Below are 218242 nucleotides of genomic sequence, written 5' to 3' on the forward strand. Positions count from 1 at the left end.
ACTCATCACAAAATGTTTTCTAATTTCACTTGTGATTTCTTATTTGATCTGTTGGTTCCTCAGGAGTATGTTGTCTGATTTAAATATGTTTGTGAATTTCCCTATTTTCCCTCTGCTAATGAACTCCAATTTTATTTCATTGTGGTCCTATAATATATTTCGTATGATTTCAATCCTTTTCCATTTATCAGTAATTGTTTTAAGGCCTACCGTATGTTCTATCTGGGGAATAGTTCATGCACCCTTGAGAAGAATGAATATTCTTATTAAATCTGGTCGGTTTATAGTTGTTCTGTAACTTCCCCACAGAATCAAATGGTCCCCCCCACCAGAAAAACATTTGATTATGATGGTGAGTGTGGTGATACCATACACTCACCAAGCGGATGTGAAAAAGTGTATTTCTCATATAACAAAGCATTGTGGGTCATATGATGAAGCATTGTGGGGAGGGCAGGGTAAGTACCCAGCAAATCCCAAAATGGTGTGAAAGAACAGGGCAAGGAGATTGGCATGAGATTTTTAGGGTGGCATAGACTCTTTGGGGCTGAGGCTTGACTTGCCATGTGTGGTTGAACTTCCCACACCTCAAAGCACCCAGGCTAGCTCAGCAGTTTGCCCTGATGCAGGGCAGGCAGGCAGGCAGGATGGAGGCCAGGAGCTATCAGCAATCTCAAAACATGGACGTAGTCTTTATCACAACTCACCCTGATATTCACCTGGTGGGTGAGATGCTCCTCCCTTGGTTCCCTGGAACTGGAACTTCGGAAGCACGCAGAAGGCCCTCGGCAAGGCCTGCAGCCTCAGGAGCTGAGGCCCCGGAGCCTCGCTCGACAGCCCAGCTCCGTGTCTGGAGAAGTCAAATCGTGGCATGTTCACTACCAGCGCTGTCTGGGCCTCGCCAGGGGACGGGGGGAGTCCTTGTAGGATCGTGCATTTTGCTTTGCATATATGTGGGGACACTGTGACCTTGGCTCACATTTTGGTGTATCTGTGACCAAGAGGATCCCAGAGCTTGGCTCTCTACCCCTACGTCTGTGACAATGGGCAGATGGGGCCTGTGTCGGCCATGGCATCGGGGGCTGAGACGACGGCGTGTGCCCTGGTTCAGGAGCAACCCAATTAAGGGACAGCAAGGGCAGCGCCCCCTGAGGGACAAAGGCGTCGGTGGGCACAAACATGCAGTGCTGCTCTGATCTCCGGTCGTGTTCAGGGACGGAATCTCTAGTCATTACAAAGTGCCCCCCATACCCAGTGATGCCTGTCCCAGTATCTATGTTGTCTGCTGTGGGATCCCCGGCAGGTCTCTGGGGTACTGTTCTCAGGGTGTGTATCTTCCCATCCTTTTACTTTCAACCTACTTTGTTCTTGAATCAAAAGGTTCTCTCTTATATAAATTGCACAGTTGGATCAAGTTCTTTTTCTAATGCACCACTCTATCTTTTGATTATTTTACCTGTTATATTTAATATAATGATGGATAAGATAAATGTGTCTTCAATTTGCCATTTTTCTATATATATTATGTCTTATTTTCCATATTCTCTATTCTTCAGTAACTCCTGTCTTCGTATAAAATAGATCGTTTGTATTTTAATTTCCTTTTCATTTCTTTCACTATATTTTTCTCAATTTACACTCTTAGTGGTTGCCTTGGGGATTTACAGTAACATTTTAGCTAATGATAAAATGGCTTGGATTAATCATAACTCTCCCACGTGTTAATATGCTTCACGGAGCCCCATCAGCTTCTAAGTTAATTTTTCTTCAGTCTTCTTTTTTTTCCCCTGTTCCTCAGATAATTTCAGTTCATCTGTCTTCAAGTTCACTGATGATTTTCTGTCTCAAATATGCTGCTGAGCTCTTCTATGAAAAAAAAAAAAACATTTTTTTCCTCCAGAATTTGGTTCTTTTTTTGATGTTTTCTATCTGGTGAGACATCATTCTCATACTTTTCTTTAGTTTGACATGGTTTCCTTTAATTCTTTGAACAGACAGCTAATTTAGAGTCTTTCTCTAGTAATTAAAATGTCTGGGATTCCTCAGAGACAATTTCTATTGACTACTTTTTCTATCCCTATGTACAGGGTATAGTTTCTTCTTTATTTGCATTTCTCATAATTCTTTGTTAGGAAACTAGACTTTTAAAATAACATAACGTGGCAACTTGAGAAGTCAGATGCACCCCGCCCCAGGGGGCGACTGTTCCCCTTTTTGTTGTTGTTGTACTGCGTGTTCTCTGCAGTAATTCTGCTAAGCTTGCTCACTGTGCCCTGGGTAAGCACAGATGTCCCTGAGGAAATCTGTGGTGAGCTAACTTCTCAGACTCCTGAAGCAGCAGGTCACTTGTCTTTACCAGGAGCCCTGGGAGTGTGTTGGGGCTGCAGCACTCCGGCAGGTGGGTGGGCGGCCTACTTTCACCTTCATTTCCCGTTTGCACAGAGGTGAGTGCTGGGACTCCCCCCAGGTTTTTCCTAAGCCCCTTGTGCCTGGTTTCTAGAACCCCAGGAATATGTTGGAGCTTTTATTTTTTTTGTTTTTAAGTTGATGTTGAATTCATGTAACATACAATTAACCATTCAAAGGTGTAGTTTAGTGGCATTTGGTGTATTAATAACATTGTACAACTACCATGTCTCTCTAGTTCCAAACTTCTCACTGCCCCAGAAAAATACCCTGTTTCAGTTAACCGCTCTCCACTCCCTTTCCTCCTGTCTCCTGATCCCCACTAGTCTGCTTTCTGTCTCTATGGACTTACTCTGGATATACCATACGAGAGCAATCATCATATGTAACCTTTTGTAACTGTCATCTTTCATTTAGCATCACGGTTTTGAGGGTCACCCAAGTTTGTAGCATGTATCAGGACTTTGTTCCTTTTTATGGCTGAATAATATTCCACTGTGTGTATATATCATAATTTGTTTACCCTTTCATCTGTTGCTGGACATCTAGGTTGCTTCCATCTTTTGGCCATTAAGAATTAAGAATAAGAAATCAAATACTTTATTTTACCTTCTTTTCTTTCCTTCTCTGATGTACTTCCTTAATGTGGATAAAAATTTCTAATGTAAATAGTTTTATTTTTGCCTGGAAACCTCTTTTAACATTTCTTAAAGGGTGGATCTGCTGACAAACAGATCCCCTGTTTTTCTTTGAGAAAATCTATTTCTCCTTCACTTTAAAATTTTGGTATCATTAATAAAAAATTACATGAGCAACATTGTGGTTACTAGATTCCCCCCATTATCAAGTCCCCACCACATACCCCATTACAGTCACTGTCCATCAGCCCAGGAAGATGCTTTAGAATCACTACTTTTCTCTGTGCTATACTGCCTTCCCCGTGTCCCCCGCTACATTATGTGTGCTAATCACGTAGTGCCCTTTATACCCCTTCTCCCTCCCTTCCCACCCCCACACCCAGCCCCTTTCCCTTTGGCAACTGTTAGTGCATTCTTGGGTTCTGTGAATCTGCTGCTGTTTTGTTCCTTCAGTTTTTGCTTTGTTCTTATGCTCCACAGATGAGTGAAATCATTTGGTACTTGTCTTTCTCCGCCTGGCTTATTTCACTGAGCATAATACCCTCTAGCTCCATCCATGTTGTTGCAAATGGTAGGATTTGTTTTCTTCTTATGGATGAATAATATCCCATTGTGTATATGTACCACATCTTCTTTATCCATTCATCTACTGATGGACACTTAGGTTGCTTCCATTTCTTGGCTATTGTAAATAGTGCTGTGATAAACATAGGGGTGCATCTGTCTTTTTGAAACTGGGATACTGCATTCTTAGGGTAAATTTCTGGGTCAAAAGGTATTTCTATTTTTAGCTTTTGAGGAACCTCCATACTGCTTTCCACAATGGTTGAACTGGTTTACATTCCCACCAGCAGTGTGGGAGGGTTCCCCTTTCTCCACATCCTCGCCAGCATTTGTTGTTGTTTGTCTTTTGGATGTTGGCCAGTTATTTGCTTTTTGGGTGTTGAGGCATATGAGTTCTTTATATATTTTGGATGTTAACCCCTTGTCAGATGTTATTTACAAATATATTCTCCCATACTGTAGGATGCCTTTTTGTTCTGCTGATGGTGTCCTTCGCTGTACAGAAGCTTTTTAGCATTATGTAGTCCCATTCATTCATTTTTTGTTTCCCTGCCAGAGGAGATGAATTCAGGAAAAAGTAGCTCAGGTTTATATTCAAGAGATTTTTGCCTATGTTATCTTCTAAGAGTTTTATGGTTTCATGACTTACATTCAGGTCTTTGATCCTTTTTAAGTTTACTTTTGTGTATGGGGTTAGACAATAACCCAGTTTCATTCTCTTGCATGTAGCTGTCCAGTTTTGCCAACACCAGCTGTTGAAGAGGCTGTCATTTCCCCATTGTATATCCATGGCTCCTTTATTGTATATTAATTGAACATATATGCTTGGGTTTATATCTGGGCTCTGTAGTCTGTTCCATTGGTGGATGGGTCTGTTCTTCTGCCAGTACCAAACTGTCTTGATTACTGTGGCTTTGTAGTAGAGCTTGAAGTCAGGAAGTGTAATCCCCCAGCTTTATTCTTCCTTCTCAGGATTGCTTTGGCTATTCAGGGTCTTTTGTGTTTCCATATGAATTTTAGAACTATTTGCTCTAGTTCTCCTTCACTTTTGAGGAACAATTTTCCTAGATACCAAATTTCAGATAGGTCTTCTTGTTTTCTTCTTTCAACATTGCCAGTATTTCACTCCACTTCTTGCTAGCAAGGTTTCAGATGTGACATTTGATGGAATTCTTGTCTTTGATTTTCAGATTGCTAAAATTTAGGGAATTTCTCATTCCATTTCCGCCTTGATATGAGCTTCTACCATTCTCTCCTGTGTGTTCTGGCAGAGGTGACATAACTGGCCACTGTGGGAACATTTTTTTTTTTTTACAAATCCCACAAATACTTATTATGTATCAGGTCTATTCCAGACACTCAAGGAAGAATAGACAATGGAGAAAAACTAGTTCACAAGCTTAAAGAAATGAAACATTTATATGTAAATATACAAAACTAGACATTAAATGAGTAAAATATTAATTGCTGATGGGCTCAGAGTAAGGAAACAATGCAATGAAGCTTAAAAGAATTAGCTGGATTATTTTAAGGAATATTAAACATACCTTCTATATATTAAATGAGGTTTTTTTTGGTATCATTAATATACAGTCACGTGAGCAACATTGGTTACTAGATTCCCCCCATACCCCACTGCAGTCACTGTCCATCAGCATAGTAAGATGCTATAGAGTCACTACTTATCTTCTCTGTGCTATGCTGCCTTCACTATGGGAACATTTTAATCCCATGAGTCATGTGGCCTTTGCATGAACTTGCTTTTCTCCCTTGAGTTCCCAGAGCGGACAGCTGAATGCCCACTATAGATCCTTGGTAGAGGCGAAGATCTCAAACTGGATGAAGGATGGAACCCCACCCCCAACATGTGCCATCTTTCTGTTCATTGGCCAGTGAGTGGGAAGCAGAAAAATTAGTCAGGAATGTAGGAAGGTAGCAGATAATCTTATACAGAGTCAGTTGCTGCTGACTTGACCAATATCCTTCCTCCAATAACCACTGAAATTTCAGAAAATAAGCTTATAGGGAGACAATTAATCATATACTTAAGTAAGGTTTAAATGTTAAGTTTTATGTTATGTATACTTTACCACAATAAAAATGATTTTTAAGTTGTTGCTGTCAGTTTTGACAATTTATTCATTGATTTCATGGTACTGGCACCAGGACTGATGGAATGGAATTTATAGTCCAGTAATAAGCCTACACATCTATGGTTAATTGATTTTCAACAGGGGTCCCAAGACCTTACAACAAATGGTGCTGGGCCAACTGGATATCCACATAGAAAGGATTGAACCCTTTGCCTTACAAATTATTTTTAAGAGTCAACTCAAAATGGATCAAAGACCTAATATAAGAGCTAAAACAGCAAAACTATTAAGAGGAAATAAAGGTGTGACTGTGGCCTCAGATTGGGCAGCAGTTTCCTAAAAATGACACAAGCAATGAAACAAAACAGGTAAACTGTGCTTTGGCAAATTAAAAACGTCTGTGCCTCAAAGGACACTTTCAAGAAAGTGAAAGACAACCTACAGAATGGAAATGAGGTCTTGCAGTTCATCTATCTGACGAAGGAATACTATTCAGAGCATCAGGGAACTGCGACAATTCAGTAGCAACTTGACATAGCCCAGCAGGCGGTGCAAACAGCCAGGGAGCCAGTGAGGAGGTGCCTGCCTCTGTCCAGGAGGTACTGAGGGATGTATATGATGCAGCTGCCGTGGGAAACGGGTGCCTTCTCAAAAGCTAAACGTAGAATTAGGATACAACCCAGTAACCCCACTGCTAGGCAGCTGCGGGAGAGAAGTAAAAACAAGTATTCACACAAAAAATTGACTCTGGATGTTTCTAGAAACATTATTAATAATGGATAAAACACTGGACATACCCAACTGTCCACAAATTGATGGATTATCAAAACATGGTAAAGCCTTCAAATACAATATGAATTGCACATAAAAAGGAGCCCAGTCCTGGCACAAGCTATAACACAGAACGCACTATGAAAGAAGATGACGCAAAAGGCCACATCCTGTGTAATGTCACACACAAGAATTGCCCAGAAGACGGAGACCCATTTAGGCAGAAGGCACATTGGTGGCTGAAAAATGGTCATCAATGGAGGACAGATGGGATTGGGAATGGGTTTCTATTTGACACGGGTAAGACCTTGGGAAGTAAGAGTAGAGACAGCAGCACCAGCAAGAAGGTACAAAAGTCACTGAACTCTCCACTCACCACAGGAAAATGCGAAATTTCTGTTGTGCACTTTTACCCGATTAAAGACTTAAGTCATACAACCAACACACGCAATGTTATATTAAATGAGGAAACAGTCAAGTGCACCACTTGGCAGTCCTGTCACTACATTTACTGCCACCTACCCACTTGAGGCCACGTCTCCTCAGCCGCACGTGGAAAGCTGCACATGAGCTGGTTCCCACCCCAGGTCCCACCGTGAAAGGGACGTCATGTCGGCCTGAGATGGCCCAGGTGGGAGTTTGTCCCACAGACACTGGCAAGGGCAGCCGCCCACTCGGGCCTGCTGGCGCCCCACCCCGCCCCTCACTGACCTCACCCCAGAGCAGGCACCAGGGCAGGTGGCGTCCCGCCCCTGCCCTCTGACAGCCCGAGCACGCACGTGGGAGTAGCACGGCTCCCGGGTCAGGGAGGGTCTGGCAGGAAAGCAGAGCCACACGAGATACTTCTACAGGGAGGGCTGAACATAGGAATGGGGTACAGGTGACGCCGCTGTGGGGCACCCAGAGGTGGCAGCTGCAGGAAGCAGCCGACGGCCTGTGAGGGGAGGCCAGGCAAGGGGCCGAAAGGGTCAGAAGCTGGGAATCCAGAGGAGGCCCCAGAGCCAGAGGCCCAACCTCCGGGTGGTGTAGGAGCCACTGGGGGCACCTGCAGGCTGGGCTGGGAGCCCTGACCCAGCTGGGCCGCTAGGGTCAAGGTGGCAGCTCCTGACGGCACAATCCAGGAGGAGGCCTGGGACAACTGAGGTGTGGGCTATAGGGAGATGGGGGCCCCCTCTGGGGCTGGGTGTGGGGTCTGTAAGGGCACCTGGGAGGGACCCTGCACGGGGACAGTGAGCCTGCAGCAGGCTGGCGCTGAGGCTGGGGAGTAGTGCCCAGGGCCGCCCACACCCCTACAGGAGGAGGGGTCCGCAGAGGCAAGGCTGCCTTGAGTCTGGACAGGAGCGCCCCTCGCCTGCAGCCCTCCGCACACCTCCCCTAGTGTAACTGACTCGCAGCCCTTTGTCCACCTTCTGAGTGCCAGCCAATTTCCAACTCACAAAACACCAGGAAGCAGAAACTTTCAGAGAACTCAGAACTCCCCAGAGAGGGACATCCCCTGGGCGCGGCCCAGCATCTGGGCCTCAGCTGCTCAGGCCTCCGTATCAGGAGCCCCTCTCCTCAGCCCTTCCTCCCTTGGGACGACACCTGCACCCCCAAAAGCAGAGATGATCAGGCAGAACAAGGTGGCCGTGCTGGGGAAGCCCCAGAGCACAGCCCCCGGGACGACCACCATGATCACATCCAGCCTGAGACCTCTGTGCCCAACCACATCATCTGGTCCCTGTTCCACACAACCGTCCAGAACGTCTGCTGCCTGGGCTGCGTGGCATGCACCTACTCTGTGAGGGTGGGTGGTGTGGGGGAGTTCCCCGAGGGGCCTGTGACCCTGTCCACATGCCCAGAGGGCACCTGGGGCTGGGGAGCCGGTGTGCGTGTGTGTATGCAGGGGCTGGGCGGTGGGGCCGTGTGTGGCAGCGGGATCGTCCGGGGAGATTGCAGCGGGGTGTGCAGGGGATGGCGGGGTCCACCTGCACCTCCAGTCCCCAGGTCCCCCTTCACAGTCCAGATGAGAGACTGCATCCTTCACGCTGTGCGTCCAGACCTCAAGACTCATGAAGGAGAAGGGAAAGGTACTCAAAGGACACCGACCCCGGGTGGGGTGAGTTGCCAGTGAAGGTGCCAGAGAGGGGAATGGTGAGCCCCCAGGCTTCCAGAGCGGCTGAGTGTCTCTGAGGAAGTAGATGGAGGCCCAGGGGGCGTGGGAGGAGTGGGCCCTGTCCTGCTCAGGCTCCAGGGAACCAGGAGGGCGGGGGCTGCTGCAGGGACCACCAGGGAGGACCCCAGTCATTGCTCCGGGCTTCCCCCCCACCCCCGCTCCGGTGGCCCCTCACCGTGTCTTCCCACCACCCCTCCCGGTGCAGGGATGCAGGATGCAGGGTGACGTCATCGGGGCCCAGAGCCATGCCTACTTGCGGCCGCTGGAGTCGTCGTTTCCTGGGGCTTGCCTGCCTGGCAGCCTAGGCTGCGATTTCAAAGTTTATGCAGGAGGGCAGGGGCCACTAGCAGCTGCGGGCTGCAGGCGATACCCCACTTCCTGCATCCACCGCCAGCCGCGCCTCCAGGGGCTGGGGGCCTGCCATCTTGCCCAAACCTGCACGCAGGGCCTGCACACTTCAGAGGATTCAATAAACAGCCCCTGTGTGACCTGCTGCCATCCACTGCGGAGGGGCACTGCTGAGAGCCTCCAGCCTGTTGCTGAGACCGAGCCCACCCCCTTGCCCACTGCGGTGCCAGGGTGCTTACTGTGGGGGTTTCCCTGCTCCCCAAGGTCTGGGTCGTGATCCCAGAACTTGATGTATCCGGTCACCTGCGCCCCGAGGATACGTGTCCCGGTCCCTGCCGGCTCGGGGCAGCCGGGCTGGGTAAGCTGAGCAGCTCAGGCCCTCTGGGAAGGCCATGGGTTTCTATCTGGGCACCGCTGATGGAACCCGGGCTCTCCCAGCCCCTCCTGCGCCATCCAGCCATCGCTGCCCCCTCCCGCGCACGAGGCGCGGTCCTTGTTCCTGGGGGTGGCCGGCAGTGGCTCGAGGGAGGGACGGAGTGCTCAGCTCCGGGCTGGCGGCAGAAGCCAATAATCGGACCTGCAAAGGAAGACCAATTCGTCCCATCCCAACCCTGCCCCCTCGGCCGGGTCAGCAGCTGCACAGTGCCCCGGGAATGTCCCCGGTCCCTGGGGCCCCTGGGGCCTGGGGTGTGGGCTTCGCCAGAGCGCGGGCTGCACCTGCGGCGCGGAACGATCCTCCACCCACTGCAGGCAGCCCTGTCTCTGGCCCTGTGGACTGACTCACCATGCCCTGCGTGTGGCACCAGGTGCTGGGCGGTCACCTTGGAGAGCCTGCCTGAGTGCAGTTGGCAACCCTGCTGCACGTACGCGTCGGGTGTTGGGGATCCTGGCGCCCTGGGGCCCCGATGATAGCAGGTGGTCGCCTGGGGTCGTCCCGGGAGGGACCCACAGGGGTCGGCCGCCCAAAGCCCCTCACGCTTGTCAACCCCGGAGGTCCCGACTCCGTGGCCCATCGCCGGCCGCGGGGGCCGCTGCGGAGGGCGATGACGCGCAGCAGAGCACCCCGCTTCCGGGACCCCAGTGTGGTCACGAGGGGTCCTCGCGAGGAAGGTCCTGGGGAGGGAAGGCGGCCGGACTCGCCCTTCGGGTCTGAAGGGACTGGCTCCAGGGCGGGGGGCGGCGGGCACGCAGACCCAGTTCCCAGGCTCCCCGCCGGGCAGCTGGCAGCGAGGGCGGTCAGCACGGGCGTCCGCCCACGTGCCCTGCGGTCCGCGCGACGAGGGTCCTGCCGGGGCGGCCCCCGGCGCAGCAGGCAGGGAGCTGGGGTGCACTCCGAGGCGGCGAGGCCCGGGCGCACGTGCAGGCCGGGCTGCAGGGCCCGCGTGCTCCTCGTGGAGCTCGGGTTAGCGGGGCGCGGCGCCGCCGCGAGCTCGCGTCCCAGGGGGACGTCCAGGGGTCCCGCGTCGTCCGGGGCAGTTAGCAAGGAGGAGGCGGCCCTGGAGGAAGGGGTGGAGGGAGGCTGGCGGGAGGTAGAGTTGAGGGGGGCGGGGCCGGCCCGGGGCGTGTCCAGGGCTGGGGACCCGGCTGGGTGACGGAGGGATGGGCGGGGCCCGGCTTGTGCGAAGGGGCGAGGGGCGGGGCCTGTCCGACGTGGGGCGGTCTCGGTCCGGCAGACGAGCGGGTCTGTGGTTCTGGAATCTTCCCACGGAGCCGTGGCACGGCGCGTCCTCCCGTCGCGGGGTGGTCACTAGTGGCCGGGGCTCGGGGGCAGACGTGCCCTGGAGGGGACGGGACTCCGTTCCCCGTCCGGCCGCCGCCTCTGGGCCCTGTAGCACCCTCTCCCCGCCCGAGTATGTGCCCGCGTCTCCCCGGCTCGGGGCGGAATCGCGTTGTGTCGCACTCGGGGGACCCCGCGCGTGGGGCGCAATCGTGCGCTTCCAAGGCCCACCCTGGGGACCCTTGGCCGGCGGACACTTCCTAGGGTTAGGGCCCTGCTGTTTGGGGGCAGGACGGGGTGTGGGGGATCCACAGCCGTGTCCCTGTGTACTGGGGAGGCTGTAGGCACCGCAGCCCCGGGAGCCTTGGCAGAGCCCGAGAACCGAGCTACCGGGGCGGGGACCCGTGGGGCTGTCTCCGCAGAGGCGCTCTGTGGCGTCCCCGTCAGGTCCCCTGGAGCCCTCCCGAGCCGACGGCGGTCTCAGGCCCTAAAGTGTTGTGGACCCTGCGGCCAGCCTTCCCGAACAGACCATCTTGGGTCGGGGCTCAGGCCTCTGGGAAGGAGGGAGGTCCCGCCCCCAAACGGCTGTCCCTATCTTGTCCCCAGCTTGAGGCCAGATGCATGAGGCCCGAGGACATGCCCGGGCCCCTAGAGCAGCAAGCAGTGGGCTCTGTCTCGGGGGCAGGCTGGGGATTCAGCAGGGCCTCCTCCCCAGCTGAAAACACATGAGCCTCCCATACAAGTTCTTTATTGAAAACATATACTTGTAGACAAATGTGCGTATAAACCGCTGGAAAACGGGTGACAGCCTCAGGCCATGGCAGAAGCTAGTGGCCTCCATAACCCTTCGCGGACTCTGAAACGGCCTGGAAAATCATCACTGAGCCAGTGGCGCAAATAATGATGAACACGATGGTCAGAAGGAGGCCCAAGATCAGGGCCCAGATGTTGAGGCACTTGGCGGTGGACGCATAGCTCTGCGCCCCGATCACGTCGCCCACCATCTTCCGGTCCCTGGACTGGGGGAGGAGACGGCAGGGCGGTCAGGAGAGGGTCCAGGTGGGAGCCACGTGCTGGGCCCTGGCTCCTCCTCCGGGGTCCCCGCCAAGGCACCCCCACCTGGCCTTCTCCCCCAGGGGACACCACCCGTGCTCCTGCCCTGGGGCCTGGCCGGTCGGGACCCGTCTCCTTCCTCCAACCTCAGCCTCTGCAGGAGGCCGCAGCGCCCTCTTCCCTTGCTTGACCCCGTGGCTGGCCTCCCACCCACAGGGAGAGAAAGCTCCCCGTGGGCTCGTCTGTTCTTCCGAGAGCTCCTGGGGCCACAGCCCGAGTCCGAGGTGTGTGACTTCTGGTAGCGGTCCCGGGGGGGCTCCTTGGAGTCCCGGGGACAAAGGCCGGCCACGACCCTCGCCACGTGCCCCCCGCAGCCGCACTGTGACCTGCACACGCACGGGCCCCCCAACCCCAGGTGCCCTCCGGGGACCCCCCGCGCCACCCACCTTCACGGAGTAGGCGAACGCCACGAAGCCCAGGCAGCAGACGTTCAGGAAGAGCGTGTTGAACAGGGACCAGACGATGTGGTCGGGCACAGAGGTCTCGCTGCGGATGTTGATCACGGTGGTCGTCACGGGGGCCGCCGTCTGGGGCGCCCCCAGCACGGCCACCTCGTGCTCCTCCTTGAGCATCTCGTAGGTCGGGGGGACGCCGGTGTGCGCGCCGCTGAAGAGCGGCTGGGAGCTGCGGTTCATGGCGCGGGCACTGCGCGCTGAGGTCCGGACGCTGGGCGATGCTCCTGGCCCTCACTTCCCTTCCCCAGTAGTTTCGATTTCTCCAGTTTCCTTTTTTGGGTTTGAGAATTAGGAATTGGCGGGGTAGGAGAAGGGCGGGACAGAGGGCCGAGTGTCGAGTTACTTTCGGGAAGGTGGGAGGAGGGCCAAGGGGAGCGGGGGTGGGCGCTCCTGGCCGGGCACCGGGAGCAGCCTCCTCTCTGCGGACCCACCTCCTGTAGGGGCGCGGGCGCCGCGGGGCATTCTTCCCCAGCCTGGGACTGTCCCCGTCCTGAACCAGCCCCAGCCCCAGCCTGCCGCGCTGCTCACCGTCCCCTTGCGGGGCCCCTACCCCGCCCTCCGGACTCCCCGCTCCAGGCCACAGGGCAAGCGCTGACCCCGCAGCGCACACCTCCGCGGCCACAGACATCCTCCTGAATCCCTTCTCCTTCCCTGGTTCTGAAGTCCACGGCCAGGCTGCTTGGGGTGTTTCCTGGTGCTGTCAGCACCCTGCAGACTGTGAAAGGGTATCAGAACGTGTTTCCTAAATGCACCACTTGACATGTGGCCTATTGTGAGCTGAGGGAAGTAAAGACCCACAGGCTCCAGAAACTTTGCCCCCTCGCTTAACTATCCAGAAGAATTTAAACTCGGGTGGGGGTGGGGGATCTTTCCCAAAATGAGAGTTTTTCGTGAAGGTAAATTTTGTCTGAGTAACCCATCGGCCTGGCAGGCAAACATCCAACAAACACCTGCTCTTCTTCATGTTTCCCTGTGAATTAGCCCCTCCTCTTTGAAGCCCCAGGCCCAGCTCCCATTCCTGAGCTCAGATGATTTCCACACCTGATTTTACCTCTCTGTCTTGATCCTTCGTGCATGTATAGTCCCTGGATGTACAAAATAGCATTTTATTTCCTCATTTTAGTCTCTGTCATGTCAATTTAATTCTAGGCTGGCCAAAAGAACCTTTAGAGGGTAGAGGAAGCTATTCTTCCTCAACACTTTGTTTCCCCAGAGGAGTCTTCCAGCATCTCTCAAGGGTGCCCTGGTATCAGTGGCACTGGGTGCTGGCTTTGGGACATGAAGGGGCAGCTGTGGTGAGATAGGAGGGTTCCCGTGCATTTGGCAGCAGCTTTGTGTCATAGGGCCAGCATATCCGTATAACCCCACTTACCTCCCTCCTGTCCCCACCTTTCCCTATAGGGCCAGGGAGCGTGAGGGGAAGGGAGGACGGAGAGCACCCTGTCCACTGAGGCCTTGGGAGGGGCAGTGCCCTACTGCCAGGGCCTTCCTGGAGTCACATTTTCTCCCCTTCTGGTTCCGTCCAGTCCCAGGGAAGATGGGCAGCAGAGCAGAGAGTGGCTTCACTTGCAGGAAGGCAGTGTCTGTGCGACAGCGGCAGCCAGCAGAGGCCCGCCTGCACCTCGTGCCCTTCCCCAGGGCCCTGCTGATGCCCTGAGCCAGTCAGGCTCCCTCAGCCCCTCCTGCTCTTGCGTTCCGAGTGGCCCCCATGTCGGGGCTCCCTGCCTCTCTCCTGGAGCTGCGAAGGGCCCCAGCACCCTTCTCCCTGTCTTGTTGTGACGCACCTGGTGGCCTGCCCTGCAGGCTTACAAACCCGGGATGGCTCCCAGGCTGGTTGTGCCCATGGAGTTACTGTGGACAGAGTTTACACTGTCAGTACAAAGCACACATCAGATTCGGAAGGCATGGAGAGAAAGAATAGTTTGGTAAGATACAGATTATTTCATCGGTAATATTTGTGGTGGATTATATGTTGGGATAATATTTTGAATATATTGGTTCAAATAAAATAAATCTCATTTCTTTTTGCTCTTTGCTCTTTTGGCTACTGGAATATTTAAAATTTGGTTTGTGGCTGGCACCCTAGTACTCTCACCCCTAGGTGATCTGCGGAAGGGCCTGACCCCTCCCACATGCAGCATTACACATCTCGCAGGGATGCAGCAGAGAAGGTAGCAGAGCGGGATGGTCTCGTGGGGAGTGGCCCTGCCCTGTCCCCAAGTGCACGGTGCTGGCCTTGTGAAAATCCGCACAGAGCCTCTGAGTGATGGGCGCTGTCGGGTGCCTGCACAAGGGCAGCAGGGGGTCTCACAGGGGCCCTCAGGACTGCTGTCAGAACACCGGGAAGGTTGCTTACATCACGATGAGCTGTTCCTGTCAAGTCTTCAAGGTTTTACAAGACTTTTTCTAATGAATTTCCAAGAACAGATAATCAGAGAATAAAGCAACTTGGTAACAGCTTGAAGACATCATTCTAACTGCCCAGGAAAGTCAGACTGGTGCTTGTATGAACCTGCTCTGATTAACACCCCATCAAATCAGATTTTTGGAAATATCTATAGGATGTAGAAGGGTATCTCTTTCTCTTGTGCAGTCCAGGCTTTGGAAATCCACAGCATTTTAAGGGAAAAGCAAGTCTCTACAGGGCCTCTTACTACCCAAAAAGGAGTAGGGAATAGTTTGGCTTCAGAGAGAAATAAGGAGCATGTGGCATTCACCTTCCACAAAACCAGTCTGAGGTAGGTTGCCTGAGGAAGGGCCCCTCGCGTCCTGGAGGCGCCATGTTGAGGACAAGGTATTGTTCAACACAGAGCCCCTTCTTTCCGAGCAGCCTGTGTGAGTTTAAAGTTGCAAGGACAGCAGCTGGGGAGCCTGGGTTCAAAGGCCACCCCAGAGGACCACAGAAAATTAGGACAGCCGTGGGGAAGACCGGGAGCGCAGGGCAGGCTGTGGAGGCACAGTTCAGGGAGTTTCAGGGAGGCTCTGATTCCTTCCACACCCACGTGCCCAGTGCATGGAGTGGCCTGGCTGCTTGCCACCTCCTCCAGGCCAGCCCCTCTCTGCACAAGCCTGCCAGTCCCTGGGAACTTCTCAGTCTGCTATATTCCTCCCTGCTGCTCACCAACAGTCCAGCTTGCTTCCTGGTGTGCGCTGGTAGGAAAGCACTTCCCAGCACCCTGAAATTAGTGATCTGGGGCTTGCTGTGGCTACGGAAGGAGGGGGCTGGTGAGGGGTCTCTCTCCCAGGCAGAGATGCTGAGGCCACAAGTGACTCACCACTTTCCCATATGAGGGGTGCCTCTGTACCAGGTCCCTGAGTGAGGCCCCAGCGACCTGCAGACCCACACCAGAGTGACACATGAGCAAGAGGCAAAGCTCTCTTTGAAGTCCCTGAGATTTGGGGCTGTTGTTACGGCAGCGCTGCCCAGCTCACCCATACTGGTGCAGTGAGATGTTGCTGCATTGAAAACTTTGAAAACGTGATGCCAGCCTAAGGCCAGGTGGCCCGCAGCAAGGAGGCTGTTCTTGGAGGCCAGATAGAGTGAGACAGAATGCCCAGCATGATGGCTGGTCCCGTGTGTCAGCTTGACTGGGCCCCAACACATATGTGTGGTCAGACATGGTGGGTGTGAGGCGTCCCTGATGAAACGAATTCTGAACGAGTGCCCTGAGCGGGCGGCCCTCCCCAGCGTGCAGGGCCTCATCCAATTGGAGGACTGAACTGGTCAAAGAGCTGTGCAGAGTGGGGACAGCTGGCCTGCCCACCTGTCTTTGGGCTGGGCCGCTGGTCTTGTCCTGCTTTAGGCCGCGGACTGAGGCAGGAGCGGTGGCATTGCCTTTCACGGGCCCAGTGGCCAGCAGCGTGCCAGCCAGTTCCTTGTCCTGAGGCTCTTTCCACAAGTGCATTGGTCCCGTGTGTCCAGAGAACCAGGCAAACGCAAGCAGTGGGGAGCGCAGCGAGGCAGCCCCCGATACTTGGAAGGCAGACCAAGAGGTAATAGACCTGCAGCCCTAGAATAAGATGTTGGGGAGCAAAGGCTCATCAGGTGGGCTGCTTGCTGCTGTTGTGCATTTGGCGTGGCGGGCTCAGGGGCAAACTGGCAGGCAGGGGCGCAGGAGCACGAGGAGACGGGGAGAGTGCGTCCCGGGACCTGCAGTGTGAGAAGAGATGACAGCTTTTCAACCTCACCCGGTAAGAGAGAAAGCGGTGAGGACTCTTGAGTCATGAAGCGCAGCGTCGCCATGAGAGCCTGTCAGGGGTGCGCCCCCACCGCGGAGGCGGACAAGCCCCATACCTGCCTCTCAGTCCAGAGGGCTGCGGGTGACAAAGCGGAGAAATGCTCCCGACTCGGAACTGTGCAGAGAGGAGCTATAGGCGTGGCTCTTGTAACGTGAGCCTGACCACAATTAAATCAAATTTTAAAAAATGTATTAAATGAAAGAGTACTGCCCCCTAAAAACATCAGGCTGGACCAAAGACACTGTGTCCCCAACTTTCTAGGGGCAAGCTGCTGCTCAGTTCCCCCTGAGGCAATGTGAGGACATGGCGAGGACGGAGTGGGGGGACCCAAAAAGCAGCCACAGCCATGGACACAGGTGGACACAGAGGTCAGTGGACCAGGGTGCCCCGTCCGGAGAGCAAACTCCAGTCTTCCTGTCCAGGAAGGTGCCCGCCCTGGGGTCAGGGTCTTCACCACAGCCACTTGGTGGGACTTCAGAATTGCTAGGACTGTGGGGCGCCCCCCACTCCTTCCAGATCAGAGCGCAGGCTGCAGCCGGTGGTCCCTGTGTGCTGTGTTTTGTTTCTTTTTTTGTTGTTGATGTTCATGGGACGGGTTTTTCTATCTTATAGCTTTTATAAGAAAGCTATATTCATTCTTTTATTCTATCAATACTTACTGAGCGCCTATTCTGTGCCAAGAATTGTTGTGGGTGGTGGACAACCTGCGTGTTCTGGTTGTCCTTTGTGATGGGTGTTCTCAAGACGTGCACTCATCTTCGTTTGTCTCTGTCCGTTTTCTGCCCTGGGCACAAGGTCCTGTCACTGCTTCCTCCTTGTCACACCTTCTTGTGCCCCTTTTACCACCCCCCCTTCACATCTGCATAGCCTAGAATCGTACCTGGGCTCCTATGGCTGTGGGGCTTCCCTTTCACCTTCATGCCTGAATTTTTGTGCCCCTAAGATGACTTTGCAAAGGCATTGCTCACCTTGCTTCTCCAGCGGGCCACAGCTTTGCCTGGATTTCTCTTCTTTTCGTGTTCACTTCCTCCTCAGGTAATGTTTTGATGTAGGTGTTTGAGGGGACTTACTCTGAGCTTCCTGGAAATATCTTTATTATGTCCTTAAATTTTAGTGACAATTTGGCTGGATACTAAATTCTGTATCTTTTTATTTCAATTCTTTCATGTATCACCTCATAGTCTTCATATAAGATTTGCTGAGAAATCTGGTATCAATATGATTTTTGTTCCCTCATAGGTTATCTGTTCTTTCTTTGGGGAATTTTCTCTTTCTGGAAACTTTTCTTTGATTCTCTTAACTAAGTGTGGCTCATTTCTTATCTTGCCTCTGTGGCCTTTCAGTCTGAAGCCCTTCATCTTCCTTTAATTCTGGGAAGTTTAGCTTCGCTATTTCTTCCAATATTCCTTCCTGTCCATCCCTTCACCTTCCACCCTTGGACTCCTGCTAGCAGCATGCAGGCCCTTCTGCTTCCGTCCCCTTCCTCGTTGCTGTTTTGCATTTTCCAGCTCTTTAGTCTCACACATTACCTCCTAGGACAGCAGTCGACTGACCTTCCCACACACTAATCTGCCCTTCTGTTGGGTCAGTTGCCCATTTAGAATTCTCATCATCATAAGAGTGATAAAAGCTAGCACTTCACAAGCACTTGTACCCAACACTGGTCTAAATCCTTTACACACACTAATGATATTCAACCTGATGAGATAAGGGCTGTTATATTCCTCATTTTAGAAGAGGAAATAGAGGCACAGAGACGTCAGGCAACCCGTCCAATGTCACACAGCTGGAAAGCAGCAGGGCAGAGATTGGCACCAACACAGGCTGGCTCCAGGGTCTGTAGTTTTAGCCACTATGCCACCTGGCTTATTCTACCTTTTGTATTATTTCTTTCATTACTAACTTTTTCTCCTAGCTTTTTATTTGAAGCAATTTAAGACCCATGGAGAAACTGCAAGAATAGTAGAGCTTCTGTATGTCCTCATCCGGAGTCCCTTACAGACAACATCTTAGATAACATAGCACCTCGATCAAAACTGGCAAGTTAGTGCTGCTGTGATACCCTTGACCAAACAGGAGACCCCACTCAGGTCCCACCAGGCTTTTCCCTAGTTGCATTTAGTTATTCCCCAGCCTTGTCCAGCCTACAACAATCTTTGTTTGTCTTTCATGATCTTAATAGGTTTGTAGAGTGTCCCTCAGTTATTCTGTAGACTACGCCCTGCTCTGTGTGGTTCTCTGACGTCTGGACGAGGTCACGCACTGTTGGCACCTGTGCTCCAGAAATGATGTCAGGATGCTCAGCGTGTCAGGTCACAGAGCTCAGGACACAGATGTTTCACCACCAGCCACGCTGACCTTGGTCACTGGGTAAGCGGTGTCAGCTGGAGGTCTCCATGTAAAATTGCTATGGTTTCCTTCATATACTAATGTACTGGGGAAATACTTCAAAACTATGCAAATCATGTTTCTCTCCCAACTTTCCCTCGCAAATGTTAGTGTGGCGTTTGCCTCAGGGTGATTTTCTATTTCCTATTTCCAGCTACATTTATCAATTTAAAGGATGACCCATCCCCTACCCTCCATTTATTTAATCAGTTACTTACAACATCAGTGAGGAAGTGTGGTATTTCTCTCTTTTGGCTCACGACCCATGCCCTCACGTTGCAGCGACGGCTCGGCCCCCACTCTCAGGGCTCCGTCAGGCTGGTACCATCCTTCAACCCTCACTCAACTCTGTGTTCGGAGCACTTCCTTACTGGCACCAGGAGACACTCCAGGCCCATTGTGGGCACCTCCTGCCACAGCCCTGGAGTCAGCCATGTCTCCAAGGACCTGGTGACTTTATGGGGAGCAGTCTTTGGAACCACGGCTGGGGTGCTCCCTGCCACCAGGATGTCGTGGCTGCCGGGTGCTCTCAGCCAGCAGAGTTGGGGAATACATGTATGTGACTGACCCTCACACACACACATCTATTTCTCTCTTTCTGAATATAGGTGAAAAACCACAAGTTTATTCCAACCCCTGGGGTTCCCACTCAACACCTCAGGGCTCATTGCCACCCCTCCGCTTTCTCTACTCTTGTTTCTACAGTGTGAGAACTCCAGGTCTTATCTATAAAGTTGCACGTTCGTGTTCAATTCTCAAGTACAGAAAAAGTCCTTGCAGAATTCCAGGGCCACGCCCGAGAGAAAGCCCTTACTGACAAGTCTACATGTTTGCGCACGGCCGTTCGTCTTCAGATTTGAGCATCCAGGCAAGCTGCCACTCCACGGTGACAGGCTGGTTCCCTTCCCTGCCCCTTGGTGTGGAGCAGTACTCATCCGTGACACATCTGTGATTCTTCGGGTAGGCCTGCTTTCCATTTTGGGGGCTCCCCAGTCCTGAGTGGTTTAAATTGCTTGTTTAGTTTTTGGATACAGGAAGCATTACTTGGTTCCGTTGGCCACAACAGAGTCACCTGTGCTGAGCTCATGTCACCAAATCAAGACTCACGCCTACCTGCAGCTTCAGCCTCTCCCAGGAACGTAACCCCTCCCAGCTGGCCTGGGATTTCCCAGTCAGCCCTTGTGAGGTGGCCCTCCTCACAGACTGCTGCCCTCCCCAGAGGAAGGTGACTTGCCTGAAGCCATCCACTCGGTTGATAACGGCAGCATCCCGCCCCTTCTGCCTGGAAAGCCTTCCGCTCTGTGCAGCTGTGCAGGGCTCTGCTAGGTGGGCTGCTTCTCTTCCTGAATTGTTGAATAAAGCCAATGAGATTTGTAAAATTTATGCGGTTGTATTTTGTTTTTTTTTAAGATTTGGTGGCAGCAACAGGCTCTAAAGGACACATCTGACAGCTCTGGGGACAATGAGAACACGGCCCGGTACCGTGGGGACACCTTGAGGTCTCTGTCTTTCTGACTGTTTCCCGGGGCCGTGGGAAAGTGCCTTCCGGTTCTGGACTCCACCCTGTGTCAGCTCCCGATCTAATTGGCTTTCCACAGTCGCCCATTTGACTGGAGTCCAAGTAGGGCACTGCTGGTAGTTCAGTCCAAAACTTCCCATTTGGAATCCCCGAGTGCCGTGCCCCTTCTCTGGGACCTGTGGTTCAGCCCTGACCCCACTCTGGTTCCCGGGCCCAGGCTGCTGGAGCTCCTCTTTGGTTCCTGCTGGCATGTCACAGGCGCACTGCTGAAGGGGGTCTCAAAGGCCAAAGGCACAGAGCTGATGGGCAAGGCTGAGCGTGGTCATCATGCTTGCCGCCTGGCTCTAAGACTCCTGGGGTCAGGGCAGGCTGGTCACAGAAGAGGTCAGACTGACACTAGGTCACCTGCCAACCTCAAGAACATTTCTGTGCAACAAGGTCCACTGTAAAACTCCAGAGTCCCCAACCCCATGGAACACACCCCTTAGGTATTAGCTTGGCTCCAGGAAACCCAAGACTTAGCTAAAGAAACAGGATCTTGAAGTTCCAAAGAGTTGAGCCCACCACCTTTCAGACCACCTGCCTATTTTATGTCTAAGAACTGTGGCCCCAGAAGCTACTGATACCTACAAAAATGGAAAGATCTTAACAAAGCCCAGAATCGCAATGGCCATTACGGGGAGCGTTCTGATTAGACGAGACTGCTTACGTAGGACGTGCGCTTGAAAGCAACAGTTCCCATATAGGCCCACAGAACGGAATGCCTGCTTTAACTGGCATGCAGAGGCTTCCGAAAGGCTCCGAGATTCCTCAGTAGCTTCAAAACTGGCTGTGGGAAGCAGACAGGCGAACCCCGAGGATGGTACTAGAGATCGTCCGTCTCCAACTCGGTTCCCTTCTGGACAGAAAAACTCGCCAATAGCAAACTTTTAAAAGTTACTCCTGGAGTGCTCGCTGCCCGCACTGACTGGCCTATGTGATCTGAGGCAGATTTTAAAGCCCATTGGGAAGTCTCTTCCCCTTCTGGGTTCCATACGCTCAATGAGGTCGCCCAACCCTCTGTGGCTGCCCTATTTGTGTGCGATTAATGGGATTAATACATAAATCAAGTCATATAGAAATCAAATGTACAAATACATATGACTTGATTGTTTTTCCTACAACTCTTGATGCGTGATCAAAAACAGGATAATTAGAGCCAAAACAGTTGCTACAGCTTGTGACCGCCCTCACGGTCACGTCCTTGTCGGTGTCCTTGAGGAGCGTCATGCCCTTGGGCTAGACTCAAGGTCAGATAATGATTGTGTGCTGATCATGTGTTGAACCCTCTACCCAGAATTCTTTAGATGTTTTAAGTTCATTTGCTCAATAAATATGAGGAGAGCCTTTTCGGCGTTACTCTTGCGCTGTGACGCCTTGAGTCCCCTGGTCGGCCTTTCAGATCCTCAGCATTCCGTGGCGTTCCCTCCAAATCTGCGGGTCAGAGGCAGGGGGGAGCCGACATATTTGTAAATGGATTATTTCCTGAGATTAAAAAGACAGGAAATAGCTCAGGAGCACACCAGTCTGACAGGCCATTGCTGAGCACTTTGAAAGGACTTTGGGATAAGACTCGCCAAAAGTCTGCCCATCCATCCGTCAGCCTTACGGTGCAATAGCTCCAGCACCAGACTAAGCTGACAGCTGGGTCCCCACACCGCCCCTCCTAGGAGTCCGTCCGAAAAAGCTAGTCGGAAATCAGTGTCTCATTTGTAATCAAGTGGGAAACTGGAAAAAAGGTTGTCTGCAAAGGTTCTGTGCAAATCCTTCCACACCAGCTCTGGATGCCCCCACATCTGCTTTGGAAGGAGGCCCCTATATGGGCATTTGTGGGTAAAATTGTAATATTTCCAGAATATCTCGCCCGGCTTTAGTTCATTTGCATATCCTCAGGGGTGGAGAGAAGTTCATCTCCATATCAATGGGTAATTACCGGGGCAACCGAGGGCGTGTCTGAGCCTGAGAGTTTAAGGGGAGGGGCTTGCTTGCTTGCTTGCTGGCTGGCTGGCTGGCTTCTTCCAGAGCAGAGGAGAAAGAAGGCCCCGGACTGCAGTTTGTGAGCAGTAAACGGGTTTTAAACTTTATTTCTCCCTTTGACTGATTTCAGATTTTAGAGGTATTTTGCCCCGGGATTTCCTCTCCCCGGACTTACAGCAAAGAAAGTAGGGTGTGTGTTTTTGATAAAAGAAGGTATGAGGAATGGAAATGAGTTTTTGTTGAAGGAATTGAAAGCGCCTTTGTCCTAAAGTGAGACTGGTTATTTCAGAATGGGAAAGAGGGAAAACACAGAACAAAATCTGACTGTAAAAAAGAAAGTTGTAGAAGATTTGTGGAATTTTATGTGTTGTCAAACTAGCTAACATTGGAGAGTTTTTAATTTTTTTTTTTCTGAGTGAATGTTTAGTATCTAAAGTACACTGGTGTACATTAGAATTGTTTTTCTCTTTGTTAAAGGGACAAAGGTTTCTGCCCCAATATATAACAGATTATAAAAGGTAATCCTTACCTTTTAAGGTAATCTGCCTAGAAAACAAAGATTCTGTGTTTTACCAAAATAATTTCCTCCGTTTCCATGTTGTCTTTATCAGGTCTCTGTTTACGTAAAAAAATTGAATCTTCTCTAAAAAGAGCTAACTAAGTCTTTTCATTTTTTACAACTACTTAACTTTCTATATTTACCTGGAAAATCTTTACTTGTCGTTTTGGTTAAATGGACAACTAAGTATTGTTTCACAGTGACCTATGATCCTATCTGACAAAGTATTTTATAAATTTTTGGTATTTTTGAAAAACTTCCCAAAAATCAAATTCTAAAACATCAGGTGACCTAGGAAAATATTCAGTATGTCAGTAAGTATGAGGTTGTTGATTTAATTAATAAAGACATGTCTTTAGAGTTAGTAGTATTAACTATAATACTTTTATTCTACCTAGGTTTACAAAAAGTCAAATAAGTTCATATTGTTTTGTTACAAAATTTGTCAACCAGAAAAATAACAGGACGATGATTGACATTGCCTAATGTCTAATTAAGTTTTTTTAAATTAAGGTATCATTGATATACACTCTTACGAAGGTTTCACAAGAAAAACACTGTGGTTGTTACATTCACCCTTATTATCGAGTCCCCCCATATCCCATTGCAGTCACTGTCCACGAGTGTACTAAGATGCCACAGAGTCCCAATGTGTCTTCTCTGAGCTACACTGTCTTCTCCATGACCCCACACACACCATGTGCACCAATCATGATACCCCACAATCCCCTTCTCCCTCCCTCCCCACCCGCCCTATCCCACCCCTTCCCTTTGGTAACTACTAGACCCTTCTTGGAATCTGAGTCTGCTATTTTGTTCCTTCAGTTTTGCTTCATTGTTACACTCCACAAATGAGGGAAATCATTTTGTATTTGTCTTTCTCTGCCTGATTTATTTCACTGAGCATAATATCCTCTAGCTCCATCCATGTTGTTGCAAATGGTAGGATTTGTTTTCTTATCATGGCTGAATAATATTCCATTGTGTGTATGTACCACATCTTCTTTATCCATTCATCTACTGATGGACACTTAGGTTGCTTCCATTATCTTGGCTATTGTAAATAGTGCTGCAATTAACATACGGGTACATATGTCTTTTTGAATCTGAGAAGTTGTTTTCTTTGGGTAAATTACTAGGATTGGAGTTCCTGGGTCAAATGGTATTTCTATTTTTAGTTTATTGAGGAACCTCCATATTGCTTTCCACAATGGTTGAACTAGTTTACATTCCCACCAGCAGTGTAGGAGGGTTCCCCTTTCTCTGCACCCTTGCCAGCATTTGTTGTTCCTAGTCTTTTCTATATTGGCCACCCTAAGTGGTGTAAGGTGATATCTCATTGTGGTTTTAATTTACATTTCCCTGATAATTAGTGATGTGGAGCATCTTTTCATGGGCCTGTTGGCCATCTGAATTTCTTCTTTGGAGAAGTGTCTGTTCAGATCCTCTGCCCATTTTTTAATAGGGTTATTTGCTTTTTGGGTGTTGAGGTGTGTGAGTTCTTTGTACATTTTGGATGTTAACCCCTCCCTTGTCAGATATGTCATTTACAAATATATTCTCCCATATTGTAGGATGCCTTTTTGTTCTGCTGATGGTGTCCTTTGCTGTACAGAAGCTTTTTAGTATGATGTAATCCCATTTGTTCATTTTTTATTGTTTCCCTTGCCCAAGGAGATGCATTCAGGAAAAAGTTGCTCATGTTTGTATTCAAGAGATTTTTGCCTATGTTTTCTTCTAAGAGTTTTATGGTTTCATGACTTACATTCAGGTCTTTGATCCATTTTAAGTTTACTTTTGTGTATGGGGTTAGACAATAACTCAGTTTATTCTCTTGCATGTAGCTGTCCAGTTTTGCCAACACCAGTTGTTGAAGAGGCTGTTGTTTCCCCATTGAATGTCCATGGCTCCTTTATCATATATTAATTGACCATATATGCTTGGGTTTATATCTGGGCTCTGTAGTCTGTTCCATTGGTCTGTGGGTCTGTTCTTGTGCCAGTACCAAATTGTCTTTATTACTGTGGCTTTGTAGTAGATCTTGAAGTCGGGGAGTGTAATTCCCCCTGCTTTATTCTTCCTTCTCAGGTTTGCTTTGGCTATCCTGGGTCTTTTGTGGTTCCATATGAATTTGAGAACTATCTGCTCTAGTTCATTGAAGAATGCTGTTGGTATTTTGATAGGGATTGCATTGAATCTGTAGATTGCTTTAGGCAGGATGGCCATTTTGACAATATTAATTCTTCCTATCCGTGAGTACGGGGTGTTTCCATTTATTGGTATCTTCTTTAATTTCTCTCATGAGTGTCTTGTAGTTTTCAGAGTAAAAGTCTTTCACTTCCTTGGTTAGGTTTATTTCTAGGTATTTTATTCTTTTTTCATGCAACTGTGAATGGAATTGTTTTCCTGATTTCTCTTTCTGCTTGCTCATCATTAGTGTATAGGAATACAACAGATTTCTGTGTATTGATTTTGTATCCTGCAACTTTGCTGAATTCAGATATTAGATCGAGTAGTTTGGGAATGGATTCTTTGGTGTGAGCCATGCTACTCATGCTGTTTGACAAGGTCCAGGTGCAGGGAGGTTTCCTGAAAGTCAGGAAACCTCATAGCTGGTTCCTGCTACTCCCCACTTTTGCTTTTATTATTATATTACTTATAATTGGACTTATGAATGGACCTCATGCACAAAATAATAATTTGACTGTCATAAAAAGGGACAACTCGACCCAGGGCTATAACTGGAACAATGGTTCCAAGAATGAGCGTAATATTACGGGACCAGCTGTCCCAGGCGTTCTGCCACGAATAAGTGAGGCAGAACCACCTGCGTTTCCTGTAAAACAAGATGTAGCTTGTCCTCCTTTTTGTAATAATACAAACATGACGAATGAGAAACTTTTTATAGCATTAGCTAAGAAAGAGTTATGGGAACCCAGTCCATGGAAAAACCCAGCTTCCCCAGAAATCTATATGAAGCAACAAAGCAATAAAGAGAGACTAGTAGTCCCCAACGTCCAAGGCCCCCCTAATGTTGCTTATAATATGGTAGAGCATCTTTGGTATCCCCCTCAAAAGAAAAAATTCTACGAGCAAGATAGGGAGATTTACATTTACCAGTATCCCATACACAGGAATTTATGATGAATATATGATATAATATTAGCATATTAATGGAAAAGTAGTAAGAGTAGATTCTGTGTCATTGTTTTAAAGTATAAAGAGAGCTAGGAAACCATACTGCTAATGGACATGAGAGGAGAGATGCAAGGAGTTAAAAATGTGGAATGATTATTATGATAGAATAAAATGTTCATCCTGTGTACAAAAATTAGATCCAGATTGTGAGGACCTAGACCTTAGGATAGGATGGGGATGGATAATGTTTGGATGTAAGAAGAAACCTCAGAGCTTGTGAACAGAAGTTTAATAGTTTTAACTGTATAATCATACAGCTTGAACTTTATATAACCTAAGATCAATGCATTGAACTTTCTATAACCTCACACGCTTAAAAGCAAAAGCATAGCCCACACTCTGTCTCACGCCATTTTCTGTCTAGCACCTAGCAAGCAGCTCTCATGAATCACTAATCAAAGCAGGATGAAAGAAAGTTAAAGATTAAATGTTAAAAAGAAATTGTTCAAGGAAATGATATTTGTTTATGTTTAAGGGTAATGAGCCAGAATTATGCAGAAACTGAAAGAAAAAAAGGATTGTATCATCGATGATCAAAGAAAAATATTTTGCTACATGTAGAATTAAAATGCTATAAAAATGAAGACCCTGCTGGCTTATGCTAGATGTGTCACACCGATCCTGAGTCTCGTCTCCTCATTCGCCGATGCTGTCCTTTCCTTCGTCACCAGATTATCTTCTTCCTTGCCAATCTGGGTGCCTTTTATTTCTTTGTGTTGTCTGATTGCCGTGGCTAGGACCTCCAGTACTATGTTGAATAACAGTGGGGAGAGTGGGCATCCCTGTCTTGTTCCCGATCCCAGAGAAAAAGCTTTGAGCTTCTCGCTGTTACGTGTATGATGTTGGCTGTGGGTTTGTCATCTTCGGCCTTTCTTATGTTGAGGTACTTGCCCTCTATACCCATTTTGCTGAGAGTTTTTATCATGAATGGATGTTGAATTTTGTCGAATGCTTTTTCAGCATCTATGGAGAAGATCATGTGGTTTCTGTCCTTCTTTTTGTTGATGTGGTGGATGATGTTGATGGATTTTCGAAGGTTGTACCATCCTTGCATCCCTGGGATGAATCCCACTTGATCATGATGGATGATCTTTTTGATGTATTTTTTAATTCAGTTTGCTAATATTTTGTTGAGTATTTTTGCTAATGAAGTTTTTGTAGGTAATCTATACATGATTGTTAAGAACAAAAGAATTAAGTAGATGTAAATAAGATACAAGTCTTTAGGGGAACATTTTAGCAGTACATTTTATGGTATGTCTGCTTAAAAGTAGTTACCCACATCTCTTTGGTGACTTCCATTCTTAAGAGTTTTGCTAAATGAAATGAAATGATAGAATTTCATTGAATATCTAGATAATTTCTCATAAGACAAAATACTGAAACATTAATTACCAAACAGGTTTATCTACTTTTGACTTCTTGTTGCCTAGAAACTTAAGGTATTTGGATCTATTAGTAAACATGTCCTGGGCCACACTAAAAAGTTGTAATATGAGATGGCATATGCTTCCAGAAATCATGAAATGCATTAGATTTGCCAATCTAAATAAAATGGTGTAACAGATAGTACACAATTGCTAACTTCTTGGTTTTCTCTAGAAACTAAGGTTTTTATGAATTAATTCTAATTAACACATGTAATTAGAGTCACTAGAAAAAATAAGGGAAACAACTCTGTTTGCAAGGAAAGTAGGGTGTGTGTTTTTGGTAAAAGAAGGGTTAAGGGATGGGCATGTACCTTGCTGAGGAAAATTAATCTTGTCCTAAAGTGAGGCTAGTTTCTTCAGAAAGGGAAAGCAAACAGAACAAACTAAAATGGACACGGAAGCCATGGAAGGCCCATGGAAAAGGAATCTCAGGGAAGGAATTTTATGACATGGCCAAGCCGGATGAGACTGAACAGGGGTTTTAAAAATAAACTTTAATATGAGTAGTTTATGTGTATAAAACTGAAACTTATGTGTCCTTCATCTGCTGAAAGGACAGTTTGCTTGGACTGTTTGCTCCCCCAAGAGGTTATAAAGGCTTTTCCATAGCTTTTAAAACAAGTTGCTTAGCAAACAAAGAATCTATGTTTTGCCAGAATGATTTCCTGTGTTTATAAGGTGTAACTGAAGGAAAATATGTTCCCAACCCAGGACAAATTACCTTTGAAACTGAAATCAGTCAAAGGAAAAAATAAAGGGAAGAAACCTGCTTTTCACTTACAAGCGGTTGTCCACTTCTGCTTGCCCGTCTCTCATGACCCCACTGCAAAAAGGGACCCCACCCAACCTCCTCTCCAGTCCAGATATGCCCTCGCTCCCCCCTGTAATCACCTACTGATGTGAGGACGCACCGAGGTCAGGCAAGAGGTTCTGGCAATTTTACCCATGATAAGGTCTTTGATTACCCAAGTAAACCTTGTCCTCTCAATATTGAAAGAGCTAAATTTTGCTCAGGACCGCATAACCTTCTATATTCTCCTGGGAAGTCTGTAGCTGTCACTTTGGTTAAATAGATAACTAAGTGTTGTTTCACAGTGACCTATGATCCTATTTGCCCAAGTCTTAAAACCTCTTGGTGTTTTTGACAAATATCCCCAAATGCAAATTCTGGGTGAAGTCTTTTTGACCTTGAACTAAATTTGGGTTCTTCCAGCTCAGAAGATTGGTGCTCTCTCCTGTAAGAGAGAGATTAAACAGATTAGGCTTATTTGATATGTTAAATTACATGGGAAGCATTGTCAAAAAAGGAGCAATACTAAACACTTGTTTTGTTACATCTGCATCGGTCTATGTTGTAACTATTCTGGGAATTATGTGAAATTCCTGGAAATCTTGATGTCCTGATATAATGTTCCCAGTCATAATTTTTAAATACTTGTCACAAAACTAAGCAAATCTGTTTGTCAAGTACATTATAATGAACTCTTATCAGATCTTTAATAGTGGGCATTTCAGTCCTTGTCACTTACAGAGACAAATTGTTTTACTCTGATGCTTTTTCAAAAGTGCTTCATCTTCAGAGAAATTCGTGGAAAGGACCCTGACAAACCCACTTGAATAAAGGTCTCCGATAGCCTTAAGCTCATACTGCTGCATTAAATTTAAGGAAATTGTTTCTCTTAAACTATGAGTGATGGCAACGTAATGAAATCTTTGTGAACAAAGATGAAACAATTGCTTTTTCTCCCTATCGGATCCCTCTAGAATTCAGAAACACTTGAGTACTTTCTCTCATATAGTTAGTTATTTGCATAAGTTCAGTAATTTTGCTGTGCATGCATATCCCTCCTCCATCCTCAGGGCTAGCTGAACACACAACTAATACTTAACTGGCAAAATTTATAGAGACCCTCCAAATACCCTGGCTGCAGGCAAAGCCACCAGTCCTTCTAAATCTCAGATTCACCCCTTTGAAACTCGTAGATTTTCACCCTTTGAAATAGTCCCAGGATGTCCAGTGCACCTGGTCCTGCTTCTTTTGACCCACTGATAAAGGAAAATACATTTCAGTATCCTAAGGGCATACTTGCTGCTACCAAATGGCAGAGCAGTCTGTTCACAGGGCACCCCCAGGAGATGAAAGCCCGTTGGAAAACGTCTTTTCCAGAAGATGAAACACCCCACCTTAAAACATGGAGAGTCTATCTCTGGGAAAGATATTGCCAAAAAGAGTTTCTTCAGCCTCGCTGGAAAGGTCCTTGCGAGGAGCTGCTAACCAGCCCTGGCGCCACCACACTCCAGGGAGCAAGCTCTTGGGTTCACGCACCATCCCAAGAAAGCACCAAACAAAGCCTGGTGGTGTGAACTCTCTTCGCCGCTGCTCCCTGCTTGTGCTTGTTTTCTCTTTTTCTTGGAAAGACAGTGGATCTTACCTGCATTTCCCAATCTATTGCAAAAAGGGAAAACCTTTCTGACTGTTGGATCTGTCACCAGAAATTCCAATCCGTTCACGATATCAGAGACCATTGGTCTTACCGGTACTTAATTTCTCTTTAGTTCCAGAGGCCACTGCTGATGACGCAGTGGGTCAGGCTGTGACCAGGTGCGCCCTGGCTCCCAGCGTGACTGTGCTAGCTCGGCTGATTCCCTCTGTCTCTGCCAACCGTGCTGTCTTTGTTCCGCACATTATTTTCCTTATTTGAGTTGAGCTGTCTGCCTGCGCCCAAGGGAAACACAAATGGGTTTGTACCTCTTTGTGAGGTTTCTAGAAAAGATCCGTCTAGGAAGCGGTAGCCTCTCTCAGAATGTCACCCCGGCTCCTCTGACCGCGGCTTGAAAGGGCCAGTCTGGAAATTCCAGCTAGTGAGTCTCCGTCACCAGACCTTAGCTGGACGCCTCCACGCTCCACCTGGTTTCATTTCTGTTTGCAGAGGACAGCATTTCCCAGGGCTGCATGAAATGTTTAGATAGCTGGTGATTCAGACAATGCTTATTGGGGACATTTAACTGTGCTGTTAATACCCATAACAAAACATGCCTGCCACTGGTCCACCCCAGTGAGCCTCCATTACTGCCTCCAACGGGAACTTCAGGGCGCACTCCTGACCCGGGGTTTGCCTCTGTGGGGAGTGTCTTCCTTCTGCGGGTCAGAATGAGAGCCTAGGAACACATGATCAGAAACCTCCCCTGATGTTAGGCGAGCAGGCAACCCCCATAGCCAAAGTAAAGCAGCCTCACAACCATCCTTTGACTTGCTGGCTAAAGTAATTTGGGACAATGAATAGCCCATGATTATCTTTTTTCTGAACAAGGAGGTGTTGGTGCTGCCTCCTGTTGGACATGGATAAATGCCTTTAGATAAGTAGATACTTAATTACACAAGATCAGGGAACAAAAGCACGGGATCTAGCAAATTTCCCGGACACCCTGTGGTCTTTCGATCTGCTCAGTTGGCCGCCTTCAGGCTGGGACTCCTGGCTTAGGACTATTATACGAACTGGGCTCCTCACCTACTTGTGTATCATCACTTTTAAACTTTGTACCTGTTGCCGGTCAAACCTGCAGAGGTGAGGCACCACCAGGGTGATGCTGGCTCGGCGCTCGGAGGTGGCCTCCAATACTTATGACCTTGGTAAGAGTCCGGGCGGAAGGCCCCTATTGCTCAAAGGTGGCCTTGACGGTTTCCAATCTGTGCACCGTCCCTCTGATGTGGATATGACAGCCAGGAAAGGTCCTTCTTGCCACCAAGAGACAAAACCACTAAATGTAGACAACCTGACTCTTGATCAGCTTTCAGGAAATATCTTGATTGAAAGGGGGGAATGTAAACGTGAATAAAGGAAACCTCACTTAAGACAGTCAGGCTCCTTGCAGGGCAGCTCTCGCACCCAGTGGGCAGCCTGCATAGCCAGCAGGGACGAGGGAGGTAAGAAGTACCCGTGAATTACCCGATAGGGGAGGACACTTTCCACATAGGAGTTTCCTCTCCTGCTTTTAAGAGAAGGAAGGGCCCTTCCTGCCCAGCAACTGCACACTGACCGCAGCTCCAGCCAGCGAGGAATCACCACTGCCTCCAACTCGTGTTCTCCAGGGAACTCGTGTGCAAAGCCGCCCTCCCCAGTTTCCTCCTAAAACCTGGGCAGAGCTGCCCTTCCTCGGTCTCTCAGGACCTGCCTGCGGCTCGCCACGGCTTGTGCCCGGAATTGCGATTCCTCTGCTGCTCCGGAATAAGCTTGTTCTCCAGTGACCTCGCCGGCTGATGATGTCTGCTGCGCGGCACATGTCCCGGATTTAAACCCGGCTCCTCACAGCACTGCTCCTGCACAGCGCTGTCGCTTTAATTACGTTCATCGTGCTTTTATGTTTGGGCCCATCTGGTGTGTTCTTCAGTTCAGAGCTGTCGGCCAACGGGTTGTTTTTCTTGTAGAGTCCGCATCCGCTCTGGCCTGGGGCCACAGCCCTATTTCCTGAGGGACTGGGAGTGGTATCTGGGCACTTCAAGCTTGGAGGTGGCCCTCAAGGCTTACGACTAGGATAAGATGCAGGCGTTTTCCTCCAGCAGTTGCGCAGAGGCAGCCACGCACAGTGGGGCGCCTTCCAGGCATCCGGCCTCAGGGGGGACTAACAGCCATGCCAGCTTCCTCACCTGAACCCACAGGGCACCCCCCCCTCTGTCCCCTTTCTCCCTCGGATGCCCCAGCCTCTGTGCTGGGGCAGCCCTGGGTGTTCCCTGGGAAGGCCTGAGAAGTGGAGAGGTCCGTTTTCTAAATCGTGCTGATGTGAAAATCATGCCGATCCTAGTAATTCTTGGTCCTGTTTACAGGAGAGAGGCTCTGAGTGTGCTAATGGTAGCCTAGAGATGAAAGGCCCCGGGGGCGTAGGACCCCAGCCCCTTCCGGCTCCAGGCCTCCGACAGAGCAAGTCAAAGACACTGAGAAAGATTTAAAAACAAGCCACGACCTTTTCTAACAATTGAAGCAAAACCTCAGACTGGGTTGTATGCAGGTTTATTTTGGGCGGATTTACAGCAGGAAGCAGCAGAGCACAAAGCCTGGCTCGGGGTCTGTCTGGGCAAGTTCTCCGGGCTGGAATCCACGGCCGTCCCCACTGCCCTGAGTCGGCTTCCTGTGGCCAGAGCCGCACCCTGAGAAGCCGGGAAATCACGTGGGCTGGTAATCAGAAACAGCGATCGAGCCTGGCTTTGCATGACTAAATCCTGCTTTTCTCCCTGTCTAGGTTTGTTTTCCTAGAACTTTTTTGGACCCAAATTGAAGAATTTTAGTCATTTCCTTGAGGCTTAGCTTATTGAGTAAAGTGTTGGCAAGGAAATCAGTTCGGAGATGCAGGGAATGTTAGGTAGAAAGACAGACACGAAGAAACAACAGGTGCTGGTGAGGATGCGGAGAGAAGGGAACCTCCTACACTGCTGGTGGGAATGTCAATTGGTGCAGCCGCTGTGGAAAACTGGAGGTTCCTCAGAAAGCTAAAATAGAAACGCCATTTGACCCAGTAATTCCACTCCTAGGAATTTACCCAAAGAAAACAGGATCCCTGATTTGAAAACATATGCACCCCTATGTTTATTGCAGCACTATTTGCAATAGCCAAGATATGGAAGCAACTTAAGGGCCCATCCATAGACTAATGGACAAAAAAGATGTACATATACACAATGGAATATTATTCAGCCATAAAAAGAAAAGAATTCCTACCATTTGCAACAACATGGATGGAGCTAGAGGGTATTATGTTCAGTGAAATAAGCCAGGCAGAGAAAGACAAGTACCAAATGATTTCAGTCATTTGTGGAGTACAACAACAAAGCAAAACTGAAGGAACAAAACAGCAGCAGACTCACAGACTCCAAGAAGGGACTAGCGGTTACCAAAGGGAAGTGGGTGGGGAGGGTGGGTGAAGGGGGTTAATGGGCACTATAATTCAAAATCACAATGTAGGGAAGTTCAACCACTCTGTTGTGTATTTGAAACCATCATAAGATTGTATATCAATGGTACTTTAATAAATAAAAATAAATAATAAAAGTTTATATGACAAAAAAAAAAGATAGACATGAGCAGCCAGAAAAGGGGAAGATAAAGTTCAAAGAAGCACCTGCCCCCAAAACTGTGCCCAGGCGGGATCCCCTGTGGAGACAGAGGCTCCCCAGGCAGATCCCAGAGGGGTGCAGATCAGCCTGGGGAAAGGACATGCACACTGAAGGGGATGACTGTACAGACGGGCCTGGAAATCGCAGGACCCCACCTTGTCAGTCAGAGGCGCCTCCCAGCCAGAATGCAGTGCATAAACCTCCCGCCTAACAGATCCCTTCCTTTGCCTTGACTCTGGCTGCTCTTGCTAGGTGTGCATTCTAATAAAACTTTCCTCCGCTTCGCTACTGTGTCTCTGCCTTTCAATTCTTTGTGCGGAGGGGACAAGGAGAGAAGAGAACGAACTCCACCTGTTAACAGTATTACTTTGTTCAAGGCACATCTCCCAGGACACTGGGTATCGGGAAAGCATTGGTGTTGAGATCTGGGCACTTGGATGCTGCTCTTTATGCCAGCCTCAGTGGCTGGATGACGTGGTTGAGGCTAGTTTGGGGGTAATCTGAGCTCAGAATACCACACAGTTATCCTAATGAACACTCGCCCTGTGGGATGTGGGGAACTAACCCTCAGGCTGGCTTTTGTCCTGAAAGGGATGCTGGGGTGGGGTGGGGGAGGGGAGTGCTGACAGCAGCAGGTCTCACTGGTTAAGAGAAGGCTGAGGGGGTGTCTGCTGGGGGTTTGCAGCAAACTCTGGGGAGAAAGGGCCCCAAGTTTATCTCTGGAAAATATGAAAGGTTCTTCTGGGTCTCAGATTGCACCTGTTAGGCAGTAAACTAGATGTGAGCAGAGTGGAAAGACAATAAGGCCAGTAAAGCCCGCTAGAGGGAACTCTTAAGAGTTAACCAGTTAAAACTAGAGAACCAGAAAAGACTCAGAGTTAATGAGTTAATCAGTTGAAGCTCCAAAGGCCAGGAGTAATTTGGAATGTCCAAATATTTCCCAGATAAAGAAAAGTATCTGAGCACAGCCCATGGTTCATTCTGTCAGTTAGATCATGCCATTGTAAGATTTACTTCAGTCTGCTAAAAGGCCAAGCCTATCCTTTAACCTAACCTATATGCTGTTTTTCCTCCTCCAGCCCCTAATCAACTAATCTGCAGATGAGCAACTAACCTGGGCAGATGAGCATCATGATTAATTTAGCAAACAAGCCCAGCTATAAACAGCATAGTAAAAACAGGAGAGATTCCACCTTAAAGCTAAGATTGCATTTTAAAATCCAGGAAGTTAAGAGGTAAGATTCTTAACATACTCCTTAGCAAACAAAATAACTCAGCCCATCTCGTGGGGGGGCAAAGAAGGCGGTCTTGATTGATACGCTCCCAGACCAGGAAGCTGCTATCCTGGGAAGGAATCAGAGCAGTCAATTTCTTGTGTTAAGCTAATTTTGTAGGATTACCTGGAGGACTGATAAGAAAAGAGACTTAATATCTCTCATCAAAGATGAACATTTTGGAACCACTTAACAAATCTACATCCCTAGCCCCTTGTCACATTCCTGAAAAATCCTTAAACGGGGGAACCCCCAACCTTTCAGGGTGCTCCTCTCTCTGAGGTCGCCTGCACTTTCTCTCTGTAAGTGTGTAACTTTAAATAAAACGTTTACTCTGCTTCACTACTGTGTCTCTGCCCTTCAATTCTTTGCTACAGCAGGGACAAGGACTGAGAGAAATAAATAAAGTGCCCCTAACACGCCCACCCTGTGAGCTGACAGGTGAAGTCAGGGACACAGGGCCGCTCACTTCTCACACTAAGAGTAGCCAGGTGTCACCCACAGAAGGTCTGGAAAGGCCCAGTGACCCCACACAGGCCAGGTTCCTTGGCCGCAGGCAGACATCAAGGTCATTTTGCTGAAGAATTCACAGACCTGCTCCTGCTCCAGAGGCGACACTGTCACTGTCTCCACCTTCTAAGGCTGTTCCTGAGGAAAGCGTCCCCAAAAGGATGATATAGAACGGGGGGCTGGAGAGGCAGTGTCTCCCAGCACCCGGCTCTGGTCTCCAGTGTGGGTCCTGTGTGCCCCCACCCCTCAATTCTCACTCCACATGTCTGGGGGCAAGTTTGAGGGAGCTGTCTTCCAACAGGGGAGGCTGGGGAGCAGTCTCCCCAAGACTGAGACCGCAAGGGAATGTCCCAGCAACGGTGACAGACTTCACCAGGGGCATGTCCCTGTCCTTGGCTCCTCTTCTTCGTCCTCAGCAGAGGACAGCGCACCCACAAACCCAGTATCCCCGCCCCCAAACCCAGGCTCTCGGGCCAGGCGGCCAACAGCCGGGCCCAGCGGACCGAGCCTGAGCCCCTCCCACGTTCGGCCCCAGCCACGCCCTCACCCCCCGCCGGCGCCCGCCCGCCCTTCGCGGAAAGGGAGTGGGGAGGTCCGTCCGCCACACCTCCCCGAGCCCCGCCCCCTCCCCGCATCGCCAGCCCCTGCTCCCATCTCCCCGCCCCCCACTCCCCGAGCCCACGCCCCGCCCTCAGTCTCTGCGGGCCCCCAACGTCGAGTCTCCGTCTGTTCCTGCGGCCCGGAGGGGTCCCGGGCCACCCAGCACGTGGGGCTGCCCCCGAACTTTCCTGACATCCACTCCCCAGCACCGCGCGCCCAGCCCCCAGGACGAACCAGGAAACGCGCCTCTCCCGCCCTGCACACCACCCGAGCCGCTAGCTCGGGCGGCGCAGACCCTCCACCACCCGCAGGTGCAGACCCTCCCACACCCCAGGCAGGGCGCCCAGCTCCCCACCCCACTGTAGAGAGGAAACCCGGCGCCCTGCGTGGGCCTCTGACGCCACCTGGTGGCCTCCGGTAAAAATGCGACTGCAACGTGACGCGGGGGCGACGGGCAGGGACTGGAGAGAAGAGGGGTCGACTCAAAAGGGGCTGTTGCCAGGTCCCCGAGTTCCAGAGACAGGGAGGGACATCAGACCCCACGGCACCCCACGCTCCTACTGAACCCTAATTCTGATCCTGATTCTCCCCACTGCATTTCTGATCAGACTGAAACCCAAATCAGGACGCTCTTAAACTAGGGGGTAGTGAGTCTTCAGACCCAAACGTTAGGGTTCCTGTTTCAACTTGGCGCTTGGCTCAGCGCAGAGGGCGTGGGAGGAACGGGTGGGGTCAGGGCCAATGTCTGCTGGAGGGGTCTGCAGAGTTCCCCACCCCCTGGGCGTCCAGGGCTGCTGGGACCTCCCCCCACCCCCACCCCAAATTCTCTAATAGCCAAGGGAGAGCAGAGCCGGGTGCAGAGGGCCCGGGGCGCGGGGCACAGAGGGCCCTGGTTTGGCATTCCTCTCTAAGGCCACCCACCCCCAGGAAAGGGAGTAAATCTAAACCTCCCAAGAGCTGGGGACACCCTGGGAGGAAGGACCAGGACTGTCCTCATGAAGCTTAAAGTGCAGCTTGGAAAAGACAAACATATAAACGAGGAAAACGAGAGAATTTCAGAATTTGGTTAAGGGCTGGAAAGCATATGGAAGGGGTGTGATGTATAAGTATGATGAGGGGCAGAGAGAGCCAAGGAATCTCCCAGGAAGAGAGGTTCGCAGGAGCCGAGGATGCAAGGCTAGAGGGCTGAGCCGGGGCAAGCATCTGGCCAGGAGACAGCAGGAAGGTCCCGAGGCAGGAAGGGGCTTGTGTTCCTGGAGAGGGTCTCAGGGGGAAGTGGCCAGAGGCCAGGTCTGGATGCAGGGTTGCTCGTGACTCAGGAGGTGGCACGGAGCAGAGGTATGGTCAGCATTTTGCTGGTCCAGTGCTGGGGGAGTGTCTAACCTCTGACCTCTCGTGTAGGGGCTTAGCTGCCCATGACTGTTCAGGCAGAAATGCAGCCTCAGAAGAGGCCTGGAGCACACGGCTCTGCAGGTGCAGCGGGAGTGGGGTGTGGGGGGTGTCCAGCACCCCTCCAGATTACAGCAAAGGGCCTCACACGACAGCACCAGGCCCCTGCCCCCCAAGGTCAGTGACAAGATGGGCCCTACGCACAGTGGATCATATCAGCTGCGGCCACAGGGCCTTGGTGTAAACACACTCTCCAGTCACTCCCCCAGAGCAAGCATTTGGTGGTGGCCACCCCAGTCCCCTTGATTTGCCGAGTGGCATCTATGACAGCTACAGAAACCACTCTGCCTCAGACAGCTGGCCCTGCAGGCTGGCCCTTCGCAAAGATGTGCAGGACTCATGGCTGCTGACCACCTCTCAGCAGTGCTACCCTCAGCTGTGCCAACTGTCGCAGAGGGGGCCACCCTGTAACATCAGACAGACACGCTGACGGGCTGGGGCCACACCTCATTTGTCCCAAATGTGCTTGATTAGTCCATGTGCAGGATGAGGTGACCCACAGTGCTGGCCTCTGCCGTGCTCCCAGGCTCTGAGTCCCAGAGGGAGTAAAGGTCACATCTCAGGTGACCCTTAGTTTCCTTTCTAAGGGCCTGACAGTGGCACTAACTCAAAACCAGATAGTGACATAAGAAAGGAAAACTACAGGCCCACATCTGTCACGAACAAATCCTCAACAGAATACTGGAAAATCCAATCCAACAATGAATTTACACACCACCAAGTGGGATTTATTCCAGGGGTGCAAGTGTGGTTCAACATTTAAAAAATCAATCAGTGTGATCTATCACATATATGTGTAAGGAAATAAAAATAATAAGCTCTTATGGTTGCAGAAAAAGCATTTGACAAAATCCAACACTTACTCATTAAAACTCTCAACAATCTGGGAATGGAAGAGGTCAGGATCACCTACCAAAAGCTGAACAGTAAACATCACTCATAATTGTGAAACCCCTCCTCTCATACCTGGGTGGCATATGACAGCATGTGGCAAAGTTGGTATGCGGTGCTCCACCAGGTACTTTGCCTGCTGGAGCCCAAAGGCCATCCCCTGGAGTGGCCACATCCAGGTGCTCTGACTGACCATCCTGGCTGAACCCAGCCATCCCCACTAAGGCACCCAGGGCCTGCGACAACATGGAGCGGAGAAAGCCTGTCCTGTCGGGCCCTGTCCATATTCGTGACCCACAGAATCCGTGAACATAATCAGCAGTTGTTTTACACCCCACAACTGGGGATCTGTTACACAGCAATAGAAAAAGCGGAGCCGCTGACAGGAGGGTTAAAGGGGAAAGCTGGGCTGGCAGCTGGGCAGAGGAGGACTGGGGGAGAGAGCCACGTGGGGAAGTGGGTGGAGAGGCCCAGGCAAGCATGGAACCAAGTGGGGAAAATCCATGATGAGCCCACACCCCCACACCCAGCTCAGCAACAGTACCACCATGGACCCACTCGTGGTCTCCCTGCCTCCCCACTCTGCCCTCAGTGGGAGCACCTGACCCTCAGAGGCCCCTGTCCACCAGGCAGCCAGGTAAGACCCTCTAAGTTAAGGTCCTTTGGTGGCTCCTCACCCCCTTCCAGGTGAAGCCACGTGCTTTGAGACCCTCCCCAGCCTCACCTCCCTGGAACCTGTTGATCCCCACACCCCGGCCCCCTGATAGTCTGTGCGTTCTGCCACCTCCATCCCTACACACCCTGGGCCCTGGCCCTCTGTCCAGCAGTCCTCTGCACCTCTCTCTCTCTTGATGTCCCCTCTTTCAAGACCGGACCTCTCCCCATCCATCCTCAGAGCAACCCGAGGTCCCTGCTCTGTATCCCAATCCCTAAGTCTCTCAGCACCACCCCATCCTTGCGTCCTTCCATCCGTCCCCCTCAACTCCCCATATCCCCCGTCTGGTCCCCAGAACTCCGCATACCCACTAGACCCCTGTCCCCGGTCCTCTGTTCCCCTACACCTCCCTGTGTCCCGTGGACCGCCTAGCCTCCATCTCAGCCTTCCCCATCCCCCGCATCTCCAGTCCCCAAGCCGCAGTCCGCTGTCCGCATACCTCCCCGTCCCCGCGCCCTCGCGCTGTAGCCCCCATTCCCCGCCAGCCGCGTCCGCGCAGCCCTCGGTGCTTCAGTCTCCGCGCTCACGCGCTGCGCGGGCCGGCGCGCCCAGGTGGATGCGCGCGCGTTGCGTGGAGACGAGTGGCGGGCACACCCGAACACGCCGGCCCCGCCCCGAGCCGTGGATTGGCTGCCGGGAGCTGGCCGGGCCCCGATTGGCTGGCGCCTCGGCCCTCGGCCCGTTCACGGTGGGTAGCGCCGCAGCGTGGCTCGGCTCGTCCGGCCGCGGCCCCGGGAGCACGGAGCCCGAGCGGCCGGGCGGGGCCGGCGCTGGGCGCCGCCGGGAGCCGCTCGCCGCCCACCCCGGGCCGGGGCCGGGCGCAGCCGGGGTTCGCGGCCGCGCCCGGTGGCCGCGAGCGGTGGACAAAGGCCATGCGGGGCTGGGGGCCGCGGCGCGGGGCGCGCGGGAACAGGGGGCCGTAGCGGCGCCGCTGGGCGAGGCCCGGGAGGGCGGGGCGGCCGCGATGCCGTGGTTCCCGGTGAAGAAGATCCGCAAGCAGATCAAGCTGCTGCTCCTGCTGGTACTCCTCACCTGCGCCGCGTGGCTCACGTACGTGCACCTGAGCCTGGTGCGCCAGGGCCGCGCGCTGCGCCAGCGCCTGGGCTACGGGCGAGGTACGGGAGGCGCGCGCCGGAGCCGGGGGCGGTGAGGGCTCTGAGCAGCGCCGGGCCCTGGCGTGGGCTCAGACTCGCCCGGGGACCCCGGCCGCCCTTCCCGGCTCGCAACTGGGGCAGGGGGCGCGGTTCGGCCGGGCCCGGACGCCCGGTGACGTCAGCAGTGACGCGCGCGACCCTCTCGTGGAGCGTCCCTGAACCTAGGCCGGCCCGGGGATGTGGTCGGGCTCCGGCAGTGACAGGGTAACCGTGGACTCCCGGAGACACCTGTGCCCCCAGGCCTTGCGTGCTGGGATTCCGAAGAGGCCACATCCGGGCCGCGCCTCCACCATCTCCTACCCAGAAGAGCCTCAGTTTCCCCATCTGCTGGGGAGGAGGGGAGGGAGAAGGTTGGGGAGAGCTGATCCACGCTCCGTGGACGGGATGCCTTAGGTAGCCCTGCGATCAAGGACTGAGATGCTTGTGTGTCAGGGGAGCAAGGCATGGTGATGGGGATCCAGCCGGGGGAGCCCTGGACTGGCTGGAGTGAGCCCTCCCAGGCTCCTCCAGTGAGGACAGTGAACACACACAGCAAATCAGGTCCGGGTGAGTGCTGCTGTAAAGAACCAGGGGGAGCTCCTACCCCTTTGGCTGGGGGGATCCTGGCGGGCCTCTTGGAGGCAGTGACCTTTGACACATTTGAGGGAAAGACAGAAGGACTGATGGAAATCTGGTGAGAGGAGAAGGGTAGAAAGCGGTAAGTGGGGGTATGAGAGGGAAACATCTCAGGGCAGGGAAGATCCCAGCCAGGCTGCCCCTGACTCTTCTCAAGGAAGTATGGTGCAGGGTGTCCTTGGGATGGGGTGGAGGGAGGGTCTGCTTCCCAAAGGCTCAGAGCAATGACAACCACACGTCCTGGGCCACTCTGCCAGGGCGCCAGACCTCCCTGTTCAGTCCCACTCCTGCCTTCCACTTGCCAAAGCCCCTCTTGCCTCTCCTTCCTGTACCTGGACACCTGGCTCCACAGACCACCAGGGCCGGGTCTGGAGCTTGTCCCCGCCCTGCCGGAGTCCGCATGCCTCACAGCCACCACACCCTGGAGAGGCTTCAGCTCTGCTCCATCTCTGAAAGAGGCCCCCCGTCATCAGCAAGCAAGGCAGGACCTAGAGTGTGACCCAGTGTCACGGAACAAAACCAGGCCTCTCAGCTGTCTCTGTGGCTTTCTGAGCGACCACAGTCGTCCCCAACCTCACTTCCTGAGCAGCCAGGGAGTCTAGCTCAGCAACTAGGAGGGGGCAGAGGTGTGGGAATTCCACTTCTGAGGCTCCCTCTGCTCTCAGGCCAGTGGGGAGGTTGGGAGACTAGTCATCCTCCCCTGCCTACTCCTGGGTGAGCAGGAGCTGTTCAGGGTCCTGGAAGACGAAACCCGCTTTCTGGCACCTTCCAGGAGCTGCTCTCGCCCAGGGGTCTTGGCTCTGGGCTGCAGCCCCACCTCCTGTTCAGCCACCTGAGCTCCCACATGAGGCCTTCTGGACGGTTGGGGAGCACAATCATTACTTCTGCCAAGGGGGTGGCATTGGAGCAGGGCAAGAGGGCTACCTTCCCAGTGTCCAGCAGCCTGTATAGGCAGAGATCCCTGAGGGAACGTGAGCCAGAAGACAGGAGGCCTGTCAGCACCGAGCTGTTCTGGGGCTCAGCCCCTGCAGGGCCGTGGGGGCAGCCTGGGCTGGGACCGCACTGCAGGCTCCTAACACCCATGGATTTAGCTTGGTCTGGAAATATCAGGGCCAGGCTGTGGGGATTTGGCTGGGACTCGCCTTCCAGCTGGACAGAGGACTGTGGAGGAAGAACACAGATGAGGAGCAAGAGGGTGGCCCTGCAAGGTCCCACAGGCAGGAGAACATGAGTAGCCCCCCATCCCAAGAAGAGACCCAGGCCTATTGTGTCCATACAGGAATCTAGCTCCTGGAGCCTGGATTGAGGGATGGGCATGGATATTGAAGCCCAGGCTTGGCCCTGGAGCAGAGGGGGGACTCCTGGATGGGGTATCCCTCGGTGGGAGCACCAGGAAGGGCAGAAGTGGGGTACAATGAAGCCTCCTCTTCAGAGGCTCAGATCTTAGGATGTAGAACTCCCCAAGGACAGAGTGGGACATTCAGGTGCACAGCTTAGGGAGGTCTGGGAAGTTGAGGGCGTCTGGAGTATGGGGATGGTCTGCCCTGGGCTAGGGGGTTTGGGAGGCACCAAGCTCTGGAGGTGTCCACAAACTGTCCTGGGAAGGGTTCCCCAGGGACAGTTCCCTCCAAGGCTTCCTGGCCCCAGGTCCTCCAGCAGCCGGACCACCTATCCCTCCTCTAGCCAGGCTGGTGCCAGGGCTGTTTTGGTCCTGAGCCCCAGCCTCAAGGGCAGAGATGGCTGGTGTGCCATAGACCAGGGCTGACTTAGTCACAGACAGTAGCACCTGTTTTCCCAGCAGCAAGCTCCAGCACCAAGCCTTAGCTCTCAGTTCTGATAAGGGAGGCAAGACACAAAAAACTGAGGGCACGGGAGTCCTGGGGGCCTTCCTGGAGGTGGAGCCACTGATGAGGGTGGCCAGATAGATGCATGTAAGCACACATGTACTGGCATGTGTTCCCTCACACAAGCTAGGGGTCTGGGGAAAGCCAAGTGGAGGGCTTGGGTGGGGGCTGCCCCCCCCCAAAGTGGGCTATGGGACAAAGGCCCAGCAGAAAGCACTTGCCAAGCTACAGGGAGTGGCATCCCTAGCGTGAGGGAGCAGAGGCTCCTGTGGGAGACACCACTGGCCTTCCCTCCCTGCTCCAGCCTGTGTGTGCACAATTACCATGTGGAAAGGGGGTCCCTGCCCCCAGCTGACCCAGCAGCAGGGCCTGGGGCCTTGGAGACAGCTGAGCCGCAGCCAAGCCCCACGTGCCACCCACAGATGGTGAGAAGCTGAGCGGTGTGACTGATGGCCGGGGTGTCCAGGCTGCACTGTCCACGCGGAGGGCAGAGGACTCCAGTGAGAGCCGTGAGGAGGAGCAGGCGGTGAGCAGGAGGGGAAAGAACGCATGTGCAGCACAGGACACCCCACGGCCCAGGGTCTGCTGGGGCCGGTGTGCTGAGGGTCTTCCAGGTGTGTGGCTGGGCTGTGATGGGGTCGCGTGTCATGCTACAAGCCTCTGTGTGTTGTGTCCCGGTGTATGTCATGGATCAAGTGCGTGTGGTGAGTGTGTGTGTGATTGTATGACCCCTCCCTGCCCTACATTTCTCAGCGTTGACCCTGGTCCCCTTTCTTTGCCGTAGCCTGAAGGTTGGGACTCAAACATGCTGTTTCCTGGGGGGGCTGGGAGGCCACCCCCACTGAACCTCACCCATCAGGCACCCCCATGGCAGGAGGAGGTGAGTGCTGCTGGGCAGTGATGGGCTTGGGGGGTGGCCTGAGTTAGGGGTGTGCAGAAGTTAAGACCCCCTCTCTCCCCCCAGTACAAGGGGCAGGTGAACCTGCACGTGTTTGAGGACTGGTGTGGGGGCGCCGTGGGCCAGCTGAGGAGGAACCTGCACTTCCCACTGTTCCCTCATGTGAGTGCTGGGAGCGGGCAGGGCCGGCCCTGCAGGGCAGGCCTGGCGCACAGTGGGCCTTGACAGGAGAGGTCGCCTCCACTCTAGACTCGCACCACTGTGAAGAAGTTGGCTGTGTCCCCCAAGTGGAAGAACTATGGACTTCGGATTTTTGGTTTCATCCACCCAGCAAGAGATGGTGTGCATGTGAGGACGTGCCGGGGAGGGGGTGTGGGCGACAGCCCCACACCCTCTGAACCCCTGTCCTGTGGCCTAGGAGATGTCCAGTTCTCTGTGGCATCAGATGACAACTCTGAGTTCTGGCTGAGCCCAAATGAGAGCCCAGCGGGTGCCCAGCTGGTGGCCTTTGTGGGCAAGGTACCCCCCCAGCAGCCCTGACCCTGGCTCTGGCCCCCACCCCTACCTGTCTGCATGGGGCCTCCTGAGGCCTCTGTGACCTGCGCCCTTCAGCTTCTTAGGGATGGGGACTGGATGGGGCTGGTACCCTCAAAGAGAGGGTGAACCCCCACCACCCTTCTGTGTTGCCCCCCAGACTGGCTCAGAGTGGACAGCACCTGGAGAATTCACCAAGTTCAGCTCCCAGGTGTCCAAGCCCAGGCGGTAAGTGGGAGTGTGCATGAGTATTATCCACATGTGCACAAGTGTGCCCATGTGTGCACACAACTGTGTATCTTTGTATGTCTGAGGGGAACACAATCCACACACAGAACCATTGAACCTGTGCTGTTCTGGCCAAAGTGTCTCCTTTGAGGGGCCAGCCCTGACCCCCTCTGGGCTCCCCATCTGTTTGGGGTCCCTGTTGTGTGGAGGGCACATCCCCTGACTCCTTGTGTCCTCAGGCTCACAGCCTCCCGGAAGTACTACTTTGAGCTGCTGCACAAACAGGATGACCGAGGCTCTGACCACGTGGAAGTGGGCGTGAGTGGCTGGCTTGCCTAGGGCCTTCTGGAGACCCCGCCTCCCCTGCTGTGCCTCTTCCAACCACTCCCCTCAGGACAGTGGTGGGGACCCTGCCCCCAAGGAGCTTCCAGTCTAGTTGACAAAGCAGGTGCTCAGGGATGGGGCCGCAGTCCACACTGCTGGCTCAGGGAGGCTTCATGGAGGAGGTGGCCCTTGAGTGGTCTTGAGAGGTGAAAGACATTCACAGGGAGAGCCAGGGCAGAGGGAATTCAGGGTGGGGGTGCATCGGGTGAATTCCACATCTCAAGAACAGCAGAGGAACAGAACCACCCATTCGTTTTTTGGAACTCCGAGGGGTGTCGGGTGGCCCAGTCAGGTGGGCCCTGCAGTGTCACCCTGGGAAGCTCTGGCTTTGTCCTGGAATCACTGAGACAACTGGATCTGCCTTTCAGGAAAAGCCTTCCGGCCACTGTGTGGAAAGATTGGGGTAGGAGGGTGTTGCACCACAGGACAGAGGGCCTGAGCCTGGCTGGGTGTCAGTGGGGACCAGGGCGGGCTGGGGGCTCCCAGCCCTAGCTCTGTGGGATATTGCACATGTGTGGTGGGCATCACCCCAACTCAGCTTGGAGGGTCCTGGCTGGAGACATGGGTTTTGGGGAACCTTACAGAAGCTGAGGGTCTGAGAGGGCCCAAATGAGCTGGGGAGAGAAGCAGGCCTGGGACAGCCCCCAGGAACCCCAACTTGAGTGGGGTAGGGGAGAGACAGAGTCTGCAAAGGAGACTAAGAAGGGGCAGCCACAGGAGCAGGGGGATTTGGGGGGAGGTCCAGTGGGACAAGGTGGGGTGCTGGGTGTAGCCCTAGAAGGCTAGCTGTGACCTCCAGGGGAGCAGTGGCTGAGGACCCAGGGAGCCCTAACCAGCAGGCAAGGGACCTCAGGATGTACAGGCCTGCAGGTAGCATGGGGGAGTCCTTACCTGCCACCAGAGATCCTCGCCTTCTAGGCCTCCCCCAGCTTGCCTCCTGCCCCTTCCCGGGACCCCTCCACCACCACCCACCTCCGAGCTTCCTGACCCTTGAAGGGGTTGCCCCTATTAGTCCTCCTCCTAGTCATGGAACACCCACTCCTTGCTGTCTCAGCCGGGTTTCCACCGTGACCCGCCACTCTTGGCCTTGATAACCATCTCCCTCCCCCAGTGGCGTGCCTTCCTGCCGGGCCTCAGGTTCGAGGTCATAGACTCAGCTCACATCTCCCTGTACACAGGTGCGAGCCCCGGTATCTCTCTGGGGAGTGGGGCAGGCTCCTGATGGTGGTCTTTTTGGGATGGTCCCTGGATATGGGTGGGGAGAATTGAGGAGGGGTCTCTGGGCACTCCTGGGGATTCCACACAGCCTTCTGCCCCCAGATGAGTCGGCCCTGAAGATGGACCATGTGGCCCACGTCCCCCAGTCTCCAGCCAGCCATGTGGTGGGGCGCTTGCCCCAGGAGGAGCCCAGAGCAGACATGCTCCGACCCGACCCCCGAGACACCTTCTTCCTCAGTGAGCAGGGGGCCGGTGGGGGTGGGGGTGAGGGCGGGGCGGCGTTCCAGGCGGCCGCAGCGTGAGCACCTCTCCCGCAGCTCCCCGCGTGGAGCCTTCGCGTCTGGAGGACGTGCTGGAGCCCTGTGCCTACGCCCCCACCTACGTGGTCAAGGACTTCCCCATCGCGAGATACCAGGGGCTGCAGTTTGTGAGTGTCCCTCCGAGACCTTGCCTGAGCCCCGCCTCCCCCGGGGTGCCCGGAGCCCCTCCGCGCCTGACCCCGCCCGCCCCCAGGTGTACCTGTCCTTCGTCTACCCCAATGACCACACGCGCCTCACTCACATGGAGACCGACAACAAGTGCTTCTACCGCGAGTCCCCGCTGTACCTGGAAAGGTGGGTGGGCAGGGCCACCGCACAGGAGGGGGCGGGGCCTCTGCGAGGCGGGAGCTCTGATGCCCCCGCCCCCGCCCCAGGTTTGGGTTCTACAAATATATGAAGATGGACCGGCAGGAGGGTGAGGGAGGTGACGAGGAGGAGGTGCAGCGTCGAGCCTTCCTCTTCCTCAATGCGGATGGTGAGTGCCCCTCGCACTGCAGCCTGCGCCCTCCTTGTGGATCCTAAGTGCTCCTAGCCTCCGCGCTCCAGCGCGCACCCCGCTAGGTGTGGCAGGCTCAGCCGTACTCCCCGCAGACTTCCTGGACGACGAGGATGACGCAGAGCTGCTGGACAGTCTGGAGCCCACCGAGGCGCCCCCGCCGCGAGGTGGCCTCCCCTTCCCTACCGCCGAGGCTGGACCTGTGCGCACCTCTCCGACTCCTCCCAGCCCCCGGGGCCAGGCGACCCCCAGGCGCTCCCGGGCACTGAGCTGGGCCGCCCGGGCCGCGCACCCGCTGCCCCTCTTCTTGGGCCGTGCCCCGCCGCCCCGCGCCGCAGCCGAGCAGCAGCCCCCGAAGGTGTACGTGACGCGGGTACGTCCTGGCCTACGGGCGCCCCCGCGAGCCCTGGCACCGCTCAGGCCACGCGGCCCACCCTGGCCGCCCTTCCCCGGCATCTTCCTGCACCCCAGACCTCTGCGCAGGGTGCAGCTACGGGCACCCCCACGCCTGCCGCAGTCCCGAAGCTGGAAGACCGGCAGTCCCCAGGCCACAGAGCTGAGTTCCACAGGCCGGGCACAGGCTGCCCCCGGGAGCCGGGAGGGCCAAGCACGTGCACCTGGACTCGTGGCACCCACAGTGGACCCAAACTCGTCGTCCGAAGTGCGGCCTGTGACCTCCTTCCTGAGCTTGTCCCAGGTGTCCAGGCCACAGCTGCCTGGGGAAGGTGAGGAGGAGGAGGAGGAAGGGGATGACGAGGTCGCCCAGGACAGCGAGGAGGCTGCTGGCCCCGCCCTCGGCCGCTGGCGTGAGGATGCCATTGACTGGCAGCGCACATTCAGCGTGGGCGCCATAGACTTCGAGCTGCTGCGCTCGGACTGGAACGACCTGCGCTGCAACGTGTCCGGGAATCTGCAGCTGCCAGAGGCCGAGGCCGTGGACGTAGTGGCCCAGTACATGGAGCAGCTCCACGCGCGCCATGGCGGGTATAGGGGAGGGGCAAGCAGTGGTAAAGCAGTCCTGGCCTCCATGGGACCCTCAGACCTTCCCCAGGCCTGAAAGACATATATCTGGGAGCAGCATGCACGCCCCCTCCCTGGGGAACTGTCTCCTTCCTGGGGCTCCTTACTGCCCAGGGCCCCTGTTAGGAAGCTTACCAGCCCCACAACCCACCCAGGGCTTAAGCCCTTCAGTCCAGCACCTGCCCCGCCCTGTCACCTGGACCCAGGGATCAGCAGCCCAGGTCTGTCCTCCAGATAACACACCCGCAGTTGGAGCTTAGAGCTCCTGCACCCTTCCTCCTCCCCTGGCACAGTGCTGCTGGTCTTCCAAGAGGGCTCTCCTCCGAACTTCAGGGGAGGGCACAGGGTCCCTGCACCATTGCCCCTCTGGTCTCCCCGAGGCTCCAGGAATCCAGTCCTGTCTCCACCCCGTGCAGATAGTGGGGTGGAGAGTGGCAGCCCCAGTCTGGCCTCAAGGGAGGCACTGGGATATTCTCAAGAGTCGTGCTGTACCTTGAAGGAGGTGCAGAATCTGCAGACAGCAATGACAGGCGAAGGCCAGGGGGCTGGTGAGCAGAGGATGGAGAAGGGACCATCGCAGGTCTTGAAAGCCATGCTCAGGACTCACTTTTCTTGCCTGTGATACAAGGTTTTGAGTAGGACAGGTTCCGGTTGCAGACAGGCATGTCACTGCCCTGGAGGGAAGTGCAGGGCGCTGGGCTTGGGTGGGGCAGGTGGGAGGCCCTTTGTCCAGGGCAGTAAGGTTGGATTTGATTCGAGGTGGCCAGGAGGGCGAGCCTGCTCTTGGCTCTAAGTTTCCTTTGCCTATGAGCACAAGGGGGTCCATCCAACAGAGTGGTCATGGCTGTGTCCCCTCTCTTCCCAAGCAGTGCAAGGGTGTGGGTAGCCCCAAGGAGCAAGACTGTAGACAGACCCAGAGCGTTTATGGCAGGAAGTCCCTGATGCTCCAGGAGAGCAGGCAGGGGTTGAAGGGAGGAGTCAAGCCCCCTGGAAGGTCACATGGCTCCCAGGTTGAAGGGCACTACCTGCAAAGGGAGGACCTGTGGCAGAAGGAAGAGGCATCTTTAGTCAAGGGCAGGATCCTATTTTCCCAAGATGAGGCGAAGCCTCTGTTGAGGGCAGAGTGGAGGGGAGAGGAAGGTACTCGGCAAGGCCAGAGCAGGGCGGCCAGAGAGGCTCAGGGCAGGCCCTGCAGCTTTTCCCCTCAGGGTCAAGGCAGTCCCTGGGCTTGCCAGGGGAGGCAGAAGGGTGGCTTCCCAGAGGAGCCTGGGAGGACTGCGGAGAGTACACCAGAGGGGAGACCCCAGGACAGAACCCAGGAAGAAGTCCGCTTGCCCAGCAGGGGGTGTCCTGAAGGCCACAGGGCAGAGCCTGCTTAAGGTCCTAGAATGCCACTAAGACAGCCCAGCCTGTAATAGGCAGTGGGTGGTCCTAAGGGTTTCTGAGTGTGTCAGAACCATCACTGCACGTGCCTGGCAGCAAGAAGACCCCAAAAGAGGAAAGGATGGGCCTGGGCGGGGGACGCTGCCTTGTGTGGCTGTCCTAGGCAGGAGAGCTCACTGAATGTGGACCTGCCTTCTGGGCACTTCCTGGCAGGGCAGGAGGTGTGCTGGGACACACCCGGGAGCCTGGGAGGAAGGGGAAGCGCAGCGGCCTCCCTACCCCGCTGACCTCCAGTCGGCAGGGTGGCCGACTCGTGTCTGGGTTTGGGGCAGGAGGTGCAGGCCCGAAGCCCAAGAGGGCTGACTGGCCTCACCTCCCAGGCGCTACTCGCTTCTGCGTATCGTGAATGTGGAGAAGCGCAGGGACTCAACCCGCGGGAGCCGCTTTCTCCTCGAGCTGGAGCTGCAGGAGCGCGGGGGCAGCCGCCTGCGCCTGTCCGAGTACGTCTTTCTGCGACTGCCAGGACCCCGAGCCGGGGACGGCGACGGAGAGAGTCCCGAGCCTGCTCTCGCCACCCCCGAGCGCCCCGACGGACATCCAGAGCTCTGCCGGCCGCTGCGCCTGGCCTGGCGCCAAGACGTGATGGTTCACTTCATCGTGCCGGGTGCGCGGGAGCTCCGGGGACCTTGGACGGGGTGGAGGGCTCTGGAAGACCTCGTGGGAAAGGGCGGGAGCGCCGCTGGCCCCAGACCGGGTACCGCAAAGTGAGGTCGGGTGGGCTCAATGGCCCCATCCTCCTCCAGTGAAGAACCAGGCGCGCTGGGTGGCCCAGTTCCTGGCGGACATGGCCGAGCTGCATGCCAGCACAGGAGACTCGCACTTCAGCGTCATCCTGGTGGACTTTGAGAGCGAGGATATGGACGTGGAGCGGGCCCTGCGGGCGGCACGGTTGCCCCGGTAAGGGCGCCCTCCACCCCACCCCGACCAGGAAGCGCATCTTCCCTCGCAGGAGGTGGGTTTTCCTGTCCCTGTGCCCAGCGATCGGTGCCTGTGACTGCCACCCTCTATCACCCTCACAGGTACCAATACCTGAGGCGAACAGGAAACTTTGAGCGCTCCGCTGGCTTGCAAGCTGGAGTGGATGCGGTGGAGGTGCGTGGGCGAGGTGGGCGCGCGCGGAGAGCGAGACTGTTCTAGGGCAAGGGAGGAACTCACCTTCGCTGGGAGAGGATGGGACTCAGACCTCCCTCTGGCCTCCAGGACGCCAGCAGCATCGTTTTCCTCTGTGACCTGCACATCCACTTCCCCGCCAATATCCTGGACGGCATCCGCAAGCACTGCGTGGAGGGCAGGCTGGCCTTTGCGCCTGTGGTCATGCGCCTGGGCTGCGGGAGCTCACCGGGGGACCCGCACGGTAACGCCCTAGACACCCCCCCAGTAATGCCAGGAGGCCCACCAGCGCCAGGGTAAAATCTAGGCCCCTTACAGGCCACTCTCAACCCCCAAGGTAGACCTGGGACCCCACCAATGCCCCCTGTATATGCAGTACCCCCAGGGTCATGGCCAAACTCTAGCCACAGCCTTCAGTGCCCATTCAGGCTGACTCAGCCCAGAAGGGTAATCCCTGGAGGCCCCTGGTGATGGGGCTCTGACAGACCCCCTCCTGAGGTTGAGGAGGAAGGCTGGCAGGACCTGGTGTTTGAAGGGCACCCCTTCCCCACCCCAGGTTACTGGGAGGTGAATGGCTTCGGCCTCTTTGGGATCTACAAGTCTGACTTTGACCGTGTTGGAGGCATGAACACCGAGGAGTTCCGGGACCAGTGGGGGGGCGAGGACTGGGAGCTGCTGGACAGGTGACGCCTCCCCACCCTGCAGAGCCCGGGACCCTTCCAGATCCTCCTCTGAGTGGGGAGGGGGGCCCCACGGCTGTCACGCTGTCACGTGCTGAGGGGAGGCTGTCGTCTGCCTCCCAGGATCGGAGTCCACCCCTCTCCCTGAAACCCCTTCCCACCCCCAGGGTCCTGCAGACTCAGGCACCGCCCTTAAACCAATTCCGCCCCACATCCTGTCAGTCTGGTGGTGGCCCTGAGTCCCCATCCTCCCACTGGGGTACTACAGCAGTGGAGGCCCTGCCCTGACACCCTGAGCCCCTGGACCAGAGTCCTGACCACTTCCATCCCACCCCACCCGGTTCCCAGGACCTGCAGGCTCAGGACAGCCCCGTTCCACCCACTAAGGCCCTACAGGCCCAGGTTCCTGACACCCCCTCTGCCCCCAGGGTCCTGCAGGCAGGGCTGGAGGTGGAGCGGCTCCGACTGCGTCACTTCTACCATTTCTACCACTCCAAGCGGGGCATGTGGGGCACACGCAGTCAGAAGGGCCCCCGCAAGGAGCAACCCTGAGGGCCAGGCGACCCGGCCGTGGCACAGTCCTGTGGTGGTGGCTGGAGGCCAGGGTGCCCAGCGGCTCATCATGGGGCACAGCCACCTCCTGTGCCTGCCCCCCTCTGGCCCTCTGCGCCCCTGCCCAGAGAGGCAGCCTTCACAGTCGGGGCCCAGCTTGGTCCCACACTCTGTGCGATGATTTCTGTGAAATTTTGCAGTAGCGATGACATTGTTTTCAGGATTTCCAAGAGTCTGTCTGTCCCGTTTTTTATTCAGAGTGAAATGAAGTATTTTTTTAGTTCTGACTCACCCTCCGCCTGGTTCTGTTGGGAGGGCAGAGACCAGCCTCGGTGGCCAAAGCATCCGCTCTGTGGGTGGCCCTGGCGCTGTCCCTGCGCTTGATGTCCCTTCCTGCCCCGCAGCTGCAGCCACCATGCTGAGCCCACCCTTCCCACCCCACGGCCACATGCCCCTTCTTGCCTTGTGCCTTTGAGCTTGTGTTGAGGCCTGGAGGGAAGGCTGCAGACCTCTGCCTCGCCACCCTGTGCCTGTGGCCTGTGGCACCCGTAACGGTCAGTGCAGGGCCCCCCACCTGCAAGCAAGCCCCTTCATTTAGAAACTGAACTTGACATCCGTCCCACCTCCTTCTCCTCAAGGGAGAAGGAGCACCTGGCATCCTGGTCGGGAGCGTCCTACACCAGATCGGGAGGCCAGGGGTATCAGGACTCAGTTGCCAGAGACAGAAAACCCAGCTCGAACTGGGGTAAGCCATGTGGTGAGGGGAGGGTGTCCTTGCTGGACCTGCGCTCGTGTGGCTGCAGGTCAGGGCTAGGAGCCCCGCGGGAGAGCTCTGGCCGGAGGCTGGGTCAGCTCCTCCATGGGGGTTCCATGGGGGAAGGCTGGTGCCTGCCCGTGTGACTTCTCTGTAGCTGCTGTGACAGATTCCCACAGACATGATGGGATTTGTTATCGTACACGTCTGGAGGACGGAGGTCCTAAAATTAGGCCTTCCACAGGAGGGAGGCTTTAGGACCGAGTCCGCTTCCTTCCTTTTCGAGCTTCTAGAGGCTGCCTGGCTTTCCAGGCTCATGCGTCCTCCTCGGTCCGCAAAGTCAGCTGCCTTCCATCTGCATACCCATCTCACCATCTCCCTTCACCCCCCTCTGCCAGCCTCTGCTTCCATCATCACATTTCATCCATGGCTCTGACTCTCCTATACCTCCCTTCTACAAGGAGCCCCGTGATTGCACTGGGCCCCTCCAGACAACCCAGGATAATCTCCCACCTCAGTCAACACCCTTTACTTGATCACGTTGGCAAAGTCCCTTTTACATGTAATATGACAGTTGCAGGTTCCAGGGATTAGGGCATGGACATCTTTGGGGCCCTAATTAAGTATACTCCCTCATTGACATTCACTAGGGAAGCAGTACATGTGTTCAGCAGCCCAAACTATCCTCATGAAACTTATCCAAATTGTATCCTCATGTCATACCTCACTATGAACACAGGGCAGCAGGAAGGATTTCAGTAACAGGACCCAGATGGACAACCTGCCCAAGAAGATTCTAGAAATCGCCCTGCCAGAAGGGATACACAGGGGCATTCAGCTCATGGCTGTTCACCAGATGTTCATAGACACTAAGTCACCTGTGACATGTGCACTTCACCATAATTACTGATGATCCATAGGGGACAAGGGCCCACAGAGCAGAGGACACAGCTAACCTGCCACATACTACTCAAAAGCCACCAGATGCCCCCAGCTCACACTGCCTCTAACTATCTAGCTCATACTTCTCCCTAAGTACCTAGTTCAGATGGAATTGTCTCCATTCACAGGTGTTTCATAACAGGAAAAAAACTAGCACTGGACTTAAGAATACATACACATGAAAAAGGCAGGTGAAGCATACACATCAGAAGAATAATTATCTCAGAAAGCAGAAGAAAATTTCAGACAGACAAAATCCCACGTAACCTGAACTACATTTATGCCATAAGAATATAATTAATCTATTTTAGCAACTATTTATTGAACACCCACTATGTACCAGGCACTGAGGAAAAAGGCAAAACAAACAAGATCCCTGCCTTTGCAGAACTTATGTTGTAGTGAAGGTTTAGGAGCAGACAACAAGCACAATAAGGAAAATGTTTGGTACGTTAGCTTAGCTGATGACAGCTGTTGTAGAGAAAGATAAAGGCAGGAAAGAAAGTGAATTTGAGAGAGGCTACACTTATAAACAGTGGTCAGAAAAAGCAAGTCTGAGAAAACGACGTCCAGGGAAGACCTGAAGGTGTTGGTAAAGGCTACCAAGGATGCAGATGGGGAGGGGGAAGGGAGGAGAAGAGGTGACATTTGAGGAAGTTAAAAAAAAATGATGCCTTTTTGTTCTGCTGATGGTGTCCCTCACCATACCTTTTCAACTTTATACTGAAAGTCCTAGCTAAATACAATTAAGACAAAAAAAGAAAATGAAAACCATACAGATTGGCTCCCTGACTTCAAGCACTACTACAAAGCCACAGTAATCAAGACAATTTGGTACTGGCACAGGAACAGACCCATAGACCAGTGGAACAGACTACAGAGCCCAGTATAAACCCAACCATATATGGTCAATTAATATATGATAAAGGAGCCATTGTCATACAATGGGGAAATGACAGCCTCTTCAACAGCTGGTGTTGGCAAAACTGGACAGCTACATGTAAGAGAATGAAGCTGGATTATTGTCTAAGCCCATACATGAAAGTAAACTCAAAATGGATCAAAGACCTGAATGTAAGTCATAAAACCATAAAACTCTTAGAAGAAAACATAGGCAAAAATCTCTTGAATATAAACATGAGCAACTTTTTCCAGAACGCATCTCCTTGGGCAAGGGAAACAAAATAAAAAATGAACAAATGGGACTACATCATTCTAAGAAGCTTCTGTACAGCAAAGGACACCATCAACAGGACAGAAAGGCATCCTACAGTATGGGAGAGTATATTTGTAAATGATATCTGACAAGGGGTTAACATCCAAAATACATGAAGAACTCACACGCCTCAACACCCAAAAAGCAAATAACCCTATTAAAAAATGGATGGAGGATATGAACAGACACTTCTCCAAAGAAGAAATTCAGATGGCCAACAGGCACATGAAAAGATGCTCCACATCACTAATTATCAGGGAAATGCAAATTATAACCACAATGAGATATCACCTCACACCAGTTAGGATGGCCACCATCCAAAAGACAGACAACAACAAATGCTGGCGAGGATGTGGAGAAAGGGGAACCCTCCTACACTGCTGGTGGGGATGTAAACTAGCTCAACCATTGTAGAAAGCAGTATGGAAATTCCTCAAAAAACTAGAAATGGAAATACCATTTGACCCAGGAATTCCACTCCCAGGAATTTACCCTAAGAATGCAGCAGCCCAGTTTGAAAAAGACAGATGCACCCCTATGTTTATCGCAGCACTATTTACAATAGCCAAGAAATGGAAGCAACTTAAGTGTCCATCAGTAGATGAATGGATAAAGAAGATGTGGTACATTTACACAATGGAATACTATTCAGCCATAAGAAAGAAACAAATCCTACCATTTGCAACAACATGGATGGAGCTAGAGGGTATTATGCTCAGTGAAATAAGCCAGGTGGAGAAAGACAAGTACCAAATGATTTCACTCTTATGTGGAGTATAAGAACAAAGAAAAGCTGAAGTAACAAAACAGCAGCAGACTCACAGAACCCAAGAATGGACTAACAGTTACCAAAGGGAAAGGGACTGGGGAGGGTGGGTGGGAAGGGGAGGACAAGGGGGGACAGGGGGCATTATGATTAGCAGACATAATGTGGGGGGGGCATGGGGAGGGCTGTACAACACAGAGAAGATAAGTAGTGATTCTACAACATTTTGCTATGCTGATGGACAGTGACTGTAATGGGGTATGTGGTGGGGACTTGACAATGGGGGGAGTCTAGTAACCATAACATTGCTCATGTAATTGTAGATTAATGATACCAAAATAAAAAAAATAAAATAAAAATAGAAAGACAAAAAAATAAATAAATAAAATAAAACGTCAGCTCTGTGAAAGACAATGTCAAGAAAATGAGAAGACAAGCCTCAGAGTGGGAGAAAAATATTTGCAAAAGACACACCTGATAAAGGACTGTTATCCAAAGTATAGAAAAAAAATTCTTAAAACTCAACAATAAGAAAATAACCCAATTAAAAAATGGGCCAAAGATATTAACAGACACCCCACTAAAGAAATTCAGATGGCAAAAAAGTACATGAAAAGATTCCCAACATCATATGTTGTCATGCAAATTAAAACACCCATGAGATCCCACTACACACCTGAGAGTGGCCAAAATCCAGAACACGGACACCACTGAATGCTGGTGAGGGCGCGGAGTGGCAGGGACCCTCACTCATTGCTGGTGGGAATGCAGCACAGTGCAGCTGCTTCGGGAGACGCTTTGGTGTTTCCTCATGTGATCCATCAATCGTGCTCCCTGGCATTTACCCAAATGAAAGTTTACATCCACACAAAAACATGCACATGAGTGTTTACAGCAGTTATTCGTAATTACCCGAACTTGAAACCAACCAAAATGCCCTTCAATAGGTGAGTAGATAAACTGTGGTACATGCAGACAATGAATATTCAGCACTATAGAGAAATGAAAAGACACAGAGGAAACTTAAATCCATATTAGTAAGTGAAAGAAGTCAGTCTGAAGAGGCTCCATGCTGTATGATTCCATCTCTAAGACATTCTTGACAAGACAAAACTATGGGGACAGTAAAAAGATGATTGCCATGGGTTATGGAGTGCGGGAGATATGAATAGGCAGATCCTTAAGACAACGAATCTGCTCTATATAATGATGGATACAGTCAAAATTGCAAGATAAACATAGAATACACAGCACCAAGACTGAGCCCACAGTGGAATCTGGGTGATTATGATGTCAATGCAGGCTTATCAATTGTAGCAATATACCGATCTGCTGTGGGATATGACAATGGGGGAGGCTATGACTGGGTGGGGGACAAGGAAATCTCTGCATTTTCCTCTTCATTTTGCTGTGAACCTCAAACTGCTCTAAAAAAATGAGTATTTTTTTTAATCAATGATAAAAACAAAAGAAATTAAAATTATCTGACAACACTTGAGGGAAAAAAATGGAAGAGGACAATAAAACCTTTACAGAAATAAAAGCCACTTGGAGTTTCAAAAAATAAGGGTAGCCATTGTTGAAAACACAGTCAGAAACAGAAGGTTTGAGAAAAGCACACAAAATGTATTGGAAAAGAACAGAACTAAGAGTGATTCATGAGAAACAACAGACCACGAAGCATGGACACGCAAGAAGACAAGACAGGAAATGGGAGAGAAAATATGTGACAGAGCACAAGAAATCTCTTCTGAAATAAATACCGGCCAGAATCTAAAGTCAGGAACATTGATTCCCCAAAATGAGCCAGTACGTGTGCACATGAAGTCACTGGACTTCAGAGGTAAAGAGCCCTCTGGGCACCTGGCGTGAGTTGTCTCCTCCCTGGACTAGGCTAGCTCTGGCTCTCCAGGTGCGGAAGTCAGCAAGACACCTGCCAAGTCCGTAGGGAAAGACAGTAAGAGCCCAAGGTCGCACCCAGCCCTGGTGTGGGTCAAGCAAAAGGCAACTGGAAGTCTCAGAGCAGTCAAGAACGCACAGCCCCTCGCCCTAAGCCGGCCAAGGCGGGTAAGCGCGAGGCCTCCAAGGTGGCGGTGGTCGGCGGAAAGGACTCGCAGCAGCAGGACTCTTTAAATGAACACAGGAAGTGACCCAGACCTAGGTTGAGGACCGCTGCAGGCTCAGCCAAGACCTCCATCGCACTGCCTGCACTGGCCCAAGACTACTAATGTCCCGCTGTCGCTCTGGGTGAGACATTTCTCTGCCCTGGCTTGCACTGTAACTTCAGGAAGTTTATTTCGCTTTTGGAGCCTCAGTTTCCCCATTTGTAGAATGGAGGCAGTCCTGCTTGGCCCTCACAGGCTGTGAACAATTTAGACCCCGCCTGTACCCAGGCATCCCTCCAGAATGGTACCTGGGGGTGGTTGTTTTCCCCAGGACCCCTGGCAGCATCCCGGTGGAGGCGACAGAATCCCTCTCTCCTCCAGGGGCAGGGAACCCACTGCCGCTTCTCTCCGCCCCCAACCTGGTCCAGGTGGGGAAGGGGGGACACCAGCCACTGGCTCCCACTTATTCATTCGTACAGACGCTGGCGCCCTTTTGAAACACGTCTGATGTCATTCCCCTGAAAATCACCCTAAGGATTCCCCATCCGCGGCCCCACCGATCTCCTGGCGCCCCATCCATCCGCCTGTTCCCGCCAGCGGACGCCATTTGGGGCCCAGACCTCCGCCCCGAGGTTTGCGAGCGCGGGCGGGTCTGCGGCCGGAAGAGCCCGGAGCGCGCAGGGCGGGAGCGGGGCCTCCGGCTGGCGGGCGAGCTGCGTCCCCACACCTGGCGCCCGACACCTGGTCGGCCAAGTCTCGGAGTGCGGCGGCACCCCCACCCCGCGCGGCTGCTGGCTCCGCGCCAGCGCCCTCCCGGTTTGGGGCTGAATGTTGTTTTGCGTTATCATCTCCGAGCTCCTCGCCCAACCGCCTCCTCTGGCCCGAACCGCAGGGCGGGGTTTGCCCTCTGTGCCCCGCGCCAGCATTAAGGGGTCCTCCCTCCACCCCTCCCCATCCCCCACCTCCTGGCCGTCACCCCCAACTCCTCCCTTTGAGACTTTAATAGCGGCAGCCTGGCGGGTCGCAGCTTCCAGCAGACACCCAGCCCGCCCTCTAGGCGCTGTTAGATGCAGGGGTGCAAATGCTGACCCGCCTGCTCAGGCCCCCATGGCCTTCTGACTCCCCGGCAGAGTGAAGACCCTCCCCCACAGAAGCCGCTTCTCTAGCAAGAGTGACTCTGATCCTTCCAGGCCCTCGGGGTCCAGGTTCTCAAGCCTGAATGTGCACCAACGGCCCCCTGGAGGGGTTAAACACAGATTGCCAGGCCCTGCCACACAGCCAGCCCTGCCACCTCTTCTCTGACATCCTGGGTGAATCCTCCTCCATCTGCCACAGACTCACCTCCTCCAGGAAGCCCATCTTCAAAACCCCGCCCTGAATCCTCCCTCCCCACGCACTGGCTCCAGGTACAGGGAGACTCTGGCGAGACAGAGCAGGTGGTCCCAGGGTTCAGAGGAGGCCCGTGGGGGTGAAAGCAGGTGGGACAGGCTGTGGCCTGTACCTCTAGCCCTGCGGTGTTGGAGAAAGTGTGCCCAGGATCCCAGGCTTTCCAGGGACACTGAGCCACAGAAGCAGGAGGTCCTGGTGGGGAGGGGTCCACACGTCTTCAGGGAGACTCCCCACAGCTCTGGGGCACCTCCCTGCCAGGGGGAGGAGGCAGCCCCACAGACCTGGCCCTGAAGGCCCTACCGGCTGTTGAAAACCAGACCATGGGGGTGTCTCCCTGACTCCGCCCCCTGCTGGTACCTCCTCTCCCTCTAATGGCCCACCCCCTGTAGCTCCCCGACACCCCTCGGACCCCTGCCTGCAGCCTGCGCCCCCCTCCCGGTTGGATTCCCCTAGCCATGCTGCTGGGCCCGGCCTCTGGGGGGTTCTAAGCGGGCCCCAGGTGGACCCCAGTGGAGGGCGGGCCCCAGGCCTGTGCCAGACGTGCGCCTCCAGGCGCGCTCAGCGCCGCACGAACTTGTCTCCCAGGATTTTTCCACACAAAACACGTCTCCCAGGGAAGCAACCGGTCTGATGAGCTGGGCATGCAGGCGTTCCCACCCCGCCCTCCTGGTGCCCCCACAGTCCTGTCCTGCAGTGAGAGGCTGCCCCAGACAGATGCACCGGGCTGAGGATGGAGCCCAGGACCCCTCAGCTGGCAGCAATGGACTCCGGGATGCGCCACAGGGCCTGCAGTATCCTGACCGCAAGCAGGGTAGGTCTCCTTCTCCGGCACCCCATCGGGCCTGGAGGCCCCACACCAGATTTCAGCCTGACCTTTCTGGGGGTCTTTCCTTTCCCCCTCACTGCCACAGTGGGTCCCCCACAGGGCTGCCTCCTCCTCAGCTCCAGGCCACTGCCCCCCAGCCACCATCCCCAGGACTGATTGCAGATTAAGGCAAATGTGTTTGTTCAGGGGCCAGGGCCCGGGTGAGGGCCTCCCATGGACAGAGGAAACTGTTAGGGTGGGCCCCACTGTGACTTGGCCAGGGAGGCCCAGGAAGTACATGAGGCCACTAGCTCCCATCTGTCCAGCCCTCCTGGGCTCACCCCGCACCCCCAGTCCACAAGGGGCCTGTCCTCTAGGTCTGGGCCTTTACTCCCCGGCCCTGGCACCAATCCTCCTGGCCCCTGATCCCCTGGGCTTCTGGGTTCTTCCTGCACACCCCAGCTCCTGTCCCTCCAGCCCTGCAGGAAGGCCCCTCTGAATCAACCCTGCCCTACAGAGCCCTGAATCACTGTTGGGAAGGTCTTCCACCCCTACAGCCCAGGGGCAGGAACCCAGGAAGCGTGCCAGGGAGGGCCAAGCCAGCCCTGTGGAGGCCTCTGCAGAGGTGGGGGCCTGGAACTAACTCTCAGGGTATACAGGATAGAGGTCTGGAGAGTCCGGACCCAAAGGTGGCCTCTCTATCCACATGCTTCTGGTGTCTCCGGGCACCAAGGGCCAGGGCAGGGGCTCCATAAGGAACCCCTCCACCCTAAAGCTCCACCCAAGCCCTTTATCCTCAACCCTGCCCCTGCCCCTGGGCTCTCAGTGACTCGATGCCAGCCCTCGTTTGTGCCTCACCCAGTCTCATGGTTGGGCTGCCTGGTCCCTGGGGCTCCCTAGAGCCCCCAGCCCGGCAGAAATCCCTCCCCTTCAGACTGCAGAGGCGGCCGCCGTGGCCCTTTCCTAACACTCAGGACAGCAGAGCCTGGCTAACCACCCCCACACCAAGCCCTGTGGCCTTTACAGGCTGGGAACAAAGCCAGGACCCGATACCCCTGCCTAGTCCCGGCTAGAGTGGAAGGCAGGCCAGGCCAGGACCTGGGCCACACGGCCTGTTCTTCCGCCCAAACTCCACCTTAAGCAGGCAGTGGCCCCTCCCTCCCACCTAGCCCAGGTGTCCCCGCCCAGAGCTGAGCTCGGCTGGGCGGGCGCCGGATCCTAGGCTGGTTCTGGGCGAGGCCAGCGGGGAGGGGACTTTAGGACAGGGCCGCCCAGGACAAGACAGTGAAGACAGCGCAGGCTGGAGGTGGCTGCCTCGGCCCGGCCTGGGGGACCCAGCCCCGCGCGCCTGCCGCCATGCAGGACGGTAACTTCCTGCTGTCGGCCCTGCAGCCTGAGGCCGGTGTGTGCTCCCTGGCACTGCCCTCCGACCTGCAGCTGGACTGCAGGGGCACAGAAGGGCCTGCGGCTGAACGGTGGCGCGCAGCCCGTGTCCAGGAGCAGGTCCGTGCCCGCCTCTTGCAGCTGGGCCAGCAGCCACGGCACAACGGAGCGGCGGAACCCAGCAGGGCCACGGAGGCAGCCAGAGGTAGGGGACAGCAGGGGGTGGGCGCCCGGTGAGCAGGGGTAGCCTGGAGAGGGTGTGGTGGTGGGAGGGCCAGAGGCCACTGTGAGGCTGGCTCTGGGGTTCAACTGCCTGACTCACTGAGGCCTTGCACTGAGTCACCTGCCCCGCCCCACCGGGCCTGGGAGAAGCCATGGGTGGGGCCTCCCACCACCTAGCAGGGACCCCAAGGTTCTTCTCACCGAGCCTGACTAGGCCCCACCTGGCCCATTGGCCGAGCCCCACCATGGGGTCAACGGGCAAATCAGCACACGGCGGTCCCACATCTGTCAGTAAACCCAGAACATGCACACGTCATGCGCCATGTAACACTGGCGCACACGTGGTCTCAGATGCACCCAGACACACACGTCAGTCCCACAGAGACATAGACGCCCAGACTCCAGCGTCCCTGCCCACGCCCCACGCCTCCCTGCCCCGCCCCCAGGGAGGAAGCAGACAAGTGTGAGGAACAGGTCTGGGGAGGCTGGTCAAGACCCACTGGCCTGTCTGGACCAGGGTCTCTCTGTGGAATTGTGGGGAGCCCACCAGAGCGACCCCCCGGTGCCAGGCAGATTCCCCAGCCTAGCAGGAAGCCTGGCCCCCATGTGTGAGTGTGAATGTGAGTGCATGTTAGTGCGTTTGTGTGCACACATGAGTGTTAAAGACCCCACACTTGGCAAGCTCAGGGCATTTGTTCTAGAAGCACCTCTCCTTTGCCTGCTACAGCAACAGGGACCAAGGGAGACAATAAGAAGGACCCCCACCCGGGTGCTGAGACCAGTTGCAGTGGTTCACATGATGAGGAGAGGGCCCTTCCCTAGGACCGGCCTCCGGGGCAGCCTGGATGCCAGGGTCCTCCCTCCCTGGGCCTCAGAGCTGGGCGCCCAGGGGTCACGGGGTGCAGGAGGGACAGAGAGGGGTTAATTGCCACCCTGGTTACCCTGCCAATTAGGGGAGGAGGATAATTTGGGGGTGGGGTGAGGTCCCCAGGCTGAGCCTCACTGGCATCAAAGGGTTAATAGTCCTGCCCAGCAGCCCCATTAACCAGGGCAGGTCTAGGGAATGTGCTGGCAGGGGGAACCCCCAGACCACCCAGCTCCACAGAGGCTGGGGGGGGACCGAGACCACCTTCCCTTGACCTCCACGAGCCCCTCAGCAGCTCTCTGCCCTGGCCCCCAGGGAGGGACAACTCTTCTCCCCAAGGCAAGGCCCACCTGGGCCAGGACAAAGGCTGAGCCCCAAGGCACCCCATCTTGGCATCTCCCAGGCACCCACCCGCCGCAGACCATTCCCACTGCTGTGCCTCATTTTGGCCATCACCCAGCCCTTCTCGGTGTTTTCCAGTTCTTGTTAGGCAGCCATCATCTGTCCTGTCCATCCCTCCATCCTCTGGCTTAGCTCTCTCTACCCACCGGGCTGCCTGTCCCTCCAACCCCCATCCTTCCAACAATCTGAGCAGCCCCACACACCCACCTCTCTGTCCACTTACCAGTCATGGCTGGCATCAGTGCCCTCACTTTCTGTGTGGCTGGATGGGGTGGGTGTGGCTTTGCGGGTGGGACACTATCCTCGGCAAGTGCAGTCACTCCTGTGTGACCACAGTGCAGGATGGGCGCACAGGAGGTCAGTGTGGCTCCCTGGAGTAGGGGGCTGGGTGTTGGGCCCTGGAAGGGACTGAAGAGCACGTTGCCCAGGCAGCCAGGAGGTCAGCTGGGTGAGTCAAGGGGCAGGGGCCATGGGCTGAAGCCTAACCCTAGCCCAAGTCCACCGGCCACCCAGTCCTGGGTCCCAGGATCACAGAGAAGAGACAGGAGGCCAGCGCTGCACCACCTGGCATGGCCAGACCGCCACTGTCCCTGTCTACAGGCTCATCCCGGGGTCAGTACCACACCCTGCAGGCTGGCTTCAGCTCCCGCTCCCAGGGCCTGAGTGGGGACGCGTCGGTGAGTGACACCCTCTGCATCCCCTGGAGAGTCTGGGCTCCACAGTCATATGGGGAGGCTCTGGGGGAGGCTGGGGACGCCAGGCGAGCCCCTGCAGGCCCTCAGCACCCTCCCCTCCCCACCCTACAGACCTTCCGGCCCATCGCCAAGCCTGCCTATAGTCCCACCTCCTGGTCCTCCCGCTCTGCTGTGGACCTGAGCTCCCGTCGGAGGCTGAGCACTGCCCACAACGGGGACGGTGCCTTTGGGGCTGGGGGATTCGGGGGAGCCCAGCCTGCTGCCCCCACGCCTGCCCGACCCTTGTCCTTCCATGAGCGTGGTGGGACGGGGAGCCGGGGCGACTATGACACCTTGTCCCTGCGCTCGCTGAGGCTGGGTGCCGGGGGCCTGGACGACCGCTACAGCGTGGTGTCTGAGCAGCTGGAGCCCCCTGCCACCTCCACCTACAGGGCTTTTGCCTATGAGCGGCAGGCCAGCTCCAGTTCCAACCGTGCCGGGGCCCTGGAGTGGCCGGAGACCACCGAGGGGCCACCCAGCCGGACCATCCGGGCCCCAGCCATGCGCACCCTGCAGCGATTCCAGAGCAGCCACCGCAGCCGGGGCGGATCTGGGGCGGGGCCAGTGGGGATCCTGGAGCCCGTGACCCGAGCACCCTCTGTGCGCAGCCTCAGCCTGAGCCTGGCCGACGCCAGCCACCTGCCCGACATGCGTGGCCTGGACGGCTATGGCAGCCACCGCACTCTGCAGAGGCTCAGCAGTGGGTGAGCTGGGCCTGGCTCAGGGAGAGGCCTCTGCCCCTGGCCTGTCCCTGAGGTCAGCCTGACCCCTGACCCCATCTCTGCAGCTTCGATGACATTGATCTGCCCTCAGCAGTTAAGTACCTCATGGCCTCGGACCCCAACCTGCAGGTGCTGGGAGCAGCCTACATCCAGCACAAGTGCTATAGCGATGTGACGGCCAAGAAGCAGGTAGCCTGCTGCCCTGTGGACACCCCTACTGCCCACCTCCCTGGTGATCCCCAAGCTGACTTGGCACACCCCATCCTGCCCAGAGCCTCCTCAGCAGAGAATGGGTGGGAGGGGAGGATGTGCACACACCTGCACACTTCTGCCCACACCTGTGTACACCTGCCCACCTCTACACACTTCTGCATACACCTGCACACATATATATCATCTGTGCACACCTTCACACATGTGCATACATCTGTACACACCTGCATCATCTGCATAGACCAGCACCATGTATAGATATCTACATATGTTTGCATGTACCTGTATACATTTGCATTCGTTTGCATGTATCTGCTTACATATGTGTGCATCTGCCTGGATCTGCGACACATCACCTTTACAAGTTTTCATACACTTGAGTATATCTACCTACCCTTGTATCATCTGCACACACCTACACACACCTGCAGGTGCACACACAAGCATTAACACCCACATAAACATATAGGTTTGGTCCCAGCCTTTTTATTAATTTTCAATAGAATTACACATGCAAGTATCCGCCCCCCAGTGAAAATGCCCTTCAAGTTATTACAGGACCAAAAGGAGCTGGTATCAAGCACGCCAATAAGGCAGCTAATAACACCTTGCTAAGCCACACCCCCACGGGAAACAGCAGTGATAAAAATTAAGCCATAAACGAAAGTTCGACTTAGCCATATTGTACCGGGTTGGTAAATTTCGTGCCAGCCACTGCGGTCATATGATTAATGACCCACAGGCCCGCAGTCTTCATGCTGTGCCCAGGCTGGTGAAGCTCTTCAACCATGCCAACCAGGAGGTTCAGCGCCACGCCACTGGTGCCATGCGCAACCTCATCTATGACAATGCCGACAACAAGCTGGCCCTGGTGGAGGAGAACGGCATCTTTGAGCTGCTGCGGACGCTGCGTGAGCAGGACGATGAACTTCGCAAAAATGTCACAGGTGGCCCAGCCCCACCAACCTGTTCCATCTTTCCTTGGTCCCCATGGCTGTTCTTATGTCTCTGGAGCCAGCCCCCGGCCCCCAGGCCCACATCCCCAGGGATCCTCTGCTGTGCTGCAGCCCGTGATCCTGCAGGTCACACTCAGTCTGTCCCTGGTGGGGCTCCTGGGTGAGGTGCACATGCTAGGTAGGACCTGGGAGCAGTCGCTGACCACGGCCTCCACCCCACCTGCCAGGGACCCTGTGGAACCTGTCCTCCAGCGACCACCTGAAGGACCGCCTGGCCCGAGACACGCTGGAGCAGCTCACAGACCTGGTGCTGAGCCCCCTCTCTGGGGCAGGAGGGCCACCCCTCATCCAACAGAATGCCTCTGAGGCAGAGATCTTCTACAACGCCACGGGCTTCCTCAGGTACACTGGGCAGTGGTAGTGGCCAGGGGGAGGCTGGGGAAGGGGCGTTAAATCCAAGGCCTGGATAACAAGGTGGAACCAGCCAGCGGGCAGGTGACATGGCCAAACCAAGCAACACTAGAGGCTGGAGGGAAGCAGGCCACCACGTGTGGCCACCCAGTGGAAGTCAGCACTCCAGTGGCTGCAAGCTCAGGCTTCACTAAACCAGAGACTCGGTCTGACATTCATAACCCACCCTGGGCACTTCGAGGAGTGAAGGGCGGGTGGGCGTGCAGAGGGACCAGGGCTAGGAGCAGGACTTGCTGGGGGCGGGGCCCAGTCACAGGGAGGAGGGGACCAGCACTCAGGATCTCAGCCCTTGCGTTTGGGTTCCTGTGGGGGTCTCTGATCTACCTCCACCCCCAGGAACCTCAGCTCAGCCTCCCAGGCCACCCGCCAGAAGATGCGTGAGTGTCACGGGCTGGTGGACGCCCTGGTCACCTACATCAACCATGCCCTGGACGTGGGCAAGTGCGAAGACAAGGTGCGGAGAGGGGGTAAGACAGTTACCAAAGGGGCCTGGGGCTTCCTGGCCTGCTCTGACCATGGTCCGCCCTCCAGAGCGTGGAGAATGCTGTGTGTGTACTGAGAAACCTGTCCTACCGCCTGTACGATGAGATGCCACCGTCAGCCCTGCAGCGGCTGGAGGGCCGGGGCCGAAGAGATGTGGACGGGGCACCACCCGGCGAGGTGGTCGGCTGCTTTACTCCCCAGAGCCGGCGGCTCCGAGAGGTGGGTGACAGCCTGGGTGGGTGGGAGCAGGGGTCACAGCCTGACCCGGGCTGACCTCAGCACTCTCCCGCCAGCTGCCTCTCGCCGCTGACGCACTCACCTTCGCCGAGGTGTCTAAGGACCCCAAGGGCCTAGAGTGGCTGTGGAGCCCCCAGATCGTGGGGCTGTATCACCGGCTGCTGCAGCGCTGTGAGCTCAATCGGCACACAACCGAGGCAGCCGCTGGGGCGCTGCAGAACATCACCGCAGGCGACCGTAGGGTGAGGGCAGCCCTGGGCACCACGGAGCAAGTGCCCCACCTGACAGGACCCACACCTGACCATGTGCTGGGAACAGAGGGTGCCCAGGGGATGGGAGCCTGATCTCCAGTTCACAGCCAGCTGGGGAGGGTCAGGGAACTCATGCAGACACGCGGTGGAGCCAGGAGAGAGGCAGAGAAGGCAGGGCGTGCAACTGAGGTGGTGGCTATGAGCAGGACAGGAGGAACAAGAAGGCGGGCGTCCGAGGGCTGACCAAGAGGGTGAAGTCAGCTTCCTGGACAGGGCAGACCTCCAGGACCCCAGAGGACAGGTTTAAGGGGAGGTGCCTGGGAGGTCTGTGGTGTGCAGGCAGAAGCAAGGATGCCTAGCAGGTAAGAGACAGAGGCCAGCCCTGCCTCAGAATGCCATAAGAACCGAGAGAGGAGGCCCAGCCTGGAATGCTGTGGGCGTCACGCTCTCCCCGGCCCCTCTCCAACCTGCAGTGGGCGGGCGTGCTGAGCCGCCTGGCTCTGGAGCAGGAGCGCATCCTAAACCCACTGCTGGACCGCATCCGGACTGCCGACCACCACCAGCTGCGCTCGCTGACCGGCCTCATCCGAAACTTGTCTCGGAACGCCAGGAACAAGGACGAGATGTGTGAGTCAGGTCCTCCACAGCCCGGGGCCCGCCTGCACACCGCCCAGCTGAGCTCATACCTGGATCCTGCCTGGGCTGGCTTCAGTGAGCCAGAGCCCGGGGAGAGCGGCCCAGCCCCCTGGGGCAGCAGGGGACTGGCGGTGCTGGGAGATGGAGGGTTGAGACTGACCCCAACCTCCCGGCAGCCACCAAGGTAGTGAGCCACCTGATCGAGAAGCTGCCGGGCAGCATAGGTGAGAAGTCTCTTCCAGCCGATGTGCTGGTCAACATCATAGCCGTGCTCAACAACCTGGTGATGGCCAGTCCCATTGCTGCCCGGGACCTACTCTACTTCGATGGGCTCCGAAAGCTGGTCTTCATCAAGAAGAAGCGAGACAGGTGAGCCCCACCCCTGATCCTGGCCCAATGCTCCCTCCCTGCCTTCTGGCCACGCCTGTTACCCTGCTGACCCCTCTTCCCCAGCCCTGACAGTGAGAAGTCGTCCCGGGCAGCCTCCAGCCTCTTGGCCAATCTGTGGCAGTACAACAAGCTGCACCGAGACTTCCGGGCGGTATGTTCCAGCAACCCAGGGCCACGGGTGTGGGACCTGGGCACAGATGTCCGGGGAGGACAATCTGGTGGAGAGGGAGACACAGGAAAGGGGACCAGGAACTTGGGGAGGGCAGGGCTGGGCAGGCAAGCCTGCCCCCTGACTCTGGGCCTTCTCTCCCCAACCCCTGCTGCAGAAGGGCTATCGAAAGGAGGACTTCTTAGGCCCATAGGTGAGGCCTTCCTGGAGGAGGATGTGGACGTGGCCCAGCCTCCGAAGGACGGGCTCAGTTCTGTGCTGCCCACCGGCCAGCCTGGAGGAAAAGGCAGATGGCCCAGGGGCCCCTCACGGAACCTTGTGTTACTTTGAAGGACCAGGGCCACCAGGGAGGGGGAGGGGGCTTGTGGCTGGGGACTTGGCTTCTGCAGGGCAATGGGTGGGGCAGGGCTTCAGGCTGCTCTGGTGCTTGGGGGTGACGGGGTGACCAGGTCACGTGGGCAGAGGTGGGGCTGGCCACGACCAGCAGTGCCTCGGGACGGCCAGCACTGGCAATAAAGTGAATGCAGCAGCTTCAGCGCCCAGTGCTTCCTTGGCTGGGTGATCTGGGAGTCGGACCCAGGGACTCAGAGGCGTCCCTAAGTCACACCTGCCCCCGAGGACTCTCACTCCCTGGGCTCGTGGGCTCTCCAGCTCAGGCAACCAAGTACAGGGAGGGAGTACCCAATGGGGGAGAGCTGGCCGAGAGTGGAGGAGATGGGGCAGTCAGGAGAGGCAGCTTCAGTGCCCAGTGAGGCAGAGACTCATCCTGGGGACCCACATGCAGAGCAGTGATCCTCCTGGGGCACCTGCGGCAAGTGCACCTAGCACCACCTCTCTCTGCCCTGCCCCCCAGGCCTGAGGGTGCCCTGACCAAGGACTCTCATGCATCTGTCTGAAGCTTGGGGTCCAGTAGGCTCTAGGACCCCTCCCCCATTTTGCCAAGAAGGCCACTTGGTGGTGAAGTCCCCACTGATGGTTTTACAACAAAAGGCTTCTGCAAAGCTCAGAGTCAGAATCCCTAAGGGACCCAGATGTGTCTGGGTCAGAGTGGGACTGAGGATAGTCACGCCCCCGCACGGGGAACCTGAGGAGCTGGCTGGGATGGGGGAGGATGGAGACAGCAGGATTGAGTGGATGGCCAGATTTGCTGACCAGGTGGCCGTGGGGATGAAAAAGGTTGGGGTGAGGGGGCCCACCCAGGATGCATCCCCACTCCTGCCCCAGGAGAGACCAAGGCCCAGACAGGATCCAAAATGACTTTATTTTCTGGCACAGGGAGGGGCGCTACTGCACTCACTTTCCCCAGAGTCTCAGGGCCTCCCCTGCAACCCTACCCCACATCCCTGGTGACCCTGCTGCTTGGGCAGGTGATGGGGGCTACACATCATCCTCAGACACCAGGCAGTAGAAGTCCGTGCGGGCACCATAGTTGCGGGACCCAAGGTCTGAGACGTCCATCTCGCTGCCCCGGCCCCCTCCAAGTGAGACCCCACTTGCATGTGGTGGTGCTGATGGCTCCCCAAAGATAGGCCCTCGGACACCTGGGGAGGGGTCCACCATGCCTAAGGCTGGGCTGCCCACAGCCTGATCCAACCGGACCCTCAGCCTGAGGGTCACCCCCTGCTCGCCCCTCTGTAGGGTGGTACATGAGATCCTGGGGGTTCCCAGCCAGGCCTTAGGCCCAAGCGCCTCCAGGAAAGAGAGAGTAGGGAGTGCTGGGGGGTGGGGCCCATCCAGGGGCTGCAGGAGGGAGTCCCCGCCTGGACCCCTTTGTGGGCTCCTCCACCCTGTGCAGCCCCCCGCCACCCCAGATGGAGCTTCTCAAGGTCAGGCGTGAGGCCAGGTGTGCATACCCAGGTCCCCCTCGGGGTCAGGATCCAGCTCCGGGTCCAGGGCCCGACCCTCTGGGGCATGGCCCTGCACAATCAGCATGGGGTCCTTGTCATCCTGCAGCCGCGTCTGGGGGTCGCCCTCCATCGCCCTGTACTGCATCTTCCGTGGCAGCGCCAGCTGGAGCTCCTTCCAAAAGTCGGAGGAAGGCGTCTGGGGGCAGGGTGTGGCAGTCAGCCTGTGTGCACGCAAGGTGGGATGCAAACACCGAAGCCCTTGGCCACCTGGGCCCCAGGAAGCACACCCACCGCGCGTGGTCCCAAGGCTCCGGGGACCTCTAAGGAGGCCCTCATCAGACAGCAGACCACGGAGCCCACCCTCGGGTCCTGTTCCCAAGCCCCCAGTGCAGCAGAGCTCCGTGGAAGCCCCTCTGGGGCCCACGCCCCTCCGCACCACAGAGCCGGGCCTCCAGAGCAGCAGCGTCACCAGGTGGCGGTGCTGGCGCAGCAGGCGGAGCGCTGGGTGCGCGGGGTCGCGCCTCTGGCCCTCGAAGGTGATGAAAATGGGTCTGCGTGTGAGCTCCAGCAGCCGGCACAGGCCCTCCCTGCGGGGCGGCACCGTCAGTCGGGGAGCGGCTGGGTACCCCCAACCCGGCACGGGACCCACCGGAAGCTGTGGCTGCACCAGGCCCGGCCCAGGAAAGCGTCGGACAGCACCACGATGAGGCGCCGGCAGCGACTCAGGTTCACCAGCAGGTCCGCTGAAGGCTCTGCGGAAGGCGGGCGTGGGCGGCTGGCAGGGTGGGGGCGGGGCCTGCGGGGAGGGGCTGCTCCAGGGGCGGGGACAGCGGGGCACAGAGCTCCAGCCCACGGCGGCTGAGGGCCCGGGCGGGCGGCGCGGGGCGGGGCCCGAGGCGGGCAGGGGCGGGGCGCGCTGTACCCGCGCGGGGCAGGAGGTCGCGGTCATCCAGGAGGAGCTTGTAGCCCCGACGCCGCTCCAGCTGCGGCTTCAGAATGAAGTTCACGAACTTCCGGTCCTCGGGGCTGTCGCTGTAGGAGACGAAGGCGTCGTAGAGCTTCCCGTCTGCGGACGGCGGCGGGTCAGGGCGGCCGTTCTCTGGCCAGGGCCCCTGACCCTCTGCCCACGCGCGCTTGGGGCCCACAGCCCCTCCCCCGGGCCGTGCCTCGACCTCTCCCCAGCACACGACTGCACCAGCCCTTAAACTAGCTGCCCGCCCTGCTTCCGCCACCCCTATGCCCCTCAAGGCCTGGAGACACCCCCTTTCCTAACTGCTCACCAGAGCCTCTCCAGGGGCTAACGCCTCGACCCCACCTCCAGAACGCCCCCAATTACTGGGACACGCAGCCCCAGAACTGAGCTACAGAGGCCCCGTACTTGACACCCCCCACCTCCCTCCTGGCCTACGCACCGTTCATCTCCACCTCCCCGTACACGTCTTGGTACCAGAGCAGCACATTGAGTCGACACTTAATGTAGAGCAGCGCCGCGAGAAGCAGGGCCAGCAGGACTAGGAGTGAGGCCAGCACTGTGGCCACGTGGCCCGCCGGGCCTGGGGACAGAGCTGCAGCCTGAACTACCACACCCTTCAGCACCCTCCAAGCTTCAAGGTCCCCAGGCCCCCCTCCTGCCCCCTACCTCAGTGTACCCCCTCACCAGCTCTCCAAAGAGTGAAGGAGAAAGAGCTGACGTTCTGGACAGAGCAAGTGAAAGCCCCGAAGTCCTCAGCACTGGTCAGGTTGACCTCCATGATGCTGGACACAAACACCTCTGACAAATTGGCCTTGACCCTGCAGAGATCAGGCCCGCTCCTCTCACCTGAGGCCCAAGAACATCAGTGGACACCCCAGAACCCCCACTGTGTGGGGCTCACCCAGAGAGGCTGCAGATGTGGGCTTCCTGGGAAGTCTTTGGGCCATAAACTGAAAGAAGTGGCTGGAGCCTGGAGAGGGCATGGGTCTGCTTTGGCCAGTCACCTGAATCCTGGGTCTGGGCCCTGGGGGTCCTCTGATCCTAGTCTCCGCCCAATAGTCAAGGCCTAATTCAGGCTGTCAGACTCTGCTGGCACCCATGGCCTCGGGTGGTCTAGAAGATGAGTGTCTACAGGGCACATCTGTCTCTGTGTTCACCAACCCTCAGACTGTCTCCAGAGTGTCATGCTGCCCAAGTCCAGGCGGTTACAGACCAGGGTGTAGGTCAGAGAGGCCACTGGCCATGGGTATACCCAGGGTGGTCCCTGACCCTGGACACCCCAGGCTCTTACCAGGAGTCCTCATGGTGGTTGTAGTGGCTTCCATTGTCCAGCAGCTGCCCATCTTTCAGCCACTGCACAGAGGGCAGGGGACAGTGGGGCCCAGAGACCACCCAGGCTGTGCAGTTCAGAGCAACCACACTGCCGAGGGCAGGCCCCAGGACCTGGTTTCCGGACGGGGAGAGGAATGTGGGGGCCCTGTCACAGACACCTGCAGAGAGAGGGCTGGGTAGATCCTTGCAATGCACAAGATTCCGGGCTCCCACTGCCCACAGATAGTCTGTGGGCCCGGAAGAACAAAATAGCCAGTGGCGCATGTTGCTTGATGGCCACACCATGTCCATCAATGAATCCCACGGGGGACAGAATCTGGCACTCGGCTCAACCTCCCCTAGCATTAGCTCGTCCTCGGAGAAGATATTGGCATGGGGGGCAGTGGCTAGAGTCATGACTGAGCTGACTCCCCTCAGCCCCCGGGCCCACATGGCTGCTTGTTCACTCAGGACGTAGGCCCGGCCCCCACACTTCCTGCACCTGTTGCTCACTGCTGTGCTGTCCACCCCAGGTGAGGGGCCTGGCTCTCCACCCCTCACCCAGGGGCCTCTACTGGGGTTGCTGCAGCAAGTATGAACACTGGTGGTTTGGGGACTCAGGTGCTGGGTGTGCTAGCACCTCCCACCTGGGACAGGAGTGGTTGCAGGACACTCTAAGCCTCGCCATGGGCAAGCCTCCCACCATCCTGACACCTGAACTTCCTCAACTTTAAATCAGGGTGCTGAACCCTAGCAAGAGGACCACCACCCTCGTGGTAGTGCAGCCTCCAGGCCACCTCTCCCTGCAGCTCCCACCAGCACTCCTTCCTGGTATCCCTGGGCTTTACTGACCCCCCTGAGCCCTAGAGGTCTTGGGCAGGAGAGGGCTCAGGGGCCATCCTAACAGTGGGGTCAGGACCTCAGGTCATGGGGGAGCGGGGGAGTGGAAGCCTTTGAGCCCAGGCTACATCCAGCACGGAGGCAGCCCAAGGGCAGATAAAAGTGGGGCCCATGCTGTCCTTCTCTGACCCATCTACCTGCCATGGTCTGGCTGGGGCCTTCTCTGGGCACGCTGGGCACTGGTTCACCCCTGGCTCCACGGGGCTCCTTGACCGAGCAGACTGGACCCCCAAGGGCTGGGCAGGACTCACTCTCTGTCCTTGTGGCTGGTCAGTCAGGGCACCAGGACGGGGCAGAGGCTGCTGCCATCCCCAGGGAGCAAGTTAAACAAGAACAGGATGAGTTAACATGTAACTTTGGCCACAGACCACACTGTGGCCAGCACAGACCCTGCACCAGCTGCTTCATGGATACTGGTGGGGGAACAGGACGCCTGCACAGCAGCTCTAAACACCTCACACAGCTGGAATGGGCACTGCCCCACACAGCCCAGGGGGCTGGGAGGGGCCTTTGGACTGACCTTCACCTGCCCCAGGGCCACCATGACAGCCCAGGGTGAGCCTGTGGGCAGGTAAACCCTGGCACCCCTCAGGAGGCCTGGAGTTGGCCTCATTCCTCTTGTTCCCTGGGAAAAGGCTGCCTCATGTAAGGGGCTGCAGCAGTACAGGTTGCACTCAGGCAGGCTGGGCCTGGGGGGCATGAGCAACATGGTGAGTACCACGTGGCCTGACTCAGCCATGCTCCCAGCCATGGTTTGGTTCTGGACCCATGTGCCTGAGGCTGAGCCAGGCCTAGGCTGGAGGCGGGCCTCACAGGGCATCCCTCTTTCTAGGTCCCATGCCCTCATTCCCCCACTCATCTGTCATTTCCCAGTCAAGACACTTTTGTTCACCTATCCAGTTCCCCATGGGAGCCCCCATCCCACCCATAGGTGACTCTCCTACACAAGGTCTGGGACCCTCCCAGCATAGATAGGCATCAGCCACACATGTCTTCTGACACAAAAAGCTTCACAGTGACCGGGGCTGAAAGGAGGGGGCCCTGAAGCCCATATTGGAGCCTTTGTTGAGGGCCTCCTGACAGAAGAGCCAGGGGCCCCTCCTCCCGTCACCCAGGTCCATCCAGTTGACCTAGCAAGTATCTATTGAGCAGCTACTCTGCTGCCCCCAGGGGTTGTACTCCCTGCCCCAGGGCCCCGGAGGCTTTGCAGGGACAAGTCTCAGCCTCCCCACCCTTCTGCTGCAAGGACCCAGCCTGGCCTAGCTTCTGCACAGCCAGAAGCCCCAGGTTCAGCTGGGTGTAATTTCCTCAGGAATTGGTGAAGCATCAGGCAGGGGGCTGGTGAGGAGGGTCCTTCCAGGAGCCCTTTGGAGTGGAGGACAGTCCTGGGAAGTTCCGTGAACTAGTCCACTGGGGTGCTGTGGAGGGTGAGGCAGCTCACACCCCTCCCCAGCGAGCCCAAAGGATGTGCCCCAGCCCAGTGGCTCCCGGGCACCTACAGGGGCCCCTGCATCTTCCCAAAATCAGAAGACCAGGTTTCCCTGGAAACGCAGCCTCTCACCCTCCTGGAGGTTAAGGCTAAACTGCACAGTCGGGGGCAGGGGGTCCTCTCTCTGCAGTCTCTGTGTTGCACACCTACCCCTGCACGGCCCCCCAGGCCTCTCCCCATGCACACCTGCACTAAGCTCCCGTCTTGGTCCATGTGCCCACAGGCACACTCCCCACTCTTGTGGCCACACACCCAGCACACAGCACACTTGTGACAGCTCTGGCAGGCTGTGTGGCCACGAGCATCTGCACACACCCCGTACCATGTACCTTGCTCCGCACACCCACCTTGGCTGCCAATAGCACACTCACGGCCCCCATCACCCGCCCCTACACACACATGAGCACATACATGCCTCAGGCCCTGCGGGCCTCCCTCAGCCAGGCCTGACTCCGAGGACAGGACTCAGGTCAGGAAAGGCGTCCGAGGATGTGGACACAGGCTCACCCAGGGCAGCAGGGCCGCTGTGGGAAGGCACGAAGTCACCTGGCTCCGGCTCTTCCCTCCTGGGTGGCTGTCAGTCATTGAGGTCATTGACGTGTGCTTGGGAGGACCTCTCACCCCGTCCACAGCGGTAGAAGCGCTGCCCCGGACACATCGCCAAGCAGTGAGGACCTGGCCTTTGTTTGTGTGGACTTAATCAGAAAGTCCCTGTAGCTTCCTGGCCTTGCAGTCACATCCTCTCCCAAACCTAAACCCCACCCCGGCACCCACCCTCCTCCTGCTGCTGGTGGCTGGTGGTTCTCACCCCGCCTGCCTGCCCAGCTTCTTCCTGTAACTGTGAGTCAAGCGGCTCCTTCCTCTGGGGCCCGCCCCGGCCCACCCAGGCACCAAACTTCCCGCGCAGGCCAGGCCTGGAGGATAGGGGAGGTTGTAGGGGGCCCGGGGCCTAGGGTCCAGGGTGGTGTGTGGGGGTCCTGCACGCACAAGCAGAGGGCCAGCTGTACTGTGTGGTCTGCTGCCTGGACACCTCCAATGAGACCACACTCGTGGTGGGGCGGGGAAGGGTGGGGGTTCTCCATGTTGCTTCCCTGACCCAAGTGAGCAACCCTGATGTGTCTCTGACCTCTGATCTGCTGGGGTGGGGGTGGGGGGTCCTGTGGAAATTGCTGACAATATTGGGGCCACCTCCCAGGAATAGCCCCCAAATGAGGCCCTCTACCACGGGGCTGGGGTATCATGTGAACCATAGCTACAGGCTGGGATGGGAGGGCAGTGCCCCCTTTTCCAGATAAGGAAGCACACAGGAGGCTGCCTGACTCAGTCCAGGTGGGGGGCAGCCATCGTCTCCTTTTGTCACCACTGACACCCTCCACCCAGACTGGCCTGGGACTCAAGGCCCAGCAAAGGTGGCTGGTATTGCTGCCCATAGAAGTTGGGCAAGGGTCCCCTTCATCCTCTGTCTCTGCCCTCGGGGGGGCAGGGGCCCCCAAGTGGAGCATCTGCAACACAGCGCTGGCTTTCCTACATCCTTAATCTGACCCCGTCCACTCTGGTTCAAACCCCGCTGTGGCCCTGGGGACTCTTGAGTGATGGTGCGGTATGGGCTCGGGGTCCCGCAGAACTGGAGGAAGGCCCGATTTCACCCTTCCCCTGAGCCTCCTGGAATCTCACTGGGACTGTTACTAGCTCTTCCCCAAAGGTGCCCCAGCCGCAGGCCAAGGAGGGGACAGTGAGAGCGCCTGATGCACAGGTTAAAGCCACTAGCATCTAAAGTGGCCAGCGTGGGAGCAGCAGGCGGGAAGTCCCACCAGCCCTGGACCTCTCAAAGCCGCTGCCGGACTGTCTGGCTTCCGTGCCCATCTGTGCCTCCACCGAGCAGCCCCGCGTGGACGCCCCTCCCTCGGCCCCAGGCACACTCCCCAAAGTGAACATGAAGACGCACAAGGCCTCAGGCACTCCCGCGAACAGCCCTTTCGAGGCCAAGCCCGCCCCCGGCACCGCCCCGCGCTCTACGCCCGGAGCCTGCCGGCGCCCACAGGCCCCAGCGCTCCTGCCCTCGGGCGGTCTAGAGCTCTGGCTCCCTGGAAGCGCAGTGGGGTTGCTGTCCCCGAGCCTCGGGGTCCCCTACCCCTGACCAGCGCTGCTTCCTGTTACCCCGCCCCGCCAGTCTGTTCTGCTGCCCGTGCCCCATTTTCTGAGCGTTCACCCGCACCTCCCACGCTCCACCTTTCTGGGGGTGGCCCGGACTTAGACCCCGCCAGGTGCGGTGAGCAGGCCGGTTGGAGGCGCGCTCGCGGGGCCGCGGATGGCGAGGCGGGGTGCGCGTGTGGCGCGGCGCGCACCGTGAGCGGGGCGCGGGCGCTGGGACAGGCGCGGCTGCGAGCAGGCCTGGCACGGCTGGGCGGGGACGCGCGGATGGCGGCATCTCCGCCTGGCGACCCGCGCCGCGGCCCCAGCCCGTCCGTCGGTGCGCCCCCGGCGCCCTGGGAGGAGCCAGGCCTGGGACCCGGACTCGGGGCGCTGTGGGTGCCCGCGCGCCCCCGGCTCCTCCTCCTCTCCTGGGCGAAGGTCACAAAGAAGCCACGCCCACGTCGGGCCGAGCGGGAAGAGCGGCCCTTGCCCCCCAAGCCCCACGAGGTCGGGATCCGAGCAAGCCCGGGCCTCCGGGCGACGCGGGCGGCAGGCCCGTCTCCGAGCCTCTCCCTGCAGGACCGCGACCGCCACGGTCGAGGCTCCTCGGGGCAAGGAGCTCCCCGCTCCCCCAAGCCCCAGGCCTGGTCCCGGCCCCCAGGAGCCGGCGACCTCCACTCACCCCCGTGGGTTTGAGCCGCGGCTGCCTTTCGCCTGCTGCCAAGACCTGGGGCCCGCTCGACCGCGGGGGCGGGGCGGCTCACCTGGGCCAGGTGCGCAGCGGCGACAGCCCCGCGGCGGCGGCGGCGGCGGCGGCGGCGGCAGGTGCAGCCCCGCCCAGCGGCCAGGGCCCAGGGCGGACCCAAGTGTCCCGCTTTGCGCCCAAGGCTGTCCAACGCTCAGCCCCGGGAGCTGCAGCCGCCGGAGCCTGGGGGCAGAGGCCAAACTGGCCCAACCAGCCGGGAGAGGCTCGCTGCCGGGTTTGCGTCGTCCCCGGGGGTACCTCTTATGGTTCTGTCACCCTCCCCAGTTCCTTCTTTCTCTCCCTACAGTTAGCCTTCCTTGACTCCTGCTCCTAAACCTCAGCGCAGGTGCAGGGAGTTAGGACTTTAATAAGGCGCCCCTCACATGAAAGCCCATGGAAAGTCAGAAGGCCAGGAGGCAGCCACATTCCAGGCCTGTTTCCATCTAGCCCTGAGGGTAGACACAGCCACAGGTCCAGAAATTAACACAGAAAGGTTTAGTTTTATTTTAGAAAGTTCTGCTGGTTGAGGAAAGCCAGAGAGGTGGGGTCAGGTAGGATGGGGGTAGGGCCCAGGCCTGCTTTGTGACTCCATGAGAAGCCCCCTCCCCAGTGCTGTGGGTGGCAGGGATCACTCAGTTCAGGTTAGGCTGTGCCAAGCCTGAGCTCTAACAGACATGGGTGCCACTCAGGACATCCCAAACCAAGGGCCTGCTGGGGCCCATATGCACGGGGCCTTCTTACAGCCCACCCCCACTGCCACACACAGGTGCAGCCATGGCTGGGGTGGGAGCTGGTGGCAGTGGCTCTGCGTCTCTGCTCCTGGGCTCCAGCCCCTCTTGACCAGCTCTGGGTCCTCTACACGTCTGTGCTTTTGGGGCGGGAGCTGGAGGCAGGAGTGGGATGGGTGGGGATCAGCGGCCAGGCCCACCCCAGGCCTGGTGCCGGCGCCACCCTGCCCAGCTCCGCCTCCATACCACAGCTTCTCCCTGAGCCTCTGGTATTTCTCCTCCAGAACCTTGTTCTTCACTGCCTGAGGGACGTCAGGCACAAACCAGGCAGCGATGAGCTTGATGCACAAGGCTATGTGCTGTGGGCAGAGGCGGGGGGCAGGGGCTGAGTGTGGAGGTCAATGCAGGCTGATGGGGGCTCGGGGGCTGGGGAGGAGGGCTGGAGGGAGCTGCCCCCACCCCAAAACCCCTCCCCCAGTTCTGGCCCACCTCAAAGAGGATAAGGAAGGCCAGGCGGACAGCCAGGAGGACCCAGAACTGCCCCGAGAGGTGGTAGTCCTGAGCGCTGCGGTAGTCCCGGTACCTGGGGCAGGGAAGTACTGAGGTCAGGGGACAGTAGTTCAGAGGGCTCCCAGAGGCCACGGGGGTCCAAACCTGCACTCAGTCACGTTCTCCGAGCCCTCTATGCGGACAGGGTCCTGGAAGTCCTTGGTGTAGAACACAGACAGACTGTGGTTGACGTAGCCCGTGAGGCAGCTGAGGGAAGGGAGAGGTGCGGGTTGCAGGGCTGCCCCTGACTCCTGGAACTGACCCACATCTGGTGGGGGCGCATCACAGACCCCTTCCCTCACTTCCCTGCAGAGCTGGGTAAGGACACTACTCTGCCCTCTTGGGCAGAGCAGGCCCTGAAGGGTCTGCCCTGAATTTGGCATTCCCGTAGTGCCTGCTCAGAAAACAGCTGGTTCTGGGACCTTAATCCTCCACTGGGGGTCTCAGCACTCCTGGGTGCCAGCCCTAGGGTCTGCAGGTAAGCACTGGAGGGCAGGGCCACACCGGCCCAGACTCATGACAGGCACTGGCAATGTGATGGAGCTGCGCTGTGGATGGGTCTCTGGACAGCTTGAGGGACACCCAGGGGCTGACTGGCATCACCCCCTTACTCGACTGCAGGGTGGGCCCCCTGTCGGCATGGGCCGTAGTGGTACTTGTACACCACTCGGGGGATGAACTCAGATGTGAAGGCGATGACCATCCCATTGGCAATGACCGCCAGCACGCCGATGGTCTCCAGCACCTGCAGCCAGGTCCCTGGGCCACAGCAGGGGGGATGCTGGCTGGTCCCTTAGGCTCTGATCCACTGGTACCGCCCCCACCTCCACCCGCCGGTCATCCAAGGCTGGGGTCAGGTCGCAGGGCCCAGCTTACTGGTGAGGAAGGCTGGGGACAGGGCTGGCGGATGGCAGCCTCTGCTCTCCTGTACCCCCTTCTTTGCAAGGTAGACAGGGAGGGGCCAGGTCTCCTCCGCCCCCCACCTTCCTGAACCCCTAAGCTGACCCCAAGCCTGCTCCCCCTTGTGGGCCCACAGCCCAGGGCAGAGTCCCTTAACTGGGTCCCGGTTGGACCCTCCCTCACGCTTTGCCTCCTCTGCCCTCATCCACCACCCGGCCCTGTCCTTCCGACCCCTGTCTGGGTGACAGGCCACCTGCTGGACTCCTCCCTCCTGTGGCTCCTTGCTCTCAGAGTCCGGCTCTCCTACCTGGGCCTCCCTGGCCTGCAAAGTGCACGGCAGTACCTTCCCAGGGCCTGAGCCCCTAGGGCCAACTCCCGTGCTACAGCGGGAGAGGGCTTGGCCGCTCGGAGTGCTTGCTTCTCAGATGGGGATTGGCCTGGGGGTCCCCAGGGCCCCCTGCCCCCAGGCACCCCGCCCTGTCGGGCCCTGACCGATGTCCTTTGCCTTGCGGGGCACCAAGCGCTGCCTCAGCCGGACCATCTTGATGGCGTCCAGACGGATCTCCACAAGGTTGCTGAAGAGCGCGAGGAGTGGGGCCAGCGGGAAGGCAGCCACGAAGACCGTGGTGAAGCCGTACTGAATCACTGGGGGGTGGGCGGTCAGTTCCTCCTGCCCCCCGGCCCCCCACCCCATGACACACTGCGCCCCGTGCCCCAGGCCCTTCCACATACTCATCTCCATGAACTCATCGAACAGGCTGAAGGTGTTGACCGGGTTCAGGCAGTAGTTGTGCTCCCAGTCCCTCAGCTCTGGGTCCCGGGACCTGCAGCCCCGCTTGACTCTCATCAAGCGACACTTGTGGGCCAGCCACCTGGGGCGACAGGGAGGGGTGCAGGGGGCTGAGGGCCCCTCAGAACTGCTGGTTCTGGGAAGTGGGGAGCATGGGAGGGAACTGGGGGCTCAGGTGGGGCTGCAGGAAACTCCTGGGAAGGGGGTGGTCCTCACGGGCCCAGGTACTCCATGCAGTTGCTGAGCGTTTGTTTCAGACCCATGATAATGGCCATCTGCAGGAACAGGTCCATCATGCAGCCACTGAGATGGCACTGTGGGGGTCAGAGATGCACATCAGGCATGGGGAGGGGGAGGGCAGCCCTGGCGGCAGGGAGGGCAGCTCAGCAACACTGCATGCAGGACAGACTGACCTCCTCCAGCTTCCATTGCCCTGCCAGGAGCACCAAATTCCCAGGGTGACCGTTGATCCTAGAAGGAAAGGGAGGCTGGGGTGGGCAGGACAGAAGGGGAGTGGATGGCAAGGGGCAGTGGAAGGAAGGAGAGAGACTCGACCTCAGGTGAGCACAGGTTCTGCTGGATGCACACCTGTGCTTAGACACAGCCCCTCTGCACATCCGCATGCACGCCCAGCCTCACACACACATTCCAGACAAGGCCCTTTAGGAGTAGCCTCAGTTTCTCCCAATGGAAACTGCACATGGCATTACTTTGTGTTTAAAATCACCTGCTTTGCATTGTCTGACAGGAAATACAAATTTTATTAAACCAGGCTCCCGCTCAGACTCTGGTGAAATCCCAGAAGCACACCTATTATAGTCATGACCACTACTACTGGTCTGGAATAGTATAAATTTGCAAAGGGAAAAATGACTGTTTTTGGAAATATAATGATATATCTGGAAAACCTAAATAAACTAACCCTTTGGAGTGGATATCAAGCTCAACTGGAGCTCCTGTGTGCCACTAAGTATCTGTCAGAGACTGGTGACAATTGCAAAATAACAAGTAACAGTCTAAGAAATTTGAGGACCCCTAGGAAGAAAACTACAAGACTACTGAAGAACATTTAAGAAAGGATATGGACAGAGAAAACTTACTCTTCCATAGAAAAACTCAGGACTGTATTTTTGTGGCAGACAGAACGAAGGCCCCCAGAGGTGTCCACATTGCAGTCCCTGGAGCCTGTGAATGTGTCTTACAGGGCAGAGGGTGTTAGGGTTGCTAATCAGCTGGCCTTGAAACGTAGAGTCTTGTGGATTTTCCAGGCGCGCCCAGTGTGATCACAGATGCCCCTCAGTGGGGAAGGGGCTAACGGAAAGGAGGCAGACTAGGACTCAGCCAGACACTGCTGGCATTGAAGATGGAAGATGGGGCCAGGAGCCAGGGAATTAGGGTGCCTACAGCAGCTGAAAAGAGTGAGAACAGATTCCCCACCCCATTCCAGCCCCCAGATGGAACACAGCCTGCAGACACCATTGAGACCCCTTTGGACTTGTGACCCACAGAACTGTAAGGTAATGAATTTGTGTTGTTTATAGCCACCAAGTTGGTTGCGGTGGCAATAGAAAATTAATACAGAATCCATATCGATTCTTCCTAAAATAATGTGTAAGTTTACTGCAGTCTTAAGCTAAATCCCACAGAATTTTGATGTAGTTGGACAGAGTGATTCTAAAGTTCACCTAGAAGAATAAACATGTAAATAACTATAAAAAAGGAAAAGCAAAAAAGGTCACGAACAGTGGCCCCAAGTGTAGTGTAATGTGGAGACCAACAGAGAGGTACTGGACGCACAGAAAGACCAGAATGTAAAGTGGGTGGCGGAGTTTGCAGTACAAAAGGACAGTGGTGGTGACATCAGCAAACGGCTTGGGATGACTGGTGGTTATTTGGAAAACAGTAAAACAGGGTTCCCTCTGCACCTTGCTGCAAAACAAATCCCTTATGACTGTTTAATATGCTGCAACCATAAACATCTAGATGAAACCACAGCTGAACACGCTTTTAATCTTGAGGACAGGGAGGCCTTTTTGAGCCTTGCATGAAAAATTAACCAAAGAGGAAGATAGGACAAACCTCACGAACTAAAAAGACACCTTGCCTCCAGAGGAACATGAGCATCTGGATAAACTTTGCTCTCCCTTTTCCCAGAGATGTCCCGCACCAGGGGACCACGCACACAAGGAGCAGGAATCTAGAACCAGACTCTGGCTTCTGTCTGCTCCGGCCCCTGCTGACGGTGTGACCCTGAGATTGTTTCCCCAGCCGTCTCATCTGTAAACAAGGATAAGACATCCCTCTGCCACAGGGCTGAGTGTGGGTCACAGCTGGTGTGTGCCACAGACATGAGTCTTCACTGTGAAGAACTGGCCTGTCCACCAAGGAAACCAGCTTAGTCCTCCATCGTCAAGACAAATGGGTGGTGCAAATACCTGCCACGGGGAGGAGGAGCTGAACGAACGGAAGGACTATGACAAGGAGTCAGAAAAACGGACCCTCTAGGAAACAAGAGGTAATTGGGGAACAGATGGGAACGTCAGGGAAAAATAGCAGCGGCACCTAGAGGAGGGCATGAGAAGGACACTACCCGAACCAGAGAACCAGGGAGAACTCTGGGACATGAAGGCTCCGTGAGACCTAAAAAAAAAAATCAATAGGCAAAAAGGGAAAATGAGGGAGATCTCCCCAGATGTCGATATAAAGACAGAGATGGCATATGTGAGACAAGAGGGTAAAAATGCAGGGGACAAGCCCAGGACCAGGAGTTCCATAAAGAGCAGAGAGAAAAAATTTTTGACCTAAAAAATTTAAAAAGAAAATGTAGGGAGTCTATGCAGGACACGAGTTTTTCAACCGGAAGGACCCAACCATTGCCCAGGGTGGGCATGAAGACCCACCCCTATGTTGTCCACACTGCAAAAAGTCCTAAAACCTCTGGAGGGGAAAAACCAGGTCAGTGGGGAAGCAACGGAAGTCAGATTTTCCACCCACTTCTCAGCCTCTTCGCGTGGACAAGCACAGGAGAGCAGGGGCCGTTCAAGTTCTGGGGTAGTGGTTTTGCAGGTAGGTTCGGTACCAGCGTGTCAAGCATGTGATACAGTAACAACAGTAGTAGGTATACATGAATCCAGAAAGCTTACGTCTCAGGTGTACTTCCTGGGTAAATGAAAGCAGACTAAAAAAGAGAAGGCAGCTTAGGATTCAGGAAATAGGGGCACCAGCCCAGGAGAGCAGCCCATGCAAGTCGCAGGGCAACGGCTGCACAGGATCTGAGAGAGCAGCCCGCCCAGCATGGGCAGGAGAGTGGAGGGCTCCCGGGGAAGGTCTGTGGGCAGAAAGGGGCTCCATGCATTAGACAGGGTGGTGAGAGGCTAGGGAAAGTCATGTGGGGGAAAAGGGCAATCAGAAACCACAGGAAAAATACAGAGCTGTACAATAAAGAAACAGCCAAATGTGAAACAAAGTAAAATATGACGTGGTTTTAACAAGCTGGTGGTCAAATAAGAGAATTCATTTGACCTTGACGCTGCAATAAGTAACACAGATGCTCAGATGACATGAATAATTTGTAGGAAAAGAAACACAAGGATTGATTTATACCTGGGAACACGCTGGACTCTCACTACTCGTTTTTTAAAAGGCACCTTTCAAAATGGGAAGCTCTTGCCTACCAGCCCAAGATGGGATGCATGGTAGAGCCCTCTGGGCAGCACGCACAGTTCCGGGGGAGGCTTAAGCAGTCCTCGCCAAGTACAAACACGCTCCCCTAACTTCCAGTTAGACCATCCACCACCAGGCGCCTCCTTGCCGGGAGCTGGGGAGGCCCGCAGCCCGCCGGCGACATCAAGTGGGGCCTGAGCCTGCAGAGTGCACATGGGCGCGTGGCTCAGCCCTGCCTGGGCGCCCTGGGACACCCCAGGACTTGGGCGCCTCTGGCAGACTGGGGGCACCTGCTGGATGCTCCTGGGCCCCCGACCCAACCCCTACCCAGGAAGACAGAGGCTCATGTCTAGGGTGTTGAACAACCAAAGACTCAGATTGCAGCATTGGGCCAGTGGACACTAGGAGCCCACGCTGACAAGCATCCTTCTGCCTCCAGGAAGGCCACCAGGAATTTTCTTCCAGGGACCAACTGAGAACAAGGACAAGAGAGACGTGGCCCAGAGCAAAGCCAGTCTCTGCAAAGTCATATGACTTTCTCAGGAGCAGGTGGCCAAGAACTAAGGACACCTAAGCAAAATCTCTAACATCAAAATCAGAGGCCAAGGAAAGAAAGATGGTAACAGAAACTCGGAAGGAACAGAGGCACCTCCTCAGACAAGAAAAACTATGGTGTCCAGGTGGCATGGAGAGGAGGCTGCAAAGAATCTGCAAACAGCAGAAAGGGGCCCTGAAATTAAGAATGTGAGCAGGTAAAACACACAATTGAAGGTTTGGAAAACAGATTTGAGAAAAACTCCCAGAAGCCGGGACAAAAATAGGAGAAAAAAAGCAAAGAAAATTAGATGGCCCATTCAGAGGTCCAACTGCCAAACAAAAGGGATTCCAGGGACAGTAGCAGACGGAACCGGGCAGGATTGTGCTCAACACAAGATGCAGGAAGATCACTCAGGACTGAAGGACCTAAGGCCCACACACAGCGGGCGCCTGGCAACTTCTTCCTGTTTGACCGCCACTGGCTGCACACAGCAGACCTGCTGCAGCTGCTGAGAACACAGCTCAGGACAAGCCCCCACACCCATCTCCCTCCCCTTGAGAGGGACTGAGTGAACGAGGGCCCCGAGTGTCCTGGCCAGCAAGGCCAGGAGCAAAATGGCAGCAGGCACAGGGGGCCCGGGGGGAAGAGGGGCCTCGGGGCCAGGGTTCTGGGCTGACCACCTGGAGGTTGGGACGCCACGTGGCAGGGGACACAGTAAGGTCAGGCCGCTTGCAGCATCGAGCGGAAATGAGGAGGCTCCTGGATCTGCGGGTCTGGGCTCCAGGAAGGGGTGTGGGCTGCACTCAGGAGCACCAGCCTCACTGGCCTGACTACACAGTGCTCCGGATGCACCAGAAATCACCAGAACAGACACTGAAGCATTCTGACATTTAGAGTTCAGGAGAGAGGAGAAAGCAGCCCCCAGAGTGGGTAGGCGGTACTGGGGAGAGTGGGGAGGGGGGAGGCCGAAGCTGGACGTGGCGAGAGGATTCTTGTAGGGGCTGTGCAGGCCCACTGTGTCAGGGTGGGGACCGTCCACGCCAGCCAAGCAGGAACCAGAGAAGCACAGGAGGACACCCTGCAGAGACAGTCTGGTAGGACAGAGCATGTGCCGTCAGGGCCACAGAGGTGAAGGGATCCTCCCGAAGCCAGGTGGCTTACTAGCATCTCCCCCCAGCGCCCGACAGCGCCCCGATAAAGAGGAGCCATGCACATTGGATTCCCCGTGGAAGTCCCTGGAAACCCTGGGCCCCACTTGGCAGGGTCGAGGGCTCCCAGACGAAAGGGATGCGCACAGCACCGAGGGGAGGGGACTGGCGTGGAGGCATCGCCAAGGCTGGACCAGGTGGAGGGCCTATCTCATGTCTAGGGAGGAGCTGGTTTTTTCAGTTCTGCTATGGAGTTTGGAGTTAATTGGCAAAATATACATACCTTGCAAAATGTAAGCAAACATAGAACAAATGGGGCAACTATTTTCTTCAGAAAAGATCAAAAAAATGTGTATCGATTGAAACAAAAAGGTTCATTTCACTATACAGGCAAGGGGGACGTGTGCATGTGTGTGCACTCGTGTGTGCTTTACTTGTAAATAAATGCTCCTGGTGGCTTTATTTACAAAGCTCAAACCTGGAAACAACCCAAACGTCCACCAGCTGAGGTGGTTAAATAAATTCAGCACATCCCACAAAAGAATATTAACAGCATGGTTTTAAGGCGAGGCCTCACCACCCATGCAGACTCAAAGACACCCGCAGCGTGTTTTTAGTGTGAAAAGCAGATAATTATGTACAGGACAAACCTTTGGTGTCCACAGGGGTATGTGTGTGTACTTAATCGTGTAAAAAGTCTGGGAGGACCCGCCAAGCGGTCACAGCTGTCACCCATGGGGTTTCACCTGTTCTGAGCATGAAGTTTTTTAAAAATTAGAGCATTTTCCTTTCTTTCTTGGGGGTGTTGAGTGGAGGTGGGTGGCAGGGCCTCACCTGCCCAGGATGAAGGCGATGTAGATGAGGGAGGAGAAGTGGGTGAAGAACTGCAGTGTGAAGAACTTGATGGTGAACTTCCTCTCTCGCTCCGAGAAGGTCCTGGGCTTCTCTAGAATAAGAAGAGGGCCCTCCCTTGCCCGACCCGAGGACAGTTCCATGCTCAGCCTGTCCCCATCCTGGCAACTCAGGAACACATGCCACCCTCACCTGTCTCCAGGGAAAGGCAGCAGAGACAGCTGGAAGGGCCCCGTCCCTCCCCTCCTAGGGCTCCAAGACCCCGACCCCGAATCCTTCCAAGGGTACCCTGGAAGGCAGAGAGGGGCTGGGGACCCTCCTCTCACCAAAGTCACAAAGCTTCAGGGCCACACACTTGTTGATCTGCAGGAGGGGAGACCAGCAGATTTATTTTGGGCCTCAGTGGAGAGCCCCCGCCCTTCCCCGCCCCCACCTGCCCACCTTGGTCATGACGACGATAGTCACATAGTGGACCAGGGCCCCAGTCACGACCACAGCCGTGGTCACCTGCTTCTCCAGAAAGGGCAAGGCTGAGTTGAGGAGGGCAGCAGCCAGGACGCGGTAGACCACCAGGACGTGGGCCATGCCGATCATGAGGCAGACCTGGGGGAGGGGGCAGCCGAGGCAGGCAGTGCCTCAGGGGGGCCGTCCGCAGCCCAGGCCTTCAGCCTCATCACGCATCCCCCAGGAGTACCATGAACAGAGACAGGATGAGGATGACGGTGCTTCTCAGGTAGGAGTGCTGGTGTGGCCGCAGCTGGTAGTTGGGGCAGTTAATGAGCTCAAGTGCCATCTCCTCCTGTGGACACGGGCACCAGGCCTCAGACACAGCAGACCCAGGTGTGGGGCCAACTGGCCACGGGGAACACAGCCCCGCCTGGATCACCACCCACCTCACCTGGTCCTCATCCCACCCATACAGGTCCCAGTGCAGGACCACACGAGCTCGCTGCCGCTTCCAGATCTCCAGGAATACCGTGGCTGCAGCCGAGAGGAGGAGACATGTAATGGTGTGTCCCTGGGTGGGCTGGGGGCAGCAGCAAAGGGCACTGGGGGCAGGACTGGCCCTGGAGCTCAGGCTGGCCCCACCAGGGGCCTGCAGTGACTCACCCCACAGAGCCATGAATATGGCAAACAGCACAGTGCCCTCGTTGTCGAAGAGGTGGGTGAGCTGGGGAGAGGGGCACACAGGGCTGGGCAGCCTTCTGCCCACTTCGTGCTCCGGGAGAAGGGTGAGCCCAGCTCTGCAGGGGCTGAGCTCGGCTCCCCCTTCTCCAGAAGGACAGGCAAGCCAGCCCTCCCACAGGGTGTGCTGGGCCTGGAGTGGACCCCCCAGAGGCAGCAAACCTTGGCAAAAGTGCAGGTGTCCGAGAGCCGCTGGTACCTGCGGCTGTTGTCACCACGAGGGCACAGAAGGATGTGGTGGGCCTCACAGATCTCCTTGCTGAGGGTGTGGGGACCGGGCGGGTGCTGGGACAGCCACAGCCCCTCCCGGGCCCCCACGCCATCCTCGCCATCCCTCACCCTGCCCCCAGCCCCTCAACTACCGTCCCCCGCTCTGACCCCCCACATCATCCGGTCCTCCGCCCCTCCCACCGCTCCCCACCCCTCAACACCATCCCTCACCCCATCCCAGCCCCTCCACACCCAGGCTCCCAGCCCCGGCCCCCACCTGATCTGGCTTGCCTCGAACAGGGCAAAGCCACTCAGGAAGACGATGAGGCCCACGGCTGCGGCAGGCACCAGCATGTAGGTGTACCAGCCCAGCCAGGCGAAGTACAGGGCCACCTTCTCACCAAAGTAGTCCCTGCCGGCACAGCTGCCCATCAGGGCTGCCCCCAGTAGGGCGACCATCACAGGCCAGTGCCTAGATGGGACATGCCACGTGGGGGCAAGGAGTGTCTATGGACAGCATCAGCGGGTCTAAATGGGTGTCTGTGGGGGGCACAGGAGGGAACAGTGGTGTTCACGGGGCACTGGGGTGTCTGGGGGCATGGGGTGTCTGGTGGCACAGAGCTGTATATGGAGGCACAGGGGTGTCTGGAGTACCGGACTGTATATGAGGTGCAAGGGTATCTACTGGGGGCACAGAGCTCTATACATGTGCACTGGGGTGTCTGGGGGGCATGGGATGTCTGGAGGGCACTGGGCTGTACATGGAGGCACAGGGGTGTCTGGGGGGTGTTGGGGCAGTACCTGATAGCATCAATCGGCTGCTTGTGGACCATGCTTCTCCACTGGGCCCACGTCTTCACCAGTGCCTCTGGCCCCTGGCCACAGGTGCAGACAGTGCACTTGCTGCCCCGGGCCCCACCCTCAGGCGCCTCCCAGCCAGCCCAGCCTCACCTTGTGCAGAGCGAATCTGGTCTCAAAGACCCCCTCCCTGACCAAGTCCTCTAGTGTGTCTGCAGTCACAGGGATTCCGGGGTCAGAGGGAGTAAGGGCTGGGAGGACCCAACTGCTCCCCAATGCCAGCAGCCCCCTGGTGGACTGAGAAAGGACACCTGCCCCTCTGGCCCTTACCACCATTTGCCATCTTGCTGTTCAGTACAAAGTTGACGATTCGGATTCTGGAACACAAGAGCTGGTTCAGGACGGCCCCACCCTCAGTGGATATCGCCTGTCTGGCCAAGTTCCAGGACCCTCCCCTCCTGCCCTGCCAGGCAGAGCCCCTGGCCTACCTGCCCTGACTGGAGAATCCAGGACTCATCAGGAGCCCATCCTCCCACCTCCTTCGGTCCTCCCGTGGTCCAGCTGTCCCATGGCTCCAGGACGGGGTTCTCAGGGGTGGCCCCACTCCTCCCAGGACCCTGACCCTCAGTCCTGCACACCATTCCCTGCCAGACACTGGCCCAACCCCACACCTGCAGCCACGCCTCCAATCTGGAGCCCCCATATGTCCAGAGCACACCTTACACCTTTATACTCAGGGACCCTCTATTATACCCCTGGCCGCCATTTGCCTATGTGGAGACTGAGGCTCAGAGAGATGGAGTAACTTGCCCAAGGCTACCAGGACGTGACACAGCAGGGCATCTGACTGCAGAGCCACACTCCTCCGCATCACCCTCCTATGAGACAGGGCCCCTCAAATGTCCCAGAGCTGAGGACTCCCCCTGCCTGCTCCCCGCGGCTCCACCAAGGTGTCTCGACCCATCCCTCTTCCCCATGTGCCTCCAGAGATGAGCCAGGCCTCCTGCATCCCAGGAGGGCCCTCCATTGCCTCCTATCCAGATGCCAGGAGCTTCTTTGCTGGTCTCCCACTAACCAGGCACCAGCTGGGCTGGAGGGGCAAGTGAGTGAGGAGGGACTCGGGGAGGACGGGGGCCAGCGTGGAGGATGAGGGGCCAGCGTGGAGGACGGGGGGCCAGCATGGAGGATGGGGGCCAGTGTGGAGAGCTGCTGATCGGTGGGTGGAGAGACGGGAGGTGAGTGCCTGGGAGGGACAGGTGTCCAGGAGGGGCATTAGGTCTAAAGGAGAGCTTGGGACCCACACTCCAGGTGTGTGGGAGACGACCTCAGAGTCAGGAGAGATGGCAGGGAGTCCTCCTGGCCTCTCCAGACCGTGCCCACCCTTTAAGGCCAGGAACATAGTCACGTGTGATCCCCAGAACACTCTAAGGGGGGAGGACTCTTGAACCCCCATCACAGACACGGACACTGAGGAACAAAGCCCTTCCCCTGGACCTCTGCCCTGAAACCACACCTTGGAGCCTCCCTCACTGCCCACCTGGGCCAGGCACGGGGGTGGGCGTGGCCCCCTGGCCCTGGCTCTCAGCCAGCCTCTCACCTGGTGGTGGCCAGGATGGGGACCGGCCTGGCTGGCTCCACCCTGGGGACAGGACCCTCAGGCTCCGTGAGAAGTGTGCGATACAGGGCGAAGACCCTGCTGTCAGCTCGGATCCCAAAGAAGACCTTCTCCTGGTCCTCTATCACCTGGGAGCAGGGGACGGCTTGGGACCCTCACCCCTCTGTCCACAGCGATGGCCTGTCCCTTCCACCTCAGGCAAGGCCACAGGCCACCTCTCCTCTCCAGACCCCTCCCAGAACCCACCGGCCCCATGACCCCTGCCCCCACTGCTGACCAGTGCCCATGCCGGGTCCTCACCAGCCCACCTTGTACTGGAAGCCCTTTCCCTCGAGCTCCTCCAGGAACTGCTGCTGCCGGCGGGCCTGTCTGGGGTCTCTCTGGGTGCAAGGACCGGCCACAAGGACATAGTCCCACTGCTCAGAGGCCTCAGTCTGGAGGAAAAAGGTGTGGGGCTGGGTCCAGGCTGGGAGGGACAGGCGCAGGGCGTGGGGCAGTGGGGAGACCAAGCACGGCAGCGTCCAAATGGAGACGCACCTCACGAGCGTTCATCTCCATCATCGGGAAGCTGTCCCCTTCGGACCCCTCCCAGATCTGGAGGCTCTCTTCGTCCTGGGGTTGGGGAGGCAGACAGAGGGGGCTTGTTCCTGCAGAAGAGCACCTCCTGGGCCAGAAGCTCCAGCACCAGGGGGGTCAAAACGTAAAGCTGGGGAAGGGGCACGACAGCCTCCGAGTCTCCCCTTTAGTGACAGTGGCAGCATTAATGAATGTCACACATTCTAGCCTCCTCCCTCCGAGACGTGGGCTTCATTCTCCCTACTTGAGTGTGTGCTGGCCTTAGCAACTAAGGAAGAATGTGTGGAAAGGGAAAAGGAGTCATTTTACAGAGAACCTAGCAGATGCACGGGCCAGGTAATGAAGGTAAAGTCACAGCAGTGTCATTTAGAAGTCAGGACCCCCGGCAGGATGTGACATGATAGTATGTGGCCCCCTCCCTGAAACCTATAGTCCCGTTTCAGCATGAGAAAACATACTTTCTCCAGAGCCCGGGCAGACTCAAGGGTCAGATGGCCAAAGACAAGGGGAACACAGGGACTTCACATGGCAGCAGGAGCCCCGCACGGACCCAGGAACGGGAGGACACAGGTGGGAAAGCTGGTGAGGCCTTGCCAGGCAACGGGCGCTGGTGCTGGGGGAGTACATGCCCCTCTGCAGGAATACTCATATATGTGCTAAAGCTGCACAGGTAGGGGCAGAACTGGCTGGGTGGGGAGAGGCTTGGGCCTCATTTCCTCTCGCTGAGCAAAAGTACAGCAGGTGCTGAGACTCCCATAAAGTGACCCAGGGCCTCTTCCACAGGGGGTCTAGGCCCTTGGTGGGTGGGGGACAAGAGCAGACAGAGCAGGTCGGGGAGAGCCCAGGGGCCAAGATGCAGAGAGGGGCCCCTGGCTTTGGCACCCAACACGGCAAACCCTGGAGCAAGACCACCGCCTCTTACAGCCAGCCTCCAGCAATCACAGCGTCTGCCCATGGGGCTTTGTGTGATGCCTCAGCATGGCTGAGCACACAGTGTGCACAGGTGACAAGGACCCCAACCCACAGCTGGCAGCTCCCTGGGGAGGTGCAGGGGCTCCATAGTGTCCCAGGGGTATGGGTATGGTGTCAGAGGGGGGGGGTCTGGGGGTTGTGTCCATGGGAGCACCCCATCTCACACTGACCAGGCGGCAAGCCCTGCCACCTCCCACCACACCATGCCCCACGCCCCCTACACTGGCCCTGGACCCTTGCCATGGCCTTGCCAGCACCCCCGCCCCCCACCCAGCTGGCCCAATGTGGCCCAGGGTTGTCTTTCGCTGCATCACACCCTACTTCCATGACCTGTCCTCTCTGTCCTGCCCACCACCTGGCCTTTGACCCTGCTGATCCCCACCTGCTATCTCATCCCTTCTCCAACCACATTCCTGCTGAGCTCAAGACCTGCCTCCTCCAGGAAGCCTCACCAGACTGCCCTGGAGGGCGGCCAGGTAAGATACAGGCTGCCCAGTCACCTTTGAATTTCAGATAAACAGACAGTGTTTACTGTAAGTATATCCCAATTACTGCATGGGACATACTTACACTTAAAATTACTTTTAAGAAGGGACTAGTGGTTAACAAAGGGAAGGGGGAGGGAGGGCAGGTGGGGAAGGAGGGAGAAGGGGATGGAGGGGTATTATGATTGGCACACACGGTGTAGGGGGGATCATGGGGAAGGCAGTGTAGCACAGAGAAGGCAAATAGTGACTCTGGCATCTTACTACACTGATGGACAGTGACTGCAATGGGGTGTGGGGGGACTCAAAAATATGGGTGAATGTAGCAACCACATTGTTTTTCATGTGAAACCTTCATAAGAGTGTATATCAATGATACCTTAATAAAAAATAAAATAAAGAACAATAGGAAAAAAAATAAATGAAACTAATAATTGGTTCTTTAAAAAGATTGATAAAATTGATAAACCCTTAGCCAGAGTGACTAAAAAAAATTCTACATAAAAAAAAAATTTATATATATATGTATATATACATAAACATAAAATGTGAAATTCAGTTTAACTGGGTGTCTGGTTTTTCTTTTGTTTTACTAAACCTGCAAACCTACTGTGCACCCGCCTCCCCCTCCACCCCCGCAACCCCCACCTCGGCCCAGGCATCAGGACCTACTGGCTCCAGGATGGGCCTGGGTCTGCCTCTTTATCCCTCTGTTCTATCACAGAAGGCAGGAAGTGCACCTAACCCAGCCTGAGGAAGACGGGCCCTCAGACCCGAGATGCCACGCTCGCATGGAGAGGGGGCTCACATGGACAACCCCTCAATGCCCCGAAGCCTGCAGGATCCTGGGCCCTCCCACAATAGCCCACAGATACCTGTGCTCATGTGTGCCTTGGAGCACCTGGAACTTCTCCCTTGTCTTGGGCCAGAGAAACCTGTGTTCACAGACAGGTTTGGAGGCCCAGCCTGGCTGAGGCGCCTCGGTCCCAGGGAAGAGTAAAGTCTCAGCTGGACCGGACAGGATGGCGGGACTTGTGTCCCTGACCCTCCGTTTGGCAGGACCATTTACATGCCTGACTTCAGATCCTGGGGGGAGGGCCCTCTCCATCTCGCTGTCTCCCCCCAGGCCGGGACTGAGCACCTCCAGCGGAGGCTGGGAGGCAAGAACCCCTCACATCAGGTGGGCCGGAGGATGAAGGGTGGGCAGGACCAGCAGGGGGGGGCGGGACCCCAGGAGGGACAGTGGAGAGAAAAGCCGGCCTGGAGGGGCTTTGGGACAAGCAGGAGGAGGGAGCCTGAGAGGGCAGTCCAAGGGGGACCACAAATGTCGGCAGGGGGAGTCTGGCCCCCTGCCCCCGAAAGGAGGCTGCGTGACCTGGCATAGACAAGTGCTCACCCCACCAGAGGCATCACCCAGCTCGGGGCAGTCCCCACGGCCTCGGGGGAAAAAGCAGACTGGCCTTCCCTGGGGGCTGGTTTGTGTGGTCTGGACCAGTGGAGAATGGTGCCCCCAGGTGTCCGACGGGCACCAAACCTCACCGCCGATTCAGGCCACTGGAGAGGGAGACTGCCCCAGGGCAAAGCTACACACGCACCTGGGGCTGCCCTGGTCACCACCTGGTTACCCCTCAGTGAGCAGCCAGGTCAGAGTCCCCCACACAGCCCTGGTCTAGCCACCCCTCACCCCACAGCCAGAAGGGACTAGGCTCCTGGAATTGCTTCCTGTACACTCTGGGTTCACCATCCCCGTACTTGGGGCCACCTGCTGCATTCCAGGCCCTTCTCTGGGCTGTGACCCCAGCCCCAGCCTCCGCGATCAGGCCGGCCACCTGCCCACCTATCCTCCACTGTGAGAGGCCTTCAGGAGTGGAGGCTCGGCTCACCTGAAGTCACTCCCACCTCCAGCCAGGCAGACTGCTTGGTGCGCCTGAAGCAAGGTGCTTGGCACCCTCCGCGTCCCACCCATAAGGCCCCAGCTCCAGGAGGCGTGTGCCCATCAGGCTCCCAGGCCCCCAGAGCAGGGACAGGGGCTGTCTCGACACACCCAGCCTTGGCGATCTCAGCAAGTGCAGACCCCTAGCAGGACCCTGCATGGAACTGGGGTGGCAAGGTAGGAACAAGGAAACTTCTGGAGGTGTTGCAGCTCCTGGGAGATGCAACCTCCCACCAGGAACTTGAAGAACCAGAGCTGGGAGTCCTCTGGACGCTGTCTATTCCTTCCCACTCCAATCTCCAGCATCAGGGAAGTGGCTGGGCTGACGTGACCGCCACCCAGCTCCTGAGCAGGCTTCACCCAGTGGGCTACGCGAGGCACAACCAGCTGCACGTGGAACAAGTGTGGGCTTCCCCTCACTATCCATGGCCCACCTTGCCCTGAAGGCCATGGCACAACCCCCAGGCCTTTGTGGCGGGGCCCCATGAACACAGTGCAGTGAAGGGATCCCCCCATCCCCACAGAAGTGCACAAATACAGAGAAGCCGACCCTTGTCATCCAGCCTGGGTGCCCATGACCACTCTCCCTGTGCCAATCCCCCACCTAGCTGTGCTTCTTCAGCTTCCAGGCCAGCCAGCCACCCCTCCCTCCTCCCACTGCCCTCTCTTCTCTATCCCTTCAGCTGCTCATCTGGCCTCGGTCAGTTCATGCTTTTGTGTACATCCATCCATCCATCCCAACACTCACCGATGTGCCCCCTGCTCTGTGCGCAGCCCTCACAGCCACTGCATGGTGTGAGTGGACACCAGGGCCCAGAGGGGCAGACACCGGGGCCTGAAGGGGCCCAGAGAAGCAGACGCAGGGGCCCGGAGCAGGGGTCACTGGCACCCGGAGGGACAGACACCAGGGCCCGGAGGGCTGGATGCTGGGGCCTGGAGGGGTGGACACCAGGGCCTGGAAGGGCCTGGAGGGGTAGATACCAGAACAGAGGGGCAGACACTAGGGCCTGGAGCGGTGGACACCGGGACCTGGATGGGCAGACACTGGGGCCTGAGAGGCCTGGAGGGGCAGATGCTGTGGCCCAGAGGGGTGGACATCTATGGAGCATGGCCTTGTAGGGCAGAGGCTGGCAGGAGGTGAAAAGTGTGGGCAGTATTCCTGGAAGAGGGAAACGTATGGACAGGCCCTGAGGGGCAGCAAGCAATTCTCAGAACTCAGCACCTCCAAGGACTTAGTATCTTCCAGGTTCTCAGTCCTCAGCACCTCAGCTGTGCAGAAGCACAAAGGGCATGGCTGGGACATTGGCAGAGGCTAGATGGTGGTGGGCTGCTCAGAGCTTGAACCTCAGCTGGGGGCAATGGACAGGTGTCTGAGCAGCGGCAGCGCATGCTCAATCTAGCTGGGGGCTGGGGCCGCCAAGTCCTCCTGGTGGCCTGCGTCTTCTCTTTTCAAAGCGCTGACTCTTGGTTCAGCCACCCCAGGTGCTGCCTCCCCACCCACCCCTAGCCAGCCCCAAGTCTCTCCTGCACCTCAGCCTGGGCCAGCATGGTATAAGGAGCCAGTGCAGTGGCACCTGGCCTGAGCAGCTGGGGTGCCAGAGCTGGCTCCAGAAGGGCCAGGGAGGCCTGGGCTGAGGCAAAGCCAGAGGCCACCCGCTTGGCCCACACCTGGGAGGCCATGAGGAGGCGGAGCGGAAGGCAGGTTTTGCTCTCCACCCAGGCCAGCCAGGCACTGCCCTGAGCAAGTGACCCTTTCCCTGGTGGAGGAGAGAAAGGGTGTCTTCTCAGGGGTTTTCCTGTCCCCCTCCCAGGACCCTCACAGCCTCCTGCTCTGCCCCCGTATCCAAGAATCAGCATCAAGCAACCCCCGGGTGGCCCTCGCCTCTGTCTGGGGCAGAACCCCCAGGAGGCAGAGGACCCAATGGGCCACCCTGGGCGTCCCTACCTGGTAAGCCACATTCCCCTCCCCGTTTGCAGGGCAAAGCTGCAAGGTCTGGGGACCTGCCCAGACTCAGGGCGCGGGGGTGGACACGCCCTCCCCACCTGGGTCCCACACGCTCACTAACAGCCCGGCCTCGAACCACAGTCGCTGGCTGGGCAGGAGGACAGCTGCCCTCCCCTGTCCTGCCTCGACACCAGTGACCTGGGTTCTCTCTGGCTGTGGCCACCCTCTCCTCAGCCTTGTGAGATGCAGGGGCCCCCACCGGCGCCTTGCAGGTACGTGGCGGGGCCGGGGCGGGAGGCGGCGGGGGCCGGGGTCGGTGCGCAGCCAGGGCAGCGCGGGCGACTCACCTGCATGGCCGCGGCCCCGCGGAGTCAGCAGCGGCTGGCGGCCCGGTGTGCGCCCGCCCTGACTTCCGCGTGGGGCTCGCCCCTCCTCCCGCCACGCCCCTGCCCTTCCCTGGCGTCTTCCCGGGACCCCTCCCGCCTCCGGAGGCCGTCGCCCCCACCTGCGGGGGCGCTTCCCGTTCATTGGGGGGGCCCGCCTCAGTCCTCCTTGCTGACCCCAGGACCCCACCCTCATAAGGCCCCGACGCCGATCCCCTTAGAGGAGAAACCGCGGCGGGAGGGCCGAGGGTGGGGCAGATGCCCAAGAACCCAGCCTTCTCCCGGCCTGAGCCTAGGCTTTGTGGACCCGGTGGGGAGGGCAGCCTCGGGGTCCTTAGGACCGAGGGGCGGCTTCACCGCTTCCTCTGGGTCCGGGGTGGCAGCCGCAGAAGGCTCCAGGCCCCCAGGGCGGGACTGTCCTTTGGGAGACAGTAACTGCCCCCGGAGGAGGTTGGGGTGAAGCTGGGACTCGGGGCAGGAGCTCAGCTGGGCAAGGCACACGGAGACGCTGAGCAGCGTGTGGGGGCGTGGCCGGCAGGGAGGCGCCCCGACGTCACGGGGGATAGGAGCTCCCGTAGTGTCGGGGGGGCAGAACTACGCAGCCCATGCAAGCCTTGGTTGATCCGCAGTTGAAACGGTCCACCCCAGGATCTCCCGAGGATAGCATGGCCTCACCCACACTTCTGCTTGGGGGCCCCACGGCAGGCTGGGACAGGACCAGTGCTGACCTGTGAGGTGGCAGAGGTGGTGGTGGGGAGTCTGGCAGCACAGACCCTGTGCAACTGATGGAGCAAATATGGACAAAAACCGCCACAAACAGTAGTGGCTTCATCAAGTCTGTCTGTTTTTCGGGAGGCGGCCGGTCCAGGGGGAGGCGTCACTTTTTGCTCTGCCGTCTTGAGCACATGGTCTCACCACACGGCTCAAAATGGCTACTCAAGCACCAGGCATCCCCCACGCCTTCGAGGCAGGAAGAGGAGAGGGAGGGAGGCCCGTTGCGCCCGTCACAGGGATGGCCGCCGGCAACACCTCGCTGCAGGGAGCCCGGGAAGTCCGGCTGCCCTCCTGAGGACGAAGGTCGGCAGGTGCCCGGGGGCACTCAGCAGCCTGCTCCGGCCCGAGGGCCTCGGCGCTGCGTTAGTGCTCGGGAACCGGACTCCGCAAGGGCTTCTGGGCTTGAGCAACTGGAACTCAGGCTCCACATTCCCACCGAGCTGCTGGACTCTCTGTCACGGCCCCGTCTCAGGATGCTCTGCGTTCACATCTTCATGGTGCTGGGCCGCTAGCCGTCGGGGATTGATGGGTCATCTCACGTGTCTACCCAGCCGCTCTGTTTTTCAATGCCTTTACGCACAGTCCCTAAGTTATTCCCACAGAAACACTGCTTCTCGCTCCTAGCTTCCCCAGGTGCTGGGGAACCTGAGTTACATGGGGCCCTTGCTGTTCAAAAGCTGCACCTGTGCCCCTCCCCCCCCCCCCAGCAAAGGCAGCGCCTCTAACGCGGGCGGTTGTGGGGGGGCATTGGAGACACTTCCCGACCCTCAGTGGGGGATGGGCAGTGAGGGCAGATACCGCCTGGTCCCACCTGAAGAGAAGCCCGGTACAGCCCTTTCAGCACAAAGGTGAGCAATAAGAACCAAAAGCCTGCAAACTGGTCATACTTTGGTCCATTACTTTACTCTTTGTAAACTATACTAAGAAAAAAAATCCAAAAGAATGCAAATATGTATAAATGCGGTCTTTAGGCAAAAACAATAAACCACCTAGATGTTCAGCAATGGGGAGAGTATGGGCAACCACGGTATACTCACGTGCTGATTGATGATTGGGCTGCTCTTAAAAACGACCCTTTCAAAGAGTTTATGAGAACGCAGGAAGATGCTTGTGTTACAATTGAAGTGAAAACACAGATTGCAAATATGCACTTTTAAAAATCTCAACTAATTTAAAATGCATTAAAATACTGGAAGACCAGATTAAATATTTGATATTTATATTCGCTTAGTGATTTGAGCTGTCCATAGTGGAGTTCTTGTTTTCTTTATTTGCTTTCTTTGAACTTTCTACAACAAACACACATTACTGCTATAAGCTTTATTATTAGATTTACATTATTATCATGCTAAAGTCTTTCATTATGAATTTCATTTTCCCCAGACTCAGCCTTGCTCTTTGCGTAAGTCATGAGTGCATCTTGTGAAGAATATGCAGGCAGGGGGGCCGCCCCACTGTTGCACAGCCGCCCCTGCCTTGCCTTGGGCAGAGGACTTCAGCTGAGGCCCGTGTGGGCCTCCTGCTCTTCCCCTGTGGACCCTGGACCCTGCTCCCCTTTCCTTCTTCCTCAAGCCCCAGAGAACCCTGTCCCCTGTCCTCTTCCCTCTGAGGGCCAAGGTGCCGCAGGTGGCAGGCCCCTCGATTCCCACTGTCTCCAGGGTGCCTCAGACCTCTTTTAACTGTGGGCTGGGGGCCACCTCCTGGAGCAGGTCAGGAGGACAAAGCTACTAGGCGTGCCCCAGGCGAATTGCACAGGCACGAGTGAGCACTGCTCGTCCCCACCCGGGATCTGACTTCCCAACCCCAGTGGCCTGGATGCGGCCCGAAGATGCTCTGATGTCTTGCTGAGGATGCTTTTCAGAGGAAGCACAGCCAGGTCGCTGGGGCTTGGGGCCTGCTGAGTTCTCTCTGGGCTGGTCCTGGGCACCCCCAGTCGCCCTGGCTGACAGCACCTGTTTGGGGAGGCAGACCTCCCTGGCCTCAGGCCCCTGCACGGTTGACCACTCTCCTACAGTGGGCCTCTGCTCCTCGAGCCTGCAAAGCCAGTCCTTGCCTGTCATACCAGGGTAGCACTGTGTGGGGACCCAGGCCCCTCACCCCAGGGAGACTTTTATCTCCCTGCTGCACCCCCAACACCTTCTGTGGCCTTAAATTTCCACCAGTTCCTGTTTTCTGTCTTAAGGAGCATAGAGCTGTTTGTGGCTGAGTTGGCAGCCCTGCTGTTCCCAATTCTTCCATCAACCCTGAGAAAACTCCCAGGTAGCAGGTGTGCATGTGCAAGGGTGTTTTTTGTGATCTACTCACCTTTACAGTTTTGCCACACCAGTGGGAAGAGCAGTCCTTGTTCTTTACAAATTCACAACTTCCTCTCCCTTCCCTGCAAGGATATTTAGAAAGCATTTTTGCCAATATTTCCCCTACTTACCACCATGAATTCCCACAGGTCTAAGGAAACCTTGGGGCGTCGGCCGAGCCTCACCCATGTGAGCTTTGACCCAGGTCTGTGCAGTCTGGTCTGGAGGGACAGTAGCTTCCCTGTGTGGATAAAATGAACGTTCCTGTGGGCAGGATTCTCACCTGGCCCTGGTTGGCTAGCTCACTACACACGTGTGAGCAATACGTTGCTATTGAGTCTACATAAAGAGCTCTGCCTAGTGCTCTGGGCAATACTGTGGCATGGCTGCAAGGCTGCAGGAGAGCAGAAAAGAGAACTGGTGTGGTGGCAGCGCTGAGGACAGAGGCCCAGAGGACAGCTGTGCGGGATGACTGTGCAGGCAGAGAGGCCCAGAGTCAGAGACCGGCTTGCTGCCTGCAGACTCACTCTGAGTGATGGATATTAGTGATTGACCTGCCAGTGTGGAAATAAAGTTGGGTATAACCCTTTCACCCCAAGAACACTCTACTGTCATTTCTTTGGTCACCTTGAACCATAGTGAACTTGCCCGGGGCTGAAACCCATTGACAAGACAATTGGTGACAGTCGTCAGGGTTCATTGGTGACAAAGGATGAAACAATAGGTTGCCCAGCCAGGGAGGATCTCCAAGCCAGGCCTTCTCCCCCTAGACACAAAGGCTTTGCTTCTTGACTGAGAACTCTTCTATGCACTAGACCCTGACCAGGTGTAGCCCCCACTACCTCGGCTTATACTGTGGGACACACTTTGCTCACTACTTCCACCTTCTTGGATGGTTATTTGGACATGGAATTGTTCATCATATGGCATCGACCATTTTTTAAGCCCTTCCTATCTGCCAGGAACCTGCTAGGTCCTTTATCACTTCATTTTCACAAAGGCGCCATGAGGCAGATACTAGGCCAACCCCCATTTTCGAGAGATTGGAACTAAGGCACAGAGAGGTAAAGTGCCTTGTCCAGGGTCACACAGCGAGTGCATGGGAGAGCTCAGGCCTGCAGGCCCTTCGTATAACCTTGCAGAAAACAGAACTCTCCTCTCTGAAGGATGCTTGCAGGGTGTGCGTGGGATGCAATGCAAGGAGGTGTAACCCAGGCCTCCGAGGGCTGAAAGGATGCTGAAAACTGAGCATGCGGTCAGCGTGAATGGTTCCAATGAGCCCTTCGCGCCCCTGACCACCTGCTGGCGTGCACTTGTCTCTCAGCCCTGGCCTTTCTTAGATCCTCAGACTCGCTCAGGCTGTGCAGAGGCTGCTCCCTCTGCCTGCAAAGCCGCCCTCCCTTCACGCGGTCTCTCCCTTGTCCCCTGGTTTGGGCACATGCCCCCCAGTCATAGTTAGGCGTCCTCTGCTCCCTCTAGGCAGCCTGCTGGGCGTTTCTCTCCACCGTCGTACTGGGTGTGCGTCTCCCCCCAGGTGCAATTTGCCAGGAGGCAGGGGCTGGTTCCCAGGACCCAGGAAAGCCCCTAGCAGGTACTCCACAGATGACTGCTGACGATTCAGCCCCTGACATTTTCTCCAATTTCTTGCCGCCCATACTCTCTCCAGGGGCTGCTGACCCCTGCCACCCTCATATGGCCTCCACCCAACATATCCTGCCAGATTCCGGTGTCAAGAACTCTCCAAGTTCACAGCTGCTCCCTGCCAAGGAGCACAGCGCCCCCCCGGGGCTAAGCCCGGTTTAAACCATGAGCAATGCCTAGAATGCTGCCCTGTCCCCTCATCTCCCCCGTGAAGCCTCCCTGATGCCCCGACAGGACCCCCGGCACTGGAGTATGTCTGCTGACCCTTTCTGAGTTAGATGTGCCTCAGAGCAGGGCCCCCAGGGCAGACAGGGTCTGGCGTGGTCCCAGGAATACATGAATGGATGGCCACAAGTCCCGAGAGAGGCCACAACCACTCGCTCAGGTGGCAGGTGTCTGGTGGGATCTGGTTCCCTGGGACAAAGCCTGGAGCAGGGGACAGGTGAATAAATCATGAGGGGCCGGAGCAAGGCGGGGGCAGGACGACTGACCTCATTCTGGGAGGTGAGGAGCAGGCGGCTGGGTGGGAAGGAGACTGGGGGCGTGACCAGGAGGCACAAGAAGCCAGTGGGTGCTGCCGGCCCACCCTCAGCCTCGTGCCCGAGGAGCAGGAGGTTGGAGGTCATCAGAAGCTGGGTGTTCAGTGTTGGCAGGACATAGGGCAGAGCAGGGGTGCCCTGGGGCTCTGGGTGGGGAGAAGCAGGCAGAAGGGGTGGGGCCTGGGGGGGGCACCCAGGAGCCGGCCTGGGAGAGCGGGTGGGGAAACAGAACGAGCCCGGGTGAGCAGACAGAAGGTCAGACACATGAACGTGAGAGTCTCCCCCGACAAGGGGAGGGAACTGGTAGAGAGATGGGCATGTGCGGGCAGAGAGACACACAGAGACAGAGCTGGACAGAGGGCGGCAGGGGCAGGGGTGCTGAGGGACGGCCTGCAGGGAGACAGGCACAGAAGGCACCCACAGAGCAGAGGGCGCGGACATTGAGACGGAAACAGGGAAGGAGGGTGTGGGGAGATGCCCAGATACCAGGGTCCTCAGAGGCCAGGCAACCTGGGCTCTGCAGGGACGGTGTCGCGGAGACTGCGGTGTGTTCTGGGGCCAGCATGATGGCTGGAGGGTGGTGGGGTGCAGGAGGCCTGGGGTGTGTGGGAGGGGCTGGGCGAGGGTCCCGGGAGCTCGGGAAGATACGGGACTTGGGAGGTCTGGGGGCCAACCAGCCCGTGGAACAAGAAATAGGGAAGAGTACAGGGACCTCGTGGGGCCAGCCCCACACATGCCCACTAGGCCCCCCTCCCACAGGAGCGGGGACACCGGAGTGAGGCAGTGTCCCTCAGCCAGAAGGAGGTGCCCACCCTGGTGTCCATGGCCCTTTCCCAGTGCCCGGAAGATGGCAGTCTCCCCATGGGGGACCCCAGCCCCTCTGAGGGCACTCCAGGGCCCAGCCAGTCCCCCGCCAGCCCAGCAGCCACCAGGCGGCGGGCGCTCCTCCAGGAGCTCGAGGCCCTGATGCAGGCAGCCTATTGGCAGGTAAACGGGCAGGGGTGTGGGGCTGTCATCAACCAGGGGCCCTGAGGGTACAACGGGTGTCCCACACGCGAACCGGGGCCCTTTAGGATAGCCTGAGGGGCGAAGCCCCGGCAGGAGCCCTTGGACATGCGTGTTGATGGACGGGTCAGTGGGTCAATCAGCCACCTGGGAAGGAGGCTGGCGTCCCTCCCCACCTCTGCCCTCCCGGAGCCTGGCTCCCGGCACACAGGGCGCAGTCTGCTCTCCTCCGCTCCTGGCCTGAGTGCAGGGGTCGGGCGGCTGGTGAGGGCAGGCGGGCAGAGCAGGCCCTCTGAGCGGGAGCCCGGGGCCTGGCAGGGGCAGGCAGGGGCTTCCGGGGCTGCGCAGACGTCGCCTCCTCGCTCAGGACGGGCTTTGGGGGAGCGTCTGCAGAGCTCATACCGCCTGGTATCATCTGCCATTCCGAGGAGAGAGATGCCCCAGCTGGCCTGGTCCACTGGGCACCTGGCTTCCCCCTCCCAGGTCCAGGCCCTGCTTCTGAAGACATTAAATGTTCCTGATTGGGAGAGAGTAGGGGTAGGGATTGGGGAGAAGGCTGATGGAGAGGGGGTGTCTGGCAGACCCTAGGAGTGGGCATGGGACGGCCGTGCCTACCAGGGCCCTCTCAGTAACCCCCCTCACCAGCAGAGATGCTCAGAGATAATCCCGGATCAGGGCCCAAGCCCCTGGGCCCAGAACTCCCCGCCTGCCCACCCGCCCCTGATCTTCCCCGCAAAACGCTAGGAAAACCCCCTGCAGTGCTCCCAGCCTCTCCCTGGGAGCACAGGGGCATAGCAGGAGCCCCCAGTGCCGCCAAGGCCTGCCCTGGGCTGCTCCCCAGGACTCCAGGCCCCGCATGTTCCAAGGGCCCATGGGAAACTGTGCCAAGCGGCCTCAACCCCAGGGGTCTAAGGTAGGATGGCTAAGGCTGGGCTGGACCCTGGAGGGCCCGGTGGGGGGACAGAGCCCTGTGAGAGGGCTGGGCTAGGCCTAGAGGTGGGGCCCGGCATGGGGTGGAGTTGCTGGCTCCCCCTGCCCTCGCCCACCCAGATCTCCCCTGGGCACCCCAGACTCCGGCCTGTCCTGCTCTTGGCCCCACAGACCCCTGTGCCCCCCCTGCCCTTGCTGGTCAGCCTTGACCTGGGAGACGCAGAGACTGAGTTCATGGTCTCACTCTGCCACTGGCTTTCTGCATGACCTTGGCCAAACCTCCTGCCTTTTCTGGGCCTCAGCTTGCCCAGCTGAGGGAGAGGTGGACCTTGCCGGCCCAGGATGTGGGTGGGGAGGAGGGCGCACTGCCCCTGCTCATGGCCGGCTCTGCTGCAGGACGGCTGGCAGTGGCCTGGCTGCCCCCCAGGGGACTCCCGCCCAGGCCCAGGCCCCAGCCCCAAGCCTGAAGAGCAGGGCGGCCCTGGGCGGGGCATCCAGGGCTGTGCGGTGCTCAGCCGCCCGGTGGGGCCCGCCTGCATCTTCCTGCGGGCCAGCGTCGCCGCCACCCAGCTCGTGTGAACAGCTGCCCACCGGCCTGCCTGCCCCCGCCCCTGCCCCCCACTTTGCCTTTCCTTAAGGAATGGGGGGAGGATGGACTGGGGACACTGGAGCAAAGTCACACAGATCCGGGGGTGGGGGGCAGGGAGCAGCGGAGAAACAAATGAGATCAACCATCGCGGAGCCCCAGGGAGACGCCCAGGGAAGGGAGAAAAGGGGCAGAGAGAGACCCAGAGAACCACCAGCAACAGCCCCCAGTAGGGTGGGCAGGGGTCACAGGGTTCTGCAGAGGGATAGCGAGCAAGGGAGACACAGTGACCCTGAGGCCTCCAGGGCCACGCCTGAGGTTCTGCCCAACCCCAGACCCACCTCTGGCAAGTGAGCTCCGTGCCCTAGAAGCGCAGGGTGGCAGGGGTCGGCCCTAGGGGAGGTCTGGGCAGAGGGGCAGCGAGGGGGACCAAAGAGGCCTGCAGAGTCAGCAGGGGGGTGTGGGCGGACACGGTCTGAGCAGCATCAGGGGACGCAGGCCCTGTGCACGCATGCTGTGGGGGGCTGAGTGGGGCGCCCCAAAGAGCAGGGAGGAAGGGGTACAAGGCCCTCACAGTGACCCAGGAAGTTCGTGCCTTCTCTGTGCCCCTTCAGGACCGGGAGCTGCGGCCAGAGGAGATCGAAGGTAAAGAGTTTGGGGAAGAACCACAGGTTTGGGGGGGTTGGGTATGGGGGGGCATGGGGTGGGGAAACGCGGCGGGGGCCTCAGCAGTCTCCAGGGGGAACCAGGAGCAAGAAGAAGGCCACGGGGACCCGTGCCAGGACAGAGGACAAGACGGAGCGGGGAGGAGCTGACGGGCCACGTGCCCACGGAGATGGAGCTCATCGCGATGTCACAGCGAGTCAGTATGTGCCTCAGACCTGCCCCACCCCCTGGTCCCCAGAGGTCACGGCCATGGCCAGGTCAGCTGGGCGTCCTGCGGAACAGAGGGGCCTGCACAGGCTGGCTTCCAGAGCCAGGGCCCAGGACTCGGTCATCTCAGTGCTAGTTCTCCTCCACGGAGTTTTCCCTCCCCTGGGAGGTGGGTGGGACATGGGCCATTAGCGCCATTTTTAGATGAGGAAACTGAGTCTCAGAAAGGTTAAATGGCCTGTGGAAGGCCACACAGCCAGGTCACTGGAGCCAGGATTGACCCCGGTTGAACTGGTCAGGAAAGTGCAGGAAGCTGTCAGGAGACATGGCTGACCAGCCTGTTGGGCCTAGAGGAGGGCAGGGCCCATGTCGTGCGGCAGGGGGGAGGCCAGGAGCACAGGGACGAGGCCAGAAGGGAGGGCAGAGGGCAGGGCAGGGCTGGGCAGGGGTCTCGTCTCAGATGGCCCCGTGTCTCCAACGGCATGGCCCCCAGGCGGCGGGAAGGTGGACTTCGGAGACTTCGTGGAGCTGATGGGCCCCAAGCTGCTGGCAGAGACAGCGGACATGATCGGCGTCAGGGAGCTGCGGGACGCCTTTCGGGAGGTGCGCTCCCTGGGGCTGGAAGGCAGGGGGTGCCCATGGGGCTGCTGGGGGGTGCCAGTGGGGCTGCTGTGGGGGGCAGTGCCTACGGGGCTGCTGTGGGGAGGTGCCTATGGGGCCGCTGTTGGGGTGGTGCCTATGGGTCTGATGCGGGGGGGAGTGCCTACAGGGCCACTGTGAGGGGGGCACGGACTGAGTGAATGATTTGGTCAGTGACCCCACGCCATGACCAGTGCCACTACGGTGCTACGCCAATGGGTGTGTCTGCATCAGCTTGGGGGAGCTCCGGGCAGCCCTCAAGGCCCTGCTGGGGGAGCCCCTCAGCCCACTGGAGGTGGATGGGAGACTCCACGACATTGACCTCAATGGGGACCGTTTGTCCCAGCTGTTGTGACACTGGCACCCCTGTTTTGATTTGACACTGCAAGTAACTTACAAAGGAATAGTGTATATGTACAAGATCCCACAGGGATGAAAATACACCTCCTGCTTTCCCTGTCCTCTAGTCACCCCGTTCACCCCTCAGCAGCCAAGCTCTCCGACCGATTCCTCCTGCATTTTTCCAGGTGGAGGTAATTTACTGGGAACCAGTGATGCTTCTGCGTCCCAATCCCTTGCTTACCCAGCGACCTAATTTTGTATTTGTACTTTCTGTACTTTTTTTCCTAAAAAAGACACCAGAATTGTACAATGTCAGAGCCCCCTCAAACCTGAATTTGCTGTGCTTCCAGCGATAGGGTCTTCATAAACAAGCAGGTGTTTACAAATCCGTCAGCAGTGGTGTCCCCTGGGTCACCCACTGTTCTCTGTCCTGCTTCTTTCTGCCTAATACCTTGAAATCAGTGCTTAGGGAGGTGCCTCCCGCTTTTTAGGCACTATTTTGCATTCTGTTGTAGAAATAAATAGTACTTTAATTTCACTAATCATGTATTGATGAATAATTGAGTTATTTCCAATATTTTACCAATACACATGCTGCTGCAATAATACATCCTCAATATACTCATGTATTATTCATGGCTAGGGTGACCTTCATGTGCAGACGTCTGGGTTAGTCCTGATTTGCAGTAGTGCTTCCTTTGATTCTCACAAACGTCCAGTATATGTGTATGTTCTTTGAGGTAGAATTCCCAAGTCAGAGACTGTGTAATATGTAAATGTTTCATTTTGACAGATATTGTAAAATGGTTGTCTGTAGAGGTTGTATCTTTGTGTGACGGTCCAAATTTCCTTCCCCTTAACTGAGTATATTATCAAACTTTTTTTTATCTTTGTCTGTCTGATGAGTGAAAAATAGTGTCATTGACATTTTAATTTTCATTTCATCAGTTATGAGTAAAGTTGACCATGTTTCAATTTCCATCAATCAGATGGTTGAAAAACCATTTGACTTTTCTTTCCTGTAAATAGTTCATGTCTTGCCCATTTTCTGTTGGTTGTCAGTCTTATTAATTTGAAAGAGCTTTTTATATATTAGGGAGAGCTGCCTATATTTTAGAAATAATTTTTGGAAATTAATGGCTAGAGGTAACAATATACAGACACCTTATTTCAAACCCATGCTTCTCGTACTGGTTTACATATATCCCAGGGAATGCTTGTCAGTGCGGCAGGAACGGAGTAGACGGTGTTTAATAGCATCAGCTCTGGGGCCAGACGGCCTGGGTTCACATTCCAGCTCTGCCTCTTGTTAGCTGAATGCCTTTGAACAAATATTTTGAATTTCTTTGACTCCATTAACTATCTGTAAGATAGGTAAGGATAATCTCTGCCTCACAAGGTTGGGGTGAAAGAGACTATGCCAAGAAAAAGATAGCTTAGAAAACAAAAAAATACTTGTCCTGTTACTTGGATTTAAAAAAAAATCATAAGGACACACACACAAAAATCTAAAGCGAAGAGATGGTACAAGTTTAGCAATGCAAATTATGAACCAGAATCCATCCGGCACTGATACCTTCTTAACAGACTGCATCAGTCACCTTACTGCTGGGGATCAACCTACCCCAAAACTGAGCGTCTTAAAACAACATCATTCAATTCGCTTGCAATTCTGTGGGTCAGCAGTGTGAGCTGGGCTTCTGTGGGCAATTCTCTTCATCTCAGCAAGGCTCACATTTGGCTTTTATTTGGGCTTTTTACCCAAAATTATGTTCTTTAAAAATATCTTTTTAAATGATGTATTCTGTGCCAATACTACTGTTTGTTTTTGGAGCTTTGGAAATTATAGCTTAATGCTTATATTTAGCAGGTAGGTCTCCCTACCTTGTCCTTAAGGAGCGTTACGGCTGTTTCTGACCCTTTGCTTATCCTTATAAAGTTTAGAGGAAGATTGTCAGGTTTCATTGAACAAGAAGGCAGAGGAGAAGGAGGGGGAGGCACAGGATGGGAGACGGAGGAGGACGCTGGGACGGGCAGGGGAAGAAGGTAAAGAACCAGCAGCAGGAAGCAAGAACACAGCTGTGATTTTTGGAATTTTTATTGGAATCATATTAAAATATAAACTGAGTTGAGGAGGAATTACATTCTAAGATTTTGCATTTAGCACATAGTTTAAAATTTACTATTGATTTTAATAGTGGACCTGTTGATGAGATATCACCTCACACCAGTTAGGATGGCCAACATCCAACAGACAAGAAATAACACATGCTGAGAGGTTGTGGAGAAAGGGGAACCCTCCTGCACTGCTGGTGGGGATGTAAATTAGTTCAGTCACTGCGGAAAGCAGTATGGAGGGTCCTCAAAAAACTAAAAATAGAAATACCTTTTGACCCAGTAATTCCAGCCTTAGGAATTTACCCTAAGAAAACAAGAACCCTGACTCAAAAAGACATATGTTTAATGCAGCACTATTTACAACAGCCGAGATATGGAAGCAACCTAAGTGTCCATCAGTAGATGAATGGAAATGGATAAAGAAGATGTGGTACATATACACAATGGAATATTATTCAGCCATAAAAAGAAAACAAATCCTACCATTTGCAACAACATGGATGGAGCTAGAGGGTATGATGCTCAGTGAAATAAGCCAGACAGATAAAGACAAGTACCAAATCATTTCCCTTATCTGTGGAGTATAACAACGAAGCAAAACTGAAGGAACAAAAGAACAGCAGACTCGCAGACTCCAAGAAGGGACTAGCAGTTACCAAAGGAAAAGGGCTTAGGAGGGTAGGTGGGGAGGGAGGGAGAAGGGGGTTAAGGGGCACTATAAGCAGCACTCACAATATGGGTAGGTCAGGGGATGGCAGTGCAGCACCGAGAAGACAAGTAATGACTCTGTGGCATCTGACTACGCTGAGAGGCTGACTGCAGTGGGAGGTGAGGACTTGATAATACGGTGAATGTTGTTCATGTGAAACTTTCGTAAGACTGTATATCAATGATGCTTTGATTTAAAAAAGTAATAACCTACCTGTTGATTCATTTTTTTATGTCTATATAGACAATCAAATCATGCCCAAATAATGACGTTTTTGTTTTTTCCTTTCCAATCCCCGAACCCCCCAATGTTCCTGGCAAAGACGTGAACTGCATCCTCACCTTGTTCCTAGTCTTAAAAGCATCCCAGCGTTTCACATTTTAACTCCAGTTTGCTGTGTTTTAGGTACTTTTAAACAATGACAAATCAAGCTAAGGAAGATCCCTTTTACTCCTAATTTGCCAACATTTAAAAAGAAAATCACGACTGGGTATTAATATTAAATGATTTTTCTGCATCTATTGAGATAAATATTTACTAACAAATGTAACACATATAAAAACTTGTGGAATGGCACAAACTATATTTTGGAGGAAATTTACACTATTAAATGCTTACAAAATAAAAGAAGAAAAGCTAGCCATCCAAATGAAGAAGTTAAAAAAATAGAATGAAACTCAGCAAGAAAATAATAAAGGTGGTGGCAGAAATTCAGAGACCTTGTAACAGTCATATAATAGAAAAGATTAATAAGGCTAAGAACTTGTTCTTTCAGATACTAATGAAATGGACCAAACTGGGAAAGTTAATAAGGAGAAAAGGAAAAGCACAAATATATTAGTGATACAGCAGGTCCCTGACTACAAATGCAGCAGAGATTTTAAATATGACAATAGTTGCATGTTAATAAACTTGAAAACTTAGATGAAATGGGTAAGTGCCAAGGAGAAATTATGAAGCATGACTCAGAAAGGAGTAGAAAATCTTAATTGTTCTATCAGTAAAGGAGTAAACTCTATGGTTAAAAAATATCAGTCATAGATCAGATGCTTTAGAGACAAATTCTACCAAACATTAAGGACAGAGAAGAAGGAAATGTTCCTCAAGTCACTTTATGAGACTAGTAAAGTCGATATTAGATAAAGTAGAGGAAACGAATATTACTGATGGTTCTCAGTCATGAAATTAGTTGCAAAATTAAACTACTAGCTAACAAAATCCAGCAATGAGTTAAATACATATATATACATTATACATTTCTTATATATTATAAACACACACAGATGCCCAGGAATGCAAGACTGTCTTAAATTGAGAAGTTTGGTTAACGTAATTCGCCACATTGATAAGCCAACTCGTTATATCTCTGATGATCATCTCACTTTGGCTTCAGATCGATCAGAACCAGGCCTCCTGCCCCCACCTACTACATCACATCAGTTGAGAATCAGTCCTTTGATCTGACATAGAGGAAAATACAGGGGGCGCAGTGAGAGCGGTTTCGAGGGAACGTGGGAGGCCGGGCAGGCGTGAGACCAGGGGAGGGGAGGGCATCTGAACCGGGCAGCTGTCAGGGCCAGAGGCGGTGGTGCCAATCAACAGATGCGGCTTTGCGGCGTCTCACCGACGCCGCCTTCCCCACACACCGACGCCGCGGGCGCTCACCAGCACTCCCCGCCTCCTTCGCCACCGCCCTCCGCCCTCAGTCGTCTGCGGCCCCACGGGGCGCCCCTCACCAGGGACCTGGCGCCCTCTTTCCCAGGCGGCCGGTCCGCGCAGCAGCAGCTCGTGGCAGGAAGCAGCAGGCGCGTCCAGGCAACGCTGCGGACCGGCGTCCGTGGGGGCGGCTCCTCCCCGACGGCGTCCGGGGGCCGGGGCCCTGCTCCGCCGCCCGTATGGGGGCAGCGCGGGGCGGCTGCGGGCGGCGGCGGGGGGCGTGGGAAGCCGGGGGCGGCCACGGGGCGGGGGGCGGCGGGAGCGGGTGGTGGGAGCGCAGCGTCGTAGGAGGGCGGTGGCGGCCCGCAACCGACGACTCCGTGCGCCCGTCTCAGCGCTGCGGCCGCCTCCCGCCGCCCCGCGCGGACCCCCAGTTCGCACGCCTGACCCCGCCGCCGGGACTGCACCTCCGCCGCCTGACACAGCCAGATCCCTGCGCCGCCGGCCGCCCCTGCCTCCGGCCTCAGACGCCGCCCTTCCCGGGGACCCGACTGCCTGCTCCCACGCAGACCTCGCCGCCTCCCAGCAGCAGCAACTTTTAGTACGTAGCCGTCCCAACACTGGCTTTTTGATCCGGAAGTTTTGGGCTGGTGCATGGCTCATTAGACTTTGGAAATGTATTAATCTCATTCATTTAACAATGCGTTAAATGTGTGTGTGTGTGTCTCTCACACACACACGCACAGATACACTTACCGTGTGTGTGTGTGTGTGTGTGTGTCTCTATCTCTCACACACATAGTTGTGATCTGAGGAAAACACTTCAGCCCTTCCTTGCACAGACATATGGATGTTACTCTTGCAGTTAACGAGAAATTGAAGGTTATCGGAAAAGGCTTTCAAGATGTAGACAACACAGAGGAAGTTATTTGTCAATTCAGATTTGGTAACAAGAAATCCCGGGTAAGTAGGCCCTCCTTTCCTCCAGTGACAACCGTCCCGCATCAGGCCGCCTCCCCACGGTGAGCCCAGCCTGGACACCTGCCAGTGACACCCAGGAACTAATCCGTCCCCAGCACCAGCGCGCACCTGGGAGTAGCCTTCACTGCAGCCCACGCTGGGATTGGGGCAGGCTGTGCCCTCAGAGCTGCGTCCCCCTCTGTGTGCCCCCGCCTGCACCCAGTAGGGGGCACCTGGGCATTTCAGATCAGAAACCCATGGCTGGTTTTGCCCCTAAGGAGGGGAGTAGGCCGGGTGCCTGATGTTCACTGGGGGGAGTAGTCCAGATAGCAGATCCAAATCCCTCCAAATGTATCTACATATGGAACTTTATTTTGCTAAAATACTAAGACAGGTTTAGGTGAGTGGAGAGTTTACGATATGATTCCAAAATTTACATGAAAGAGCAAGTGGGTTTTCCATAGAGGAAAGTCAACCCGTGCCCGCTCAGACATCTCTGGATTTCTAATCCACAGGAGCTGTGCGCATATGAAATTTTTCTGCTTTATGTCCCTAGGTCTGCGATGGCTCAATACACAGAGCAGATAACTGGAATGTCCCTCATTCACAAAGGACACTGGCCTGCTTTCACAGCCTTCTTCTAGATCCTTCTATCCCTTGGGTGAGCCCAGTGTCCCCACAAATAAACTTAGAGCCCTCCTGTCTCCACCTCCCCACACTCAGTGATGTCTGTGTGTAGGCCCCTCAGCTGCCCTCTGTCAGTTTACCAAAGGGCTGGGTTTCCTTGAAACTGTAAAGACTCCCTGGGAGGGTTTGGGATAAGGGACAAATGGAGGCCTCATCTTACTACCCCTTCAAACTCCTGCCTGGGGTTGCCCACAGGGAGAACACTGGGCAGAGCTGCAGTTCACAAGGTCACCAGGGCAACCTATTGTCCATCATAATGGACCTATGTCAGCAGGACGGGGTGAAGGTGCATAAGTAGCAGGGCCATCACCCCACAGCCAACCACTTGCTACTTGGACCCACAGGGCAGGTATCAGGTGGCTGCTTGCAGGTGCAAGGTATACTGATTGAAGTGTGAGTAGAGCTGAGGTTGGGAGCGCCGAGGACCCTGAGCACGCGAGGAAGCAGAGGAGGTGTTAGCTTGAGGAGGCCTGCAGTTTACGGGGCCCGCCTGGGTCCCCGGGGACTGGGCTGAGGCAAGAACAGCGGCCCCAGGATGCTGGGCCCCATGCTCGTCGTCTTCCTGCTGCTGCTGCCGCCGTCTCCGCTCCGGACCACCAGGAGCACCCTCCACCGCTACCCCACCCAGGACCAAGGTCACGACCCCAGCTCCAGGCTCCAGGAGAGCCCAGCAGATGGGGACTCCTGCTGGAGCACTTACGACGTGTACTTCGTCCTAGACTCGTGAGTGGCCCACCTGCTCTAGTCGGTGCCATAGAACAGTGCTGTCCCTGGGGTCAGTATGGGGCCCCAGGCTCTGAGAGACGGAAGCAGGGACTGTCCGGTCACATTCAAGGAGCAGACTCTCTGTGGACTCCCTGGGGCAGAAAGAATGCCCCAGGCATTTGTTCCCTGGGACTTTTCTCTTGAAAAGGATTGAAGGCCACCATGTGGTTTCTAGAGGACTCAGTCCCTCCAACCACATGGCCCAGATCTCTGACCTGCATGCCCCTTAATCAGCGGGCGGGGAAATTGCTGTGCTGGGATTGGGATTCCTGGGGTTCCTGCGTCTCTGTGTCTCCTGCTGCTTTGGGGTTCCGTGTATGTGTGATCTTTCTGTCCCTCTCTGTGTAGAAGGTGGTGGTCACTTCAGTCTCCACTCTTCTTCAGGGTGAAATACTCTGTGTGTAAGTGTAGATCTGGTGGAGAAGGTGACTTCAGGCTCTGTCTACTCCACCATTTTCCCAGAATCCTGTTTCACTGGCTCTTGTTACCATTTTTGGCTTAAAGCCTATTTTATCTGATATAACTATGGCTGATTTCTTCTGATTTCCGCTTGCATGGAATTTCTTCCTCTATCACTTCACTTTTAACTGACATATATCTTTAGAGCTGAATGAGTCTTTTGTAAGCAGCATAAATTCGGGTTTTATTATGTACCCAGCCACTCCATGCCTTCTGAATGGTGAATTTAATCTATTCACATTTAGAGTGATTCTTGATATGTAAGGCCTGGCTATATCGTCTTATTGTTTGCTTTCTGCTTGTCTTATATTTCCTTGTTTCTTTTTCCCTCGGTTTCTGCCTACCTTTGTAGATTGTTTTCCATGGAAGTATACTGTTTCCAGTTTAAGCCTCTGTTTGGTCAGTGTTTGTGGAAACTAAGGCATAGAGCTTCCAAGTCTGCCTTTTTCACACTTCATGCCACTAGTTTGTCTGTAATTTCATTTTTAACTTTATCAAGGAAATCCTTGAACATAAATTTAAGATAGAACACTATTACAAATGTACACACACACACACACACAAACCTTGAGGCTCTTGCCCCAACCACCCCACTTCTGATCCTACTCTTCAGACACAGCCATTTGCAAGTATTCCAGTTTTTATTTTTTTGACATTGTGACCATGTATCTAATAACGAGTTTATACACTAAAACATGTTTATACTTTATGCTGTTTCTCGCTGCTTGAGGTTACATATTCTCTGTGATCTCCTTACTGTGGAAGAAGAGAATTTAGCTTTGTGACATCTCAGCTCCCTTATATGATTCTGCTCTGTCCTCCATTCTCCCTGAATAGTTGTATCACCAGGATGTTTTGGCCTCGAGGTTTAATGGCGGAGCTGCCTATTGATGCCGTCTCTCCGCTCTCATTTAGGAGGGGGGCACTGGATCATGGCGGGAGGCCTGAGTGCCAGAAGCCCACGTGTCTGCCCTGTTCCCTACTGCCTGCTTGCTGGGGAACGTAGGTCCCTGTGGTTGCCTGTGAGCTCTCACATTCTTGCGTTATAGAATCAAGGGTTCCCTTCAACATTATCGTAAATTAACAACTATCCCAGAGTAGATAGGTGGGTGGGAGACTCTAGTTTCCTATAAACTGTCTTTGGAGTGTCCTTTCCATTCAAGGGGATAACAGGAGGAAGGAATGGGAGGGAAATGGAAAGTGTTACGATCACTAGACAGGAGTGGAGTTGTCTTGCCCTTCAGTGAGGGTCTGAGAGAAAATCCCTATTTACGCAGGTTGACCAAGCCTGCCGCTCTGCGACCCAGCAGTTGTCTGACTCAGGGTCACCCTGACCTGCCAAGTGTGATGGGTGGAGGGTGGGGTTTGCAGCCAGGTCTGGGCTCACATCCATGTGCCCACTGGGATTGTGTCACATTCTATGACCGGTGGAGTCCTGTTTTCCCATCGGAAAAGTGGGAATCCTGGTAGGATCCCAGGGTTGTTCTGGACTCAGAAATCATGTCGGTAAAGGGCCTGCAGGTGTGTCCTCACGGGGAATCCCGATGTCCGGGGGCGTCTGTCCTCAGTTTCCTCACTATTCGCTGACGGTTTGAGATGTAGCCGTGGAGGCAGAGGGAATGGTGGGAGGAAGAGCCGGGAGCCATGACCCAGCCCCGTGTTCAAGGGCTGGAGGAGGAGCAGAGGGCTGGGAATGGCGATGCCCAGGGGGAAACGGGGCCCAGGAGAGCCAGCATGTCGGAATCTCTGGAGGCTTTACCGACCAATGCATCCCTCCTCATTTCCTAACATTCCCAGGTAGCAGGATCAACCACCCGTGTTTGCCACCAAAGCCCCTCATCCGAGAAGTCCCCCGTCCCCTCCCACACAGGGCGGCTCGGTCAATGGCTGCCACTCACATTGAATGAAGTCACCACGAGGGTAACCCAGTGATTTCTCTCCCGGAGCTGGGGTGGCTTCAGCTATTTCAGGAGCTGGGGCTCTCACGGAGGAGCCTGCTAAGGGCCTGTGGAAGGCAGGGAAGGCAGCAACTATGCTCACATGATACACGCACCTCCGTCTCTGACTCATGTCTTCTTCTTTTTCAGATCTCGCAGTGTAATCAACTGGATGTTCATACAGAGCATTCTGAGGGATTTGGTGAACAGATTTAAAAAGTACGGCTTTTCAGCTCTGTGTTGCAGGGCATTTTCCTCTCTGAGTCCATTGCTGTTCAGATGCAGTGGACCCGGGCCTGCCTCAGGTCGCAAAGCTCAGGGCAGTGTTCTGAACAGGAGAGCAGGACAGATCACACTTGTTTCCTAAGATCTCTGCAGCCCTGCGTGGCTCCTTCCTGGGGGTCAGGCCTTGTTTTCAGGGGCACAGTCTTCCCTGGAGGACCTCACAGATCAGGAAATATGAATGGCTGAGGAGGGAGCGTCATTTCTTTGAGGCGAGGGGGAGGGAGGTGGGGAAGATCGTCCAGGGAGGAGGAGAAGGGAAAGTACAGAGAATCTGTCAAGAGGGGAGAGGGGCGGCCAGTGCGGGAGGCCCTCGTGAAGAGCAGGTAGCTGCCTGTCTCCTTGTGCTCGCAGCAGCCCTGTGTGCGTGTGTGAGAGAGAGAGGCAGAGAGAGAAACAGACTTCCGGGCTTTGGGTCCACAGGGTGCTCTGCTGCACTCTGACAAGAGGGCTGCGCGCCTTCCGGGCCTCATGATCCTTCACTAAAGTGAGGAGAACTTGTGGAGTCCAGGAAATGGGCTCCACACTAAGAGACAGAACGCAGAGCAGGGAACTTGGGGGGCACCCCCTGCCTGTTGCACATCAGCATCACTTTCAGCCTGGGTGTATAGTCGCTCACAAGCCCATGTTTCCTCCCAAGCCCTGAACAGCGCATGTCATTCATTACGTACTCGACGGACGGCCACGTCAATATGCAGCTGACCTCAGACAGGTAAGTGTTTCATTGATCCCCTAAAGCAGACCCAGCGATCAGGCCACAGGGAAGGTCAGGGAGCAGAGGGGGCCCCTGAGCCCGCACCGAGGAGCCCACGGGGGTGCAGGCACGGTGTCCTGGGCCCTCCCCTCACTGCCCACCCCGACCTTCAGCCCTGGCCCCCCGGGCACCACTGCCGCCTCTGCACTGGCCCTGGGCGGACCCTGTGCTGGTAGGCAGACTCCTCCCCTCCGAGCCCAGCCCTCCACCCGACCCGGGTCCTTCCCTCCGTGCTCTACCCTTTCCCTAGAGCAGGCCGACTGCGAAGATTCCCAGATCAGGTGGAGCAGATGTGGGGGCCTCTAGGGACACAGCCCGGCACCTGCGGTTGTGTGTCACTCTCTGCCCCGGGCCGCTGGGGAAAGAGGGGACAGTCAGAACCAGGGAGGAAGGGATGGTATCACCCAAGTGTGGTGCTTCAGTGGAGGGGAGCGTGTTCCCCCCGAGTCTGGTGAAGGGAGCCCAGGAGTGGGTCCTGAACACCAGGCTGGGGCGGGGCGCTGGAGGAGGGCCCCGTGGGCCTGCATCCCAGGAGGGTCTAGGCGGGAGGTGGGAGGGGATGGAGCTTCTGAGTAGCAGGGAGGTTAAGATTCTCAGGGAGGAAAATGGCTGTGAGAGGGAGGAGCAGCAGGCAGCCCGAGGACCCTGCACTGGAGGGGCCCAGGGCCCGTGGACAGGAGGGGCCAGTGGTGAGCACGGTGACCGTCCCAAGCTCTGCCTTACGGCTGGAGAACAGAGCGCCCTCCCCAGGGCCCCCGGGGGCGGTCGTGCTGCCAGCCTCACTGTGACGGAATCACACTTGGGATGTCCCCATACTCACCGGGGGCAGTCAGGGTGTGTGCCTGGTGAGGCCCCCAGTTCTGCGCGGCTTACACAGAGCTGAGCGCAGAGAGCCCAGGCCCCACCCATGGGGCGAGACAGACGCATCCCCTCCCCACCCCGCTCACCGGGTACGGGACTGGGACGGTGGGAACCAGGCCAGCCAATGCCAAGGGCACGGGACAGAGGGCCGGGCCAGGGCTGCTTGACGTGACCCTCACCCGCCCGGCAGGGCTGCAGGGGCAGACGGACAAGGACAGCCCGGGGCTGGTTGTAAGAGGCAGCCCCTCATTCCATCTCCCACCTGCTCTGATTTTTTTTTTTCAGAAATAAAATAAACACTGCCCTTGTCGATCTGTTGAATGTGATAACTTCAGGAGCCATAAATATGCAGCATGGATTGAAAAAGGTGCGGAACCTAGATTTCTGAGATGTGCCTCTGCTTTATGAGGTTCTCAGAGGGTCATCACCGGGTCGTCTCACTGTCCCCCCCCCCACCTGTTCCTTCATTTTGTTGCAGGCGAATGAGCAGATCGAAAGGACACGCGCTGCAGGTAAGGGAGCTGCTTCCTCCTTCTTGGCGATGGAGTCCCGGGCAAGAGCCAGGCCTGGGCCTCCCTGAGGCCGGTGCAGCCCTTCCCAGGCCGCGTGCTGGCGCCGACGCCGGGACCAGCTGCTCGCCCTCCCTGAGCGGCAGCCTCCTGCTCTGAGGGGTGAGGCTGAAAGCCACCCCGTGATGACCCGCAGCACAGCCAGGGGTCACGCGGACGTCGCCATGGTTCCTAGGAAGTGGGAGGCGCTGGCCCTGGAGCCGGGCTGCATGAAGGAGAGAGGGGGAGACCCAGAGGGTCCTGGAGCGGCGGGGCCTCAGGGTGAGGAGGGAGCCCGCGCTTCCCCCTGCTGAGCACGCGCTCCGCCCTGACTCCTTCTCCCTCCAGCTCCCGCCCTCGGGCTGAGGCTCCTGCTCTGTGTCTCCCGCAGTGTGAGCGACTGTGCCTGTCCCAGAAGCATCCTCACCTTGGCTGTAGGGTCTAGGGAAGCTGTGTGGCCCAGGGAAAGGCATTGAGCTGGGGAGGGGCTCTACTGCTCACCTGCCTCTTACTCGAGCCCTGAGCCTGGGTGTGCAGGTGCCCACGGGAGAGCTGTGGGTGAGGCCCAGAGCTGGAACAGGCCTGCGTGGTTGGGCGGGAGTCGGGCACAGTAGGGGTGCCCACTCCTGCTTTTGCTCACCTGGAAGGCTGATGCTCGTCCTGTGAAATTGCTGGAGTTGCGTTTCAGGGCAAAGGTTGTGCCATGTGGTAGAAGTGACAGTTCTGTAGGAAGAACCCTAAGCTGGGCTCAGTCTCCTCATCTGCAAAGTGGGTCCTGGGCTGGAGGCCCTCCTTGTTGCATGATGAGCTGCAAAGCCTTCCAGGCATGTGGGTGGCAGGTGCTCAGGTCGGGGTGGCCTCTCCCCAGGAGGGTGAGGCGTGGGAAGCAGTGCTCGGGTCCTGGAAGCCTGTGGCCGTTGCTCTCACTGACCCAGTCACGCCCTGCCTCTCCCGCAGGAGAGAGGGTCCCCAGCCTCATCATCGCGCTGACAGGTGGACCACTGCTGCCAGAATCCCTTGCGGAGACAAAAGTTGAAGTGAGTCAGGCCCATTGTTACCAGCCTTTGGGGCCACATATTTGGACCAAATTTATTATACCCAACACTTCCTCTTCTCAGGCTGAAAAATCCAGGCAGTTGGGGGCAACTCTGTATTTAGTAGGTGTACAAGATTACCAGAAATACCAGGTAATTCTGAGCAGGTACCGAGGGGTCCCTTGGGAGCCTCGCTGGGGGAAGCTTCAAAGACGGCGCTCTCAGGGTCGCCCAGAGGATGGGCCTCCACCCACCAGGAAGTGCCTGGGGAGTCAGGGGGGCCTCTCCGCTTAGGCTGGGCCCAGGGAGATGATAGATGTGCAAGGTGGCCGTTCAGAATGAGTAACAGGTGTTGTGTGCGACCCACACAGCAGAGGTGAGGGTGGAAGAGCTTTCCCTCCCCTGAGCGTGGGCCGCTGGTGGGTGCCAGGGTGTAGCCCTCGGTGTCTGTGTCCTGGGATGGGGACCTCTGGGTCATCACCCCTGGCTCTGGGCCCAGGCTGTCTCCTCTCCCTTTCAGCTCCTGGAAATTGCTGGCGAAGAGGGTCATGTGTTTGGTGTGGACACTGGATACGGCGGATTGGAAGACATCATCGACCCCGTGAGTGAGGGGGGATGGAGGGGGCTGCACGCTGGGCCCCCGCCGTTCACGCCTGTGACCCTGCCACTCCTCTCTCTCTATTGCAGCTCATAGCCCGGTCTTGTGTAGAGATCACGTCTGTGGATTTCTCCTCTCTCTGCACTAGAGGTAATAACTGGGGTCGCTGTTGTAAACACAGGGGTGTGTGTGTGTGTGGTGGGAGTGTTGTATGTGGTTCCAGTCTGTGTGGTGTGTATGAGTGGGCCGTGTGTGCGTGTGATCGTGTGTGTGTGTGGCGTGTGTGGTGTGAATGTGTATAATGTGCTGTGGGCACGTGAATGTGGTGTCTGTGGGGGATTGTGGTTTGGAATGCGCATTGAGTCCATAGGATGTTTGTGTCAGGTATGTGTGTAAGTCTGTGTGAGGTACGGGTGCCTGGTGTGTGCTGAAGGGTGGGCATGTGATGGCAGTTTTGCCCAGGTTTGTAACAGGCCCCCATCACTTTAGAGCACACCACACAATGGCTTGGTGACCATTCTGCAAAATGACTGCCACATAAGTTTAGTGTAATTACTTTCTTTAATCTCACAACCAAAAGCTTAATTAGGAAATTTAAAAAACTGTTTGAAAAATCCTGAATGACACTACCAAATGGGACCCAACCACATATATCCAGGACAATACGTCAAACTATTTTGAAATCACCCCAGAAATCCAAGTCTGATGAGTATTTGAAATGTAATTTGAGTGGGTAACGGACCTCCGGGATGACGGCTTCCAGCGGAGCCAGCTGTTGGGGGCAGCTGTCTGACCCCCCCATCTTCTGAAGATGCAGTATGGAGGGGGCATAGCAACCGCACACACGGGGGCTTCCCTGCCCCTCCTGGGTTAAGCACCCAGTCGTGCAGGCAGTTTGACATCTTCATTTCTGTGATTATGTCTGCTGGACACACCGGCCACGGCATCTGACCAACATGACAAGCCACAGGTGAGGGTGCCAGTCACCATTCATCACCCATGGCAGCCAAGACGAAGTGACAGGTGCCTGCCACATGCCCTCTACCAGTGTGGCCCAGAGTTTCGGCTCTGATCTGTTAAACTGCTGCCTTCTTGTCAAAGGCCACTACACAGAGTGACAGTCACTTGAAAGTACAAAGCAGAAACCTGGACCCCAAAGGAAGTAGAAAACCTGTTTCATCAGGCTGCCCTGAGGACGCAGGCAGGGGCTGGGCATGAGGCTCAAGGGCTCCTCCCTGCCCCTAAGCCTGTGCTCCAGCCGTCACAGGTGCAAGTGCTCAGAGAGGCCACCTACCCACCCCAGGCTGACCGTGGAATCTGAGGTCACTAGCTGACAATCTTCAGGGCAAGGACCTCTCTTCTCTAAACCTCATTTGCTGCAGAGGTGGGGATTAGGCAGCTAGGCTACTGTAAGCCCTGCCTCAGTTTCCCACCCATCCTCTGAGGCCCAGCTCACAGGAGTTTCACCCTCCAAGCTGCTCCTGGGGGACCGCCCCCTTAGCCTCCCTCTGCCATTGGTCTCTGCCTCCCATCAGTCACTTGTCACCCAAGGTGCACCATGACTTCTGCTGGGCTCTGTCCAGGATATTATTTCTGTCATGCAGCTTTCTGTATCCAATCTTTTATTATGCAAAGCTTAAAATCTTCAGCATGGGAAACAATCGTACAATGAGCCCCCACCTCCACTGAGTGGTCCTCAGAATCCCTGTGTGACCACATTTCCTTATCACATGAGGAACTGGTGCTTGTTGGCTCTCTCTCCTTCAATGACCCATCTTATTTTTGAAGCATCTCACAGTGAAATACCGACATCAGGCTACCTCATGTGAAACCCTTCAGTCTGCATATCTTAAACGAGGGACTACTGTTTGTTGAGAGTTCTCTTTTCGAAATGCAGAAATGGTAACGGTGCCATTTGACAAGGCTGAGAAGTGCCCAGGACCCTGTGTGAGTCAGCCCATGGACGTACAGAATTTAGCGCTGCCCCAGGAAAACTCCCAGGATGCCCCCCAGGCAGTTGCCTCCAGCCGCGCCCCTGGGGGCAGCTCCCCTCCTGACATTTCCCCCACAGGCAGGCCGCTGCTTTGCACCTCTCCTCAGTGGGCCCGCGTGCTGTGAACGCTGGCTCTGGCTGGTGCGCTGGGCACAGTGCTCTGAGAGTCATCCCGCCTGCGTATTTGCTGGGGATGCTGGGGCTGTTCACCCCCGGGGGGCCATGCTGGAGGTGGGCCCTTGAATTGTTTTCCTTATGTGACCAGCCATTGCAGGATCTTCTGTGCAGCAAGGGACCCTCCTGCCACCAGCCTGGGTAGCCACTGTCCCTCCACTATGATGAGGGCCCCCGTTGGTCCCATCCTACTATCTCCCAGAGAGGACTAGTATGAGGACTTGACTATATACATTTTACATACCTGTGTAATGAGAGCTTGATTACACATGTGTGCACACCTATCTCAGTAAACTTGACAAGGATATTTCCATATTAGTGGTATTATGCACTATACAATATTTTCCAGCCATCTGAACAGCAGTCCGGTACGTTGAAGGACCAAATTAATGTCATTAGTCTCCTTCACCAGTAAGATTGTTCTGAAGGAGACGCTGCTACAAGCCGCCCTGGGGGGCCTTCCCAAGCGCACCTCTCTGCTGGCGTGGGGCAGGGTTTCTCCTGGGATCAGTCTCAGCAGTAGAATTGCTGCAGGCAGGGGACACACAGGTGAACAGTGGGTGCGCAGTGTGGGAATTCTCTCCACAAACCTGCGCTGGGCAGCACGTGGTGCCCCAGCCCCCATCTGGCCGCCCCAGGGCAGGCACCTCCCGCTGTGCCTCTGCCAGTCCTGGCAGTCAGTCACCCTTCCTCACCGACCAGCTCCACCTGGCCTTCCCGGGGAGCCGCCCGCCTTCAGTCCCCTGTCCTTGGAGCCCAGGCAGCCTGGTATGTAACTTTTCTCCCAGAAAGAGTGCCCTCCCTTCCAGAAAGGATCTGTCTTCGTCCTGGGGCGGCAGGTCACTCTGTGCTCTCAGAGCTGGTTGGCAGCGGGAGTGCAGCGGGGGAGGTACAGCTCCCTGCAAGCCGGCTGTGCTCACTCTTGGGGTCACTTTCTCCTTGGGGTTCTTACTGGTGGAGGCACAGGGTGAGGGCAGATAGCATGTAAAGGGAGCAGCTGTCTGGGCAGAGCACAGTCCTTTACCTCAACATCTCTTCTGCTCAAAACCCGGAAACCATCCTCCTGCCCCCACTTACCTACAATTCCCAGAGTGAACCAGACCCCTGGGAGCCATAGTTCCTACAAGAGGACAAGTGGTCAAGAGCAGGGCCTGCAGGGCAGCAGGGACGCAAGGCAGGGGACGATGCACGGAGCAGAGGGGCGCTGTGCACCTTTCCCAGGAGTGCCGGCACCTGCCGCGCTCTGGGCTCTCAGCCCTGCCCTCAGCTGCCGCACTCCCTGCGTGTCTCAGACATGGGAGTAGAGGCTGTTGCTAAGCTTCCCCGCGAGGCTCAGGCCAGCCAGGTCCCCTCTAGGGTTTCAGGCTCAGCAGTCACAGCCCCAAGCGTTGAAAACAAGAGCCCAGGGCCTTCCGGAGGAGCTGCGTGACAGCTATTCAGCTGGGTCTAGAGCAGAGGTGGCATCCTCTGAGGCCCTGGATTGGGCACTGAGAGCAGATCCTGACCCTCTGACTGCCAGGTGTTGGGGGAAGCCACGTACCCTATTGAAACCCCACATTCTCTTTCGTCAAGAACGGGTCTGGCTTCTCTGGTTTCCATTCTGCCATAGGCCCCCAGAAAGACGGGGGTGGGGGAGGAATAGAGAATTGACTCCAGGTGGCAGAAAGTGCCCCAGGCCCTCAGGTGTGCGTGTGCAGCTCAGACATGACCCAGGGCTGACTCACCAGGATGTCTCAGCTCCTCTCTCAATTATGTCAGGGTTGCCTGGTCCCTGCCTGCGCCCATTAGGGGGCACCTTGGGATGTCAGAGGAGAAACCCGTGGCTGGGTTTGTGCCTATGGGGGGAACTAGGCTGGGGGCCTTTAATGGATGGACTTTGTGGGTCATGGGAAGTGGGGAGGGGCACCTATGGCTGCGCCCAGCCCAGGCTCCCAGGACTACGCCGTCAATGACCGAAAGGAGAAGATTTGGCCAGGGGGCTGCCCCGATGTGGGTTCAGCTATAGCCACACGCCCCAAGGGGTCATGGGAATTCTGCTGCGGGGGCCGCCTGCCATAGCTGTGATCTGAGGAAAATACCGCCCGCTGCCCCACACAGACATTTGGATATTACTCTTGCAGGGAAAGAGATCGTCAAGGTTATTGGAAAAGGTTTTCAGGGCGTCCGCAAGGATGACGTTGTCTGTCAGTTTCGCACTGGGAAGGAAACCATCCGTAAGCAGCCCCTCCTGTCCCCCGGTGACAGCTGTCCCCCAACAAACCATGCCTCAGGGCCCGTGATGGCCATTCACTGTGCACACCCCAAAAACAAGCAGCACGGACGGTGGAAGGGGTCACTGGCTGGGTGCCTGGGCACCTGCCGCTCGTGCCCAGGACTGAATCAATCCCCAGCACCGTCACACCCCCGGGAGCAGCCTCTCCTGCAGCCCTGGCGGGGTGTGGGGTGGGGTGTGCCGTCAGAGCTGCACCCCCGCCCTTTCCTGGGCTCTCCCTTCCCTTGGGAGGCAAGGACTCCAGTCCATGAGTCTGTGGGAGGGAAGTCGAGGCAGCCCCAGGGCTCTGAGTCTCTGCCAGGTCTCCCAGGATGGTGTGTTCACTTGAGATTGAAAGATGATGCCATAAAAAACCCGAAAGACTCCACTCCAAAACTACTAGAACTCATATCTGAATTCAGCCAAGTCGCAGGATACAAAATCAGTACACAGAAATCTGTTGCATTCCTATACACTAATGATGAACTAGCAGAAAGAGAAATCAGGAAAACAATTCCATTCACAATTGCATCAAAAAGAATAAAATACCTAGAAATGAACCTACCCAAGGAAGTGAAAGACACTCTTAAGAGAAATTAGAGAGGAGGACACTAATAAATGGGAATTCATCCCATGCATGTAATACTGGTTTGAAAACTCCTTTCCAGTCACTTGTGCCTGTCCAGGCCCCTCTGCAGGCTGGGCTGCTGTCCCATCCTCCTCCTCTCTGGACTGTGCACATCCAACGGGAAAGTCAGTTTGCACCTCTTTGGGGATTTTTGCCCATTTAACCCTAGCCGTTCCCCACCCAGACACCAATCCTTTCCCCTGAGCATACTTAGCATCGAGTTTTCATTCTGAGCTCCAACGAAGGGGTAAGAATGTTCAGAAGGTCGCGGCTGATCTGACAGTTGGGTCAGCAGCACGGCAGGCACTTGGTGCGAGGCAGGTGCTCTGAGGCAGGCTGAGAACGGAAGCCGACGTCCGCCAAAGGGCGAGCTCTGCTTGCCAAGGGCCACAGGAGGGGAGTCGGGGATGTGGGGACACGTCCATTGACATTATTTGTGTGTCACTTTCTTCCAGGAATGAAGGCTGTATCGGTGGAAGATACCTCCATTACCTGCCCAGGACTGAAGATGAGTAATCGGGACTGGTAAGTGTAAAGCTCAGGGAACGTTGTCACTTCTTGGCACTATGGCGTGACCACTGGCGGAGCTGCTCACACCTGTTCTGGGAGGGCTCAGGGCTTCCTCTGCACCCACCTGTGCGGGTGGTCCCCCGAGGGGCTGTGATCCCCTGTCACCCAGGCTCTGTCAAGGAGGGCAGGATGCAGGAGGTGCCGGGCCCCAGGGATGGTACCTGTGGCCCAGGCACCTGTCAGGGCCAAGCCAGCATCCTCTGTCATAGAAAAGTGTTTGGGAGGTGACACCACACAGCCCGCCTGGCCGCTTGGCCCGTGGCCACGAGGGCATCTGGGCCCTGCAGGGCTCCTCATGGCCTGCTCAGGTGTTGCCTCATCTCGCCTGGGGTGGGCCCACCTGCCCCGTGCTGCCCCCTACTCGGGGTCCTGAGTGCCCACTGATCAGAGCCATTACAACGAGGAGCACGGTCGGGCTGCAGGTTGAGCCAAGCGCACGCACGGTGCCATCTGGGCTGCGGGTCACCGTCTGCCCTTTCTGTCCTTTAGGGCCGTCTTCATCGATGTCAGCCTGGATAATGGCCTCACCTTCATCGAGACGGATTTAGATGTCAGCAGGAGGAGCTGCGTGACGCCCAGGGTGAGACTGCTGCCGCCCCCTGGGACTGCACTCGGTCCATTCCCTGGACAGGGAGACACACTGGGGAGCGAAAGGCAGGAACAGTGTCCGGGGCAGGCCCAGCAAGTCGCTTGGGCAGCTGGGCACCTGGGCAGCCCCTCACAGCCCCTGCAGCCCCTGAGCCCTTCCCTGGGGAGCGGTGCCCCCGCCTAGGCCTCAGGAGTGCCCTGGGGGTACCCCTGTGAAAGTGTCTGCGGCCGTGCAGCTCCTCTGCCCTGTTGCAAGCCCAGGGTCCCTGAAGGCACATGGCCCCCAGCACTTGGAGCTCCAAGCGGACTCCGGGACAGTGCTGAGAGCGGCCCCCTGACCCCCACCTTGCCGCCTCCCTGGCCTGGGTCTCCTGGTGGGCAGTTCAGAGCTCCCTCTGGGTCTGGCTTAGGTGGGGGTGGAGGCCGGAGGCTGTGTGCAGGGAGCCAGAGTCCAGGCCCTCAAAACTGGGGTCCCAGACCCAGGAGCCCTGGAGGCTGGGACCCCCTGTGGCCCTGCATAGTCGAGGTGAATTTCCACGGCACTGGTGCTCCGGCCCCGCTGCGGGTACCGCCCCTGCCCCCACGCCTGGCTTCCGACAGCACTGACACTCCTGGGCTTGTCTGTTTATACTTATCCCTGGATGTCTGCTCATGGCAGCAGACGGAACTGACCCACTTGCCCACCGGGGTCCCACCCGGCGACAAGCGCCCTTCAACAGGCACATTGGGAAAAGAACTCAGGAGCCAACCGGTGCCTACTCCCAGCACAGTGGCTTCCCCCCCAGCCCTGGCCTGGCCTCCCCTCTCCTCGTCCCCGCCTCCTGGGCACGGAGTCCCTCTCGCCCTGTCCCTCTCCCACCTCCCTGAAGCATCTCACTTGGTTGAGCGGTTCAGGCCTTGCAGCCCCTGGCTGCACAGATGCAGTGGGCTTCTCTGTGACTATGAGTAAGAACAGGACAGGCGCCCCCATTCCTCATGGGCCTGCCCTGTACCAGGACAGGCTATGAACCCTAAACCTCACAGGTGTCCCCTCACTCGCTCCTACGGATGTGGAAGTGCAGCTCAGAGGGGCTGAGCAGCTCTGGGAAGGGGGCAGGGAGGGCGAGCCTATGGGGAGATAGACCCAGGGTGCTGCCCTGATGCTGCAGTCCCCCTTTATCCTGGTCCCAGCAGCCCCTCCTGCACCCCCTGTGTGCCTTCACTGGTGGGCTCCTCCCCAGGCCCCTGTGCTGTCAGCCCGGGCATGCAGTGGGTGCTGCCTGTGGCCCAGCATGGAGGATGCCGCACTCCCTGACGGGGCTCTGGGGCAGAGACTCTGAGCAGGGTCTGTGGCCCAGGGCGCTTCAGGGGACCTCAGGGCCCAGACACGGGCTCCTAGTCCCTCTGTGCCCTCTCAGAGTAGGGCAATCTGAGTGTAAGGGGGAAAGGTGGATTCGGACGTGTGGGGTGGGATGCCAAGTGATGGGCACCACGGGAAGCTGCCCAGGTGCAGGAGGACTTAACACGTGTGCTTTCCTCAGGAGGGGACCCCACCTGCCCTACTGGATGCCACACCACCGCCTGCCCAAAAAAGAGCCCTTCCAGATGGGGGACCAGAAGACAAACAGGATACTCAGCCAAATGGAGGGCCTCCCAGAGGGGTGTTCCTCAGTTTACACTCTCTCTACTGGGCTGTGCCCCTCCTGACGCTGCCCTTTCTCCTGGTGCTGTGCTGCTGTATCTGGCGATGGCGCAGTAAAAGTGTGAGTGACCCCTGACTACATCCCTGTGGCCCAGGCCCCCCTCAGCCAGCCCCCAAAGTATCGGGACTCCTGGCTGCCCCGGGATTCCGCCAGTGGGAAGGTTCCCGTCAGTTCCGAGGTCATCACCTGCGCACATGGAGGCTCAGAGCCGCCCTCCCTTTTCTGGGCACACAGCCTGGCCTCTGAGGGGCTTTGTGTCTCAGGCTTGCCCCAGAGAGGGGACCTGTGAGCAGCCCTACCCCTGAGGGGAAGTGACCCCAGGCCCTGACTCGGGCTTCTGAAGGACCCAAAGGGACAAAGGCCAGGGAGGGGCCTCTGCTGTGGATTGGAGGAAAGCACAGACCCTGCCTGGGCAGCGATGGCCCCAAAGGGAGGGCCAGGTGCCCCCCGATTCCTCTCCTCTGGGGCAGCTGTGCCTTTAAAAACACACATGGCCTCTGCCCATCTCTGGAGCCCTGTCTCCCCTTCCCAGTCACCACTCAGGGCCCGGTCGTGCCGGGCCCCAGGCTGGGCAGGGAAAGAAGTGAAGTGGCCCCATTCCTGCCATGGCAGCTCCAGGTCTGGTGTCTCGATGGGTCTTGGTCCCTGGGGTACTGGGGGAAAACGTCACCTTCATGGCATGTGGCCATTGTCCTGCCGAACCAGGGCAACAGCAGAGGGCAGAGGCGGGCCCCGGGGAGGCCGGGCGCAGAGGCCCGGCTAGCTGGGCTCCCAAGGGCAGGTGCGGGAGCACTGCGGGAGGAAGGACCCCAGGTGTGTGGGAGCGCAGCCCCAGCAAGACGCAGGCAGGCCTGAGGTCTGTCAACTGGGGGCCTGAGGACAGGAAGCCAGGGCACCAGGTGGACTTCCCTGAGGGCTGGGCAGAGGGGTGGTTCAGGGTGTGGGGAGGAAGGGGTGAGGAGCAGGAAGGGAAGGGGAGGATCTCTTGTCTTCATAAGACATGCAGGGTGCTGATGAAAACCCCCCGTTAGATGCCTGCACCAGCACCAGGCATCCTAGGCTGAATGTCTCCCCGGGGACCCACGGGGAAGGGTGGACTCAGCTCAGGCAGGTGGAGCCAGCCGGCCACAGACCCACACGCAGCGAGCACTCAGGTGGACCCCCAAGGCCCTGCTCTGTCCCTCTGCTGCAGAGCAGGCCCCCTCCTGTGTGCCCGGCTGAGCCAGAGCCTTCTAACCCTGTGTTTATCACTCCATCTTTCTATTTCCCAGAGGCTGCCACCAGCACCACACAACATAGGTCATGTTTGCTTTGGTTGTGACGGTGTCAGAGCCTGCGGGCACACTGGCCTTCACAGTGAGGCCTCCCGCAGCCCAGGGCGGTCTCCCCCCACCCTCCACCCTCATGACCTGGGCAGAGAGAGCTGGCAGAAGAGGGTGACAGGGCCATGGTGGGTCCCCTATATAATGTGGGTCTCACAGTGTCACACAGAGGACACCCTTCTCGTGCTCCCATCAGAGCCTGACCAAGGGCCTCTGTCACTGAATTAGCAACTCAGGGGCCTGTTTCAGCAACTGCTGTGATTCCCTCTGAGACAAGGGGCTTTTGTTCCATTCCCAAAGGCCTGTGTGTAGGAGGCTCTTCCATAGGATGCAGGTGGGTTATGGTAAAGGGGCTTGGTCTCAGACCTGGTCCCCTCCTCTGAGTCCCAGAGTCCCAGGGCCAGGCTTCTCTAAGGAGGGCTGCCTCAGGGAAAGAAGGGGAGGTGATAGAATTTCTCGCCCTTTTGGGGAGCAGCCTTATTTGCACACTAAGAGTGTGCCGGATTTGCACTAGGATGGCTCTCTCCTAAGGGACAGGGTGCTACCCCTTGGTCCTTGAGTTCTCCCGGCAAACATTGGTGGACTGGCCAGGAAGTGAGAGGTGCAGCGCAACAGCCACAGTGTCCCCGCCCCAGGAGCTGCCCGCACAGAAGCAGACACTGTTTTCTCTTTCTAGAGCCCAGCGCCACTGGCCCAGAAGTGCCCCTCGGTCGTTGTACCGTGCTGCAGGAATCCTGATAAAGAGAAGATAAGGGAACCAGAGGTGAGAAGGGCCCTAGGCAGGTGCTGGTACCCCAGGCTGGGCCGCGGGCGGCCAGGGGCAGCCGGCTCCTGCCCCGCAGACACGGGCCCAGAAGGCCTGGCTTCTGTGGTGGTGAGGTTATGGGTGCTGGGCTTTGATCACCCGGCACCACAGGAAGGACACCATCCGGGCCCTAGAGGCCTGGGACAGAGAAAAGGCGGGAGGGCCCATATTCCCCACCCCCAGCTGGTCCCCGCCCCCGGGTCTCCCCTTGGCACGGGCCCAGGCGTCTGGATGTGGGTGGCTGCCCGACAGGTTCCCGTCCGCGGTGCTGGCAGGGCTTGTCATCCACTCCAGCCATGCTCGGGCTTCCTTGGCCCTCGGGTGGATCGGTGAGAACACACCGGATGGCACAGCTTGCACAGGTCAGGAAAAGCCAGGGAAGTTCTGTGCCGAGTTCTTCCTGCCATTAACACTCCCCGGAAATACGAGTGTCACCTGCTGCTCCTGCAGACGTCCCCTCAGCAGAGTGAGGGACAGGACTGCAGGGTCCCTGGGACCCACTGTGGAAGGGAGACGGCTGCCTGGAGGAGGGGCCTGAAGGACCCCTCACCCCAGGAAGAACCAGGGCCCCACGCAGTGAGGAGAAACCCGTCCAGCAGGGCCCGGAGATGACGGGTGGACGGGCTCCCGGTTGGCAGGTGTTGAGGAAGAAAGAGCCCCGCGGTGTCTGTCCGGCTCTGCCGTCTCCCTGATTCTACATTAGTTTTGACAGATCCATTAAGTCCTCCTAAGCGTCAAGGGGCAGCTGGGAGCCGTCCTGCTCTCCCTGCAGGCAGTGTGGGACCCCAGGGAGCCCAAAACACACCTGCCAGAGATAGAAGCCCCTTGCTGGGGGTCGTTCTGCCACAGTGCCTGCCCCATGCAGGGCAGGGTCACAGGCTTTGCGTGCACGCAGGCCAGGCTGCTGGCAAGGGAGGGGCTTGGTGGTGACGAGTCTAGCAAGCCAGCTGGGCCCCGGGGCTGGAGGCCCGGGCAGAGGGGAAGCACAGCCTTCAGCCCCCAGTTCCAGTGGCCTCTCAGTGACTTTCTCTCTCTCTCCTCTTCTCCGCAGAGGTGTGATTCTGCCGTCCCCCTAATGATGCCCCATTGTGAGTCCTTGTCCTGCGGCACATGGATCTACCACCGACCCAGCTGCCATTGCTCCCACTTCAGCAGAACCTGCTCATGGTGCCGGGCTGCCCAACCCATTTGCTGCCAGCGGAATGATGCCATTCGTACCTGCTACAACCTGGATGCTCTGGAAAGCAGCTGTGAAAGTCTCAGCCCGTAACACGATCTCTACGGCACCCAAATCCCCATACTGTTTTTTTTAAATTTTGGTATGATTAATATACACTTACATGAGCAACACTGTTGTTACTAGATTCTCCCCATCACCAAGTCCCCCCGCCACACCCCCTCACAGTCACTGTCCATCAGCGTAGTAAGATGCTCTGGACTCACTGCTTGTCTTCTCTGTGATGTGCTGCCCTCCCCGTGCCCCCCCACATTATGTGTGCTGATCATAATGCCCATTTCTCCTCTTATACCACCCTTCCCACCCATCCTCCCCAGTCCCTTTCCCTTTGGTAACTGTTAGTCCATTCTTGGGTTCTGTGAATCTGCTGCTGTTTGGTTCCTTCAGTGTTTGCTTTGTTCTTAGACTCCAAAGATGAGGGAAATCATTTGGCACTTGTCTTTCTCCGCCTGGCTTATTTCACTGAGCACAATACCCTCCAGCTCCATCCATGTTGCTGCAAATGGTAGGATTTGTTTCTTTCTTATGGCTGAGTAATATTCCATTGTGCATATGTACCACATACAAGAAACTTAATTGAAAATGAAGTTTGGAGGACTTTCTATACCAGAGATTGAGCAGACAGGCTCTGCTTCTGCGTATTGTTCAGGGGCAGGGGAAGAAGTAGTTCCCGCAGGGCAGATTGCAGGGGGCCTCTGGGCATCAGGATAAAGCTGTTGTCTGATTGTAATCGACAAGGCCACAGACACAATGTATTGCTTCAGAAGTAGCAAAATGACAGATCGTAGAAAGTGGTATGAAGGCAATAAACAGTTTGAGAGGGAGTGTAAGTCCGGAGAGAGGAAATCCCGGGGAAAAATACCTCTAAAAACCGAAATCAGTCAAAGGGAGAAATAAAGTTAAAAACCCGTTTATTGCTTACAAACTGCAGTCCAGGGCCTGCTCTCCCCGCTGCTCCGGCAGAAGCAAGCAGGCCAGCGACCTGCGCCTCCCCTTAAACTCTCAGGTTCAGACACGCCCTCAGTTGCCCAGGCAATTACCCGTTGACACGGAGATGCACTTCTCCCCACCCCTGAGGATATGCAAATGCACTAAAGCCGGGCGAGATACTCTGGAAATGTTACAATTTTACCCTCAGGGCGTTAGAGAGATAGTGTATCTAGTAACGATCAGTTACTAGAAAGAGTGGTGTGGAAAGGCCTCCCTAAGGTGACTTGAAGTGGGAGAATGAACAACCCCAGCATTCCAGGGAGCAGCTAGTTGGAAGTCTGAAGGCAGGAAAGACCTTGGCATATTCTAGAACAACGGCTTTCTTTCTTTTTTAACCACAATATACGGGATTCAGAGAAACACAGTTTACACTACAGTACACAGCACACAGGCATCTAAAAAGTGTCGTGAAATTCTCCTTCATAAATTGCTAAGTTGCACTCTGGTATTTTCTTCAACATCAGATTCATTGAGATATAATTTACACACAGTGAACTGCATTCTTTTGAGGTGCACAGTTTTGTGTGTTTTTGACAACCGTATACAATAGGATACATCCCCACGATCAAGTCAGAGAACATTCCATTTCCCCCAATACTCTCTCCTGCTCCTTTGCAGTGAGCTCCCTCCCCCGTGTGAAACTACTGGCCAATAGTGATCTGATTTCTGCCTCTATAGATTTTTAAAATAGTTTTCCTTGATGTGTTTGTCTATAGGCTTATTGATTTTAATGATCTTTTCAAAGAACGCAATTTGGGTTGATTTTTCTTTATTGTTCTTCTCAATTTAATTGATTCCAGCTCTTTTTTTATTGCCTTCCTTACTCATTTTGGATTTAATTTGCTTTTCTTTTTCTGGTTTCTTAAGGCTGGAGATTAGCTTTCTGATTTGAACCTTCTCTTATTTCTTGTTTAACGTATAACTTTCCGTTCAAGCACCACTTTGGCTGCGTCCCATAAATTGTGGAATGTTGTGATTTCATTTTACTTCAATTCAAAACATTTTCCAGTTTCCATTGTGACGTCCTCTTTGATCCATGGGTTATTTAGAAGTGTGTTGTTTAATTTGCAAATACTTGGGGGATTTTTCAGGTATCATTCTGTTATTGGTTTCCAATTTAATTCAGCTGTGGTCAGAGAACATACCTTCCATGCTTTCAATTATTTTAAATTTGTAGAGGCTTGTTTTATAACCCAGAATGTGATCTATATTGATGAATTTCCGTATACTTTCGAAAAGAATGCTGCTCTTCCGTTGTTGAGTGAAATGTTCTATAAAAGTCAGTTAGGTGAAATGTATTGATAGTGTGTTCAGGTCTTTATATCTTTGCTGATTTCCTGTCTACTTGTATTATCCTTTCCTGAGACAGGAGTATTAAAGTATCCGACTGTAATCGTGGATGTATCTCTTTTGCCTTTTAGTTCTATAAGTTGTATTGTGTGTATTTGGAAGCTGTGTTCAGCATGAACACTTAGGGCTGTCATGTCTTGTTCATGAATTGATTCCTTTATTGCTGTGCCCTCCTCATCCCGGCTAACACTCCTTACTGTGAAGTCCAGCTTGTCTGATGTGAATAGAGTCCCGCTGCTTTCCTTTGGTGAGCGTTTGCATAGTAAATCTTTTTGCATTTGCATCCTTTTCTTTTTAACTGAGATATGGCTTTATATTTGTATTTATTGAGAGCATATTTGGGTCTTGCTTTTATTTTTGTATTTTGTAAGTTCAAAAATAAAATAGTTAACCCACAGAATGAGTGAAAATATTCCCAGTACATATAGGCAACAAAAGACCAATGAGAAAATAATGAAGAATTTCTACTAATCAACAGAAGACAGAAAACGCAACAAAAAATGATCAAAAAACTTGGAGAGACACTTCATAAAGGATGACATTCAAGTGGCCAATACATCTATGAAAAAGTACTCAGTTTCATTAGTCATCAGAGAGATTCTTACTGAAACCACAATGCAATACCACTACATGGCCCCAGAATGACTAATATGAAAAACATCACCAACAGCAAGAGTTGGCCAGGATGTGGAGCAACTGGAACTCTTTTACACCGTTGGTGTGAATGCAAATTGGTAAATCACTTTGGAAAATTGTCTGGCACTGGTAATATCCAAACTGAACATACATGAATCCTATGGCCAAGCAATTCCATTCTGAGGTATATATATCCCACAGAAATACATATATAATGTCTAGCAAAGCATTCACTAAAATGTTTATAGCAGCACCAGTAGAAGCACTGTAGTGGCTCCAGACCGGAAACCGTACGGATGCCATTAGCAGGAGAACAGGTAAACCGTGGCGTATTCTCGCTACGGGGTATCACGGAATGAAACTGGGTGGACCACGACTCTGCAACCGCACACACACCATGGGTGAGTCTCACTGACATGACACTGAATGAAGGAAGTCAGACATGAAGGATGACAGACTGTGTGACTCTTATTTATATAAAATACAAAATAGTGGATGTTAATCTATGATGTCAGTCAGGAGGGTCTCCCCCTTGGGGACAGTGATTGGATGGGGGTCCATGGGGCTGTCTGATAAGAATATACTGTAACTGTCCCCTGATCTGAGTGGTAGTTGCAAACTGTGTTCACACTGCGAAAAAAATCAAGTAGTATATTTATGATATGTGCCCTTTGGGTGTGTATGTCCTACTTCAATCACAAATGTTCAGGAAGAAGCAAAAACAAAAAAATCCCATTATTTTTTGAGACTTTCACAAAAAACAACAGGGCGCTGATCCCTATTTTCACCTCCATTCCCGTTTAGAGGTCCCGGTCTTTATTTTACTTAAGCTGTTTGTTATTAATTTCATAGTTTTATTTATTTTTATCAAAGTTATTCATGCACACAGTTTAAAGGTCCAAACAGTTCTATAGGCCTTGTTGTAGAAACCCCCTCCCCCAGCCTCACCAGCTCTTGTCTCATCCCATTGGTCCAATATAGCTCACTTGGGTTGGGTGGATAGTCACTGTTCACTTGTTATGACTGCACAGGCGTGACTTGCTGCATAACCTCTCCATTCCCCTTGACCTAATAAATGTCTTTTTGTGTGTTGTTTGCATGTGCTTACCGTTCATTACTCTATAACCCCCAAATATTCCCCAGTTTGCTCAGACACACTCAGTAGCCTGTCACATACTCTGAACGACATCCCTTCTCTCAGTCTCTCACCTGCTCCAGTGGGACCGGCTCCCCTCCCGCCCTGCTGAGCAGCTGTGGGCGTCGGCACGCCCCTCACAGCATTCCTGGGAGATCGCTCCCTCCTCTCCTGTGTTGGGTCTCCTGCTTCATACATACCAAGTCATCTTTCTTTATTTCCTTGTCCTGGTGGAGCAGGAAACCTCTTCTAAAAGTTTCCTGAGAAAAGGGGCATGGGAAGCAAACGCTTCGAGTTCTTGCATGTCTGAAAATGTATGTATCCCGTTCGCACATGTAACTCATTGTTTAGTTGGTTACAGAGTCGTATATTGGAAAATTTTTCCCTCAGAAATTTGAAGACATTGCTTCACTGTGTTCTTTCCTCCAGCGGATGACATTCTAGCTCTTGATCCTTGGTAGAAAACCTGTTTTTCCTCTTAGTTTGGGTTCCCCAAAAGAGACCCTTAGACATGTATGCACTTGGAGTTACTCAGTGGAAACACACGGAGGGGAGCAGGGAAGGGAGTCAGGGAAGAGAAGGCGGTCACGATGCTGACTGTGACTGAGTGACTGAGCATGTCTAAGGCTTAGCTCCGCATAGAGATTTTGGGGAAATGGTGCAAAACACACACGTCAGAGTTAATGTGTGCAAGGGCAAGGAAACTGTGTGTTTGTGGACGTGAAATCCTCACAGTCAGCGGCTGACAGCTGCTCCCAGGGAGGAAGGCATTAATTCCCCAGCACTTCTGGCCTGCTAGGAACCCCCACAGAGCAGCCTTCCCTGGCTTTGGAGAGAATATCAGGCAAAAGAGACCCAGATACTGGCAGTTAGACGTCAGCAGCAGTTCACTGAAGCAGGGCTGCCCAGGCCGTACGGGGCGGGGGGGGGTCAGTGATGTCTGCTGTGGTGACCTGGCTGGGCTGTTACTTGGGAACTCCCATCTGTATTCTTTTGTTTTTTCCTTTTGTCCATATCTTTCTGGACAATCTCTTGTCTGGAGGGTTCCAGCCTGGCTGCCTGAGTTCTGAGCTATCTGGTTCAAGGATTACCAGAAGATTAACCAGGGTTCCATGGGAGGACCGGCTGGGAGTCTTGACATTCAGTGGGAGACTAAACTTTCACTTAATCTTCCTATTTCAGGATGACACCCTTGACTTCTGGGGTCCCCCTGACCAGAGACTCTATATTTGGTGCTTTTTACGGTATAAATTCTCAGACCTGTGCTGGTTCAGGCAGGGAAGTCACACACTTGCTCTCAGAGGAGAGGTATCGGGTCAAGTGGACTTTCAACCAAACATTCTGTTTTTAGCCCCATACTCACCTCCATAGGTGACTAGCGTCACTGATTCCTTTTGCAGCTTCGGTGATGTAAGTCTGATTGCTTCTCTGCTTTCCCCAATCGGCTAAACTAGTCACAATTTACTTTTCAGATTTCCGATTCCCAAACATGTTGCTGCTGCCGCCGCCGCCTCTAGTGTCTCTGCTCTGACCGCATCCGCCCCGTGTGGTGTCAGCGCGTTCCCTCGTGAGGCGCCCTTACCTATACGTAGGGAATGGACGGCGAGGTCAGCAGGCCCCGGGGGCAGGGTTTGAACTCCACCTCTTTCATGTTTTAGCTGTGGAGCTTTGGATAAGGTATCCAACCTCTTTTCATCTGTGCTCCTTCATCATTAAAAAATGAGAATGCTACTCCCTACCTCGGCGGATTGCTCTGAGGATAAAATGAGGACACATACAGGAAAGTACAAAACATATTGCTGAGCATAGGGTTGAGACTCAAAAATATCTTGGCTTCATTTTCCTGCATTTGGACGTTGGGGACCAGGGTGATGACTCAAGGAAGACAGCAAGGTAGGCAGCAGGCTGGACAGCTCAGGGGCAGTTTGGTTGGGCCACACCACGACTGTGCTCTCTTTCATCCCTATTGCCATTGCCTTACATCCTGCAGATACAAGATTTTAAAAACATGAACTTACTCTCCTATATTCCTGTAACCACTGTCCCTATGCCAATCACAAAAAAAGGGAGTTCTGGGTTTATCATCTCAAGGAATGAATGAGCATAGAACACCAATTCTAAATGACTCAAAATTTTTTCTTTGGGATGTTAAAAGGCATTAAAAAAACAGCTTTGGAAGAATAATTCAAGAGTTGATTTTTCTCAACACTGTCACATGCATACATAAACACTGATACATGCGTGCACACACACACACACACACACACACACACTGACTCACATGTGCATGCACACATTCAAAGAACTAGATGAAAATTCACTAGACTTTGGAGAAGGCAAGTCAGGAGGAAGCTGGGAGCTGGAACGGGTGACGGATGGGAAACTACTGATGGCCTCTGATCTCTGCCCTCAGAAACGAAGTGACTTCCCCCTGTTTTGGCTGTGGCATCAAGCTGCTTGTGAGGAGGTTAGGATTGTTTCAGAAGGAATATAAAGAGAAGAAAAGAGCTAATGATGCGTTTATTATGCATGTACTGAAATTCAAAAGGATTTTCTAGCAATGCAATAGGCTTGAAATCTGGACTCTAAGGGAAGAATGATATTCGCTTAGCTCCCACTTAACATAATCAAGATCCCGATCTAGAGTCAACATTCTACTAAAGAAGGAGGTAATTCAATTTCTTGTCTAATATCCTCATCTGACTATAATGATGATAATCACACCTACCTCAAAGGAATGCTTCCGAAAGGACCTCCTATGTTCTAATGTGGCAACTAGAGTCATGTTACCCCTTGACCAGAACTGAACACAACGAGAAGACTGGAGCCCCACCAATCCCTGTCGAGGCCGACCTGGATCAGCCAGACCTGCCCCTTCTTGTCTTGGGGATCGAAGAAGAGGAAAGCCGGGAAGAATCAGGAAAGCAAAGCTGGAATCAAAGAGGCTTAACCTGGAATTGGGGAAACGGCTTCAAAAACATCTAGAAAATGGAAGCACTTTTCTAAATTGGCACAAACTTGTGTCTAATTTAGATGAATGGGAAAATTAGGGTGACCTGGCAAGGAGATAAGGCCTCCCCCTCTAGTCCTTCCCCAGGTAGGTACTGAGCTGAGCCATGGGCCTGGCATGGGGCACGGTGTGACAAGAGGATAACGAATGGGCAGCATGTGGTTGGGACAGCTTGGGTCAGGGACTAGACGAAGGGCGTGGTGGACATTTAGGGGGTCCACTGGGCTTTCCAGAACCACAGGGAGGTTGCTTCTGCTCGTAAGTAGCAATGAGATCAGACCCAGCCAAGGGAGACCCGAGAAATACTCCAGCTATTGAGATGACCCAAAGGCCAGCAGGGTGACTGTAACCAAATACACATTGACCCATGAGCCAGAGGAGCCAAGGACACTAAAGGCATGAGAACCCAGTTCTCCTCTAACGCCTGTCCCCTAAGACGTCAGTTAGACCTCTTCTTTCTCTCCATGAAACCTCAACAGCTACTTGGCAAGAAGCCTGGGAGCAGGGAAGACTCCTGAAACGTCTGAGACCGTGAGCATTTTTGACTAGAGAGACTGAAAAGCATCTGAACAGCCCGTTTCTCCTATGGCCCTGCACTGAACAGCTCCAGCCTTCACTCCTGCCCAGTGGACGAGGGTTGTAAGAAAGACAACATTGCTTACAGATAAACTACATTTCCTCACACTTCTGAGTTTTGGTAAAAGATCATTGATCCTGCTAAAGACTGATATAATCCCACATTGGTGAAGACCTAAAAAATGTCCTGCAATCGTCAGTTTTTGCTGTGTAACAACATCCCCAAGATCTCAACGGTCTACAACCACCACCACTTATTTTCATTCCTTGGAGCTGGAAGTTGGCTGTGGTTTGGCTGATCCAGGTCGGCCTCGACAGGGATTGGTAGGGCTCCAGTCTTCTCATTGTGTTCAGTTCTGGTCCAGTGTCCTTGTTCTGGGGCCCAAACTGAAGAAGAATTAGATATGTGGAACTTGCTTTTCTCTTGTCAAGTCAGAGGAGTGCAAGATGTAAGTCAATCACAAAAGCACATTTAAAACACAGGCTAGCATTATGCCCTCTGACCTTCTATTGACCCCAGAAAGTCACACAACAGAGGGCATGGATGTACATTTACACAGTGAGGGAGCAAAGAATTGGGAAGGACAGTCCTGACCACCACGGGCCACGGGTGCCTGCCATCCTCCAAGCAGTGATAGCTCCAGATTGATCTGGGGCGATCTGAAGCCCAGGAGCAAAGGTCCCAAGGGTCAGGAGTATCAGTGGGGTGTCACAGAGGGTCCGAAGGCCGGCACACAGAAGAGGGGGCAAAATGGAGAGAGCCTAGGTCTTGGGTGGTGGAGTTGAGGGGCTTTACTAGCTGCCTACCTCTAGACCTTTCTGAAATATAAAATAATTTAATGTCTTTATTGTTAGTTGAGTTTTCTGCTGCTTTCAGCTGAATGCATCCAACTGACACAGGACTCTTATTAGCCCTATTTTTCCATGAGGCCTAGAAAGTAAGTGTTGGACGTTGGATTTGAACTCAGGCTTTGTCTCCAGATCACATGCTTTTGCCTACTGTAATATCTTGCCTTCCGAATCCTGCATGAGGCTGAAATCTCTTATGTACCTGTCACTTGATTCACAGAATATGCAGTTAAATGTCCCCGAGGTGAACAAGTGGAATATGTGGGCACTAAAATAAGTACCCACATGGCCTCGGTCTAGCCCTGTGTCTATACAACTCAGAGAAGAGTCAGGACCAGGTTTCCAGATGCTCCCACTCAGATACAGAGCTGGCCCTGGGGCTGCCCTGAGTTTTATGCAGGGAGAACTGTCACGTGGTGGTGGACCCACTCCACAATTTGATCAACCAGCACTCTTAAAACAAGCCTTCTCAAGCACCTCCAATAGGAAGGAAATTGAGCAAACAGCAGACCCAAGCCATCAGTCTTCAAGTCTATTCTATAAATCAAGATTTCTTGGTCCTAAATATAAGGCCTGAGGGAAACAACTAGATCAAAGGGACAGAACAGAATGTCATAAAGTAGACAATGCATCACCGTGGCATTTCAGATGACTGGTGACAGGATGTATGGTCTAGTAAATGTTGTGGGGACAGTTGCCTATCTATTGAAGGGAAATAAGAAATTCCCAACTTTAGATAATGAACCCCAATAACTTTCAAATGGATTAAATTTCATAAATAAGAAACTTATCAAAATATCAGTGAAGAGAAGACTATCTTTATTTGGGTTGAGAAAATGCTTTTTAAAATGTCAGTTTTAGTAGTTCATACAAATATCATAAGCAAAAGGCACAAGGAGGGGGAGTATCTGCAACATCCATGATTAACAAAGAGTTAATATTCCTGACATACAAGTTTACTCATTCATTCATTCAACATCTATTTGAGTACTTATTACGTGCCAGAAAGTTCTAGGCACTACGGGTACAAGCAATAAACCAAAACGAAGTCCCTGCCCCTCTGATGCCGAGTCTAATGGGGAGGACAGCCAGCGCTAGGGAAAGAGGCTGGTCGGTGTCGCCCAGATTGGTAAGGGGTATAGAAAAAACATAGCGGGGCAGGGATGCTGAGAGAGTGCTGAGGGGCAGCTGCATTCTGTGGCTAGTCAGGGAAGCTACAAAGACGGGGCTCACTGTGTTACCCTGAGAGTTACTTCTAGGACATAAAAGCAACCTATGAGCCTTTACCAGCCCTTTGACCCTCAAAATCTATTGAAAAATCTACTTCCACTATCTTTCTACTGAAAAAGTCAGAGTAAGATTGCACCCTTGGAATAAATTTTTCTTTACATAAAACAAATCAAAAGATCCTACTGCATATATGTTAAAAACCTTAGAGTAGAAACAATGGGATTTCTGGTTCATGTCCTAATGCAGGACAAAGAAAAGATTACATAGTGTTAGAATAATAGTAACATACACGAAATACTAGAACAAGAATTATATGTTGGGAAAAAATAACTCCTCAATTTCTCCTAGCTGTTAAGTTTTAAATGTGCTATTAATACTCATTTCTGAATATGAACCTAATTGATAATTTAATGGGCAAGGCACAAACTCAATTACAACTAAGGCAAACGCAGGCAGAATAAATGTTTTGACTGAATGAGGGCCAAGTAGACTGATTAATTGGAAAAGCATTTCTATCAGACGATGCTACAGCTGAGAGTATAAGTCATGCTATACGTTCTGCTGAAATATTGCCTTCATTTCTAAACTGTTCAGATTTTAAATAAATGCAAAGGGTGTCATAATACAGACTTTCAAAAATCAGATGTCATGGAAGTCTATAGTTATGTCCTATTCTACTTAATTAAATAATTTCAGATGAGGAAAACACTCTCAGAGCAGAAATAATTAGTATGTACTAAAAAAATAAAGACAAGCAAGTTCAGAGGGGATAGCCCTGCTTCATGTTGTATTTAAAAGAGTCTGAGATGAATTAAGGTAAGGAGATGGTACCTCAGCCCCAACACCTGCTTTTGGCCAAAACAGAGTAACAAGAACTGAATTTACTTCCCTGTCTGAAACAATCCCCCAATATATATGAAACAATGGTTTGCAAGACACAGTAAGCACATCAGGCAAAGAAAAAGAGTGAACCCTGAAAAACAGAAAACAAATGAGATAAACCCAACCCATGAACCAATTACTACCTCAGCAGAGTTTCCAGAGTAAACACAGGGAGGTGAAACCCAGGCAGAATCTGGTGGCCTCCAAGTTAAGGATATGGAATTAAGAGGCTGGGAACTGTAAGTGGCTAGAGTTCTTGGGAAACAGTCCCTGAGAGGGAACTGCAGAAAACCTCCGAGATCTGCAGTCTTCCTTGAATACTGAGCTGCGTACCAATCAGCACACACATGTGAGCAAACAACACGAGACTGGGGAAAGAACCACTCAAAGGACTAGAGGAAACCGTGCCCAGGACTCACACAGGGCCAGGAACGGGTCAGGCTGGACAAACCACGTAATTCATAGGGTATTGGGGAGAAAATCTAAAAGGTCTTGGCTCTGAAATGGGAATATGACCCAGACTGAGCACTGCTCTAATCACATTTAACAAATCGTAACAGCAAAACCTGAAAGAATCAATTTCCAAGCAAGCAAACTGAAAACTAAAACAGAGTTCAAGGATATGAATAGAATACAAAAAATATCCAGTCCCCAAATATGGTAAAATTCACAATGTATGGAACCTAATAAAAAACCACCAGGCATGGGAAGAGGCTTAAAGATGGCGGTGTGAGAAGTGAGACAGAAACCTCCTCCCAAAACCATATATAATACGAAAATATAGCAAATACAACGAATCCTGAAAGGGCAATGGGAAAGAAGGCTGCGGCAGACTGCCTCCATCTGGGGAAAAGAGAAGACCTCACAGAAAAGGGTAGAGTACCAAAGCCGTGATCTGGCAGGACCCAAGCCTAGCACTGCTGAACACCCAGCCCTGGGGATCTGCTCAGGGAGCACGAACCTACGTTACATGGTGCTCTGGAGATTCCTGGGGTTGGAAAGCTGAGACAGGGAGAATACTCAGAGACTGCGATTCCGGCCAGTTGGGAGAACAGGTACCCACAACCAGCCACTCTGGGATCATAGAAAGGCACGCACTCTGACAGACTTCCTAACAGCGGGAGGGCAACCAAAGGGGCAAGGATTGCACAAACTGCTGCTTGGGAGAAAGGACAGGTGGACAAAATTGTCACAGCAAACGCAGCCCAGCTGGTTGGGAACTTTCAGGAGCTTCAGGTGCTCTGTCCTGCTGGCTGGCAACGCAGTCCCGAGGGCTCCCACCCAGATATACAGCCTGCCGCTCCTTCCGCCCAGCCAGCACCGGCTCGCTTGCAAACCTGCTGACCCCGCCATGGTGCCAGGCCAGCCAGAGGGCAGCATAGAGGCTTCTTCCTGTTCGCTTTGCCCACTGGCCCTTGCAGTGGAGGCAGGCCCTGCAGTCAGGAAGCAGAAAAGAGCTCTTTCCTCCCAGCAGGCACCAGTGCCACTCGTGTTGCAAACCCCACCATCACTCCAGGGGCAGAGCAGCTCCAGAGAGTAGAGCTTTTAGGCAGTAGAGGGTGCTGCCTACACCAAGTTATTATTCCAAATATGAAACACCACAAGAACCAGGTACAAACCAAAATCCCACAAACACCAGAAAGAGGGCAAGTGAAACCGAATGTGACCTTGTATCAGTCAGGAATTTTCTGGTCAGCACCAATGAGGTCATCTGTCACATGGACCCTCCTCAAAGAAAATGAGAAAATCTGTCCCCTGCTCTTCCTCCTAAAGGAAAGTAACCTTGCCTGAAACAATCCTTTCTGTTCTTTTGTTAATAACTTTTTGCTCTACCTCCTTCCTACAAAAACCTTCCCTTCTACACAGCTCGTCAGGGCATCTCTCATCCTGCCGGGTGGGATGCTGCCGGATTCATGACTCTCTTAATAAAGTCAGTCAGATCTTCAAGTGTATGCTATTGAGTTTGTGTTTTAACAGCTGACTCTACGAGGTGCTCTGTCAGAGTGTGGGGCCATCTGTGCCACTGATCTTATAGCAAGTCACCCAGAGTCAGAGCAGGATTTAGGCAGAAAACAGCAGCGGCTTCCCCATACGCCAGTCCATAAAACACAACTGGAATAAACCAGTTATAAAGTGCCCGTGTACTGCCCCCTCCGTGGTTCCTTAAACAGCTGGTGAAACAGGATTGGCCCTGCCCCACTGAAGGAGTCAGGAGGGAGAAAGAAGACCTTCTTGACAACCTTGGCCTCTCTTTCCTGAGCACATTTGCAAGGCCTAGTCACTAAATGTCACTGTCAACTGAAAGTCAGAAATTATAAACCGAATACTGTATGAGGCCATGCTGTGTACTGGCAACAAGTGACTTATTGTATCATCTACACGAAAGCCTAGCGTAGGCCTCCCCACTGGTCCCCTGGCCGGACATGGGAGGAGACAGGGGCAACGCCCCTAGTGTGACAGAGGGAGCCAGGAGCCTCGGCCCCCCGACACCACGGAGTGCGGACACCAGCCCCATCCAGATGGCGCTGGACTTCCAGTCGGGCGAGAGAAACCTAGCTTGGCTCTGCAGGTTTGGTGACCTCAGTTGAACTTTTATCTAATTAATACACAACCTGAAGCAAGAATGAAAACTATAAGGAAGTAGGAAAAGGTTGGGGACTGTTTTTTCAGATACTAAAAGTGAATCTGTTTCAGTAAGCAAGTTAAAAAAATTAAACCAGCTTCTATGCAGTCAAACTAAGTATATTTTCAACAAATATTTAAAGACTGGTTTGAAGGAGAAGCAAATTGCCAGCACACCTGTGCCCATATTTCACAGGCAGCCCAATTCTCATTGTAAAGAAAAAACATTTGCTGTCTTAAGGTTATAGTAGGTGGATAGGCAGGCTGAGCAGGGAGGTGGGTGGGGACTTTGGTAAGTATTTACATTCGGTTAGATTCTTGTATATATTCTAAACATTCCGTGTAAACTGCTCTCTGGGGAGGGAGGGTATAGATACCAGACCTGCCCAAACTTCCCCTGAAAACGACACCCCTTGGGCCACACAGTTCCTAAGCAGACCATCTAAGGACAGAAAGGGGATGTCAGCCTATTTCCCAGAAATCCCCTCCTCACTCCGAGAGGGCCTCACCTGTCCAGGTGAGTATTCCATGCCCTGCGTAAACACCAGCCATAAGACCACCCAACAAACCCGTCCGCGCCGTCTGCACCCCCTTGAGTGTGTACTTCCGCCTCATTAAACTACCCTTTGCTTGTCCTGCTCCACCTGCTCACGGATTCCTTCTCAATCAGTCAAGACCCCTTTCCCCCGCTGAGGTCTCCCCCAGCGCACAAGGGCATCTCCCCGGATTGGCCTGCCCGACAACACTCAGTAGTTTGTGTGGCGATATTACACAAGCCTTAAATGTACGCAAAGTTTCTCAGCATCATTAGTCATCAGGGGAATGCAAATTAAAACCACCTCACCTGTTGGATCACCGCTACACACCCATCAGAACAACGGCAAGCACCGACAAGTCAAATGTCACTTCACAGGGATGTGGCAGCCACGCTCAGGCACTGTTTGTGGGAGTGTGAAGAAGGCCCCGCCACCTTGAGACTCTGTCTGCGGTGTCTGTTAAAGCTCCGTTCCAGGTACGTACTGACAATGGTTAATTTCATGTGTCGGCTTGCGTAGGCCACAGTATCCAGATGTTTGGTCAAACATGCTTCTGTGAACATATTATTTTAGATGAGATATTTAATGTTTAGTAGACTGTGAGTAAAGCCCAGTGCCCTCCATGTTACAGGTGGGCCTCATCCAATCCCTCGGAGGCCTTAAAAAAGCACCGACCTCTCCCCAGGAAGAGGGAATTCTGCCAGGAAACTGCCATCAGACTCATCTGCAGCACCAGATCTTCCCTGGGTCTCCAGCCTGCCAGCCGACCTGCAGATTTTGGATTTACCAAGCTTCCATGATCGCATGAGCCGATTCTTCATTCATAAGAGCCCCAAACTGGAAACAACCTAGGTATCAACCAAGGGGGGAGGGGAAAAATCAGCTGTGTGGTCACCCAGTGGGACAGTGCCACACTCTAGGGTGAATCCCACAGATACTGCACCAAGGGAAAGAAGCCACACAAAAGAACACATATGTGGATAAAATGAGAGTTCCTGTGGCCAGGATTCTCACCCGGCCGTGCTTGACTAGCTCACTGCACATCTGTGGGCAGTACATGCTGTTGACTCTATAAAAAGAGCTCTGCCCAGTGCTCTGCCCGCGACACAGTGGCAGGGCTGCCAGGCTGCAGGAGAGCAGAGCAGAGAGAGGCTGGAGTGGTGGCAGTGCCGAGGACAGAGGCCCAGAGGACGGCCGTGCAGGACAACTGTGCAGAGAGGCCCAGAGGATGGCTGTGAGGACAGAGGGGCCCAGAGGCAGAGACCAGCTTGTTGCATGCAGACTTGCTCTGAGTGAATGGGATTTTAGTGACTGACCTGCCACCTGGAAATAAAGTTGGGTATAACCCTTTCACCCCAAGAATGTTTTGCTGTCATTTTCTTTGGTCACACTGAATCCATAGCGAACTTGCACGGGGCTGAAACCCATTAGCAAGACAACATAGTATAGAACTCCATTTATATGAAATTCAAAAACACATGTGGTACTCATTTATGGTGTTAGAAACCTGGACAGTGTGTCCCTCTGAGGGTGTTAACTGAAAGAGAGCCCGCGGACCCCTCTGGGGCGCTGCAGATGTCCCGTATGATCTGGTGGTGGCTGCCCAGGCGTGCACACGCATGAAAGCTCACCACGAAGCCAATCACGAGCAGTGCACCTTACAGTACACGCAGGATGCCTCAACAACAAAAATTTAAAAACATCAAATCCCTAAAATTAAAAAAAAAAACAGTTGAGGAAGATTTTCCTTTGTGTGAGGGCTTACTTTCAGTGAAGTAATGAATTTCCTTAGCACTTGTGGTTTGGTGACTCTGAACACGGTGTGAAGGCTCTGCAGACCCTCCTGAAGCAGTTCTCTGTTTAGAATTGGACCCCAGCTCACTTTATTGTGTACACAAAACATACCCTACAATTTCCATCCACCGAAATGTGTTGACTTTTCTGGTCCGCTATAGGATCGATTTTGTGGACGTTCCACATGTGCTTGAAAAGTGTATTCTGCAGCTGTTCAACTATTCTGTATTCCGATTGTTTTCTCTGTTCTATCAGTTACTGAGAGAAGTGTGTTGAAATATCCCACAATGGACTGGGGGAAAATATATATGAAACAATATTGGCAAATAGACACACACACACAATCACAGTTTAATTTATTTCTCATTGTAATTTTATCATGTTTTGCTTTATGTAGTTTGAGGCCATGTTATTAGATGCATACAAATTTAGAATTTTTACAACTTTCTGATTAATATGGAACCTTTTCACATGAACAAAATTCCCTCTATATCTTTAACTGTTTTATTTGTTATTTGTTTTCTGTGTGTTTTTCTGCAATAAAGTACTGCCAGCCTGATATTAATATGATGCACAAGGTTTCTTTTAGTTGGTGCCTGCTGGCATACCTTTTCCATTTTTTCATTTTCAAACTTGCTATATCCTTATGCTTTGAATGTGTTTCTTGTAAAAAAGAATACAATTTAATGTTTTTTTGTAATTTTGACAGACACATCCTGTCTTTTAACTAGGGCATGGAAGTCTATTTCATTTTTTTACCTAAACTCTTTCCTTTGGGACAAGCCAACCTCTTGTCTTGTAAAAATGTATTACAATATCACACCCAGGATGTTCACATTGGGACAATCTATCAGTCTTGTTCATATTCCTCCCGTTTTAGTTGGACTCCTGTGTGCGTGTGTCTGTGCATGTATGTGTGATCTATGCAATTTTATCACCTGTGTAGATACATGTATCCATCACCACAGTCAAGACACTCAACGGTCTATCAGCCAAGGATCCCTTGTGTCACCCCTTTACAGCCACACCTGCTTCCCTCCCCACACCTGCCCTCTCCCGTCCTTAATCTCTGGCAACCACTAAGCTGTTCTCCATTTCTATAATTTGGTAATGTCAACAACATTATATAAATGGAATCAAACAGTATGTAACCTTTGGGATTCTTTTTTTTTCTCACTCAGCACAACTCTCTAGATTCATCCAGGCTGTTCTGTGTATCAGTATCTTTGCTGTTCAATGTATCCTTCTTTTTTGTTGCAGTTACTCAGTGAACCACAGTTTGTTTAGCCACTCACCCACTGATGGATATCTGGGATTTCCACCTCAGGGCTGTTATGAATATATAAACATCCATGCACAGGGTTTTATGTGTGTGACCACTGATTTCCATTTCTTTGGGATAAATGTCCAAGAGATTGAAATTGTATGGTAATTTGCATGTTTAGTTTTATAAGAAACTGCCAAGCTGGTTTCCAGTGACTATGCCGATTTCCATCCCCACTGGCCCTATAGGAGTGATCCAGTTTCTTCAAATCCCTGCCAACACTATCTTTTAGCCATTCTGGTAAGTATGTAGTGCTATCTCATTGTGGTTCTCATGTGCATTTCCTGAGTGGCTAATGAAATTGAGTGTCTTTTCATTTGCTTATTTTCTGTGTATCATCTTCACTAAAATCTCTTTATTTCTTCTACCCACCTTCAAATAGAATTGGTTGGGGTTTTTTGATGGTTGAATTTGAAGAGTTCTTTATATATTCTAGATAGTAGTCTCTCATTGGGTATGTGGTTTGCAAATATTTTCCTCCCACTCTAAACTAGTCTCTTTATCTTCTTACCAGGGCATTTTACAGAGGTCCAATTTATCAGTTTTTTCCTTTTATGGGTCCTGCTTTCAGTGTCAAGTCTCAGAACTCTTTCCCTAGCTCTAGATCCTAAACATTTTCTCCCATCTTCTGCCAAGGATGCTCTAATTGCTCCAGCACCCTTTATTGAAACATTGTCATTCCTCCCCTGAATTGTCTTTGCATCTTTGTAAAAATAATCAACAGAGCATATCTGTGTGGGTGATCTATTTACATTTAGTTTAATTGCTAATACATATTTGTGTTTCAGCCTGCCTTATTTTGTGCTATTCACCCTGCCTACTCTGTTCTTTTTCTCTTTCTTGCTTGCCTTCTTTTACATAGGTTGAATATATCATTCCATTTTTCATTACTATTAGTTTATGTGACATACATTCTGTTTCTATTCACTTAGGGTTACTGTCTTGCCAATGGGTTTCAGTCCCAAACAAGTTCACTATGGATTCAATGTGACCAAAGAAATGACAGTAGAACGTTCTTGGGGTGAAAGGGTTATACCCAACTTTATTCCCACGGTGGCAGGAGAGTCACTAGAATCCCATCACTCAGAGAGAGTCGGCAGGCAGCAAGCCGGTCTCTGCCTCTGGGCCTCTCTGCCCCCGCAGCCATCTCGGTCTCTGTCCTCGGTGCTGCCACCACTCCAGTCTTGTCTCTGCTCTCCTGCAGCCTTGCAGCCATGCCACCGTGCCACCCAGAGCCCTGGGCAGAGCTCTTTATACAGAATCAATAACACCATATTGCCCACACGTGTGCAGTGAGCCAGCCGACCAGGGCCAGGTGAGAATCTTGCCCACAGGAACCTTCACTGTCTACTCTTACCCTAAAAATAACCCGCACATCCACCTCTCTGCTTGCTTGCATCTCAGTTCTTCCACCTGATCAGTCACTTTCTGTTGAAGAACATCAGTGACTGACAGCAAATTCTTTCCATTCTCCTGAACAGCCCCTCTGCAATGAGAATTCACTGCTCCTCCACCAAGGATTTTTCTACCTGTTGGGTCTGGGCTGGGCCCTGTGGCATCCCTAACGTCTGTGGGGATCAGCAAAGTGAAAAGCCCTTGAGCACTGAGGTGTGTCCTGCTTGCTGCTGGGAAACCTTCTGCCGCTATTCCACCGGGCTTGGTTTGGTCTCCTGGAGAACAAGGGATCATGTGGAAGGAGGTCATTTCAGCTGCAGGATGTCTGGGAAGGAGGGTGACCTGGGTCATCAAGCCCCAGCGAGTTGGCCCAGACTGGGAGAGTCACTGGGCCATGTCCCAGAACTGGGAGAAATAAGACGTGCGAGTTGTCTTATTCATGTTGGGATGGCTTGTTAGGTAACAAATAAACATGGTTACAATCATTTTGGGTTTTCTTGGGTCCCATGACACCAGCAAACAGAGACTAACTCTCCTTTGGGAGGCGGCACTGCAACTGTCCACATGTGAAAACATTTGCCGAGCTATGTGACTGAAGTGCACCTACTGTACAGAAGTTATAGCTCAGGTAAAAGGTGAGAAGAAGAAAATAATAACGTAGTCCCTCTCTGTAAAGGTTTCTCATCATATAATACGGAAACAGACATGTAACAGAGCATGTGAACACAAAACACAATGTGCTTTCAAACCTAGAGGCCCAGACAGTGGTCTGGAGGCATAGTGGAGGAGAAACGGGGGCCACCTTGAGAGCCGGTACAAATTGTTGGGGTGCAAACTGACCCTATCAGTCAGCACGTCTTGCATTGGGCCAGAGTGAATGCTGAGCAGCTGCATCTCTTACTTCAAAACAGCTCAGGCCAATTCCAGGCTCCTAGCATCAGCCCTCCCAGGAATCAGGGAGATGTTCTAGATCCGAGGGCATCTGCAGTCCTGGGAGAACTTCGCCATGTGGAAAAAGACATGAAGCCTCGGGATGTGCAGCGTGGAGAAGCTGAGCCGTTCCCCACAGCTGGGTGTGACGACCCTATAGATCTGAGGGCTCAGATGCACAACTAAAAAGAGCAGAGATCGCGTCTTACTTGCAGAAGGGAAAACTACCAAAGCTCTTTGTGGTGGTTTTACCTTTATGTGCCAATTTGACTGGGCCAACGGATGCCCAGGTAACTGGGTAAACAGTATTTCTGGGTGTTTCTGTGGGGGTATTTCCAAAAGAGATTAGCATTTGCACTGGTAGACGGTAAAACAGGTGGCCCTCCCCACTGTGGGCAGGCGTCACCTGACCTGTTGAGGCCTGACTAGAACAAAAAGGCAGAGGAGGGGTGAACTCACTCTCTGCCTGACTGCTGAGCTGGGACAGCCGTCTCCTGCCTGCAGTGCTCCTGGTTCTCAGGCCTTCCAGCCCGGACTGGACCCTCTGTCAGATCTCCGGCTCTCAGGCCTTCAGACCACACCACTAGCTCTTCTGCGCCTCCAGCTTGCAGACAGCAGATGGTGGGAGTTCTCAGCCTCCATAATCATGTGATCCAATACCTTGTAATAAATCTCTCTCTCTATATAAGTATATATAAGTAAAGCTTTATAAATTCATATGAATAAATCTCTTTACATATATGTATCTGTAGGGAAAATGGAAGTTTGGATGGCCAGGATCCTCACCTGACCCTAATCTACCTGATGATGTAATTGGCCTACTGCTGGGCTACTGCTTTCACACCCATTGACAATGAGCCGTTATTATTGGTGTTATTATATAAAGAGCTCTGTCCAGTGCTCTACCTTGGAGGCAGAGACAGAGATGGATTGCAAACTTGCCAGAGGCAGATGTGATTCTAGCACTTGACCTGCCACCCTGAGAAAAAGGTTGGTATAAACCCTTTAACCCCCAACTTTCCAACGTTGGTATTCAGTCTCACTGAATCCAGAGCAAACTTGCCTGGGGCTGAAACGTTGCAGCAAGATGGTATCTTTTTGGTTTTGTTTCTCTGGAGAACCTTGACTAATTACACCATTTAAGCAAATCACATATTGAGGGCTGTGTGAGAGAAAATAGCTTTTCAACCTCCTTAATGTGATTAGAATAATCAATTTCATTTTTATTCTTAATAATGTGTTGATTTTCAAAATGCAATAATAGAAAACTTGGCTTAAAAAAATTCACTTGGAAGCCACAGTAATCAAAACAATTTGGTACTGGCACAAAAACAGAGCCATAGACCAATGGAACAGACTAGAGAGCCCAGATATAAACCCAAGCATATATGGTCAATTAATATACGATAAAGGAGCCATGGACATACAACGGGGAAATAGCAGCCTCTTCAACAGCTGATGTTGGCAAAACTGGACAGCTACATGCAAGAGAATGAAACTGGATTATTGTCTATCCCCATACACAAAAGTAAACTCAAAATGGATCAAAGACCTGAATGTAAGTCATGAAACCATAAAACTCTTAGAAGATAACATAGGCAAAAATCTCCTGAATATAAACACGAGCAACTTTTTTCTCAATGCATCTCGTTGAGCAAGGGAAACAAAAGCAAAAATGAACACATAGAACTACATCAAACTTAAAAGATTCTGTACAGCAAAGGACACCATCAACAGAACAAAAATGCATCCTACAGTATGTGAGAATATATTTGTAAATGACCTATCTGACAAGGGGTTAACATCCAAAATATATAAAGAACTCACACCTCACCACCCAAAAAGCAAATAACCCAATTAAAAAATGGGCAGAGGATATGAAGAGACGGTTCTCCAAAGAAGAAATTCAGATGGCCAACAGGCACATGAAAAGATGCTCCACATCACTAATCATCAGGGAAATGCAAATTAAAACCACAATGAGATATGACCTCATACTAGTAAGGATGGCCAGCATTGAAAAGACTAAGAACAACAAATGCTGGCGAGGATGTGGAGAAAGGGGAACCCTCCTACACTGCTGGGGGGAATGTAAGCTAGTTCAACCATTGTGGAAAGCATATGGAAGATCCTCAAAAAAACTAAAAACAGAAATACCATTTTGACCCAGGAATTCCACTCCTAGGAATTTACCCAAAGAATACAACTTCTCATATTCAAAATGACATATGCACCCCTGTGTTTATTGCAGCACTTTTTACAATAGCCACAATATGGGAGCAACCTAAGTGTCCATGAGCAGATGAATGGATAAAGAAGAGGTGGTACCTGTACACAATGGAATACTATTCAGCCATAAGACAGAAACAAATCCTACCATTTGCAACAACATGGGTGGAGCTGGAGGATATTATGCTCAGTGAAATAAGCCAGGCAGAGAAAGACAAGTGCCAAATGATTTCCCTCGTGTGGAGCATAACAACGAAGCAAAACCGAAGGAACAAAGTAGCAGCAGAATCGGAGACTCCAAGAAGGGACCAGCGGTTACCAAAGGGGAGGGTGGGGGAGGGCGGGGAGGGGGGGAGGGAGAAGGGGACTGAGGGGTATTATGATCGTCATACATGGTGTTGGGGGGATAAGGCAAATAGTGACTCTGTGGCATCTTACTACACTGATGGACAGTGACTGCAATGGGGTGGGGGGGGGACACGATAATATGGGTGAATGTAGTAACCACATTATTTTTCATGTGAAACCTTCATAAGAGTGTATATCAATAATACCTTAATTTAAAAAATTCACTTGGAGAGGACATTGCAATGCAGTATTATTTCTTTGTTTTGTTCTAGAATCAAGGACCCAAGTGATGATTTGTTTGAAAAGTCAAACTTCAAGTTTTGCTAGAGGTCAACTCATAACCTTTTTCCCCCCTCTTGTTTGATTGCATATTTGTACAAAACATATGGTGAAAGAAGGGACATGGCTTTCACAACATGTTGATGGAGATAACACCAAAGAATATGGTGCCATTGATATCTCCAGAGCAAAGTTGTTTTGGCCATTTACCGAGCACTTATTAAGAGCCAGGCACCGTGCAAATGTTTTAGGTGTGTCTTCTTCTTGGGGTGTCTAGTTCAGGATCACACAACTACTCGGGGGCACCGTTGGAGCCTGAAGCCCCGCTCCTCGCCTGCTCCCTTAGCCACCGTCGGCCCCGCCTCTTCTCCGTGAATGAGCCCCACTGGGGGGGCTTCACCGCAACGTGCATCGTTCAGGCTCCACCACGCTGGGTTCACAACCAGGAATCAAGATGATCAAAGGAAAGACTCCTGTAGGAAGGACCAAGCATCGACCAACACCTATGCAGGTGACCTCCGAGAAGACACCAAACCTCGACCAAAGCTACGAGAAAACCTCTGGAAAAGGCTCCTGGAGCCTCCGACCGCCTGCGCCGCGTTGTGAGCCGTGAAAGCTGCGCCCCTCGCATCCGACCCTGAAGCCGGGTGCAATCCGCTTGGTTGCAGCCCTGTGTTAGTCATCTACTGCCGCCTAACGAATTACCTCAAGTCAGCCACTTAAAACAAACATTTTTCATCTCTGTTTCTGAGTCAGAAATTCGGGAGTGGTTTGGCTGCGTGGTTTTTGGTCAGTCTCCCTCTTACACAGAGGTTTTAGTACCGTTATTTAGGTGTGGCAAGGCCAGCAGATTAGGAGGCAGTGCCATTGAGAGGATACTTCGTTCCAGATCCCAAAGGGGGGGAGCAAGCCACACCACAGGGGCCACGCGAGGAAGGGCCCCCCACCAGGGTCGGTCAGGAGGCACAGGGAGGTGGGGGCTGTGGCGGGAGCCCTCCTGGGGTCTTCATGGGAAGGACAGGTGAGGCAGGGTAAGCAGCCTGAGAACTGGCTGGTCTGGGTAATTCCAGCGGGCTCTCAGGGGCAGGGGCTGTCCTTGGTGGTGTGGTGCCTGCCCTGGGGTGATGAGGGCAGGTGGACCCAGGAAGGGAGGCAGTGGAGGTGTGGGCTCTGAATCGCTTGGTTTGCATCTGAAAGGCGTGGTTCTCAGGCAAGTTGTTCAGCAGCTCTGGGAACAGGCTCACCCTGGGAGCTCTCCAAGCATCAGAATACAGGAAGTAAGAGGCGTGGTTAGCACAGCTGTCATGAGGTTGCAATCAGGATGGTGGCGTGGCTGCAGCCATCTGAAAGCTTGACCGGCTGGGGGATCCCCTCCTGAGATGGCTTGTCACACGGTCGCTGTGTCACGTGACACGCCAGCAGCTTTAGTGCTGGCTTGGCCGGAAGCCTCGGTTCCTCATCCCCCAAAGCTCTCCACAGGGGCTGCTTGGCTGTCCTCCTCACATGGTGGCTGGCTCCCCCCAGAGCAGGATCTAAGGGGGAGTGAGGAACAAGCCACTGGGCCTCTGGTGACCTGGTCGTGGACAGAATGTGCCATCACGTCCGCCATACAGAGGATTGGAAGGCAGTCACTAAGCCCGGCCCACCTTCAAGGGGTAGAGGATTTGGTCCAAACTTTGAGGGGAAATGGTCAAAGAATTTCTGGACATATTTTAACACTACATCAGTTTCAGCTGGTCACAGAAACTCAACCCCAAAAAGGAGGCATTTATGACAAAAGCGGGGAAGGATGGAGTAGTGCTGGCCTCTCAGTACGGGAATCATGTCCACCCTCTCTGTCTCTGTCTCTGTCTCTCTGTCTCTCTGTCTCTCTCTCTCTCTCACACACACACACACACACACACACACACACACACTTCTCTGTGTAGACGCTGCACTCTCTCAGCTATGAACAACCCACAGTCTGCTCCAAATTTGCGTCCGTGCAGGCTCTTGAACAGCAAAGCCAGCTTGTGGCCCCTGGCCAGCGGCCACCTGGGATGGGTCGGGGCAGGACCCTGAAGGGGCGCAGCTCTGCCTGGGGGCTCATGCCTTGGACCCAGCACTGCCTGGGACTGGGGCTCAGCACGTGCATGGGCTTGGGTCGCATGCGTCTGGAGTTCAGGACCTGGTCCCAGGGAGCAATGGGGTGGGTGGGGGTGGAGGGAGAGATGCACACAGATATGGCCAGGCTGTGGCTGGGGGAAAATCCCTGCTGGGCTTGCGACTCTTTCTTGGCTGGATTTATGAGCCAAAGTTGTAGTTGCCCTATTTTTGGAATAACAGGAAAAGCACCTGATTCAAACTCAAAATGGTAACTTTCCACAGGTGTGGCCTGATCAGTGTGTCTCTTTAAAGACTTAAAGGTACTGAGCCTGACCCCTCGAGAGGCCACGCCCTTCTCATTGCTGACAGACACACTTCTGTGCCAGAATCCAGTCCCAGACACCTCACATGGGTAGTGCAAACATCTCCATTCAGTCCCCCCACGCCGGGGTGCCCCCCCTTAAGAACAAGTTTATACAATGAGTTCAAGGGGCAGCAAAGCTGACCTTGGGGAAAATCCTGCCTGGAGACCAAAAGGCTCCCCACACCCTGTCCAAAGTCTTCCAACGGGAAGACTTGGATCTCAAGTGTGGTTTTGTTGCCAAAAGCGCCTTCCAGACCAACATTCAGCAGTTCTTGGGTAAATGTCTCCGTAGGTTCTGCGAGGAGGCTTCCGGCCGCGCGCGCTTACCAGATTCACCCCCACAGGGGTGCGGAGTGGCTGCGGCCCCGCCAGCTCTGAAAGCAAACAACGCGACAGGCCAGAGGTTGGGCGTGACCTGTGCTCTTAACATTCCCGAGGCTTCCACTGGCTTTTAGTCAGGGTATTTAACATTTGACTAACATTAGATTTTAGAAAAACCACCTCACTGATTCTAGATTCCCCCGGAGCATGTTCAAGCCCTGAGCACTTCCCGGGGCTGTTTGGGAAGCTTGCAGGCTTGGGAGTCAGCCTGCCAGGGAGAAGATTCCACTCTCACCTGTTTGCTCATCTGTAAATACAGATTTTAAGAGCTGCCACGTGTCTGGCCGAAGGAGGTGCTCGGTAAATAGTGGGGCCCTCGGTGCCACTCCCTGATGTCAGAGGAGGAAACAGACCCAGTTGTCCAAGTCTGCGCACCCGGGTAAGGATAGCCGGGGCCTCAGCCTCCAGTTCTAGGGCCCCGACCAGGGCAGGGAAGTCCTCAGGCAGCTCACAGGCCGGGAGGGGGGCGAGTGGGGACCGGGACGGAGCCCACGCCAGGGCCACGGGGATGTCGGCAGCTGGAGGAGGTGGCGGCGGCGGGAGCCCGACGGGAACGGAGCCGCAGCTCCTGCAGCAGCTTTCCCGCCTGGCCGTGTGGACCGGAGCCGCCTCCGGGTCCATCGGGTCTGGGGCCACGGCCTGCGCCCCGCCTCGCACCTCCCCAGGCTGCTCTCCCAGCCCCTGGGCGCCACCCCTTCTGGCCCAGCAGCAGCAGGTGAGAACCAGGAGCTCCCAGGAGGACAGAGCTTCCAAGCTGTAAGGGGCACGTCCCACCCCCTCCCCAGCTGGGGAGCCCACCGCACCCCCAGTCTCTAAACTTCCAGCCCTCAGAGTAGAGCCGGCCCCACTCCCATCCCCACCCTGAAAGCCGGACGCTCAACCTTTCTTCTAGGGTTCCTGTTCCCCATGTAATTAGGGGGTCACCAGAGTTACCCTGTACCAGGATACAAGAAATAGTAGCTCAAGCTTGACCTATGGCAAAGAGGGCTTGGAACTAGGGAGTCTGGGTTCGAATCCTGGCCTGGCCTCTTATCCAGCTGTGTGTCCTTGAGCCGGTTGCTGCACCTCTCTGTGTCTCAGTTTCCTCACCTGTAAAATGCGGATACTAATAACCTCTACTCCTGGGTTCTTCTGTAAGGATCAAATGAGTTCATTCACGTAAATGCTTGGGAACTGGGGCCTGACTGAGCCTGACCTCTCCACCTGGCTTTCTTGGTAGAGCCACAAGGACAGAGGAAGGTATCCTTCCCAGGTGCAAAGTACCCACTCAGTGCGTGGGGAAAGAACCCAAACAGGCCTAATCAGGAGCCTCTAGCCTCCTTTGAGCCCACAGCTGCCTGCGGCTGGGAGAGGGAGGTTTTATCCCCAACTCACAGCTGGAGGAACATCTGCCCAGCACTTCGCAGCTTACAAAAAGCTTTCATGGACATGGTCTCCTTTCATTCCCACAAGCACCCTGGGTGGGAGGGAGTCTTATTCCCGTCACACACGTGAGGACAGCAGAGCCCAGAGAGCTGCATGCACCTGCTCCGGCCCGGAGCGTGCACACCCTCCCTTTGCGGGCGAGCACCACACACCTGGGAGAGGGGAGCTCTCCTGTCCGGCTGCGGGCTCACGCCCTCCAGCCACCATGGTGGGGGCCCCGGGCAGGCGGCACCCCAGGAGGGCTTGGCACTATGTTGTGGTGTTCCAGGTGGCTGCTTTTACCCCCAGCCCTCTGGCTGCGCAGCCCCAGACTGTGGTCCAGCTCTGTGGCCACCCGGGGCTTCCTCCTCTGGGCCCAGAAGGGGCCAGGACCTTCCACCAGGTATTCATCAACGCCTGTCTTTGGAGGGTTTTTAAATATATATAAACAGCTTTATTGCCACTTAAAATTCACCTTATAAAGTGTACATCTGTGGGGTTTAGTATATTCAGCTGTGCAGTCATCACCACTAATTCCAGAACATTTCCATCACCCCAAAAAGAAACCCCACACCTGTTAGCAGTCACTCCGCATTCCCTGCCCCCTTCGGCCCATCCCCTGGCAACCGCTAATCTATTATGTTGCTACGGATGTACCTCTCCTAGACATTTCGTGCTGGAATCCTGTACTCTGCGGTCATCTGTGTCTGGCTGCTTTCACTGAGCGTCATGTATTCCAGGTTCAGCCCCCGTGTAGGGTGTGGGCTTCACTCCTTTTTATGGCCGAATAATATTCCATTACACAGCTGGGCCACGCTTCGTTTGCCCGTTCATGCACCGATGGTCCCCTGGGTTGTTTCATTTTTTGGCTGTTATGAATAATGCTGCTCTATACATTTGTGTACGAAGTTTGGTGTGAACTTGTTTCCAGTTCCCTGGGTGTACACCTGAGTGGAATTGCTGGGTTGTATGGTAACTAGTTTTGAAGAACTGCCAACCCCTTTCCAAAGAGGCTCTACCATTTCATACACCCAGTCACAGGATATGACATTCCAGCCTCTCCACGTCCTCACCAACAATTGGTGCTGACTGTCTTTTTCACTTTAGCTATCCTAGTGGGTATGAAGTCGTATCTCAACATGGCTCTGTGCATGGTGCCTATCAGGGGCCAAGCTTGGAAGCAACCATGGTGGAGAAAGAGCCCCCGTCTTTGCCATCAGAGGAATCCCAGCTCAGGGTTGGGGGAGACGGACACAAGTCTTCATTCACACGTTGCTTAGTATGTATCAGGTGACGAGTGGGCCAGACCAGAGCCACCCAAATAGGAAAGATGTGCCTCCACTCTAACGGACTTCAAATGCAGAATGTACGAGCTCTGCCAGCAATTCATCTACCCAGCTATCTGTCTGTCTCTCTATACACCCATCTACCCAATCACCCACCCATCCAACTACCAAACATTTGACCAGGAATCCATCAAAACATTTACCTATTCATTTATCCACCCAATCTACCCAACTACCCATTTACCCACCCAGCCATTCTCTACCTGTTTACCTCTCCGTCTTGTCATCCATCCATCTATCCATCTGTACAACCATCCACCCAGCAATCTCTCTGAGCAATCACCCATCCATACACCTACCAACCAGTTAACCACAGCTCATCACCTACCCCCCTTCCATCCAGTCAGCCATTCACCTGTCTACCCAAGCATCCATCTGCCCATTCATCCACCCAACTTTCCATCTACCCAGCAAACTATCCATCCACCTATCCATCTGTCCAGCTACCTGTCTATGCATCCATCCTTCCATCCATCCATCCATCCATCCTTCCACCACCTGGACATCCTGGACTCTGGAGCAGGGTCTCCAGCTTGGCGAAGTCAGCCTGGACAGTCAAGGGCAGCAAAGGACATGTCCTGGTTGCTGTCCATTGAACACAAGCCAGGGAGGATCTCCAAGCCAGGCCTTCTCCCCCTAGACACAAAGGCTTTGCTTCTTGCCTGAGAACTCTTCTATGCACTAGACCCTGACCAGGTGTAGCCCCCACTACCTCGGCTTATACTGTGGGACACACTTTGCTCACTACTTCCACCTTCTTGGATGGTTATTTGGACATGGAATTGTTCATCATATGGCATCGACCATTTTTTAAGCCCTTCCTATCTGCCAGGAACCTGCTAGGTCCTTTATCACTTCATTTTCACAAAGGCGCCATGAGGCAGATACTAGGCCAACCCCCATTTTCGAGAGATTGGAACTAAGGCACAGAGAGGTAAAGTGCCTTGTCCAGGGTCACACAGCGAGTGCATGGGAGAGCTCAGGCCTGCAGGCCCTTCGTATAACCTTGCAGAAAACAGAACTCTCCTCTCTGAAGGATGCTTGCAGGGTGTGCGTGGGATGCAATGCAAGGAGGTGTAACCCAGGCCTCCGAGGGCCGAAAGGATGCTGAAAACTGAGCATGTGGTCAGCGTGAATGGTTCCAATGAGCCCTTTGCACGCCTGACCACCTGGCTGGCGTGCACTTGTCTCTCAGCCCTGGCCTTTCTTAGATCCTCAGACTCGCTCAGGCTGTGCACAGGCTGCTCCCTCTGCCTGCAGAGCCGCCCTCCCTTCACGCGGTCTCTCCCTTGTCCCCTGGTTTGGGCACATGCCCCCCAGTCATAGTTAGGCGTCCTCTGCTCCCTCTAGGCAGCCTGCTGGGAGTTTCTCTCCACCGTCGTACTGGGTGTGCGTCTCCCCCCAGGTGCAATTTGCCAGGAGGCAGGGGCTGGTTCCCAGGACCCAGGAAAGCCCCTAGCAGGTACTCCACAGATGACTGCTGACGATTCAGCCCCTGACATTTTCTCCAATTTCTTGCCGCCCATACTCTCTCCAGGGGCTGCCGACCCCTGCCACCCTCATATGGCCTCCACTCAGCATATCCTGCCAGATTCTGGTGCCTAGAACTCTCCAAGTTCACAGCTGCTCCCTGCCAAGGAGCACAGCGCCCCTCCGGGGCTAAGCCTGGTTTAAACCCATGAACAATGCCTAGAATGCTGCCCTGTCCCCTCATCTCCCCCGTGAAGCCTCTCTGATGCCCCGACAGGACCCCCGGCACTGGAGTCTGTCTGCTGACCCTTTCTGAGTTAGATGTGCCTCAGAGCAGGGCCCCCAGGGCAGACAGGGTCTGGCGTGGTCCCAGGAATACATGAATGGATGGCCACAAGTCCCGAGAGAGGCCAGAACCACTCGCTCAGGTGGCAGGTGTCTGGTGGGATCTGGTTCCCTGGGACAAAGCCTGGGGCAGGGGACAGGTGAATAAATCATGAGGGGCCGGAGCAAGGCGGGGGCAGGAAGACTGACCTCATTCTGGGAGGTGAGGAGCAGGCGGCTGGGTGGGAAGCAGACTGGGGGCGTGACCAGGGGGACAAGAGGCCTTGTGGGGGCTGCCAGCCCACCCTCAGCCTCGTGCCCGAGGAGCAGGAGGTTGGAGGTCATCAGAAGCTGGGTGTTCAGTGTTGGCAGGACGTAGGGCAGAGCAGGGGTGCCCTGGGGCTCTGGGTGGGGAGAAGCAGGCAGAAGGGGTGGGGCCTGGGGGGGGCACCCAGGAGCCGGCCTGGGAGAGCGGGTGGGGAAACAGAACGAGCCCGGGTGAGCAGACAGAAGGTCAGACAGATGAACGTGAGAGTGTCCCGCGACAAGGGGAGGGAACTGGTAGAGAGACGGGCATGTGGGGGCAGAGAGACCCACAGAGGAAAGCTGGACAGAGGGCGGCAGGGGCAGGGGTGCTGAGGGAGGGCCTGCAGGGGAGACAGGCACAGAAGGCACCCACAGAGCAGAGGGCGCAGACATTGAGAAGGAAACAGGGAAGGAGGGTGTGGGGAGATGCCCAGAGACCAGGGGCCTCAGAGGCCAGGCAACCTGGGGTCTGCAGGGACGGTGTTGCGGAGCCCCGCAGTGCGTTCTGGGGCCATGATGATGGCTGGAGGGTGGTGGGGTGCAGGAGGCCTGGGGTCTCTGTGAGGGGCTGGGCGAGGGTCCCGGGAGCTCGGGAAGATACGGGACTTGGGAGGTCTGGGGCCCGACCAGCCCGTGGAACAAGAAATAGGGAAGAGTACAGGGACCTCGTGGGGCCAGCCCCACACATGCCCACTAGGCCCCCCTCCCACAGGAGCGGGGACACCGGAGTGAGGCAGTGTCCCTCAGCCAGAAGGAGGTGCCCACCCTGGTGTCCATGGCCCTTTCCCAGGGCTTGGAAGATGGCAGTCTCCCTGTGGGGGACCCCAGCCCCTCTGAGGGCACTCCAGGGCCCAGCCAGACCCCCGCCAGCCCAGCAGCCACCAGGCGGCGGGCGCTCCTCCGGGAGCTCGAGGCCCTGGTGCAGGCAGCCTATGGGCAGGTAAACGGGCAGGGGTGTGGGGCTGTCATCAACCAGGGGCCCTGAGGGTACAACGGGTGTCCCACACGCGAACCGGGGCCCTTTAGGATAGCCTGAGGGGCGGAGCCCCGGCAGGAGCCCTTGGACATGCGTGTTGATGGACGGGTCAGTGGGTCAATCAGCCACCCGGGAAGGAGGCTGGCGTCCCTCCCCACCTCTGCCCTCCTGGAGCCTGGCTCCCGGCACACAGGGCGCAGTCTGCTCTCCTCCGCTCCTGGCCTGAGTGCAGGGGTCGGGCGGCTGGTGAGGGCAGGCGGGCAGGGCAGGCCCTCTGAGTGGGAGCCCGGGGCCTGGCAGGGGCAGGCAGGGGCTTCCGGGGCTGCGCAGACGTCGCCTCCTTGCTCAGGACGGGCTTTGGGGGAGCGTCTGCCGAGCTCATACCGCCTGGTATCATCTGCCATTCCGAGGAGAGAGATGCCCCAGCTGGCCTGGTCCACTGGGCACCTGGCTTCCCCCTCCCAGGTCCAGGCCCTGCTTCTGAAGACATTAAATTTTCCTGATTGGGAGAGAGTAGGGGTAGGGATTGGGGAGAAGGCTGATGGAGAGGGGGTGTCTGGCAGACCCTAGGAGTGGGCATGGGACGGCCGTGCCTACCAGGGCCCTCTCAGTAACCCCCCTCACCAGCAGAGATGCTCAGAGATAATCCCGGATCAGGGCCCAAGCCCCTGGGCCCAGAACTCCCCGCCTGCCCACCCGCCCCTGATCTTCCCCACAAAACGCTAGGAAAACCCCCTGCAGTGCTCCCAGCCTCTCCCTGGGAGCACAGGGGCATAGCAGGAGCCCCCAGTGCCGCCAAGGCCTGCCCTGGGCTGCTCCCCAGGACTCCAGGCCCCGCATGTTCCAAGGGCCCATGGGAAACTGTGCCAAGCGGCCTCAACCCCGGGGCCCTAAGGTAGGATGGCTAAGGCTGGGCTGGACCCTGGAGGGCCCGGTGGGGGGACAGAGCCCTGTGAGAGGGCCGGGCTGGGCCTAGAGGTGGGGCCCAGCATGGGGTGAAGGTGCTGGCTCCCCCTGCCCTCGCCCACCGAGATCTCCCCTGGGCGCCCCCAGACTCCGGCCCGTCCTGCTCTTGGCCCCACAGACCCCTGTGCCCCCTGCCCTTGCTGGTCAGCCTTGACCTGGGAGACGCAGAGACTGAGTTCGTGGTCTCACTCTGCCACTGGCTTTCTGCATGACCTTGGCCAAACCTCCTGCCTTTTCTGGGCCTCAGCTTGCCCAGCTGAGGGAGAGGTGGACCTTGCCGGCCCAGGATGTGGGTGGGGAGGAGGGGGCACTGCCCTTGCTCATGGCCGGCTCTGCTGCAGGACGGCTGGCAGTGGCCTGGCTGCCCCCCAGGGGACTCCCGCCCCGGCCCAGGCCCCAGCCCCAAGCCCGAAGAGCAGGGCGGCCCTGGGCCGGGCATCCAGGGCTGTGCGGTGCTCAGCCGCCCGGTGGGGCCCGCCTGCATCTTCCTCCGGGCCAGCATCGCTGCCACCCAGCTCGTGTGAACAGCTGCCCACCGGCCTGCCTGCCCCCGCCCCTGCCCCCCACTTTGCCTTTCCTTAAGGAATGGGGGGAGGATGGACTGGGGACACTGGAGCAAAGTCACACAGATCCGGGGGTGGGGGGCAGGGAGCAGCGGAGAAACAAATGAGATCAACCATCGCGGAGCCCCAGGGAGACGCCCAGGGAAGGGAGAAAAGGGGCAGAGAGAGACCCAGAGAACCACCAGCAACAGCCCCCAGGAGGGTGGGCGGGGGTCACAGGGTTCTGCGGAGGGATAGCGAGCAAGGGAGACACAGTGACCCTGAGGCCCGCAGGGCCACGCCTGAGGTTCTGCCCAACCCCAGACCCACCTCTGGCAAGTGAGCTCCGTGCCCTAGAAGCGCAGGGTGGCAGGGGTCGGCCCTAGGGGAGGTCTGGGCAGAGGGGCAGCGAGGGGGGACCAAAGAGGCCTGCACAGTGAGCAGGGGGGTGTGGGTGGATACGGTCTGAGCAGCATCAGGGGACGCAGGCCCTGTGCACGCATGCTGTGGGGGGCTGAGTGGGGCGCCCCAAAGAGCAGGGAGGAAGGGGTACAAGGCCCTCACAGTGACCCAGGAAGTTCTTACCTTCTCTGTGCCCCCTCAGGACCGGGAGCTGCGGCCAGAGGAGATTGAAGGTAAAGAGTTTGGGGAAGAACCACAGGTTTGGGGGGGTTGGGTATGGGGGGGCATGGGGTGGGGAAACGGGGCGGGGGCCTCAGCAGTCTCCAGGAGGAACTAGGAGCAAGAAGAAGGCCACGGGGACCCGTGCCAGGACAGAGGACAAGACGGAGCGGGGAGGAGCTGACGGAACCCCCAGCTGTCTGTTCCCTTGCCTCATCTGCAAGGCAGGTCACGGGCTTCAGGGAACACCTCCTGTGTGTCCACTGTGTGCTTGGCCCTGTGCTGAGCACTGGGAAATGTGCAAACTGGACAGATAAGACCCATGTCTTCTGAAGACAGATGTCATTAAGTCAGCTCTAAGTACAAATGGTGCTAAGTGCTGTCAAGGAAATAACCTATGGGCTGGAGGGGACAAAATTTAGAGGGAAGGCTTCTTTGAGTAGGTGACATAAGGACCAAAGAGGAGAGGAGAGTGTTCCAGAATATGAGCTCTATGAGCTCAGGGATTTGTTTCTCTCTCCTCTTCCCTGCCTCCCTCCCTCCTTTTTCCTTCCTTCCTTCTTTCCTTCCCTACCATATTCCCAGTACCTAAAACAGCTTGGCACATAGCAGATGCTCCTTCAGTATTTGCTAAAAGAATGCATAAATAGTATGTGCAAGGGCCCTGAGGCAGTAAAGAGAAGCTGATGTTTAGAAGGCCTGATTGGCCCAAGGGGAGAAGGGTGGGCTGACCCAGGCTGGGGTCAGAGGGGATGCAGGGGAAGGACTGACTCCACCCTACCTGGCAGAGCTGCAGGCTGCCTTCCAGGAGTTTGACCGAGACCGGGATGGCTACATCGGCTACCGGGAGCTGGGCGCCTGCATGCGGACACTGGGCTACATGCCCACAGAGATGGAGCTCATCGAGATTTCACAGCGAGTCAGTATGTGCCTCAGACCTGCCCCACCCCCAGGTCCCCAGAGGTCATGGCCATGGCCAGGGCAGCTGGGCGTCCTGGGGACCAGAGGGGCCTGCACAGGCTGGCTTCCAGAGCCAGGGCCCAGGACTCGGTCATCTCAGTGCTAGTTCTCCTCCAGAGAGTTTTCCCACCCTTAGGAGGTGGGTGGGACACAGGCCATTAGTGCCATGTTTAGATGAGGAAACTGAGTCTCAGAAAGGTTAAATGGCCTGTGGAAGGCCACACAGCCAGGTCACTGGAGCCAGGATTGACCCCAGTTGAACTGGTCAGGAAAGTGAAGGAAGCTGTCAGGAGACATGGCTGACCAGCCTGTTGGGCCTAGAGGAGGGCAGGGCCCATGTCGTGGGGCAGGGGGGAGGCCAGGAGCACAGGGATGAGGCCAGAAGGGAGGGCAGAGGGCAGGGCAGGGCTGGGCAGGGGTCTCGTCTCGGATGGCCCCGTGTCTCCAACGGCATGGCCCCCAGGCGGCGGGAAGGTGGACTTTGGAGACTTCGTGGAGCTGATGGGCCCCAAGCTGCTGGCAGAGACAGCGGACATGATCGGCGTCAGGGAGCTGCGGGACGCCTTTCGGGAGGTGCGCTCCCTGGGGCTGGAAGGCAGGGGGTGCCCACGGGGCTGCTGTCGGGGGTTGCCTACAGGGCTACTGTAGGGGGGGTGCCTAGGGGGCCGCTGTTGGGGGGGTGCCTACAGGGCCGCTGTGGGGGGGTGCCTATGGAGCCGCTGTGGGGGGGTGCCTACGGGGCTGCTGTGAGTGGGGTGCCTACAGGGCTGCTGTAGGGGGATGCCTATGGGGCCGCTGTGGGAGGTTGCCTACAGGGTCGCTGTGAGGGGGATGCCTACGGGGCCACTGTGGGGGGGTACCTACGGGGCCGCTGCGGGGGTAGGCGCTGAGCTGAGTGAATGATTTGGTCAGTGACCCCATGCAATGACCAATGTCACTACAGTTCGACGCCAATGGGGATGGCTGCATCAGCTTGGGGGAGCTCCGGGCAGCCCTCAAGGCCCTGCTAGGGGAGCGCCTCAGCCCGCGAGAGGTGGATGAGATCCTCCACGACATTGACCTCAATGGGGACGGCCTGGTCGACTTTGAAGGTACTGCCCACCACCCACCGTGGTCAGCACCATGCACCCTGGCAGGATTTTAACAGATAGAGAGGCGAGAAAGGGAGCATCAGCACCGTGCGCCTGGCCCTGGGCTTCACCTGTGTCCTCCCCCAGCGAATGATCACGAGAATCCAGGAGGAAGGAACTATTATTATCCCCAGAGGCATAAGGAGGGTTCTTAGAAAGTGTGGGTTCCTGGCAACAGAAGTGGGTGGAGCCAAGATTCGAATCCAGGGGCCTGGCCAGAGCGCAGCCCTTCCCCTAACTGCATTCCCACCGAGGGAAAACAAGGGTTAAATAACAACAGGGAGTCCAGGAAAATAGGTATGTAGAAATTCTCCAAAGTAGGCCTCAGCATTGCTCCTGAGATTCCTAGTGGCCAAAAAAAGAGGAAAACAGGTTCAGTTACAAGATTTTCTTGTCCCTAAGACAAAACCCCTCTTCCCCAGGCTACCAGCCCATTCCCTGTCAGGCCCAGAGGACCCCCTTGCAGGCCTTTCCCTTGACTGCACTCCCTCCTACCTCAAGGCCCCTTTTCTGGTCTCACCCCTAATGGGGTCCAGAGAGCAGACCCGAAATCGTGGCTTTGTCTTAGCAGAGTTTGTGCGAATGATGTCTCGCTGAGCCCACACGGATGCCAGAGGCAGCCCGGGACTCGGAACCGCAGCCACTGCCCGCCCATGTGCTCCTGGAATCCCACTGCCTCCGGCTGGCAGCCTCCGCCCCGGTGGGCTCTGCCCTCACCCCGCTCCTGCTCCTCCACCAAGCCCCCTTGCCCAGATCTGTCTCTCTCATAATAAAGGATCGCTGAGCCCAGGTGGATGGCTTTCGCCCCACTTGTTCACCCTGGAGGACCCAGTATTTGACCGCCAAAAGTTGAGTCCTGGGCCACAAGCCCCCTCGATTGTGAACTCCAGGTGGGCGGGGGCCCTCCTTAGATCCTGGGCCCAGCCCAGAGCAAGTGTCAGAAAGTAACCCTTCTCCCAGAGCTGGGGTGTGTGCTGGCCACTCATCCTGTGAATGATGCCTGCCAGACCCAGGTGGACATTAGAGGGTGAAACAAGTGCCCAGGGGCTTTTCCCAAGCCCCGTCTCACTGACTCTTGGCAGGCGCTGCTCAGAGCTCCCTGGGAAAGACCGTGCCGGGCATGGGGGCGGAATGAATGAGCTGACAGGCTCTGGCTGTCGGTCCCTTCAGGATACATCTCAGCTGATGCCTCGCCCTTCCCAGGAGCTATTGACCACGGACTGAGCACAGCGGGGCTGGGATGTGCCCATTTCTGCCTAACTTGAGGCTCCCCTCATAGCTGGCCCCCTTTAGGCAGTGGGCTGTGGTCAGGCTGGCCTTGGGTCGGAGGCTCTTCGGCCCAATCCCACCCCCAAGGCCTGTTCCATTCCTGCATTCCCGACTCATCCCAGTGTCTGCCTCATCTCTTCCTGGGAGACCCAGTGCCACACCTCCTCATCCCAACCTTGCCATGGTCATCAAAGACCCACTTCAGATTGAGAAAACTGAGAAGTCGAGATTAAGCAACTTGCTAGAGCTCATGCAGCCCCACCCCCACTCACCCCCACCGCCACTGCTCCTCTCCCATCCATGTCACATGCTCCAGAATATTCTTCCTAAAATTTTGCATTTTGTCACACAGTTCAGGAGCTGGCCATGATCCCCCATGACTCCCGTTGCCCACGCAGTCCCTTTGCCTGGTTCCAGAAGGTTCCAGGAGGATGAGGGGCTGGCACAGAATCACACACAATTAGGCTCAGCAGAAGTGGGACTTGCACCCAGGCCCAGAGACTCTAAAATCACTGTGCCAACAAGAGAAGGTGTCTCAAGGTCAGAGTGGACCCAGGAAGGGCCTCATCCTCTTCTAGCTACAGCAGAGGCCTGGTCTGCACTGCCTGACCAGCCACTGTTCCAGCCCACTGGGCGGGGGGATGAGCCTTGACCTCCTAGTCAGAAAGGGATGGGAGCTCTCAGCGTCTGCGCCGGTGCTCACCAACAAGACGGCCTTGGGACAGAGCGGGCAGGAGCCACAGTGCCTTGCGCAGCTGGAGCCGGGACACCAAGGTGCTAGGGCTGGCTGCAGCTCCAACATCACAAGCCTGGCATATCCCAGTCAATCCCTGATCCTCAGTTAGGCGATACGGCAGGCCTGGAATGAGGAGCAGGTTCTCTGAGAGCCGTGGCCCCCTCCCACTGGACGGCACAGATTGCATTGCCACCTGAGAAGATGTTTGTCCCTCTGCCCTGGGGGTAGTGAAGGACCTGGGCTGGGGAAGACCAGAAGCCTGCTCAGAGCCAGCCACCCACTGCCCCCTGGCCTGCAGCCTGGCAGGCTTTATGACTGGGTGGTGGGGCAGTTGTGGGGAAGGTCTTCATTGGCTGCAGTGTACCTGCTGACACCAGAAGTGCCCACAGCTCCCCAAAATCTCATGCATGCCCTGCCACCCTAAAAAGGCTACTGGCCCAAAAGTTCCCAGCAGACAACAGCTGGAGCTGGGACCAGGGCCAGGAGGGAACAGCAGGCAGGGGGAAACTGCTGAGTCAAGAGCCCCTTCCCCACCTGAAGGGGCACCTGCCCCCCAGGTCCATCAACTGTTGTCAGTTGGAGCAGGCCAGAACTACAAGATCTTCTGCTTTTCCAAGAGAAACTGTAAATTCAGATTTTTATATTAAGTACACTTTAAATAGTATAACATATATTCAGTAAGGTGTATAAATCTTAAGTGCACAGCTCAGTGAATTTTTATATGTGTATGCACCCAGGTAACCGTCCCCAGATCAAAATATTACATCTGCTTATTTTACTTTAGAACAGTTCTAGGTTTACAGAATTGTTTCAAAAACAGTATGCGGAGTTCCTGTATACCCTACACCCAGCTTCTCCTATGTGTTAGTTGAGGCTCTCCAACTAACTGAGTGTGGGTGTGGGTGCGTGCGTGCGCGCAAAGATATTTATGGTAAGGAATTGGCTCAGGTGACTGTGGGGCACAGAGCAGTCCCAGCCAGATCTGCAGTCGGCAAGCTGGCGACCAGGAGAGCTGGTGGTGCAGTTCCAGCCCAAGCCTGAAGGCCTGAGAACTGGGAAGGTCAATGGTGAGAGTTCCTGTGAGGCCAGAAGACCAATATTCCAGCTCACCAGTCAGGCCAGCCAAGTTCCCTCTTACTCAGCCTTTCGTCCCATTCAGGTCTTCAACTGATTGGATGAGGCCTGCCCACCCTGGGAAGGACCATCTGCCTTAGTTAGTCCACCAGTTCAGTGGATGTGATCCTACCCAGAAACACTCTCACAGACACACTCAGAATAATGTTTGACCAAATGTCTGGGCACCCCAAGGCCCAGTCAACTTGACACAGAAAATTAACCATTACACTCTATTAAACATCTTACATTAGAATGGTACAATTCTCAGTTAGGGAACAAATGCCGATACATTAACTAAATGTATTATTCACTAAATTGTATGCACATTTTATCCGTTTTTCCCTGACTGTCCTTTTTCTGTTCCAGAAAGTCCCCCAGGACACCACATTATGTTAGCTATCACATTTCTTTAGGCTTCTCTTATTTCTGATGATTTTTCAGACTTGCCTTGTTTTTTAAACTATCTTTAACCTCTGAGGAGGACTGATTAGGTATTTTATAGAATGTTCCTAAATTGGGATTTGTCTGATGGTTTTTCTACTGATCAGTCCAGGGTCACAGGCTTGAGGGAGGAAGATCACAGAGGGAAGGTGCCGCTCTCATCCCATCATATGAGGTGCATGCTGTCAACGTGACACCACGTGCGACATTGACCTTGATCACCTGGCTTGAGGTAGTGTTTCTCAGGTTTCTGTACTGGAAAATTGCTCTTCTTCCTTCTGTGACACACTATACTCTTTGGAAGAAGTCATTATGCACAGCCAACACTTACATGGTGGCGGATTATAATCCACCTCATTAAGTAATCTATATAAATTACTTGGAATTCTTCAGTACAGGAGATTTGTCTCCTCTCCCCTATTTATTTATTTATTCAATCAGTTATTTCTATCAGTATGGGCCCATAGATATATATTTTATACAAGTTATAATCCAATACTATTTTATTTTGTTGTTCAAATTGCTCCAGCTTTGGCTGTAGGGTGCTCTTTTGGGGGGGTTGGGATTGTTGGACTTTTGTTGTCGTTTTGCTACAATTACATGCAGAACATTTGGTGGACTTTTTGTTTGTTTTTTGTTGTTGTTTATTTAGCATTTTCTTACTTTCTGCCACTACAAGATGCTCCAAGATCACCTTATATATTTCCTGCCCCAGTCTGAGAATCAGCCATTTTCCAAGAGAGTTGGTTCATTTTATTGGAGAAAGATATTAGAAACCAAGGTCTGGGTGCTAGGTTGCTTCTAGGCCTCCTCAGCTGGTAGAGTGAGGAGACATGTATATATACTAACCTGTAAAAATATTTCTGTATGTAACCTCCCATATCTACATTAAGCTAAATATGAGTTCATATTGATGTCTCCATTACCACATGGATCATTCCAGCCTCTACCCTTTGCTTCCTTATCACTTCTCACCCCAGCAGTGAGAAATCACCCATCCCACATTAACTTACTTTTCAATTCCAGTGTACATATGTGGTGGTTTCAAAATTTTTAACCCATACCCCGTGGGAAACCACCTCATCAATGAAAGCACAGTGCATATGTGAAGTTCCTTTCGCCTCCATTCTTACAGACTCCACTCATTCCAGATTAGCACCTTATTCCTCCACCTTCCTCAGTGAGGCTGTTTCATACATGTGTAGCAGAGCTAGATTCTTATGTCATATAATAGTCTGCATTCCATTCAGGGACCCCACCCCCACCAACTCCTAAATGATTTTTAAAATTTGCATACGTTAAAGTTTATTCTTTGACAAGTGCTTAATGTCTTGTATTTACCATTACAGTATCATATAGAATAGTTTCACTACCCTGAAAAAAAAAAATCCCTTATGCTTCAGCTATTCAGTTCTGTCCCTTACCACCCTTGGTAATCGGTAATTTGTTTACCTTCTGTATAAGCATGCTTCTTCCAGAATGTTATACAACTTGAATCATGCAGTATGTGGCTCTTTCACACTGGCTTCTTTCATTTTGTGATACATCTACTTGTGTCTCTTAATAGCTAAATAGGTGATTTCCTGTTATTGCTAAATAATAGTCCATTATATTATATATCACAGTTTATTTGTCCATTCACCTACTGAATGCTGCCTCCTCTGGGAAGATTTGTATGGTGTCACTGGCAGTCCCCTTCCTCTAAGTTCCAATGCGTTTGTCCCAGTCTCCACATTGTCTTACTGTACTGTGTGTGCTGTCTGTCTCTCCTTGAGACTACTAACTCTTTGAGGACAGAGGCCATGGCTAGTTCATTTCATATCATCAGTATCCAGCACAAGGCCTGGGATGGAGGATGGAGTCAGAAAATGTTTGTCAGATAAATGAATGAATGCCCTGGGGGTGAGGAAAATCTGCATACCTGGGGGCATGAAGGGTACACAAGGCCTGAGAGGTTTTGGGGAAAAGTAGCCTGGGAGAAAAGGTTAGTGTTTGGAGAAGAGCCTAAGATCTAGGGTTGTGAGGAATGAGATTTGTTGGGGAGGAGACTAGGTGAAGAAACAGGAAAGTAGAGAATGAAACAACAATCACTTTGTGAATATTTATTTAGTTCTCACAGCAACTCAATGAGTTATTATTAGCATCCCAATTTTACAGATAGGGAAACTGAGGCACATCGAGATAACTTGTCCAAAGGAAAATCGCTGGCGGGGGTGGTATGAGATAGGAACCGTCAGTCTGACTCCAGTCAGTGCTCTTGTCCACGATCTGTTTGGTACCGGGCAGGAATTCAGTAAGCATTCAGCGAAGGTTGACTGTTCCTATTGTCATTATGAGGCACAAGCGCGGGGCCTTTGGAGGCAGGTTGAGGGGGGCCTTTGAGGTCGCCCTTGGACCTAACACCTGCTTAGACACAAGGACCAAGCAATGCGGAGGGAGAGGACCTGTGGTAGCATTGGCTGGAGACCTGTTGCCATGGGAACAAACTAAGGCTTTAGGAGGGCGCGTGCGCAGTTCGGGGAAAGGGTGTTGAACCGGTGAAAGGTGACGTAAAAGCGCGGGTGTGGGGCGCCGGGCTCCGAACGTCAAACCCCTGCGTCCTACAGCACCAGAGTAGAGGAAAGGCGCGCTCGGCAGTGGTGGGAGCAACAGCGGCACCAGCTGGACCGAGGCCGGGTGGCGCAAGACTGACGTGCGAAGGAGCGCGAGCGAGGCGTGAGGGCGGTGTCTGAGCCCGGGAAGACCCCATTGAGCGCGAACCGCGGCGGACCAGACCCAGGTCCGGGCTGCTGAGACTCCGCCTCTCGGGCCTTGGGACTAATCGGATTGAGAGCGCGCGGGCCCGAGCCGCGAACTAGCCAATTGTGGAGGGCGTCGGTCACAGCCCAATCCGGAGCAGACAGGTGCGAGGTCCGGAAGGCGGAGACCAATCAACAACGGTTGCGGCCTGTTGGGGCCGGCCTCGGCCAATGAGGAGGCTCGAGTGACATCTTCGTCTACCAATCGAGAGTGAGAGAGCTGTGGTGCCCGCCCGCCCTTCCGGCCTGAGCTCTATTTACCAGGGGCGTGCAGCCGGTTTGCCAATCAGAGTGCGGCTGAGCGGCCAAGCAGCCAACCCCGGAGGAGCCGCCGGCCGGCGTCCGCCGCACCCAGGAGTTGGGGATGTCCTACAAACCTATCGCCCCCGCCCCCAGCAGCACTCCCGGCTCTAGCACCCCTGGGCCCGGCACCCCGGTCCCTACAGGTGAGGATCCACCTCCACCCCTGCTCGTCTGCCCAGGTGGTCGAGGTCTGGAAGAGAAGACGGCCTGAGTTCTGCCATACTGGGCCTGCTGCCTACCTCGCTGAGCCTCAGTTTGCTGTCCTGTGAAGTGGGCGTGGTCACGTAAGGGCTTGTTGGTGGAGCTCAGGGGGAGGGGTTTGTCTCTGAAGTTGAGCAACCTGGCATGAAGTATCCCTTGGAGGGAATCGAGCGAATCCGGTTGGGGGCTTAGAACTTTGGGAGGAGGTGTCCCAGACCTGCGCTGACTTCTTACTCGCGCATGTTGCAGCCGGAAGTGTCCCATCGCCGTCGGGCTCGGTACCGGGAGCCGCCGCCCCTTTCAGACCACTGTTTAACGACTTTGGACCGCCCTCCATGGGCTATGTGCAGGTGAGTGGGGCCGAGCTATTTCCTGTAGATAGGTACTGGAGGCCCCCTGGGGGCCTGAGCTCACTGTACTGTTCTCTTTTGACATAGGCAATGAAGCCACCCGGCGCCCAGGGCTCCCAGAGCACCTACACGGACCTGCTGTCGGTCATAGAGGAAATGGGCAAAGAGATCCGCCCCACCTATGCTGGCAGCAAGAGCGCCATGGAACGCCTGAAGAGAGGTAAGTGAGGTCAGGTCCAACCCAGTCTCCTGACCAGGAGACTAACACTGGACAATCCCTCATTAGGGAAGGAAGGACATCTGGAGGCCTCCTGAGCAAGCCTAAACTAGGACAAGTATCCCTACCCAGAGAGGCATTTCAAACTGAATTGAAATTGAGCCCGTTTACAGGGAAGGATCAGAGAAGTTGTATTTCAGCGGAAAATTTAAGAATTAGCCAAACCTCTAATCTCATCCAGCCCCTCATTATATTATGATTACTGAAAAGAAAGGGGGTGGAAAGGGCGGGGTCTTCTGGAGGGTCGGAGTGGGACTTTGGATGGTTGCTGAGACCCTGTATGTTACCTGCCCAATCTTGCCCTCATCCCCACCCCAGGCATCATCCATGCCCGGGCCCTAGTCAGAGAGTGCCTGGCAGAGACAGAGAGGAACGCCCGCACGTAACAGAACGTGCCTCCGCCTCGGCGTCTGGACCTTTCCCGGCCACTGCAGAACACCCGCTTCTCCCTGGCCTTCACCCCAAGTTGCACTTCCCGTCCTGGGCTTCCTGTCCTGTGTCCCTTGGTGGGTGCCCTCCAAGAACCAGGGGGCGACTCTCACTCCAGTCGGCAGCACTGGGACCCCTGCAAGAGTTAGCAGTGAGGTCGCTGTGCGTCCCACCCATGACCTGCCAATAGTGTTGATCCAACTGGAGCTTTCTCCCTTCTGTGGCCCCACCACTCAGCACTAACCCAGGACTTCTCATCACTTTTTCCAAGACCTCCTTGTCCCCCAACAGGGCCTTGAAGGCCTGTCACCTCCCTGCCTTGTCTTCTGGGCCATAGCGACTCTTTTCTGTGTGTCTTTTGCTAAATATGCCATTTTTGTATAAATAAAAGATAATTTGGAGTTGTTCTCTCAGGTCTTAGTCTTTGAATCTGGTATTTCTGCTAAGCCCAGATGGGCCAGGAAGAAAGAGGCAGAGAAGACTCGGGGAGTGGGAGGGGCGCCTGAGCCTGGCTTGGTCTTGCCTCTGCTGTGCATTAACCTTGGGTGGGAGCCTGCCCTTCTGTGGCCCTTAGCCTTCCCACCTCTAAGTAGGGGAAAGGGTTGAACTCCAGTAGGTGAGAGCCTTGCCCTCCTTCATTTGGTGCCACGAGGGGGCAGTGCAGGGCCTTGGCTGCCTCCGCAGCTGGAGGGCACTATCCCCAGCAGGACCTAGATGGTTTTGGATTGGCGGTGGTGCTTGACAGGGTAGAAATGCCAGTTCACTTAATGCCCTCACATGCCTCTATGCCCTAACATCCTAAACTCCGAATCAGCTTTGAGAGACTCTGAATATACCCCATCTCTGACTCAGAGGAGAGGGGCCACTGCTTCCTTCCCGCCAGCACCTAGGACGCAGAGCCAAGGGGAGAGACCCAGCCCGCTGCTGCCATGCCGTTTGAGCGCCTTGTAGCCGACTGGGTGTGGCCCCATGAACCCAGCCCTCTGGTGTCTCAGCCTTTGCCCGGGGTGGTTGGTTGGTCAGATTTGTGGACCCGGAAGGTATAGGTGGGGAAGGCCATGGGAACCCATGCGGGGCTAGCTCCAGGATCCGGAGTGCCTGCAGGCTTGTGCGGGGTGTGTGGCTGAATGATCCTAGAGGCATGGGGTGCTCGAACCCCACCCCCTAGGTAGAGGCAAGTCAGAGATCAACTTCTGGCCAGTCTTGGGGGCTGGGGGAGGATTTCCACTAGCCTGGGTCCCAGGTTGGAGGGCTTGGGAGGGAAGGGGATGGGGCTGTACCCTACTTCTATAGCACACGGGAGGGCACGGTGGAGATAGGAACCTAGAGTGCTTTGGGATCCCAAAAAGCCCTGAGGGAGTGCAAACGCGCCTGCTTTTGCACACCGGCCTCTTCCTCCGCTGCGTTAGGGAAGGAAGGCAGGGGCCGTCCTCCCCGCCACGGGCGGGGCTGAAAGGACCCTGCCGGCGTAGGGGGGGGGCCAGCCGGGCCCAGGAAGGGGGCGGGGCGGCCGCAGTGACGCGGCGGGGAGGGACGGCAGGGGCGCCGGCGGGCGGGCGTTGAGGAAGGTCGGGGCCATGGGCCCGCGCTGCGCCTCCAGAGGGTCCGGCCTCTGCTGGAACCCGAGGCCGGGGCTGGGGGCGCTCGTGGCTCCGACTCACGGCCCGTCCGCCCTGGCCCGTACAGGGTGAGGGGAGCCCACCCTAAATTAGAGGTGAGCCGGGACGCCGGCAGGAGGGCCAAAAGCACGGCTGGGGACTGGGACTCTGGGGAGCAGAGGGAAGTGGGGACAGCGGGGCCTCTCGCCTGCTCACTGGGTGCGAGGTGGGGGTGGGAGGGGTACCTGCAGCGGAACCGGGGCGCAGGTGGTCGCCCAAGGCGAGGGCCCGTGGGATACCAAGTGGAGCCACTCTTGCCTCAGCCCGAAGAGGGGTCAACCCCCGGGAAGGACGGTGGTATGGCTGCATGGACGAGTGCCGGGGGTCTGGGAAGGATGCTGGGGAAGAGGAAGTCGAGGTCCGGGCTGCCGGCCAGGGCGGGGAAGGCAGGTCTTGGGGCCGGAGGGATTAGTTATCCGGTCCTGGGAGGTATGTTCGGGTTCGGGGGTGGGGAACACAGACAGATGCTAAGAGGAGGGGTGCACGGGGCTGTTCCGCGGAGAGACACTCGGCGGACAAGGTTCTGTGTGGATGTCCAGGAGTGAGGGACACGGGGAAGCGGATGCAGGGGGCGATCCCCGAGGGGCCGGTTGTGGAAAGCGGGCCCGCAAGGAGGGGTCCGGGAGCTTCTGGGGACGAGTCCCCAAGGGATGCTGTTTCCAGGGGGCTCAGGACGCGGCCACTGCCGATGAGGCGAGGCTGGCCAGCCGGCCCGAGTCCGCAGCTCTGGGGGGCCCGCGTCAGCGAGCGGTTGCCACGGCGACGGGCGGGGGGTGGGGGTACGAGGAAAAGAGGTCAGCGCTCAGCCCTGCTGCGGCTCCCGGCCCCCGGCGGCGCTGGCGGCGGCGCTGGGCTCGCCTCTGCCTCCCCCGTGGCGGCCCGGGCGTGGGGTCTCGCGGCCCGAGCTCCTTGGCCTGCGCGCCGGGCTCGGGGCCGCGCGCCGCCGCCCCGCACTGACTGCCGCGCGGTGCGCTGCGCTAGGCGGAGCAGAGGCCGCGCGCGGCCGGCCGAGAGCCGTCAGGATGCTCATCAAGGAGTACCACATTCTGCTGCCCATGAGCTTGGACGAGTACCAGGTGGCCCAGCTCTACATGATCCAGGTGAGGGCGTGGGAAGCCGGGGCCCCCGGGGGGCCCTGCTTCATTATGGGGGAGTAAGGACTGGAGCGCACAGGCCACACCTGGGACAAGGGTCTGGGCCCAGCTCAACATCCTGCCCCGTCGCCCCCCTCCTCCAAGCCCTGCTGCGGGTCTTGGACGGGCCCAGAGGCTAGGGGAGAGAGAGGTCCCCCTTCGGATGCGGGGGCGGGGGTGGGGGTGGGGGTAGGGGCTGTGAGAAAGGAGGCAGAAGGGCCTGGTGGTGCTTCCCCACCCCTTAAGTGCCCAGCCCCTGCCGGACGCTCAGCCCACATCTGATCTCCTGTAACCCTACAGGGGCAGGGAAAGGAGCACAGGAGGGGGTGCGAGTGAGAGGCAAGCAGTGAGGAGGGGTTCTGGCTGACAGAGAAGGCTGAGAGGGGGTCCACAAAGGGTGCAGAATTCTGGCAACCTCAGGTGGTCAGGGAGATGGGATGAGGATCAGCCTCCAAAACTGACAGAGTGGGGCAGGCAGGTACCCCAGAGGGTGAGGTTGGAGTCTGGGCTCAAGGTGCGAGAAGAATGAGCCAGGGTGGGCTCTCAGAGAAGTTGGCAGAGGGCCTCACAGAGGCCTGTTCCAGGGCCATTCCCCAGAAATGTAGGCACAGAGTGTGAGGAGGCTAGAGGGCCAGTATCTGGCCTCCCAGGGTGGAGTGGACATGTTCAGGTCCCAGAGTTATAAAAGAGCAGGATCTGAGTGCTCTCAAACTATGGGGAGGGGGTGACAGGAGCTGCTATTGGGGGCCCAGGGAAGGAGGGGACCTGGGTCAGGCCCTCAGAGAGGCCCCCACAACACATCCTTTCGGTGCCTCCCCCTCCAAGTCATGTTCACATCACGGTCATGTTATCTTCTTAACAAAGCCTTCCCTGTCTTATCAAAATTGCAATCCCCAACTTGATCCCCTTTACCTTAATGTACCCTTTCTTTTCTCATGACACTTAATCACCTAACATACCATATAGTTTGCTTTTTTTCTGCTACCCGTCTCCCTGCACTAGAACATAAGCTCCACGAGGGCAGGCTGGGATCTTTCTTTGGCTCACCAACAGATCCCAATTAAGATCATCTAAAACAATGCCTGGGACAGAGCTGACGATAAATACTTGAATGAGAATGAGTGCTGAGTGGCAGAACCCAGCGGGGGATTGGACAGCAGCAGTGATCCTGAATCCAGGGAGCTGCAGGGAACCAGGGTCAGGTTTCAGGGGGCTGGAAAGGCTGGGACTAGGGCTCCGGAGCTGTGCAGGGGCCAGACCCAGCTGGGGACCCCAGGAGCGGATCTGGGGCTGAGCTGCCCTGTCTGCTCTGCCCCCGGGCTGCAGAAAAAGAGCCGGGAGGAGTCGAGTGGTGAGGGCAGTGGTGTGGAGATCCTGGCCAACCGGCCCTACACGGATGGGCCCGGCGGCAGCGGGCAGTACACGCACAAGGTGTACCACGTGGGCTCCCACATCCCAGGCTGGTTCCGGGCACTGCTGCCCAAGGCCGCTTTGCAGGTGGAGGAGGAATCCTGGAATGCTTATCCGTACACCCGTACCCGGTGAGTGGGGTGGGGTGGGCCTGGGATGCCTAGAGAAACAGTCCTGGTGTGCCCAGTAGTGACCCTTGCCCCTGCCCCCTGCCCAGGTACACCTGCCCCTTTGTGGAGAAGTTTTCCATTGAAATAGAGACCTATTACCTCCCTGATGGAGGACAACAGCCAAACGTCTTCAACCTGACTGGGGCTGAGAGGAGACAGCGCATCCTGGGTGAGGGCTGGAGCCAGGGAGGGGACCCTGAGGCCACTCTCAGGCCACCTGCCACCTCAATAGGCAGTCTCTGTCATGTCCCAGGCTCTCTCTGGGCCTCAGCCTCCTATCCGTGAAAGGCTACCCTCCCAATCCCAAATTGGTAAGGGGGTGGCCAGGGCTGGAGGGAGCTGGTGTTGCATAGTGCTGCTGGAACCCCCCAGACACCATCGACATTGTGCGGGATGCAGTGGCCCCAGGCGAATACAAAGCAGAAGAGGACCCCAGGCTGTACCGCTCTGCCAAGACTGGCCGAGGGCCCCTAGCTGATGACTGGGCACGCACAGCGGCCCAGATGGGGCCCCTCATGTGTGCCTATAAGCTGTGCAAGGTTGAGTTCCGCTACTGGGGCATGCAGGCCAAGATTGAGCAGTTCATCCACGATGTCGGTGAGTTCCCAGCTTCGGGAGGTTTCATTTACCCAGAATGCACCAAGCCCGTGTTTGAGCCAGGGAGGCTCCCAGTCTACTGGGGACGTGCAGCATAAAGCTACCATTTCCATCTGATGCTGTGAGCACCGAGGCAGAGGGCAGCAGCACAGCCTGGAAGGGAGTCAGGGAGCCTAGCCTTCTAGGAGTCAGGAGAGCAGGAGGCTGGCAACATGATCTCTGAGGTCCATGCTGGTGCTGACATTCGGAGGTGCTGCTTTTCATCTATTAAGATGCTAATGTTCTGTGAGTGGAGTCTCCTCCTACAGACTCTCAGGATGGTCACCAGCTCTAATCAGCAACACGTGAAGGAGTTCAGGCCAAGACTGTGACTCTGATCTCATCCCCTTGGGTCTCTCCCACTCCCAGTTCCTGGGGTCCCATCCTTTGGCCCTGGTATGCTGTCTCATGCCCCCATGAACCTAACCCCGCAGCTCCTGCAGCTCAGCCCAGCCCTACCTCCCACGTCTGAGGATAGGCCACCTGCAAGTAGAAAAAATGACTCCTGGATGGGATATAAGCTCCTGGTTTTGCATTTGGAAAAATACCAAAACGTGCAAACATGAAAATGAAAGTTACCCACATATAACTGCTATTAAGATTCTGATGTGTTTCCTTCCAGAGCTTATAATTATAATTCAACCAACATTACTTTATTTCCTAGATATTGAAGTTCGTAACTTTATTCCTCTGCTTAAGATGAAAATATCCCAGAAGGGGTATCATCTTTTGCTACAATGTTCATTAAGTGCCAGCACTTCCATTAACCATTAGCACCTCCTTAACCATCGACAATTTCATTAACTGTTAACACCTTAATTATTAATTCCTCTGAAGAAGTCAGTAGGAAGACCGCTGAAAGAGAGCAAGAACAAGCATTGGGCCCAGCTTCCCCAGGTGGTGGGGGGGCCAGGCGGTGTCAGCGCTCAGAGCTGGCTTGTCCAGAGGGATAGAAGAGGAAGTGGGCAGGGAGGGAGGTGCGGCTGGAAGACAGATGCCCCAGTTTCCACTCCCATCTCCTGGATGGCACTTGCCCTGCCCTACTTAGTGGCTCTGGGTGGGTGGTGTACCCAGGAGAGCCATTACCCAAACTGGAAGTCTGAGCATGTGGTTGCAGGGGAGTTCTGGCTGGGGTGGGGGGCATAATTCTGATGCTTGAGCACCTGCAGGTCTGCGTCGGGTGATGCTGAGGGCCCACCGCCAGGCCTGGTGCTGGCAGGATGAGTGGACAGAGCTGAGCATGGCTGACATCCGAGCACTGGAGGAAGAGACTGCGCGCATGCTGGCACAGCGCATGGCCAAGTGCAGCACAGGCAGTGAGGGGCCCGAGGCCCATCCCCCTGGGAAACCAAGCACTGAGGCCCGGGCTGGAGCCAGCCATGTTGGCACCCCCGATGGGCCCGAGGCCCCCTCTCACCCTGACGCCTCGCCTGACGCCAGCTTTGGCAAGCAGTGGTCTTCATCTTCCCGTTCCTCCTACTCATCCCAGCATGGAGGTGAGGCTGGAGCCCAGGGGTGGGAGGGAGCCCCCTCCCCGCGCTCCGCTGGGTTTGGACTCTGAGGCTGAGGCAGACATGGCCCTCCAGGGGGCGTGTCTCCCCAGAGCTTGTCTGAGTGGCGCATGCAGAACATTGCCCGGGATTCTGAGAACAGCTCCGAGGAGGAGTTCTTTGATGCCCACGGTCAGCACCACACCCCTATTAGGGGTGGGGGGCGTCCCTAAGCAGCTCCACCACCCCACGACACAACCCCTTGCCCCTTTAGAAGGCTTCTCGGACAGTGACGAGGTCTTCCCCAAGGAGATGACGAAGTGGAACTCCAATGACTTCATTGATGCCTTTGCCTCCCCCATAGAGGCTGAGGGGGCACCAGGTAAAGATCTCACATCAGGGTGCTGGCCACCAGCATCTTATATAGAAGTCAACTCAGTCCTATGTTTAATGGCCTGCTAAGGTAATGTCAATCCAGAGAGGAGGGCTCATTAAATACAGAGATGAATAATGAGTACAGAAGGGGTGTATGGTTGGAGTTTATTCAAGGTTCAGACATAGTGCAAAAAGTAAAGGGATTAATGTGGAGTCCGGGAAGGCTGCATGTAGAAGGTGGCACCTAAGCTGGATTTTGAAGGATTAGACCACAGAACTTTCTGTGCTGATGAAAATGTTCTAGCCACATGTGGCTATCAAGCACTTGAAATGTGGCTAGTGTAACTGAGGAGCTGAATTTTGTATTATTTTTTAACTCATTTCAATTTAAATAGGTGCATGTAACTAGTGGCTACCATATTGGACAAGGGAGGATTAGAAGGAATTTTCCAGGCAAACAGGCATTGTGGGGAGAGGCATCTTATAGCAGCAGGACCAGCATGTGCAAAGGCCCAGAAACATGAAATGACCTAGGAGAGCAGGGTGAGAATGAGAGGGTCAGAGGGAGACGGAGTGCAGAGGGTGCTCAGGCAGACAGCAGAGCACGCATACCTGAGGTGCCAGATGAGGAGCTCCCCACATACCCCTCTGTCTCCACTGGCTTCCCCTGTCCTACAGATCCTGGAACTGAGGCCACCAAAGACATTGGGGATGGGGCCCGAGCACCCAGGGACTCAGAGGTGAGTACGGTTGGCCACCCCATGTTGCAGCTGTGCCCCACACCAGCCAGGCCACCCCTCTGACACCTCTGGCACCCCATTGTGCCTGCAGGGCCGAGATGGAGCTGGGGAGCTGAGGGCTGAGGCATGTGCAGTGCACGCCCTCTTCCTCATCCTGCACAGCGGCAACATCCTGGACTCGGGCCCCGGAGATACCAACTCCAAGCAGGCAGACATGCAGACGCTGAGTCTGGCCTTCGAGGCTGTCACCCGCATCCACTTCCCTGAGGCCCTGGGCCATGTGGCTCTGCGCCTGGTGCCCTGCCCACCCATCTGTGCTGCTGCCTATGCCCTGGTCTCCAAGTACTGGTCAGGGGTAGAAGGGCAGGGTACACACAGGGTCCCCAAAGTCTGAACAACCGCCTGGGAGCTCCTAGGACCAGAGAGGCCTTGTGGGCAGAGCGGGGAAAGCCTGGAAACCATATCCCTGGGCCAGTCACCCACCCAGCTAGACCTCAGTTTCCAGTCAATGCCTTTATCACAAAGGCCCCTTGGGTGCTAATGCTCCCATGAAGGCCCCTCGGTGCTAGCACTTGCCAGCAGGGGACTTGGCTGGGGCAGTGGAGGGGCAGGAGGCCTCCACCCACCCACCCACCCACTACACTCCCTCCTCCCACAGCCTGAGCCCCTACAGCCATGATGGTGACAGCCTGTCCCGCTCCCAGGACCACATTCCACTAGCTGCCCTGCCATTGCTGGCCACCTCGTCCTCCCGATACCAGGGTGCTGTGGCCACTGTCATCACCCGCACTAATCAGGCCTACGCTGCTTTCCTGCGCTCGTCTGAGGGCGCCGGCTTCTGCGGGCAGGTCAGGACTTAAGGATGTTCCTGGGATCTTGCCCCTGGAGCCCTCCACCCACCCATGGCAGTCCCTGCTGATGGTGCCACCCTCTCTCCAATCAGGTGGTGCTGATTGGAGATGGTGTTGGTGGGATCCTGGGCTTTGATGCCCTCTGCCACAGGGCCAGCACGGGCACTGGGAGCCGGGGCAGCAGCCGCCGGGGGAGCATGGTCAGTGCGGCCGGACCCTGCCTCCTTAGGTGGGGGAGGGTCTCTCCAGCCCCAGGTCTCTGCCCCCCTGGACCTCTCTGGATAGATCCCCCCCACTGCCATGTCCCATCCCCTCTGGGGCTCTGCCCCCACTTCTTTCTCAGAGTCCCTACCCAACCCACAAGCCTCTCCTCAATTCCAAATAAGTAGAAATTGAGCCTTTCCAGGGCTAAGAATGGTTCTGTCTCCTGTTCCATCTAGAATAATGAGCTGCTTTCCCCAGAAGTTGGCCCAGTGCAGGACCCCCTGGCAGATGTGGGGGAGGGGCTGGGCCAGGCCAGCCCAGAACCCTTAGCCCTGCCTGTCCAGCGCACCTCCAGTGACATGGCCAGTCCTGAACCCGAGGGCTCTCAGAACAGGTGACATCCCTTCCCCATTATCCCTGCGCTGAGCGTGTGCTGGGCTTCTGAGGCGGCAGCACTGAGCACCCCTCCTCCCCACAGCCTGCAGGTGGCACCCCCAACCACCACCTCTGGGGACCCCAGGCGGGCAAGCACAGTCTCCTGCCCACCTGCTGCCACCTCGGAGGCTCTTGAGGGCCCCACCAGCACCACCTGTCTTGACTTCAAGGTCTCTGGCTTCTTCCTCTTTGGCTCCCCACTGGGCCTGGTGCTGGCTCTGCGTAAAACTGTGATGCCCACCTTGGATGGTGAGCCCGCAGGGTGGGGGCGGGGTGGCGACTTGTCCTTCATCTGCCCCTCCCTGAGATGCTGGCATTATTGCCATCTCCCACCATACAAATTAAAAGTCCCGGCTAGAGAAGGAGACCCTGAGGCTCAGAAAGAAGGGCCTTGCCAAGGCCAAGTTTCCCAGAGTGCAACAGGAAGAACTCACACCCACAGATGCTCTGCCTGAGAAGGGGTCCAACAGGCAGGGGAATCGCTTCATCCTGAACCACATCAGCAAACCGAAGGCTCTGATCCCTGCTTGGCCAACAGACCTGAGTCACTTTAAACAGGACTCCTGTGGCCTCCCATGGGGTGCAGTTTGGGAGGTGCTGGCTCAGGGTCCCACAGTGTGTCAGGGTGCTGCTTCCCACAGCCCCCACTTCCCAGAATGCCCAGCTAACCCCCACTCCCCACTTTATCTTCTGGGTACCAGTGGCCCAGATGCGCCCAGCCTGTGAGCAGATCTACAACCTCTTCCATGCGGCTGACCCCTGTGCCTCCCGCCTTGAGCCCCTGCTGGCCCCCAAGTTCCAGGCCATCGCCCCACTAGCCGTGCCCCGCTACCAGAAGTTTCCCCTGGGAGACGGCTCATCCCTGCTGCTGGGTATGCCCCCAAACAAGATAAAGGGGAGAAGAGGGAGGGGCACCAACAGGGAGGGATGGAAATGGGTCCCCCTCACTCAAGAAAAAATGAGGCAGCTCCTACGTCATTGATAACCTCTCATGACACCACTCCCAGGACCAGGGAGCGTTACCCTAGCCCCTTGGGGTGTCTGGATCCCCAAGATCCTCTGACACTCTGCCCAGGAACAGAGGCCAGTGCTGACGACTGGGCTAGCAGAGGAGGTAGAGTGACACTGGTGTGCCGGTGTCTGAGAGTAGCTGCCAGTGTGGGGAGGGGAGTGTGCTGCCGTGTCTGTGTGTAAGGGCGCTTTGTGTCTCCAGAGGCACTCGTATCCACGTATCAGTGTGCAGCACGTACCTGTATGCATGCAAATGGGTCTGTGTTGGGGTGGGGGTGGCAGGTGGGATGAGCTAAGAGGCGGAGTGGCCCCACCCTGCACTTCCACCCAGATGTGGGGCAGTTCAGTCTTGGTGAAGACCTAACTAGGGAGGGCTGGCAGGGAAGACGGTGGAGGTGTGGCAGCTGAGCTATCCTGGAACCCCTAGGTGGGAAGGCAGGAGGGCAGCCTGCCCACCCTGCCACTGAGGTTTCCCCTCCTTCCCAGCTGATACTCTGCAGACCCACTCAGGCCTCTTTCTGGAGGAGCTGGAGATGTTGGTGCCCTCAACACCCACTTCTGCTAGCAGTGCCTTCTGGAAGGGCAGTGAGTTAGGCACAGATCCTCCCGCGCAGCCAGCTGCCCCCAGCACCACCAGTGAGGTGGTTAAGAGTAAGTCAGCCAGCCACCCAGCCTTGGGAGGGGACACATTGTATGTCCAAAGTCCAGCTGAAACACCCGTCCCCCAGCATCTGCTCTGGAATGTGGGCACCCCAGCCCCCAACCTGGGATTTGGCAAAGAGCAGGCTTGGTGGAAAGGAGGGTGAGGAGAGCACCCAGGGGCCAGACAGGTAGCCTCAGAGGGGGAGGCCACCCGACTCACTGCCCGCCGTGGCTGTGCAGTCCTGGAGCGCTGGTGGGGAACCAAGCGGATTGACTACTCGCTCTACTGCCCCGAGGCGCTCACCGCCTTCCCCACCGTCACCCTGCCCCACCTCTTCCACGCCAGCTACTGGGAGTCTGCGGATGTGGTAGCCTTCATCCTGCGCCAGGTGGGCCCGGGGATATGGGGTAGGAGATGGGAACTGGGCAGGGATGGGGAGCCACAGCCTGCGGAGGGGCAGGGCCAGGGAGGGGCAGCCCCAGGCCCCCCATTCACATGGCCTTGCCGGGGCCTGCGCAGGTGATCGAGAAAGAGAGACCACAGCTGACCGAGTGCGAGGAGCCCTCCATCTACAGCCCGGCCTTCCCCAGGGAGAAGTGGCAGCGCAAACGCACGCAGGTCAAGATCCGAGTACGTGCCCCGCCCCTGCCCCCTCCGGAGCGCGGCTCTGCCCCCTCGCCCGCGCCCCCTGAGGACCTGGCCCCACCTGGTCCCGCCCCCGGGAGCCGCTGCTCTCTGCCCCCGCCAGCAGCATCCAGGTCTTCCCGGGCTCTCGCAGCCCGCAGCACCCTCTGCATGGCGTCCGGTAACGGCCCCGCCCCTCGGAACAGCAGTCCGCAGCAGGAACTCGCGACCGCGACTGGGGTGGGCAGAAGCGCCCCCCCGCCCTCCCCCAGGCCCCGCGCCCAGCCTTCCGCCGGTCCCGGGGCAGCGCCTCCCGCGTCCCTGCTGTCCTCTGGGCTGCCGGCTCACGCAGTCTCTTCTCGCCAGAACGTCACTTCCAACCACCGGGCGAGTGACACGGTGGTGTGCGAGGGCCGCCCCCAGGTGCTGAACGGGCGCTTCATGTACGGGCCCTTGGACGTGGTCACACTCACCGGAGAGAAGGTCAGGACGCAGTGGCCTTGGCCCCGGGTAGACCCGCCCCCGTTGCGCGGACCTCACCCCAAGCAGGAGCGTCTGGCCCCGCCTCCTGCCCCCCCCCCCACAGCTCCAGGTGCCCCCAGGTTGACCTCCCAGCCCCATCCACCCCCGACAACAGTCCAGCCTTGGCCCTCCTTCATTCAGGCTAAGGGGCTTCCCGGGGGCTCCACCCCGTGGCCCATCCGGCCCCTCCTCTCCACCAGGTGGATGTCTACATCATGACGCAGCCACTGTCAGGCAAATGGATCCACTTCGGTACTGAGGTCACCAACAGTTCGGGCCGCCTCACCTTCCCGGTGCCCCTTGAGCGTGTGCTGGGCATCGGTGTCTACCCAGTGCGCATGGTGGTCAGGTGAGCGCCGCATGGACGGGCCTCTGTGGGGCGGGGCTCTGCCGGGCCTCACCCCATGCCACTCACGCCGCCGCCTGTGGGCCGCAGGGGCGACCACACATACGCTGAGTGCTGCCTGACCGTGGTGGCCCGCGGCACCGAGGCCGTGGTCTTCAGCATCGACGGTTCCTTCACTGCCAGCGTCTCCATCATGGGCAGCGACCCCAAGGTGCGCGCCGGTGCTGTGGACGTGGTCAGGTAGGAGCAGCCACTGCCCGGCTCGCAGCAGTGACCTGCTCCACCCCCGCGCATGTTGCTAACTGTGTCCCACCCCACAGGCACTGGCAGGATGCAGGCTACCTGATCGTTTATGTCACTGGCCGGCCCGATATGCAGAAGCACCGCGTGGTGGCCTGGCTATCGCAGCACAACTTCCCCCACGGCGTCGTCTCCTTCTGTGATGGCCTCACCCATGACCCACTGCGCCAGAAGGCGATGTTCCTACAGTGCCTGGTGCAGGAGGTGTGGGGGCTGAGAAGGGTCCTGTCCGTGCCCTGGGTGGTAGGACAGCAGAGGCCTACCTGGCCCCACTCCCATGGGCCCCTGGCTCCTAGCTGACCAGAGAGGCCCCTGGTCTTTAAGGTCCACTAGGGAGATCGGGCTGGTCCTGGCCACTTTGGGGCCTGGTGAGGTAGGACAGTACCAGCTCACCTCCACCTGGCTAGGCCGGCCCCCGTAACAAGGTGATACTGAGGCCCACCCAACTCCACCCCCAGCTTCACAACCTCTCCTGTCGCAGGTGGAACTGAACATCGTGGCTGGCTATGGGTCCCCCAAAGATGTAGCCGTATATGCCGCGCTAGGCCTGCCCCCGAGCCAGACCTACATCGTGGGCCGTGCAGTGCGGAAGCTGCAAGCACAATGCCAGGTAAGGACCAAGTGAGGAAGGGATTGGGAGCTGAAGCCTGGGCCTAAGGCCATAGAACCACCTGTTAGCAGCAGCAGATGGAGGTGGCCATGAGAAGGCTGGCCGGCCTCAGGAGACCTGGGCTTCTCCTAGGACAAGGGTTATGTGCAGCTGGGAGCTGCTCAGCTAACAGACACACCAGGACTGATAGCTTGGGCTGGAGTGCGCTCAAGACCTGAGTGCTGGTTCCACTCTGGCACGGCCCTGGGCATGGGCCTTGACCTTTCTGAGCTTCAGCTGCTTATCTGTAGAATGGAAATGGTGAAATGGCACCAACCCTGATAGTGCTCATGAAGATCACATGATTTACTACTGCACACAGACGTGCACAGGGCTGGACACAAAGCAAGTGCTTGCTCAATGTTAGCTGGTGTTACTTCCCCCTAAGACCATCTCAGGAAACTGAGGCCCAGAGAGGGCAGAGCTGGGAGTAAAGTCAAGGGGCCTTGGCTCCCAGTCTGGGATTCCCACCTCTGGGAGCAGACTCTGGGTCAGGCTATGCCAAGCCTCTAATGTAGTCGGCACTGCCCAGGGGCCTGCGGAGGACAGGGGAGGGCAGCATGCGGGCCTGAGACCAACCGTGCCCTCATCCCTGCCCACCGCTGCCCACAGTTCCTGTCAGATGGCTACGTGGCTCACCTGGGCCAGCTGGAGGCAGGCTCCCGCTCTCATGCTCCTGCAGGCCCCTCAAGGGCTGCCTTGGCCAAAAGCAGCTATGGTGGGGCTGCCCCTGTGGACTTCCTCCGCAAACAGAGCCAGCTGCTTCGCTCCAGGGGCCCCAGCCAGGCCGAGCGTGAGGGCCCAGGGACGCCGCCCACGACCCTGGCCCGGGGCAAGGCCCGAAGCATCAGCCTCAAGCTGGACAGTGAAGAGTGAGGCCCAACCTGTGGCTGGACCTGGGTTATTTATTCACAAACTTGAGGGGCCCAAGCACCTACGTGTAGGAGGCCGGGGGCCTAGACCTCTGGCCCCAGCCCTGGCCTCCAACCCCTCACCCTTCGTTGTTGCCCCTCAGCATTACTCTTTCGTGGGGGGGGGACCCAGCCCCAGGGGGAGGGAGGAGGGAGCAGTGAGGGCCCAGAGGCTTTCCCAGTGCGTATAAATCCATGAAAATAAACACCCACCTGCCTCCCGGCTGACTGCCCATCAGTCCAGCATCGCAGGGCAGCTGAGCCCATAGCTCCCCATACAGTGGGGAACACTGAAGGGCAGAGAGGTGCCAGGATGTGCTCAGGGTCATATAATGGGTCCAGGAAGGGAGCCTGGGCCTCGGAAGTCTCATGGACGGCCCCATCTTCCCCCTCCAGGGCCCACCCAACCCACCCCTCCACACCTGCAGCTTTTCAGTTCCTGTGGCCTAGACAGCTCTGCCTCCAGAAGCTGAGGCCATAGGAGGTGGGAGCAGAGACTGGAGGGCCCCCCTGGCTTGTGCCTGCTTTGTATCTCCCCGAGGACTGAAGGCTTCCCGACACCCTGGCCCTGACAGCAAGAGACACTTCCTTTGTGACAAATCTGTTCCCCATTTCTGTCAGGGTCACTGAGGCCCAGAGAGGACTCAGAGCTGATAAATGGGGAGCTAGGATTAGGACCCTGACCTTTGCCTCCCAAGATCACTCAAGTACTAGGAACTGTGAGCAATGACCCCAGCTCTCCCAATATATCAGCTTAGCAGGCCCAGAGAGAGATAAATAAGGCCTTTATGTACAGAGAAGGATGACATTGCAGGGGTGGGTAGGTGGGCATGACAGCAGTAAGGCGGGCATGGCCATCAGGGCCATCAGTGGGAGAAGATGCCCCGGAAGCGGGCCTTATCCTCCTCGTCCTTCTGCTGGATCCGTGACTCCAGGGCCCGCAGCTCACGGCTCACAGTGGGTGCCAGGGCAGGGTCTAGCTCCAGCACCTTGGCAAAGTCAGCCTGGGCCTCCTGGGCATTCCACACGGCCGCGTGCGCCTTGCCCCGCTTGAAGTAGGCCTTGACATTGTCTGCCGGGGGTACCAGCGGGTAGCAGACACATAAGAATGTAAGGGGGGAACCAGCAAGCTGCCCAGCCTGACTTATGACATGATGGAAACAGCCCTCCTGACCGGGGATGCCAACCCCATGCCCGCGCGACACCACTCAGACCTCACTGGCGTAACAAGGCACAAGGCCCTACCTGGTGGGGGGCTGTCTGGTCAGGCTTCTGTGGAACTCAGAGTGGGCTGATGTCAAAGGCTCCGTCTTGTGCCCCGGCACCCAGTGGTGACAGGGAGGAGGCCACTCACCTGACCGCCCTGGGCCCACCCCAGGTACCCAGCTCCGAGCACTCACCGTCATACTTGTTGAGGATGGAGGAGCAGTGCTCCAGCACCTCGTAGTACTCCCGGGCCACCAGCTTGCACTGACAGTAGTTGAGCAGCAGCGGCGTGATCTGCTGATCCAGCTGGATCCAGTCGGGGGACCCCGGCTGCTCCTGGGGGGGAGGGGAACAGAAGAGAGGCTGAGACCCAGGCCCCCCCGGCCGCCCCCACCCCTTCCCTGCAGCCCCGGGCAGCACCTTCATCTGCAGGTTTTTGAGGCAGGCGATGGCATCATGGTATTTGGCAGCGGCCTCCTTCACGTGGCCCTCACGGTACAACCGGTTGCCCTCCTGGTGGATGACAGGCACTGCCCTTGCTTTCTCCTCATCCGTCATTGCCCATGGGTCCTGCTGGTACGTGCCAGGGCTCTCCACCTGCCAGGGCATGGGCCAACACAGGGTGAGGCCCCAGGGGTGCCACCGCTTCTCCAGTGGCAGACCTGACCAGACTCGGCCGGCCCAGCCTCCTGACTCTGGGTGCCAGGGGCAGAATCACCTGTGGATTCACTAGCTATTCAAAAAACATTTATGTAGCATCTTGTATGTGCCCAGCATGGCGCCAGGTTCTAGGACTAGATCAGCGAATGAGGCGGTGAAAACCCCTGATGTCCCAGAGACCTGAGGAGAAAGAGGGGCCCAGGGGACCCATGAGGACTTCCAGGGTCCCGCATGCATGTCCTGGGCCTGCCCTGCCCAGGCCCCCAACAGTCAGTCCCCCAGACCCACCAGCCCTGGGTGGGCAGGCAGGGCTGGCACCCTTTCTGAGGTGGGGCACGGTGGTTTGGCAAGCCTCCTGGGGCTTGGTGGCCTCTCACCTTAAGCATCTCGATGTCAAAGATGAGAGGCTGGGGGTTCTGCTGCAGGGCGTCCAGATCGGCATGGCCCAGAGAGCTGTGCTCCTGCATCTGGGCAATGCCACAGCAGTGCCGCTGGCCCTCCAGGGGGTCCTTGCCAGCTGCAATGTTGCGCAGACTCTTGGCCACCATAGGATACAGGACCACATGCTGCAGAAGGGCGAGTAGGCACCAGAGGCTGTCAGCTAGCTGGTCACCAGGCTGAGGCCCAGCTGCCCACCCATCGCCATCTGAGAAAGGACACTGAAGCCCAGGGAGGGGCAGCACCTGCTCGGGCCTTGCTCGGCTGAAACTCAGGGGGGCTCGTGCCGCAGGACTCCCATCGCCTCCCAGCCCTCCACCCTGGTAAAGGCCCAGCTTCCCACACTCTGACCTCTAAAGCAAGCCGAGCACCCCTACACAGACACACTGCCACCCCTACACAGACACACACTCCCACCGTCCTCACAAGGCCTCTTCTCTTCCTGGGGTGCAGTCCCCAGCTGAACTCCCCACCTTTTCTAGGGTCCCTGGACATTCTGTTCCCAGCATCCCTTCTCTCCTGCCCCACCCCACCCCACCCCATTCAGGGCCTACCTCAGAGCTGGGCCCAGGGCAGCAATATCAAACCTCTGGGAGACCCTCAGGGACAGGGACCTAGCCTTTGACATTTCATTAAAACGAGCTACGGGGATGGTGGGAACCAGACTACCTCCCCACAGCCAGCCCTCTCACTGCCCTGGTTGTCTGCACAGGATGGACTGCTGGGCTAATGAACATCCAGCCAGCAGACATATCCTGAGTCTTGGCCCTGGGCTGGCCCAATCCCTGCCCTGCAGTAGCTTAGACCCAAGCAGAGGCTCAGATCTTGGCCATGTTAAGGGCATTAGTGGTTGGAAGATGCAAAGAAGAGGTTCAAGTCAACCACCAGCAGTCAGGGAGGGCTTTCTGGGGGTGGTGACCCAAGAACTCTCTTTGAAGTATGAGGGAGGATGTTGGCCAAGAAGGAGATGGAAAGGAGGGGCAGGAAGGTGAGTGGGAGGGAGAGACTGGTAGGAGCCAGATGCTACAGGGACATGTGAGCAACTATAGCTTATGCTGTAGCCTGGTGGTGACTAGGAGCCAGAGAGGTTTGAAGCGAGGAGTTATAAGGGTCATTTGCATTTGAGAACCGGTCCTCTGGCGACAGTCTGCCTAATGGAGAGGAGAAAGCAGAAGAGAGGCCAGGACACCAATGTCCTGGCTGTGTGGTGCCCTGGAGGAGGCTGGTGGCAGCTTGGCCAGGGCAGAGGCTGGGATGAGGAATACGGCACGACTGGATGGCAGGCAGGTGCGGGACATCAGGTACCTTGATGTCGCAGCAGAACTGGGCGATCTCCCCCTCACGCATGGTGCACACAATGGTCTCCCACACGGGCAGCTTGAACTTCTTGCCAATGATGAGCTCCATGGGTTTGCCGCACACCCGGCTGTCATCCAGCACAGTCCCCTCCTCGCTGCTGTGCAGAGTTCGGTAGTGGAACGTGGCCTGAGGGCCACAGGCAGGATCAGGCCAGGGCACAAACCCCCACCCAGCCCCCAAGACAAGCCCAGCTCCCAACCTCAAGATGGCACAAGGGCAGGGCTCACCCAGGGGTCACCACTTGGCCTTTACCCCACTACCCAGGTGAGGAAATTAAGGCACAGAGAGAGAAATTTGGGGCTCAAGTCACATGGCTAGGGGATGGACAGGCTGCGAGGCCACCCTCAGCAGTCTGGCTCCAATCATTCTCTCAACAAATATTTACTGAGCACCTACTATGTGCCTGAGCTCTGCACTGGACACAGCAGTGAACAAGAAACAGAAGTCCCTGCCCCCGCGGAGCTCATGCAGAACTTCTAGAGGAAAGAAATGGGCCACAAACAAAACAACAGGCTCTATTTGGTGGAGTTAAGGGCTCTGGACGAGAAAACAAAATACAGCAGGTTAAGGAAGGGCGTGTTTACGGGGCCAGGGGGCCTCACTGAGGAGGCAGCATTTAAGCAGGCAGGCAGGTGCTGGGGTAGGAAGGAGGTATGAACGTTCTAGTCCAAAAGATCAGCGGGTGCAAAAGCCTTGCCGTGGAACTGTGTGCTGTGTTCCAGAAGCAGCTAGGCCAGCATGGCAGCAGCAGAGTGGATGAGGGGAGGGGTGTGCATGGGGTCGCCGGGGTCAGCAGGGACGGGCCCCACAGGGTCTGTAGGCTGTGGCGAGGACTTTACTTTGCTGCTCTGAGATGGGAGCCAATGGGTGGCTACAAGCAGAGCAGTGGCATCCTACATGGGCTACCCTGCTGGGATAGGAACAGGGTGGAGGGGGTGACAGCAGAGCAGGAAAGCATGAGGAGGTTCCTGCAGTAACCCCCCCGGCCGAGGACAGCAGCCAGGCCCTGAGGGGTAATGGCACAGTGGTCAGATCCCAGGTGCATTCCTGGGACTTGCTGCAGGGTGTGCGGAAGGAGGAGCCACGGAGCCTGGGAGGTTTGGGCCTAGGAACCAGAAGGCGGGAGGTGCCCTCTGCTCAGATGGGGGAGGCTTGGGTGCAGCAGGCGACGTCTGAGTTGCCAACCAGACATCAAGGTGGACATGCTCAGTAGGGGGCTGGGTATCAAGTTTAAGGGAGAAGTTAAGGCTAGAGATATAAATTTGGGAGTAGTCCAGACATGGAGAATTTTTTTAAAGAGGAAAGACTGGATGAGATCATCTGGGGGTGAGTGCAGAGAAGAGGTCTGAAGACTGAAGCCCGGAGAGCACGCAGATGCGGGAGCCCACACGCTTCGCCACCATGCTGCCACTCTGAACCTCCACATGAGCAATATGGGGTCAGCAGTAGTACCTAGCCCACATCTGGGGATGAAAAGAAATACACCTGTGAGATGATGGGTCTTTAGTGTGAACCGTCTGTTCCTTCAGTGCCACTGTCCACAGATCTTCCCAATCGTTACAGTGTTCTCTCCTGGTGGCTGTTCTGTCCTGTTCCATCTCCCTTGCCAGGACTTTCTTCAAGGCCGCTGACCCCCTCAGCTCGAGGGAGCATGTGCCCACACCCGCACCCCTTCTATTGACTCAGAAAGGCTCCCTCCGCACAGACTGACCACTGAGTTCTGCAGCTCCGCTCTGCTCCCAGAGCAGCCACCACTGGGCCAGGACGGGCTCTCCGCTAGCCCAGCCTTGGCCTAGGCTGGACAGGGAGCACGTGGTCATTCACAGCAGCTCTCACTTTTGGTGTCCGCATTCTCTGCCAGGATCTTCCGTCAATATGCATGTCCTTCATGACTGCTCTGCTGGGCACAGGGCTGCCCGGGGGAAGCTCCTTACTCTACAGACAAGTGGCAACTGGAAAGGCCCTCCAGGAGGAGGGAACCGCAGGGGAAGAAGCAGGGATGTGCAGGCGGGGACCACGAAAATGAGAAACCGAGTCAGAATGACGTTTAATGCAACTCGGTTTCTCATTTTCGTGGTCCCCGACTGCAACATCTGGCCCCCAACGTGGGGCTCGAAAGTGGCACGCTTCGACTGACTTCAGGCCGTCAGAACCGAAAGGGAATTGGACGCTCCGAGGTAAGCGGAACTTTTGGCATTATTTTTGCAGAGCCTTGGGAGATTCCCAGACCGCCCAACAACAATATGCTGTTTTATTGCATACTTTACTTAAAGGCTCCGGAGTTAAAGTTAAAAAATCAACTATGATAGAGTTGTTTGAATTGGTTAATAAACATTGTTATTGGTTTAATCCACAAGGGAACGCTGTACTGAATTTAAAAGTCTGGAGACAGGTTTTGCCGAGCTCACCAGCAAGCAGAGCGAATTCCCTTGTCTGTTGGGTCTCTGTGTAATTTAATTAGTTTAGCCCTGGAACCTTTACGATCTGAATCTGTGAGGGGGTCAATGCTGAATTTGATGATAAAAATGAAAATGAAGAGGAGACCCAGAAAATACTGGGGGAGCGTCCTCATTCTCATGAATCTTATGCAGGTCAATATGAAAGTCTAGGGACTTTACATAAGGAATCATTATTTCCTGGTGAGGAATCAGACATGGAAAAGGATTCTGAGATGGAGCTAACAAGGGATAGAAAACGTAGCTTTTCTCAGCTGCGTGCAGAAACTCCATCTTTAAATAATGACTCTCAGCATTGACTGAAAAACAAATAGCTACTTTGACAACGTTGGAATCACTAATTTCAATGCTAACTCCGTTAAAAAGTAAAGGTGAATCTCCTTTAATTAAGGAAGATGATAAACACATCTATCCAGTAAAAACTGTTGACAGTAGAGAAAAGGGAGCTTGTCCCTACAGCCCCCCCTTCACCTCAGTATCAGGAAATTCCACCTAAGTTAACTGTTCCCATTCCTCAAGTTTCAGTAATAGCCCGATCCATTCTAAATGCAAGAAAAGAGGGAGATATTGATGCTTTCTCACTGCCTATCAGTTTCTGAATTTTGTGTTGCTGAACAACAAATGCCTGCTAATGATCAATATCCTCAGGGATATCGACAGTTTGAATATACTCCTTATCTTTTAAAGTTATAAAGGAATTGAAACAAGCAGTGACTATGTATGGGATACACAATATGATGTTAAGTTATCAGTATTCCCTTCTGAGCATTCGCCTACTGGTATTTTATGGCAAAAAGGAAAAATTTTAGAATGGATTTTTTTACCACAAAAGGCATCAAAGAAATTACTTACATGTACAGATAAAATTTGTCAGTTAATTATTTGTGAGCACTTACAATTGCATACCTTGGCTGCATTAGACCCTTCCCAGACTTGTTCCCCTTACCTACACCCAAATAGCTGACAACTGGAAATTGAATAACTGGCAAATAGTCTTTGCCAATTATATAGGAACTATCAGTAATCATTTTCCAAAAGACAAACGTATTCAATTTCTTAAAAAAAAAAATCAGTGGATTTGTACTGACATTATTAAAACTCATCCTATCCCAAAAGCTGATACTTATTATATAGATGCTAATAAGGAAAGCACAGCAGGATATAGTGGAAAAACTATAAAAATTGTCCAAACTTCTTATCACTCAGTACAAAAGACTGAATTATATGCTGTTATTATATTATTACAAGATGTTACAAGTCCCCTTAATAGTGTTACTGACTCACAATATGTTGAATATACAGTAAAACATATTTACTCTGTTATTCTATTTGATGATGGTACTGAATTGTATCAATTATTTTGTACTTTGCAACAATTATTGTATGACAGACATCATGATCTTTATATCACTCATATCTGAGCACACACCTCCCTCCCTGGTCCAGTGACTAAAGCTAATGAACATACTGATAAGTTACTTATTGGATCCCTATTGACTGCTAAGGCATGGCAGGAACAAACTCATGTTAATAGGAAAGGTTTACAAGTTAAATTCCACCTCATTAAAGAACAGGCTCAAAATATTACTTATCAATGCCCTCAGGGTACTCAGATCCAAAGTAAATCTTACACCCCAGGGGTCAATCCAAGAGGATTGCACCCTAATGAACTGCGGCAGATGGATGTCACCCATATCCCAGAGTTTGAAATATTATTCTATGTTCATTGCTCAAATGATACATATTCTGGTTTTAGATGGGCTTCTGCACTATCAGGAGAAAAGGCTGATACTGTGATTCAACACTGCCTTGAAGCTTTTAATGTTAAGGGACTACCAGCTAAATTTAAAACAGATAATGCCCCTAGTTATCTTTCTGCAAAATTACAAAAGTTTCCTTCCCAATGGGATATTAAGCATGTTACCGGAATTCCATATTATCCTCAGGGACAAGCAGTTATTAAAAGACATAATCGCACATTCAGATATGTTGCTTAAACAAAAAGGGGGATATAGTAGCATAGAAACTCCCCATATGAGAATACACAGGACATTATTTACCCTGAATTTTTTGAATTTAAATGATACAGGTTCATCAGCAGCCAACAGACATTGGGTACAGGAAAAGCCTGCTTTTTAAAAAAATGACATGGGAGAATGGGAATCAGGGATGGTTCAAAGGTGGGGTTGAGGGTATGCTTGTGTCATTACAGAAACAGGAGAGACTATGTGGATCCCAGCTAAAAAGATAAAACCCAGAAAATGAATAAAAGGTCTTGAGTTGATGTTGAGCCTCCCATTGATGAGATGTGAGCCATGACTATTGGAAGATCCAGAATTCGTGTTCCATTACCAAGAACTCAAAAAGTGAATCCCCCAACATAGTGACAACTAAAAAAGATGACACAGGAAGCCGAAAAGAGTGTACAAGAGACCGGACAAGCATGCAAATGCTTCAAATTTGTTCCTGGTTGTGACTGCTGTGGTCACCATGGGGATAAGTTCTGCCAACGGCACTAATTATCCATATTGGGCTTACATTCCTAACCCCGGATCAATCAAACTATTCATTGGCTCTCTGAAACGGTCCCAATATATGTTAATGATTCCAACTGGACTCCTGGTCCTTATGATGCTCATGGTCCCTTACGGCCAGGAGAAGTGGGCATGAAAATTGAGAATTATACAGTGGGAGTAGAGGGGATACCCATTTGTATTGGACATGAAAACCATTGTTTGAAAATGCAACCAGCTGCATGGTTATCAATTGCTAAAAATGATCCCTATAAAGAATCAAAGAAAAAATTATTCCTTCTTCAAGCATTTAGATTCCACAAAAAAATTAATACAAATGACATAACAGATCATCCCCCTGATGTGCCCATCTGCACCCAGCCAATAGCTGCAAGAAACAATGAATGGGTGCATTGGATGAACTGTCGAGGAGAAATAGGTCAGGTTTTACTTAATACTTCCTATGGAAATCATTGATTGGAGCCCTCAAGGTTCCGCCCAGACCAGAGGACAGGGGCATGACCTGAGATGGCATAAATATATTAATGGCACTAATTACACCATTTGTACATTTTTCTAATGGGACCATTTATTGGCATGGAGGTGAAATGTCTCCTCCTGCCCCCATTTACCTTTTGGGCACCTGCAATATCACTTACAGAAAATTCCCTCAGCTCTATAGGGTCTCACAGCTTGGAAAGGCCATATTTGGAATAATAGTATTACAAAAAATAGTTAACTGAGTTTTACTAAAAACGAAAGTCATTATATTCAGCCTGTGTCAGATTTCCCTTTTTAATTATGATTGGTCACACAGCGTGGAATTCATCCAGATATTCTGTCCTGTATAAGTTGTCCATTCTATACTTGTATTAATAATTCTGTTCCTTTTTTCACAAAATAGTAGTCTCTGGTTTCCAGTTCAACTACAACAAAAGTGGCAAGATTCTCCAAGCATGATGCTTCTCCAGTATACTATTGACAATCTTCTGTAAAGAACTAAACAAATGATTGGATTAATTATTGCAGCTATCCTGGGAATCATAGCTACAACCGCAAATGCCACAACCACTGGAGTTGCACTTCAGCAAAGTATTCAGACTGTGGACTTTGTTAATAACTGGTATTCTTATGTGTCGAAATTGTGGTCCACCCAAAGACAAATAGATAGTGAAATTAATACACAATTGACTGATTTGCAACAAGCAGTTATTATGTTAGGAGATCAAATTGTTAGTTTGCAACATCAAATTTCTATGAAATGTGATTGGAATACAACCGGGTTTTGTGTTACTCCTGTACCTTATAATCATACTTATTTTCCATGGACCAATGTTAAAAGGCATTTGTTAAATCATGGCAATTATGACTCAAGAAATATTAGACCTTCAACAGCACATTACTGATACTTTCCAGGAACAACTACAGGTATTAAGTGGTTCTAATTTACTGTAAAGTATTGCAGATGAAATAAGTAATTTGAACCCAACTCAACACTTAAAAATATTTAGTGTTTCACTGCTACACTTACAATAATTGTATTATGTTTGTTATTTGTTGTTTTGTATAGTCTGGAGAAGAGCTGCCCGAAAACGTCAACGTGCTCATCAGCAATCAGCTGATGTTCTTCTCACTAATGTTACAAAAGATGGAAGCTAAACAAAATGGGGGAAATGTAGATACCCCAGGAGTTAACCCTGCTGTAATTTAGCTCTTGCTTAAGCTTAATTTATAGCCGAAACTAACCTAAGAGAAAAGAACAATAGGTGCTGTGTCTTGGAATTTGGTGTGGGTCATGAGTGGTGTGACACGGGCTGCAAACAGTTCTCATGATCCTTACTGAGGCAAACCCAGATAAGGAAAACACCTTGAGACTCACGTGGCCAGATGACTTGACGAGCTGGGCAGCGCTGACTTGGTGCTTAGTCTCCAGAGGAAGTCTAAGCCCTCTGCATTAAGCGTCATTCTGACTCGGTTTCCCATTTTTGTGGTCCCCGACCGCAATACAGGGAAGCCTAGGTTGTTTGGGGAAGGGGCCAGGGAGGCTGGAGCAGGGAGCATGGATGTAAGGAGGAAGGTGGGAAGCTCTTTATTTCCAAGCCCTCATCTGTCCCAGGAGACACTCCTAGAGATCTGGGAAAACTGGCAAAGGCTTCCACTCTGCAGATCTGACCTCTGGGCCTGTTCTCAACGGTTGCACATCCCAGGGCCTCAGTATTCCCATGTAAACAATGGGTACTAGTCTAGGTGTTTTCAAAAGGCCTTTCCATCTCTAATGGATTTTGAACCTTGCAAACCAGAGGCTCCAGGGCCCTTCCCCAGTCCCCGGACCCCTCCGAGGTTGCGGGTTTCCAGCTGAGGGTCTTCTTCAGTGCCGGGTCTGTGCAAGCACTGGGATCAAATCCCCATCGGAAACACACTTTTTATGAACTACGGCCTCCGGATCAAAGCAACCACAAAGTCCAAGGCAGGGGGCGGGGTAGACGCAGCCAAATTAACCTCCTACTTAAAGTCAGACCAATCAGCGTCGAGCTCGGCACGTTCGCGGTAGGGTCACCTGCAGCCGCTCTCTGGGCATGCGCAGCCTCTCGCCTCAGGCCTCCTCCCGCCTCGCATGCGCACCGCGCCACAGAAGGGTTGACAGGGTGAGTAGGCACCAACCTTAGTTCCATTCTGGAAGTCGGGGAGCTCTCCTCGGCCCTCCTGTATAATATGCTTTTGGATCCCGTCCTCCCGGAGTCTTGCGATGACATCCGCCATCCTCCTTCCCCGCTGCTCTCTTTCGGTAACTTCCGGACTAACTCGTCAGCTTCCGGACCTGCTTCGGCAACTTCTACAGCTTCGGCAACTTCCGAAATAGCGCCATTTTGGCTGAGGGCAGATGCCAAAAAGGGACTGAACGTGGAAAAGGACGATGATTGGTTCTCTGCTCGGAGGCTGAGCGCGCGGATCTGATGGCGGGCAGGGCGTTAGGCTGTCTGGGGGCGGGGCCTGGGCCGGTCAGAGAGGCGGGGCGATGTGGGCGGGGCGGGCGCGTCCCCAGAGGTTGGGTCAGTGGTTGGATTTGGACTGCCGCCCTCCCACTTGGCCGTGTGCCACTCCTTTTAAAGATATGGGAGTGTAACGGCGTCACAGGGCTAGGAGAACGGCGAGGAGGCGGGAGAGCCCATCCCTAACGCCACCCCCAGCACTATTTGTGTGTATTCCTTTTTGGCCTTTTCTAATTGCACATCTTGTACAGTAGTCATGACATTTACGTCCTGGATTTTTCTCTTTCAAAAAATAAATAAAACCAGGACTAAGAGAGGGGAAGGAGGGGTTCGGTATCCCTATGGGAACCGTAAATTACCCTAGAGACTGAGAGAGCCTCTCGTGGTTGGGAGGGTTGTCAGCACCCTGAGCCCAAGTGTCTTAGATGCCCAACCAATATGAGGGGACTACATGACCGATAGAAGTGACGTACTTTTGAGGCGAAGTTTCTCTGTGCCTCTGGATGCTAGCTGTGAAAAAATCTGTCTTCTGCCTCCACTTTGGAGGTTTAAGTAACAAGAGGCATGTCTTGAGGCCTGTGCACTGTCTTAATCCCATCCGCATAACTGTGAGGGATTAGTATGTGTCCCTTGTGACCCAGCTGCTAAGTGCGTCAGATATTTTACACTGGTTCATTTCTCACAGGAGGTCCCCTGAGAGGCCTGACCTGTGAGGTCAAAGGGAAACATGCTTTGTCTGTTTTTCGCTTTTGTTTTTTACCAACATGGGAAGCTTTACAGGCAAGTTCTGCCACATTTTGAAGCAACAAGTAGTCTGTATTTTATGCAGATTGTTCCAGAAAATGGAAGAAGAGGGAAAGCCAGCAATATATTTATGAGGCTAGTTTAACCTTGATTCCTGAACCAAAGGCAAAAAAAGTATATACCCATTTTACTAATATAGATATGAAAAATCCTAAATGAACTATTAAGCTAATTGAATCCACTAGTGTAAATAAAAATGCGTCAATATGCTAAATGAATGTCATTCACAGAAAGACAAATACTATATGATTCCATTTACATAAGGTACCTAGAGTAGTCAAATTCATAAAGACAAATTTGAATGATGGATGGCTGAGGGAGGGGAAAATGAAGAGTTGTTTAATGAATAGGCATAGAGTTTTGGTTTTGCAAAATAAAGAAATCCTGGAGATTGGTTGTGCAACAATGTGATTATACTTAACACTACTGAACTGTGCACTTAAAAATGCTTAACACAGTAAATTTTATGTTGTATGTATTTTACCAGAATTAAAAATTAAAACTTTTTTTCAAAAAAAATATCAAGATCAAGTATGGCTCATTCCAAGAATGTAAAAATGGTTTAATGTTATTACTGTAATTCATCATGTCAGCAAATGAAAGGAGAAACCTCATATGGTTATCTCAAAATATGCAGAAAAAGCTTTTGATGAAGTTCTATGACTATAATAAAAACTCATAGGAAAAAAGAGGAACTTTCTTAGGTTGATAAAAGCCATATGTGATTAAGTATGATGGAATAAATATTCATATTCCCTTCAAGATAAGGGACAAGACAAAGAATGCTCTCTTTCAAGATGCTGTTTAGTATAGTATTAGAAGTCCTAACCAAAGCAATAAACCAAGAAAAAGAAATGAGAGTGATTATATCTACATAGAAAATCCAAAAGAATCTACAGTTTTAATGCGAGAGTTCAGTGATGTTACAGAGATATAAAATAATCTACCAAAAATTAATAATACTCTTCACATCATCAATAACCCATTCAAAAATATAATAGAAAATAAGGTACCATTCACAACAGCAATAAAGGAGGGAAAAGCAATTAAACTCAGAAAATATTTAGGAAAATGAAACACAGCCCAGAACTTTTTGGAGAGAAAAAAATTTAAGGACATAAAAGAAGACATGAATAACTGAAGAGACACACCTTGTTAATGAATCAAACAGCTTAACTTTTAAAGCTGTGATTTACCCTGAAATTAATCTAGAAATTCAGTGAAATCCCAATGAAAATTGGGAAGATATTTGAAGAACCTGGAAACTTTCTTGTACTATTTCTATAGAAAAATGAAGGTCCATGAAAAGCCAGGTCCAGTTTGAAAAAGATGACCAAAGAGGGGACTTGCCCTTCCATATTAAACCACCCTGCAAACCATAGTAATAAAAAGTGATATGATACTGCCTGTGAATTAGTTAAGTAGATCAAAGGAAACCAAAAGAGAGCTCAAGATAGATAGTTATGTTAAGATCTATATACTAGACAGGTGATAAAAGTGGCACCACAGTTCAGAGGGAGAAAGAACTGATTGGTGGATGGTACTGGGGAAACTGCTCACTTTACACTGAAATAAATCTGGATCCCTCCTTCCCCCACATTCAAAGGTAGAATCCATAGGATTAAGGACCTTAATATGAGTGTAATACCTCACACTGTTCAAGTGCTTATAAGTGCCAGACACTGCGTTATCTTCCTTACTATGTATTAACTATCATTTAATCCTAAATTAATGCTATAAGGGAAACACTATTATTACCTTCCTGTGACAAATGAGGAAACTGAGGCACAGAGAAGTTACATAACTTGCTCAAGGCCATGCTGGGACTAGGGTGAGGTGAGTTAGGTGAGTCATGCAATGTTGAATATTGCCTTTAAAATTGTTATATTTTGTTCATCATAGATTTTTGCTTCAAATTTGATAATGTGTTCAAATATTACTAATATTGCTTGCTGAGATTTTTGGTATCCCCTTAAATTTTTCACCCAGGGCAAGTGGCTCACTGCCTTCACCTTAGTCCTGGCCCTCCAAGATTCCAAAACTAGTAAAAAGATGGGAATCCCACTGCAGGCAGTATGGCTCCAGAGTCAGTGAACTATCTTTTTGCAATACTTTTTTAGATAGTAAATCTATCTGGCTAGTAGAATAAGATGTTGGAGAATATTTGTGTAACCTTGGGGTGAGGAAACACTTCAAGTAAGTCTCGGAAAACACAAACATGATGGGTTTGACTATATAAAAATGAGAATTGTTCTTTACCTAAGGGCATCTTAGGCAAAGCAAGGAGACAAGGAGATATGTGCAACATCAAAACCCAGCAAGTGACAATGTTTAGATATGTACAGACATGGAAATCAGCAGAGAAAAGGCTAGAACTCAATTTTTTAAAATGGACAAAGGATATGAACAGAATTCACAGAAAAGGAAACCACTGCAACAGACAAGTGCATAAAGAGTTTTTCAAATTCTCTATTTGTCAGGGAACCCAGGTGAAAAAGAGGCCCACTTTACATTGATCCAACTGGCAAGCCATTAGAAAGCTGGCCTAGCAAGTGCTAGGAGAAAACCAGAATGCTTATGGTGGGTGTGTACATTCATACAGCTACTCAGGAGAGCATCTGCAGTACTTTGTCAAATCAATGGTGCATGTACCCCATGGCCTTGAAGTCCTATTTCAAGAAGAATTCTTCTGCAGTCCATAAGAGCACAGTGTGAAGATGTTCACAGCAGTGATGTATGCAGTGGGGGCACTGAGGCCAAGCTAAGTATGCATCACTGAGGGGTTGTGGTGGATAATAAAAGTGCTGGTGCTCATCATGTTATACCACATACAGCTACTGGAAGCAACAAATAAGATGTGCGGGGAAAACATCGGTGTTGAGTGTAAAAATCTAAACAGATGAGTTTTATACATGACACCATGTTGGTATATTGCAACCACATCCATAAAGAAGCCACTGCCATGTGTAGCAGAGGGTCAGGCAGGATTCAAAGAAGCCAATTGAGCACATTTATGTGGGTCTTATGGAAGGGAGATGGGGAGTGAACAGAAAATGAATTAACAAGAGGGGCCTTGTTCATAGTGATGATGTGTCACAATCTAATAAGTGGGATTGACTCAAGTCTGTACACGAGGTCATAAAATGAAGAGGGGTGGGTGGATGGAGGAGGAGGAGCATCTAGCCCTGGAGCTAGGTGGACCTGCGTTCAAATCCCAGTTCAACCAATTGGAGGCATTTGGGATTTTGCTCAACACTGTTCTGGGCACTGTAAACACAGTGAATAAAACATATAAAGATAATTTTGGGTAAGTGCTGTGTGATGTGAAACTGACTTTACATAGTAAGGGATGGCTTCTCGGAGAGGTGACGTTTGAGTGGGATGTAGATTGATGAAAAGATCCAGCTGTGAAAGAGCTGGTTAAGTGCCTTCCAGGTTTAGGAAAGAGCACATGCAGAGACCCTGGGGCGGGAATGAGCTTGGCCTGTGTGGCTGAGTCAGGTGAAAGAGGGGCAAGGGAGACTTGATGAGAATGGGAACGGCAGGCAAGGGACCAGAGCATTCAGAGTTTTGTGGGCCTTAGTTAAGAGTTCAGATATTATAACCACAATGGAAAACCAAGAGACGGGTTTATGCATAGGAGTGACTTAGCAGCATACGTAATAAAATAAAAAACAGAAGTTTCATTTAAATATAACATACAGAAGAGGATCAAATGCTTTAAAAGACTGGTTTGCTGCGTGCAGACTGGATTGGAGAACAGTGGAAGCCACATAAGTTCTCTGAGCCTCAGTTTCCATACGTGCAAGGTGACGAGAATACCCCTCCCGCGCAGCGCCTAGGTAAGAGTGGGGTCACAGTCAGCTCCCGGGGTCTTCTTTCACTGGAGCAGCTGGCTGCACGTAGGAACCTCAGGCTGCGTCGGAGCTCCAAACAGCTGTCGTAGCCGGAGTGACCGCTGGACGGCGCGGCGGCCGGGGGAGGTCCGAGAGGAGGCTCCGCCTACTAGTCCGCTCGGCGCTCGGCGCTCGGCAGCTCTGGTCTGCGGGCGGAGGGGGCGGGGCCTCGGCGGGCCGCCGGGTCTTCTTGCTCCCGAGACGTCGCACAGGGCGTGCTCTGGCGCGCGGGGGCGGGGCCGCAGCGACGCGGGGCTGGCGGCCGCGGATGGCCTCGGCGCTGGGCGCCTGAGCCGGCGGGGGCCATGAGCACTGCCCGGCCCCAGTTCAGTATCGATGACGCCTTCGAGCTGTCCTTGGAGGACGCAGGCCCTGGGCCCGAGTCCAGTGGGATCGCCCGCTTCGGGCCGCTGCACTTCGAGCGCCGGGCCCGATTCGAGGTGGCCGACGAGGACAAGCAGTCCCGGCTGCGCTACCAGGTGAACGGCCCGGCCCATCTCACCCAGAGCCCGTGTCCGGGCGGGACCCCAGGCCAGACCCTGGAGAACATTTCAGGGGAGAACCTGCCTCGAGGCCCCACCCAGAGCGGGGAGACCGCCCCCGGACGTGGCCACTGATCCAAAGCCCTGCCCAAACCCTCGCATCTCTGATGTCGGTCCCCAGCCATCACTGGGGAGCCCAGAGTCCGAACTCGGGAGCTCGTCCCCCACCCGTAGCTGGAGATCCCACCCGGAGTCCCCCACCCATCCTGGGTACTGACCCTTCGCCCTTTACCCCGCTGGGCTGAGGAGCTCTTCTGTACCTGAACCAGACCTTGCCCACTCAGGAGCAGCCCCCTGAGCCCCGGGACAGACGGTCTAACGAGAACCTGCGCCCCCTCCTCTGTTCTGGAAGTCCCCGCCCCTCCTTACCCGAGAGCCACACGCCCCCACTCTCATGATTAGTCCGTGCTCCTGCCTTGACCCCCTCTAAACTGGAAATCTCCGTTATCCCAGAGGATATCCATTAACTCTAGGTTCCTTTTCTTGGAGACCTGGACCAGATTCCTGGGCCCCAAACCTGAGAGCCATGGGCATGTCCTTCCCTGGCACCCCAAATCCAGAAACACCATACTAGGCCCCTGAAATACCAAAGAGTGCTCCACTCTGAACTGCCAAACTGGGGAGATCTTCTGGCCCTCGGACCCATGCTGTCTCCTGCCCCCCAAAGCCCCCAGCACTCACCTCCTACCTGGGTTTCGGTATTTGTGAATCATCAAACCCGTTTTGCTGGGAGGGTGGAGGGCCAGGTGAGCAGCTGTTAGGCGCTTAGACAAACAGTTGTGTGGGCCTGCTTTCCTCCTCCCCGGGAGCGGAGTGAGGCAGGTCTGGAGCCCCGTAACCCCGCTAAGCCCTGTGTTCTGGAATAGAACCTGGAGAATGATGAGGATGGAGCCCAGGCCTCTCCAGAGCCGGACGGGGGAGTCAGCACCAGGTCAGGACAAGGTGGGGACCCACCCCATACCCCCATCCTCGTGCCTCTGGCTCGTGTCCCCAGGTCCCTGCCCACTTCATCTCACCTCACTCAGCTCTTTCAGGGGATTTCTAGCTTGATCCCCACCCCCCACACACAGGGTCTAACTCTCCCCAAGTGCCAGTCTCACCTACCCACCTCCACCAGGCCCTTTTTCCTGCAGAAACCACCAGCCTGGCCTGGCCCCTACCTTCCCACAGGTCCCCTGTCCTGCAGGAGTCCCTAGCTCCAATCCCCAGCCTTCCTCCACCCCCAGTCCTGCAGAAACTCCCAGCTCTTGTGTTCCTCTTCACCCTGTCCCTTCTCAGTGTCTCTGGTCCTGCAGGAACACCCAGCCCTAGTCCCTGCCCCGTCCCCTGCCACAGCATCATGACTCCCATCTGCAAGGGATCCCCTTCCTTGCCTTCCCCCTGCCCCTCACTGGGCACTGCACCCGCACTGTAGGGATTCTGGCCGAACATCCATCCGCAGCTCCCAGTGGTCCTTTAGTACCATCAGCAACAGCACCCAGCGCTCCTACAATGCCTGCTGCAGGTGAGACCCTGCCCTGCTTGAGTCCCCCGTGCCCGGGCCCCAGTACAGCTAGCCCTGGCCATTCCCTCTCAGCCCTCTTGGCCGGGAAGAGTGACAGAATAGGCGAGCCTCTTGTTGTCTCTTCCACACCCACCCTGATCTCGTACCGCCCAGCTGGACTCAACACCCTTTGATCCAGAAGAACTGCCGGGTAGTGCTGGCCTCCTTCCTGCTCCTGCTGCTGGGGCTGGGTGAGTGTTCCCTAGGGCCCCTGCTGACCCCCGAGAGGGCTCTGCAGCTCCCCTTGGCACACTGGGCCTTCCGGCACCCTGAGGAGGCAGCTGGCTGCCATCACCCACCCCCACCTCACAGGTGAGGAAACTGATGTCTTGAGACAGGAAGGCCCAGCCTCCTGGTCACACAGCCAGAAAAACACATATAGTTGAAAATGGAACCTGGTTCAGTGCTCCAAGCTTTTCCTGTTTTAAAGACTTAACCTGTTTGATTCGTCAGGGAACAGAAGATTAACAGCTACCGTTATTCTGTGTCTACTTTGAGCAGGATAGGCTTGTTCCTCCCACCCCCACCCCCTGGCCCTTTACAGCAAGTAAGAGGTAGGGCTGTCACCAGCACTTACATGTAGGGGCATGGACAAGGATCCACAGGGCACCTGTCACTGCCCCTTCTCTGGAGAGCTGACGAGGACCTCTCTTTGACCCCCATTGCTCAGGTGGGGAAACAGGCCCAGAGAAGGCAGATCTTGCAGGCAAATGTTTCCTGACTCCTACACTCCTCATTCTAGGGGCTGAGGGTCAGGGTTCCAGAAAGGATCTAGGGTTGCAATCAAAATGGCCCCATAATTTGGGCCCAGCTATGGCACTGCCCTCCCTTCTCCAGGAATGCCAGAAAGCTGAGTGGCAGCCTTGCCTCATCTCTGGGCATCTGTGTGCGGGGGGTGGGGAGCTGTACTTCTCCAACACCTGTTATATGCTGGGCCTGGGTTGCACTGACCACCTGCCTTATTTTATCCTCTTTCTCAACACCCAACAGGGAAGTGCTTATTACCATTCCAGTTCAGAAATAAGGACAGGTTCAGGCAGGTGAAGGGACTTACTCAGGTCACAGCTGGGAAGCAGATGAGCTGGGATTTAAACCCCTGTAAGTGACATAGCTAGGCCAGGGGGCCACCATAGGCCCATATAAAGGGCCTTGGTAGGAACTGGAAAAAGATGCCTCCTGCGTGGGTGGAGCCCACAGCCCTGAGCCAGGGTGCAGGGAGTTAGCTTCAGCCCCCATCATGCCCTTTTTGAGGTGCTCTGGGCAAGGCACAAAGCCCGTAACTTATGTCCATGGCCCCCCTACTGCAGAGTCCAGCTCCCCACCTCCACCCATCCCATCCTCTGACTGGGGACCCTGGACTCTCTCTGGGTCTGAAAAGTTGGTCCAGTTATGACTTCCCCTTTTTCCCCAGTGCCCACTGTCCTCAGCCAAAGTCCACATCCCTCCTTGGGGCCTACAGGCCCTGCCAAAGTCCTCAAGCCTGGAGTCTTGCCTCCCGAGTCTTGGCAAAAGCTAGAAACTCCTAGAAAGCCCCAAGTTACCTCCAGACTCTGGGCCCTTTTAGGCTGTTCCCTCTGGAAAGCTCTCCCTGCAAAGCCTCTGGAGTCAGATATCTTCCAACTTCCTGATGCAGTCCTGGGCAGGTTACTTCCCCTCTCTGTGCCTCAGTGTCACCTCCTGTGAAACGGGGATGATAGTACCTGTCTCATTTGGTCAAGGTGACAAATAAGGCAGTGCATGTAACACTTAGCCCTGTGCCTGGCAGCACCTAGTAGGTAAGTGGTCTCTAAATGTTAACTGCTATTGCTGCTACTCTTGATCAGCTTAGATGCTGCTGCCTCCCAGAAGGCCTCCCTGATGCCCGAGGCTCCCTGGCTGCCTGATCTTCCCCTGTCATATCCTGATCACCCTGGTTGTAGCTTGGAGGTTCTTGGTTATGTCACTAGGGAAGGGCCGTGAGGACAGGGACCATCTGCATTTCCCTGGGATTCCCAGTACCAGGCACACTGCTGGTGCTCCATAAATGTTTGTTGATTGATCTAAGACCACACGAAGGAGCCGACAAAAAGAAAATCTCTCCTTTCAGACATATCTCAGCCCGGCAGGTGCCGTGCTCTGAAAACACAGAGCTTGGTGAGCTCCCCAGGGAGGATGTCTATCCAGGGGGCCACAGGCTTAGGTGGGGGGCACCATTCCTCAGGACCAAACCATGTTGAGGGTTGCGGGTGGAGGTCTCTGCCCCGCCGCTGTCCCCAGCTCCCACCCTCACCCTCGCGAATCCATCTGTGTGCAGTGCTGATCCTGACCGGCGTGGGACTGGAGGTGGCGCCCTCACCAGGTGAGCGCCCCGCCTCCGCAGGCCACAGGCGTCCTTGGCAAGCCCGCCCACCTCCCAGCAGGAAAGGGACCCCGCAGTCCCGCAGGTGCGGCCCTACCCTGACCGCCCCGCTTCTCCTCCCGCAGGTGTCTCCAGCGCCATCTTTTTCGTACCCGGCTTCCTGCTGTTGGTCCCGGGAGGTGCGAGGGGGCCGGGCGGCGGGCAGTGGGAGGGGGCTCTGGGCGGGGCCTCGGCGCTCACAGGCCCCGCCCCGCAGTCTACCACGTGATCTTCATCTACTGCGCGGTCAAGGGCCACCGAGGCTTCCAGTTCTTCTACCTGCCCTACTTCGAGAAGTGAGCCGCGGTGAGCTCCGTGATCCGGCGTCTGCCCCGAGCAGCTGTGCGGCCCCCTGGCATCCGCAGAGGGCGCTCCTCGGGCCCGCGGCCCACTCCGTTCCCTCATCTCTAGGGAAGAGCCTCTCTAGGACTCTCGATCCCCCACTACCCCTCGGGAGTTTGCTCAGGAAGTTTGGGGCGCCCAGACCGCAGCCTGCTTATCTGGGCCTGGGCAAGTCGCCCCGCACTGGCTCTGTGCCTTAACTTATTATCGGGCCCTGGGGCTGCTGGGGTGGTGGTTTGTGCTAATAAAAGGATACTTAATTCTAGTGGAGACAATTGCCCGCTCTTTCCCACCAGCCCAGCACCCTGGCCACAGCACCTTCGCGCAAAGGCTGAGGAAAGGATTGACCCTGAAAGAGAAGGGCTCCAAACCAGCCGTGTCCCCATTATACACATATCGGGCCTGCTGCTGAAAGACTTGCCTGATGTCACCCAGTGTGTCAGGAGCAGAGCTGGGCCTGGAACTCTTCTGCCCTGCAAGACTGAAGAAGGCTTATCTAGCCCCCCTGGTCCCCCAGCCATTAGCAGAGTGGGCCCTGCCCATACCTTTACCTGGAGGGCCAGTGTGGGTGCCTGCCCTGGTGGCCCTGGCCGAGGGCACGCAGATGACGCAGGCCTGGGGCCTAGAGACTGGTATCCTGATTCCAGCCTGGCTCTGGGGCCCTGGGCTGCTGCAACCAGCTCCTAATGTGGGCTGTTACAAGGCAGCAGCCCAGCCCCCTCCCCGTGCTGCCCTACTTCGCAGCCCAGGGGTTGGGAGAAATAGAAGGCAGAGGATATGGCAAACAGGACCCAATGGCAGAGAACCTCAGTGTCCGAGATTCTTAGAACCGCAGAATATTGGAAACAGAACATCTCAGAATTTCAAAAAAATCAGCATCTCAGAATCCTAAGAACCAAGAAAATAATCTTCTAGAACCTTGAAGCTATCATGTATCAAACACCAAGAAGTTACCAAGTCCTATGCTAAGCACTTCAACACAGGTTATTTCTGGTAATCTTAACCACCTTACCGATGAGGAAACAGAGGCCTAGAGAGAGGCAGAGTTGGGACCATAACCCAGGGCTTCCATGGGAGAGGTCGGGAGGCACTGAGCTGGCGTGGTCCCCAGCCCACCGACAGCTGAACAAGTGTGGGCTGAGGAGACCCAGACACTTACATATCTACAGTGTCTCCCCCAGTAAAACGTGAGGGCCGTTAAGAAGGAGCATTGCCAGGCCTGGCCTCTACTGTGTCTGCAGCAGCCAAGGCAGCGCCTCCAGATTCTTTAACTTTGTTGAAAGAATGAACCCCCAGATCTACACAGACTTCCCACCATCGGCCCCCAGGCAAGGCACTTTTGGGGGGGCACCAGCAGGATGCAGGTATGCCTAAACTAGTGGCTCTCCAACTAGTTGTGGTAAAGGATCATTTCTCATTTCTAATCCATCATGGACCAATACTTCTGTTAGATAAAATAAAAATTAGAAAAGTGAACTATAAAAGCCCACAGTTTGTATTACCATATTATTCAGACATAAAATTAAATTTCAATAAATATAATCAGAATGAACATAGGAAAACAGGTTATGAAAGCCATTCATTGAAAGTGAGCAAATAGGCAATGAACAGAGAGTTGCTACCGCCCTCATAACTTCTTGCCATTCCACAATCTTAATACCGAAAGTTATCCTGGCAGTGATGAGTCTTGATGTTGTAAGACTGTCTCAGGAGTCAGCAGGCTATAGCCCATGGGCCTGCTAGGACCCCCAAGCTAAGAAGGGTTTTACATTTTAGTAATGCTTCAGAAAAAGTCAAGAATAATAAGATTTGGTGACACATAAAACTGTGAAATTCAAATGTCAATGTCAACAAATCAAGTGTAATTATTATTTATTACATTTCCAACACAGCCACACCCATCTGTTGACTGGCTGCTTGGAGATACAAATTACAACAGCAAAGTTGAGCAACTGAGCAACAGAAACCATGTGGTCATCAAAGTCTAAAAGCTTTACTATCTGGCCTTTCAAAGAAAAGGTTTGCCTACCTATGGTCTATACAAACACTTTGACAGAACTCTGTGATCACACATTTAAAGTTTCAGTGAGACCAATGTGCTTAATTGCTGCTGGTTAATTTATGTAACAGCCCAAGTTGGACTGACAGTAACACTATCTTCAGGGAATAATAAATATCTAAACTCTAAATCTAATTTCTTTTGAGTTGGAAAACACATTAATGGTTGCATGCAGATTAGGAACATTAGATTTCCTTACTGAACTGTGACTCAGCTTATCCCCACTGCCTTTTGCCTCAGCCCATTTTTGTCTGATATGCGTGTAGTTACACTAGCTTTCATTTGCTTAACTTCTGCTAGTAAATCTTTTTCCCAAGCCATCACTTTCAGCCTGTCTATTGTCATTATACTTTGAACCTGTCTCTTAGAGTCTGCACTCAGCTGTAGGGGAGAGCCTAATATCTGCCCTTTGGAATCTGTTCTCTGCCCTTGCAGTAGAAGAACCTCTGTTTTTTGACTGGACACATGGTCACCCAAAACAAAGACTGCACTTCCCAGCATCCTTTGCAGCTAGGTGTACCAGCTGAGGCCTGCCTCATGGGGTATGAGTGATTCATCTCTTTGCCTCCTTTTCCTCTTTGTTCCTGCCTCTGTCCTGCCACCTGGAAAGTAAACAAATGTGGGCCCACCCTAGGAATGGCAGAGCAGCCAGCAAGAACCTGGTGCCTGAAGACCATACAGCTGCATTTCACCTAAGACTTTTCCTGTGGGGAAAATTAACTACTATCTACTTTATTGTTGAGCCTCTGTCACTCACGGAGAACCCAATCTGATATTGATACTTTCTTCTGAGACTGGGACTCTCTGACTTTTAACCAAAAAACTTAATCTATTTATATTTATTGTAATTTTTGTGTGTGTGTTTTTTTAAGGATTATTTCTATTTTCTGTTTTAATGTTTCCTATAGACATGTTTTTCTTTGCTTTTTTTCCTCCTTCCCAGCCTTCTACTGGCTTAATAAGAAGTCTTCACTTTCCCCCTTTTCCTCCTCTATTGATTTGACTATTGAACGGAACATCCTGTCTCTATTTCTGTTATATTAATAGGTACCCTTAAAAGGTTAACAAAGTTTAAAGTTAATGAATGAATCTATCCTCTTCTAGGAAAAAAAATATTTCAGCATGTCTAAAGTATCTCCTCCTAACTTCCATTTTATTTGTTTCTATTATTTTAGTCCCTCTGTTTTTAAAATCCTCCAATTTAATTTTTTTACAGTTAATGCTTCTTCAGAACTACCAATATGTTTACTGATTTCTTTCCTCACTATAATTTAGTATGTAATCTGCCTTCTTCAACAAGACTACATGAATGGGAAAACCCTTTCAGCCTTTGTTGAAAAAAGTTTATATTTCACCTTCATTCTTGAATAATGATTGAGCTAGGTATAGACTTCTTGGCTGGTGATCATTTTTCCTCTGAACAATGAACAATTTATTCCATTGTCTTCTGGCTTATATTGCTGCCAATGAAAATTCTTCTGACAGTCTAATTGCTGCTCCTCAATAAGAAATCTGACTTTTCTCTCAAGTTGTTTATAAGATTTTCCTTTTGTAGTCTGCAGTTTCACTGGGAAGCATCCACATATACATTTATTTTTATTTATCCTTCTCTGCCTCCAGTGTGCTACTTCAGTCTGTGTGCTTGTCTTTGTGGAAGTCTTTATGGGAAAATTCAGCCATCATCTCTTTGAATATTGCCTCATATATTTTTCTGCATGTTTTCTCCTTCTGAGACTCCTAATGACTTTTAACTGCTCTTTAATATTTCAATTTTTTTAACCCTCTGTGTTACCTTATGGGTGATTTCTCAGATGAAGCTTCCAGTTCACTAATCTTCCCTTCAATGGTGTCTAATCTGTATTTGAATTATCCTTTTATTTTTTCCATTCCAGTCATTATAGCCTTTATTTTTGGAAAGTCTTTGGGTTATTTTAAAAATATTCCTGCTCTATTTTCGTACTATTCTGTTACTGCATATGCATCTCTCTTCTGTCTTTTATCTCTTTTTATTTATTTATTTGCATTTACTCTGTGGTCTCTTTTAGATTGTTCTATTTTTTTTTTTGAGAGGGCACCTCTCATATTTATTGATCAAATGGTTGTTAACAACAATAAAATTCTGTATAGGGGACTCAATGCTCAATGCACAATCATTAATCCACCCCAAGCCTAATTCTTGTCAGCCTCCAATCTTCTGAAGCATAACGAACAAGTTCTTACATGGTGAACAAGTTCTTACATAGTGAATAAGTTCTTACATGGTGAACAGTGCAAGGGCAGTCATCACAGAAACTTTCAGTTTTGATCACGCATTATGAACTATAAACAATCAGATCAAATATGAATATTCATTTGATTTTTATACTTGATTTATATGTGAATCCCACATTTCTCCCTTATTATTATTATTATTATTTTTATTTTTAATAAAATGCTGAAGTGGTAGGTAGATGCAGGATAAAGGTAGAAAACATAGTTTAGTGCTGTAAGAGGGCAAATGTAGATGATCAGGTGTGTGCCTGTAGACTATGTGTTAATCCAAGCTAGACAAGGGCAATAAAACATCCACGGATGCAGAAGATTTCTCTCAGAACAGGGGGGGTGAGGTTCTAAGCCTCATCTCTGTTGATCCCCGATTTCTCACCTGATGGCCCCCCTGCCACTGTGCCTGTCTTAGGTTGTTCCTCCCTTGGGGAATCTTACCCGTCTCTGGCTTAGATCGTTCTATTACTTGCACTTCGGAGGCCAGCTCTCCTGTTTGCTGCATCTGCCCAGTCTCCTTAATGGTGATTTGTTTCTTCATGTAATTGGGATTTTTTGTCATGAGTTCACCTTCAGAAGTAACACAGTTGTTATTTTAATCTCATGTCCCCTGGATTTAAAGAGTGCTCTTCTCAACAGCTTTTTCCTACTTCTTGAGCTTTTCACACCATGAAGAAGCTTTTTACATTCCTGCCTGATATGCAGGACTGAGCTTCAGGTTCTCTAGGGTAACTTTTTCCACTCAAGGCCCTGAATATCTGTACCCTTGCTACTTCCTCAGGCAGATAGATGTATATTTTGGTCCCCTTTTCAAGAACAGGGTAGCCCTTCGAGACCCTGGAATGTACTCAGGGTCATGTCTTGCTCCCCAACCTTTTGCAGGTCTTCTGTCACTCCTGGATGTCAGAGCCCAGAACCTCTTCTCCACCTCTGAACCCCCATGGTGTGCACTCCTTTCCACCAACCAGCTTTGAGTTCTCTCTTTGTCTTTAGTACCTGGAGTCCAAATCCCTTTCCTTCAAACTCAGTTTTTGTGGGGTTTTTTTGTAACATTTATACACATAAGTAGTAGGAGGCATCCAGCCACCTTCTTAATTCATCCTGTTACCAGAATCCTCCCAGCACTGCTCTGTCTTTGAATGTAGCCAGCATCAGGGAGCTCCCTACTTCCCAAGGGGCTAGAGAGATCTGAATCTTGCACACACTGGGGGATGACAGGCAGTTGAGGGCAGGTTTCTTTCAGGCAGCTTAGGGAGGGAGGCAAGGAGGAGGGTGGGTAGGTAACATCACAAGACAACTCTCTGGCCAGGTGTCAGGAGCAGAAGAAGCCTAGGGGCTTCTGGGTCACTTCCACCATGGGGCCCTGATGGTCTGGGCCAGAGAGGCAATGTGTTCTCCCTCCTAGAGCTTCACTGGGTGGAAAGCATCATCACAAACTCTGTGGAAGAGAAGGGGTAGGGCTTGGGTTGGTCCAGGTCGGGGATCTCAGGGTGCTGGGTCAGCCTGGGAGCTGGAGGAGTTGGGAGAGGTTTGTCTGGGAAGGAGACTTACCATCAAAGTCTACAGTGCCATCCCCATTGAGGTCCACCTCTCGGAGCATCTCATCCAGCTCAGAACCCACCAGTGGCTCCCCCAGCAGAGCTGGTGCTGCCTGTCGCAGCTCTGCCACCGTGATTCGTCCATCCCTGTCCCTGTCAAACTAGGATTCGGGCAGAGCTCAGCCCCTCCCACTCAAAGCTGTCTCTGCCTACACCCATCTCCACCTTGCCATGTCCTGTGCCTGGATGCCCCACCTGCACCCTTCCAAACTCTCCCCCTTCTCCCAGGCTGATGGTAAGCCCCCTGCTCCAGGAAGTCTCCCTGGGTGGGTCCTCCAGCTGGTAGTGAGATGAACCCTCTCTGACCCCTCCTTGACCCTAGTCCCACCATCTCCAGACCCCTAGTCTCCCCTGGCCTGGGTGGGAGGCCAGCAAGAATGCCACCCAGCTGCCCACCCGTGCTCGCTATGACCGCAGTCCGCACCTCTCGGAAGGCAATGCGCAGCTCCCGCACCCCCAGCATGTGCGCTGTCTCCTCCCTCAGCTTTGGGCCCATCAGTTCCACAAATTCTTCAAAGTCCACGCGGCCACCCACTGCGGACCCAGGCAAAGTGTCACAGCAGAGAAGGCTGGGGTCCAAGGAAGGATGTCACAGGGGCCACCCCACCTCAGCTCTGCATCCAGGCAGAAATACCCAGCATCCATGCCATCAGTGGGGGTTTCTTTGCTAGAGGGCAAAGTGTGTGGGTGCTCCCAGTGAAGCACCCAACTACTGGGGAAAGAGGCCAGGCTTTGGAACCAGACAGCTCCTGGTTCAAACCCTGGCTGTGCCAATGACTCTGTGTGGCCTTTGGTGAATAACTAAACCTCCTTCCTTACTCTAGGATGGGGATGAGAAAATATACTCGTGAGGTCTATTGGGGTTGTCACCCATGGCTATACTGTGCTGGGACCCTGTGGGTGGCAATAAATCCCCCTGAAGAAGCATTCCCATGGAGTCCCTCAACTCTAAGATGCCATCAACAATAAAAAGCACCAATGGTCAAATAACAGCTTTGGGAGAAAGAAAAGAAGCATGACACTAAATGTTCCATCCACTGTAATCACACCCTATTTGGGAAACCATATAGGAAACTGAAGGAAAAATTAATGGAGGCATCCTGAAGTGAAAGGAAGCTGACATTTGACAAATCAGCTAGTGATAATCACACTGATCTGACATTTAATCTCAAGGCATGGCCAGGGTTCTGTCAGGCTGGCCCTCACCAGACCTCAGGAGGTTCTTTTTAGCAGCATCAGGAAAGTCAGGGAGAGAGACAGAGATAGACAGGCATCCCAGAGGCTAGTACCAGAAGGGAGCACGTCAGGGCTCAATCCAAGCCCTGGAGGCCTCTCTCGGGTCACCTGGTACCTTCCTTACCCCTCCCCTACCACGTCCCTGCGTGTGATGGGGCTGATGTCAAATTGTCAAACTGCCATGGAAACTCACCCCCCCCAACCCCCCCACCATCAGCCCTGCTGTACAAACAGGGCCACCTCCCACCACCCTAGCATCCCCCTGAAACATGAGGCTCAGAGAGAACCAGGGCTGCCCAGCCCCCAGGAAAATCCAGGTGGCTCCCCGGCCCTACCCCCAGGCAGGCAGGGGTCAGGCACTGACTTCGCATCTTGACGTGCTGCGAGACTTCGATGAGCTCCATCTCGGTGGGCATGTAGCCCAGCGTCCGCATGCAGGCCCCCAGCTCCCGGTAGCCGATGTAGCCATCACGGTCACTGTCAAACTCCTCAAAGGCAGCCTGAAGCTCTGCAGGGGAGGGAGGTCAGGGACAGGCAGCCAGGCTCAGAGATACCCCCACGTGCCACCACCAGGAGCAAGGCCACTCACCATCCAGCTCCTCGGGGCCCAGCTCGCGGTCCTGCAGAAGCACAGTCCGTCCGACACGTCCTGGGGCTGCCCAGGGCTATAGCCGTCCTTCCTCCTCCAACCCCAGATCACGCTGGCCTGGGCGGGGCCGCCAGGGCAGAAGGTAGCTGAAGTCCCATGGACCCCAGGAGAAGAGATGACCCCTGCTCCTGGAACCCCAGCTCTCACAGAACTGTGGGTTTGAGGGCTTGCTCTGCCCACTGCCCAGGCTGGCCGAGACCTACCTGTCCCCAGACTGCAGAAGCCCCGCCCCACAGCCCAGACTTCTTCACCTGGAGCAGAAGCAGCAGGAAGCCTGAGTACCGGGGGTGGGGTGGGCTGAGACTGAGGGCATGAGTCCCCTCCCCCGCCCCAGGCTCCCCAGCCTTGCCCGGGCCCCACCTGACCTGCCCAAAGATGCGGTCGAGCAGGGGCCCGTAAGTCCTCTGAGCAGCGTCATGCTGGGTGGCAGGACGATGCCGGTGGGACTGGCGACGGGCAGCCGGCCCAGGGGCTGCAGGGGCCGCTGCCTCCTGCCCTCCTCTGGTCCTAGAGGGGTTCTTGCTGCTCCTCAGGGCCTCGGGGCCTGGGACGGGGGCCTCCTTTGCAGAGCTGCCAGTGCCCTTCTGGGACCCTCGGAGCCCCTTCTCTCTCTTGCTCCTCCTCCCGGTCAAAGGGAGCCCCTCCGCACCACCTCCAGAAGTCATGAGCCCCTCAGGGGGCTTCTGGGGGCGGGGGGCCAGGTCTGGGCCATGCTGCCCCCTCCCCTGCCCTGAGGCCATGTGGAGAGAGGTGGAGGAACTCAGATATGCAGGGCCAGGGAGCAACCTTGGTTCTCAGGACCCACAAAGCTGCTTATTCACCCCCCGCCCCGAGAACTGATGGTCTGAGGGGGATTAGGGTGAGTGAGGCAGGCAGCCCAGGTCCTAATCCTGACCCTGTGCCTGTGAGTGGCCAGGACAGAGCCAGATAGGTCAAGAGAACTGTCCTCAGTACCAGGGGCCAGGATGTGGCCGCTGCGGTGAGGACTGCAATGGACTGTAGCTCTGCCACTTATAATCTGGGAGACCCAGCAGACTCACTTCTCTGAGCCTCAGTTGTCTCATTAAAATGAGGGCAATATAGCTGAAGAGTCAAGTGCGCAGCCCAGTTGTGTGACGTGGGCAGGACTTAGCTCGGAGAGGACAAGAAAGGCATCTCAGCCAGGAGGAAGAGTGTAGGCAGAGGCTGGGAGATGGGAGAGGATAGGCTGAGTTGCCTACTGCAGCCCCCTCATGGGTGACATCTTGTCTGTAGCAGAAGGTGTGTGAAATTGGGGATCAGAGGCCAGATCACCGAGGCCTTGAATGCCAGACTGAGGGGCATGGGGGTGGCATCAGAGGAGGTGGGCCCTGGGGGGTGCGAAGCTGATCCTGAGCTGGAGGAGCCCAGGATGAGGGGGTTCCAACCATAGGACCCTGTGGGGAACTGTAGGGGGTGGGGCTGGCTGGTCACTCAGCCCCACTGGGCTGGGGCTAGGGTTTCCCAGAGAGCGGCCCCATGAATGATTGATGTCCTCGCAGCTCTGGTTTCATGCCGGCAGCCTTAGAGCCGCCAGGCGCCACGCAGCAGGCCCCAGCGTGGGGCTGTGTGGATGGCTGGACCACTGGGCAGGCAGGCACGCCCT

At 54.5% G+C, this 218242-nt stretch overlaps 13 protein-coding genes and 3 long non-coding RNA genes across 61 annotated transcripts; 9 read left to right on the plus strand and 7 right to left on the minus strand.

Annotated features, from left to right (window-relative positions):
* Window positions 1–11424: 11424 nt before the first annotated feature.
* Window positions 11425–12512, minus strand: LOC118933159 (interferon-induced transmembrane protein 3-like). Its single transcript, XM_036927157.2, has 2 exons — window positions 12192–12512; window positions 11425–11711 (listed from the first exon to the last, which is right to left on the minus strand). Exons 1-2 carry the CDS (start codon window positions 12438–12440, stop codon window positions 11520–11522), a joined length of 441 nt encoding a protein of 146 aa, XP_036783052.2. The 5' UTR covers window positions 12441–12512; the 3' UTR covers window positions 11425–11519.
* A 6748-nt stretch (window positions 12513–19260) lies between these two features.
* LOC130684786 (uncharacterized) lies at window positions 19261–20270 on the plus strand. Its single transcript, XR_008999121.1, has 2 exons — window positions 19261–19847; window positions 19954–20270. It is a non-coding gene; the product is annotated as an uncharacterized LOC130684786 (long non-coding RNA).
* Window positions 20271–39661: 19391 nt separating this feature from the next.
* Window positions 39662–51882, plus strand: B4GALNT4 (beta-1,4-N-acetyl-galactosaminyltransferase 4). 4 transcript variants are annotated; one of them, XM_057506819.1, is made up of 20 exons: window positions 39662–40269; window positions 43190–43293; window positions 43552–43647; window positions 43732–43827; window positions 43915–44005; window positions 44084–44184; window positions 44360–44427; window positions 44667–44745; window positions 45923–45989; window positions 46132–46266; window positions 46347–46456; window positions 46543–46643; window positions 46724–46824; window positions 46941–47829; window positions 49629–49912; window positions 50052–50205; window positions 50328–50400; window positions 50509–50662; window positions 50975–51101; window positions 51527–51882. In XM_057506819.1, exons 1-20 carry the CDS (start codon window positions 39711–39713, stop codon window positions 51648–51650), a joined length of 3513 nt encoding a protein of 1170 aa, XP_057362802.1. In that variant the 5' UTR covers window positions 39662–39710; the 3' UTR covers window positions 51651–51882. The 4 variants fall into 4 exon arrangements, with proteins under 4 accessions (XP_057362802.1, XP_036783067.2, XP_057362804.1 ...); XM_036927172.2 differs by having other exon boundaries at window positions 43190–43290; XM_057506821.1 differs by having other exon boundaries at window positions 40076–40204.
* A 7417-nt stretch (window positions 51883–59299) lies between these two features.
* On the plus strand, window positions 59300–68297 carry PKP3 (plakophilin 3). Its single transcript, XM_036927183.2, has 14 exons — window positions 59300–59633; window positions 61020–61215; window positions 63100–63176; window positions 63306–63937; window positions 64021–64144; window positions 64911–65115; window positions 65352–65526; window positions 65932–66049; window positions 66127–66297; window positions 66372–66557; window positions 67040–67193; window positions 67379–67571; window positions 67656–67743; window positions 67919–68297. Exons 1-14 carry the CDS (start codon window positions 59553–59555, stop codon window positions 67952–67954), a joined length of 2436 nt encoding a protein of 811 aa, XP_036783078.2. The 5' UTR covers window positions 59300–59552; the 3' UTR covers window positions 67955–68297.
* Window positions 68298–69003: 706 nt separating this feature from the next.
* On the minus strand, window positions 69004–77212 carry SIGIRR (single Ig and TIR domain containing). Of its 9 annotated transcripts, none has more exons than XR_005033026.2 (10): window positions 74789–75022; window positions 72930–73094; window positions 71873–72071; window positions 71266–71399; window positions 71021–71161; window positions 70531–70674; window positions 70258–70360; window positions 70045–70195; window positions 69615–69829; window positions 69004–69302 (listed from the first exon to the last, which is right to left on the minus strand). XR_005033026.2 is itself a non-coding variant. In XM_036927194.2 (10 exons), the coding sequence occupies exons 2-10, from the start codon at window positions 72934–72936 to the stop codon at window positions 69139–69141; spliced, it is 1233 nt and encodes a 410-aa protein (XP_036783089.1). In that variant the 5' UTR covers window positions 72937–73094; window positions 77097–77212; the 3' UTR covers window positions 69004–69138. The 9 variants fall into 9 exon arrangements, 8 of the variants coding, with proteins under 8 accessions (XP_036783089.1, XP_036783090.1, XP_036783091.1 ...); XM_036927194.2 differs by lacking the exon at window positions 74789–75022 and adding an exon at window positions 77097–77212 and having other exon boundaries at window positions 69615–69804; XM_036927195.2 differs by lacking the exon at window positions 74789–75022 and adding an exon at window positions 76627–76770 and having other exon boundaries at window positions 69615–69804.
* A 427-nt stretch (window positions 77213–77639) lies between these two features.
* On the minus strand, window positions 77640–96479 carry ANO9 (anoctamin 9). Of its 8 annotated transcripts, none has more exons than XM_036927187.2 (24): window positions 96394–96479; window positions 90673–90747; window positions 90444–90569; window positions 90118–90263; window positions 88851–88897; window positions 88674–88732; window positions 88524–88597; window positions 88000–88134; window positions 87675–87771; window positions 87438–87498; window positions 87226–87308; window positions 87022–87126; window positions 86769–86930; window positions 86654–86690; window positions 86310–86421; window positions 80540–80597; window positions 80343–80440; window positions 80069–80208; window positions 79829–79981; window positions 79048–79195; window positions 78542–78643; window positions 78377–78470; window positions 78134–78246; window positions 77640–78042 (listed from the first exon to the last, which is right to left on the minus strand). In XM_036927187.2, exons 1-24 carry the CDS (start codon window positions 96397–96399, stop codon window positions 78015–78017), a joined length of 2259 nt encoding a protein of 752 aa, XP_036783082.2. In that variant the 5' UTR covers window positions 96400–96479; the 3' UTR covers window positions 77640–78014. The 8 variants fall into 8 exon arrangements, 7 of the variants coding, with proteins under 7 accessions (XP_036783082.2, XP_057362806.1, XP_036783079.2 ...); XM_057506823.1 differs by having other exon boundaries at window positions 80343–80429; window positions 80540–80614; XM_036927184.2 differs by having other exon boundaries at window positions 88000–88194.
* A 5841-nt stretch (window positions 96480–102320) lies between these two features.
* LOC130684788 (calcium-binding protein 2-like) lies at window positions 102321–106569 on the plus strand. Its single transcript, XM_057506833.1, has 5 exons — window positions 102321–102664; window positions 104813–104884; window positions 104986–105064; window positions 105565–105701; window positions 105940–106569. The coding sequence occupies exons 1-5, from the start codon at window positions 102500–102502 to the stop codon at window positions 106063–106065; spliced, it is 579 nt and encodes a 192-aa protein (XP_057362816.1). The 5' UTR covers window positions 102321–102499; the 3' UTR covers window positions 106066–106569.
* Window positions 106570–111064: 4495 nt separating this feature from the next.
* On the plus strand, window positions 111065–130781 carry LOC130684787 (anthrax toxin receptor-like). Its single transcript, XM_057506829.1, has 17 exons — window positions 111065–111136; window positions 111401–111498; window positions 112052–112905; window positions 115494–115562; window positions 116266–116337; window positions 117526–117607; window positions 117719–117752; window positions 118746–118825; window positions 118907–118975; window positions 119343–119423; window positions 119510–119570; window positions 123708–123800; window positions 124922–124991; window positions 125526–125616; window positions 127145–127366; window positions 129305–129391; window positions 130485–130781. Exons 3-17 carry the CDS (start codon window positions 112718–112720, stop codon window positions 130701–130703), a joined length of 1518 nt encoding a protein of 505 aa, XP_057362812.1. The 5' UTR covers window positions 111065–111136; window positions 111401–111498; window positions 112052–112717; the 3' UTR covers window positions 130704–130781.
* A 151-nt stretch (window positions 130782–130932) lies between these two features.
* LOC118913272 (uncharacterized) lies at window positions 130933–136308 on the minus strand. 2 transcript variants are annotated; one of them, XR_008999124.1, is made up of 3 exons: window positions 136145–136308; window positions 134856–135041; window positions 130933–134068 (listed from the first exon to the last, which is right to left on the minus strand). It is a non-coding gene; the product is annotated as an uncharacterized LOC118913272 (long non-coding RNA). The 2 variants fall into 2 exon arrangements; XR_005025140.2 differs by having other exon boundaries at window positions 130933–134627; window positions 134661–135041.
* Window positions 136309–136317: 9 nt separating this feature from the next.
* On the minus strand, window positions 136318–137567 carry LOC118913265 (uncharacterized). The gene is made up of 3 exons (XR_008999125.1): window positions 137510–137567; window positions 136521–136765; window positions 136318–136363 (listed from the first exon to the last, which is right to left on the minus strand). It is a non-coding gene; the product is annotated as an uncharacterized LOC118913265 (long non-coding RNA).
* Window positions 137568–144828: 7261 nt separating this feature from the next.
* CABP2 (calcium binding protein 2) lies at window positions 144829–166469 on the plus strand. Of its 4 annotated transcripts, none has more exons than XM_057506831.1 (7): window positions 145220–145338; window positions 161178–161405; window positions 163554–163584; window positions 164359–164493; window positions 164994–165103; window positions 165474–165621; window positions 166229–166469. In XM_057506831.1, the coding sequence occupies exons 2-7, from the start codon at window positions 161241–161243 to the stop codon at window positions 166255–166257; spliced, it is 618 nt and encodes a 205-aa protein (XP_057362814.1). In that variant the 5' UTR covers window positions 145220–145338; window positions 161178–161240; the 3' UTR covers window positions 166258–166469. The 4 variants fall into 4 exon arrangements, 3 of the variants coding, with proteins under 3 accessions (XP_057362814.1, XP_057362815.1, XP_057362813.1); XM_057506832.1 differs by having other exon boundaries at window positions 166232–166469; XM_057506830.1 differs by lacking the exons at window positions 145220–145338; window positions 161178–161405 and adding exons at window positions 162280–162336; window positions 162749–162925 and having other exon boundaries at window positions 166232–166469.
* A 5335-nt stretch (window positions 166470–171804) lies between these two features.
* Window positions 171805–173981, plus strand: CDK2AP2 (cyclin dependent kinase 2 associated protein 2). Of its 2 annotated transcripts, none has more exons than XM_036931202.2 (4): window positions 171805–172466; window positions 172774–172874; window positions 172962–173094; window positions 173470–173981. In XM_036931202.2, the coding sequence occupies exons 1-4, from the start codon at window positions 172385–172387 to the stop codon at window positions 173535–173537; spliced, it is 384 nt and encodes a 127-aa protein (XP_036787097.1). In that variant the 5' UTR covers window positions 171805–172384; the 3' UTR covers window positions 173538–173981. The 2 variants fall into 2 exon arrangements, with proteins under 2 accessions (XP_036787097.1, XP_036787113.1); XM_036931218.2 differs by having other exon boundaries at window positions 171812–172607.
* Window positions 173982–175094: 1113 nt separating this feature from the next.
* PITPNM1 (phosphatidylinositol transfer protein membrane associated 1) lies at window positions 175095–187911 on the plus strand. 2 transcript variants are annotated; one of them, XM_036931176.2, is made up of 24 exons: window positions 175095–175294; window positions 176220–176338; window positions 177698–177912; window positions 177999–178120; window positions 178324–178548; window positions 179757–180083; window positions 180174–180269; window positions 180352–180459; window positions 181131–181192; window positions 181284–181534; window positions 181851–182040; window positions 182136–182243; window positions 182484–182641; window positions 182726–182931; window positions 183384–183554; window positions 184180–184344; window positions 184576–184724; window positions 184856–184966; window positions 185327–185443; window positions 185683–185831; window positions 185919–186068; window positions 186149–186332; window positions 186610–186738; window positions 187390–187911. In XM_036931176.2, the coding sequence occupies exons 2-24, from the start codon at window positions 176261–176263 to the stop codon at window positions 187651–187653; spliced, it is 3735 nt and encodes a 1244-aa protein (XP_036787071.2). In that variant the 5' UTR covers window positions 175095–175294; window positions 176220–176260; the 3' UTR covers window positions 187654–187911. The 2 variants fall into 2 exon arrangements, with proteins under 2 accessions (XP_036787071.2, XP_036787066.2); XM_036931171.2 differs by lacking the exon at window positions 175095–175294 and adding an exon at window positions 175524–175667.
* Window positions 187912–188456: 545 nt separating this feature from the next.
* AIP (aryl hydrocarbon receptor interacting protein) lies at window positions 188457–199209 on the minus strand. 2 transcript variants are annotated; one of them, XM_036931187.2, is made up of 6 exons: window positions 198982–199209; window positions 191298–191477; window positions 189932–190120; window positions 189315–189491; window positions 189097–189230; window positions 188457–188760 (listed from the first exon to the last, which is right to left on the minus strand). In XM_036931187.2, exons 1-6 carry the CDS (start codon window positions 199078–199080, stop codon window positions 188688–188690), a joined length of 852 nt encoding a protein of 283 aa, XP_036787082.2. In that variant the 5' UTR covers window positions 199081–199209; the 3' UTR covers window positions 188457–188687. The 2 variants fall into 2 exon arrangements, with proteins under 2 accessions (XP_036787082.2, XP_036787076.2); XM_036931181.2 differs by having other exon boundaries at window positions 189089–189230; window positions 198982–199201.
* A 5042-nt stretch (window positions 199210–204251) lies between these two features.
* Window positions 204252–210665, plus strand: TMEM134 (transmembrane protein 134). 21 transcript variants are annotated; one of them, XM_057506843.1, is made up of 9 exons: window positions 204252–204489; window positions 205419–205483; window positions 205967–206056; window positions 206210–206407; window positions 208182–208228; window positions 208389–208433; window positions 208559–208612; window positions 208690–208778; window positions 209111–210665. In XM_057506843.1, the coding sequence occupies exons 1-8, from the start codon at window positions 204316–204318 to the stop codon at window positions 208770–208772; spliced, it is 756 nt and encodes a 251-aa protein (XP_057362826.1). In that variant the 5' UTR covers window positions 204252–204315; the 3' UTR covers window positions 208773–208778; window positions 209111–210665. The 21 variants fall into 21 exon arrangements, 20 of the variants coding, with proteins under 20 accessions (XP_057362826.1, XP_057362820.1, XP_057362822.1 ...); XM_057506837.1 differs by lacking the exon at window positions 208559–208612 and having other exon boundaries at window positions 208389–208518; XM_057506839.1 differs by lacking the exon at window positions 208182–208228.
* A 2928-nt stretch (window positions 210666–213593) lies between these two features.
* On the minus strand, window positions 213594–217358 carry CABP4 (calcium binding protein 4). Its single transcript, XM_036931083.2, has 6 exons — window positions 216984–217358; window positions 216559–216589; window positions 216334–216477; window positions 215158–215267; window positions 214687–214834; window positions 213594–214573 (listed from the first exon to the last, which is right to left on the minus strand). Exons 1-6 carry the CDS (start codon window positions 217356–217358, stop codon window positions 214545–214547), a joined length of 837 nt encoding a protein of 278 aa, XP_036786978.2. The 3' UTR covers window positions 213594–214544.
* Between the last annotated feature and the right edge of the window lie 884 nt (window positions 217359–218242).

Source organism: Manis pentadactyla, chromosome 9 (genome assembly GCF_030020395.1).
Source record: "Manis pentadactyla isolate mManPen7 chromosome 9, mManPen7.hap1, whole genome shotgun sequence".
Lineage (NCBI taxonomy): Eukaryota > Metazoa > Chordata > Mammalia > Pholidota > Manidae > Manis > Manis pentadactyla.

Excerpts from the sequence above, each read along its gene's own strand:
- ANO9 (XM_057506822.1), bottom strand. Across the intron at positions 87,499-87,674 it reads ACACCTGCACTTTTGCCAAG|CTCACCCACCTCTTCGACAA; the intron begins GTTTGCTGCCTC and ends CCCTCTCCCCAG. Across the intron at positions 78,247-78,376 it reads CCTTCCTTATCCTCTTTGAG|CACATAGCCTTGTGCATCAA; the intron begins GTGGGCCAGAAC and ends CTCTGCCCACAG.
- LOC130684787 (XM_057506829.1), top strand. The coding sequence starts at position 112,718 with ATGCTGGGCCCCATGCTCGTCGTCTTCCTGCTGCTGCTGCCGCCGTCT. Across the intron at positions 115,563-116,265 it reads TTGGTGAACAGATTTAAAAA|CCCTGAACAGCGCATGTCAT; the intron begins GTACGGCTTTTC and ends TTTCCTCCCAAG. Across the intron at positions 117,608-117,718 it reads TGCAGCATGGATTGAAAAAG|GCGAATGAGCAGATCGAAAG; the intron begins GTGCGGAACCTA and ends ATTTTGTTGCAG.
- SIGIRR (XM_036927194.2), bottom strand. Across the intron at positions 71,400-71,872 it reads AACCACCATGAGGACTCCTG|GGTCAAGGCCAATTTGTCAG; the intron begins GTAAGAGCCTGG and ends TGATCTCTGCAG. Across the intron at positions 70,361-70,530 it reads CGACCTCCTGCCCCGCGCGG|AGCCTTCAGCGGACCTGCTG; the intron begins GTACAGCGCGCC and ends CGCCTTCCGCAG.
- CABP4 (XM_036931083.2), bottom strand. The coding sequence starts at position 217,358 with ATGGCCTCAGGGCAGGGGAGGGGGCAGCATGGCCCAGACCTGGCCCCC. Across the intron at positions 216,590-216,983 it reads TCGACCGCATCTTTGGGCAG|GACCGCGAGCTGGGCCCCGA; the intron begins GTCAGGTGGGGC and ends GTGCTTCTGCAG. Across the intron at positions 215,268-216,333 it reads GCAGCACGTCAAGATGCGAA|TGGGTGGCCGCGTGGACTTT; the intron begins GTCAGTGCCTGA and ends CTGGGTCCGCAG.
- PITPNM1 (XM_036931171.2), top strand. The coding sequence starts at position 175,538 with ATGGCTGCATGGACGAGTGCCGGGGGTCTGGGAAGGATGCTGGGGAAG. Across the intron at positions 182,244-182,483 it reads GCAGCCGCCGGGGGAGCATG|AATAATGAGCTGCTTTCCCC; the intron begins GTCAGTGCGGCC and ends TGTTCCATCTAG. Across the intron at positions 185,444-185,682 it reads TCACACTCACCGGAGAGAAG|GTGGATGTCTACATCATGAC; the intron begins GTCAGGACGCAG and ends CCTCTCCACCAG.
- PKP3 (XM_036927183.2), top strand. The coding sequence starts at position 59,553 with ATGGAGCCCAGGACCCCTCAGCTGGCAGCAATGGACTCCGGGATGCGC. Across the intron at positions 65,116-65,351 it reads ACTTCGCAAAAATGTCACAG|GGACCCTGTGGAACCTGTCC; the intron begins GTGGCCCAGCCC and ends CCCACCTGCCAG. Across the intron at positions 66,298-66,371 it reads AGAGCCGGCGGCTCCGAGAG|CTGCCTCTCGCCGCTGACGC; the intron begins GTGGGTGACAGC and ends CTCTCCCGCCAG.
- CDK2AP2 (XM_036931202.2), top strand. The coding sequence starts at position 172,385 with ATGTCCTACAAACCTATCGCCCCCGCCCCCAGCAGCACTCCCGGCTCT. Across the intron at positions 172,467-172,773 it reads CGGCACCCCGGTCCCTACAG|CCGGAAGTGTCCCATCGCCG; the intron begins GTGAGGATCCAC and ends CGCATGTTGCAG. Across the intron at positions 172,875-172,961 it reads CCTCCATGGGCTATGTGCAG|GCAATGAAGCCACCCGGCGC; the intron begins GTGAGTGGGGCC and ends CTTTTGACATAG.
- TMEM134 (XM_057506834.1), top strand. The coding sequence starts at position 204,316 with ATGAGCACTGCCCGGCCCCAGTTCAGTATCGATGACGCCTTCGAGCTG. Across the intron at positions 204,490-205,418 it reads AGTCCCGGCTGCGCTACCAG|AACCTGGAGAATGATGAGGA; the intron begins GTGAACGGCCCG and ends GTTCTGGAATAG. Across the intron at positions 208,229-208,388 it reads CTCTGAAAACACAGAGCTTG|TGCTGATCCTGACCGGCGTG; the intron begins GTGAGCTCCCCA and ends ATCTGTGTGCAG.
- AIP (XM_036931181.2), bottom strand. The coding sequence starts at position 199,080 with ATGGCGGATGTCATCGCAAGACTCCGGGAGGACGGGATCCAAAAGCAT. Across the intron at positions 189,231-189,314 it reads TCAAAAACCTGCAGATGAAG|GAGCAGCCGGGGTCCCCCGA; the intron begins GTGCTGCCCGGG and ends CCTCCCCCCCAG. Across the intron at positions 188,761-189,088 it reads CATCCTCAACAAGTATGACG|ACAATGTCAAGGCCTACTTC; the intron begins GTGAGTGCTCGG and ends TACCCCCGGCAG.
- LOC118933159 (XM_036927157.2), bottom strand. The coding sequence starts at position 12,440 with ATGAACCGCAGCTCCCAGCCGCTCTTCAGCGGCGCGCACACCGGCGTC. Across the intron at positions 11,712-12,191 it reads CGTTCGCCTACTCCGTGAAG|TCCAGGGACCGGAAGATGGT; the intron begins GTGGGTGGCGCG and ends CTCCTCCCCCAG.
- LOC130684788 (XM_057506833.1), top strand. The coding sequence starts at position 102,500 with ATGGCCCTTTCCCAGTGCCCGGAAGATGGCAGTCTCCCCATGGGGGAC. Across the intron at positions 104,885-104,985 it reads CACAGGTTTGGGGGGGTTGG|AGGACAAGACGGAGCGGGGA; the intron begins GTATGGGGGGGC and ends GTGCCAGGACAG. Across the intron at positions 105,065-105,564 it reads CGCGATGTCACAGCGAGTCA|GCGGCGGGAAGGTGGACTTC; the intron begins GTATGTGCCTCA and ends CATGGCCCCCAG.
- B4GALNT4 (XM_057506819.1), top strand. The coding sequence starts at position 39,711 with ATGCGCGCGCGTTGCGTGGAGACGAGTGGCGGGCACACCCGAACACGC. Across the intron at positions 44,185-44,359 it reads TGGTGGCCTTTGTGGGCAAG|ACTGGCTCAGAGTGGACAGC; the intron begins GTACCCCCCCAG and ends GTTGCCCCCCAG. Across the intron at positions 50,663-50,974 it reads CTCACCGGGGGACCCGCACG|GTTACTGGGAGGTGAATGGC; the intron begins GTAACGCCCTAG and ends TCCCCACCCCAG.
- CABP2 (XM_057506830.1), top strand. The coding sequence starts at position 162,280 with ATGTTCCAAGGGCCCATGGGAAACTGTGCCAAGCGGCCTCAACCCCGG. Across the intron at positions 164,494-164,993 it reads CGAGATTTCACAGCGAGTCA|GCGGCGGGAAGGTGGACTTT; the intron begins GTATGTGCCTCA and ends CATGGCCCCCAG. Across the intron at positions 165,622-166,231 it reads CGGCCTGGTCGACTTTGAAG|AGTTTGTGCGAATGATGTCT; the intron begins GTACTGCCCACC and ends TTGTCTTAGCAG.